Source organism: Pongo abelii, chromosome 19 (genome assembly GCF_028885655.2).
Source record: "Pongo abelii isolate AG06213 chromosome 19, NHGRI_mPonAbe1-v2.0_pri, whole genome shotgun sequence".
Taxonomy (NCBI): domain Eukaryota; kingdom Metazoa; phylum Chordata; class Mammalia; order Primates; family Hominidae; genus Pongo; species Pongo abelii.
Genome location: NC_072004.2, coordinates 68,363,372 through 68,636,937, shown reverse-complemented (window position 1 = coordinate 68,636,937; position 273,566 = coordinate 68,363,372). Strand labels below are relative to the sequence as shown.

Sequence of the window (273,566 nt, the reverse complement as noted above, 5' to 3'; positions counted from 1 at the left end):
TATATAGGTACATAAATTTGTCGTTAAGTTTTACTGACATAAAGGATGTGTAGTTCACAATTTACAAGTAATAGTAAATTGGCAAATTCCATATAACTCTTTCTCACAGAATGCTTTCATTGATTTTTGCCAAACTCTTATATGGGTAGCCAAACTGTGATTGCAGTTGACCAAGGAGTGTAATTGTAAAGGTGAATGTTGGTTGATAAAAGTGAAAAAGACAAAACTTAACTGGATTGTCAATGATGGGAGCAACTTCTTTGCTGAGTCAGAAAACGGTTTCAAATACTGGAAGAATATTTACTCAATTTTTGTGCTATTCATAATGTAACGGCTACAGACAACACATTAAGTTTTTGTTGTTGTTGTTGTTGAGATGGAGTCTTGCTCTATTGCCCAGGCTGGAGTGCAATGGCGCGATCTTGGCTCACTGCAACCTCTGCCTCCCGGGTTCAAGCAATTCTCCTGCCTCGCTCCAGGTAATTTTTTGTATTCTTAGTAGAGACAAGGTTTCACCATGTTGGCCAGGCCAGTTTTGAACTCCTGACTTTAGGTGATCCACCCGCCTTGGCCTCCCAAAATGCTGGAATTACAGGTGTGAGCCACCGCGCCTGGCCTTCTTATCTTTACATAGGGATAAGGATTGCAATTTTGCTTGCTTGCAGGCATGTTGTGAGGATCAAATAAGATCAAGCTTTTTGTGTGGAGGAGGTGAGACTGGAGGCAGGGAGCCCATTGAAATAGTCCCAGTGGGAGATATTGAGAGATGCAAGGGAAAAGGAGGAAGGATCAGCCGCAGAACTCAGTGACTTCTAATACCTGAGGGTGCATTGAGGGGAAGAGGGTGGAGGGTTGAGTCCTGCAACCAGAGGGACCTTTTCAGAATGGAAATGTGTTCATAGCCTGTGATTAAAATTGTTCATGGTTTCCCATTGTTCTTAGGCTAATGTGTGATCTTGTGATCTGACCCCTGTGTGATCTAACCGCTGCCTCTCTAGCCACATCCTCCGCTAAGCTCCACCTTGTTCTCTGTTCCCTGCGTTCCCATCAACCTTGCGGCAGGCTCCCACACATGTGGGCAAGAAAAACTATTCCCTTTTCTTGCAAGACTTTTCCCTTTTTGCTTAGTAAACTCCTACTCATCCTTCAGATTGAACTCACTCCTCACTACCTTAGGGAAATCTCCCTGCCTGGGCCCTTCCTCCTCCCCAGGCTCTGAGATCATTCCTTTGTTGCACTTACTTGCGCAGGTGTAATTTGCAGTCTGTCTGTGGGGTCAGTTGATTAAAAGCTGTCCTCCCTACTAAACTGTAAATTCTATGAGGGCAGAAGCCGTGTTTGCTTTTTGCCCGTTGTGGACTCTCCAGTGCCAAGGACAGTGCCTGGAATTGCTGTTCAACCTTAAGCCCCTTAAGAGTCTCCTGAGACAAATTCTGCACAACAGAATTAATTATCTTTCCTCACACATAAAGGGACAAAGTAAACCTCAGTGAGTTATTTAGCTAAAGTCACTCAATTCAAAAGGATGCAGTGAAAATCAAAACCAGCTCTGACTCCAGATAGTTCATTCTCTTCCCCTGGCTGCCTCTCAGGTGTCACTCAGGTTTCTGAAGAAGAGCGATTGAGAGGGGCATGTTTACCCACGTCTGTAATTCCAGCGCTTTGGGAGGCCAAGGCAGGTCTTGGATCACTTGAGGCCAGGAGTTTAAGGCCAGCCAGGGCAACATAGCAACACTGTCTCTACAACAAATGTTAAAATTAGCCAGGCATGGTGGTGTGTCCAGATGTGGTCTCAGCTACTCAGGAGGCTGAGGCAGGAGGATTGCTTGAGCCCAGGAGGTGGAGACTGCAGTGAGCTGTGATCACACCACTGCACTCTAGCCTGGGTGACAGAGAAAGACCCTGTCTCTATATAGATAAATGAATAAAAGAAGAGAAATTGCTATAGAATCACACAACACCTGAGGCCTAAGAAGACTACCCAAGATCCCTAGCTTTCTCTCTCAGAAATTCTCTGGCCTTAGAGCCCATTACAAGCTGATTACAGGCAAGGTCCCTGGCTCTTCATCGCCCTCTGCTGTCCAGCTGCTTTCCTGGCCGCGGGAGAAGAGGACTGTGTCGGTTATCTGGAGTATCTCTACTTGCACGGAGTGCACAGAGGTACAGGGGAACACACACGAGCTCTTTCTAAGGCAGGGCAAGCCATAGGGTAGAGTTTTCCTATTTCCATAATTGTCCATTTCCGCAGCCCAGATCCTAGAAAAAACATTGAAAGTTAAATTCCAAGCAAAGAGGGTGTATCTTTGCATTTGTATGACTTGAATTTGTGTTGGGTTTTTTGTTTGTTTTGAGACAGTGTTTCATTCTTTTCGTTTTTTGTTTTGTTTTGTTTTGTTTTTTTAGACGGAATTTTGCTCTTGTTGCCCAGGCTGGAGTGCAATGGCGCTATCTTGGCTGACTGCAACCTCTGCCTCCCGGGTTCAAGCGATTCTCCTGCCTCAGCCTCCTGAGTAGCTGGGATTACAGGCATCCGTCACCACGCCTAGCTAATTTTGTATTTTTAGTAGAGACAGGGTTTCTCCATGTTGGTCAGGCTCATCTTGAACTCCCAACCTTGTTGATCCACCTGCCTCAGCCTCCCGAAGTGCTGGGATTACAGGCATGAGCCACCGCGCCCAGCCTCAGAGTTTCATTCTTGTTTCCCAGGCTGGAGTGCATTGGTATGATCTCGGCTCACTGCAACCTCCACCTCCTGGGTTCAAGCAATTCTCCTGCCTCAGCCTCCTGAGTAGCTGAGATTACAGGCGCATGCCACCAGGCCCAGCTAATTTTTTTGTTTTTAGTGGAGACAGGGTTCTGCTATGTTGGCCAGTCTGGTCTCAAACTCCTGACCTCAAGTGATCCACCTGCCTCAGCTTCCCAAAGTGTTGTGATTACAGGCATGAGCCACTGCGCCCTGCCAAATTTATGTTTATTGAGCTGATTTTATGTCTAAATATACCTCTTTCACTGAGCACTATAAAAATGGTCCTCAGCCGAGCGTGGTGGCTCAAGCCTATAATCCCAGCACTTTGGGAGGCCAAGGTAGGTGGATCACTTGAGCCTGGGAGTTTGTGACCAGGTTGGGCAACAAAGAGACCCAATGTTGTGAGGATGTTGTGAGACCTCATCTCTACAAAAAATAAAAAAAAATTAGTTGGGCGTGGTGGCGTTCACCTGTAATCCCAGCTACTCGGGAGGCTGAGGCAGGAGAATCACTTGAGCCCAGGAGTCAGAGGTGGAGTGAGCTGTGTTCATGCCACTGCACCCCTGCCTGGGTGACAGAGTGAGAAACCCTGTCTCAAAAAAGTAAAATAGAAAATAAGGTGGGCACAGTGGCTCACGCCTATAATCACAACACTTTGGGAGGTTGAAGTGGGTGGATCACTTGAGCCCAGGAGTTTGAGACCAGCCAGGGCAATAAGGCAAAACCCCATCTCTATCCCCACTGCCAAAAAAAAAAAAAATGTGTATATATATATATATGTATATATATATACATATATATATACACGTATATATATATGTATATATATATATATACGTGTATATATATATACATATATATATATGTATATATATATTTACCTGGGCATGATGGCACACATCTGTAGTCTCAGCTACTTGGGAGGCTGAGGTGGGAGGATCCATTAAGCAAGTCCTGGTGGTGGAGGCTGCAGTGAGCCGTGATTGTGTCACTGCACTTTAGTCTGGGTGATAGACACTACAGCTTGGGTGACTGAGCGAGACCCTGTCTCAAAAAAAAAAAAAAAAAATCGTCCCTACAGAGATAGAGTCCTAGTTAAAAACTTTTATGAAGGATGACTTAAAGAATTTAAGGTCTGGCACAGTGGCTCACACCTGTAATCCTCACACTTTGGGAGACCAAGGTAGAAGGATCCCTTGAGCCCAGGAGTTTGAGACCACCCTAGACAACATAGTGAGACCTCGTCTCCACAATTTTTTTTTGGGGGGGGACATTGTCTCTCTCTGTTGCCCAGACTGGAGTGCAGTGGTGTGCTCTCGGCTCACTGCAACCTCCGCCTCCTGCGTTCAAGCAGTTCTCTGCCTCAGCCTCCAGAGTAGCTGGGATTACAAGTGCCCAACACCACGCCTGGCTAATTCTTTTGTATTTTTTTAGTAGAGGCTGGGTTTCGCCATCTTGGCCAGGCTGATTTTTTTTTTTTTTTTTTTTGAGTCAGAGTCTCGCTGTGTCGCCCAGGCTGGAATGCAGGGGCGCGATCTCGGCTCACTGCAAGCTCCGCCTCCCGGGTTCACGCCATTCTCCTGCCTCAGCCTCCTGAGTCGCTGAGACTACAGGCGCCTGCCACCACACCCGGCTAATTTTTTTGTAGTTTTAGTAGAGATGGGATTTCACCGTGTTAGCCATGATGGTCTCCATCTCCTGACCTCGTGATCCACTCACCTCGGCCTCCCAAAGCGCTGGGATTACAGGCGTGAGTCACTGTGCTCGTTTTTTTTTTGTTTTTTTTTTTGATTAGCCAGGTGTGGTGGCACATGCCTGTAGTCCAAGCTACTCAGGAGGCTGAGGTGGGAGGCTCACTTGAGCCTGGGAGGCCGAGGCTGTAGGAAGCCATGATCTCACCACTGCACTCCAGCCTGGTGATAGAGCGAGACCCTGCCTCAAAACAAAAAAATGATAAAGAATCTAAAGAAGTTCTGAGATTCATTTTGTCATTCAACAATGGGCTAGGTTTGGGGATGCAGTGATAAATGAGACAGACACAATCCCTGCCCCTCTGGACTTTGTGGTTGGTCTAGTTAGGCTTAATCGTGCCACTCTCTGAATCTATGAGCAAATGCAAATAATTAAACATCTCTGAACCTGTGTTTCATTTGTAAAAATGGGTCAGTAATAATCCCCCCTTGACATGGCTATTGCGGGGAATTAAATGAAAACTTACATGTAAAGGTACTTAATAAATTCTACAGTGCTATACAAATGTTAGTTAATACATTTTTTCCCAAGAAGCTTTTCATGATAATAACTTAATACATTTTTTCCCAAGAAGCTTTTCATGATAATAAGTTACGATTGTCTTCACCCAGTGTGTTTTGTTGACCCTCAACTAACAGTAACCAGTAATAAATACCAAGAAATTGAATAAGTCACTCAGAAAGGCCAAGGAAAGAACTATGGATGTGCAATACAGGCTTCTGCTCCCAGCAGTACCACTAACTGGCTGGGTGACCTCGTGAATGTCACTTTCCTTTCAGTGTTTTAGTTTCCTAATTTGTTAAAAAAAAAAAAAAAAAGTCTGGGCTGTGGGCTCTGCTAGTTTTGCCATCATAGAGATTCCCCTGGGGGCTTGTCCTCTAGCCCCCCTATCTCCACAGCCTGGGCACTTCCACTTAGGTTGCACAGCACAGTTGTTCTTTGCAAGGCCGGGCACGGTGGCTCATGCCTGTAATCCCCACACTTTGGGAGGTCAAGGCAGGCAGATCACCTGAGGTCAGGGTTTCAAGATCAGCCTAGCCAACATGGTGAAACACCATCTCTACCAAAAATACAAAAATTAGCCAGGCGTGGTAGCACACGCCTGTACTCCCAGCTACTTGGGAGGCTGAGGCAGGAGAATCACTTGAACCCGGGAGGCAGAGGTTTCAGTGAGCCGAGATTGTGCCACTGCACTCCAGCCTGGGCAACAGAACAAGACTCTGTCTAAAAAAAAAGAATTGTTGTTTGCAGAGGTCAACTGGAAAGCAAGGGACATGTTTGGCAACCACCACCCATCCCTTCCTACATACACTCAATGATCTTGAACATCAAAGGTTCCAGACATCGGGGGTTTGGAGGGGATTTGAAGGGAAGAAGCCAAGAGACAGCCTGCGCCTGTGGGGCCAGATTGCCTGGTGAAGCAGGAAGCCCATCATCGAGGGAAAAGTGATGGGTGGGCAGGCAGGAGCTTTGTTCTGTGGCTTCCCCAAGAATCCATGCCCTTCCGGATCCAAGGAGGCCGGATCAGACAGCACTGACTCAGGGCCCCCTAGTTACTGTGCCTAGCAGCAGGAAGGAGGTGAGGGGTAAGAAAACGGGGAAAAGCAAGAGAGAGTAGCCACAGTTTTCACGAAGAAAAGGAGAAGGGGCCAAATGCAGTGGCTCACACCTGTAATCCCAGCACTTTGGGAGGCTGAGGCAGGAAGACCACTTGTCAGGAGTTCGAGACCAGCCTGGCCAACTGGTGAAACCCCCGTCTCTACTAAAAAATACAAAAAAAAAAAATTGCCAAGCATGGTGGCATACGCCTGTAGTCCCAGCTACTCAGGAAGCTGAAGCAGGAGAATCGCTTGAACCCAGGAGGCAGAGGTTGCAGTGAGCCGAGATCACGCCGCTGCACTCCAGCTGGGTGGACAAAGAATCTATCTCAAAAAAAAAAAAGAAGGTAGAACTTAGGATGACAAAATGAAGGTGTAAGAAGTGGAGGCAAAACTGTGTTCGTTCACTGTCTTCTCCTTGCCCGCCTCTCTCCCGCCACCATTGCCGCTGTGCTTGTCGACTTTGTGGTTCAGAAGGAGGCCTGGGTTGTGGGGACGGACACCTGGGTGGGGGCTGCGGCTCTGTCACAAACAACACCGTGGTTCTAGGGAAGTCCCTTGACCCCTCGGAAGGAGGCTTTGTTATAGTCCCTGAAGCTGAGTAACGGTGATGGTGGTGGTTTGGGTGGGCAGTGTAGGGGAGTCAGAGCTCTGGATGTAAGTCTCTGAGTGAGCTGCTTTGTGACCTTGTGTGAGTCTCAGTGTCTGCATCTGCGAAATGGGGATAAGAACATTCACCATACATGGCTGTGGGGAAGATTCATTCAGATAAGGCACATGAAAAGCACTTTATAAGCTGCCTCAGTGTGTACAAAGACGAATTACGGTACTATTAGGCTGTCTTTCCTACCCTCGACATCCCCATTCTCAAATCCCAGCTCAGCAGCACGGGGTCAGGGGGGTGCAGGCAGCCAGAGCAGACTGCCAGGAGATGCAGCTTGGCCCCTTAGTGTGCCTGTTGCAATTGCTGCCAGGAGCCTGAGTGGAGCAGAGGGGTGGAGAGAGAGGCACAAGCTCATCTGCGGTTGCTATGGTGCCCCATCCTGGATTTGCCCATCTCTCCTAATGGAGCAAAGGGCAGGCAGAGGGAGGGAGGGAGAAAGAGCACAACTGGTGCCTTCGTCTCCCCTTCCCTCCCATCTCTCTCTCTCGGGAGCAGATGTGGGTGGGGGATGGAGGGAGCCTGGATACTGGATAGGAGGGGAGGAAAGAGTGGGGTGCCGGGATTAAGAGGTTTGAGATAGGGGGCCGCACTGAGAGAGGAGGGGGCAGGGCCCTCATACCTACATCCAGAAGCCAGTTGGTGACGTTAGAAGAAAAAAGGAGGCTAGCCGGCACCAGCGTGAGAGGGAGAGGGAGAGAGGAAGAAGGAACGCCAGCATAGGAGGCGTGGAGGCAGACAGCCCTCAGACTGCAGCCAGCCTCTGCCTGGGCTCTCCTGAGCCTGGACCCCAGGGTCCTGAGAGCTGCCCCAAGGATGGGCACCAGGGGAGCAGTCATGCCCCCTCCTATGTGGGGGCTGCTGGGCTGCTGTTTTGTCTGTGGCTGGGCTCTGGGGGGTCCGCGGCCCATCCGCTCTCTGCCCTCTCTGTCTTCCCAAGTCAAGCCAGGATCTGTGCCCATGCGGGTGCCCCCAGAGGGGGCCGAGGCTGCCCTCGCTTATCTCTACTCTGGAGATGCCCAGCAGCTATCGCAGGTGAATTGCAGTGAGCGCTATGAAGCACGTGGGGCAGGAGCCATGCCAGGGCTCCCCCCAAGCCTACAGGGAGCAGCGGGCACCCTTGCCCAGGCCGCCAATTTTCTCAACATGCTGCTGCAAGCCAACGACATCCGTGAGTCCAGTGTGGAGGAGGATGTGGAATGGTACCAGGCACTGGTCCGCAGCGTGGCCGAGGGAGACCCAAGAGTGTACAGGGTTTTGCTGACCTTTAACCCTCCACCAGGGGCCAGCCACCTACAGCTGGCCCTGCAGGCCACCCGGATTGGGGAGGAAACCATCCTTCAGGACTTGTCTGGGAACTGGGTGCAGGAGGAGAACCCACCTGGGGACCTGGACACCCCTGCCCTGAAGAAGCGGGTGCTGACCAATGACCTAGGGAGCCTTGGCAGCCCCAAGTGGCCGCAGGCAGATGGATATGTGGGGGACATGCAGCAGGTGAGGCTGTCTCCTCCTTTCCTGGAATGCCAGGAGGGACGGCTCCGACCTGGATGGCTGATCACACTCTCTGCCACCTTCTATGGACTCAAGCCAGACCTCAGCCCAGAAGTCAGGTAAATGGGTTTGTGCAGGATTTGACGCATGTGTGGGGATGTAGGGGAAGGAAGTACAGGTCCCCTCAGCTGTCCCTGGGCCATTTGGCACGGACATGTGCATGCCTGGGGGGCACAGAGATGTGGGTATTTGTACTCAGTTGTGTGTACTCACAGTCGGCTCTGGGAATCTGTAACTATCTGTTAACACATACAGGTGTGACTGTACATGTGTATAAATCAATCCATATTTATCTGGGTTTATGTGCTTGAGCACATGCAGGAATATCTGTGAGTCTGTGCATATACAAATAGATATACATATGTAGCATACATCTATATGCAGGTATACACATGTGTGTAGAGATATGTCAGTATAGCCCGGTGCGGTGGCTCACGCCTGTAATCCCAACACTTTGGGAGGCCGAGGCAGGTGGATAACCTGAGGTCAGGAGTTCGAGACCAGACTGACCAACATGGAGAAACCCCGTCTCTACTAAAAACACAAAATTAGCCAGGTGTGGTGGCGTATACCTGTAAACCCAGCTACTCAGGAGGCTGAGGCAGGAGAATTGCTTGAACCTGAACCCCGGAGGCGGACGTTGCAGTGACCCGAGATCACGCCATTGCACTCCAGCCTGGGCAACAAGAGCAAAACTCTGTCTCAAAAAAAAAAAAAAAAAGATGTGTCAGTATAGACAGGCAGAGGTCTTGGCCCCCAGGCCTGAGGAGGGAGTACAAGAGGCAGGAGAGGTCTTGGTGTGGATGACAGTGACAATCTATGCACCAGGCTTGTCAGTGGTGAGCTGGGTGGGTACTCCAGGGGTTCAACCTGGTGCTCTCTAGCAATTGAGAGCTGTAAAATGAGGCTTCCCAGGAGAAGGAAAACTTTTGTTTTTTTTTTTTGAGACAGAGTCTCGCTCTGTCGCCCCGGCTATAGTGCAGTGGTGCAACCTCGGCTCACGGCAGCCGCAGCCTCCCAGGTTCAGATGATTCTCCTGCCTCAGCCTCCTGAGTAGCTGGGATTACAGGTGCGCACCATCACACCTGGCTACTTTTTGTATTTTTAGTAGCGACAGGGTTTCACTATGTTGGCCAGGCTGGTCTCGAACTCCTGACCTCAAGTGATCTGCCCGCCTCAGCCTCCCAAATTGCTGGGATTACAGGCGTGAGCCGCCATGCCCAGCGGAAGGAAAACTCTTGAGGGGGCTTGGAATCAATGCTCTTTCTGCCAAGGAGCTGGCTGAGTCCCCAGGGCCATCTCCTTAAACCAAGCAGGCCCCACTATCCTGCCTGTCCTGACGCAGAAGCTTGTGATTCTCCTCCAGTAACCTACCTCCTCCCGTAACCTACCTCCTCCCTCAACCACAGGAAAGAAGGACTGAGGGTCCTATTGGGAAGGGAGCAGCAACTGAGCCTAGGACTGCAGGGCATTCAACAATCAACACTGCTCCAGCTCTGTGTCCCCATTCATTGTTCCCAGCAGGGTTCCCCTCCTGCCAGCAGGCAGCCTGGCTCCTTGCCAGCTCAGCCCAGAGCAAAGGCTGGGGAGCTGCTGGTCCAGGCAGTGCCAGGTCAGGGCTCCTCCATTTCATATCTCCTTTGCTATGATCAATTCAGACCTGGCTTGGGCAGAGGGAGGAGATGGTTAATAGCTGAGCTGATCTCTGTGTGTGTGCCTGTGTACATGCATGAGGAAGTGTGAAAATCCTCTTTAGAGATCATCAGAGCCCTGACTCCTGCCATGTCTTGACATGCTCCCTGTCTCTACTCCTTGATAGAAACCAGGAAATGATAGGATATCAAAAAGCTGAGGGGTGGAGAGAACAACCTAGTAGAAAGAAGACTGTTGTCCACAGAGACAGTGAACATTCATAATACTGGAGAAATGGAATGCATGCATGCCCTTCGCACACACTGCAGGTGCTGGGCCAAAGTTTGCAAAGACTGCATTGTCCCCAGATCTAGTGCCTGTAGGGGCAGAAAAGTGTGATCCCTTTCCTCACTCATCATAAGGGTCACAACACTCCTATAACAAAAGACAGATTAGCAAGAGAAAGGCATAACAAATTTATTTAATCAAAGATTTGTTTGTTTGTTTGTTTGTTTGTTTTGAGATGGACCCTCGCTCTGTCACCAGGCTGAAGTGCAGTGGCGCGATCTTGGCTCACTGCAACCTCCGCCTCCTGGGTTCAAGCGATTCTCCTGCCTCAGCCTCCCGAGTATCTGGAATTACAGGCATGAGCCACCATGCCCAGCTAATTTTTGTATTTTTAGTAGAGACAAGGTTTCTCCATGTTGGCCAGGCTGGTCTCGAACTCCTGGCCTCAGGTTATGCGCCTGCCTCGGCCTCCCAAAGTGCTGGGATTACAGGCGTGAGCCACTGCACCCCGCCTATTTAGCCAAAGTTTTACATGACACAGGAGATTTCAGAAATGAAGACCCAGTGGCAGAGGCTCAGTGGCTTACACATATAATCCCAGCACTTTGGGAGGCCCAGGTGGGAGGATGCCTTGAGTCCAGGCGTTCAAGACCAGCCTGAACAATATAACCAAAGCTCGTCTCCACTAAAAATAATTTTTAAAAACTAGCCAGGAGTGGTGGTACATGCCTGTAGTCCTAGCTACTTGGGAGACTGAGGTGGGAGAATCACTTGAGCCAAGGAGGTGGAGGTGGCAGTGAGCTATGATCATGCCACTGCACTCCAGCCTGGGCAACAGAGCAAGACCATGTGTCTGAGAAAAAAAAAAGAAAAAATAGACTCAGGGAAAACCGTTCATTTTTATGCTTAGATTCCATGAAGTATGGTCAGCCCTGTAGAACTGTGATTGAACAAAAAAGTCTATGATCTAATGGTAGTAGACCAAGTAGGGAAACTCAGCCAGGCCTCTGTTCAGCTTCCTCTTGGCCTCTCTATGTAGCAGCCTTCCTCCCAGGTACAGGGCAGGATCCCTCTGGAATGAGGGTCATATGACCTACTTACTATCAGTCAAGGCAGGCCAGAGAATTTCTTTTTTTTTTTTTTTTTATTCATTTACATATTTTTATTTGGAAATGTTTATATCAGTACAAGGAAACAATTTTGGAGACACTGGATGTCATTAGTTATCATTAGTTTATTATAAAAGAGAAATATGGAAATTATTTACATGATGAAAGATTTCAGAACTTCAGTGGAATGGGCAGCTTCATGTTGATGCCATTTCAATAGTGACTTATTTCAGTCTACGTACTTTCCAAGAATGTCACCATCTCTAAATAGGAAATAATCCTTGTCATCTAGAACTACTTTGGTGCCTCCATATTCTGGGAGAAGAACTTTATCTCCAACTTTCACGCTAACTGGTTGGATCTCTCCACCCTTTCCTTTGGAACCCGATCCAACAGCGACTACTGTTGCTTGCAATACTTTTCCTTGAGATTTTTCTGGAAGCATAATGCCTCCTTTGGTTACAGTTTCAGCAGCACTCCTTTCAACCAATACTCGGTCAAAGAGTGGAAGAAACTTTCTAAACGCTTGTCCTGCCATGACTTCCTCCGCCTCAGACTCGTACTCTGCTCTATTGTAGCGCCGCAAGGAGAGACTCGCGGTCCGGCCCTGGCGACACGTGAAAAAACCACCCAGCGCGCAGGCGCGCTCGCCCCCGAGAATTTCTTTATGACCAGCTCCTACACAGAAAGGCAGGGGAAGATGAGAGTAATAGTTCTTGGTTTTATATCTTGCTCTGGGGGAGGGGGATTCTAGTTTCTATGACCTGCCTTGGGGAAGGGGAATTCTGGTTTCTAGAACTCACTTCAGCTGGGAGAAAGAGGGGCGGGAGACAAGAGAGAAGGAGAAGGTCGGAGAGACCTTACTTCTGAGCCCTTCTAATCTCCTTTAGTTCAAAGTCCTCAGCATGCCAAAGTGCCATAATTCGGAGCATTGTTTTCTGGGCCCCAACAACGCCCAGGGACACACGTCCACTTTGGCATCCATCACTGTGCCCCTAATTGCCAGTTTACTACCGTAGGGGGCAGGTGCAGATGGACGTAGATCTCCAGAGTGTGGACGTCAATCAGTGTGCAAGTGGCCCAGGCTGGTACTCTAACACACACCTGTGTGATCTCAACAGCACCCAGGTAAGGATGAGGAGGATGGGGGGCGCTACTAGAGTCCTGCCTCCCTCCCTTTTTCCCATCACTGCCACCACGCAGCTCCCAGGAGCAGCAGACAAAGCTACCCCAGCATCTCAGGGCTTCAGGGGAGTTCCTAGTGATTGGCAGAGGTGAGATACCAGGCTTTTAAAAAGTCAGGTCACCTATAGCCTGCCCTCCCACCCCCTAGTCCCCCTACTCCTGCCCTCATTCCTTTGAAAGTTCAGTGTTCTTTCTGTCTGCTCTCCTTTCTGGTACTCAGTGCTCCAGGACCCCTCCCAGGGCGACTTCCTGAGCCTCAGTTACTTATCTCCTTTCCTTCCGCCGGGAACACATTCTTCATGTAACACAGCTCTGGGCTCCTCTTGGCCCACAAAGGATGTTCCATTGGTCTATCTACAGAAGGATATTCCATATTGCTGAAATAAATGGAATTGCTGGTTGGGGTATGGGAGGAATCTAATCAACCAAAGAGCTCGAAGAGGCCTGGGACCAGTGAATGTGATGGAACCTGGGCCAGATACAGGTAGATTCAAAGTTACGGGTGCAGGTGACTCACAATGATGGAGAGCACTGGCTGGTAATCATGCAAACCCAGTACTGGGAAACTGGGAGGCCAGTGAATTCACCCACTCCATGGTTGCAATCACTGCATGCTTGTTCCTGAGCTGAGCCAAAGCCAGGGCGAGCCCTGTGGCCTGCTGGGGCTGGTGGGCATGTTGTTCTGTGTGCATAGGTGGTCCTACTGCTCTTCAGGGCACATGTATCTGAAGCTAGAGGTGGAGGGATGGAAAAGGGCTCCCACCATCCAGTTCACTGTTTAACCCAGACACATTCACTTCTCTGGGTGCGTGTTTGTCTAATTGTGCAGGCTGTGACAGGAACAGAGTGTAGTCCAGTGGTCCAAGCAAGAGGGGAAGTTGGGCCACAGTTTCACAAGCACCACACACTAACCCTACTAGGTGAGGTTAGGGGCTCGATATAGAATCTTCCAAGGTTAACCCCTTTATTTGCATCACTGATGTCTGTTCCCAGCTACTCCCCACAATAGATCTGACCTCATTTGTTCATATTCCCTGCCTGGCTCTGAGGTCTGCTCTGTCCCCTGCCGGGCAAACGTCAATAGGAGGAGGTGGAATAAAGGCTGGCCTTGGCATCCCACCAGCCTGGCATTAGCCTGGCATTAAGGCTGGGAAAAACAGTCCTGTGCCAAAGCCAGATGGTCCCTGATGAAGGAAGCTGCTCCTCCGTGGGGGGCCTTTCCAGTCCATTTGTGTGCCAAAGATGGAAGCTGATGGGGACCCTTTGAAGTAGGATGTAGGTACACAAGGTATGGCTGGGCTCAGAACTTTCCCTACTTCCATCTCCCCCAGTACCTTGCCCTAGCAAGAGCTGGCCACTAGGAAATGGGTCCTATGAGGCTCCTGTCACTGCCAGTCTGAACAAAAGGGTGATTTCTCCCTGTACTCTTTGCTTAGGGTCTCTTTGGGAAGAGGCAACAGCAGGGGTCAGGTAGGGTTTCCACAGAGGGAAGGCTTCCCAAGGACTACAGAGGGCTTCTGGAAGGATTCCCTAGTGTGGACCCAAGTCCCATAGATAAGGAGGTAGATGGACCCTCCATCTCTCCCAGGAGGGAAAGTTCTTCCAGAGAAAGCCCCACATAAACACATACTGTGTTTGTCGTCCCCGTAGTGTGTCCCCCTGGAGAGTCAGGGCTTTGTTCTTGGCCGCTACCTCTGCCGCTGCCGACCTGGATTCTACGGGGCAAGCCCCTCTGGGGGTATGTAAGTGTGGTGGGGGCCAGGCATGCGTTTTACAGGAGAGGCTGGTTGGGAGGGTACATCTGGGGAAGAAAGCCAGACTGGGGTGAGACACTGGGAGGGAACTTGTGAGGCAAGGGCAGAAGGTTGAGAGAGGCAGGAGAGGCAAGCAGGTTGCAGTGTGGGAGTGTCTACACCTTCTGAGTATGAGCCTATAACATGCAAATATGATGCAAGTTGGCCTCTCAAGGAGCCCTAGCCTGGTGTCACCTCTTCCTGGTACTCTGCCCTCCCAAGGAAGCACCCATTCCCACTTGTCCCTGGAGCCCCAGATCACAGGAGAACAGGGAGAGGGCTGTGGTGACTATCAGGGAAAAGGCTGGGATGTCAGGATGCTCTAGCTGGGTCCCTCTCCCTGCACTCATCTTGTTCTTTATAGGGTTAGAGAAGAGTGACTTCCAGACTACCAGGCAATTCGGGTCCCCAGAAGGCAGATCTGGGAGACTGCTGCAGTGCCTGCCATGTCCTGAGGGCTGCACCAGCTGCATGGATGCCACACCATGCCTGGTGGAAGAGGCTGTGGCGCTGCGGGCCGCTGTGCTGGCCTGCCAGGCCTGCTGCATGCTGGCCATCTTCCTGGGCATGCTGGTCTCCTACCGCTGCCGCCGGAACAAGGCAAGGAAGGCCCCACACCTCCCACACACATGTCCGACCCATCTCAACTGGAGGCCTGAGACTACCTAAGACCAGAATTTAGGAGAAATTGGTTCTAATCTTGATTCTAAATCTAACTCACTGTGTAGCATGATGCAAGTGATTTCTCTGCCTTGGACCTGCTTCCTCATCCGTAAAATAAGGGCATTGAACTTGATTCAATAAATGCTAGTTGAGTATCTACTCTAAGCAAAACACTGCCTAGGCTCGAGTGGAAGTGATCTGGGCCTGCATGGAGCTCCCAGTTTAATGGAGGAAGCAGACATGTAAATAAAATGACAGCATAGTGAGATGGGGGCAAGGATGGAGGTGTCTGTCAGCTGCTGTGGGAGCTTACAGAAAGTCATCCTACCTGAGATGGCATGGGAAAGACTTTCTGGATGTGACATGAGCCAGGCTTGAAGGTTAACTGGATACTTACTGGGCCAAGAAGGGGTACCCTATTCTAGACAAGGGAGAAGCCTGACGCAACGCTTGAGGAATGCACGAGATCCCTTCCAGCTCCAGCAGCCTCTGATTTGAGCCTAGGTCTGCAGCAAGGCCCTGAGCGAGACTGGGAGGAACACAGGGATGTGTGTGTGGGAATGATGTGAAACCTTGGCCTTAGCCATGTTTAGTGCCAGTGGAGTTGAGCCTGGGGTAACAAGGGGCATGGCTGTGGGCAGAGAGGGCAGAGCCAGTGTTACAGGGTGAAGCCTTATCTCAGGGTCACTGAGTGACCGTTCACATAGGCCTGAGAGCCTCTAGAACCATCGTCCAGACTCTGCTCACATGCCTCTCTCCTTGCTTCACAGAGGATCTGGGCGTCTGGAGTGGTCCTGCTGGAAACTGTCCTTTTTGGATTCCTGCTGCTTTACTTCCCTGTGAGTCTGTGGCCACAGGCTGGCCCCACCTTCCAGCATCCCCCACAGCCAAAACCTGGCACCCTCCAAGCCCCAGAACCCTTCTTCTTCTCTGCCCTCTGGAGGGGATTCAGAGACCACAGATATCCCCTACTCTTACCCACAAATGGCAAGCTGGTCTATGAGTTCTGGAGCCCCAGGCTTAAAGGAGCTCTGTGACTTGCAGTGTGATTTAGGGCAAGTTACCTAACCTCTTTGACACTTCAGCTGCTCCTCTGCAGAATGAAGGTGGTGAATGGCTCTATTGCAGGGCTGTTGGGAGGATCCACAGTGTGCTTAGCATAGGCCTGGCCCACAGCAGAAGCACAGTGGAGAGCAGAGATTTTTGCCCCTTCCCACCAGGTCTTCATCCTATACTTCAAGCCCAGTGTATTCCGCTGCATCGCTCTTCGCTGGGTGCGGCTGCTGGGTTTTGCCATCGTCTATGGCACCATCATACTCAAGCTTTACAGGTACGGCCTGGGGCAGACTTTGCTCTCATGCTGCTCATCCCAGACCACCCCAGCTCACTCATGGAATGGTGTTTTTCAAAGCCAGACCCTTGCCAGCCCCATTCCCCTGTACCCCCAAGGCCAACCCCCATCACCATAGCCTTGTCCTCCATGTTACTTTGTGGGGGGGTAGCAAAAGGCAGCAAATCACAAAAAGGATGGAAGGACAAGTACCTGTGTGGAGGAGAGGGCAGCAATGAACAGAGACCAGGGCGCTGGCACCCTCTTCGTGATCCACCCAGGTCCCTGCCATCCACCCTGTGTATTCTAACCCTCGCAGAGTGCTGCAGCTGTTTCTGTCTCGAACAGCCCAGCGGAGCGCTCTTCTGAGCAGCGGACGGCTGCTGCGGCGCCTGGGGCTGCTCCTGCTACCTGTGCTGGGCTTCCTGGCTGTGTGGACTGTGGGCGCCCTGGAGCGAGGCATCCAGCACGCACCTCTGGTGATCCGAGGCCACACTCCCAGTGGCCGCCATTTCTACCTCTGTCACCACGACCGCTGGGACTACATCATGGTTGTGGGTGAGCTGCTTCTGCTGAGCCCAGCCTCACACTGGTCCCTGACTCTGTGCCTCCAGGGTTCCTCTTGTTCTGGTTCTCCTGACTTGTCCCCAGACCCTGAGCCCAGGCTCCCCCCAGCACATCTTTCAGAGAAAGGGGTGGGACGGCTGCTGAGGTGGTGCCGGCTCTCTCCCTCCCTGCCTCCCCGCAGCTGAGCTGCTGCTGCTGTGCTGGGGCAGCTTCCTCTGCTACGCCACACGGGCTGTGCTCTCGGCCTTCCACGAGCCACGCTACATGGGCATCGCCCTGCACAATGAGCTACTGCTTTCCACTGCCTTCCACACGGCCAGGTGAGGATGGACTCATCTACCCACACCCCCTTCCATTCTAACACCACTCCTCACCTCTCCCAGGTGAGGTGCCCCCATCCCATGCCATCCTGGCAACACTGCTACGCCTCAGCACGTTGAGGAAGGCCCCCACTTCTGGCTCTCCCTACCCCCCATATGCCCCTTCTGTACTCCATGCCTGGCCAGGTGAGGAGGCCCCCAACACAGAAGAGGAGGAAGAGGACCTTCCTCCTAACTCCTCACCCCTCCCAAAGCACCTCTCCAGCACCCCAATATACCCCTTTCCACACATGCTCAGTCCTCCCTGCCTTCTCTCCTCACTCCTCAGCCATAAGAGCAGCAGGCTGCTGCTTGTCCATAACGACCAGGCCCTGTGGTGGAGGCAGAGTTAACCCACAGAGTGGGCCTAAGAGCCTGGAGCACAGGTCTGTGCTATACACAGCCAAAGAAAGTGAGCTGGAGTAGTCTCGGAGGGCTTCTTGGAGGTCGGGATTAACAGGATTGAAGTGGGACTTAAATCCTGGAGAGGGCAGAATGCCCCCTCATCCTAAGCATATCAGGGTTGGGGCTGAGGTGAAACGCCAGTGAGAAGGCAAAGCAGAAGAGGCAACTCCTGCCTGCAGTAATGACCTGCGCCCCCATCCCACCCCAGGTTTGTGCTGGTTCCCTCCCTGCACCCGGACTGGACCCTCCTCCTCTTCTTCTTCCACACCCACAGCACAGTCACCGCCACGCTGGCTCTGATCTTCATCCCTAAGGTGAGGCCCTCCCCTCCTGCCTGTGAGGTGGACCCCAGCCCCTCTGTCAGGGGCACTGTGGAGCTGTTGTCCCACAGCGCCCTCTGCAGGCCAGGGTGAGGACGACAGAAGGTGCTGGGTGAGTGAGCACAGTGCCAGGGGCCCTAAGCTAGGAGCCGACTTGAGTGGGGACACTCTCTGCTTCCAGTTTCTGGGCAAGGGAAAGAAAAGCCAGGGCTGGAGGGGCTCCCTCCTGCAGCTGGAAGGTTGGCACACTCTGAAAATCTACTCAGAAGCAGGTATACAGGGAGAGGTGGGAGAGCTGAAGGACCCGGCTAGGAATTGCAGGGTCAGGGGCTTAGAACCACCCTGCTCTCTGAGCTAGAGAAGGTCAGGGAGGATGAAGGGAGTAAAACTCTAAAGATCCCCAGAATTCCAAGTCAGAGAAGGGGGTGAAGCGTCACAAAGTAAGGACGCATTCCACAGGGCAGGTGAGTGCAGGAGTGGACAGGGAGCCAGGGCAAGTCTTTTTCCCACTCATATGCGCCTCTGCCAGTTCTGGAAGCTAGGGGCTCCTCCCCGGGAGGAGATGGTGGATGAGGTGTGTGAGGACGAGCTGGACCTGCAGCACTCAGGCTCCTACCTCGGCAGCAGCATCGCCTCAGCCTGGAGTGAGCACAGCCTGGACCCTGGAGACATTCGGGTATGTGCCACCCTCCCCGCCTCCTTTCAATGCTAGCTTTTAGGAACTGGGCAGAGGGAGGACTGGGCCCTGCCACCTGGGCTATGTGCCACTGCAAGTTCTCTTCCCTCCAAGACCTGCCCTCTCACTTCTCCACTGGCCTAAACTGATTCCTCTGACTCTATTCAAAGGAGGCCACACACACCCAAGTGGGAAGACCCCAAAGCCCCAGAAGCAGATCCCGGAGGCTCAGGCCATGTGGCAAGCTAGAGGCAGGGCCGGGAGTGGAGCCCTACTCCTTCGCATCCTCCACTCTCACTCAGCAGGGGCATCAGGTCGGGGGCAGACTAAGAAACCCCTCAGCTGGCCGGGCACAGTGGTTCATGCCTGTAATCCCAGCATTTTGGGAGGCTGAGGCAGGCGGATCGCTTGAAGCCAGGAGTTTGACCAGTTTGGCCAAATGGCGAAATCTCGTCTCTACTACAAATACAAAAATTAGCCAGGCATGGTGGTACATGTCTGTGGTCCCAGATACTCAGGAGGCTGAGGTGGGAGGAGGATCACTGGAGCCTGGTAAGTTGAGGTTGCAGTGAGCTGAGATCGCACCACTGCACTCCAGCCTGGGTGAAAAAGCAAGATTCTGTCACACACACACACACAAAAACAAAAACCTCAGCCCCCAGCAAAGCAGGATGGTTGGTGCCTAGGGCACCTAGGGCCAGCCTAGGGCCAGCTGTGGGGTTGGGTAGTTCAGGCAGTGAGTAGCCACCAGGATCCCCTTTCCCTGGACCTGGCAGGTCTTAGAGGAAGTTCTTCCTGGGTCTACACTGGAAGAGCATGCTTATTCTCATTTCTGTGCTCAAGGGTATCATTATAGTTACCAGAACCCTAACAAGAGGCTCAGTGGGTAAGATACAAGGAGAGCTGATAATCTAAGCCCATTGTTTTATACAATCCAGAGTCTAGGAACCATCGTGGGAAGCCATTCTGTCCACCCCCTCCACCTCTACTGGGGCCGTCTGCACATCTGACTTGTTTACAGGCTCACAAAGCAGAGTCCTCCGCATCTCCTGAGTCCTTCCTTGTTCCAGTGCCTCTGCCTGTTTCCCCCTTGTATCCTCACCCTCTGAGCTCTGCCTGCCCTGCCTCCTGAGACCCCCATCCAGCTGAAGGGCCAGGGAGTATGGAGGGGCAGCTCCACCCCTGACCCTCCACTTTCTGGAACACAAGCCAATCTGCGGCCCCTATGCTGGGTCTGGGGAGAAACCCAGAACAGAAGACTTTTAAAGCCCCGTTCCATCATTTACACCCGAACACTGCACATTTCATACCCACTAGTCTCATCAATCTCATATAATGCTCTTAAGGAAGTTAACACTGGTCACCCAGGTAACGTTGCTTTACAGAAGATCCAGAGGCTCAGAGGGAGGGGTCATGAAAACAGCCTCCAGGGACACAGCATATTGAGTGTCCCCAAGCTACTAACTTCCCACTAGACCACAATGTCCCAGAGAAGGGGGTACACCTGAGTCCTCCGAGCTGACTGGATCTGGCTGGGACTCAGGTTGGCAACTGGTCTCACAGGAACAAAGAGGTGAATTCTGAGAGTTTTAGAAGGAGGGAAGAGATACAGCTTGATAGAAAGAGAGCCCTAAGGGAAAAAGGTCTAAGCAAGGGCTGAGAAACAGCCAGCCAGGGGATGGAGAGAGCTCACCTGCAGCCCTGCTTTCCTTCCTGCTGCCCCACAGGACGAGCTGAAGAAGCTCTATGCCCAGCTAGAGGTCCACAAAACCAAGGAAATGGCTGTGAACAACCCCCACCTGCCCAAGAAGCGAGGCAGCTCACGCCAGGGGCTGGGCCGCTCCTTCATGAAGTACCTGGCGGAATTCCCCGAGGCCCTGGCCAGGCAGCACTCCCGGGACTCAGGCTCCCTGGGCCACGGCAGCCTGCCCGGCTCCTCCCGCCGCCGGCTCCTCAGCTCCAGCCTCCAGGAACCCGAGGGGACACCGGCTCTGCGCAAGTCCCGCAGCACCTATGACCAGCGCAGGGAGCAGGACCAGCCTCTTCTTGACTCACTGCTGAGGAGGAAGCTGGCCAAAAAGGCCTCTCGAACAGAGAGCCGGGAGTCGGTGGAGGGGCCCCCTGCCCTGGGCTTCAGGTCAGCCAGCGCCCACAACCTGACGGTGGGAGAGAGGCTACCCAGAGCCCGGCCCACCTCTCTGCAGAAGTCGCTCAGTGTGGCCGGCTCCAGGGAAAAGGCCTTGCTCATGGCCAGCCAGGCCTACCTGGAGGAGACCTATAGGCAAGCAAAGGAGCAGGAGGAGCGGAAGAAGGCCGAGGCGGCCATGGCCAGCCTGGTGCGGAGGCCATCAGCCAGGAGGCTGGAGCCGCCTCGAGGGGCCCCCCTGTCAGCTCCACCTTCCCCTGCCAAGAGCAGCAGCATGGACAGCTCTCACACCTCTGGGAGGCTTCATGAGGAAGCTGGGAGAAGGCTGCCTCATCCACCCATCCGGCACCAGGTCTCTACCCCCATCTTGGCCCTGTCTGGGGGCCCGGGAGAGCCAAGGATGCTATCTCCGACCTCCATCTTGGCTCCAGCTCTGCTGCCAGCTCTAGCTCCAACCCCAGCCCCTGCCCTGGCACCAGTCCCAGTATCCCCCCAAAGCCCCAACTTACTCACCTACATCTGCCCCTGGGAGAACGCAGAACTGCCAGTCAAGCAAGAAAATGTGCCCCAGGAAGGCCCCTCAGGGCCAGAGCGAGGCCCCCACTCCCCTGCCCCAGCTCGAGCCAGGCTCTGGAGGGCCCTCTCTGTTGCAGTAGAGAAAAGCAGGGCTGGGGAGAATGAGATGGACACAGAGGATGCACATCACCGGAGGGAAGCTAACGATGTGGACGAAGACAGGCCCAAGATCTTCCCTAAATCCCACAGCCTCAAGGCCCCTGTTCAGCAGGGTTCCATGCGCAGCCTGGGGCTGGCGATTAAAGCTCTGACCCGTTCCCGGAGCACCTACAGAGAGAAGGAGAGTGTGGAGGAGAGTCCCGAGGGGCAGAACAGCGGGACTGTGGGAGAGAGTGTGGGGGCACCCTCCCGATCGCCCAGGCTAGGCCGGCCCAAGGCGGTGAGTAAGCAGGCCGCTCTTGTTCCCTCCGATGACGAGGAGTCCCTCCAGAACCAACAGAACGCTCACACCAGCAGGATGCTCCAAGTCTGTCAAAGGGAGGGCAGCAGGGAACAAGAAGACAGAGGCAGGAGGACGACCCAGGGTCTAGGGGAGCGGAAAGCTGAGAGAGCAGGTAAAACAGGGCTCGCCACATCGAGGCAAGTTTCCAGGGACAAAAATATCGAGCAATCGAAAGAAGCCCCTGTCGGGTGGCAGGAACTGCCCAAAGCTGGCCTCCAGTCCCTGGGCAGCGCTGACCACAGGGTGGCAGAGGTATGCCCCTGGGAGGTCACTGAATCAGAAACGCGTCAGCCAGACAGTGGCAACAAGGCCGAAATCTGCCCCTGGGAGACGAGTGAAGGAGCCCCTGAGTCGAGGGCACTAAGACAAGACCCAGGTGACTCCCAAGAAAAGAGTGGGGAGGCCGGGGGAAAATCGGAGCCCACAGATGTGGTTCCCACGATGCGGAAAAAGCCAGAGAGGCTGGTGAGGGAACAGGAAGCAGTGTGTCCCTGGGAGAGTGCCGATGGAGGAGATCTGTCCCCTGGGTCAGCTCCTCAGGACCCTGGCAGAATCAGAGACAAATCTGAGGCAGGGGGCAGTGTGGAGGCCAGGAAGGTGGAGACGCCTGGGTGGGAAGCTGCTGGCCCAGAAGCTCATACCCCTGACATCACCAAGGCAGATCTGTGTCCCTGGGAGGCAAGTAAAGGAGGCAAGGATGGGAAACCGGCCCAAGAGGTAGTGAAGGATCTCCCTCAGGAAAAGCAGAAAACCAGGAAAGCAACCTTTTGGAAAGAACAGAAACTGGGAGGAGACTTGGAGTCTGTTTGTCCATGGGAGAGTACAGATTTCCGGGGCCCCTCAGCAGTCTCAATTCAGGCCCCAGGAAGCTCCGAGTGTTCAGGGAGTTTGGGCAGTGGCATTGCTGAAGTGTGTCCGTGGGAGGCAGGAGATGCTCCTGCTATCCAGAAAGCAGACATCTGTCCCTGGGAGCTGGATGATAACATGATGGGGCAGGAAATGCTGAGTCTGGGGACAGGTAGAGAATCTCTTCAAGAAAAGGAAAAAGCCTCCAGAAAAGGAAGCTTTGGAGAGATGGGGGAACAAACTGTGAAAGCAGTGCAGAAATTAGGTCAACAGCAGGAGTCAGTTTGTCCCAGGAAGAGCACGGTCCCTGGGCACTCCAGCCCATGTCTAGACAATTCCTCATCCAAAGCTGGTAGCCAATTCCTACGCAATAGAGGAAGCAGAGCAACGCAGGTGTGTCCACAGGAAGATCTCAGGCCGGAGGTACAGGAAGCAACACCTGCCAAAACAGAAATCTGTCCCTGGAAGGTAAATGAAAGAACAAGAGAGGAATGGACATCAGCACAGGTGCCAAGAGGAGGAGAATCTCAAAAGGACAAGGAGAAAATGCCTGGAAAATCAGAAATCAAAGATGTCACAGCTTGGGAAAAGCCTGAGGGGCAGATCCAAAAGCAAGAAGCGGTCGGCCCCTGGGAGAGTGTGGACCCTGGCAGCTTCTCCCCACAACCACGTCCTCAAGACACAGAGAGACTCCAAACCCTTCTCCAGATGTCAGGCAGTGTGGGAAGCAAAGCTGCCGACATTTGCCCTTTGGATGTGGAGGAAACCTTGACTGCTGGGAAGGCAGAAATCTGTCCCTGGGAGGTGGGTGCTGGAGCAGGGGAGGAAAGGGCTTTGGGAGCTGAGGCCATTAGGAAATCTCCAAATGATACAGGAAAGGCTTCTGCAGATCTTGGACCCAGGGAGACAGCTGTTACTGCTCCAGAGAAGCCACAGAAGCCAACCCCAGAGTGGGAGGTGGCTTGTCCCTGGGGGAGTGTGGGTCCAGGGGCCTGTTCTCAGCGTTCAGGTACTCTAGATGCTGATGGACCAAAAGCTGGGTTCCAGAAACTGGATCATATGGGGTGCAGGCCAGGTGAAGTGTGTCCCTGGGAAGCACAGGAAGCTGCTACCAGTGAAAAAGCCAAGATCTGTCCCTGGGAGGTAAATGAAGGAACTTCTGGGAGGGGATTGGACCAAGAGACAGGGAGTGAATCAGCAGAGCAGAGGGAGAAAGCTCTAGAAAAGGGGAGACTCACTTCCCTGGGAGAAGACGTATCAAAAGGGATGGCAAAACTGTGTCAAGAACAGGAAGCTATTTGTATTTGGGAGAACAAGGACTTGAGGGAATCCCCTGCTCAGGCCCCCAAGATCTCAGACTTGCCCAGCAGCATGAGTAGTGAAGTGGCAGAGGGACATTCCTTGGAAGCAACAGAGAAGAGGGACCTGAGACAAGACCCAAAGACAGGTTCCTTCCCAGAACACATAACCCAAGAAAAAGCTCTAGCTGCAGACACAGAAGAATTCACTACTGAAGATGGGGAAAAAACAAGCCATGAGCTACAATCCATCTGTCCATGGGAGACCACTGCCCCAGCAGGTTCCTTCTCTCACCTAGACAGACAGCGCTCTGACCAACCTAAAGCCAGCTCCCAGAGACTGGTCAGCACTGGGGGCAGGGCTGCTGACGTGTGCCCATGGGATGTTCCTGACGTGTGCCCATGGGATGTTCCTGATGCAGGTGTGTATAAACCTGACAGCAGTGCCAAGGCCGAGACCTGTCCCTGGGAAGTGACTGAAAGAATCCCTGTCAAAGGGGTGTCAGGGCAGGATGGAAAAGGGGACCCTCAAGAAGAGAAAGGCAGAGCCCCAGAAAAATCAGAGCCCAAAGGTGTGCTGGTTCAGAAAAAGCCAGAGATGGCAGACTTCAGGCAGCAGGAGGCTGTGGGTCCCTGGGAGAGTCAAGATGGCAAGGGTCTGTCCCCACAGCCAGCCCCAGATGCTTCTGACAGAAGCAGAGGCAGTTCTGAGGCAGCAGGCAGTGTGGAGACCAGGGTAGTGGAAGTGTGTCCATGGGAAGTGGTAGAGGCTCCCTCTGCCAAGAAAGCAGAGATCTGCCCTTGGGAGGCGGATGGAGGAGCAGCAGAGGAAGGGGAACTGGAACGAGAATCACAAGGGCAAGGAGAGATGTTCCTTCAGAAGGCAGGACCTGCAGGGACGCAAGAACACTTCTCAAAAGCAGCAGCAAAGCCCAGAGAGCAGGAGGCAGTCTGCCCTGGGGAAGGCACAGGCTCAGGAGGGCTCTTGCCCCAGTCAGGTGTCCTGGACCCAGAACTCAAAGTCAGCCCCAAGGAAGCAGACAGCATGGGGAGCAGGACGGCAGAGCTGTGCCAATGGGAAATCACAGATCCAGAAGGAAATAAAATAAAGGGTACCATGGCAGACATCTGTCCTGGGGAGGAAACTGGAGTCCCATCTGAGGAATCTGGCCTCCTGGCTTTAGTAGCAACTCGGAGAGAATTTTTCCCCACAGCTCCTGAAAAACCACTATGCCTTTTAGTTCATGGGCCTCTGGATCACTTCTTTCCAGAAAGCAAAATCCCCTGCCCCAAGGTAAGCAGGCCAGCCAGTACTTTCACTCTAGAAGGTGTCAGAGAACTACAAGGACCTTCAGGGCTTGAGCCAAGGACCAGCTTAGCCCCAGAGCCAAGTCTCCAGGAAGCTTAAGGCTCAGTCTTCATCCTTAACTGAAGACTCAGGCCTAGTGGCTTTTGAAGCTCAGTATGAAGAATTCACCCCTCCAACTGTCTATCCTTGGGATTGGGAGTAACAGCCTTATTAGGTGAGGTCAAACACAGAGCCAGCTTTCAGGAGCCAAGGCCCTTTCCAAGTCCAAGTGTTCCCAAAGAGCTGAATCAAAGACAGCTTGGCCACTTCCCCTCCTTGAGAAGACCAGAAGTCAACTCATCCCAAAGACAAATTGCATGAAAAGGGTACAGCTTGGACCCCAGTGGGAAGGGCCACCCTCTCTTTACTTCTAACTTTTCTTCCTGTTCGAGGAAACAAAGACTGGACACTGCTTCTAAGGACTCCTCCCATACACCTACAAGTACTCACAACACAAACCACCCGAGTCTGGACACTCACCCACAAAGCCAGTGTTAGGGATGAAAAAAGTCAGTTGTGCCCAGCCTACCTTCTCTCACAGGGAGACCCAATTCTCTGAAGTCTACGATGGAGCATTTTTTGAGAAGAAACTAAACCATACGAAGTGTTGGCAACATAGGGATGGTGGACCATAGAAGGCTATAAAGGCCACCATAGGAAGATGAAGAGCCATTTAATTGAAGCTGAAAGATAAATTGGGGGAAAAGCTAAAATGACTCAAAATAGGGGCCTGAAAATGCTTTTAGGACCTTGTCATTTTGACTTTGAATCTCCTGTTTCTGCTTTATTGCTTCTCATACCTGCCCTGCTTGACTGCTGAAGCAGAAACAATCAGGCACGCTGACACCCTTATCAGCATCTGGCATCCAAAGCAACATCAGAGAGAGAGAACACAGAAGAAAAGCAATTTCCCCAGGTCCTCCCCACAGTCAAGGGAGCTCTTCCTTCCAGACATCCTTGTGTGCCTCTTGCTAGTTTTTTAGGGGGTCTCCCCCTCTTCCTGCCCTAGCTCTCACCAGTCTCCAGAGCTCATCTCACTGGCTCATTTCCTTCTCCCTAGCTTTTCAGCGCTGCCACAACAGGACCTCTCTTTTGTCAATGCAACTGGAGTCAAGGGGAATCTCTGGTTCTGATGCAAGACCCACCCTCCCTCCCCAACCCCTTCCCGCCCAAGAATCACTTGCTCAGTAACAAGAGGCCACATCAATCTCCTTCCAGAGGAGCTCAAGAAAGGCGGTCCTGTACACAGCCAGCACTCTTCTTCTGCCCTCTGAAAGAGGAGTGCTATGGGGCAGGTTAGAAGCCTGAGGGCCGGGAAAAGGGCACTGTGTGAAGACAAAGCCTTCTTTCTTAACGGAGCTCTCTCTTTTTGGCTCGACTCCCTTCTCTCGTCAGTTCAGGCTACACTTGCTTAAGCAGTACTAGATTACAAATTGCTGGGATTAGATGATAATACCAGAGGGAAAGGAAGAAGGAGAAAAACATACAAAGAAGTCCCAAGATTGGCAAAGGGAGGTGGGAGAGGGGGGAAGGGGCAGCTAGAGAAGGCAGAGCTGGACAGGGGCACTAAAGATGGCAGTAAGTCACACCCTCTAACAGTACAACAGTACAGACATTGATGTCATTCATGGGGAGAAAAAGACGAAACAGGGAGACCCAAAGGGAAAAAGAGCCGTTAACATCTAGCCTGCATGCAAATATGCTGGGCGGTTATGGGACTTCACAGAGAAAGTAACAAAGTACTCCATTTCCAAAAGGGTACAGAGGAATGAAGTAACCTACTGTCTTTTGGGGACCAGATGTCCTCATTCTCTTACCTAGGGCCCTTATTCTGGCCTTTTGGAGCAGTAATTGAAATGTGTTGTTGTTCTGGGCTCTGGCTAGTTAGCCTTACAGCTTCTGAGCTAAAGTGGATTTTGCTGTGCACCCCAAAACAATCCCATTGGGTCTGGTCTAGCTGGAAACAGCAAAGTTGCCGCTAAACACACTCTTGTGAAATAAACCATGGGGGGGGGGGCGGGCGGAAATAAAGAATGCTTTTTCTTGACATTGTAGTTGGTTCTAGCTTATTCATAATGATGATTATCTTTTTTAACATTTTTAAACAATAACAGAAGATAGATAAGGAAAGAACAATGCCTGCTCCAAAGCTCAAGGTGCACTGCAGTCTTGGGACTTTGGGTTATCTGGCTAATGCTCTGCTAGTGCCCAGGTCAGTGCTGACACTGCAGATGGTCTCTGCCTGGTCCTTCTAGCCAGCCCCTCACATCTGGAGGCCATTTGCTCAGCTGGATTTAATCCCAAGGGGAAATGGAAATTGCACTCATCCTCTGGCTCTCTGGTGGCAGCTACTGCTTAGCTCCTATTTAGGATTATCTAGAGAACCCCGAGATATCCAGGAGAGTGGGATGAAACAGCTTATTTGAAGCACTATTTTTACATATTCAAAGGAATCAATGTATCATTTGCCCACTAAGTGTGCTTTTTCTTTTTTTTCATTTCTTTGCTTCCTTACCCTGCAAGGATTATTTCCCCTTCCTCCATACTCCCTGGCAGTGGGTCCTGCTCAAAGCACGTCCCTTCTCATTTTGCCTTAATCCAGGCTCAGGCAAATAGGATGTGACCAAACCTCGCTTGGGCAGTAATTAAAGTGATGTACACTTTAAGCCAAAAAGGTTGGGACTAAGTAGCATGATGAGAGTGGTTGATGAGAGACACCAGGGCTGTCTCTTCCCTAAGCATACATATCTTTGTTTCCATAGTTAACACTTAGCAGGCCGGGCATGGTGACTCACACCTGTAATCCCAGCACTTTGGGAGGCCGAGGCAGGTGGATCCCCTGAGATCAGGAGTTCGTGACTACCCTGGCCAACAAGGTGAAACCCCGTCTCTACTAAAAATACAAAATTAGCCAGGTGTGATGGCGCATGCTACTTGGGAGCCTCAGCTACTTGGGAGGCTGAGGCAGGAGAATTGCTTGAACCTGGGAGGCGAAGGCTGCAGTGAGCCGAGATCACACCATTGCACTCCAGCCTGGGCAACAAGAGCAAAACTCCATCTCAAAAAAACAAACAAACAAACAAACAAAAAAAAACACTTAGCTGCTGTAAAAACATCAGTCTTCCCTAGTGAAGCCTGGTTTGCTGCTTTGCTGAGGTAGTAGCTTTATAGAGACTGGAGAGTTAGGTTATTTATCCTTGACCAGATTCCAGTTTCTTTGGACTCTACTCTCAGGACAAGTTCAGTACAGATTAATCTTTACTTTAAGTGACAGATTTCTTCAAAGAAAATTTTAAGCTTGAGAAAGAGAAGTATGAGAATTTAGGTCCTATTTTTCAAGAGGAGCCCACACTGGACTGATAAAAGCAACAGTACTATAAGCTAAGTTTATTGCTGGTACAAAGTAATTTATCTGGTCGGGTGGTATAGTGGCTCATGCCTGTAATCCCAGCACTTTGGGAGGATGAGGCAGGCAGATCACCTGAGGTCAGGAGTTTGAGACCAGCCTGGCCAACACATAGTGAAACCCCATCTCTACTAAAAAAAAAAATTCAAAAATTAGCCAGGCATGGTGGCGCATGCCTATATTCCCAGCTACATGGGAAGCTGAGGCAGGAGAATAGCTTGAATCCGGGAGGTGGAGCTTGCAGTGAACCGAGATCGTGCCACTGCACTCCAGCCTGGGCCTGTCAGAGCAAGACTCCGTCTCTAAAAAACAAAATAAAACAAAAACAAAGTGATTTCTCTTGTCACACTCAGATGACCTAGGACACATGGGCGTGTGAGGTCCCACACCCTTTTAACAGCCCATCTGGAGCTAAGGAACAAGGAGGGGCTGGCCTATTTTCCTCTGCACAGGTTCATACTTTTGTACACTCACCTTCAATACTGGGCTGGAAAGAACAGTCCCTATCACCAAGTGGTGCTAGAAATCAGGGAACCAAGTACTGCAGATGAATTTTCCAAATGTAACAACCTCTCCATGGCCCCTGCCTCCCCCAACACTTCCTTATACAGCTAATAATTAAGAACACAATCAAAGGCTAAGGGATAAATTATTTCTTTGGATTTATATTTTTCCATAAAATGCAAATGCTGATTCATCAGTGAGTCAGTATATGAAAAAGGGCCTCTTAAATATCTTATAAACACTAATTATTCTTTCCCAGTGTGGATTTCCTTAAAGTCACATCACTCACAAGTAGGCTCATCTTCCACTTCTGCCATCTGAAGGCTGGTCTATGCCCAGCCTGAACCAGGGGAAATGTACAGAACTCACCAAAATTTTTCCAACACTCTGACAGCATTTTATTTCAAACTCTGATCCCTGCCCTGTGATTACAAAGAAGATGCTGCTGGTTGTCTCTCACAGTCCCTGCTGTGGGAAAAACTGATATCCAGTGTTCTTTGAAACATACTGTCTTTCATCTAGACTCAGAAGCTAGACATAAAATTTAAAAAAGAAGAGTGTCCATGGCCATGTTATACCTGCCACCTGCTAGGGCCCAGTCATCAGTCATGGTTGCTGACGATGAGACTGCTGAAAAGACCTGAGCAGGATGGGAGAGAACAAAGGTAGTTCTTTTTATAGCACGATGGGAATGGGAGACTTCAAAGCTTCCAGCAGCCTCATCACCCAGGCTTCATCCTTAGAAGTCATTTTTGTCATCAGGCTAGCTGAGGCTTCTGGGCCTCTCCTTGTGCCTCTTCATATTCTTCTTCTGGTTTCAGCTGAGGGCCAGGGATCATCACCGTCTGAAAGAGTAGGATGCCAAGTTACCCACCAACCAAGCCCATGGCTAACCCAGAAGAGTTTCATCCCTTGCTCCCACCCACCCACCCACTCAGCCTTCCCTTCCCGGGTGGTGCATCACCCCCTCTCGCCACTAGGTGGAGCCCGACAGAGTGGCTTAGGAGACCACGAGCAGTGCCTTAGCTCTCTTAAACCATGCAAGCCACCTTACCTTAAGGATGGGCTGCTTAGGGGGTGCCCATGGGGGAACGATCTTGGTATGCATTCTCCAGCTTCCATAGGGGTTTGTCAACTGCTTTTCGAATACAACATACTCCAGGACATCCTTGGGTACATCTTCCTGTCCATACATCAACCGGCCAAACCGGTCATAGATGGCCAGAGTCTGCAAGGATAAAAGCAAATCTGGCCTCTTAGTTTTTTTGGTGTGTGAGTGTGAGTTGTTTGTTTTATTGCCACACAACCTTTTTTTTTTTTTGAGACAGAGTCTCACTCTGTTGCCCTGGCTGGAGTGCAGTGGCATGATCTCAGCTCACTGCAACCTCTACCTCCTGGGTTCAAGCAATTCTCCTGCCTCAGCCTCCCAAGTAGCTGGGATTACAGGCACGTGCCACCACTCCTGGATGATTTTTTTTGTATTTTTTAGTAGAGACGGGGTGTTTTGTATTTTTTAGTAGAGACGGGGTGTCACCATGTTGACCGGCTGGTTCCCTGATCTCCTGACCTCAGGTGATCCACCCCCTTCGGCCTCCCTAAGTGCTGGGATTACAGGCGTGAGCCACTGCGCCCAGCCTGCCACACAACCATTTTTGAAACCACCATAAGAAAAATCTTTTTTTTTTTTAATTTTTTTTTTGGAGACGGAGTCTTGCTCTGTTGCCCAGGCTGGAGTGCAGTGGTACGGTATCATCTCACTGCAACCTCCGCCTCCCAGGTTCAAGCGATTCTCCTGCCTCAGCCTCCTGAGTAGGTGGGACTACAGGCACACACCATCATGCCCGGCCAATTTTTCCATTTTTAGTATACACAGTGTTTTGCCACGTTGGCCAGGCTGGTCTTAAACTCCTGACCTTGTGATCTGCCCGCCATGGCCTCCCAAAGTGCTGGGATTACAGGCATGAGTTACTGTGCCCAGCCAGAAAAAATCTTAATGGGTAGAAAAAAAATTATCTTGGAATTCTGAATCTAGGACTATCTGATCAACTACTGACACTTTATTCTTACAAGTTCTTTGACAGGGGGCAGAGAGAGGGGGAAGTCAAGACTAAGAAGGAGTGGGGCACAATGGTTCATGCCTATAGTCCCAGCACTTTGGGAGGCTGAGGTGGGCAGATCACTTGAGCTCAGGAGTCTGAGACCAGCTTGGGCAAAATGACAAGACTGGTCTCTACAAAAAATACTAAAATTAACCAGGCATGGTTGCGTGCCCCTGTAGTCCCAGCTACTTGGAGGCTGAGGTGGGAGGATTGCTTGAGCCCAGGAGGTTGAGGCTGCAGTGAGCCATAATCACATCACTGCACACCAGCCTGGGTGACAGAATGAGACCCTGTCTTGGGGGGAAAAAAAAAATCAGGAAGAGTGGGAGAGAATATCCTCACAGGTCTTAGTAGAGCCAACATGTAACAGTGGGAAGGGGACAGCGGCACAGCAAGGAAGACAGATCACAGTGTACCTTTTGTTACTGTCTACAGTCCTGGGCAACCATACCCAGCACTCCAGAGGGAGGTGCCCAAGCTCAGAATGAAAAAAAGCTGGGAGGAAGGCAGACTAGTGCCTCTACCTGCCGGGTGTGCATGCGTACGGTGATCTGGCCGTACACGTTGCCCTGGTTCATCATACTTGAACAGCGAACTTGAACAACATGGGAGGGCTCTAAAGATTCCACAAAGCTCCAGCGGACGGTCTTATATTTGATGTCCCAGGTCATGTCCTAAGGGCAAATGAGAACAAGTTCAACTGCATTTTTCCCTCCCTTTAAGGAAGCTGGTGCTGCCACACTGTTCTCACTTCCTGCAAGACTACAGCCAACAGGCAGCATGTTTCCCACCACATGCTCTCTTGTGCCTATTTTCTCTCGCACCTTCCCAAGTTTTGATTAAGCTATTGGTCAAGCTCACCTGACAACTCTCTCTTCATCTAAATCACAACTTCAGACCCACCTTCCTCTTTGAGGACGCTTCTCCAAATCAACGAAAACCACATTCCAAACTGCCAGCATGCCCAATACACCATCATCCCTCCCATACACTTTCATAATGTGGCAATTATTGCATGTACTTGTGTTGACTGCATATATATATATTTTTCCCACTCACCTATTAACAATGAAAAGGGGGAATTTTACAGGGCTATAAGGGCTAAACTGCTAGGACTGGGGAAGACTGATAGAAACTGAAGTTCTACTGATAGAAACCCAAGTTCTTTTTTTATTTAATTTTTGAGATGGGAATCTTGCTCTGTTGCCCAGGCTAGAGCACAGTGGCGTGGTCTCGGCTCACTGTAAGCTCCACCTCCCAGGTTCATGCCATTCTCTTGCCTTAGCTTCCCAAGTAGCTGGGACTACAGGCGCCCTCCACCACGCCTGGCTAATTTTTCTGTATTTTCAGTAGAGATGGGGTTTCACCATGTTAGCCAGGATGGTCTTGATCTCCTGACCTCATGATCTGCCCACCTCGGCCTCCCAAAGTGCTGGGATTATAGGCGTGAGACACCACACCCGGCCCCAAGTTCTTATTCTTGGATCTCTAACTGAACCACAAAGTTCTTACCCTTGGGGATCCCTCCACGTGCCTCACACTCCTGTTACCACTCCATATAAGCCTCATGAACTCTTGTTAAATCCCTCATGATAGTGCAGGCATATGGAGATGTGGCCTAGTGTGGCCCATATCCAAGCCTCAGGACCTATGCTCCTGCAGTGTCATTACTGCTTGTTGAGGGACTTCTTTCATTTGCCAGGGCCCTTACCAGAGTCCGTGTCAAGACATTATCATTCAGCTACAAGCAATGAAACTTCAGCCTGTGCCTTAAACTTCCTACACTCTCAAAACTGATCCTTCTTAAGAAAAACCAGGCAGGGCGCGGTGGGGTTCACGCCTGTAATCCCAGCACTTTGGGAGGCCAAGGCGGGCGGATCACCTGAGGTCGGGAGTTTGAGACCAGCCTGACCAACGGGAGAAACCCCGTCTCTACTAAAAATACAAAATTAGGCCGGGTGTGGTAGCTCACACCTGTAATCCCAGCACTTTGGGAGGCCGAGGTGGCCGGATCACGAGGTCAGAAGATCGAGACCATCCTGGCTAACACGGTGAAACCCCGTCTCTACTAAAAATACAAAAAATTAGCCAGGTGTGCTGGCGGGTGCCTGTAGTCCCAGCTATTCAAGAGGCTGAGGCAGGAGAATGGCGTGAACCCGGGAGGCGGAGCTTGCAGTGAGCCGAGATAGCGCCACTGCACTCCATCCTAGGCGACAGAGCGAGACTCCATCTCAAAATAAATAAATAAATAATTAGCTGGGCATGGTGGCGCATGCCTGTAATCCCAGCTACTTGGGAGGCTGAGACAGGAGAATCGCTTGAACCTGGGAGGTGGAGGTTGCGGTGAGCCAAGATCGCACCATTGCACTCCAGCCTGGGCAACAAGAGAAACTCTGTCTCAAAAAATAAAATAAAATAAAATAAAAAAGAAAAGAAAAGAAAAACCAGAGACGACGTCTAGAATCTGCCCACTCAGTCACCCCACAGTTCTAAGGAGGATGAGAACTTACTGGAAAACAGTGTTCAGTTACCAAGGTATGAAGTCGGTCATGGTCTGAGCTAGAAAAGAAAGTAATAAATATCATTGACTACTGCTCTCATAATACCCTGTATGAAGATTGAAAATGGCCCTGAAAATGGAAAACAATTCATTTTTACAAATGTTTTTGGCACATCTAGTATAAGCCAGGTATAAAATATGCTAAATTCTAGGGGCACAAAGACGAACAATAATGTGATTTACCAGAAAACCCTGAGATCTAGTAGCAGAATAAAATTATATTACAAATAAAAAATAAAATTAAAAAAAATTACGTTTAAATCTAAGGAGTCGGAGGAAATTTCTCTAAAATTACCATATATCCTTAAGATGGGTACCCTCACTGGGACATAGGACCTGATTTTTGCTCTAAGCTGGTATGAGCAACAAAGTTCAACACAAGTAACAATCAAAAGCTTGTTTTGTCTCCTCTTGCTTCTGAGCCAGCATCAGTACCATCTGGCTTGGCCTTATATCTTTTTTTTTTTTTTTTTGAGACAGAGTCTCACTCTGTCGTCAGGCTGGAGTGCAGTGGCGCGATCTTGGCTCACTGCAACCTCCACCTCCCAGGTTCAAGCGGTTCTCCTGCCTCAGCCTCCTGAGTAGCTGGGACTACAGGTGCACGCCATGACGCCTACCTAATTTTTGTATTTTTAGTAGAGATGGGGTTTCACCATGTTTTTGGCCTTATATCTTACATTCTCATCTTTGAACCTAGTCAAAGATAATCATGTCTTTCCTGGTCCTATTTTCTCTCCTTTATCTTGTTGCTGCCAGGGTGGCCGAGTCTTGCTGACTCTATATAGTAATGGTTAAAAAAACACAAAACAGCCGGGCATGTTGGCTCATGCCTGTAATCCCAGCACTTTGGGAGGCCGAGGCAGGCGGATCACGAGGTCAGGAGATCGAGACCATCATGGCTAACAAGGTGAAACCCCAACTCTACTAAAAATACAAAAAAAATTAGCCGAGGGTAGTGGCAGGCGCCTGTAGTCCCAGCTACTCGGGAGGCTGAGGCAGGAGAATGACATGAACCCGGGAAGCGGAGGTTGCGGTGAGCTGAGATCACGTCACTGCACTCTAGCCTGGGTGACAGAGCGAGACTCCGTCTCAAAAAAAAAAAACAAAACACCAAACAGACAACAAACCCTAGCTCCTATAGATACAAGATTTTAGGAGGGTTCCTAGCTGATGAGTCTCAAACCTAAGGCCATAGATTAGCTTCTTTCAGATACACACTTTTCCCCAGTTTACTATGAGCAGTTTAACTCTTTGTCCCCTTTGAAAAATCTTGCTCTCTAAGCCCAGAATGGGTAAGGGATTAGTTCTAACATGTCTATCTGCTTCCCTTTCATCTCTATTCCTAATAGGAAAGATTCCAAGTCATTTCCTCTACTGTAGGAACAGACCAGACTAGACTGAGCTGTGGTGACAACTACCATGATGACCATCACTGGCACCTCTGAGTGAACTCTTCCTCCTCACTATCCTGGCATAGAAGTCTTCAGTGGAAATAAACTCCATTTTCCATGAGTTCACTTACTATTTTGCAATAGAATTTACTCTGAAAAGGTAGACATCTGCTTCTGCAACATAACAGACTGAGTTAATGTAAAACAACTTCTACTATAAACATTTAGAAATGTTGGATAAAATGGGCCGGGTGCGGTGGCTCATGCCTGTAATCCCAGCACTTCTGGAGGCCAAGGCGGTCAGATCATGAGGTCAGGAGATCAAGACCATCCTGGCCAACATGGTGAAACCCTGTCTCTACTAAAAATACAAAAATTAGCCGGGTACAGTGGCACACGCCTGTAGTCTCAGCTATTCAGGAGGCTGAGGCAGGAGAATTGCTTGAACCCGGGAGGTGGAGGTTGCAGTGAGCCAAGATCGTGCCACTGCACTCTAGCCTGGCAACAGAGCGAGACTCCGTCTCAGAAAAAAAGGAAACATTGGATAAAATGTAAAACAGACAAATAACACTTTTGTTTTGTTTTTTTTTTTTGGATTGCACCACTGCCCTCCAGCCTGGGCTACAGAGTGAGACTCTGGGACTACAGGTGCGTGCCACCACACCCAGCTTTTTTTTTGTATTTTTAGTAGAGTTGGGTTTCACCATGTTGGCCAGGCTGGTCTCGAACTCCTGGACTCAAGTGATCTGCCCGTCTTGACCTCCCAAGTACTGGAATTATAGGCATGAGCCACCACACCTGACCAAAAAATAATTTGACAGAAACCACCCCTAAGGAAACCCAGACATTGTAATTATTAGTAAAGACACAAATCAATTGTCCTAAATACGCCCAATGAGCTAAAGGAAACCATGGACAAAGAAGTAATGAAATCAGAAAAACAATGTGTGAACACATTGGAGGCAGAAATTATACAAGGGAACCAAACAGAAATTCTGGAGCTAAAAAATACAATAAATTTTAAAATTCACTAGAGGGGTTCAACAGCAGATTTGAGCAGGCAAAGGATCAGTGAACTTGAGGATAAAGTAATTAAAATTACATAGTCTAAAATGCAAAGAGAAAAAATAATGAAGAAAAATGAACAAAACCTTGAGGGACCTGTGGGACATCATCAAGTATACCAAATACACATCATAGGAGTCCCAGAAAAAGAAGAAAGAAATGGATAGAAAAAAAATTTGAAGAAATAATGCGGCCAGACACAGTGGCTCATATCTGTAATCCCAGCACTTTGGGAGGCCAAGGTGGGTGGATCACCTGAGGTCAGGAGTTGGAGACCAGCCTGGCCAACAGGGTGAAACCCTATCTTTACTAAAAAATACAAAAATTAGCCAGGTGTGGTGGCAAGCGCCTGTAATCCCAGCTACTTGGGAGACTGAGGCAGGAGAATCACTTGAACCTGGGAGGCGGAGGCTGCAATGAGCCGAGATCGGGCCACTGCACTCCAGCCTGGGCAACAACAGTAAAGCTCCATCTCAAAAAATAAAATAAAATAAAAATAACATGCAAAAAAAAAAAAAAAGAAAGAAAGAAAGAAAAAGAAATAATGGCTGCAGACATCCCAAATCTGATGAAAGACATTAATATGTACATCCAGGAAGCTCAAAAACCTCCTAGCAAGATAAACTGAAAGAAACCCATACCAAGAAACATTAAAACCAAAGTGTCAAAACCCAAAGACAAAGAATGAATCTTGAAAGCGGCAACAGGCTGGGCACAGCAGCTCATGCCTATAATCCCAACACATTGGGAGGCAGAGGCAAGAGGATCACTTGAGGCCAGGAGTTCGAGACCAGCCTGGGCAACAAAGTGAGACCCCTGTCTCTACAAAAAAATTAGAAAAAAAAAATTAGCCAGGTGCCATGGCACACACCTGTAGTCCCAGCTACTCGGGGGCTGAGGTGGGAAGATCGCTTGAGCCCAGCAGGTTGAGGCTGCAGTGCAGGTTGAGCACCACTGTGCTCACTCCAGCCTGGCTGAAAAAGTGAGACCCTGACTTTAAAAAAAAAAAAAGAAAGAAAGAAAGAAGGAAAGAAAGAAACAAAGGCTAAAGGGGATTCTTCAGGCTAAAATGAAAGGATACCAGAAAGTAACTCAAAACCACAAGAAAAAAACAAAAAACACTAGTAAAAGTAACTACATAGGTAAATATAAAAGCCTGTATTACTGTACTTTTGGTTTATAATTCCTCATTTTTCATCCTATATGATTTAAAAGGCAAATGCATAAAACAATAATTATGAATTGATGTAATGGGCACCCAAGGTATAAAACTGTAATATGTGACAATGAAGCAGGAGAGACATAATAAAGTGGGAGAGAGAGACATATAGGAGCAGAGCATTTGTATATTATTGAAACTAAGTTGATATTATTCAAACTAGGTTGAACTAGCCACCGCGCCTGGCTGTTTCTCTATTTCTGCAAAAACCACTGTTGAGGACGGGCGGTGGCTCATGCCTGTAATCCCAACGCTTTGGGAGGTCGAGGCGGGTGGATCATCTGAGGTCAGGAGTTTGAGACCAGCCTGGCCACTTAATGGGAAAGGACAGTCTCTTCAATAAATGGTGCTAAAAAAATGAATATTCTCATGCAAAAGAAAGCAAAAACATCACATACTTTTCACTACATACAAAAACTAACTCAAAATGGAGCAAAGACCTAAATGTGAGAGCTAAAACTATAAAAATCTTAGAGAAAAAGGAAGGGGAAATACTTCATGACACTGGATTTGGCAATGATTTCTTGAATATGACACCAAAAGAAAAAACCCGATATGGTAACAAAAGAAAAAAACTTGAAAAACTGGATTTCATCAAAATTTAAAACTTTTTTGCATCAAAGGATACTATCAAGAGTGAAAAGACGGCGGGCGCAGTGCCTCACGCCTGTAATCCCAGCACTTTGGGAGGCCGAGGCAGGTGGATCACCCAAGGTCGGGAGTTCAAGACCAGCCTGGCCAACATGGTGAAACCCTGTCTCTACTAAAAATACAAAATTAGCCAGGCATAGTAGCACAAGCCTGTAATCCCAGCTACTCGGGAGGCTGAGGCAGGAGAATTGCTTGAACCCAGGAGGCAGAGGTTGCAGTGAGCCGAGATCACACCATTGCACTCCAGCCTGGGCTTCAAGAGCAAAACTCCATCTCAAAAAATAATAATAATAAAAGAGTGAAAAGACAAACCATAAAATGGGGGGAAATATTAGCACAGCATATATCTGATAAGGGATTAATATCCAAAATACATAAAGAACTCCTATAACTCAACAACAAAATAACAGCCTAATTTAAAAATAGACCTTTCTGGGCTGGGTGCAGTGGCTCACGCCTGTAATCCCAGCACTTTGGAAGGCTGAGGTGGGTGGATCATCTGAGGTCAGGAGTTTGAGACCAGCCTGGCCAACATGGTGAAACCCCGTCTCTACTAAAAATACAAAAATTAGCTGGGCATGGTGGTGCATGCCTGTAATACCAGCTACTTGGGAGGCTGAGGCAGGAGAATCGCTTGAACCCAGGAGGCGGAGGTTGCTATGAGCCAAGATCGTGCCACTGCAGTCCTGCCTGGGCGACAGAGCAAGACTTCATCTCAAAAAAAAAAAAAAAGACCTTTCTTCAAAGAAGACGTACAAAAGGCCAATAGCACATGAAAAGATGCTCAATGTCACTAGCTATTAGGGAAATACAAAGCAAAACCATAATGAGATACCACACTTCACACCCATAAGGATGCCTATTATAAAAAGAAAAAGGCTGGGCGTGGTGGCTCACACCTGTAGTCCTAGCATTTTGGGAGGCCGAGGCAAGAGGATTGCTTAAGCCCAGGAGTTTGAGACCAGCTTGGGCAATACAGTGAGGCCCCATCTCACATATATATATATATATATTTTTTAATAAAAAGGAAAGTGGCCGGGCGCGATAGCTCACGCCTGTAATCCCAGCACTTTGGGAGGCCAAGGTGGGTGGATCACGAGGTCAGGAGATTGAGACCATCCTGGCTAACACATGAAACTCCATCTCTACTAAAAATACAAAAAATTAGCCGGGCGTGGTGGCAGACGCCTGTAGTTCCAGCTACCCGGGAGGCTGAGGAAGGAGAATGGCTTGAACCCGGCAGGCGGAGCTTGCAGTGAGCCGAGATCATGCCACTGTACTCCAGCCTGGGCAACAGAGCGAGACTCCATCCCAAAAAAATAAAAAATAAAAATAAAAAAATAAAAAGGAAAGTAATAGGTATCAGTGAGGATGTAGAGAAACTGGAATCCTTGTGCATTGGTCGTAGGAATGTAAAACAGTGTAGCTGCTAAGGAAAACCATATGGTGGTTCCTCAAAAAGTTAGGGTTTTTTTTTGAAACAGTCTCACTCTGTCACTGAGGCTGGAGTGTAGTGACACAATCATAGCTCACCACAGCCTCAAAAATCCCTGAGCTCAAGCAACCCTTCTGCTTTAGCACCTCGAATAGCTGGGACTACAGGCATGCACCACCATGCCTGGATGATTTTTTAAATTTTTTATAGAGATGGGGTCTTACTCTGCTGCCCAGAAACAATCCTCCCACTTCGGCCTCCAAAAGTGCTGGATTACAGGTATGAGCCACCACCCAGCCCCTCAAAAAGTTAAACATAGAGTTATCATGTGATCCAACAACTTCAGTTCTGAGTATATACCCAAATGAACTGAAAGCACGAGCTCAAACAGATACTTGTACACCAACAATCACAAGAGCATTATGCCACAATAAAAGGTGGAACAACCTGAATGTCCATCACTAGATGAATGGATAAACAAAATGTGGTGTATATACATACAATGAAATATTATTCAGCCTTAATAAGGAGACATATGTGGCCGGGCACGGTGGCTCACACCTGTAATCCCTGCACTTACGGAGGCTGAGGCAGGCGGATCACCTGAGGTCAGGAGTTTGAGACCAGCCTGGACAACATGGTGAACCCCGTCTCTACTAAAAATACAAAAATTAGCCAGGTGTAATGGCAGGCATCTGTAATCCCAGCTACTTGGGAGGCTGAGGCTGGAGAATCGCTTGAACCCAGGAGGCAGAGGTTGCTGTGACTGGAGATCGAGCCATTACACTCCAGCCTGGGTGACAAGAGCGAAACTCCACCTCAAAAAAAAAAATAAAATAAAAAAATAAAAATAAAATTAAGGAGACACATGCTACAATATATATGAACATTGAAGACATCATGCTAAGTGAATTAAGCCAATCACAAAAAGTCAAAAACTGTAAGATTCCACTTATGTGAGGTACCTAGATGCCTTCATCTGTTCAGGATGCTATAACAAAAATACCATAAACCAGGTGGCTTATAAACAACATTTATTTCTCACAGTTCTAGAGGCTGGGAAGTCCAAGATCAAGACACTGGCAAATTTGGTGTCTGGTGAGAGCCCGTTCCTCATAGATGTTGACTTCTTGCTGTGTCCTCAGTGGGTGGAAGGGGTGCACAAGCTCCCTCAGGTCTGTCTCTTTTTTTTTTTTTTTTGAGACGGAGTCTTGCTCTGTTGCCAGGCTGGAGTGCAGTGGCACGATATCGGCTCACTGCAACCTCCACCTCCTGGGTTCAAGCAATTACCTTGCCTCAGCCTCCCAAGTAACTGGGACTACAGGTGCACGCCACCATGCCCAGCTAATTTTTGTATTTTTAGTAGAGACGGGGTTTCACCATGTTGGCCAGGATGGTCTCAATCTCTTGACCTCGTGATCCGTCTGCCTCAGCCTCCCAAAGTGCTGGGATTATAGGCGTGAACCACCACACCCAGACCCCTGGGTCTCTTTTATAAGGGCACTATTCCCATTCATGAGGGCTCCACTCTCATGACCTCATCACCTCCCAGAGGTCCCCCCACAGCCTATACCATCACCTTGGGGGTTAGAATTTCGACAAATGAATTTTCAGGAGACACTAACATTCAGACCATAGCATCAGGATGGGTAAATTCATAGAGAAATAAAGTAGAATGGAGGTTACCAGGTGATAAGGGAAGAGGGCAATGGGGAATTACTGCTTAATGGGTATAAAATTTCTGTCTGGGATGAACAAAATCTGGAAATCGATAGTGGTAAGAATTGTACAACATTGTGAATGTACTTAATGCCACTGAATTATATACTTCAAAGTGATTAAAATGGTAAATTGTATATTATGTGTATTTTACCATAAATATATAAAAGCTATTATTAATCTTATAATTTTTAAGATAAATGATTGTCTTAGATTTTTCTAAAATATCTATTTGTTTAAAAAAAATGTAGGAATACAAAATGGCAAGAAAACTGTACCAACACTTTGGGAGGCCGAGGTGAAAGGACTGCTTGAGGCCAGAGTTCGAGACCAGCCTGGGCAACATAGCAAGACCCTGTCTCTACAAAAAATTTAAAAATTAGCCAGGTATGATGGCATGTACTAAGTCCCAGCTACTTGGGATGCTGAAGTGGGAGGATCACTTGAGCCTGGGAGGTCAAGGCAGCAGTGAGCCATGATGGAGCCACTGTACTCTAGCCTGAGTGACAGCGCAAGAGCCTGTCTCAAAAACCAAAAACAAGGCCAGGTGCAGTGGCTCATGCCTGTAATCCCAGCACTTTGGAAGGCTGAGGCAGGTGAATCACCTGAAGTCAGGAGTTCGAGACCAGCCTGACCAATATGGTGAAATGCCATCTCTACTAAAAATACAAAAATTAGCTGGGCGTCATGGCGTGCACCTGCAGTCTCAGCTACTCCGGGGGCTGAGAAGGGAGAATTCCTTGGACCCAGGAGGCGGAGGATACAGTGAGTGGAGATCACACCACTGCACTCCAGCCAGGGTGACAGAGCAAGACTCCATCTCAAAAGAAAAAACAAAAACAAAAATGACAAGAACTAACCAAAACCCAAAAGAAACAAATAAGACAAGAGAAAATGGACCTATTGAAGACATAGATTTTGAAGTTATCAGACACAGGTTTTAAAATAACTGTGATTAGTATGTTCAAGAAATTAGATGACAGAATGGAGAATTTTACCAGAGATCTGGACACACTAAAAAAAGAACAATGAAAATTCTAAAAGTGAAAAACAGAAAATAAATAAAATAAATATAAAATTAAGAACTCGATAGGTAGGTTAACAGCAGATTAGCTACAACTGAAAAGAGGACAGGAAGATAGATCAGAGAATATCCAGACTAAAGCTGGAGGGGGAAAAAAAAGGTTGGAAAAATATAGAAAAGAGCTGAAGACACATTTGGCACACAGTGAAAGATCTAACATATGTGTATTCAGAACTACACAAGGAGACGAGAAAGTGGAGCAGAAGCAACATCTGAAGAGATGAGTTCTGACTGAGAATTTTCCAACACTGACAAAAAAAGCACCTAAAGATTTAAGAAGCAATATGAACCCAGAGCAGGATAAAAGACACACACATGGCCCAGTGTGGTGGCACATGCCTATAATCCCAGCATTTTGGGAGTCTGAGGTGGAAGGATCACTTGAAGCCAGGGATTCGAGACCAGCCTGGGCAACAAGGCCAGACCCTGTCTCTACAAAAAAACTAAAAAAAAAAATAAAAATTTAAGAAGACAGATCCCATAGATAAATCACAGTAAATTGCTGAATACTAAAGAGAAAGAAAAAAAATCTTTTTTTTTTTTTTTTTTTTTCTGAGATGGAGTTTTGCTCTGTTGCTGAGGCTGGAATGCAGCAGCACGATCTCGGCTCAAAGCAACCTCTGACTCCCGGGTTCAAGCGATTCTCCTGCCTCAGCCCCTCCCGAGTAACTGAGATTACATGCATGCGCCACCACACCTGGCTAATTTTTTTTTTTTGTATTTTTAGTAGAGACAGGGTTTCACAATATTGGCCAGGCTGGTTTCGAACTCCTGACCTTGTGATCCACCGGTCTTGGCCTCCCAAAGCACTGGCGAGAGCCACCACACCCAGCCCAAGAGAAAATCTTCAAAGCACACAAAGTCAGCTGGGCACAGTGGCTCACACCTGTAATTCCAGCACTTTGGGAGGCCAGGGTGGGCGGATCACAAGGTCAGGAGTTCGAGACCAGCCTGGCCAATATGGTGAAACCCTGTCTCTACTAAAAATACAAAAATTAGCTGGGCGTGGTGGCAGGCACCTGCAGTTCCAGCTACTCAAGAGGCTGAGGCAGAAGAATCGTTTCAAACCGGCAGGCGGAGGTTGCAGTGAGTCAAGATTGCGCTACTGCACTCCAGCCTGGGCGACAGAGCGAGCCTCTGTCTCAAAAAAAAAAGATAAATAAAAGCACACAAAGTAAAAATAAACTTTAACAAAATGAAAAAAAAAAGTTAATTTCTCAACAGAAACAACAGTAATGCTAAGGAGGGTAGATCACCTAAGGTCAGGAGTTTGAGACCAGCCTAGCCAACATGGCAAAACCCCATCTCTACTAAAAATACAAAAATTATGCCAGGCACGGTGGCTCACGTCTGTAATCTCAGCACTTTGGGAGGCTGAGGTGAGCGCATCACTTGAGGTCAGGAGTTCAAGACCAGCCTGGCCAACATGGTGAAATCCGTCTCTATTAAAAATACAGAAAATAGTCAGGTGTGGTGGTGCGTGCCTGTAATCCCAGTTACTTGGGAGGTTAAGGCAGGAGAATCGCTTGAATCTGGGAGGCAGAGGTTACAGTGAGCCAAGATCATGTCACTGCACTCCAGCCTGGGCAACAGAGCAAGAGTCCATCTCAAAACAAACAAACAAACAAACAAAAAACAACGTTTTGAGAAATAAAACATTGAGAAATAAAACAGATGTGAGGCATAGTGGCTCACATCTGTAATCCCAGCACTTTGGGAGGCTGAGGCAGGCAGATCACCTGAGGTCAGGAGTTTCAGACCACCTGGCCAACATGGTAAAACCCCATCTGTACTAAACATACAAAAATTAGCTGGGTGTGGTGGCATGGGCCTGAAATCCCAGTTACTTGGGAGGCTAAGGCAGGAGAATTGCTTGAACCCAGGAGGCAGAGGCTGCAGTGAGCCAAGATTGCACCACTGCACTCCAGCCTGGGTGACAGAGCTAGACTCCGTCTCAAAAAGGGAAAAAAAAAAATGACCGGCTTGCGTAGCCTGGGCAACATGGTGAAATCCCACCTCTACAAAAAATATGAAAACTAGCAGGGTGTGGTGGTACACCCCTAGAGGTTCCAGCTACTCAGGGGGCTGAGATGGGAGGATCGCTTGAGCCCCAGAGCTGAGGCTGCAATGAGCTGTGATTGCACCACTGTCCTCCAGCCTGGGCAACAGAACGAGACTGTCTCAAAACAAAAAACAAAAACAAGAACAGCCTGGGCAACATCATGACATCCCATCTCTATTCAAAATAAATAAATTTTTTTAAAGAAATAAAAGTAAAATTAAATAATTAATGGATTTTAGACTACAGGTTTTGGGTCCCACCTGAAGCCTAGCCACAGCAGCCACAGATCAAAGAATGCCAGCAACAGTCCACAGCTAGTACTTAAGATATTCCAGCCTCCTAATGTTGATTCTTCATCTTCCTAGCAGCCCTAACTTGGATGAATCAAGAAAAAGCTGGGTGGCCAGGTATGGTGGCTCATGCCTATAATTTCTTCACTTTGGGAGGCCAAGGCAGGAGGATTGCTTGAGCCCAGGAATTTGAGACCAGCCTAGGCAACATAGCAAAACCTTGTCTCTACAAAAAAAAGTTTATTTTAATTAGCCGGGTGTGGCGGCAGATGCTGGTGGTCCCAGCTCTACTTGAGAGACTAAGTAGAGTCCTTGAGAGAACCACTTGGGTCCAGGAGGTCGAGGCTGCAGTGAGCCATGATCATGCCACTGCATTCCACACTGTGCAACAGTGAGACTCCATCTCAAAAAAAAACGGGGGCCAGGCGTGGTGGCTCACGCCTGTAATCCTAGCACTTTAGGAGGCTGAGGTGGGCAGATTGCCTGACGTCAGGGGTTCGGGACCAGTCTGGCCAACATGATGAAACCCCGTGTCTACTAAAAAAACAAAAAAATTAGCTGGATGTGGTGGCGTGCGCCTGTAATCCCAGCTACTTGGGAGGCTGAGGCAGGGGAGTTGCTTGAACCAGGGAGGTGGAGGTTGCAGAGAGCCAAGATTGTGCCATTGCACTCCAGCCTGGGTGCTCAAAATAAAAAATAAAAAATAAAATAAAAGTGGAGGGAGAGCTGGACATTTTCACAAGAAATATATTCAAAATAACCAAGGAAAGGGAAATGAAGATACGTAAGACAAACACACAAAAAAGATCAGGATGAATTCAGGGATCAGATGGGGTGAAAAAGGCAGCTATTCTAGCACAAGGTCCCAACACTTGCAGGTGGAACTGAGACAGACCAAATGGTAGAAATTCCCAGAAGCAGAGAGGGGAGTGAAAAATAGCTTCAGTCACCAATTACTTCCAATATAGGAAGTTCTCTCACTCTAGATCTCTTACCTGAAGGCAGAAAACAAATTTGTGCAAAACAAAAACAAACAAACAAACAAAAAAAACTGTGCCTAAAATAATAGCTAACTGCTGAGAACAGAATGGGTAAAGATAGGGAGTTCACTTACTTGTTCAGACAAAGGTGAGCTTCAATAAAGATATCCTTAGCTTTTTCAGGGAAGTCCTTTATTTTAAAGTTGGCATCATAGTCTTTTATCCTCCGGATTCTGTAAAATGAAGCCTGAGTATTACTTCTAAAGGTCTTACAATTCCATAATTCACAGCCTACACTGACCTCCATTCATGTCCATCCACTTACTCAATAATTTTTTTTTTTTCTTTTTTTGAGTCTTGCTCTGTCACCCAGGCTGGAGTGAAGTGGCATGATCTCAGCTCACTGCAAGCTCCACCTCCCAGGTTCACGCCATTCTCCTGCCTCAGCCACCTGAGTAGCTGGTACTACAGGCGCCCGCGACCACACACGGCTAAATTTTTGTATTTTGAGTAGAGACGGGGTTTCACCATGTTAGCCAGGATGGTCTCGATCTCCTGACCTCAGGATCCACCCGCCTCCGCCTCCCAGAGTCCTGGGATTACAGGTGTGAGCTACCACGCCTGGCCAATAATTGATTTTTTAATGTGTCAAGTCCTGGAAATTCAACCTCCTCCCTCTTAAATTAAGCACTCTAAAGAAAGACTAAGACTTCTCATAGTGAAATTTCAGAATTCTAGAATCAAAGATAACATCTTATATGCACTAAAAACAGAAAAAACGGGTTTCATACAAATGCTCAAGAGTCAAAATAGGCCAGGCGCGGTGGCTCACGCCTGTAATCCCAGCACTTTGGAAGGCCGAGGCAGGTAGATCACTTGAGGTCAGGAGTTTGAGACCAGCCTAGCCAACATGGTGAAACCCCATCTCTACTAAAAATCCAAAAATAAGCTGGGCATGGTGGTGCGCACCTGTAATCCCAGCTACTCGGGAGGCTGAGGCACAAGAATCGCTTGAACCCAGGAGGCAGAGGTTGCAGTGAGCAGAGATCACACCACTGCATTCCAGCCTGGGTCACAGAGCGAGACTCCATCTCAAAAAAAAAAAAAAAAAAAATTAGCTGGGCATGGTGGTGCTGTCTGTAATCCCAGCTACTCGGGAGGCTGAGGCAGGAGAATACTTGAATTTAGGAGGCAGAAGTTGTAGTGATCGCGCCACTGCACTCTAGCCTGGGCAACAGAGTGAGACTCCATCTCAAAAAAAAGAGTCAGAATAACACTGGGCTTCTTTTTTTTTTTTTGAGACAGAGTCTCACACTCCATCGCACAGGCTAGAGTACAGTGGCGCAATCTTGGCTCACTGCAACCTCCGCCTCCTGGGTTCAAGCGATTCTCCTTCCTCAGCCTCCCGAGTAGCTGGGACTACAGGCACACATCACCCCACCCAGCTAATTTTTGTATTTTTAGTAGAGATGGGGTTTCACCATGCTAACCAGGCTGGTCTCGAACTCCTGACCTTGTGATCCGCCCGCCTCGGCCTTCCAAAGTGCTGGGATTACAGGCCTGAGCCATGGCACCTGGCAACACTGGGCTTTCTAACAGCAATATTGGAAGTTACAAAGACAGGCCGGGTGCGGTGGCTCAGGCCTGTAATCCCAACACTTTGGGAGGCCGAAGCAGGCAGATCACGAGGTCAGGAGATCAAGACCATCCTGGTCAAACCCTGTCTTTCATGGTGAAACCCCGTCTCCACTAAAATACAAAAAATTAGCCAGGCATGATGGCACGCGCCTGTAGTTCCAGCTACTCAGGAGACTGAGGCAGGAGAATCGCTTGAATCCAGGAGGCAGAGGTTGCAGTGAGCTGAGATCCTGCCACTCCAGCCTGGGTGACAGAGTGAGACTTTGTCTCAAAAAAAAAAAGAAGTTATGACCAGGCGCGGTGACTCAGGTCTGTAATCCCAACACTTTGGGAGGCCGAGGTGGGCGGATCACAAGGTCAGGAGTTTGAGACCAGCCTAGCCAATATGGTGAAACCCTGTCTCTACTAAAAATACAAAAATCAGCCGGGCGTGGTGGCGGGCACCTGTAGTCCCAGCTACTCAGGAGACTGAGGCAGGAGAATTGCTTGAACCCGAGAGGCAGAGGTTGTAGTGAGTCAAGATCGCGCCACTGCACTCCAGCCTGGGCGAAAGAGTGAGACTCCGTCTCAAAAAAAATACATAAATAAAAAGAAATTACAAAGACAACAGAGCAGTGCTTTTATTATTCATTCACTCATTCATTCATTCATTCATTCACTCATTCACTGAGACAGGGTCTCACTCTGTCACACAGGCTAGAGTACAGTGAAGCCATCAGGGCTCACTGCAGCCTTGACCTCTGGGACTCAAGCAATCCTCCCACTTCAGACTCCCAAGTAACTGGAACTATAGGTGTGCACTACCACGCTTGGCTAATTTTCACTTTTTTTTAGTTTTTGTAGAGACAAGGTCTCACTGTGTTGCCCAGCTGGTATTCAACTCCTGCTCAAGTGATCCTCCTGCCTCAGCCTCCGAAAGTGTTGAGATTACAGACATGACTCACCACGCCCAGACTTTGAGCAGTACTTTTAATTGAGGAAAAAATTATTTCTGTTGCAGAATTCAATACCTGGGCAAATTATAAATGAAGTGGGAGAATAAAAGAAAGACTTCTTTTTAGACTTGCAAGATCTTCTTTATCCAACATGCAGCCTTTCTCAAGAAGCTGCTAGAAAATGTGCTCCACCAAAGTAATGAAATAAACTATGAAAACATAAAGACACAGGATCCAAGCCACAGGGAATACAACGTAAGAGGGAGGCAACCAGCCTGACCAACATGGTGAAACCCCATTTCTACTAAAAATACAAAAATGAGCTGGGCGTGGTGGTGCGCGCCTGTAATCCCAGCTACTCAGGAGGCTGAGGCAGGAAAATCGCTTGAACCCGGGAGGCGGAGGTTGCAGTGAGCTGAGATCGTGCCACTGCACTCCAGCCTGGGCAACAGAGCGAGATTCAGTCTCAAAAAAAAAAAGAAAAAAAAAGGAGGGAGGCAAGAGGAATATTAGATCCTAAGATGTACAGTTGGCCTTAAGAACAACCAGTCCAGATTAAAACAGGTAAGAAGACTCCAGGAGGGATTTCTTGAAAAAGATGAAATTAATAAAATATTTAATGTTGCAGGGCGTGGTGGCTCACGCCTGTAATCCCAGCACTTTGGGGGGCTAAGGCGGGTAGATAATGAGGTCAGGAGTTTGAGACCAACCTGGCCAATATGGTGAAACCCCATCTGTACTAAAAATACAAAACAATTAGCCAGGTGTGGTGGCGCACACCTGTAGTCCCACCTACTGGGGAGGCTAACGCAGAAGAATTGCTGGAACCCGGGAGGCAGAGGTTGCAGTGAGCCAAGATCACACCATTGCACTCCAGCCTGGGCAACAGAGTGAGACTTCCTCTCAAAAAAAAAAAAAAAAAAAATTAATGTTTTGAATGCACAGAGAGGAAATTACATAACCCATAGTTCCATAAGCAAATGAGCAAATTAAGACACTTCACTTGAGAAAAAAAAAATATTATGCAGGAAAGAAAAAGTATTCATAATGTACTATATAACTCAGCTGTCAACAGCATTTTCCAAGTTATAACACTATAAATAGAGAATTTGATTTAATCAAAGTGTTAATTTAAGTGTGTTAAAGGAATTTATCCCAGGGATGTGAGGTTGGTTTAATATTTGAAAATCAATTAATAAGGCTGGGCACGGTGCCTCACGCCTGTAATGCCAGCACTTTGGGAGGTCAGGGAGGTGGATCACCTGAGGTCAGGAGTCCAGGCTGGCTAACATGGTGAAACCCTGTCTCTACTAAAAATACAAAAATCAGTGGGGCATGGTGGCGCACACCTGTAGTCTCAGCTACTCGGGAAGCTGAGGCAGGAGAATCACTTGAACCTGGGAGGCAGAGGCTGCAGCGGGCCGAGATGGAGCCACTGCACTCCAGCCTGGGCAACAGAGCAAGACTCCATCTCAAAAAAAAAAAAAAAAAAAAAAAGAAAAGAAAAGAAAATCAATTAATATGTCATCATATCAACAGAATAAAGAACAAATATCACATGATCATCTCAATAGACATAAAAAAGCATTTGACAAAATCTGATACCCCTTTATATTCTTTTAACCTCAAAGTCTTGCTTGTACTGTTCTGTTTCCCTAGAATCTATTCCTCACCACACTTCTCCACCTGGCTAACTCTAAAAAAAAACAACTTTTTTTTTTTTGAGATGGGGTCTCAATCTGTTGACCAGGCTGGAGTGCAGTGGTGCAATCTGGGCTCACTGCAACCTCCACCTCCTGGGTTCAAGCGATTCTCCTGCCTCAGCCTCCCGAGTAGCTGAGATTACAGGTATGTGCCACCATGCTTGGCTAAATTTTGTATCTTTAGTAAAGATAGGATTTCACCATGTTGGCCAGGCTGGTCTCGAACTCCCGACCTCAGGTGATCTGCCAGCCTCGGCCTCCCAAAGTGCTGGGATTACAGTTGTGAGCCACCGCATCCAGCCACAATCCCAACTTTAAATATCGTTTCCTCAGGCAAGTCTTCCCTGATCTCCCAGACCAAGTTATCTTTTTTTTTTTTTTTTTTTTTTTTGGAGACGGAGTCTTCCTCTGTTGCCCAGGCTGGAGTGCAGTAGCGCAATCTCAGCTCACCGCAAGCTCTGCCTCCTGAGTTCACGCCATTCTCCTGCCTCAGCCTCCTGAGTAGCTGGCACTACAGACACCTGCCACCGCGCCCAGCTAATTTTTTGTATTTTTAGTAGAGATGGGGTTTCCCTGTGTTAGCCAGGATGGTCTCGATCTCCTGACCTCGTGATCCACCCACCTCGGCCTCCCAAAGTGCTGAGATTACAGGTATGAGCCACCTCGCCCGGCCATTATCTTCCCCTGTCATATGCTGCCACGGCACTCCTACTTCACTACACCCATAATTATTTGTGTGCGATCAGTATTTAATGACTGTTTTCCTCTCCTAGAAGAGAACTACATGGTAAAACCGTATGTGCTTTGTTCATCATCACCATGGACCCTGCTCACAGTCCAGGAGAGAAATACGTGAGAGGAAACATTGCAGTACAGAGTATTAGGAGAAATAAATACAAGTGTGCAATTACAATCACAGCAAAGGCAGCACCAAAAATAGTCATGGAGGCCTTAGAAACAAACATGATAGCCAGGTGTGGTGGCTGATGCCTGTAATCCCAGCACTTTGGGAGGCCTGAGGCTGGCGGATCACCTGAGGTCAGGAGTTCAAGACCAGCCTGACCAACATGGAGAAACCCCGTCTCTATTAAAAATATAAAATTAGCCAGACGTGGTGGCACATGCCTGTAATCCCAGCTACTCGGGAGCTGAGGCAGGAGAATCGCTTGAACCCAGAAGACAGAGGTTGTGGTGAGCCAAGATTTGCACCATTGCACTCCAGCCTGGGCAACAAGAGTGAAACTCCATCTCAAAAAGAGAAGAAAAAAAAAAAGAAGGAAGGGAAAAAGACATTTCAGGCAAAGGAAAGGATGTGCAAAGACAAAAAGGAACGGTACAGTACTGGCAAGGAACTGGCAATTAGTTTGGAAATGCTAAAATTTAGAATGAGAAAAATGGAATAAGGACAAAGAATGATGGTGGAGAAAAAGGCAAGGACCAGATTATAAAAGCTTTGTATACCACTGAAGATATCTGGATTTTATTCTTTGGTTAACAGGAAGCCATAAAAGAGTTCTAAGCAGGGAGGTGATATGATAAAATCTTTTTTATTGTTTTTTTTTTTGAGACAGAGTTTCGCCCTTGTTGCCCAGGCTGGAGTGCAATGGCAGGATCTCAGCTCACCGCAACCTCCGCCTCCCGGGTTCAAGCGTTTCTCCTGCCTCAGCCTCCTGAGTAGCTGGGATTACAGTCATGTGTCACCACGCCTGGCTAATTTTGCATTTTTAGTAGAGACGAGGTTTCTCCATGTTGGTCAGGCTGGTTTTCGATTCCCGACCTCAGGTGATCCGCCCACCTCAACCTCCCAAAGTGCTGGGATTACAGGCGTGAGCCACCGCACCCAGCCAATAAAATCTATATGTAGAAAAATAAGTCATGGCCATGTGAAGAATTCATACTGACTCAATATACTTATGCACATAAACCTATACATGATTTACATATAGTCAGAGCGGCTACTCTGGGAACACTGGCCTATGGGGTAGCCCTGCTCTGCAATGAACAGTACAAATTTTAAAAAAAAGATAGATACAGTCAGAGCTAGACTGGCTGGGTATGACGGGTCACACCTGTAATCCCAGAATGTTGGGAGGCTGAGGTGGGAGGACTGCTTGAGCCCAGGAGTTTGAGACCAGCCTGGGCAACATAGTGAGACCTCATCTCTACAAAAAAAATTTCTTTTAAAAATTAGCCAGGTCGGCTGGGCTCAGTGGCTCACGCCTGTAATCCCAGCACTTTAGGAGGCCGAGGTGGGTGGATCACGAGGTCAAGAGATCGAGACCATCTTGGCCAACATGGTGAAACCCCGTCTCTACTAAAAATACAAAAATTAGTTGGGCGTGGTGGCATGCGTCTGTAGTCCAGCTACTCGGGAGGCTGAGGCAGAAGAATCGCTTGAACCTGGCAGGCAGAGGTTGCGGTGAGCTAAGATATCACGCCAGTGCTCTCCAACCTGGGCAACAAGAGTGAAACTCCGTCTCAAAAAAAAAAAAAAAAAAAAAAAAAAAGGGCTGGGCGTGATGGCTCTCGCCTGTAATCCCAGCACTTTGGGAGGCCGAGGCAGGCCTCCTGAGGTCAGGAGTTCAAGACCAGCCTGACCAACAGAACAACATGGAGAAACCACATCTCTACTAAAAATACAAAATTAGCCGGGCATGGTGGCACATGCCTGTAATCCCAGCTACTCAGGAGGCTGAGGCAGGAGAATCATTTGAACCTGGGAGGTGGAGGTCGCGGTGAGCCAAGATCACGCCATTGCACTCTAGTCTGGGCAACAAGAGCGAAACTCCATCTCAAAAATAAAAAAAATTAAATATATGATTAAAAAAGGATCCTATACACTCCAAAGTCAACTCCCTAAATGATGTGACAAAAATTACCAATAAAGGCAGGGATGCTGAGAATCAGGAGGCCCACATTATTCTGCATTAAATACAGACTCTAGTACAAAGGAGAAAATACCATCATGTTATTAAGAGAATCACACCCAACCCAATTAACCCAAAAAGGTCTCTTTGGGATAAAGTAGCAACAAGAAATTGTTATTCTAATACCAATACCCAATTGTCTCAGACACCTACGACACTTGTGATGCCATAGTCTTCTTCATTCGTTCAGTTCTCTCCATTAGTCCCTCCTTTGAAAGAGATGATATGCGTGCATCACCCTCAGGAGGAACATAGGCATCAAATATACCAGCTGTAATAAGGGAAGAAAAAAATTAAGAAAGTGTTGAAAGATTGAGAAAAACTCATAAAATTGAAGTAATGTAAAATTGGGAAGGATTGTGGATATAAAGTAGACTAATGAAACAGACTTCCATGTAGAGAGAACTATGTTACACTAGAGAAAAACAGAACAAGGCCAGGCACAGTGGCTCATGCCTGTAATCCCAGCACTTTGGGAGGCCGAGGCGGGCGGATCACAAAATCAGGAATTCAAGACCAGCCTGGCCAAGATGGTGAAACCCCATCTCTACTAAAAATACAAAAATTAGCCAGGCACAGTGGCAGGTGCCTGTAATCCTAGCTACTTGGAAGGCTGAGGTAGGAGAATCGTTTGAACCCGGCGGGGCAGAGGTTGCAGTGAGCCCAGATCATGCCACTGGGCGACAGAACGAGACTCTGTCTCAAAAAAAAAAAAAAAAAATGAAACAAAAGAAGCCAGAAAGATTTAAGTCTTCTCTCAGAGCCTCAGTTTCCACTTCCATAAAATGGAGAAATTTCACTCTTGCCTTCTAGGGACAGTGTGAAAGTAAGTCCAAAGAACAACTTCATGATATATAGTGTATATAAGGTTAATCATTATTGAGGTTGAATTGACTTCGTGCTTAATTAAATATTATCAATCATAGTCCAAGTCATCCCAACTTCCAGGAGATCTCTGACAGAAGGATCCCGGGTCAGGGTCCCAGAAATACCTCACCTGTACAGGCCAGATGTATGGAACGGTCCGATTTTTCTGGAGGAATAACCAATCCTGCTTTCCGGGCATGTTGCATAAACTCCTTTTCTGTTTTAAATTTAGGTTGATAAATAGGAGGTGTGAAACGTTTTTTAGTTCTTACTGGAACTATAGCTGCGGACTGAGTCACCAGAACTGGCTGGAAGGTAAAGGAAATGTTAGGAACCTAGAAAAAAGATCTACTATCTTTTACAAACTCTAAGCAAAGCACTATAGAGAGGGAATATCCAAAGAATGCTTTAGGAACAATTATAAAACAATATCACAGGGAAAAAATGCATTAGGACCTTAATACTTATGGGTGTCTCTAAATAGAAGACAGTTAGCAACCTTTATTAACATCACATTTACTAAAGGCTTTCCTTTAGAACTTTCCACAGTACAGGACTATGCTAACTCCTACGGATACTGAGTTGATTAAAGCAAGTTTCAAAAACTGATGGTGATGGGGAAACACCAACTCAATACTGAAATGGGAAAAACAGTATTCTTTATTATTTTATTTTTTGAGGCGGATCGCTAGCCTGGAGTGCGGTGACACGATCACGGTTCACTGCAGCCTTGACCTCCTGGGCTCTAGCTATCCTCCCACTGCAGCCTCCCAAGTAGCTGGGACTAAGGAGTGCGCCATCATACCCGGCTAATTTTAAAATTTTTTTGTAAAGACCAGGTCTTATATGTTGCCCAGGCTCATTTCAAACTCCTGGGCTCAAGCCATCCTTCCGCCTCGGACTTCCAAAGTGTTGGGATTACAAGTGTGAACCACCGCGCCTGGCCCTGAATGCTATTCTTAAAGCATAAGCAAAGTCCTCTTGTAGGCATCTGCTCCATATTTACTCGTCATATTTTGCTTATCCTATCGGGAGTCTCGCTGTAAACTTTATTCTGTCGTTTTAGCACCCAACTGACCAATAAACCCTCGAAAGACCAGGAGACCTCTTCTCTCTGATCATGAGATTTGCCCAGACAGGGGCAGTGACAATATGGGACGCCCTCATTTTCGCCTACTCTTCAACGTAGTTCATTTTTAAGAATCGAAGATTAGGGAGTCCACCTTCCAACCCATTACTTGTCTCCCTTTTAATATCTCCTCGCCAGACAGACCCAAACCAATCCAGAAAAACTTAATCCCCGTTAATTCACTCGCTCTCACGGCCCTGTCTAGGCTATCCCCATTCGACCACTGAGCTCAGTAGCTAGGTCCTGTCCACCTAAGCCTCTTCCCCGGCCTAGGTATGACTCGTATTGTCCCAGCTCACCAAGGACAATTGCACAGAGAGTATTTCCCTCGACTCTGTCCTCCTCCTCTAGCGCCTAGGGTCCTATCGGCCCCGTCCCTACCCACCTGCCGAGACCAGCCCAAAACCCTCGATAAACGAGACAACCCTTGAGGTATGGGGGCTGCCATCTTGTTCCCGCAAAGGCCGCCGGGAAGGGAGCTGAGAGTGAAGAGCGTCGGGTAGGAGAAAAGCCGCATAGGGTGGAGCTAGCACAGAAGTGGAATTTTCCAGGGAGCGCGCCCTCCGCCGAAATGTGAGCAGCAAGAACGCGCACGTGCTCGCGGGAGTGGGGGAGGGTGGAGTAGGGAGGGCGGAGTACGGCCGCGCGTGCGCAGGGAGACAACGTTGGGCGTAGGGTGGAACGCGCTGTTGTCACGCGCCAGCGAGAGCGCTTGAACGCGAGCTGCGCCTGCGCGCCAGGCTTTCTGAAGGCCGGGGAATGGGCATTGCTGTATGCTTGGCACATTGCCGTTTATTCCATTAGTTAAAAAAGGAAAAGGAGGCCGGGCGCGAGGGCTCACGCCTGTAATCCCAGCACTTTGGGAGGCCGAGACCGGTGGATCACCGGAAGTCAGGAGTTCGAGACCAGCCTGGCCAAAGTGACGAAACCCCGTCTCTACTAAAAATACAAAAATTAGCCGGGCGTGGTGGCACGCGCCTGTAGTCCCAGCTGCTTGTAAGGCTGAGGCAGGAGAATCGCTTGAACCCAGGAGGCAGAGGTTGCAGTGAGCCGAGATCGCGCCACTGACTCCAGCCAGAGCTAGACTCCGTCTAAAAAAAAATAAAAATTGGGCGTAGGGTGGAACGCACGGCTGTCATGCGCCAGCAAGAGAGCGCCGGGCTTGGTGGCAGGCGGCTGTAGTCTGTGCTACTTGGGAGGCAAAGGCAGGAGAATCCCTCGAACACAGGAGGCGGAGGCTGCAGTGATCCGAGATCCCGCCACTGCACTCCAGCCTGGGTGACAGAGAAAGACTTTGTCTCAAAAAAAAAAAAAAAAAAAGATTGACTACTATGTTCTACTATGTTTACTAAAGCAGAAGGCACGTGAATTGACAAAAACATTTGTGATTTGTCATTTCGGAAAAGAGTCACAGAGCAATTACGTAATTTACTTAAGGTTAGATAATAACTGGCAGAACCGAGATTCGAATCTAAGCAGTCTAATTCCAGAACCCATGCAGGTAACTGCTACGTGCTGCTTCACGTTAAGTTGTTAAAGGATTCGTGATGTTGGGATCACCCTGGTAAATTCAGTAGTGTAAACGTTGCTGAAAGGCAGACACTTTCCACACTTAGCCGTTGGTTATTATTCTGCCAATTACAGCTTACAGAGCTCTTATCTACAATATTTTGCAATAAGTTAGGAGCTACAGGCTGTACATAACAAGAAATTTCAGGCTGAAGTAGAATTCCTACAAAGGTCGAAGCAAAGTGCTGGGGACTATCAGAGGAACTGAAAGATTACTTTTGGGTTTGGAGATCACGTGTTGTTGTTGTTGTTGTTTTTGGAGACGGAGTCTCGCTCTGTCACCCAGGCTGGAGTGCGGTGGCACAATCTCGGCTCACTGAAACCTCCGCCTCCCAGGTTCAAGCGATTCTCCTGCCTCAGCCTCCAGAGTAACTGGGATTACAGGTGCACGCCGCCATGCCCAGCTAATTTTTTCTATTTTAGTAGAGACGAGGTTTCACCGTGTTGCCCAGGCTGGTCTCCAACTCCTGAGCTCAGGCAATCCGCCCACTTCGGCCTCCCAAAGTGCAGGGATTACAGGCGTTTTTTAAAGCTTGACTTCTCAGCTATATTGTACATTCTACTGTGGTAAGAATTTCCCTACAAGTTCTAGCCACAGTATTGAACCTATAGCACAACACATTAATAGTGACAGGAAATTAGGTGCTGTATATATGTGTTGAAGAGTATGTGGGGCCGTGTGGGGTGGCTCACACTTGTAATCCCAGCACTTTGAGAGGCGGAAGTGGGTTAGATCCCTTGAGCCCAGGAGTTCGAGACCAGCCTGCCCAACATGGCAAAACCCCATCTCTACAAAAAATTAAAAAATTAGGCCGGGTGCGGTGGCTCACACCTGTAATCCCAGCACTTTGGGAGGCTGAGGCAGGCGAACCACGAGGTCAGGAGATTGAGACCATCCTGGCTAACATGGTGAAACCCCGTCTCTACTAAAAATACAAAAAAAATTAGCCGGGTGTGGTGGCAGGCGCCTGTAGTCCCAGCTATTCCGGAAGCTGAGACAGGAGAATGGAGTGAACCCGGGAGGCGGAGCTTGCAGTGAGCCAAGATCGTGCCACTGAACTCCAGCCTGAGCGACAGAGGGAGACTCCTTCTCAAAAAAAAAAAAAAAAAGCTGGGCATGGTGGCCCCAGCTACTGGAGAGGCTGAGGTGGGAGGATGGCTTAAGTCCAGGAGGCAGAGGTTGCAGTAAGCCAAGATCCCACCACTGCACTCCAGCCTGGGCAACAGAGCTATTCAGTGCTTATAGAAGCATAGGGAAACAAGAGAAAAGAAAAAAATAGAATATATATTATTAAGCAGTTAAACAAGCTATATCTGATTATTTAACAGACTCCTGTCCATCTACTCTAATCTCTAGAAAATAAAACATGAATTTTTTTTTCTTTTGAGACAGTTTCCCTCGTCGGCCAGGATGGAGTGCAGTAGTGCAATGTTGGCTCGCTGCAACCTCCATCTCTCGGGTTCAAGCGATTCTCCTGCCTCAGCCTCCCAAGTAACTGGGATTACAGGTGCCCACCACCACGCCCGGCTAATTTTTTGTATTTTTAGTAGAGATGGGGTTTCACCATGTTGGCCAGGATGGTCTCAAACTCCTGACCTCAGGTGATCCGCCTGCCTTGGCCTCTCAAATTGCTGGGATTACAGGGGTGAGCCACCGTGCCCGGCCAAAACATGAATTATTTTTACTGGTATTCCCAACCAAAGTGAGGAAACCTTACTCCATGGATGAGAGGGGTTTTTTTTTCTTTTTTTTTTTTTTTTTGATGGAGTTTCACTCTTGTCATCCAGGCTGGAGTGCAATAGCTCGACCTCAGCTCACTGCGACCTCTGCCCCCTGGGTTCAAGTGATTCTCCTGCCTCAGTCTCCCGAGTAGCTGGGATTACAGGTGCCTGCCACTATGCCTGGCTAATTTTTGTATTTTTAGTAGAGATAGGGTTTCACCACATCGCCAGGCTGATCTCTAATTCCTGACCTCAGGTGATCCATCTGCCTCGGCCTCCCAGAGTTATGGGATTACAGGCGTGAGCCACTGCGCCTGGCCAAGATTATTGATTAATGCAGAACATTAATATAATTTATCTTAGATTACTTCCTCCACCATTGAGTTTTATGTTAGCCTCACACAGTAGCCAACACATCCCAGATCATCTCTGCCCACCCTCTGATCAGTTTCTCAGTTAATACAAACTTGTTCCATATCAGCCTGGATGAAATAATGATAGGGGAGTCAATATCATTTAATTGGTTAGAGATGAGCTATAAATGAGTTTTGTTGCTGTTTGATGAGCTACTGTTTTGGAAAATCCATATCTTCCTACCTCATCAGCTTCATGGAAAATTGGGAGCTGGCGAGGCACAGTGGCTCACGTGTGTAATCCCAGCACTTTGGGAGGCCGAGGCAGGCAGATCACCTGAGGTCAGGAGCTCAAGACCGGCCTGACCAACATGGAGAAACCCGTCTCTACTAAAAATACAAAAAATTAGCCGGGCGTGGTAGCCGGCGCCTGTAATCCCAGCTCCTCGGGAGGCTGAGGCAGGAGAATTGCTTGAACCCGGGAGATGGAGGATGCGGTGAGCCGAGATCATGCCATTGCACTCTAGCCTGGGCAACAAGAGCAAAACTCTGTCTCAAAAAAAAAAAAAAAAAAGAGAAGAAAATTGGGAGCTATCTGCTAGAGAAGTAACACCAAAAGAATATTTCTTTTTTCTTTTTTCTTTTTTTTTTTTTTTTGAGATGAAGTTTCGCTTTGTTGCCCAGGCTGGCGTACAGTGGGACAATCTCGGCTCACTGCAACGTCAGCCTCCAGGTTCAAGTGATTCTCCTACCTCAGCCTCCGAAGTAGCTGGGATTACAGGTGCCCGCCACCAAGCCTGGCTAATTTTTTCTATTTTTAGTAAAGATGGGGTTTCACCATGTTGGTCAGGCTGGTGTCGAACTCCTGACCTCAGGTGATCCACCTGCCTTGTCTTCCTAAAGTGCTGGGATTACAGGCATGAGCCACCATGCCCAGCCAAAAAGGGTATTTCTTAATCCTACAATCTTAGTAGTTCACATTTCAGAAAAAGCAAGATAAAAAGATCTTGTCATGATGATGGGAGCAAGAGAAGAGAACTCATTGTGCAAGTAGAGGAAGGAATCGATTGTTAAGGGCTCAGTCTTGCAAAGAACAGTCTTGCACATAGTAGACACTCCAATATTTATTTATACAATAAGTAGATGTGAAGATGTGAAGCAGGCCGGGTGCGTTGGCTCACGCCTGTAATCCCAGCACTTTGGGAGGCCGAGGCAGGTGGATCACGAGGTCAGGAGATCGAGACCATCCTGGCTAACACGGAAACCCCATCTCTACTGAAAATACAAAAAATTAGCCTGGCACGGTGGCAGGCGCTTATAGTCCCAGCTACTCGGGAGGCTGAGGCAGGAGAATGGCGTGAACCCAGGAGGCGGAGCTTGCAGTGAGCGGAGATCTGGCCACTGCACTCCAGCCTGGGCGACAAAGCGAGACTCCATCTCAAAAAAAAAAAAAAAAAAAAAAAAGAAAAAAGAAATATAATGAGGCAGAAGGAAAAGTTGATTTCCTGTTTTTCCCAGTGAAGTGGGTTACTGGAATCCCTTGTTGTCCTATTGAAATTTCTAAATGGATCCCAAAGAGGGCTGGGTATGGTGGCTCACTCTTCTAATCCCAGCACTTTTGGAGGCTGAGGCAGGCAGATTGCTTGAGGCCAGGAGTTCAAGACCAGCCTAGCCAACATGGTGAAACCCCATCTCTACTAAAATTACAAAAATTAGCCAGGCGTGGTGGCATGAGCCTGCAGTCCCAGCTTCTTGGGAGGCTGAGGCATGAGAATCATTTGAACCTGGGAGGCAGAGGCTGCAGTGAGCCAAGATTGTGCCACTGCATTCCAGCCTGGGTGACAGAGTGAGACTCTGTCTCAAAAAATAAATAAATAAAATAAGTGGAGCCCAAAGAGAATGAGACTCTTCCTATGTAAGCAGTGGAGCACACACTTACATTTTTTCCCCTCCCAGTGGCAGATGACATCAGAGATGGAAACTTCTGAAATTCTGCGTAGTGACCTACTTTCTAGGAGAAGCACAGCTGATCTGAACCAGGAAAGTTCTTCTGGAGAATTGGGAAGAATCCAATTCTAAACAATATGATACTAGAATTGAAGCAAGTACTAGGCTTGCCATGTGTTTATATTGTACTTCCCTTCCCTAAAGTGAGACAATGGAGAGCAAAATAAGTGAATTGTCCAAAGTAAGGTGCCGTAGAAGAAACAAGGATCCTGACTTTCTAAGAAATATTCTCAACTGAACTTTAGTTAATTAGTTAGTTAGTTAGAGATGGGGTCTCGCTTTGTCACCCAGGTTGGGGTGCAGTGATACCATCATAGCTCACTGCTGCCTCAAATTCCTGGGCTCAAGGGATCCTCTTGCTTCAGTCTCCCTAGTAGCTGAGACTACGAGAGCATGCCACCATATCCAGCTTTTTTTTTTTTTTTTGTAGAGACAAGGTCTTGCCATTTTGCCCAGGCTGGTCTCAAACTCCTGGGCTCAAGCAATCCTCCCCTCTCAGTATCCCAAAGTGTTGGGATTACAGGTGTGAGCCACCACGCTCGGCTTCAGCTGATCTTTAGCTAGCAATATTAGTAGAGCTTGTTTGTCACTCGAGTTGACTGTATATGGCTTTCACATAGTGAAAGTGGTTAAGAATGCTATAGTGCCTGAGTTTACATCTTAGCTTCACCTTTTCTCCTCACCTATAGAAAGGGGGTTATTGGCCGGGCGCGGTGGCTCACGCCTGTAATCCCAGCACTTTGGGAGGCCAAGGCGGGCAGATCACAAGGTCAAGAGATTGAGACTATCGTGGACAACGTGGTGAAACCCTGTCTCTACTAAAAATACAAAAATTAGCTGGGCGTGGTGGTACATGCCTGTAGCCCCAGCTACTCAGGAGGCTGAGGCAAGAGAATCACTTGAACCTGGGAGTTGGAGGTTGCAGTGAGCTGAGATCGCGCCACTGCACTCCAGCCTAGGTGACAGAGCGAGACTCCGTCTCAAAAAAAAAATGGGGGGGGGGCGCTGGGCGTGGTGGCTCACACCTGTAATCCCAGCACTTTGTGAGGCTGAGGCGGGCGGGTCACAAGGTCAAGAGTTCAAGAACAGCCTGGCCAACATGGTGAAACCCCATCTCTACTAAGAATACAAAAATTAGCCAGATGCGGTGGCGTGTGCCTGTAGTCCCAGCTACTCGGGAGGTTGAGGCACGAGAATCCCTTGAACCCAGGAGGTGGAGGTTGCAGCGAGCCGAGAGCACACCATTGCGCTCCAGTCTGGGCGACCAAGCAAGACTCTGTATCAAAGAAAAAAAAAAAGTAAGAAAAGAAGGGGGTCATTAAGTAGAATTTAAGTAGAATCGTTATTAACTCATAAAGTGAATTCATATATGGTCCCACTCTGGTTAGTTATAATTACTGCTTCCAAGCCCCATCATAGCCCTGAAAGGGATATAAGGAGCCTAGCAGAAACCTGGTAAGTGTAACTGCTCTTTGTGCTGGACACAGATAACATCCCTGCCCCCAGAGTCCACCCCAGTGCAGTGTGCCTAAAGCAAGAGAGTTCCTGTTGGGTGGATGAACAAGTCCACAGGAAGCCCTGAGCATTAGCTCTCTTCCCCTAGAGAGCAGTTCTCGCCTTTGTTGAAGCTAAGACCACTGAAATGCACGTAGCTTCCAAGCCCAAAAGTCATTCCTTATTCCTGTGCTGCAGGTCTTTCTTCTCTTAGCTGCTGTTCTTTCCCATCTATCCTTCCACTCACCCCTGCTGCTGGGGACAAATCCTTTTCCTTTACCTCTTTCTGCTTGCTTGCCCTAGATTCCTTATTCTAAAGACGGGTTTCAGAAGCGATGTTGCTTGCTCACCTTGGCTGAGCCAGAAAAGAAGCCCATGCATCCCATTGCTCAAGCTAGGTCTAGAATTAATCCCTCACCTCTTCTTGCTCCACTTTCACCCAGATGGCTAAATCAAGCAATAATCCTAAAAGGGAATTTCAGGCTATTTTCAACTCCCCACATCCTCCACCTCCCACACCATGTTTAGGGAGGAGAGAGCAAAGCCCTTGGATCAGAGTAATCTGTTTCTAACCCACTTCCATTCCCAGGGATTACCTCTCCAGGGGGAGGGAGACAGAAATAAACCTAACAATTTAGTGCTAGAAACTTGGGAAAGAAGCTCCAGGAGTGCCTTGGAGGGCTGTAGGCATGGGGTTCCAGTAGCCTGGGAACTTCTTCTCATATGCTGGAGTACCCTGTAAAAGGGTCCACAAACTTGAAAAGCAATGCCTAGTGTGGCAAGAACAGGCACTCTATAAATGTGCCTATTGGATGAAAGAATGAAAAATGTATGGATTGTGGGCAGATGAAGGCAGAAATAATTTCCTGGTTATATCTACAACCTTTATGTCCTTGTACGCACACCAATTTATGGCTAAAAATCAATCAACCAACAAATGAGGAAGGGTGATAGAGTGGAAAGACCTCTGGATTGGGAGACAGGAGATATGGATTCTAGTACCACCATTGCTGACACTGATTTGCCCTTTGGCCTTTGGCAAATTGCTTTGCCCAAAGTCGCTTTATTCTCTGATCACTAATTTTCTCCATTAAAAAAAAAAAGTCTCAGCCGGGCACAGTGGCTCACGCCTGTAATCCCAGCACTTTGGGAGGCCAAGGCGGGTGGATCACGAGGTCAGGAGTTTGAGACCAGCCTGGCAAAGATGGTGAAACCCCGTCTCTACTAAAAATACAGCTGGGCATGGTGGCGTGTGCCTGTAGTCCCAGCTACTCAGGAGGCTGAGGCAGGAGAATCACTTGAACCTGGGAGGTGGAGGTTGCAGTGAGCCGAGATCATGCCACTGCACTTCAACCTGGGCGACAGAGTGATACTCCGTCTCAAAAACAGTCTCCCTCTAGAGCCCTGAAGGCCTACAGTCCTGTGTTATGTATATTGAGCCCCTATTAATAATCTACAAAGGCCTAAGCTCATTTATATACTGACAGTGACTCATTTTGGGGGTCCCTTGTGAACCAAGTGCTTGGCACACATTTTCTCTAGTCTGTATTCCTTCCTCTACCCTGCATGACCCTGCTATACAAAAATCTACCTTCCGGGCGGGCGCGGTGGCTCACGCCTGTCATCCCAGCATTTTGGGAGGCCGAGGCAGGTGGATTGCCTGAGCTCAGGAGTTCAAGACCAGCCTGGGCAACATGGTGAAACCGTATCTCTACTAAAATACAGAAAATTAGCTGGGCATGGCGGCATACGTCTGTAGTCCCAGCTATTTGGAAGGTTGAGGCAGGAGAATTGCTTGAACCCGGGAGGCAGAAGTAGCAGTGAGCCAAGATCGTGCCATTGCACTCCAGCCTGGGCAACAGAGCAAGACTCCATCTCAAAAAAAAAAAATCTATCTTCCAGCTGACCATTCTTTTGGGATGCTGTCCTGTGGCTGGGTGAAGGCTTCCTTCTCAGCTCTTTGGGATTGGAAACAGGGAAGCTGTGCGAATGCAGGAAACTTCCACTAGAGGGTACCAAGGCTGCACCAGAACTCAGACTGCAGGGAGGCCTGTGTAAACCCAACAATTCCTGGATGTTTAAATACCTATGTTGAGAGATTCAGGGATCTCCGTTAATTCCTTACTACCGGTGGGAGGTGGGCGAGAGATAAAAAACTACATATTGGGTACAGTGTACACTACTTGAGTGACTGGTGTATTAAAATCGCAGACTTTACCACCAAACAAATCATCCATGTAACCAAAACCACTTGTACCCCAAAAGCTATTGAAATAAAAAAAATTAATTAAAAAAAATTGCTCAGCCGGGTGCGGTGGCTCACGCCTGTAATCCCAGCACTCTGGGAGGCCAAGGCGGGCGGATCATGAGGTCAGGAGATCGAGACCATCCTGGCTAACATGGTGAATCCCTGTCTCTACTAAAAATACAAAAACAAAAAATTAGCCGGGCGTGGTGGCGGGCGCCTGTAGTCCCAGCTACTTGGGAGGCTGAGGCGAGAGAATGGCGTGAACCCGGAAGGCGGAGCTTGCAGTGAGCCGAGATTGCGCCACTGCACTCCAGCCTGGGCGACAGAGTGAGACTCCGTCTCAAAAAAGGCTTTTTTTTTTTTTTTTGAGACGGAGTTTCGTTCTTGTTGCCTAGGCTAGTGTGCAATGGCTCGATCTTGGCTCACTGCAACCTCCGCCTCCCAGGTTCAAGCAATTCTCCTGCCTCAGCCTCCCGAGTAGCTGAGATTACAGGCATGCACCACTACGCCCGGCTAATTTTGTATTTTTAGTAGAGACGGGGTTTCCCCATGTTGAGGCTGGTCTCGAACTCCTGACCTCAGGTGATCCGCCCGCCTCAACCTCCCAAAGTTCTGGGATTATAGGCGTGAGCCACTGCGCCCGGCCCCTTGAAAAGCTTTTAAGAAGTCTCTACTATTTGGACATCATTTTGCTTTCTTCATTTTGATTACTTCAAATCAAAGAAAGCTTGGCATAATGAAATTCGTGGGGGCTCTGGCAACTGATGTAGATCTTGCTCCACTATTGCCAAACTTTATTAGCCAATTACTTAAGTCATCAGCATTTCAGTGCAAACCCATCTGTGGAATGGAGATAATTTCACAGATGGGTACACTGAAATGCAGAGAACTTACCTCATAAAGGGGTTGTGAACGTAAGTGAAATCATATATGGAAACATGTAACTCGGTAGATTGTAGGTGCCTACAACCGTTTTTGCGCTGGCCTATTATAAACTGGGAATCGAGATGCTGAGGAGAGAAAGATGGATTTGCAGGCACTGATACCTCCAAACAAGAGACGTGACCTTTTGTCATTTTGCTCTTCAGGCTTGCAGGTTTCCAGGCTAGTGCTGCAGGGCACGCCCCAGCCTTATCCTTCAGCTGTGTTCTATCATCTGCAACAGCCCAGCCATGTTGTTCTGCCCTTTTCCCATCCTGATTTCTCTGGAGGTGAGTTTAGTTTCTACTTCCTACTCGCCTCCTGGATGAAAAGTCTCATGTATGGTGTTTTGCCCTGTGCTTTCTGAAGTGTCACATCTCCACCTAGCTCTGCTCTGCCCTTTTCCTCTCATCTCTCCAACAGTCACTTCTGGGGTGGAATGTGCCATCTGTTTCTGAAACTGAGCAGAAGTTTGGGAAAGGGGGAGGGACAGCCGTGTCCAGGGCTTGCGTGTCAACAGACACGTTACAGCTGCTGCAGGGCAAACCAGGGTGAAACCACAAGCCAGAGGGCCCAGGGCAGGCAGCTGTGAGGCCCGCCCCTCGGCTTCTCTCTCATCTGTCTCACCCAGAGGTTTCCTGGCAGGAGTGGGAGAGGTTGGTATCGAGTCCTTGAGCCCTGACTCATTCCCTGACCTGGTTGGGTGTTACCCAGTTATCTCCTAAATCTCTCTCCAGGGCCCTCTGTTAGCAACACAACAGTATCATCCTAGACAGAAGACTTAGGAGGAAAGCAGACTACCTATTTATCTCATTCCCTTCTGAGGGTCCCAACAACAACCAGGAGGTTTACAGGTTACATTGCTTATAAAATGACCAAAATCATCCCATAGAGCTACACTAAGAGATTGGCTACTTTCCAGATTTCTCTACAGAAACAATCATGCTTAACTTTCTCAAAAAAAAGAATAAAATCATTATTTTATTTTACTTGGGCAGGGGAAGGGACTGAAACACTGAGCCAGGAAGTGACTGGTGATTATCACACAGTGAATCAGGGGCCTATCTAGGGACATAACTCAGGTTTCCTAACCCCACCCCAAATTCCATTCTTTCCCTCAGCTTAGTTACTTATGGACTACAGTAATGTCCTGGGCTTTCTGGACTTTACCAAAGTTCTTGTAATTGTCAAATTCCTGAGGGTTGGATAGGAAGCCAATTCTGTGATGCTTCTGGGCTTCACATGTATCTCTTTCACAGTTTGTCCTGTAGAAAACGTGAGATATATATTTGTTGCCTCCTGGACAGGTTGCCAAAAACACTTTAGATGTTATTCTTAGATTCAAAGAAGACCAATGTAGTATGTGATCCTAAGGTTAGATCTCAGAGACAGAATATTCCATTTTTAAATCATTTGTTGCTGTTCAAGATCCTCATATCTTTATGAGTCACTGTACCAGTAGATGCTGAAAATTATATATATTTTCTTACCCTCCCTTTATTCAGAGGTCCCCATCTGGGCTGGGTGTGGTGGCTCGCACCTGTAATCCCAGGGCTTTGGGAGACCAAGGCAGGTGGATTGCTTGAGGCCAGGAGTTCGAGACCGGCCTGGCCAACATGGTGAAACCCTGTCTTTACTAAAAATACAAAAATTAGCCAGGCATGGTGGCAAACGCCTGTAATTCCAGCTACTCAAGAAGCTGAAGCATGAGAATCACTTGAATTTGGGAGTTGGAGGTTGCAGTAAACCGAGATCGTGCCACTGCACTCTGTATAACAGAGACTCTGTCTCAAAAAAAAGGTCCCAGTCTCAGCCGGGCACGGTGGCTCACGCCTATGATCCCAGCACTTTGGGAGTCTGAGGCGGGCAGATCACCTGAGGTCGGGAGTTCGAGACCAGCCTGACCAACATGGTGAAACCCAGTCTCTACTAAAAGTTCAAAAATTAGCCGTGTTTGGTGGCCGGCACTTGTAGTCCCAGCTACATGGGAGGCTGAGGCAGGAGAATTGCTTGAACATGGGAGGCGGAGGTTGCAGTGAGCCGAGATCGCGCCACTGCACTCCAGCCTGGGCGACAGAGCAAGACTCCATCTCAAAAAAAAAAAAAAAAAAGGTCCCAGTCTCTCCTTAACTAGGGTCATGCTTCCTAAAGACATTAGCTGGTTTCCAAGAAAGCAGATTTTAGCTTTATCCGTTGGCAGAGAAAACAGAGTCATTGCACACAGGCCAGAACATTCTTTCTGCCAGAGCTCCCCATCTGGAAGAAAAGAGAAAGAGTTTCAGAGTTTCCATAAGGGCTGCCTAAAGGGGAGGAAGAGAGAGGGAGCCATAGGGAGGGAAGAAGAAAGTTACAGGGCTGCAATCCCAAGCCTAATAGTCTCGAAAGAAAATCAGATACTGCAGGCCTGAAAACCTGGGTCAGCATTGCCACACCTCTCCCCTCTACCTAACCCTTAGTCGGGATTTCTTTTGTTCTTCACTCTTTGATTTTTCACATGTACTTATCTATCCTACCTGTCTCACCTCAAAATTTTCTTTCCATTCTTTGTTCTTTATGTAGCTCCCCTCCAAATTTGTGCTCTCCCTATAGATGATTAATAGAGGTTTGAGGTTCCAAGACTAGGTCTTTTTTGGGGTTTTTTTGAGATGGACTTTCGCTCTATTGCCCAGGCTGGAGTGCAGTGGCGTGATCTCGGCTCACTGCAACCTCTGCCTCCTGGGTTCATGCAATTCTCCTGCCTCAGCCTCCCGAGTAGCTGGGATTACAGACGCATTACCACACCCAGCTAATTTTTGTATTTTTAATAGAGGTAACTGTATATTTTTAATAGAGGCGGGGTTTCAGCATGTTGGTCAGGCTGCTCTCAAACTCCTGACCTCAAGTGATCCACCCACCTTGGCCTCCCAAAGTGCTGGGATTACAGGTGTGAACCGCCGCACCCAGCCCCAAGACTACTTCTTAATACTTTTTGTTTTGTTTTGTTTTAGAGACAGAGTCTTGCTATATTGCCCAGGCTGGTCTTATATTCCTGGGGTTCAAAAGATCTTCCTACCTCAGCCTCCTGAGTAGCTAGAACTACAGGTACTCATCACCATGCCCAGCTCCCAGCTACCTAATTTTTTTTTGTTTTTTTTGAGACAGGGTCTTGCTCTGTTTCCCAGGCTGAAGTGCAGTGGCACAATCATAGCACACTGTCTCACTGCAGCCTTGACCTCGAGCTCAAGCAATTCTCCTGCCTCATCCTCCCAAGTAGCTGGAACCCCAGGCACATGCCACCATGCCCAGCTAATCTTTTATTTTTTGTAGAGGCAGGGTCTCACTAGGTTGTCCAGGCAGGCCCAACTACTTTTGAATACTTTTCAGAAAAATAGGATCATAGAGTTAGAAGGAACTTTCTCATAACCTGTGATTCTCAGAAGGAGTTTGGTGGGTCCAAGGAGTCCCTGAAATTGAATGTCAATTTTAGTACACGAATGCATCTTTCTGGCAAGAAGGCCCATAGCTTCCATTGGGTTCTCAAACGGTTCCATGATCATACCTTCCATTCAAATCCCTGCTGTGGACCATACAGTTCAGTGTTTTTCAGAATAAGGCTGGGAACCCAAGTTAATTTTGGAATCTAGGTCATGACTTACATTTAAAAAAATGAATAATATAGAATAGAAAATATCACTGTGCATCACACACAGTAAAGACATTAATTTTTTATTAACTAATATTTGATTCAAAATTCATATTTATAACTTTTTGATGTTACATATATATAAAATCAAAATATTGAACCTCATTCATGTAATGAATTTTTTATTGAGTATTTGCCATGCAGCAGATATTGCTGAAATCACTGGGGAATATAAGAATGAAAGAGAAATGTTTCTGGTCCACAAGCAGCTTATATTTGGTAGGAAAGAGAAAAATACACCAAAAATAACAAAAGAACCGTAACAGCCACTACAGAAGTAAGCACAAGGTACAAGGTGGTGCAGAGGAGAGCATGAAGGACCGTTTTGAGAATTCGGGTGGGGCCACACTGGAGTTGAGTCACACTTGAAATGAGCAGGAATTTGCAGGGAGACATAAAATTCTAGCCAAGGGGCTGGGCATGGTGGCTCGCGCCTGTAATCCCAGCACTTTGGGAGGCCGAGGTGGGTGGATCACGAGGTCAAGAGATCGAGACCACCCTGGCCAACATGTGAAACCCCATCTCTACTAAAAATAGAAAAATTAGCAGGGCATGGTGGTACGTGCCTGTAATCCCAGCTACTTGGGAGGCTGAGGCAGGAGAATTGCTTGAACCCGGGAGGCAGAGATTGCAGTGAGCAGAGATTGCGCCATTGCACTCCAGCCTGGGCAACAGGGCGAGACTCTGTCTCAAAAATAAATAAATAAATAAATAAAATAAAAATAAAAATTTGGCCAGGTGCGGTGGCTCACTCCTGTAATCCCAGCACTTTGGGAGGCCAAGGTGGGTGGATCACAGGGTCAAGAGATCGAGACCATCCTGACCAACATGGTAAAACCTTGTCTCTACTAAAAATACAAAAATTAGTGGGGCGTGGTGGCATGCACCTGTAGTCCCAGCTACTCATGAGGCTAAGGCAGGAGAATCTCTTGAACCTGGGAGGCAGAGGTTGCAGGGAGCGGAGATCGTGCCACTGCACTCCAGCCTAGTGACAGAGAGAGATTCCGTCTCAAAAAAAAAAAATATATATATATATAAATAAATAAATAAATAAATAAATATTCTAGGCAAAGGGATTAACATGCGTGAAGACACAGCAGTGTAAAACAACTTGGGAACTTGGGATGGCCAGGGTGCCCTAAGTGGTCTGGTATGTTGTCCCTGTACTGTGGGGTCCAGTTGGCCAGGGTGCAAATGCAGGCTGGATCATGGGGAGTCTCCCACTGAATGCAGAATATTTTAAATATCCCCAACACACTGTCACCCAGCTCTGCCTGGGCTCTCTCAGACAAAGAACCTAGATCTTTGTAAAGTACTTAATTCCGTTCCTGAGCATCCGATTGTGACAAATTCCTTCCTATATAGATGTAACATTTGCTTCCCTCTTTCACCCGATGATTCTGGTTTGCCCTCTGCAGCGTTAAAAAATAAGTCTACATCCTCTTCTATTAGGTTGAACCAAATGAAATTGCTATTTTTATAGATCAAAACAGTTGAACATTGACAGTTTTATATTGTCAGCCTTATTATACCTGTTTGAGGACATTAGTCTTCACTTCCCCATCAATAATGTCTCCAAACTCCATCAAATTCTTTCTTACCTGGTAAAGTTATGAGATCTTTTTCGAATATGATCTCTCATTAGGCATATTCTAGTTCCTCAATATTTTTCTTTCCTTTTTTTTAATGGTTGATTTTTGTTTGTTTGTTTGTTTTGAGACGGGGAGTCTCACTCTGTCACCCAGGCTGTAGTGCACTGGTGCAATCTCGGCTCACTGCAACCTCCGCCTCCTGGGTTCAAGTGATTCTCCTGCCTCAGCCTCTCGAATAGCTGGGATTACAGGTGCCCACCACCAGACCCAGCCTGTGACAGAGGAGAAAGAATGGGGTGGGATCACAGGTGGAGGAGGGACATCAGTCAAACTCTCTCTGCAGAGGTGCAGCTTCCCCTTTCTGCTCTGTGGGTGGGTCCTCCCAGACAGGAAGGGAGCAGTTGGCTTAGTCGGTTTCGTTTTTCCTGGAACTCAGCATACTGTGAAATTTAGGAGGTGCCTGAGGCCAATTTAGGCAAGTTCTATTCAACAAACATTTGTTGAGTCCCAACAGTGGAGCAGACACTGTGCTGGATTGGAATAGAACATGTCACATGTTGTAAAAATAAAGATAAGCACTTCAATGGCCAGTTGCCTCCTAAGTGTGATAAGAGCCTGGATCGCTACAGACCTGAGTGTATTGTTTGGAATGAGGGATGGCAAGAGGAGAAAGGAAGAAGGGGAAGTAGGGATAAGGCACCTATTACTGGGGTTTTTGGTTTCAAGGAAACAATCCAGATTAGGGAAGGAAAGAATAACTGAGAAAGGATTGCTGGCAGAAGGGAGGCGCCTTCAAAAATACTGAGTTATTCAGCTGCAGGTGAGTCAAGTACCTTACCTGTTTATCTGGAATGCTTGAAGGAAGGAAGATATGAGGGCAAAGAGCAGTCAGGAAACGTTCCATTCCAAGATCCATATTGTGTGTGTGTGTGTGTGTGTGTGTGTGTGTGTGTGTGTAGGGTTGTGTGAAATGTGAATTCCTGCCTTTTCTTGGCAGCTCTTCTGGAAATTGTGATGACAGCTGGTGGTGGGAAAAATCACTGAAATACTGAAATTACTAGTGACCACAGTTTTTTTTCTGCTCCAGGTGACTGGCTATCACCTGAGCCATTCCAGATGGCGCCTACTGTGGATTTTTTTTTTGAAACAGGGTCTCGCTCTGTTGCCCAGGCTGGAGTGCAGTGGTGCAATCTCGGCTCACTGCAGCCTCCGCCTCCCAAGTTCAAGTGATTCTCCTGCCTCAGCTTCCCGAATAGCTGGGATTACAGGTGTGTGCCACCACGCCCAGCTAATTTTTGCATTTTTAGTAGAGACAGGGTTTCACCATGTTGGCCAGGCTTGTCTTGAACCCCTGACCTCAAGTGATCTGCTTGCCTCAGCCTCCAAAGTACTGGGATTACAGGCATGAACCACCGCACCTGGCCAGATTCATTTTTTTCCTCTTGCTCATTTAGTAAAGTGAGGGTATTACTGTTTTTCTGTGTTTTTGTGTGTGTGTTTTTTTGAAGTAGGAAGGGAGGAAGAGACAGGTTCATTTTCCAAGAGCAGTTAATGAGCATTCCACATTCTCTACATTAACCAGAAAGCTTATTGTGGATAAAAAGCCTGGACAAGAGACCCAGTCAGCAGAGAGATCCACTTTCTCATTTTAGATCTACTCCCACTTACTGTGAGTTTTAGAAGTGCACGACCTAGGCGGGGTGTGGTGGCTTACGCCTGTAATCCCAGCACTTTGGGAGGCTGAGGTGGGCGGATCACGAGGTCAGGAGTTTGAGACCAGCCTGGCCAACATGTGAAACCCTGTCTCTACTAAAAATACAAAAAATTAGCCGGTGTGGTGGCATGTGCCTGTAGTCCCAGCTACTCAGGAGACTGAGGCAGGAGAATCGCTTGAACCCAGGAGGCAGAGGTTGCAGTGAGTGGACATCCGCGCCATTGTACTGCAGCCTAGGTGACAGAGCAAGACTCCATTTCAAAAAAAAAAAAGGTGCACAACCTATCTGTATGTCCGGTTTCTCATTTTTGGTGGATGAATAATACATTCTTGTCTCTCAGTGACATTGTGAGAAAGGAAAATATTCAAAGTAATTAGGAAAGAGTACTCTGTAGAGATTTTATTGTTATTAATAATTTCCCAGGCTGTGTTGGAAAAGTAAAAAGGCCATGGATGATATGCCATTTTTACCTTTTTATTAGAAGCAGGGTCTTGCCACGTTGCCCAGGCTGGTCTCGAACTTGGGGGCAAAAGTAATCTGCCTGCCTTGGCCTCTGGAAGTACTGGGATTACAAGCATGAACCACCACACCAGGCCGGGAATTTCCTAAACTTTTCAAACTGTGGAGTGCAGCCCTCATTAGCCAAAGCTGATGGATCTGAGCATAATAATTTTTTTCCACAGAAAATTAGTAGAATAAAATAATTTAAGAGCTAGAAAGAACTTTGAAGATGATCTAATCCATTACCTAATTTTACAGATGAAGAAACTGAAACACCAAGGGGTTCTAGACAGATGAAGGATTTGGGTGGCACTGTTGGAAAGCCAGAAGATTCTGATAACCATCAAGGGAAAATAATGTCTTTTAATAGTTCTTAATATTTAAACAAAACAGGTGATGGAAACTCATCTGCTCTTGAATGGGCTAAGTTATGTACCACCTGTCAGGGAAGAGCTAAATGGAAACTCAAGCTTTATTTCTCTTTGTCTTGTTCCAGTTTATTCTTTGGGTTATATTACATCAGCCCTGGGGGTTCCAGAAAGAGATCATGGGAAGACCAAGTATTAGGAAAGAGTGCCTGTTCTGAGTCAAGGTAACCTGGCTTCTGTCACTGGCTCTGCCACTTACAAGCCACTGAGTGGCACACACTAGGTACTCAATTAGCCAGGATGGTCTCCATCTCCTGACCTCGTGATGCGCCCGCCTCGGCCTCCCAAAATGCTGGGATTACAGGCATGAGCCACCATGTCCAGCCAACCCCCAGCTAATTTTTATATTTTTAGTAGAGGCGGGGGTTTCACCATGTTGGCCAGGCTGGTCTCAAACTCCTGACCTCAGGTGATCTGCCCGCCTCTGCCTCCCAGAGTGCTGGGATTACAGGCATGAGCCACTGTGCCTGTTGGGATACTTCTGGATTAAAATCCTATGAATATTTATTCTTCACAGTGTTTTTTTTTCCCTCCCCATTAAAATGTTTAAGCTTTGATATTTGCAGGAGTGGCAGAATCAGGTTTGTAATATCTGCCTGCATCATTTTCAGGTGAGTGGAAATACTAAAAGTATATTAATATAGTAACAGTGGCAAAAGAAAGAAAGAAAAAAAATCACTGGTTTGACAGTGTGGTATATCAGCCCTTGGCTGCTACTTGACATAATCTTGCCAACATCACTCTCAAAGTAATTTCTCTTATTAAATATGGCATAATCACCACCATATTCTGAACGTGGATATTTAATATTGGAAAAACTATTTAAAGTATTTGATATATTTAAAGGGACAAGTTGATTTTTATGGAGCCAGTTGATATTAACCTATGCTGTTTTCCACTAAAGTGAATACCCTAGGGAATAAAAGGAGAAGAGAGTTAGATAACCCTTTTAGCGGTCTCATAGCCTAAAAAATTAAACATGACAGAATGTCATTCAACTCTCCAGAAAAAGATATTTGCCAGCACACACGGCTATTTTAAAATCCCTATTTACCCCGGGTGTGACGGCTCATGTCTGTAATCCCAGCACTTTGGAAGGCCAAGGCGGGTGGATCACCTGAGGTTAGGAGTTCGAGACCAGCCTAGACAACATGGTGAAACCCCATCTCTACTAAAAATACAAAAACTAGTCAGGTATGGGCCTGGTGCGGTGGCTCACGCCTGTAATCCCAGCACTTTGGGAGGCCGAGCTGGGCACATCACGAGGTCAGGAGATCGAGACCATCCTGGCCAACATAGTGAAACCCCATCTCTACTAAAAATACAAAAAAAAAAAAAAAAAAAAAACCCACAAAATTAGCCGCAAGTGGTGGCCGGTACCTGTAGTCTCAACTACTCGGGAGGCTGAGGCGGGAGAATGGCGTGAACCCAGGAGGCAGAGCTTGCAGTGAGCTGAGATTGCGCCACTGCGCTCCAGCCTGGGCGACAGAGTGAGACTCCATCTCAAAAAAAAAAAAAAAAAAAAAAACTAGCCAGGTGGCACGTGCCTGTAATCCCAGCTACTCAGGAGGCTGAGGCAGGAGAATGGCCTGAACCTGGGAGGCGGAGCTTGCAGTGAGCCAAGATCGTGCCACTGTACTCCAGCCTGGGTGACAGAGCAAGACTCCGTCTCAAAAAAAAAAAAAAAAAAAAACCCTGAAAGCAGCAGGCTAGGCGAAGGTGGCTCACACCTATAATCTCAGCACTTTGGGAGGCTGAGGTGGGTGGATCACCTGAGGTCAGGAGTTCGCGACCAGCCTGGCCAACATGGTGAAACCCCGTCTCTACTAAAAATACAAAAAAAAAAAAAAATAGCTGGGCGTGGTGACGGGCGCCTGTACTCTCAGTTACTCAGGAGGCTGAGGCAGAAGAGTCACTTGAACCCAGGAGGTGGAGGTTGCAGTGAGACGAGATCATGCCATTGCAATCCAGCCTGGGAAACAAGAGCAAAACTCCATCTCAAAAAAAAAAAAAAAAAAAAAAAAATCTGAAAGCATAGTACTGGTAGGGTTACTATATTTAGCAAATAAAAATACAGCATGCCCAATTGCATTTGAATTTCGGGCCAGGCTCAGTGGCTTACACTTGTAATTCCAGCACTTTGAGAGGCCGAGGTAGGCAGATCATTTGAGCCCAGAGTTTGAGACGAGTCTGGCCAACATGGCAAAGTCCCATCTCTAAAAAAAAGAAGATACAAAAATTAGCCGAAAGGCCGGGCGTGGTGGCTCACAGCTGTAATCCTAGCATTTTGGGAGGCTGAGGCAGGTGGATCACCTGAGGTCAGGAGTTCAAGACCAGGCTGGCCAACATAGTGAAACCCTGTCTCTACTAAAATACAAAAATTAATTGGGCATGATGATGGGTGCCTGTAATCCCAGCTACTCGGGAGGCTGAGATGGGAGAATCACTTGAATCTGGGAGAGGGTGGTTGCAATGAGCCGAGATTGCGCCATTGCACTCCAGCCTGGGTAGCTGAGTGAGACTCTGTCTCAAAAAAAAAAAAAAAAAAAATTAGCCAAATGTTGTGGTGCATCCTTGTAGTACCAGCTATTTGGGAGGCTGAGGTGGAAGAATCACCTGAGTCCAGGAGGTCAAGGCTTCAGTGAGCTGTAATCATGCCACTGCACTCCAGTCTGGACCACAGAGTGAGGCCTTATCTCAAAAAAAAAAAAAGAAAGAAAGAAAAAAAGAAAACTTGTAATCCCAGCACTTTGGGAAGCCGAGGCGGGCGGATCACGAGGTCAGGAGATCGAGACCATCCTGGCTAACATGGTGAAACCGTCTCCACTAAAAAATACAACAACAACAAAAAAACCCCCAAAAAAACCCCCAGCACTTTAGGAGGCCGAGGCGGGTGGATCACTGGAGGTCGGGAGTTCGAGACCAGCTTGACCAACATGGAGAAACCCTGTCTCTATTAAAAATACAAAATTAGCCGTGCGTGATGGCGCATGCCTGTAATCCCAGCTACTCGGGAGGCTGAGGCAGAAGAATCGCTTGAACCCGCGAGGCGGAGGCGGAGGTTGCGGTGAGCTGAGATCACGCCATTGCACTCCGGCCTGGGCAACAAGAGTGAAACTCTGTCTCAAAAAAAAGTAATAATAATTGAATTTCAGATAACCAATGAATAGTTGTTAGTATTTAGTAGCCTAACTTGTAACTATTGCTTTTTTTTTTTTTTTTTGAGACGGAGTCTCGCTCTGTTGCCCAGGCTGGAGTGCAGTGACGCGACCTGGGCCCACTGCAAGCTCCGTCTCCCGGGTTCATGCCATTCTCCTGCCTCAGCCTCCCGAGTAGCTGGGACTACAGGCGCCGGCCACCATGCTTGGCTAATTTTTAGTATTTTTAGTAGAGACAGGGTTTCACCGTGTTAGCCAGGATGGCCTCCATCTCCTTGACCTCGTGATCCACCCACCTCGGCCTCCCAGAGTGCTGGGATTACAGGCGTGAGCCACCGCGCCCGGCAAACTATTGCATATTTTTAGTCTAAGCATGTGTCTAAGCATGTCCCATGAAATATTTGAGACTATTTACACTAAAAAACTATTCATTTTATCTGAAATTCTAATTTAACTAGGTGTCCTGTTTTTTTATCTGGCCACCCTATTACTGGGGAAAGGTACTTGGTCTAACTCCTTCATTACTCTGTAGAACAAGGGGCTCCAACCTGGCTGATGAGAATGTGCCCTTAGGGTTTACTACGTGGAATTATAAAGTTATCATGATCATGGTAAAAGGAGAAGAACTGAGCCTTTCTTCTGCTCCATGGATTTCCATTCTGTCTCTCACACTATGAAAAGCATTTAAATATATTTCCAATTATTCAGAGTGGTAATGGATTAATTGTACTAAATAAAGAGAATATTTCATTTAGATCTCTAGGGTTAGGATTTGTTTGAGTAGGGGCTAAGAGCCTAGGATTAACCATATAGATTTATAAACCTAGAGAACTTGTTTCTCTTGCTAGATTTGCTCTTCCTAGAGAGGAATGAACAGACTTGATTTTGTAAAGCAGTTTGAGGACTTGAAAAATGCTGAATGAACATATTTTTTCCTGATGAAGTTATCACCCACAATGAAGTAACCTACAAAGGATGACCTCATTGTTTGGCTTTATAGGACTTGTCATACTATGTCAGATCTCCAGGGTGGAAGCCTGGCTAATGAAGGCTGGAGTACTAGTACTCCAGAGGTGGGTTGAAAACAGCAACTTTTCTCTGAGTCTGCTTTAAACACTCATGGAAAGAGCATTTTTTTTAGCATCAGCTGATGCTCTGCTGCACAAGATTCTATTACCCTCATTTGAGCTGCCTGGTTATTCTAGCAATCAGATCTTTCTGTCTCCTTCCTGTTACCTGGCCTTGACACTAACTATCATGTGCCCTTTTTGCCTTGACTCCCAGGCATGCAGTTCTTCTTTCATTTTCTTTAACCCAAAATGCTAGAATATTGGAATTTCTAGGACATTTATTTACATGGCTTCTGATGACAGTGGAGAATATTTGCCATCAGGACTGTCCTGGAAAATCTAGGGTATGTGTGGTCCTCCTTGTCAACACTTGTCAACACATTTCAACACTTGTCCTCTGACAGTTATCTAGGACTGCTAGGATATTCAGAAAGAAGAGAGGCCTGGGAGTCAGAAATTCTTCTCATCATGGCTTTCAGTCATTGCTTTGCAGTTAACTCTGGGAAAATGACTGCATCTATCTTTGTCCTATGTCAGTTTTTGACCCCTTGTATTTGAAGCCCCCTAAAACAATTATAAAGAACAAAACAATAGGAAGTAATTTTCAACTTACTTTGGCTATCCTTAAAATGTAAGTTATGAATCCTAGCGTTAGTAACATAGCATACTGGACTTCTTTACCATGAAGGGGAGGAAAAATTAGGGAAAACAAGAGCCTTAAAAATTTTACCATTTTAGGGCAGACACAGTGGCTTACATCTATAATCCCAGTACTTTGGGGAGGCGGGAGGATCGCTTGAGCCCAGGAGTTTGAGACCAGCCTGGGCAATATGGTGAAATCCCATCTCTACCAAAAAACTCCACACAAACTAGACGGAGCTAGTGGTGCATGCCTGTAGTCCCAGCTACCTGGGAGGCTGAGGTAAAGGATCATTGAGCCTGGGAGGCAGATGTTGCAGTGAGCTAAGATCACATCACCACACTCCAGCCTGGGTGACAGAATGGGACCCTGGTATTAGCTCTAAGAACTGCAACTTGTACATTTCAAGTTCCAGTTTCCAATTTCTGGAAAAAAAATAAAAGGAGGTAGGGCTTATAAACTAAAGAAAACGATTTACCTTGTCAGACACCAATAATGGCACTTTTTCTGTAAAATAGTGACGCCTTTTTCTCTTTTTCCACTTCCTCCACTCCTTTGATTCTGTCACCCTCTCCTGCATCTACTGATATCCTCTTACATTGAGATAAGACAGTAATGAATCACTTTAGCAAAAGTACATAGAGCTAAACAAAGATGACATCGTTTGTCATCTCTTGGCACTGAGACACATCGGGATAGGGCACAACAAGAGTTCAGGGTTTCCTGATGTAGAGTTGCTAAAACCATGGCCTCCACTTAACAGCTAATGTAGGTTTGGGGCAACAGGAATATAAATCTCTCTCGAATGGTTTAAATTGTGCCTTTTTGCCTAAAGAGTTTTGTCTTGGCCGGGCACAGTGGCTCACGCCTGTAATCTCAGCACTTTGGGAGGCCGAGGGGGCGCGGATCACCTGAGGATGGGAGTTCGAGACCAGTCTGACCAACATGGAGAAACCTCGTCTCTACTAAAAATACAAAATTAGCCAGGTGTGGTGACGCATGCCTGTAATCTCAGCTACTTGGGAGGCTGAGGCAGGAGAATCGCTTGAACCCAGGAGGCAGAGGTTGCAGTGAGCCGAGATTGCACCATTGCACTCTAGCCTGGGCAACAAGAGTGAAGCTCTGAGTTTTGTCTTTTTCTTTTGTGACCTGCCCTAATTCCTGATGTCAGGTCCCTACTGTATTTGTGCTATGCCTCATTCTTAGTGACTTTATATTTTATACAGTGTGATTGCACTTTGAACTAAAATAGACCATATCCAGAAACCTGCCGGTGCAGGCTTCCCAGGGCTAAAGAGTATGAGCAGTTTGAATTGCTTTTTGTCTTTTTGCCTTTTTCTTGAATCAATTTACCAAAATAGAGATGTTACCATCAGATTTTTTTTTAAAGGCACTAGATCCCAAAGGCTAGTCTCCATGCCAAGACAATTTTTCTAAAGCATGTATATCTGAAAATGAAAGGATCTTAGATGCTTACCTTATGGTTTCTCTTTAGCTCTAGCATTATTTGTTTACTGGGGACACTATGACTTTTGGTTCAGTCCTATGAATAAGCAGGTCACAAGCCAATTTTTAGCTCCCCTTACACTTTTTAAGTATTTATTAATCTTGACTCCTATGCAAACTGTAGGGAGACTGGCAGCAGAAGATTCTTATCCTTAGTTATTTATGTGGCTAAGACTCCAAGGCAAATTGCTCTCATAAAATCACACCCCATGAGATGTGATTCTGCCAGATTAGCAGGCCTTAATGTCTTGGGTCTCTTCTCTTCACCCCACCCTTAACCTGGGTTAAGCTTATTCTCTTTGCTAGGCCTTGGATAACACATTGGGTGAGGACTATTCTGATGTCAATTTTTCTTGTCAAGGATTTAAGAAGCAAACAGAAATAGAGCCAAGGGTGGAGAAACTGAGGCCCCCTGACTTGCCAAGCTGCGACTTCTAATCCTCTTGGCTACCACACTGGTCTGGTTTAACCTGAGCTCACACTGATTTTTTGGATTTGACGTCAAGGCAAACATCATTGCAAACTCAATTCCAGCATGCCAGCTCCAGAGCACTGTAACCTTTAAAAACTTGGGATTTCGCCGGGCGCGGTGGCTCACGCTTGTAATCCCAGCACTTCGGGAGGCCGAGGCGGGTGGATCACCTGAGGTCAGGAGTTTGAGATCAGCCTGGACAACATGGTGAAACCCCATCTCTACTAATAATAAAAAAAAGCTGGGCGTGGTGGCATGCGCCTGTAGTCCCAGCATCTCAGGAGGCTGTGGCAGGAGAATTGCTGGAACCCAGGAGGTGGAGGTTGCAGTGAGCCAAGATCGCACCACTGCGACAGAGAGAGACTCTGTCTCAAAAAAAGAAAAAAAAAAGAGTTGGGATTTCAGGAGAAATGTTATAGTAGCATTCCAGAGGCCCACGCATCAGACATAGACATATGCACTCTTTGCAGCAGAAGGTATTGGCTTCACCCTATCATATAAGTTGGCTCCCTAACTTATATTCTGCAAAGCCCTAGTGGCTAACCCTTTACAACAGGACACAGCCAAACAGGTCATCTCAGTTTGAAGATCATCAACAAAGGGGTTAGATTTGCTCTTGTAGTTGTCACTCCCTTGGGATTGGTAAACAGACCGGCAGAAGTAGTTGTGAAAAGGGAAGCAGAAGTACTGAAAAAAAAAAAAAAAAAGAGGAGGGCTAGAAAGGAAGTGAGAAAGGTGGAAATGTATGACTTTTTCAACTTCCTGATGGAAAGATACCAAGAGAAATAAAACTCTTTCTGACCAGATAGGACCTTCCTTTGGCCACATTTTTATGTGCATAATGTCATATTGCTATCCCCAAATAAATAAAACTATGTATCTATCCATCAATCTATCCAATCTATAGCTCACATATTATTATGACAAATTAAGTTATCCATCAGTATAGCAAACATTTTAAAGCATGTGAAATTAATCTACTTTCCTTTCATGAAGAACACAGGATGGGTAGGCAGCATTCCATCTACTCACATTTCCAACTGTCATTTCAACAGCCATTTTAAGTTACAGAAGAGTCAAGGCTGGGACCTCATGGCATCACTTTCCATGGATTGCTCTCCGAGTTTTTGTGTTCCTGGCCTTTGGAACCCCTTCATCATATTCTGCAGGTAAGACACATATTAGTGGAATTCGAGTTATAATTTGTATGCTTGAAATTGACATTGAAGGCAATAATTTGTAAGTCAGAGAGGCTAAATAGTAACTGTAATGCTTTGTTTTGATCTAACTTGGTGGTTTTGTAATGGTTCTCTCAAACACTCCACATCTTTCTCTTTCTATGTTCCACAGCTGGGGTTTCTCTCCTTCCTGCCTGAATATTTTGCCTCCCTAATCCAATTCCTTTACATTATCTTTGCTCTGAAATACTTCTTTTGATGACTTACATTTGCTCTCTATAATTTTACTTCAACTTTTTACTAGTCCTGCTACAAAGACCATTCTCACATTAAGAAAATAATAGGCTTTTTTTTGTTTTTTTTGAGACGGGGTCTCGTTTCGTCACCCAGGCTGGAGTGCAATGGCGTGATCTTGACTCACTGCAAACTCCACCTCCTGGGTTCAAGCAATTCTCCTGCCTCAGCCTCCCAAGTTGCTGTGATTACAGGCGCCCGCCACCATGCCCGGCTAATTTTTTTGCATTTCTAGTAGAAACGGGGTTTCACCATGTTCGCCAGGCTAGTCTCGAACTCCTGACCTCAAGTGATCTGCCTGCCTCGGCCTCCCAAAGTGCTGGGATTACAAGCGTGAACCACCATGCCCGGCCCAATAATAGGCTTTTTAAGAAATTCTCAAACCACTGGAGAAATCATACTTTTCTTTGAGATAAGCAAGCATTATGCTCATATCTGCTTTACAGATGGGGAAACTGAGGCAGAGAATTGATAGGACTTGTTTTAGGTCATAAAGTCAGTGATGATATTGAAACTATTTCTTTTTGTGTCCTCATAGTCATCAGGCTAGTACTTGAAAACTGAAAACAATAGTGGCTCTGGCTAGAATGACTGTTTTTTTTCCTTTGTTTTCTTCCTTAAACTTTTTTTTTTTTTTTTTTTTTTTTAAGAGACAGGATTTCGGCCGGGTGCAGTGGCTCACGCCTGTAATACCTGCACTTTGGGAGGCCGAGGTGGGTGGATCACCTGAGGTTAGGAGCTCGAGACCAGCCTGGCCAACATGGTGAAACCCCCCTCTACTAAAAATACAAAAAATTAGCTGGGCGTGGTGGCAGGCACCTGTAATCCCAGCTACTTGGGAGGCTGAGGCAGGAAAATCGCTTGAAGCCCTGGGAGGCGGAGGTTGCAGTGAGCTGAGATTGTGCCACTGCACTCCAGCCTGGGCAACAAGAGCAAAACTTCGTCTCAAAAAAAAAACAAACCAAACCAAAACAAACAGAGACAGGATTTCACTCTGTTGCCCAGGCTGGACTGCAGTGATGCAGTCATAGCTTACTGCAGCCTCAAACTCCTGGGTTCAAGGAATCCTCCCACTTTAGCCTTCCAAGTAGCTAGGACTACAGGCATAGGCCACCACACCCAGCTAATTAGAAACATTTTTTTTTTTTTTTTTTTGAGACGGAGTCTTGCTCTGTCGTGCAGGCTGGAGTGCAGTGGCGCGATCTCGGCTCACTGCAAGCTCCGCCTCCCGGGTTCACACCATTCTCCTGCCTCAGCCTCCCGAATAGCTGGGACTACAGGCACCCGCCACCACGCCCGGTTAATTTTTTTTTTTTTTGTATTTGTAGTAGAGATGGGGTTTCACTGTGTTGGCCAGGATGGTCTCGATCTCCTGACCTCGTGCTCCGCCTGCCTCGGCCTCCCAAAGTGCTGGGATTACAGGCGTGAGCCACCGCACCCGGCCAATTTTTTTTTTTTTTTTTGGTAGAGATGGGAGTCTCACTATGATGCACAGAGTGGTCTTGAACTCCTGGCCTCAAGTCATCCTCCTGCCTCAATCTCCCAAATCTTTGTTAACTTTTTATTGATATATATGGACTTCCATAGGTTTTTTCATTTGCAGATTTTCAAAGGTGTGGTAAACAGAGAAGCCTAGAAGCCTGTTAAAAGTAGGGCTAAAGATCTTGGGACATTACTGACTTTCCCATTCCTTCTGAAGCACCATGGAGGGAAATGAATTTCCAAGGGCCCTTGTGTTCTAATTTCTGTTATTTCAGAGAAGCCTGTATGGAGCATATGTTAGGTGGTCATCTAGTCATATTTAAGGGAACCGTGTGTTACCTTCCATTCCTCTAGCCCAAGTTCTAAGTGTGGGTTTATTCTTGACTTGCTGCATTAGAATCTCTTGGATCATGGGACCAAGGATGGGGCCAAGTAAGGTTCTCTTCTTTCTCCTCAGCAGGATCAAAAATTACTGCTGCCATGAAGTCTGTGGCCCTAGTGTTTTGTTTTTGTTTTTGTTTTTGTTTGAGATGGACTTTCACTCTTGTTGCCCAGGCTGGAATGCAATGGCGTGATCTTGGCTCACTGCAACCTCTGCCTCCTGGGTTCAAGCGATTCTCCTGCCTCAGCCTCCCGAGTAGCTGGGATTTCAGGCATGCAACACCATGTCCGGCTAATTTTGTATTTTTAGTAGAGATGGGGGTTTCTCCATGTTGGTCAGGCTGGTCTTGAACTCCCAACCTCAGGTGATCCGCTCACCTTGGCCTCCCATAGTGGCTGGGATTATAGGCGTGAGGCATGGTGCCTAGCCTAGTGTTTTGTTTTTAATCTTTTCTGTGATTTTATAAAAGAAAGTTGCCTCCAGTCTTAGGTTCGCGTAGTTTCTCTATGGGGCACACATCTTGTACATACAGGAAAGGCTACAGACTGGGTAAAATATTGTCTCTTGGTTAATTGGTTAGTCAGCTCAATAGTAATTGAGATGTACTTTGTGCAGGGTCCGGTACTGAGAGTAATAAAGGAATTAGGAAACAAGCTCTTACTAGTAGTACATGTTGCAAAGATACACATATAAAATAAATTTAAACGCAATTATAGGCTGGGCGCGGTGGCTCACGCCTGTAATCCTAGCACTTTGGGAGGCCGAGGCGGGCAGATCACCTGAGGTCGGGAGTTCGAGATCAGCCTGACCAACATGGAGAAACCCCCATCTCTACTAAAAATACAAAAAATTAGCCGGATGTGGTGGCGCATGCCTGTAATTGCAGCTACTCAGGAGGCTGAGGCAGGAGAATCGCTTGAACCCAGGAGGCGGAGGTTGTGGTGAGCCGAGATTGTGCCATTGCACTCCAGCCTGGGCAGCAAAAGCAAAACTCCATCTCAAAAAAAAACCAGAATAAAACAAAAATAACAACACAATTACAGAGTAACAGACAGAACAAGTACAAATAAATCAGCAAAAGCCAGTACTTGTGAACTGATGGGAAAAGAGAGTTGGGTGGAGTTAGTCAATGAGGACTTTCTGGAAAAGGTGAGTGTTGAAGGAAGGGAGGGGCCCCAGTTTGCCGAAAAAGATGAGGAGGTCATTCCAGCAATAATGCATGAGCAATGGTAGAGAAGAGAAGAATGAGCAAGCTGTAAGGGCCAAGCATTAAACTGGTTAGCTTGTTAAGACTGGAGAATATATGTTAAAGGATAAGAAAAAACAAGTCTGGGAAAATGATAAGGACAGTTCATGGAGAGTCTTAAATGGTTATGAATGAAATTTGCTTTAACAGACATAATGAAAACAACATTTTGAGAAGCGGAGAAACAGACGAACTATAATAAAATAAAACTGGAGAGTTAGGGCCCGGCGCGGTGGCTCACGCCTGTAATCCCAGCACTCTGGGAGGCCGAGGCGGGCGGATCACGATGTCAGGAGATCGAGACCATCCTGGCTAACATGGTGAAACCCTGTCTCTACTAAAAATACAAAAAATTAGCTGGGCCTGATGGCGGGTGCCTGTAGTCCCCAGCTACTCAGGAGGCTGAGGAAGGAGAATGGCTTGAACCTGGGAGGCGGAGCTTGCACTGAGCTGAGATCGCGCTACTGCACTCCAGCCTGGGCAGCAGAGCGAGACTGTCTCAAAAACAAAACAAAACAAAACAAAACTGGAGAGTTAGAACAACAGGGAATCTGCTGCAAGATTCTCAGGAGAGAAAAAAAATGCCTAGGTCCTAATTGTGGCTCTGCCAATTATTAGTGTATGACCTTAGGCAAGTCCTTGAATTTCTGTGTGCCTGTTTCCTCAAATGTGAAATGGGGATAATGGTGTCCCCCTCACAGAGTTGTTGAGAATAATTAAATGAATTAATATATGAAAAGTGTTGGGAGCTCCTGTTTCCGCTGCTATACTGCCTGCCCGGGGTACCAACATGGCCCAGAAGCGTCCCGCCTGCACCCTGATGCCTGAGTGTGTCCAGCAGCTGCTGGTTTGCTCCCAGGAGGCCAAGAAGTCAGCCTACTGCCCCTACAGTCACTTTCCCGTGGGGGCTGCCCTGCTCACCCAGGAGGGGAGAATCTTCAAAGGAAGTGAGGAGCGTCTCCGAGCGTCTCTGCCTGGCCGCCCATCGTCTGGGACGTGAGGAGCCCCTCTGCCCGGCCGCCCCACCTGGGAAGTGAGGAGCGCCTCTGCCTGACCGCCATCCCGTATAGGAAGTGAGGAGCGTCTCTGCCTGGCCGCCCATCGTCTGGGATGTGAGGAGCGCCTCTGCCCGGCCACCCATAGTCTGGGATGTGAGGATCACCTCTGCCCGGCCGCCCCCCGTCTGGGAAGTGAGGAGCGCCTCTGCCCGGCCGCCACCCCGTCTGGGAGGAAGTGAGGAGCGCCTCTGCCCGGCCGCCCCGTCTGGGAGGTGAGGAGCGCCTCTGCCCGGCCGCCCCGTCTGGGAAGTGAGGAGCGCCTCTGCCCGGCCGCCACCCCGTCTGGGAGGAAGTGAGGAGCACCTCTGCCCGGCCGCCCCGTCTGGGAGGAAGTGAGGAGCACCTCTACCCGGCCGCCCCGTCTGGGAAGTGAGGAGCGCCTCTGCCCGGCCGCCCCTTCTGGGAAGTGAGGAGCGCCTCTGCCCGGCCGCCCCGTCTGGGAGGTGAGGAGCGCCTCTGCCCGGCCGCCACCCCGTCTGGGAGAAAGTGAGGAGCGCCTCTGCCCGGCCGCCCCGTCTGGGAGGTGAGGAGCGTCTCTGCCCGGCCGCCCCGTCTGGGAGGTGAGGAGCGCCTCTGCCCGGCCGCCCCCATCTGGGAAGTGAGGAGCGCCTCTGCCCGGCTGCCCCATCTGGGAAGTGATGAGCGCCTCTGCCTGGCCGCCCCGTCTGGGAGGAGAGGTTCTTCTGCCTTGGGATGCTGTTGATCTATGGCCTTGCCCCCAGCCCCGTGCTCTCTGAAACATGTGCTGTGTCAACTCAGGGTTGAATGGATTAAGGGCGGTGCAAGATGTGCTTTGTTAAACACATGCTTGAAGGCAGCGTGCTCCATTAAGAGTCATCACCACTCCCTAATCTCAAGTACCCAGGGACACAAACACTCAAGGCCGCAGGGACCTCTGCCTAGGAAAACCAGAGACCTTTATTCATGTGTTTATCTGCTGACCTTCTCTCCACTATTATCCTATGACCCTGCCATATCCGCCTCTCCGAGAAACACCCAAGAATGATCAATGAATACTTAAAAAAAAATTAAAAATAAAGAAAGAAAAGTGTGGGCCGGGCATAGTGGCTCACACTTGTAATCCCAGCACTTTGGGAGGCTGAGGTGGGCGGATCACTTGAGGACAGGAGTTCGAGACCAGCCTGGCCAACATGGTGAAATCCCATCTCTACTAAAAATACAAAAAAATTAACCGGGTATGGTGGTGGGCACCTGTAATCCCAGCTACTTGGGTGGCTGAGGCAGGAGAACTGCTTGAACCCAGGAGGTGGAGGTTGAAGTGAGCCGAGCTCACACCATTGCAATCCAGCCTGGGCAACAAGAGCGAAACTCCATCTCAAAAAAAAATCAAAACAAAAGAAAAAAAAACAAAGTGTTTAGTAAGCACTCGATAAATATTCAATTACAGTTAATTAAATTATTATTATATGGGCTGGGCGCGGTGGTTCATGCCTGTAATCCCAGCCTTTAGGGAGGCCTAGGCAGGTGGATCACCTGAGGTCAGGAGTTTGAGACCAGCCTGGCCAACATGGTGAAAACCAGTCTCTACTAAAAATACAAAAATTAAAAAAAGAAAAAGAAATAAAAAGAAAAAAAGAAAAAATAAACAAGAAAAACAAAACAAAACAAACAAATAAAACTAAAAATACAAAAATTAGCCGGGCATGGTGGCAGGCACCTGTAATCCCAGCTTCTCAGGAGGCTGGGGCAGGAGAGTCGCTTGAACCCGGGGGGCAGAGGTTGCATGAGCCAATATCATGCCATTGCAATCCAGCCTGGGCAACAAGAGTGAAACTCCATCTCAAAAAAAAAAAGTGTTTAGTAAGCACTCGATAAACATTCAATTACAGTTAATTAAATTATTATTATATGGGCTGGGCACGGTGGTTCATGTCGGTAATCCCAGCCGTTTGAGAGGCCTAGGTGGGCAGATCACCTGAGGTCAGGAGTTTGAGACCAGCCTGGCTAACATGGTGAAACTCCATCTGTACTAAAAATACAAAAATTAGTTGGGCATGGTGGTGGGCGCCTGTAATCCCAGCTACTGAGGAGGCTGGGGCAGGAGAATTGCTTGAACCCATGAGGTGGAGGTTGCAGTGAGCTGAGATCACACCACTGCACTCCAGCCTGGGTGACAGAGGAGACTCCAGCTCAAAAAAAAAAAATTATTATATGTTATTTAAATTATTATTTCTCTGACCAGTAAGTGGTCATAGAACTACATATATATAAGAAAAGGCCCCATCTCACACCTTAGTTTGAAAGGATTGCAGCTTTTCAATCTGCCTTTCTGAAAATTATGTAGGATTCAGAGGCTAAGAGGCCAGGCCCAGAGTCCAAAGCTGTGCTGCCCAGTACAAGAGCCACTAACCACATGTGACTACTGATCACGTGAAATGTGGATAGTCAGAATTTAGATGTGCTATAAATGTAAAATACACGCTGGATTTCAAAGTTGGTGCGAACAAAATAAGTAAAATATCTCATTAATTTTTTTTTTTTTTTGAGACGGAGTTTCGCTCTTTTTGCCCAGGCTGGAGTGCAGTGTTGTGATCTCAGCTAACTGCAACCTCCGCCTTCTGGGTTCAAGTGATTCTTCTGCCTCAGCCTCCAGAGTAGCTGGCTAGGATTACAGGCATGCGCCACCATGCCTGGCTAATTTTTGTATTTTTAGTAGAGACGGGATTTCACCATGTTGGTCAGGCTGGTCTTGAACTCCTGACCTCAGGTGATTCACCTGCCTTGGCCTCCCAAAGTGCTGGAATTAGAGGCGTGAGCCACGGTGCCCGGCCTCATTAATATTTTTTATATTGATTACATGTTGAAATGATAATATTTTGGATATGTTGGGTTAAATAAGATGTGTTTTCATTTGTTTCCTTTTTACTTTTTTGTGATGTGGCTACTATAAGATTTAATACTACCTAGTGGTTCACAGTATGTTTCTGCTGGACAGTACTGGTCCATTACAACATACTACATTCAGTTTTGGAAATTACAGGGTTCTATCTGAGAAATTTCTATAAAGAAATATGAAGATTATGGATAAATCTCCTTGCCTTTGACGCTTTAAAGAACATTTTTAAAATTGTTATTTCATTTTTATTTTTTTAGAGACAGGGCCTCACTCCGTCATCTGGAGTGCAGTGGCACCATTACAGCTCACTGCAGCCTCCACCTCCTGGGCTCACATGATCCTTCTGTCTCAGCCTCCCGAGTAGCTGGGATCATAGGCACACGTCACCACACCTGGGCCCACTTTTTTTTTTTTTTTTGAGACAGAGTCTTGCTGTCGCCCAGGCTGGAGTGTAGTGGCGTGATCTCGGCTCGCTGCAACCTCTGCCTCCTGGGTTCAAGCGATTCTCCTGCCTCAGCCTCCCTAGTAGCTGGGACTACAGGCGCATGACACTATGCCAGGCTAATTTTTGTATTTTTAGTAGAGATAGGATTTCACCATATTGGCCAGGCTGGTCTCGAACTCCTGACCTCGTGATCCACCTGCCTCAGCCTCCCAAAGTGCTGGGATTACAGGTGTGAGCTACCGTGCCTGGCCCTGGCCCCCCTTTTTAAAGATAACTTCAGTTACATAATAAATATATATATATATCCTCAATTTGCAAGGTATCTACAGAACTGAGAGAGCCACAGATAGTTCACCATTAACGAGGCCATGATTGCTGAAGGATCTTTTAGTTTAAAAAGAAACAAAGATGAAAATGGGGAAAAGGTGAAACATCCCATTTTATTTTATTTTTTATTTATTTATTTTTTTGAGACAGAGTCTCACTCTGTCGCCCAGGCTGGAGTGCAGTGGTGCAATCTCGGCTCACTGCAACCTCCACCTCCCGGGTTCAAGCGATTCTCCTACCTCAGCCTCCCGAATAGCTGGGACAACAGGCGCCCGCCACCAAGCCCGGCTATTTTTTTTTTTTTTTTGGTATTTTTAGTAGAGACGGGGTTTCACCATATTGGCCAGGCTGGTCTTGAACTCCTAACCTTGTGATCCGCCCGCCTCGGCCTCCCAAAGTGCTGGGATTACAGGCGTGAGCCACCGCGACCGGCCGAAACATCCCATTTTAAACATTAAATCATGGAAACAAAAATATTGTTTTTGAAATCACTCCCTCGAAAGTCCAAATCTAATTGGTTGAAGTAACCTAGATTATTAAAGGTTTTTTTTTTTTTTTTTTTTTTTTTTGAGACGGAGTCTTGCTCTGTCGCCCAGACTGGAGTGCAGTGGCGCAATTTCGGCTCACGGCAAGCTTCGCCTCCCAGGTTCACGCCATTCTCCTGCCTCAGCCTCCTGAGTAGCTGGGACTACAGGCGCCAGCCACCACGCCCGGCTAATTTTTTGTATTTTAGTAGAGACGGGGTTTCACCATGTTAGCCCGGATGGTCTCGATTTCCTGACCTCGTGATCCGCCCGCGTCGGCCTCCCGAAGTGCTGGGATTACAGGCGTGAGCCACCGCGCCCAGCTATTAAAGGTTTTATAACAAAACATTTTCAAATCATCCTTTGAATTTGCTACTTAACAGGAACTGAGGCCAAAGAGCCTCACGTCAGGGCTTTTCGCTGACCTGGAGGCAGAATCCAGTTTGGGGTTTTGCTTGTAACTGGTATTTTATGCATGCGACCATGGCTGAACTGACCAACTGCGTAGGCTTCAATTTCCCGAGGGCCCCTTATGCCTTTCCTTCCTCTGATCAAGCCCTTCCCGGCTCCTTCCAGTTGGAAGGCCGCCCCCAGTCCTGAGCGGCGCCGACAGGTGCAGAGCCCGCCTCCCGCCCTGCGCTCTCGCCGGCAACCCGACGCCCTCCCTCCCCGCCGGCCGCGCCCTCGTGCTCGCCGCTCCGCCCTCTGCCCCGGCGTGCGCGCGAACTCCACGGGGGCGCGCCCGGCCGGCGGGGCCGCGCACGCAGCCGCCGCCACCGCCTCCCCCTCTCCCTCCCTCCTTGCGGGCCCTCCTCCCCTTCCGTCCCCTCCGCCCCCTTCCCCGTAGGCAGGCAGCCCGCCCGCCAGTCCGCCCGCACCGCCTCCTTCCCAGCCCCTAGCGCTCCGGCTGGGTCTCTCCCCCGCCCCCCAGGCTCCCCCGGTCGCTCTCCTCCGGCGGTCGCCCGCGCTCGGTGGATGTGGCTGGCAGCTGCCACCCCCTCCCTCGCTCGCCGCCTGCTCTTCCTCGGCCCTCCGCCTCCTCCCCTCCTCCTTCTCCTCTTCAGCCGCTCCTCTCGCCGCCGCCGCCGCCTCCACAGCCTGGGCCTCGCCGCGATGCCGGAGAAGAGGCCCTTCGAGCGGCTGCCTGCCGATGTCTCCCCCATCAACTACAGCCTTTGCCTCAAGCCCGACTTGCTGGACTTCACCTTCGAGGGCAAGCTGGAGGCCGCCGCCCAGGTACAGTGACCCTCGGGCGCCGGGGCAAGCTGCGGGGCGAGCAGTTAGGCCGCGCCCGCGGGCTGGACTCAGGGCCCGGCCAGGAGGGCGGGCGGGCCTCGGGTCGGGGCTGGGCGGCCTCAGGGCGCCGGGGTCGGCGTGCTCTGCCTTGCTCAGTTGGGGCTGGGGCTGCAGCTGGGGCTCGGGCTGGGGCCGCGCTGCGAGAGCTCTGTGGAGCCGGCGGCCCGGCCATTGCGCCCCTCCCCGGCGAGCACACCTGTATGGGGTTTTCCCCCCCCGCCCCGGACCCTTCTGGGCTTGATAGTGTTGCGGGGGAGGCTGGAGGGTGTTGGGGGAGGACGGAGAGGTCATGGGAGTCCCCGCTCTGCCTCAACCACCTGACTCAGTTCTTTCTTTGGTTTCTCTCTACACCTCTCGGGTGATAGATTGGAGGGGGTGGTCATTTGGGACTCTGGCCTCCGCGTTGGAGCGAGGAGGGGAGCTTCTAGAAGGGGGGGAGAGGGTGAGAACGAGAATGTTAATCCCAGGCAGCCTCGCTGATTTCTCCCCGCCTGCTCCAGCCCAGGGGCTGGGTTTCCAAGATGATCCGCCCCCTCCCCCTTTCCCTTAAGTGACAGTGCAGCAGTGACTTTGTTCTCTCCTAACCTCTAGAGAAGCTGCGGGAGGACCCCATCTCCGCTTTTCCACCTATCTTCCTAGCTTTGCGGCCTTCGAAGCTGGTGGGTTTATTGCTACCGTGATGGTTGCTTAGCAATACCTTCCTCTAAGAAGCTGGCTGGGCGCGGTGGCTCATGCCTGTAATCCCAGCAGTTTGGGAGGCTGAGGCGGGCGCACTTGAGGTCAGGAGTTCGAGACCAGCCTGACCAACATGGTGAAACCCCCGTCTCTACTAAAAATACGAAAATTAGCGGGGCGTGGTGGCGGGCCCCTGTAATCTCAGCTACTCGGGAGGCTAAGGCAGGAGAATCACTTGAACCCGGGGGGCAGAGGTTGCAGAGTCGAGATCGCGCCACTGCATTCCAGCCTGGGCGACAGAGTGAGACTCCGTCTCAAAAAAAAAAAAAAAAAAAAAACCACTGGTGAAAATATTCCATTACTCTTCACTGCAGTTTTTGGTGAATCATACTCCCCTCCCTCCTCCCCCAGCATTATCTGAAGTATTGTTTGATTTTGGAGACCATCAGTATAGATGCCCGACAAACATCCTGCACAATAGGCATTTATGATACTATGTAATAGGAAGCCTGTAATAAAAATGGGAACTGTTTGATAGTTATCTGTAAGTAGAATGTTAGTAAATATATTTTGTTTCATTTCTCTTCCTACTGCAGTCTGGGGTCGGGGGAAATCAGTAGGCTCCAACCTTAAAGAACATGGTGTATATAGTAATGAAATGAAATGAAGACTGGTACTCGAATGAATTGAATGTTGGTAGTTGTCTTTGAAAACCAAGAGGATACGGTACTCAGATTAAAAATACGTCTAAAAGTATAGAATTTAAAAGTATGGTTATCTATACTTTATACTTATCTGTGATAGATAACTATAGCTGTCACATTTGGGGCACTGGTGTGAAAGCAAGAGGGCTCTAGGATTTGGCAGCATCAAAAGGCAGAACTTAGTGAAAATCAGGTGATTTAAAATTTTCCCATTAAGAATATGAATCAGAACGAATGCATCTTGGGTCGAAATTAGAATTTGAGAAGGTTATTTGGGAAACTGTGGTTTAAGCCAAGTGACTAGAGTGTTTGATATATATTGGCAAGGGGCAGATGGGAGGGATTGTAAACAGTAGTGTGTCTTGTGACTTGGCAAACCTTTGGGAAAGAGAACCTAGTGATGAATGAGTTCGCATTATGTGAAAAGACTAACATTAAAAAAAAATTTGTTTCTTTACCCTATTAGTTGCCAAAATGGGTTCATAATTTTTGGAGGCAAACATATTTTGGGAAAAGTCTAGAAAAAAGTACAGATTTTTAAATGATTACTTATTAAAGAAGTGAGTTTAATTTAAGTATCGGGATAGAACAACAAGCAGTGACATGTTTCTCCTTACCTCTTTTCTACTTTTGTGGAAGACTGGTTTGTGCCATTGAGCGAGCATATGGTACTATACTAGATATTAGCAGGGACTTGTTAATTTGATGCAAGGAAATAAATAAAAAATAAATAAATTTTTTAAGTAACATGAACTTTTCAAAACACTTTTTTTCCAGAAATTCTTTTCAGGCTAGATGGCAACACAAAGATGACACAATAGTAAATTCCAACAGGTTTTATTAAAGGATGATTGGACTTTTAAATTGTACTAATTGACATGTTTGGAAGGGTAAAAGAGGAATTAACATTGGTAAGAAGTAAAAAGCATATATTAATGTTTTTGAAATCCATGAATTAGAGCAATACGTTTAAATTGTGGCATTAGGTGGTATCTTGTGGGAATTTTAAAATATTGACAAAATTCTTTTTTTTTTTTTTTTTTGAGATGGAGTCTCGCTCTGTCGCCCAGGCTGGAGTGCAGTGGCACGACCTCGCCTCACTGCAAGCTCTGCCTCCCGGGTTCACGCCATTCTCCTGCCTCAGCCTCCGAAGTAGCTGGGACTACAGGTGCCCGCCACTGCGCCCAGCTAATTTTTTGTATTTTTAGTAGAGACGGGGTTTCACTGTGGTCTCGATCTCCTGACCTCGTGATCTGCCCGCCTCGGCCTCCCAAAGAGGTGGGATTACAGGCGTGAGCCACCGTGCCCGGCGACAAAATTGTTATCTGTAGAAACCTATATTTATAACTGATATTGGATCAGTTTTCCTAACAGTTGGAATCACATAACACATAACATGCAAGTTGCTTAGTTGCTTTAGTTACAAAATTTTATGATAAGCCCAGAGTATTCGTACAGGTTACATATTAGAAACTTAGTGGATTTATTTTATTTTTTAATTTTTATTTTTTTGAGACAGAGTTTTGCTCTTTCGCCCAGGCTGGAGTGAAGTGGTGTGATCTCGACTCACTGCAGCCTCCACCCTGTCCCCCCGCCGGGTTCAAGCGAGTCTCCCTGCCTCAGCCTCCTGGGTAGCTGGGACTACAGGTGTGTGCCATCATGCCCAACTGATTTTTGTATTTTTAGTAGAGATGGGGTTTTGTCATGTTGGCCAGGCTGGTCTCGAACTCCTGACCTCAGGTGATCCCCTTCCCTTGGCCTCCCAAAGAGCTGGGATTATAGGCATGAGACACCATGCCCGGCCAACTTAGTGGATTTTTAACCTGGCCTGGGGTGTGGACTGCTGCAGAAGGTGAAGAAATTAGTCCATGTTCAGTGATTTAAAAATTAGTTGTCTTGGCCGGGCGCGGTGGCTCACGCCTGTAATCCCAGCACTCTGGGAGGCCGAGGCGGGCGGATCATGAGGTCAGGAGATCAAGACCATCCTGGCTAACACGGTGAAACCCCATCTCTACTAAAATACAAAAAATTAGCTGGGCATGGTGGCGGGCGCCTGTAGTCCCAGCTACTCAGGAGCCTGAGGCAGGAGAATGGCCTGAATCTGGGAGGCGGAGCTTGCAGTGAGCTGAGATTGCACCACTGCACTCCAGCCTGGGCAACAGAGCGAGACTCCGTCTCAAAAAAAAAAAAAAAAAAAAAAATTAGTTGTCTTTCACATTAGTGTGGTCTGGCTGGTTTTGAAAATTTGTTATTATACAGAAGTTTCTCTAGGCCCAAAATTTATTTCATTCCCTGTCCCCTCCCTTTACACTGGATACTTGAGAGCAGTGGACTTTTGTAGATATTTCATATTTTGATCCTCTCTGTTTGTGGATAATTAATTAAAATGAATTATAAGTTTATGTGTGTGACTACTGTTTATGATGATGAGTGTGTAGTGGTTGGTACAATAATTGGGTATTCTTTTTTTTTTTTTTTGAGATGGAGTCTTGCTCTGTCACCCAGGCTGGAGTGCAGTGGCACGATCTTGGCTCACTGCAGCCTCTGCCTCCCGAGTTCAAGCAATTCTCCTGCCTCAGCCTCCTGAGTAGCTGGGACTACAGGCACGCGCTGCCATGCCTGGCTGATTTTTTTGTATTTTTAGTGGAGATGGGGTTTCACCATATTGGCCAGGATGGTCTTGATCTCCTGACCTGATTCCATCTTCCTCGGCCTCCCAAAGTGTTGGGATTACAGGCGTGAGCCAGCGTGCCCAGCTGGGCTTTCTCTTATGGAAATACTTTACCTGTGCCAGAGAAACTAAGTTTATCATTCAAGGCCAGAAATCAGGATATCCTAGCCAACCCCTGGCCTCTACTAACAAAATATTCATGTTGGAGATAACTAAATTAGCACTAAGTGAAGAGTTGCCAATATAGTAGTTTGTTTGGCAGATTAAATATTTGGCACCTAAATGGTGATTGTCAATTCTGTTTTACAAATTTGTTGCCCAAATTCTGCAAATTTTCTCTCTTTTTTTTTTTTTTTTGAGATGGAGTTTTTCGCTCTTGTTGCCCAGGCTGGAGTGCAGTGGCATAATCTCGGCTCACCACAACCTCTGCCTCCCAGGTTCAAGCAATTCTCCTGCCTCAGCCTCCCAAATAGCTGAGATTACAGGCATGCGCCACCACGCCCAGCTAATTTTTTCTATTTTTAGTAGAGACGGGGTTTCTCCATGTTGGTCAGGCTGGTCTCGAACTCCCGACCTCCGGTGATCCACCCGCCTCAGCCTCCCAGAGTGCTGGGATTATGGGCGTGAGCCACCGAGCCACCGCGCCCGGCTTCTTTTTTTTTTTGGAGACAGAGTTTTGCTCTTGTTGCCCAGGCTGGAGTGCAATGGTGTGATCTCGGCTCACTGCAACCTCTGCCTCCCAGGCTCAAGCGTTTCTCTTGCCTCAGCCTCCAGAGTAGCTGGGATTACAGGTGCACACCACTAAGCCCAGCTAATTTTTTGTATTTTTAGTAGAGAGGGGGTTTCATCATGTTGGCTAGGCTGGTCTCAACTCCTGACCTCAGGTGATCCACCCGCCTTGGCCTCCCAAATTGCCGGGATCACAGGCATGAGCCACCATGCCTGGCCATTTTCTGCATATTTTCTGTGTAATCATTTTGGCCAATACTGTGGCTCACTCCTGTAATCTTAGCACTTTGGGAGGTCGAGGTGGGAGACTTGCTTGAGCATCGGAGTTTGATACCAGTGTGGGCAACATAGCAAGACCCTGTCTCCAGGGAAAAAAAAAAAAAGGAAGAAATTTTCTTAAAAAAAATTCATATATATAAAATTAAATTCAAAATATTGGTGATAAGGAATTGAATTTGTTCAGATTTTCTGTTTTTTGAAATGTATCTATGAGGAAAGAAGTATAACAAACAGTTTTGTATGCTAAGCTTTGTCTAATTCATCTGGCAATGAATTCTGCAGTGAATTTTCCAGATAACTGAAGTTTACCCTTTGAGGCCCTTAGACATTTTAAAAAGAGTTTACTAGGCTGGGCGTGGTGGCTCATGCCTGTAATCCCAGCACTTTGGGAGGCTGAGGTGGGTGGATCATGAGGTCAGAAGTTTTGAGACCAGCCTGGACAACATGGTGAAATCCCATCTCTACAAAAAAATACAAAAATTAGCCGGGCGTGGTGGCACATGCCTGTAATCCCAGCTACTCGGGAAGCTGAGACAGGAGAATTGCTTGAACTCGGAAAGCGGAGGAGCAGAGGTTGCGGTGAGCTGAGATCATGCCATTGCACTCCAGCCTGGGTGACACAGCGAGACCCTGTCTCAAAAAAAAAAAAAGTTTACTAATCTGAATGGAAATATTTCTGAAATACATTATCTTTTTATGCTTTGCAATTCCTCATAGTGTAGGTTTGTTTCATTGTTGTTTTTTTTAAATACTGAACTTTATTCTGAACATCTCTCATTGACCCCAAACTATGTACTATAATTTATCAGTTTCATATCTGTTTTTTTTTTTTTCTTTTTGAGACGGAGTTTTGCTCTGTTGCCCAGGCGGGAGTGCAGTGGCACAATCTTGGCTCACTGCAACCTCTGCCTCCCAGGTTCAGGCAATTCTCCTGCTCAGCCTCCCTAGTAGCTGGGATTACAGGCATGCACCACCACGCCTGGCTAATTTTGTATTTTTAGTAGAGACAGGGTTTCACCATGTTGGCCAGGCTGGTCTTGAACTCCTGACCTCAGGTGATCTGCCTGCCTTCGCCTGCCAGAGTGCTGGAATTACAAGTGTGAGCCACCGCGCCCGGCCATATCTGTTCTTTTTCTTTTTTTTTTTTTTTTTTTTGAGACAGAGTCTCACTCTGTTGCCTAGGCCTGGCTGGAGTGTGCAGTGGTGCGATCTCGGCTCACTGCAACCTCCACTTCCCTGGTTCAAGGGATTCTCCTGCCTCAGCCTCCCTAGTACCTGGGATTACAGGTGCATGCCACCACGCCTGGCTAATTTTTGTATTTTTGTAGAGACCAGGTTTCACCATGTTAGCTAGGCTGGTCTCAAACACCCGACCTCAGGTGATCCGCCTGTCTCTGCCTCCCAAAGTGCTGGGATTACAGGCGTGAACCACCGCGCCTAGTCCATATCTGTTCTTTTTTTTTTTTTTTGAGACAGAGTCTTGCTCTGTCGCCCAGGCTGGAGTGCAGTGGCGTGATCTCAGCTCACTGCAACCTCGGCCTCCCGGGTTCAAGCGATTCTCCTGTCTCATCCTCCCAAGTAGCTGGGACTACAGGCACCTGCCATCATGCCAGGCTAATTTTTGAATTTTTAGTAGAGAAGGGGTTTCACCATATTGGCCAGGCTGGTCTCGAACTCCTGACCTTGTGATCCACCCACCTCGGCCTCCCAAAGTGCTGGGATTACAGGCCTGAGCCACTGCACCCAGCCAGCCCGTATCTGTTCTTTAAAGTAGTTTTGTTTTCCTTATTCTCATATTCTTCTTGCTGCTTATTGTGCCTTGTTGCTGCCTGTTGTGCAATTTCTTCCCTCTTGTATTTTACTGAACTTCATCTGAAGAAGGCTTAGTAGCCAGATAAACAAGCTTGTTTGGGCTAGAAAATCAATTGCTGTGTGAGAGTTTGTTGGATTCTCTTCTGAGTAAAGGGTATGCGTTTTATTGTATGGACTTTGTATCACCTATTTTGGCTTTTCATCCAGGCCTTTTTTTTTTTTTTTTTAGCTTCCTGGTTCTAGATACAACTGATACTCTGATACAACCTGGGTAAATGTGGTCTTGAGTAGTAAGTTATCTGTGAAGCTTCTCTGAACTTTGCCACATAAATGAGCCTGCTCTTATTGTGAAGTAAATCTTACTCTAATCTGTATGTGAGTCAGTGGGAAATAACTGAGCCTTCTGATGGCTTATGTTGTTGACTGAGATTAGTTCTCTAGATTTTAGTGATTTCGTTTTGAACACCATACAAGTATGTGGTTCTTGGTTTATTTGGTCACTTGTAATCTCTTTAAAATTTTATTTTAAATTAGGAAATATTTTAGAAATACAAGAAAGTCACACAGTATGAGATTAAACAGATGTTAACGTTTTGCCCCATTTTCATCAGACTATGCATGCTTTTTTTGGGGGGGAATAAAATGTCACAGATACCTCTAAAACCCATTTCCATCTCATCCCACACTGCCCCTAGAAGTAACTTCTTTCTTCAGGTAGGTGCGTATTATTCCTTTTTATTCCTATGTATAGTTTAAAACTTTAATTGCATATTAGTAGCCACAAACATCACATACCAATATTCTGTGCCTTTTGCATTTTTACATTAATGGTAATTATTTTTGACCTTCTGCAAGTGGCTCTTTTCAATGTCTCTTGTTAGAAAACTTGGCTCAACTTGAGTTTACTAATTATTTGCTTCTTCTTGTCTTTAGCTATTATAGAACTGTTCCACCAAGGCAACAATTATTGCTATTTTAATGGTGAAATCAGTTTCATTAGGCAAATTGACTCAGGCTTCAGACTGATTGGCATTTGGAATTGTCACACTGGAGATTTTCTTTTACTGAAATCTCAGGACATTGACAATCAGAAAAAAACCCTCTTGAGTCTTACTATAGTACATGTAAGATTTGTTCCTGAGTGACTGTAGTAGACTCATTCAGGAAAATGTTATCTCCGATTTCTGCCTGCCTAGCTCATAGGAAGCTTCCATTGTAAAGTTGTTACCAGGCATCAAGCTGCCTCTTTGGTACAGCCCTTACTTAGTATTTGGCTCAGTTGAAGTGCGGTCTATATAGGAGGCCAAGAAGACTTAATCCTGGGTTTGAAACAAAGCAAGGATACACTAACATTCTATCCTTTAATAACATCAAGTAGAAAAATTGAAAATGAGCGTGTTATCAGTGCACTTTTATATGCCAACCGTGTTTCACTTGTGTTTTAAACTTGGAAACTGAAGATTTTAATGCTGAAATTTCTTTGAATTATTACCTGTTTTTTTGATAGCAGAACACACAGCTAATATTTACTAACATGAAGGTGTCAAAGGTGAGAAATCATGTACTACACCATCAGGTCAGCACTACTGTTTGGAAGAGCAGCGTCACAAAGAGCAGTGTTATACTGCGTTGTAGTCAGCACATACACTTATGTCCAAACAGATATTTTAAATTACCTTCTTGGGGTAGTACACATATGCTGATATCCAAAGTGCCATATAATACAATACATAGTTTTTAAACTTCATATCATTCTGATCAGAAGCTTTATAAACTGTTAGGTGAATGCTGTTAGATGATATGAGAGCACAATTTAACCTGTGTGTGTATGTGTATGTCTTAGCATCTATTAAGTGATGACTACATATGAGGCGCTAAGTGCTAAAACAGACACTTTACATAGATTATCCCATTATTGGTCAAGTTTTTAAATCAGTGCATCTCTAATATGAGACAGGATGCTGACCAATTTCTAAATTTGAATGGATTTCTATTTTTAAGATAAGTACCTTTGTTCCTTTGGTTCCTCCCTCCCACCCTTCCAGAAATGGTAGTATCCTGGAAAAAAAAAAAATTAGTAGCAATTCAAGAAACAGCTTAATTCATTAGTATAAATAGATGAGTTTCCCTTAAACACAGGAGGAGTTGGAAGGTACTTGTAATTGGATGTTGTGCATGGTGCCTTTCCAAAATGCACAAATACTTTCTCTCAAATGATTGCAATAGTAATGTGCTTTGTGATTTGGCATGTATAATGTTGTACAGGTATCTTGACATTGGTGGATTAACTGCTTGGCTACTGTGAAATTCACTGTAGATGTTGATGGATGAAAGTGTGGTTGCCTAGATAATGATTAAGACTAGTAACTAAACCACGGTTATTATTTTGCTGGCATAAACTTCAAACTCAGAAAGGTTTTTATTCATTTTACCCATTGGAGCATACCCCAGTAAGTGCTTCATTTCTTTGTGTTTCTGATTTTTTTTTTTTTTTAAGATGGAGTCTTGCTTTCGTCGCCCAGGTTGGAGTGCAATGGCGCGATTTCGGCTCAGTGCAACTTCCGCCTCCTAGGTTCAAGTGATTCTCCTTCCTCAGCCTCCCAAGTAGCTGGGATTACAGGCATGTGCCACCACACCCAGCTAATCTTTGTATTTTTAGTAGAGATGGGGTTTCACCATATTAGCCAGGCTGGTCTCGAACCCCTGACCTCGTGATCCACCCACTTTGGCCTCCCAAAGTGCTGGGATTACAGGCATGAGCCGCCGTGCCTGGCCATGTTTCTGAATTTTTAAGTCAACTTCTGAATAGGCAAAGAATTCTTTTTGTTTTTTGTTCAACTTTAGTGCTATAAATCGCCAGTTGGACACAAAAGTTTTAGTGCTGTTTAGGTATGTTTTGGTGAAATAGACAGTGTGAAGGAGTATTGCTGCTTAAAAGATAAGCCATTCATTAAATGACATTTGTTTTGAAACATGAAGATTTATGAGAAGCATTTTTTTTGTGAGCCAAAGTAGTTTCACTTTATGTGTTAGAGAATTTGAATAGCTCGTTATAGGCTTTGTAACTTACTGTCTCATTTAGGTCAGGTAATTTTAGTTGCCAGCTAATCATGTTTAAATATGTATTGGTTATTAATAAATGATTACCCATATACAGGTCTTTCATGCAGATATCGTACTACTCTGATGTTCTTACCTAGTTTTGTGGTATGTTCAGTTGTCTAAGAGCATTGTTGATCTGCACACAGATTTTGTTTGGTCTATATAGTGTTTCTGAAAACTTGAATTAGTTACCATTAATAAAAAATTGAGAGATTGCACATGAAATCTGAATTTGTAGTTTTTTTTAAAAAAATTGGAAGATCAGGCCAGGTGCGGTGGCTCATGCCTGTAATCCCAGCACTTTGGGAGGCCGAGGCGGGCAGATCACCTGAGGTCGGGAGTTCGAGACCAGCCTGACCAACATGGAGAAACCCCGTCTCTACTAGAAATACAAAATTTACCGGGTGTGGTGGCACATGCCTGTAATCCCAGCTACTAGGGAGGCTGAGGCAGGAAAATCGCTTGAACCTGGGAGGCGGAGGTTGCGGTGAGCCGAGATCGCGCCATTGCACTCCAGCCTGGGCAACAAGAGCGAAACTCCGTCTCAAAAAAAAAAAAAAAAAAAAATTGGAAGATCTGTCAGCACTAAACCTGCCAGTCACCATAGCGATAATTCATTGGCTTCAAGAAATGGCTACCATCTCCTCCTTTTAAGGGGTGTGCACAGCTTCCACATGGCTTGCTACACTTACCTGCCTCAGGAAGCATTTCTTTGTGATTTTAGGGCATCTGTGTTTTTGTTATTTTAGATTTAGAACATTCAAATGTCTGGAAATGAATTTGAAGTTTTTTTTAAAACAAAATAAATGCATATAAGCAAGGTTATGACTAAATTGAAAAATGCACAAGAGGCCGGGCGTGGTGGCTCACGTCTGTAATCTCAGCACTTTGGGAGGCTGAGACGGGCGGATCACGAGGTCAGGAGTTTGAGACCAGCCCGACCAACAAGGTGAAACCCCATCTCTACTAAAAATACAAAAGTTAGATGGGCGTGGTGGTGCACACCTGTAATCCCAGCTACTCAGGAGGCTGAGGCAGGAGAATCGCTTGAACCTAGGAGATGGAGGTTGCAGTGAGCCAAGATCACATCATTGCACTCCAGCCTGGGCAAGAGAGCGAGACTCCATCTCAAAAAAAGAAAGAAAAATGCACAAGAGTGTTAAGCAGTTCACAGTGGAAAAACTTAATGGCACACACACACACACACACACACGAGAAAAGATGCATAGTAACCAATGTTATTAGAAATCAGGGAAATTCTGATTAAACCAATGGACTATCAGTAAAAAAATTTTTTTTTTTTTAAATTTTTGAGACAGAGTTTTGCTCTTGTTGCCCAGGCTGGAGTGCAATGGCTAAGTCTAGCTCACTGCAACCTCCACTGCACGGGTTCAAGTGATTCTCCTGCTTCAGCCTTCCAAGTAGCTGGGATTACAGGCACGCACCACATGCCTGGCTAATTTTGTGTGTGTTTTTTTTTTTTTTTTTTTTAGTAAAAATGGGGTTTCACCATGTTGGTCAGGCTGGTGTTGAACTCCTGACCTCAAGTGAGCCACCCACCTCAGCCTCCCAAAGTGCTGGGATTACAGGCCTGAGCCACTGTGCCTAGCCAGGACTATCATTTAATACCCATTAGATTGTCAAAAATATTAAAGTTTTTCAGAACATGCTGAAAGTGGAATTTCTTCATTCTTTGCTCATGGGAATGTCAGTTGATACCACTCTAGAGGATAATTTGGCAGTTCTTGGTAAAGTTGAAGATTTATGTCCAACAATCCAGAAAGTCCACTATTAGGTTCCTTTCCATGGAAAAATTCTCTCATGTGTGCACAGGAAAACATGGACCAAGATGCTAGTTTGTTTGTTTATTTATTTATTTATTTTTGAGACAGAGTCTTGCTCTGTTGCTCAGGCTGGAGTGCAGTGGCACAATCTCCGCTCACTGCAAGCTCCGCCTCCCAGATTCACGTCATTCTCCTGCCTCAACCTCCTGAGTAGCTGGGACTACAGGCGCCGGCCACCACGCCCGGCTAATTTTTTGTATTTTTAGTAGAGACGCGGTTTCACCGTGTTAGCCAGGATGGTCTCGATCTCCTGACCTCATGGTCCGCCTGCCTCGGCCTCCCAAAGTGCTGGGATTACAGGCGTGAGCCACCGTGCCTGGCCTTAATTTTTGTATTTTTAGTAGAGATGGGGTCTCTCTACTCTCTATGTCAGCCAGGCTGGTTTTGAATTCCTGGCCTCAAGTGATCTGCCTGCCTGATCCTCCAAAAGTGCTAGGATTACAGGTGTGAGCCACCACATTTGGCGGTGAGTTATTGTATAAAGTTTTGACGTGATTTATAGTGTCAGCCTTCTTCCTCTATCCTCACAGAAGGCCTCATGGTGAGTTTGATGTGCATGTTAAAATATATAATTATTGCAATATGTTGTAAGAAATGTTTCCTAATTAAGATTTTTATGAAATTAAAAGTATTTATTTATTTATTTATTTTTTGAGATAGAGTCTCACTCTGTTATCCAGGCTGGAGTGTAGTGGCACGATTTCAGCCCACTGCAATCTCCGCCTCCCGAGTTTAAGCAATTCTCGTGCCTTAGCTCCCTGAGTAGCTGGAATTACAGGCCTGTGCCACCTTGCCTGGCTGATTTTTGTATTCTTTTTTTTTTTTTTTTTTTTTTTGAGACGTAGCCTCACTCTGTCGCCCAGGCTGCAGTGCAGTGCAGTGGTGTGATCTCGGCCCACTGCAAGCTCACCTCCTGGGTTCAAGTGATTCTCCTGCCCCTGCATCCTGAGTAGCTGGGATTACAGGTGTGTGCCACCAGACCTGGCCAATTTTTAGTAGAGATGGGGTTACACCATGTTGGCCAGGCTGATCTCAAACTCCTGACCTCAGGTGGTCCGCCTGCCTCGGCCTCCGGAGGTGCCAAGATTACAGGTGTGAGCCGATGCCCCCAGCCTATTTTTATTTTTTGAGCAGAGTCTCGCTCTCTTGTTCAGGCCGGAGGTCAGTGGTGTAATCATAGCTCACTGCAGCCTCGCTTGACCTCCTGGGCTTAAGGGATCCTCCTCCCTCAGCCTCTCCAGTAGTTAGGACTATAGGTGGGTACCATCACACCCACCTAATTTTTAAATTTTTTTTTGTGTCACTGTGTTGCCCACGCTGGTCTTGAATTTTTGACCTCAAGTAATCCTCCTGCCTCAGCCTCCCAAAGTGTTGGTATTACAGGCATGAGCCACTGTGCCCAGCCCTTTAATAGTTTAAAATCAAGACTTAAGTAGAAAACATTATTTTATTTTGCTCATTGGTTAGATGTAAGTGATGTGAAATACTTAAACATCCATTATTGTTTTTAATATAATTTGGAAAACATGAGTTGCTTTGGATTATTAAAACTTCATTTATTTGTACCATTGATGCATAAATTCTCAGTCTAGGTTTTAGCGAAGTCTGGATTTTAAAAAATTGACTGTGATATTAGTCCAGGTCTTACTAACATAATAATTATTATTATTTGAGAGACACAGAGTCTTGCTCAGTTGCCCAGGATGGAGTGCATCTGCACAATCACAGCTTATTGCAGCCTCAACCTCCTGGGCTCAAGCAGTCCTCCCACTTCAACCTCCCGAGTAGCTGGGACTATAGGCACACACCACAACTCCTGGCCAATTTTTGTATTTTTTGTAGAGATGGGGTTTCGCCATGTTTTCCAGGCTGGTCTCAAACTCCTGGGCTCAAGCGATCCTCTTTGCTTGGCCTCCCAAAGTGCTGGGATTATAGGTGTGCGCCAACACACCTGGCCAAGTTGTATATACTATTAATCTAGGCTATTTCTGACACTGTTGATTTTTCTTTTCCCCTTAGGTGAGGCAGGCGACTAATCAGATTGTGATGAATTGTGCTGATATTGATATTATTACAGCTTCATATGCGCCAGAAGGAGATGAAGGTAAGAGCTGTTTTCCATTTTAATTTGCTGTCTGCATGTGCATATGTAGGGGGTGTGTGTGTGTGTGTGAGAGAGAGAGAGAGAGAGAGAGAGAGATTTTCAGGTTAAGACTTCAATGTTTGTTACTTTAGAAATGGGTAAATTCAGCTGGGTGAAGTGGCTCACGCCTATAATCCCAGCACTTTGGGAGGCTGAGGTGAGCAGATCCCTGAGCCCATGAGTTTGAGACCAGCCTGGGCCACATGGCGAAACAAACAAACAAACAAACAAAAATATTAGCTAGGCATAGTGGTGTGTGCCTGTAGTCCCAGCTATTTGGGAGGCTGAGGTGGGAGGATCTATTGAGCGCAGATGACCGAGGCTGCAGTGAGCCATGATTGTGCCACTGCACTCCAGCCTGTGCGACAGAGTGAGACCCTGACTCAAAAAAAGAAAAAGAAAAAAAAGGGTAAAATGTTTATGGGAAATATTGAATAGTATAACCTAACAGTATTGTGAAATAAAGTAAATGTCACAATTTATTCTATTTTTAAATTTATTTTTATTTATTTATTTTTTTGAGACAGTCTTGCTCTGTTGCCCAGGCTGGAGTGCAGTGGCGTGATCTCAGCTCACTGCTATCTCTGCCTCCTGGGTTCAAGCAGTTCTCCCTGCCTCAGCCTCCTGAGTGGCTGAGATTACAGGTGCCCACCACCATACCTAGCTAATTTTTGTATTTTTAATAGAGACAGGGTTTTGCTATGTTGGCCAGGCTGGTCTTGAACTCCTGACCTCAGGTGATCTGCCTGCCTCCCAAAGTGCTGGGATTACAGGTGTGAGCCACCACACCCGGCCAAATGTCGCAATTTAAATTCTACTTCCAAAATTAACTTATTTTGTGATACTAGGGAAATCACATTTTCATAAGTATAAAATGAATATAATATGCATAATAAAGCTGATAAGTTATTTGAAAAATTAAGTACTTTGAACATGAAAGGCTCCTCAAAGAGGCTTCGTTTTTATGTTTTTCTTAAAGTTTTTTTTTCTTTTTGTACTATAGTTTAAAATTGAGATAAGTCATACTCCTAATTCGGAGAAAAACATTTGCTTTATGAGACAATATGAAGATTAGAAGCTAAATAATGGAGTTAGTTATAGGGGAAGAACATGTTAAAAAGAAACATGGTATAGAATGTGGAACTCCATTAGTGTCTATAAAATGAGAACTATTTTAGACCTTATAATTTTAGTATGAAAGTAGTCCATTTTGACTGGAAATCTTATTCCCGTATGAGCTGCTTTTTAAATAGATACCAAATTTGGCATAAACTCTTACAAGTACCTCAGTATTGGAGCTGGATTGCGTTTTACTTTTTTTTTTGAGAGAGTCTCGCTCTGTCACCCAGGCTGGGGGGCAATGGCATGATCTTAACTACCACAACCTCTGTCTCCTGGTCTCAAGCCATCCTCCCACCTCACCCTCCCAAGTAGCTGATATTACAGGCGTGTACCACCATGCCTGGCTAATATTCGTATTTGTATTTTTTTGTAGATATGGCGGGGGGTGGGGGGGGGGTCTTCCTATATTGCCCAGGCTGGTCTTGAACTCCTGGGCTCAAGGAATCTGACCTCTTTGGCCTCCCAGGTTGCTGAGATTACAGGCAAGAGCCACCACACCTGGTTGCCTTTTTACTTTTGATTTCACCTAGACATTCCTTGTCAAAATGGTTATTGGTTACTCTGAGACTTCTTTAATATAAAATAATTTACGGCTGGGCACGGGCCTGTAATCCCAGCACTTTGGGAGGCCGAGGCGGGCACATCACAAGGTCAGGAGATCAAGACCATCCTGGCTAACTTGGTGAAACCCCGTCTCTACTAAAAATACAAAAAGTTAGCTGGGCCTGGTGGCGGGCGTCTGTGATCCCAGCTACTCGGGAGGTTGAGGCAGGAGAATGGCGTGAACCCGGGAGGCGGAGCTTGCAGTGAGCTGAGATCGCGCCACTGTACTCCAGCCTGGGCGACAGAGCGAGACTCTGTCTCAAAATAAATAAATAAATAAAATAAAATAATTTACACATTTGATCTTTTAACTTATTTTATATTTTGATTTCCTCTCTCCTTTATATTATACTGAAAAGAAGTTTCATTTTAAGGCCTCATAACATTTATGATTTTTTCTTAAACTATTTTGTCTATAGAAAGTCAAAGTAGTAGCAGTTGAACATACTATTCCCAAGAAGTACTTAAGTTCAATTGATCGTAAATTAGATCAAACTGCTGGAAGAACAGATTCTTCAAATAGACTTGAGTGAGTGCCAGCTTTAAAAAAATTGTCTGGTAAATGAAAGAGTGATTATTTAACTTCTTTAACTGTGGAGAAAAATAGAAGTACTTTAGCCAGGTGTATCAAAGCAACAAGGCTTTCTTTGTTGCAGGTAGAGAATGTTTAAATTCGATGTGTGGTTTTAAAGTGGTATGTAGATAGGTAGATCTAGTAATATAAATGTGTGCCTTCCAGCTGGCATGGTTTCAGCTCAAGTTTGTTTTTTATCTTCCTGTACTAAAAATGTCAGGATAGAATTCAGGTGACTGAAAAGTTCTTTTTTTTTTGAGATGGAGTCTCGCTCTGTCACCAAATGATCTTGGCTTGCTGCAACCTCCGCCTCTCGGGTTCAAGCAATTCTCCTGCCTCAGCCTCCTGAGTAGCTGGGATTACAGGCGCGTGCCACCACGCCCGGCTAATTTTTGTATTTTTAGTAGAGATGGAGTTTCACCATGTTTGTTAGGCTGGTCTTGAACTCCTGGCTTCATGATCCACCCGCCTCAGCCTCCCAAAGTATGGGAATTACAGGCGTGAGCCACCGCGCCCGACCTGACTGAAAAGTTTTGAATATGCATAACCAAATGGTGCTAAGCTCATAATGATCTGTATCTCGCGGAAGCCCAGTTAGTGTTCTTACTAAGAGAGTCAAGAGAGAAATGTAAACTTAATGGAAAAGATTTGAAGAGAGATTCTGATAAAACATTAAATTATTTTAGATACATAATATATATTCAATGCTGGGTGCAGTGGCTTACGCCTGTAATCCCAGCACTTTGGGAGGCTGTGGCGGGTGGATCATGAGGTCAGAAGTTCAAGACCAGCCTGGCCAAGATGGTGAAACCCCATCTCTACTAAAAATAAAAAAATTAGCTGGGTATGGTGGCGGGTGCCTGTAATCCCAGCTACTTGAGAGGCTGAGGCGGAGAATTGCTTGAACCCAGGAGGCAGAGGTTGCAGTGAGCCGGGATCATGCCACTGCATTCCAGCCTGGGTGACAGAGACTCTGTCTCAAAAAAAAAAATTTTCCTTCAGAACTAGCTAAGGTACATTTCTCAACGCTTTTCTACCAGAGCAGCAGGAAAAAACCTGAAGTCATGTGTGAGACCATGTAATTTTAGAGTTTAAGAGAATGGGAAGTTGTATGAGTTGTTAAAGTTTGAATTGGGGGCGGCCAGGTGTGGTGGCTCACACTTATAATCCCAGCATTTTGGGAGGGCTAGGTTGGCGGATCACCTGTAGTCAGGAGTTCCAGAACAGCCTGGCCAACATGGTGAAACGCCATCTCTACTAAAAACACAAAAATTAGCTGGGTGTGGTGGCAGGCACCTGTAATTGCAGCTACTTGGGAGACTGAAGGCAGGAGAATCGCCTGAACCCGGGAGGCGGAAGTTGCAGTGAGCGGAGATTGTGTCACTGCACTCCAGCCTGGGGCAACAGAGCAAGACTCTGTCTGAAAAAAAAAAAAAGTTTTGATTGGGAACAGGGATAGATTTGGCCTTCCATGTATATATAATTAAAAAGAAAGATAAAAGTAAAATCAGAAAATTACTTTTAAGGCATGAAATTGTTGCTTCTTTTAATTTTTTTTTTTTTTTCTTTTTGAGACGGAGTCTTGCTCTGTCACCCAGGCTGGAGTGCGGTGGCGCAGTCTTGGCTCACTGCAAGCTCTGCCTCCCGGGTTCACGCCATTCTCCTGCCTCAGCCTCCCCAGCAGCTGGGACTACAGGCGCACGCCGCCACGCCCGGCTAATTTTTGTATTTTTAGTAGAGACGGGGTTTTACCGTATTAGCCAGGATGGTCTCGATCTCCTGACCTTGTGATCTGCCCGCCTCGGCCTCCCAAAGTGCTGGGATTAAAGGTGTGAGCCAAAGTGCTGGGATTAAAGGTGCCTGGCCAATTGTTGCTTCTTTGTGTAAGTTTTTATTTGAAGAAAAAGGCCATTTTTTTGTGATATGTGCAGTCATCCTAAAAGACCTATGGGCATGTGGTCTGTTTTTTTGTTTTTTTTTTTTTGAGATGCAGTCTTGCTGTATCGCCCAGGCTGGAGTACAGTGGTGCAATCTTGGCTCACTGCAACTAGTAGAACTAGTAGAACTTTCTTTTTTTTTTTTAAAGAACTTGTTTTAAAATAATCCTTAATAGGCCTTTTATTAACTCTGTTTGGATATTAGTTATGTACCCTTTTCTCTTGCAAAAATGAAAGAGATCATTTCAAGTAGAAATTAAAGGCTTGTTTCTCATCCCTTTAAATATAGTAGTAGTTATACCAGATATATATGTATATATATTTTTATTTATTTATTTTTTTTTGAGACAGAGTTTCACTCTTGTTGCCCAGGCTGGAGTGCAATGGCATGATCTTGTGCACTGCAACCTCTGCCTCCCAGGTTCAAGCAATTCTCCTGCCTCAGCCTCCTGAGTAGCTGGGATCACAGGTGTGCACCACCACCCCCAGCTAATTTTTGTATTTTTAGTAGAGACAGGGTTTCACCATGTTGGCCAGCCTGGTCTCGAACTCGAGACCTCAGGTGATCCACCTACCTCGGCCTCCCAAAGTGCTGGGATTACAGGCATGAGTCACCACGCCTGGCCCAGTTATACCAGATATAAACAAATTTGCTAGTAGTTTAGATTTCTGGAATTGTGCCAACTACACATCAAGAGACTATTTAGTTTTATTGCAGAAGTCAGCATCAGTTTCTTGTTATAAGACAAGACCTGTTTTTACAGACTTTTCTATTTCTCAGTGGAACTTTACTCTGAAGATACACTCTTCCATTTAAATACTAGTTCCAAAACCTACATTATATGGTGGCTGCTTAATAAACATTTAACATTTTGGTTAATTTAAATCTTGTTGATGTGTATACGTGAATAATTAGGCTAAAAGCAGATACCTTTGATTATTGTGAAACTTCAAGTAAATATTGTGTGAAAAGGACCCCTTCTGTCTCACAAATTCTGGCCCCTCAGCTCACTGTCTGAACAGTGATTCCCTTGCATATAATAAATTCCCTTGGCTTATATATAATAATAAATGAAGTTTATTATTTATTTGAACTTTTTACTCCTGTAAATATCAAGGTTCTTTTTGCCTAAGTGGTAATTTGTGTCATTCAAGGAGTTTTTATTAAATATTATTATTATTATTTGAGACAGAGTCTCACTCTTATTGCCCAGGCTGGAGTGCAGTGGCGCGATCTCGGCTCACTACAGCCTCCGTCTCCTGGGTTGAAGTGATTCTTGTGCCTCAGCCTCCCAAGTAGCTGGGATTACAGGTGTGTGCCACCAAACCTGGCTAATTTTTAAATTTTTGTAGAGATGGGGTTTCCCCATTTTGGCCAGGCTGCTCTCAAACTGTTGACCTCAGGTGATCCGCCCACCTTGGCCTCCCAAAGTGCTGGGATTACAGGTGTGAGCCACTGCACCAGACCTTAAATACTCTGTTTAAGTGATAGTTTGATAAGTGTGAACGCAAGTCTGAAATAGGTTTCTTTGCTTGTGAGAAAGTATAACGAATTGCCAAGACAGTAGTGACAAACAGAGGGCATATTTTTCAAAGAGGAAGAGTTTATATAGTGTTAACATTAAGACAAAAGTCTTAAGTTTCTAATTTCTGATCTTGTTTTTTGAGATTTCTTTCTTTTCTTTTTCTTTCTTTTTTTTTTTTGAGACAGGTCTTTCTCTGTTATCCAGGCTGGAATGCAGTGGTGCAATCCTGGCTTACTGCAGCCTCCTGGGCTCAAGTTACTTTCCCACCACAGCCTCCTGCAGAGCTGGGATGGCTGGCATGTGCCACCACACCTGGCTAATTTTTTAATTTTTGTAGAGATGGGGTTTTGCAATGTTCCCCAGGCTGGTCTCAAACTCCAAGACTCAAGCAGTCCTCCTGCCTCAGCTTCCCAAAGTGCTGGGATTACAGATCTCAGCCAATGTGCCTGGCCCTTGTTTGGATTTCTATGCTTATCCGTGAAATATATTCTGGTTTCTATGCAGGATAGATCCATTCTCAAACAACCCTTAAGTATCATTAGTTTAAACTGGAGCCAAATAAAGAAATGTCAGCATTAGAAGGAGCAAGTGATAGTTAGCCAGCCCCTTTATTCCTTTTTAGTGCAAATCAGAGATAAAGAACATGAAGTTTGCAGTGTATTTGCATTCTTTCACTTTTACATTTGTTGGTTTTGAATAATATTGAGGGGCTGTCTGATAAAGAACCTGTGTTGGTTTCCATATGGCTATATACAAAGTATATGAGTGTAGAATAGTTTTAAATTTTGTCTTAGTTATATTTGGTAAGTTTTAAAACATTATTTAAATCGCCTTAAGGTGATATGGATTGCTTTAGTGACTGCTGTTTTAGGAATTTAGTTGGCTTATTGCTGAGTATAGAGGGAACGTTTTATCTTCTTTTTAACCTCCAGTTCAGATTAGGTGCCTAACCAAGTGAAACATTTTTCATAATATAATGTTTAATAGTGATAATTATAAAAATAATGATGAGTTTAGTGTTTACTCTATACCAGGCACTAAGTGCATTACATGTTCATGTAGAGAACAACCCTAGGCACAGAGAGGGTATCTACTTTAGGTAATAAAACTGATAAATGTTAGAGCCAGGATTCAAACCCAGGCGGTTTGGATCTAGGGTCCATGTACTTGCCACTCTATTGCCTGTCATTAATGTAACCACACCATATTGCAATTATTTGTTTGTGTCATGTCTGTACTGCTTTTCGATGGAATCTTAAGATCCTTGAGGGGCCGGGCACGGTAGCTCATGGCTGTAATCCCAGCACTTTGGGAGGCCGAGGCGGGTGGCTCACCTAGGGTCAGGAGTTCAAGACCAGCCTGGCCAACATGGTGAAACCCCGTCTCTACTAAAAAAAAAAGTACAAAAATTAGCTGGGCGTGGTGGTAGGCGCCTGTAATCCTAGCTACTCGGGAGGCTGAGGTGGGAGAATTGCTTGAACCCGGGAGGCAGAGGTTGCAGTGAGCCAAGATCGCACCATCGCACTCCAGCCTGAGGGACAAGAGACTTCTCAAAAAAAAAAAAAAAAAAGATCCTTGAGGACCAGTAATCATGATTCATTCTTTTTCATTTGTGGTTTTCCCTGGTATCTGACATATAGTAGGGATTTAATAAATATACATTGAATGAAACGAAGAAAATCTAGATAAATGGAGTAAGTCTGTCATACAGTAGTTCTTCCTTATCTATGGCAGATGTGTTCTAAGACCCCCAATGGTATGCCTGAAACCAGATAGTAGCAAAACTTATATATGCTATGTTTTTCCCTATACATATGTACTATGATAAAGTTTAATTTTTACATTAGCAATAGTAAGAAATTAACAATAGCTAATAAAAAATAGAACCATTATAACAATATACTGTAATAAAAGTTACATGAATGTTGTGTGCGTCTCTCTCTCTCTCTTTTTTTTTTTTTGAGACGTTGTTCTGTCGCCCAGGCTGGAGTGCAGTGGTGCGATCTCAGCTCACTGCAACCTCTACCTCCCAGGTTCAAGCGATTCTCCTGCCTCAGCCTCCTGAGTAGCTGGGACTACAGGCACATGCCACCACACCCGGCTAATTTTTTGTGTTTTTAGTAGAGACGGGGTTTCACTGTGTTAGCCAGGATGGTCTCCATCTTCTGACCTCGTGATCTGCCCGCCTCGGCCTCCCAAAGTGCTGGGATTACAGGTGTGAACCACGATATCTTTTTTTTTTTTGAGATGGAGTTTCACTCTTGTTGCCCAGGCTGGAGTGCGATGGTGTGATCTTGGCTCACTGCAACCTCTGCCTCCCGGGTTTAAGCAAGTCTCCTGCCTCAGCCTCCCAAGTAGCTGGGATTACAGGCATGCACCACCACGCCTGGCTAATTTTGTATTTTTAGTAGGGACAGGGTTTCTCCATGTTGGTCAGGCTTGTCTCAAACTCCTGACCTCAGGTGAACCTCCCCTGTCAGCCTCGTAAAGTGTTGGGATTACAGGCGTGAGCCACCGCGCCCAGCCAATATCTTCTTTTTAAAAAAAATTATTTCATTTATTTATTTTTAGAGGCAGAGTCTCACTCTGTTGCCCAGGTTGGAGTGCAGTGGTGCCATCGTATCTCACTGCAGCCTCAAACTGCTGGGCTCAAGTAATCCTCCTGCTTCAGCCTCCCAGTTAGCTAGGACTATAGGTATGCACCAACACACCCAGCTAATTTGTAAAAAATTTTTTGTGAGTCAGGTCTGGCTTTATTGCTGAAGTTGGTCTTGAACTCCTGGCTTCAAGCGATCCTCCTGCCTCAGCCTCCCAAAGTGCTAGGATTACAGGCATGAGCCACTGTGCTTAGCCTCTCTTATAGTATCTTATTGTATTATACTCACCCTTCTTCTTTGACGTTTCCAAACTGCTAGCATCACTACTCTTGTGCTTTGAGGCCATTATTAAGTACAATAAAGGTTACTTGAACACAAGCCTTGTGATACATTGACAGTCAATCTGATAACTGAGGTGGCTACTAGGTGACTAATGGGCTGGGTAGCATATACAGCATGGATACGTCGGAGAAAGGGATGATTCATGTTCTGGGCAGAATGGAATGGGAGGGCCCAAGATTTCATCACACTATTCAGAACAGTACAGTTTAAAACTTATGAATTGTTTGTTTCTGGAATTTTCCATTTAATATTTTCAGACTGTGGTTGACTCTAGGTAATTGAAACTGGAAAGTGAAACTGCGGATAAGGGGGGACTTGTCAGGTCTGCATTTCTTCATGTGCTCTATCCTATTAACTTTATGGGTAACACAATTATTTTGTATTTGAGATTATTTTGTTACCAGCTTTAACTTGTATTTTACTTCCCTTTGAGGACTACCATCAAGATACTTACTAATTGTAAAGATTCTTTACGGTGTTCTAAATATTAAGAAAATGGAGAGCATAAAAAACTGCTGTAAATTATGTAGTTTTGCATTAAATGTAGAGAAAACACTGATTGCATAATGTTAGCAACATTGTAGTGTATGCTGTTCTTTTTTTTTTTTTTGAGATGGAGTTTCGCTCTTATTGCCCAGGCTGGAGTGCAATGGCATGATTTCGGCTCACCGTAACCTCAGCCTCCCGGGTTCAAGTGATTCTCCTGCCTCAGCCTCCTGCCTCAGCCTCAGATTACAGGCATGCACCACCATACCCAGCTAATTTTGTATTTTTAGTAGAGATGGGGTTTATCCATGTTTGTCAGGCTTGTCTCGAACCTCCGACCACAGGTGATCCGCCTGCCTCAGCCTTCCGCAGTGCTGGGATTACAGGCACAAGCCACCGCGCCCGGCCATTATGCTGCTCTTAAGTGTGAAGCTGGAAGAGTTAGCTGTTCTCCAAATCAATGCTTCCTAACTTTTTTTCAAGGCATTAGTAGAAACTGATGTTTTCCTGGTACATAAGGAAGAGGAGGCCCACAACTGGAGGGTATCAGAGATGTTTCATTGCTCTAGGCTCTACCAGGCTGATCCAAGGGCCAAGGGAATTATTATCTTGATAAACCTGTAATCCATGTTTGGATCTGCCACAGTTAGGGAAGCTCTGCTATAGTTTCAAGTTAATAAAATTAGAAGGGAAGTTAAGTAGTAGTCAGGGCTCATTTTATTTATTTGTGCCTTCTGTTTTATTTATTTATTTATTTATTTTGAGATGGAGTCTTGCGCTGGCATGACCTCGGCTCACTACAACCTCTGCCTCCCGGGTTCAAGCAATTCTCTTGCCTCTGCCTCCCAAGTAGCTGGGACTACAGACACAGACCACCACGCCTGGCTAATTTTTGTATTTTTAGTAGAGATGGGGTTTCCCCATATTGGCCAGGCTGGTCTCGAACTCCTGACCTTGTGATCCACCTGCCGTGGTCTCCCAAAGTGCTGGGATTACAGGCATGAGCCACTGCACCCAGCCTGTTTTACTTTTTTCTTGATCCCAGATCTTTTTCAGTTTTCTTGCTTTTTTTTTTTTTTAAAGAACTAACCATTGCTTTGTAGACCTCAGTTGACTATTATTTCCTTATTAACTTCTACTTCCTTTGGGTTTACTTTGCAAGGTTTTTTTTTTTTTTTTTTTTTTTTTTTTTTTTTGAGACGGAGTCTCGCTCTGTCACCCAGGCTGGAGTGCAGTGGCGTGATCTTGGCTCACTGCAATCCCTGCCTTCTGGTTTCAAGTGATTCTTATGCCTCAGCCTCCTGAGAGCTAGGATTACAGGCATGTGCCACCACACCCAGCTAATTTTTGTCTTTTTAGTAGAGGCGGGGTTTTACCATGTTGGTCAAGCTGGTCTCAAACTCCTGACCTCAAGTGATCCATTCGCCTTGGCCTCCCAAAGTGCTGGGATTACAGGTGTGAGCCACCGCCACCGTGTCCAGTCTACTTTGCAGATTTTAAAAAACTTCTTTAGGCTGGTCCCAGTGCAGTGGTGTTTATAACTCATCAATCATAGCCAGTTACAGATTTCTTTATTCCTTCTTCACTCCCACTGCTTCACTTGACTTCCCTTAAAAAAAACAAAAAACAAACAGAAGTCTTGAGATGGATGTTTGGCTTATTACTTTTCAGTCCTTCTTTCTAGTATATTCATTTAAATTATAAATTTTCATCCTAAAAATGTACTGCTTTTAGCTGCAGCCCACACTTTTTTTGGTTTGTTTGTTTTGGGGGAAATTCTCCAGGCAGTAGTTCTGGCTGTTGTTGCTTGCTGCTGCTTCTTTCCTATTTTTGTTGATTGCTTTGTGAGAGTACCTGTAATGTTGACATACTATAAAGGGTACATCTTAAAATATGTAATTTGATAAGTTTTCTCATGAATGTAACCAGGTAATGAACATATTCATCACCCCAGAACATTTCCTCATGCCCCTTTATAATCCTTTTCTCCCCTTTTCCCTGCTTCTTCCCCAGGCAATTATGATTTGATTCCATGTTTTTTCTTTTTTTTTTTTTTTGGACAGAGTCTCTGTCGCTCAGGCTGGGGTACAGTGGCTCTATCTCAGCCTACTGCTACCTCTACCTCCCGGGTTCAAGCAATTCTTGTGCCTCAGCCTCCCAAGTAACTGGGACTTCAGGTGTATCCCACCACACCTGGCTCATTTTTGTGGGTTTTTATTTGTATTAATTAATTAATTTTTATTTATTTATTTAGAGATGGAGTCTCGCTCTGCTGCCCAGGCTGGAGTGTAGTGGTGTGATCTCGGCTCACTGCAACCTCCGCCTCCCAGGTTCAGGCAGTTCTCCTGCCTCAGCCTCCCAAATAGCTGGGATTACAGGCTTGTGCCACCATTCCTGGCTAATTTTTTTTATTTTTAGTAGAGATGGGGTTTCATCATGTTGGCCAGGCTGTTCTTGAGCTCCTGACCTCAAGTGATCCACCTGCTTCAGCCTCCAAAGTGCTGGGATTACAGGCATGAGCCACCACACCTGGCCCACCCCTCACTTTTTTTTTTGAGACGGAGTCTCGCTCTGTCACCCATGATGGAGTACAGTGGCTAGATCTCGGCTCACTGCAATTTCTGCCTCCTGGGTTCAAGCGATTCTCCTGTTTCAGCCTCCCAGGTAGCTGGGATTACATGCACCCGCCACCACGCCTGGCTAATTTTTGTGTTTTTGTAGAGACGGGGTTTCACCATGTTGGCCAGGCTGGTCTTGAACTCCTGTCCTCAGGTGATCTGCCTGCTTTGGCCTCCCGAAGTGCTGGGATTACAGGCGTGAGCCACCATACGTGGCAATTCCATGTTTTTTTAACATGTAGTGTTTTTGTTGTTTGTTTGTTTCTTTTGAGACAGGGTCTCACTCTGTCGCTCAGACTAGAGTGCAGTGGTACAATCACAGCTCACTACAGCCCTGACCTCCTGGGTGCAAGTGATCCTCCAACCTCAGCCTCCTGAGTACCTGGGACTACAGGTGTGTGCCACCATGCCTGGCTAATTTAAAAAAATTTTTGTAGAGACGGGGTCTTACTATGTTGCCCTGGCTGTTCTTGATCTCCAAGGCTCAAACAATCCTCCAGCCTCAGTCTCCCAAAGCACTGGGATTAGAGGTGTGAGACACTGTGTCCAACTGTAATTATCATTACTATTATTATTATTATTATTATTATTATTATTATTATTATTATTATTTTGAGACAGAGTCTTGCTCTGTCGCCCAGGCTGGAGTACAGTGGCACCCTCTTGTCTCACTGCAACCTCTGCCTCCCGATTCAAGTGATTCTTCTGCCTCAGCCTCCTGAGTAGCTGGGATTACAGGTGCGTGCCACCATGCCAGGCTAATTTTTGTATTTTTAATAGAGATGGGGTTTTACCATGTTGGTCAGGCAGGCTGGTCTCGAATTCCTGACCTTGTGATCTGCCTGCCTTGGCTTGCCAAAGTGCTGGGATAACAGGCGTGAGCCAATGTGCCCTGCCATAATTATTCTTTTTTACATGCTTTTTTAAAATTTATGTTTGGCTTTCTAACAGTATCGTGCATCTTCTTTTCCTCCTTTGTGTTTTTAATCTTTTTTTGCCACCGTGTGTTTTATTTTGGATCTTCATTCTGATTTATCTTTCAACTCATGAATTCTTTCTTTAGCTGCATCTAATGGGCTCTTAAGATTGTCTGTGAAGGGGAGGTCTGTGCCGAGTCATCTCTGTTCTTTAGGATGGGGTTTGTTAAAGTTGTCAAGAATGTGGCCTACTTTAAGAGACACCAAGTGAAATTTAGAAGATGACGAGAGGGTAAAACTGATTGCTATGCTTGGAAATGCTTGGTGATACAGGATAAAGATAAATACAACACACCCAACTACAGGATGATAGTTTGTGTAACAAACAGATACCATTTGTCAAGTTGCTTATACCCGTATAGAAGGGGATATGATAATCTGCACAGTGAATGTACACAAACTGCCAAAATATGGTATGAAGGTTGGCCTGACAAATTATGCTGCAGCATGTTGAACCAGCCTATGCTGGCCTGCAGCTTCTCAGTAGGGTTGGCATGGAAAAGATCTATGAAGGCCAAGTGGAGGTGATTAGGGATGCATTACAATGAGGAAAACATTGATGGTCAGCCTGGTGCATCTGGATGCAGGCTTTGCCAGAACTACCACTGGCTAAAAGTTTTTGGGGCCCTGAAGGGAGCTGTAGATGGAGGCTTGTTCATTCCTCACAGTATGAAATGATTCCCTGGTTATGATTCTGAAACCAAGAAATTTAATGCAGAAGTGCATCGAAGTACTTCATGGTCAGAGTGTTGCAGATTACATGTGTTACCTAGTGGAAGAAGATGAAGATGCTTACAAGAAACAGTTCTCTCAGTACATAAAGAACAGCATAACTCCAGACATGGGGGAGGAGATGTGTAAGGACGCTCATGCTGCTATATGATAGAATCCAGTCTATGGGAAGAAGCCCAAGAAAGAAGTTAAAAAGAAGAGATGAACAGTCCCAAAATGTCCTTTCCCCAGAAGAAAGATTGGGTAGCTCAAAAGAAGGCAAGCTTCTTCAGAGCTTGGGAGGAGGCTGCTGAGAGCTAAATCAAACAATTTTCTTTGAGGATTTTTCAGATAAAGACAATAAACTTATTGACTAAGCAGCTGAAAAAAAAAAAAAAGGATTGTCTATGAGTGTATATTTTTGTTTGTTTTCTTTTCTTTTTTTTTTGAGATGGAGCCTCGCTCTGTAGCCCAGGCTAGAGTGCAGTGGCGCGGTCTCAACTCACTGCAACCTCTGCCTCCTGGGTTCAAGCGATTCTCCTGCCTCAGCCTCCCGAGTAGTTGGGACTACAAGCGCGCGCCACCACGCCTGGCTAATTTTTTGTATTTTTAGTAGAGAAGGGGTTTCACCATGTTGGCCAGGATGGTCTCGATCTCTTGACCTGGTGACCCGCCCGTGTTGGCCTCCCAAAGTGCTGGGATTATAGGCTTGAGCCACCGTGCCCGGCCTCTTTTTTTGTTAAGATAGGGTCTTGTGGCCGGGTGTGGTGGCTCATGCTTGTAATCCCAGCACTTTAGGATGCCGAGGTGGGTGGATCACAAGGTCAGGAGATCGAAACCATCCTGGCTGACATGGTGAAACCCTTTCTTTACTAAAAATACAAAAAATTAGCCGAGCCTGGTGGCACATGCCTGTAGTCCCACCTACTTGGGAGGCTGAGGCAGGAGAATTGCTTGAATCTGGGAGGCGGACGGAGGTTGCAGTGAACCGAGATTGCGCCATTGCATTCCAGCCTGGACAACAGAACGAGACTCCGTCTCAAAAAAGAGGGGGAAAAAAAAGATGGGGTCTTGTTCTGTCACCCAGGCCAGAGTGCAGTGGCAGGATCACAACTTACTGCAACCTCAAACTCCTGGACTCAAGTGATCTTCCCACCTCAGCCTCCTGAGTAGCTGGAACTACAGATATGCACCACCATGGTACCTGGCTAATTTTTTTTAGTAGAGATGGGGTCTTGCTTTGTTGCCTAGGCTGGTCTCGGACTCCTGGCTTCAAGGGGTTCTCTCACCTCAGCCTCCCAAAGTGTTGGGATTACAGGCATGAGACACCATGCCTGGCCTGTTTTTTCTTTTTACGTATTTTTGTTCTAGAATTTATTTTTCCAAATTTGCTTGTTTTCTTTGTTTTGCTTGGTTTTGGGGTTTTTTTTTGGAGTTTTTGTTTTGTTTTGTTTTTTTAAAGTAACTTTGCGTTACTTGCCAAATTTTTCAGGATTGAGATTTTATATTTTTGAACATAGTAAGCAGGTATATGAATAGTTTGCTAATATCTAGGGGAGCTTTGTTTTGTTCCCCGTTGGTTACTAATACTTAAGGTTCATCTTTTTCCAGTGTCTGGGCTTCAGATGTTCAGAAGTTTAATCACATTCCACTTGTGGACTGCTTTTCTTCTTGTTCATCTTTCCTGGTAGGATATCAGTTTTTTGGTTTCAAGCCCAAAGGAGGGGGTCATTTACTCAAGCCTCTTGTCTTGTCTTGTCTTGTCTTTTCTAATAGAGATAGAGTCTCACTGTGTTACCTAGATAGACTGTGTTACTCGAACTCCTGGGCTTAAGCAGTCCTTCCACCTCGCCTCCCAAAATGCTGGGATTACGGACACAGTGCCCACCAAGCCACAAAGCCCCCAGTGTTGATGGGCCCTGGATTCCCACTTTTGTCCCTGGGGCCTATAGCCTCAGCTTCCAAATCTGCTACATTTCTGCTAGATCAGCAAATGACCCCAGAGCAAAAGTGGCCTAGAATGCAAAGCTTCCTCTTTATGGAATTTCATCCTCTTCTTCATCTTGATCACCTTATCTTGTTCTATGATTCTTTTAAGGAGAGGTTTTCCCTTCCTTCCAGCTTTTTTAGTTTTGTGGGTGTCAAGTAGGAGAGAGATAATTAGTTTGAATTACATACTCCTCTATTACCTGAAATAAAGTCCTTTAAAAACAAAAAAAGATAAACTGAGACCTAGACAAGTAACTGTGTAAGACCACATAATCAATGGAAATCCTGGTCCAGAATCCTGAGTGATTTTAACGAAATAGTTCACAGTCATTTATTAAGAGCAGGGGCACCCTAGAAGGAATTTTTTGGTTCTGTTGAACCAGATTTATATTTGGCACATGCTCATTCTTTTTAGACTTTTTAGATAGCGTAATAAGATAGGACCATCACTATGTTATATAAATATGAAATCCATTTGAAAATATGGGACCTGTCAGTATAGGTACTGCTTGAACTATAACTATGCATATATCTGATTGGCTTTTATGCTCTAGGGTGAGAAGGAGGTCACCTTGAAGCTTTGCAAAGTAAGTTCTTGGTTCCATTTTTCACTTGAATCTCCCTTGGATATCCTCCAGAATGATGTGTTTTCTTTCCCATTACAACATTATTTTCAGCTTTGTGGAGAAACAAAGTATGTTCCAAGTAGCAGGTGGTCACTATAGGCCTTCTTTGAACTGTGAACTTTATTTTTTGCACCTGAACTGCTTTCTAAAACCACATAAACAATATGATAGGAAAGTTGCCATCTGAATAAAAAAACAAAACCTCACAATGTGTTTGATCTAGTACTGAGCTACACTGGTATATGTGGGCTATATAGAATTATGTGGTTTAGGTTACTTGTTTAAGTATAGCAGTGGCTTGGAGGAAAATACATTCTGAGTTTCAAATAGATAATTTGTAAAGGAAAATTTGAAGTACAGTTGATTTGGCACTTCTGATATTGGAATTTTAGAAGATTTTATTTCTGTATCTCAATGTAATGCCTAGGCAGAATCCACTAGATGCTTGTATAGATGGTATAAGCGATAACGATTTCGGCTATTTTTAAAAATTTCAATCTTTTTTTAATGTGGCCTCTTGAGAATACCATCTTGTACTTCTCATTTTCCCTATACCTCCTTTTATGTGATTAAGTTTTATTATGTATAGACATAAAGGGGGCCTGGCACAGTGGCTCATGCCTGCAATCCCAGCATTTTGGGAGGCCGAGGCACGAGGATTGTTTGAGCCCAGGAGTTCAAGACAAGCCTAGGCAATGTAGTGAAACCCTGTCTCAAAAAAAAAAAAAAAAAAAAAGTTGGGGGGGGGTGTTACAATATTATGATATATATGTTGGTTTTCGTCCACAGTTTCTGTCATAGAACACCCATAGTCCCTGTTATTTCCTAAGTGACTAAAACAATAAACATATATTTTATTGAAATATTTGGCCTTTTATTCTTGGTTTTTGAAGTGGCTTCAGAACAGCTTCAGATCAATAAAAGTGAAAGGTGGTCTTTTGTAATAATGTTGGGGCACTTTAGACCTCAGAAGCAGGCTTCAGAAAACAGAATCTCTCTCTGACCTTTTCTTGCCTTCCTTTTACCTGCTCCTTTTTCCCCCAAGCAGGTCATAGTAACTAAAAATATACTCTAATCATCCCCTCAACATTCTGTCTTGGAGCTGACCGCAAAGAAATTATCTGACCTACCTTGTCTGATTGGAGGTCATAAGACCCCCATTTCAGAAGGCGTCCTGCCCCGTACTTGGGAGGAAAGAAGTTGCACAGAGAGGCCAAGAAGACTCTGAACAGAGAGGCCTTGCTAGGTTTCCCCACTCAGTCTGTTAGCATTAGGTCCTACTTTTGTCCAATCATATTTCTACACGGTTGTCCGTGCTTCAGTTGTGACTGTCTGGTGAAGTCCTGGACCGGGTACAGAGAGCTTCCAGATAGCTGAACACGTGGAGGGTCCTGGAGGGTGGTGCACCCAGGGAGGGTATGAGAGCTCTGCACTCCTTCCCACATGCCTTTTTCTGTGCACCTCTTTGCACTATTTCTGTGCATTCTTTGTACTATTATTTATAATAAACCAGTACACGTGTTTTCCTGAGTTCTGGGCACAGCTTTAGCAAATTAATCAAACCTAAGAAGGGGGTCATGGGAACACTGACTTGAAGCTGGTTGGTCAGAAGTTCTGGATGAGGCCTGGCCTTACAACTAGTGTCTGAAGTGGGGGCAGTCTTGTGAGACTGAGCCCTCTCTCAGCCTGTGGGATCTAATGCTATCTCCAAGTAGATAGCATGAGAATTGAATTGGATTAGAAGGTGCTCAGCTGGTGGAATCTTCTGCAGAACTGATTGCTTGCTTGTTGGTGGGGAGAAATCCCCACACATTTGGTCACAGAAGTCTACTGTGTTGATGATTGTGGTGTAAGAGCAGAGGAAAAGCAATTTGATTTTTCTCCACAAGGGGAAGAAAATGTTTCATAATTCAACTAATGATTTACCTTTCATTGTAAGGTTATCATGCTCAAGTATTAATGTAGGAAGGCTTTTTTGATGCAGAGTGTATGTGTGTGTATATATATGTGTGTGTTTGTAGAGGGCTAACATTAAAAAGGGAAATGTAATAAGGAAGAAGAAATGGTGTTCTAAACTTAAAACCCATTTCATCTGCTAAATCATCCTAGTGAAATACCAACTTTAGTTAATTTAAAAAAAAGTTTATTAATTGTAAAAAAAAAAAACTCTTCATTATATTTTAAAAACCATTTGTTTCCTTTTTCTGTAATTTATTCATATTTGTCCATTTTTAATTGCAGTGTTGTTATTGATTTTTTAAAATGAGGTCTTTATATTTGAGTGAAATTAACCTTCCATCATGAGTTGGAGCATTTTTTCCCCAGTATATACTTCTCTTTTGATTTTGCTTATGGTCATTTTATAATGCCATGGTTTTTTTTGTTGTTTGTTTTTTTTGAGACGGAGTCTCGCTCTCTCAGCCAGGCTGGAGTGCAGTGGCGTGATCTCGGCTCACTGCAACCTCCATGTCCCCGTTTCAAGTGATTCTCCTGCCTCAGCCTCCCGAGTAGGTGGGATTACAGGTGTGCACCACCACGCCTGGCTAATTTTTGTATTTTTAGTAGTGACGGGGTTTCACCATGTTAGACAGGCTGGTCTCAGACTCCTGACCTCAGGTGATCTGCCCACCTCGACCTCCCAAAGTCCTGGGATTACAGGCGTGAGCCACCATGCCCAGCCTGGTCATGGTTTTATACGTGCTATGTTTATAATCAAATTTTACTTCTATTTAATAGATGACTAACACACTTACACATAGATGCTTATACCCACTATGTATGTTTATAGATTTTAAAATGCTAATTATATTTAAAAGGCCTAATAAGTAGTTTCAGCAAAAGCTGTTATATATGTATATAATGGACCAATTGCAATTGGATCAATAAAGAACTGTAAGGTGTGTTATGATCTAGAAAAGTGTTTCTTTTTTTTTTTTTTTTTTTTGAGATGGAGTCTTGCTCTGTTGCCCAGGCTGGAGTGCAGTGGCACGATCTCGGCTCACTTAATCTTTAATTAAGAAGCAGGTGCCAGGCACAGTGGTATACTCCTATAATCTCAGCTACTCAGGAGGCTGAGGTGGGAGGATTGCCAGTGCTTGAGCCCAGGAGTTTGAGACCAGCCTGGACAACATAGTGAGAACCTCATCTCAATTTTAAAAACAAAGAATTAAGTAATGATATGATTTTAATTTTATAGGTGTGGAAATGGAGGCTTAGAGAATTGAATAATCATATATACCTTATAAGATTCTCTCATACTCCATTTTAAAAAGTTTTCGATCAAGTTTAAGTTGTATTGATACACGATATATAGTGAAGTGTCTATGTACAATGCTTAATTTTCATATATATACATTTCCAATTGCAAACTGTATTAGTTATTAGCGAATGAATTATTCATTTATCATATCAGTATTATAAATTACTATAATATATAAATATACTAATTATATATTAGTATTAATGTAAACATTAATTTAGAAATACTTTTTTCTCCAGTGAAGCCTCTTCAGACTTCTCATATGCATCTTCAATATTTATGGGTTTCTACCCTTTGAACAATCTAACAGTTCCAGAGCAAATACTATCTTCTAAGGGGTTTGAGATAGATCCTTATTTGAATCAATATATTATGTTGTGACTGGAAATTTTATCCCTAGCCATGTCTCTATTCACATAACATTAGTAAATGTGATTTTTCATTAATATATTTCATATGAGTAGCATTAATGATCTCCATGACATAATTACTTAGTCTGTTGCTTTTGAAGTGATTCATTCATTCTACAGATATTTACTGAACACACACTATGTGCCAGAAACTGCTAGCATTGGAAGTAGAGCTGTGAATAAAACCAAGCATCAACATTTCTGATATTTGAGAAGATAGGCAACAAGCAAATATGTGATGTAAAGTAGTGATAAGTGCTGTAAAATCACAAGAGGGTATAGAATGAGGATTGTTCTTCAAGTTGATAGAACAGATCTTTAAAGAAGTGATTTGAGGCCGGGCGTGGTGGCTCACACCTGTAATCCCAGCACTTTGGGAGGCCGAGGTGGGTGGATCATGAGGTCAAGAGACCGAGACCATCCTGGCCAACGTGCTGAAACTCCGTCTCTACTAAAAATACAAAAATTATCCAGGTGTGGTAGTGCGTGCCTGTAGTCCCAGCTACTCGGGAGGCTGAGGCAAAAGTGCTTGGACCTGGGAGGCGGAGGTTGCAGTGAGCCGAGATCATGCCACTGCATGCCAGCCTGGGGGACAGAGCAAGACTCCATCTCAAGAAAAAAAAAAAAAAAGTGATTTGAGGCTTCGTGTGGTGGTTCATGCCTGTAATCCCTGCACTTTGGGAGGCTGAGGCAGGAGGATCGCTTGAGCTTGGGAGTTTGAGGCCAGCCTGGGCAACATGGTGAAACCCCATGTCTATAAAAAATACAAAAATTAGTCGGGTGTGGTGGTGGGCGCCTGTAGTCCCAGCTGTTTGGGAGGCCGAGGTGGGAGGAACACTTGAACCTGAGAGGTCAAGGTTGCAGTGAGCCAAGATGGCAGCACTGTACTCCAGGTTGGGCAACAGAGTGAGACCCTGTCTCAAAAAAAAAAAAAAGTGATTTGAGCAGAGGCCTGAATGACATAAAGTGTTTAGATACCTGGAGAAAGACTTTGCAAGCAGATGCAGAAACCCTGGGGTTGGAAAATGCTTACAGTCTGAATAGTAAAAGAGGCACCACCAGCATGACTTCTAGTTATTGTGCTACACCCTGCACATTTTTTTTTTCTTTTTCAAGACAGAGTCTCACTCTGTCACCTAGATGGGAGTGCAGTGGCATGATCATGGCTCACTCCAGCTTCAACCTCCTAGGCTTCAGCAATGCTCTTGCCTCAGCCTTTGGAGTAGCTGGGACCACAGGTTTGTGTCACCACGTGTGACTAATTTTTTTTTATTTTTTCTGTGTTGCCCAGGTTGGTTTTGAACTCCTGGGCTCAAGTGATCCTCCTGCCTTGGCCTCCCAAAGTGCTGGGATTCCAGGCAAGAGCCACCATACCTGGCCCTGGGCAACATTTTTATTGTCAGTCATTTAATAGCCTAGTCTAATGGATGTATAGTGATATGTCATTGTGATTTTAATTTGCCTTTCCTTAATGACTAATGATGTTGAACACTTTTTTATGTGCTTTTTTTTTTTTTTGCCATTTATAAATTTTCCTTTGTGAAGTTTAAGTCTTGCTGTTTTTAAATTGGGTGGTTTACCTTTTTATTCAACAGCTGTAGGTTTTTTTGTTTGTTTGTTTTTCGATACGGAGTCTCACTCTGTTTCCCAGGCTGGAGTGCAGTGGCGCATCTCGGCTCACTGCAACCTCCGCTCCCAGGTTCAAGTGATTCTCCTGCCTCAGCCTCCCAAGTAGCTGAGATAACAGGCATGCACCACCATGCATGGTCCACCTACCTTGGCCTCCCAAAGTGCTGGGTTTACAGGCGTGAGCCACTGTGCCCAGTCCAGAAAGGAACATTCTTAAGCATTGAAATGATTCTTGTCAAATTTGATTTCTATTCAAATTTAGGAGCTGGGCCAGGCACGGTGGCTCACCCCTGTAATCCCAGCACTTTGGGAGGCTGAGGTGGGTAGATTGCCTGAGTCCAGGAGTTTGAGACCAGGCTGGACAACATGGCGAAACCCCTGTCTCTACTGAAAATACAAAAGATTAGATGGGCCTAGTGGCGCCTCACGCCTGTAGTCCCCAGCTACCCCGGAGGCTGAGGTGGGAGAATCTCCTGAACCTGATGGGAAAGGTAGCAGTGAGTTGAGATAGCGCCACTGTACTCCAGCCTGGGCAACAAAGTGAGATCCTGTCTCAGAAAACAAAACCAAACCAAACAAATTTAGGAGCTAGCTTATGATTGTAGAAATAATTTTGGCAATAGAAGTGAGGGAACTGAGTTGTAGTCTAGCTAGTTAACATTTGACAAACCATTAACTTTATACGTCTCATTTTCTTCATCTGTAAAATGAGGAAGATTTGATTAGAGGATTTATTAAAGTTATTTTTAAATCTGAAATTATTCTTAATTGGTTTTGTAGAGATTTTGGCTTTATAAAAATGTGTGAACCATAGTGATAGTAGAAACATTTGAAATCCTATATTTGGGTGATTCATAAAAGAAAGGAAGAATTATGGGCATCTTGCCTGTAAAATGTTATGTAATCTGAATCATTGTTACCCATAGCATCCTGTGACTGATAAAGGTATTCATGCCCACCTCTCCTCTCTTGTCTTTCTGTAGTACTTTCCCTTCTCCCTGCCTCAATAATAGCTTTATTGATGTATAATTCACATACCATACATGTCATCTATTAATATTTAAAGCATACAATTCAGCGGTTTTTAGTCTATTTACGGAGTTGAACAGCCATCATCACAATCAATTTTAGAACACTTTCTGAAATCCAGAAAGAAAGTACCCTGCCTATTTCCCCTCTATCGCCTAGCCCTAGGCAACTATGAATCTACTTTCAGCCTCCATAGATTGTCCTGTTATGGACAAATATGTGGCTTGTTTCTTAGTATAATGTTTTCAAGGTTATTCACATTGTAGCATGTGTCAGCTATTTCATTTCTTTTTATTGTCAAATAACATTCAGTTGTATGGATATACCACATTTTATCTATTCCATCAGTTGATAGACATTTGAGTTGTTTTCATTTTGGGGTTATTATAAATAATGCTACTATGAACATTTGTATACAAACATTATGTGGACATGTGTTTTCATTTCTCTTGGATATATACTTAGGAATGGGATTGCTGTATCACATGATAGCTCTGTATTTAACCTTTTGAGGAATTGCCAAACTGTTTTCCAAAAGTGGCTGCACCATTTTACATTCCCACTAGCAATATATGCTCCAGTTTCTCTACATCCTCCCTTATGCTTTTTTTTTTTTTTCTTTTTTTGAGACAGAGTCTCGCTCTGTCGCCCAGGCTGGAGTACAGTGGCACAATCTCGGCTCACTGCAACCTCTGCCTCCTGGGTTCAAGCGATTCTAAATTATCATGCCTCAGCCTCCCGCATAGCTGGGATTAGAGGCATTTGCCACCATGCCTGGCTAAGTTTTGTATTTTTAATAAAAATGGGGTTTTGCCATGTTGGCCAGGCTATTCTCGAACTCGACCTCAGGTGATCCACACGCCTCGGCCTCCCAGAATGCTGGGATTATAGGTGTGAGCCACCGTGTCCGGCCTGATTGGCCAGCTTTTCATTTGGAATGGGGATAGGACATAGTTGGAAGCTGATCTCTTTGGTTATTTCCCTAACATGTCCAAGTATCCTAAAGTATCAGTCAAATAAGCAGTCTCTTCTCATTCCTGTCAGAGAGTAAGTCAAAGCCTTAATTCAATTTGCATACCTGTTTTCATGTAACAACAAATAATTTTTTTTTTTTTGAGATAGAGTTTCTCTGTTGTTGTTTAGGCTGGAGTGCAATGATGCGATCTTGGCTCACTGCAACCTCCACCTCCCAGGTTCAAGCGATTCTCCTGCCTCAGCCTCCCAAGTAGCTGGGATTACAGGCATGCACCACCACAGCCGGCTAGTTTTGTATTTTTAGTAGAGACGGGGTTTCTCCGTATTGGTCAGGCTGGTCTTGAACTCCTGACCCCAGGTGACCCTCCTGCCTCGGCCTCCCAAAGTGCTGGGATTACAGGTGTGAGCCACCACGCCTGGCCACAACAAAGAATTTTGCCAGAAGTGGGTATGATTTATATCTTAGTTTGAATTGTTTGAATTGCTACTTATCTTTGGGGGAACAGACCTTTCCTTGATGTATCTTTAACACTGAAATCTTGGCAACTTGCCAAGTCTCAAATGTTCATGAGTAAGACTGCAATATCACAATATCATAGTCACACAGGAATCTGATAGAAAAGCATCACATTTATAAAGCCTTGTTTCCTGTACATCACTGATGTTTTGTGAATTTTAAAGAATTTGCAATTATTTTTAAGGAGCATATTTAATGTAGATAATGTAGCCTAGAATAGGCTAATTTGAAATGAAACTCTTGCTAATAGGAACTTAATTCACCAAATTAAGAATATTTAGTTTTTGTAGAGATTTTGCTCTTGAAAATGTTGCAGACTTGATTTCGTCTTGTCAGTCCAGTCAGAATTGTGAAGTAATTTTTTTTCTCATTCCAGAAATACATGCTACAGGATTTAACTATCAGAATGAAGATGAAAAAGTCACCTTGTCTTTCCCTAGTACTCTACAAACAGGTAAGAGACATAGCTTTTGTAAAATCTCGTGATGAATATAATGACATCTGACTTCTTCCAGAGAAATTTATTGTATGCCATTTTTTCCCTCGTTGTTATTAGCAGATTAAGTATTAAGAGCTTTTGGTTTTTTTTTTCCTTTGAGACGGAGTCTTACTCTATTGCCCAGGCTGGAGAGTAGTGGCGTGATCTTGGCTCACTACAACCTCCACCTTCGGGTTCGAGCGATTCTCCTGCCTCGGCCTCCCGAGTAGCTGGGATTACAGGCACCTACCACCACACCGGCTAATTTTTTTGTATTTTTAGTAGAGACAAGGTTTCGCCATGTTGGCCAGGCTGATCTTGAACTCCTGATCTCAAGCGATCTGCCCGCCCTGGCCTCCCAAAGTGGTAGGATTACAGGCATGAGCCACCACACCCAGCTGTATTAAGAGCTTTTTAAAGAGGTTTGTTGCAACTTTTGGGCCACCAGCATTTCCTTCTGCGGAAGTTGGGCTACGAAAAGCAGGGTTTCCACCTCCTGTCACTCTATATTCTCTTTAAACAAACAAGCCAAGAAAAACAGGACAAAAACTAAAGATCATTCTACCCTAGAATGTAATGTATTGTTTTCCAGTTTTACCTTTTTAAAAATACCTTTACCTAGGCCGGGCATGGTGGCTCACACCTGCAATCCTAGCGCTTTGGGAGGCCAAGGCGGGCTGATCACTTGAGGCCAGGAGTTAGAGACCAGCCTGGCTAACATGGCAAAACCCCATCTCTACCAAAAAATACAAAAATTACCCAGTGTGGTGGCTCATCGCTATAATCCCAGCTGCTCAGAAGGCTGAGGCAAGAAAATCACCAGAACTCAGGAAGTGGAGATTGCAGTGAACCGAGATCACGCCACTGCACTCCAGCCTGGGTGATAGAGTGGGACACTGTCTAAAACAAACAAAATACCTTTACCTAGCTCCATCTTCTATTAATTGAATCCCAATCCCCGAAGTGAATGGTCACAGATGATTTTGATATACAACCAGAGATCAGATAGGTATTGTGTTATTGAGGGCACAGAAAGAAAGATACGTTGATATGTTACTATTGTTAGGTATAAAAGCACAAAGAAATAGACTTTCTGAGCTTAGTATATGTGGAAGAAATTATATACAAATCAATTGGTGAAGTACTAAGACTTTGATGAATGAACAAATGAAAAGGAACAGATAATTCAAAAGGAAGAAAATGTAAATGACTAATAAACATGTGAAAAGATATTGAGCCTCCTAGTAATGAGAAATTTTTGCTTCTCATGTGAGTTGAAATTTTAAAAATTCCCAATGATATGGCTCCCTTGATATTGCTGGGGGGAGTATAAATCCATGTAATTTTTTTGAAAAGCATTCTGGCAATGTATCAAGAGCCTAAATATGTTCATGTCCTTTGACCCAGCAATTCTGCTAATAGGAATATATCCCAAGGAAAAGTCATAAATACAGAAAATACTTTATGCCCAGAAGTGTCTGAGATATTACTTGTGGTAGAAAAATATTATAATTAATATATTTGTTCAACACTAAGGAAATGATTAAGCCAGGAATGATATATCTATATAGTGAAATATACTTAGCAATTAAAAGTGAGGTTTGTGAATTCTTAACCCTGTAAAGTGCTTATTATAATGTAAAATTGAAAAGCAGAATATAAAATTACATATTTAAGGTGGTGAATCATGTCTCTAAATGGCACAAATAAAATGATAATTATGTCTGGGTTATGCCTGGGTGTTGACATAATTGGTGATTTTTATTATTATTTATATCTTTTGTCTGATTTTCACAATTTTCCTACTGAGAATCTATTGAATTAATATAAAATTATTTTTAGAAAAAATTTAAATCAGAGATGTTTAGTCTTTTATTTCAGTGCTCTTGGAGGCCCTTTATGTGTAATTATTATAAAAATAAATGGGCCAGGCGTGGTGGCTCACGCCTGTAATCCCAGCACTTTGGGAGGCTGAGGCGGGTGGATCACTAGGTCAGGAGATCGAGCATTCTGACTAACACACTGAAACCCCGTCTCTACTAAAAATAGAAAAAATTAGCTGGGCGTGGTGGCGGGTGCCTGTAGTCCCAGCTACTTGGGAGGCTGAGGCAGGAGAATGGCCTGAACCTGGGAGGCGGAGCTTGCAGTGAGCCGAGATCGCACCACTGCACTCCAGCCTGGGCGACAGAGCGAGACTCCGTCCCAAAAAACAAAACAAAACAAAACAAAACGAAAAATGCTTTGCCATGAACATGTATTAAAAGCTATTGAAGAATATAATGTGAAAAGGAAGGAGATTCTTTCACTGATTTCTTCTAGTTCCATTGTCTGGTGAATCTGTCTAGAAATATTCCTATGTATATATAAATTTATGTAAATAATTTAACCCACAAATAGGATCACAGATCTCAGTGGCTTATAACCACTGAGATTTCTTTCTTTTTTACACATGGGCCATGAGGACTGCTGGTCATATGCAGCCATATCACCAACTCTGCTGGCTCCACTTGGCTCCCAAGTGTCTTTCCAGGACCAGTAGTGAGCGAGCAGCCACTGTCCGTGTCATGCATGGCAGAGGGCAGAGGCTTAGGGATGGGGAGAAAGCTAGACCACAAAGACGCATTTAAAACTTCTGCGTGGCCAGGCGTGGTGACTCACACCTGTACTCCCAGCATTTTTGGAGGCTGAGGCGGGAGGATTGCTTGAGCCCAGGAGTTCGAGACCAGCCTAGGCAATGTAGTGAGACCCTGTCTCTATAAAAAATAAAATTTCTGTATGATGGTGGTATACTTGATGTCTACTCACTTTTCATTGACCAAAGCAAGTAGCATGACCAAGCCCAAAGTCACTGGGGTAGCATTTAACAGACATTTGAGAAAAGTTTCTAATGAAAGGGCGAAAAGCAAAATTATAATAGAAATAAAGGAAGTTGGAAGAAGCAAAGACAAATCTAAAGAAAGTTAAAAAAAAAAAAACCCAAAGCTAATTAATTACTATCCTTAGAGAGTTAAGAGAAAGCATTGCATTCATTAAACAAGGACAGGACAGAATGCCATCAGATAGGAAGAATTACAGCAGGAAAACTTGGAAATTATGATAGGTATAAAAAACCCAGTAGAAGTTTTAAAGATGAAGTTGAGGAAACTTCTAAGCAGTAGAAAAAACAGATAGAAAACAGAAAAATAGATTTGAGAACCAGTCCAGCAGAACCAGCATCCATCTAGTAAAACAGAAAGCAGAGAAAATGGGAAGAGGATTTTTTTATTTTTGTTTTTGAAACAGAATCTTGCTCTGTCACCCAGGCTGGAGTGCAATGGTGCGATCTCGGCTCACCACAGCCTCCACCTCGTGGGTTCCAGTGATTCTCGTGCCTCAGCCTCCTGGGTAGCTGAGATTACAGGCACGCACCACCACGCCCAGCTGATTTTTGTATTTTTAGTAGAGTTGGGGTTTCACCATGTTGGCCAGGCTGGTCTCGAACTCTGGACCTTAGGTGATCTGCCCACTGCGGCCTCTCAAAGTGCTAGGATTACAGGCGTGTGCCGCTGTGCCCGGCCAGAAGAGAAACTTTCAAAAAGACAGGAAAATTTCCTTGAACTGACAGAGCAGGAGCCTTCAGTCTGCAAAGGTACACCATTGAGAGAGACTAGCTTAAAAAATGTAAAAAGTCCCACACTGACTGAAATTTTAGAACTTTTGCAATAAAGTAAAACTCTCAGAAAGTTCCTGTCTGGTGTAGGGGGCAATAGGAGGGAAGCTTTAAAATTTAGGAATCAGAATAGTCCTAGACTTACCATTAGGAACATTGGAAACTTAGACTCTAATGAAGCTGTTCATTCAAAATACAAAGTGAATCTGATTTTCAACCTAAGATTGCATGCTTAGCCCAACTTTGAATTTCGGAGTAAAATAAAGATATTTTCAGATTTGCAAGGTCATAGAAAATTTGATTCTTTGTAAAAGATATTGGAGTGGGGGATGGATTAGCTAAAGCATGACTTTCTACAGTGAAGAGAAAATGTCTAAAGTTGAAAAATGAAGAAATAGGCCATGGTGGTGGCTCACGCCTGTAATCCCAACACTTTGGGAGGCTGAGGTGGGAGGATTGCTTGCCCAGGAATTCAAGGCTGCAGTGAGCCATGATTGTACCACTGCCCTCGAGCCTGGGCGACAGAGCAAGACTATCTCAAAGAAAGGAAAAGAAAAAAATAGCTGTGTAAGCAAGACATTTAGAAGTCACAGAGTTTGAAATTGATTGCTTCTAGGGGCAGGGTGTGGGGAGTAGCGTAGTGTTGAGCAGGGCTAGAGCTTACGTATTTTAAACTATGAACTATTACTTTGATAGAAATTTAAAAAATTTTAGAGTTTTAAATCTATATCATTACAGATGATATATATTCTGTGTTTACACTGTGAAAAAATTAGAAGTCAATAGAAAAAGAGAAATGAAAAAAATCCCTTTTTATATATTTGGAAAAATTATACCTCTGAATAATTGAGTCAAAGACGACTTGTTATGGAAATTAGAAAATATTTAGAACTGAATAATGAAATTACCACATATGAAACATTAGGGATAAACATGTTTCATATGCAGATAAAATGTTAGAGAGGATATTTACTTAAGAAGAAAGACTGAAAATTAATTAGCTAAGCATTAAACTCAGAAAAGGTAACTTGGAGAAAGTAGAAGAAAGTTTTAAGAGCAGAAACAAATGAAATAAGTGAAGTGAGGGGCAGAAATATTAAAAAACTGATATTTAAAAATAGTCCCAAAAGATATATAAACCTAGCCAGTATAAAAAATAAAAGCGTAGATTGAATTGTTGTTCAGCATTAGGAAATATGGTAACCATTTTTCATTAAATTTAAAAAGTTAAACATTCTGTATTTACCAAAAGGAATCAGTTTATTTGCTAGAATTCACCGGGAGTAGACAGAAACGTCTAACATGATAGAAGATATGTATTACAAACACACACACACACACACACGACATAATCTGTGCCAAGTACTGTTTTAAGTGCCTCAAAAATATTAATTTATTTAATCCTTTCAACAGTCTTTTGAGGTAGATTTGTTTTGTGACAAAGTCTCTCTGTCACCCAGGCTAGAGTGTAGTGGTGCAGTCACGGCTCACTGCAGCCTCAAACTCCTGGGCTTAAATGATTCTCCCACTTCAGCCTCCCATGTTGCTGCACATGGGACTGCCTGCACATGACACTGCATCTGGTTAATTTTTAAATTTTTTTGTAGAGACAGGGTCTCGTTATGTTGCCTAGGCTGGTCTCAAATGCCTGGCCTCAGGTGATCCTCCTATCTCAGAGAGAGGATCTTGCCATCCTCCCAAATGTTGAGATTACAGGCATGAGCCACTACGCCAGCCAGATTCTGTTACTTCTGTTTTATAGATAAACTAAGGCAGACAAATGATTTCATTAACTTAAATAATTTGTCCAAGGTAACATAGCTAGTAAGTAGCATAGCTGGGATTTAAACCCAAGCAGTTTAACTCAAAAGTCTGCACTTTTAACCACCACATTGCGCTATTTTTATTTTTCAAATTAAATATTTCAAAAACATAGTACATTTACATAATTTGAAATTCAAATGCTATGCAATGAAATTTTGTTTGCCAGTCTACCCTGTCTTCTTTTCAGCTCCATTCCTCAACAGAATGAAATGAAATTTTCCTTTCAAAACTATACCCTGCTTTTGTAAGCATTTATGTATAGACTTTTTAAGAACACAGAAATCACCATGCCATACATAATGTTCTGCACCTTTCTTCTTTTCCCCTTAACTGTAAATATTGGAGACCATTTATTATTAGTATATAAGAGATGTATCATTCTTGATAAGGTCTGTTTACAGCAGACATGCTAAATGGTGAAGCTATTTCAAATAATAACAAAGAAGAGAAGGTTATGACCATTAGTATAGTATAATTTAACATAATTTTTGATATTTTTGGCCAATATAACAATTTTGAGCTAATATAACAACTGATATAAATATTAGAACAGAAAAATTATCTTGCAGGTGTGACAATATTGAATTATTATTATCATTATTATTATTGTTATTTTTTTGAGATGGAGTCTCGCTCTGTCGCCCAGGCTGGAGTGCAGTGGCACGATCTCAGCTCACTGCAAGCTCTGCCTCCTGGGTTCATGCCATTCTTCTGTCTCAGCCTCCCGAGTAGCTGGGACTACAGGTGCCCGCCACCACGCCCGGCTAATTTTGTTTTTGTATTTTTAGTAGAGATGGGGTTTCACCGTGTTAGCCAGGATGGTCTCGATCTCCTGACCTCGTGATCCGCCCGCCTTGGCCTCCCAAAGTGCTGAGATTACAGGTGTGAGCCACCACGCCCAGCCGACAATATTGAATTATTGAATATCTGTTTCAAATCATTGGCTTTCACATTTTCCCAAGGTTTGCTTTAAGAATGAAGTTAATCTTTTTCAAGACAGATTGCACAAGTGATCTATCTGATAATGAAGCAAATACTGAGCTTATCTTAGGAGGACATTAATAACCTTTGTGTTTAGCCTCATCAAATTTAACAGTAATGCAAGTTATTATACAGCTAAGTAAAACCTACTTTTCTGAAATTGGCACCATTCTGGAATAGTGATTAAATTACCATAATTATTGTGAGGTCTAACAACCTTAGAATTAGTGGCTGAGGGTCCTGAGGGTGGCATTTATATGGAGAAACACTGGTAGTTGTCAGCATTTTGAAGAGTCAAAAACAAGATAATAAAAAGTGGTGACACATGGCAAAACCCTGTTTCTACTAAAAACAAAAATTAGTCAGGCCTGGTGGCGCACGCCTGTAGTTCCAGCGACTCAGGAGGCTGAGGCAGGAGAATTGCTTGAACCCGGGAGCCGAAGGTTGCAGTGAGCCGAGATTGCACCACTGCACTTTAGCCTGGGTGACAGACTGAGACTCCATTTTCCAAAGAAAAAAAGAAGTGGCAAAGACCTTTATTCCCTTTTTGTATAAATTAATCTCTTTATTTTTATAGCATTTAGTAGGCTTATTAAATTTCTTATTATTAAAGTATTTCAAGATTTACTCCAGGTTTTACAATTGTTAAACTCTCCTAAGCTTTAAACATTTAAGGTTTTTGATGGAAGTCCCAATTTTTCAGTTGTTTACTTTATAAACGAGCTTGATGTATGTTTCAAAAGGTTTACAACCCCAAACATAAATATTTCATACATTGGATATGAAATAAGGTATCTAATTTGAGGAAGTGATGTAAATTATGTGTGTTGATAGGTATAAAATTAGACAATTTGGCAATCCGTTCATTAATATGGTGTAAATTTGATAAATGAAATTTATTAAAAAGTCATTTTTTCTCCTACTTGCCCTAAAATTCTACTATATGAATAGTAAGTAAATACTTTGTAATTGGTATCATATAATGTGACACTAATTAAATTTATTAATGATTTTTAAATACTTTAACTTGTGTTTTGTTTGAATTTCAGGTAATAACTCTTTCCAATACTTTGTATTTTGTTTAGTATGCCACTTTTTGGAAGTGGTCACTGTCAATATCTTGTTATGGTTTGATGGCCTTGGAGATTTAAAACCGAGTAAAAGTGTAAGCAGTCTTTCTTATTTAGTTATGAGTTTTAAAACTACTTTTGTTCCAACTAGGAAAAAATGCAAGTAGATTTACCATGAAATATGAATTATATTTAAAAAACATCTTAACAGTTGATTGACTTAGTGAAACAGACTGGGCAATTCCACTTATGGAATTGTAACATAAAATTCCATCATATAGTTTCCATTAAAGGTAGTAGGTTTTTATAATCTGTTAGACGTTCTTTGCAAACTTTATTAATGTGAATACATTTGCTTTTTTAAAAAAATTAAGTGAATTTCTAAAGAAAGTAGAAATTAAAAATTTTAATTTAAATTTTGCTTCATAGCTTAATTTTTTAGTATCATTTAGAATTATCAGTTATTTTACTATATTCATAATACTCTCCCAGTAACCTGTCATTCTCTTTAAAGAAAAAAGTATTCGTTGTCCTCTTTAGATATTTACAAATATCTGATTTTTAAAAAATAAACATCAGAAATGTCTATTCAATTAAGCTTCAGTTGAGTTGGTTTTTTCTCAGAATGATTAAGAATATAGCACTTTCATTAGTGGTGACTTTGCTCTAAAGGTCTGAAATTTTCACTTAAATTACTTTCAGAACCAGTTTGAGGCATCAGGCTAGAAACAGTTTGTAGTTTGTCATTCACTTAATCTGTAGACTCGCACTCCCCATAACTTTTGGTCCTTTCCAAAAGCAAATTCAGTTTTATAAGATGAAGATTTGACTTTGAGATCATTCAAAAGAATGTCAGAGGGGCCGGGCACAGTGGCTCATGCCTGTAATCCCAGCACTTAGGGAGGCCAAGGTGGGTGGATCACTTGAGGCCAGGAGTTTAAGACCAGCTGGCCAACATGGCAAACCCCTGTCTCTACTAAAAATACAAAAATTAGCCAGGCGTGGTGGTGCCCGCCGGTAGTCCCAGCTACTCAGGAGGCTGAGGCACAACAATTGCTTGAACCCAGGAGGCGGAGGCTGCAGTGAGCCGAGATTGCACCACTGTACTCCAGCCTGGGCAACATAGTGAGCCTCTGTCTCCAAAAAAAAAAAAAAAGAAAGTCACAACATTTTGAACAATGTCAAATGTCATTGCTCTTTAGCATTCCAAAATGACAATTTGAAACATTAGGATATAAAAGTTTGGTATGATTGGTTAATTACTTTATAGTCATGCCCTATCTTTGATTTGTTAGACTTCCCATGCTTTAAATCTTGATATAAGTAGGGCGTTTAAAATGGTCAACTAAAAAGTCACCATTCCTCTACATTTTTTCGTGACTTGATTTGTAAAACACAGAATGGGATTACTGTTTTGCCATGCATCTGTATTTAGCAGATGATTACTAGATAATAATTATAATTTTTTATGTTATAAAAAAGAAAGTATATAAACTCAAAACTCACTTGTCTAAATTGTTTTTGCTCTTATACAGCAAAAGAATACTTATTTAAGTTGTATTTTTATTTGCATTTAATAATTTATTAATTAAATGTATTTCTTTGTCAGATTTCAAATGATTGAGGTGACTTGTAAGAATTTGTTTTATGCCCTGTTGCTGATCAAATCATTGGTCTTCCTTATAGCTCTTTACAAAATTATGCAATCAGTGTTCCATTTGGAGTAAACATTTAGTGTCTTATCTTGATAGAGTAATTGGCTACATTTCTCTTTCTATGCATGAAGTTGTGTAAAAAGACCAATTCACATGTATAATTGGCAGAGAGCATGAATTCTGGACTTAAACATTTTATCCCGTTCTCACTACTTACTAATTGTATGACACTGGGCAAGTTATTTAGCTTCTCAGCCTCAGTTTCCTCATCTGAAAAAATGAGGACAATATCTACTTCCAGGTTTATAAATAGTTATATATATTTTAAAAGCACTATGCACAATAGCACATGTCAGGCATTTAAGAATAAATGTTTGTTTCCTCTCCTGTTCTTATTTTCACATATTGGTAGTTTGAGACTAAGTTAATAACTTTTTAGGCAGTCACCCTAAACATGACTTTCAAGAGTTATTTTAGGATTAGTCTGCCTTTTACTTTAGTAAGTACTGTATTCTTTCCATTGCCAGGAGGAATATTTGAAAAAGGAAGGAATGATTTGAACATTGTAAATAGCTAACTGAATATAGTGTCTTGAGGACATATTTTTGGTAACTGTGTTTAACATCTCCATAAAAGTGTTTTTTATTTATCTTCAATCACAGGTACGGGAACCTTAAAGATAGATTTTGTTGGAGAGCTGAATGACAAAATGAAAGGTTTCTATAGAAGTAAATATACTACCCCTTCTGGAGAGGTGCGCTATGCTGCTGTAACACAGTTTGAGGTATGGGTTATTCTTCTCTAAAATATTATTATTCTTAAATTTAGGCATTCTGACAAAGCTGTGTTTTATTATGTGGGGTGATTATTTGAGGCTAGGTGCCCTTGGCCATGATCGTATTCACAATTTTAGAATTTTTGTTATATATTTAGCCATTATCTCTATAGAAAGGAGGGAATTAAGGGTATGGGTTGGGGAATGATTATATACAGTTAGACACACACACACTCAAACACACGACACATTTTGATACCTGAATTGCCTGTATACTGTGTACCTTTCTTAAAATCATTCTCTTAGTATTTGACACCTATGGCTTTTCCTACAGCATTATTAGCTGTTTTCTAGAATTCCTTTCCTTCATTGACATCTTTTGTTTATCTTACTGTAGTATCTGTGCTGTCTTTGATTTTTTTCTCCGTGTGTGTTTGTGTGTGTGTGCATGTATACATATATATACATATATACACACACATATATGTACACACACACATATATGTACACACACATATATATGTACACATATATGTGTGTGTGTGTGTGTATATTTGCTGTCCTATGTAGGCCAGGATGATTTTTATTTGTCAAGTATTTGCAAATTATATAAATTGTTTTGAATCTGCTAGTCGTATTTTTGTTAAATCTAATTAAATTTATTTCTATAAATTTCAATATGGATAAAGAAACAATTCATGATATCCATTCTTATGTTTCTGCCCATATCCCTATATTGTTTGCTTGTTTGGGATACTCTAGAATTTTTTATCCAGTTTACTACTAATTTGTTTTACCTGATGTGTCTTCTCTTTCAATAATTTTATGTTACCTTCTGTTTAGAATAATATTTGCCACAGATACTTAGTTTTAATTCTGTGTTTGAATGATTCCAATGCCTTTCTCTACCCACTTTGAACACTTCATCCTGGAATGGTTGGCTGATGTATGTCTCTAAACAATTTTTTTTTTAGGAGAAGGTATGTGGGTAATTAATTCCTGAGCCTTTGCTTTTCTGAAAAATCTTTCATTTGCCTTTATACATGACCAGATTTACTGGGTATATAGATTTGTTGATGAAAAAAGGTAAAAAGAGCAACGTTTGACATCCAGAGGTTGTCTGGCACTCACAGCTAGCCCATGTTATTCTCCCTATTAGACATAATATTACAGAATACCAACTTTAGACAAGGCTACTTGAGACCATAATAAAGTGAGACAAAACAAGGGCATCCATAATTTTGCCTAGGTACAGTACGTACAGGATCACTATGCTACCCGCAAAATATCAAACATCTTCATCTCTCAGTTAAAATGAGTGACTACTGCTTCTTTACCAATTACAGTTTTAGATTTGCTCTAGTCTGGCCTCCATATAGATAAGATTTATTGAGATACCTACCCATAGAATTGCCTCATAGGACTTCTTGCAGCACTCAATCTAGAGTGAATCCCTGCTTACTTAGACCCTCTTCCAAATCATGTAAACCAAATCCCAAATCGTATAGTGGGTTCTTTCTTACATTCTTATGGAGACACCAGTGGTTCCCTATGGTGTGAGTTCTCTCTTGCCATGAGTAATAGGCCCAGCTCATTCAATTGTAAGAGTAGTACAATCAGCTTACAATTTTTCACTTTCAAAAGTCTGTGAATATTGTTTCTAAAGTCTTCTACATCTCACTTTTTCAAGAGGAAGGGTCACAGACTAAAATGTTTCTTCTTCCTTTGTAGGTAAGATGATGTTTCGTTTTGCTTTATTTTCTTCCTGCTTGCTTGTTAAATTATATCTTGATCTTGAAAATTAAACTGTTTTTTAAACCAGGTGTTCACTTTTCATTGATTTTTGCATAGTACTTGGTGAACCCTATTGATTTTTAGATTCAGATATTTTTTCAGTGTGAAAGAGTTTTTCTGTTATATCTTCACTGTGATATCCATTCCATTCTCTTCTCAGTTAATACTCAGTTTAGCTCTAGTATCTATCTCTCCAATGTATGTTTAATTGCTTTTATCACTTTGTCCTTTAGATATTTTCAAACTTAAATCTTGTTATCTATGTCATTAATTTCCTTTAGTGTAAATTCATTTCTCTACTGCTGCTGCTTCTAATTTAAATGCTTCTGTGTTGCCATTTCTTTCCTTATACTCTCCCTTCTTTTCAGATGTCTTATTTATTCATTGATAGAATTCATTATTTATTTAATGTTTTTGAGAATGTAGTCAGCCATCTAAAATGTTTTCCTTGCTTTTCCGTAAGTTTCTTCTACCTCTTTGGTTTTTTTTTTTTTTTTTTTTTTAAGTCGGAGTCTTGCTCTGTCGCCCAGGCTGGAGTGCAGTGGTGCAATCTCGGCTCACTGCAACCTCCGCCTCCCAGGTTCGAGCCATTCTCCTGCCTCAGCCTCCCGAGTAGCTGGGATTACAGGCACGTGTCACCATGCCTGGCTTATTTTTGTATTTTTAGTAGAGATGAGGTTTCACCATGTTGACCAGGCTGGTCTCGAACTCCTGACCTCTGGTGATCCGCCCACCTCGGCCTCCCGAAGTGCCGGAATTACAAGCATGAGCCACTGCACCCGGCCTGTTGTTTCTTTTCATGATACAGAATCTTGTCATTGATTCCATTTTATTTACTAAATAAATGGAAAATTCTGTTTACTAAAGTTTCTTTCTTTTATAACTGATACCCTGCAGAACCCCTAAGTTTTATTTTGCTTTCATAAGTTTGCTCTTTTTTAAATTTTTAACGAAAGAGTAAGGACTCAAGTAGGTCAAGTGGCGACAGTTTTGTGTAGCATATGGAAGTCCCATTAAATGAATGACCTGTTTTGAATTGATAGAGCATCTGTCTTTATTCCCATTGCTGCCATTCCAGATAAAGAACAAAGCACATCAAAGATTGAGAATATTTTTATTTTTAATTCAAAAATAAAAGCCAGAGCGGCAACTTACCATGTTTTCCCAACTTTGAATTCTTATAGCATACTGTTTACTGTTCTGTGCTCTGTGTTGTCTTAACATTATTGATTTGAAGGCATTTGCATTAAATTTGAAATGTTAAAATGTAAACAAAAATTTAATTGTAAATAATTATAATATATTGTTAAAATCCATAGCAGACACCATTCCTGGATAATTGCTGGAATGGCAGTGGTAGCAAGTGTTGTCTTTTCTTTCTAGTTAATGCCTAGCTTGTTGCCTGGCACTGAAGAGAAAGTAAATATTTGAACAAGGGAATGAATGAATGACAGAGGGAAATGGCGACGCTTTATGAAATAACTTGTTAGGTTAATTCTAAGGTATTTATATTTCATATTCTTTTCTTAAGGCTACTGATGCCCGAAGGGCTTTTCCTTGCTGGGATGAGCCTGCTATCAAAGCAACTTTTGATATCTCATTGGTTGTTCCTAAAGACAGAGTAGCTTTATCAAACATGGTATGTATGTGTTTATAAGTTTATCTAAAATTTTAATAGGCTTTAGCAGATTTAGTTTGCTGATTAGATGGGATAATATGAAACCACCTACCACAGTGCTGGTATATTATAGGAACATAAATATTAGTTTTCTTTATTTTCAATAAGCCTCTTTTTCTTTTTTCTTTTTTTTTTTTTTTTCTGTAGAGTTGGGGTCTCATTATGTTGCCCAGGCTGGTCTCAAACTCCTGGGGTCAATCTGTCTTCCTGCCTCAGCCTCCCAAAGTGCTGGGATTACAGGCATGAGCCACCATGCCCAGCCAAGACCTCTTTTTCTTGATAGCTTTATTTTTGGAGGATTTTCTCCTTGTCAAATTCCTTGTTAAATACATTTATAAGATTATCTACTTCTTTTAATTTAGAGAGGTAAATTAAGTGACAAGTTTAATAGATTTATAGTAACTAAAACCAAAAGGTCTTGGGCTGGATATGGTGGCTTACACCTGTCATCCCAGCACTTTGGGAAGTTGAGGTAGGCAGATTGCTTGAGGTCAGGAGTTGAAGACCAGCCTGGCCAACATGGTGAAATCCCGTCTTTACTAAAAATACAAAAATTATCTGAGTGTGGTTGCACACACCTGTAGTCCCAGCTAGTTCGGAGGCTGAGGTGGGAGGATCACTTGAACCCAGGAAGCGGAGGTTGTAGTGAGCTGAGATCACACCACTGCACTCCAGCCTGGGTAATAGAGCCAGACCCTATCTCAAAAAAAAAAAAAAAAAAAAAAAAGAAAAAGAAAAGGAAAAAGGTCTTGACTTATTAAATGTCAAAAGAAAGCCAGGTACAGTGACTCTTGCTTGTAATCTCAGTGCTTTGGGAGGCTAAGGCAGGAGGATTGCTTGAGGCCAGGAGTTTGACACCAGTCTGGGCAACATAGTGAGACCTCATTTCTACAAAAGATTTAAAACTTATTAAAAATTAGCCAGATATGGTGGCACGTGTCTGTATTCCTAACTACTTGGGAGGCTAATGTGGGAGGATCTCTCAAACTTATGAGTTTGAGGCTACAGGGAGCCATGATTGCGCCACTGTATTCCGGCCTGGGTAACAGAACAAGACCCCATCTCTTAAAAAAAAATAGGCCAGGCATGGTGGCTCATGCCTGTAATCCCAGCACTTCAGGAGGCTGAGGCAGGTGGATCATTTGAGGCCAGGAGTTCGAGACCATCCTGGCCAACATGGTGAAACCCCGTCTCTACTAAAAATACAAAAATTAGCCAGATATGGTGGCAGGCGCCTGTAACCCCAGCTACTTGGGAGGCTGAGGCAGGAGAATTGTTTGAACCTGGGAGGCGGAGGCTGCAGTGATTTGAGATCGCACCACTCCACTCCAGCCTGGGTGACAGAGCAAGACTCCATCTCAGGGGAAAAAAAAAAAAAAGGTTGCAACAGAGCAAGACCCTGTCTCTATGTTTTTAAAAAGTTAAAAAAATTCAAAAGATATAGCTGCATAATTAAGTATATTTAGGTTTCTGGCTGTTTGTATTCTTGGAATGTGTTCTCTTCACCAGTGTTATTGATCTCATTCATGAACAGGGTAAGCATTCCCCACTTGAAGTGTGTTGTCTGGGACTGTCTTGTGTGGGGAACTTGGAAAAACCTGCTGCACCTGAAAATAACTGTCTTTTATGTATTTATTGGGGGAGAGAATCCCATAAATAGAAGGTCATTCTCTTCTCACATATTCTTAGAAGAGGCTAATATATTAAACGGAAATATTCATTCACACTTTAGTATGAGTGAATTTATCAGTGTGTTTTTGAATAAGTCTTCCTTGGAAGGAAGAATAGAGAGAGCTCGAGGAAATGGAGCCTGAATAGGAAAAAGAGGGAGAACGCCAAAGGAAATTAGGGACTCCAAAGGTAAAGTTGAAATTTCTTCACAAATAAGCTTAGAGCCAACTTTGGTAGAGAATGCCCTCGATCTAGAAGTTTATATCCTTTGAAATGGGAGATTCTACAATTATATTATATTTTATTTATTTATTTTTGAGAAGGAGTCTTGCTCTGTCGCCCAGGCTGGAGTGCAGTGGTGTGATCTCAGCTCACTGCAAGCTCCGCCTCCCTGGTTCATGCCATTCTCCTGCCTCAGCCTCCCAAGTAGCTGGGACTACAGGCACCCCCCACCACGCCTGGCTAATGTTTTGTATTTTTAGTAGAGACGAGGTGGATGGTCTTGATTTCCTGACCTTGTGATTCGCCCGCCTCAGCCTCCCAAAGTGCTGGGATTACAGGCGTGAGCCACTGCACCTGGCCCCTATTTTATTTTTATTAATAGTCATTTTCTCCTAAACTTATGTCGGTTGAAAAGTATGAAGCCCTTACTTAAATCATCCCAATGCCTGGCTTATAATAAGTATTCGAGAAAAGTCCAGTCCTCTTTTCTCTCACAGGTCCTTGGTATTTTTAACACTTCAGCCTCCAGCTTCTTAGTATGAGTGTTTTATCAGACCACTTTCCTTCTTAAAGACAGCATAAAAGCACTGGATGAATTGGGGTAGAGAAATAAGCCATGCTAGAATAGAAAGGGGGAAAGAGATGCAATAAAGCCTACAGTTTTTGTCTGGTATTTGCTCTATGGTATTAATGTAAACCTATTTAAATTTTTCTTTTTTTTCTTTCTTAAAGAATGTAATTGACAGGAAACCATACCCTGATGATGAAAATTTAGTGGAAGTGAAGTTTGCCCGCACACCTGTTATGTCTACATATCTGGTGGCATTTGTTGTGGGTGAATATGACTTTGTAGAAACAAGGTCAAAAGATGGTGTGTGTGTCCGTGTTTACACTCCTGTTGGCAAAGCAGAGCAAGGAAAATTTGCGTTAGAGGTAAATGTACTTGAAGAGGATTGTTCCAACAGTCCATAACTCCAGGTTGGGGAATTTACATTTCTGGTCAATTATTAGTACAGTTGTTTATAATTTAATCTGAAAGTTGTGCTACTTCGTTTATTTTTAATAGAATTTTGGAAATGCCAACCTTGGTGTTTCATTATTTTACAAAATAATAATTAAGAGAATATAAGAGTGGAATTTCTCTAGGGAATGGGTTGGAAAATACGTAGTTATATTTTTCATATCAAGTTATAAATGGATTAAAGTTTGGCCATTGTATTCAAAGTTTGGAGCTAAGGAAGTCTTCGGAGGTAGGGCTCCCTGGGATTCATTTCTAGTAATTTAAGTTACACTGGCTTGCAACAGGATTCCTTTGTGGGTTTCAATATGAATTTTAATAAAATATTTATTAGATGGTTATTTTGTTTATACTTTTATAGGTTGCTGCTAAAACCTTGCCTTTTTATAAGGACTACTTCAATGTTCCTTATCCTCTACCTAAAATTGATCTCATTGCTATTGCAGACTTTGCAGCTGGTAAAGTAAATTTCATTTTATTGCTGAATTGTAATAACTTTTTAAAAATTTTGTGACTTTTGATGCAAGAGTATATGTATATATATATATATCAATAAATGTTTATATTTATTTTGTGAAGGTGCCATGGAGAACTGGGGCCTTGTTACTTATAGGTATGTTAATGATGTATTACCCTGCCTTATCTTTTCAAATCACTGATTTCAAAAGGGCTTCCCTCCTAATCATAGTTGAGTAGCTTCTGCTTTACGATCTGGTGTAAATTTTTCTACCTTCCCCCACTTCCATGCACATTTCAAGAATGCAGATGGACACCCCTCCCTTTGGTGCTACTGTCTGAGGGTATAAGATTTTAAAGTGAGCATCTGGCGGTAGTAGCATTTTTAGATATATTTTTGGCTAAGTTTCTCATTGCAGTGCCTTTCTTTCCTGCCAGTAGTTTCATAGCTATTTATCCAGCTTGGAGAACCTTCCCTAATTTCATATCTTCTAGCCAAGTTTTTACATGTCTGTCACCACAACATAAACATGTGAGTTGAATAACTTTTAAAAGCAGAGTCTGTCTGTATACAAGTTTTTGCTTTCTACTTTCAATTGCCTTCTTAGATGAGCTAAGTGTTGGACAGCCAGCTCAGTGCTGTTTTTGGGACTATGGAATGCATCTTCCTCCACCACTCCCCTCATTTAATGGAAGGACTTTCTTCTCTCTCCATCTAGCACAGTAATGACTAATCCCTTAGACAACGTTTTCCCAAAATTTCAGGCAGCTATTCTATCAACAAACTGATAATTAAACTTGTGTCACATCTTTGATATTCTGTTATATTAATTCTGTTGGGGTAGTCTTTAATCTTCCTGAAACTTTTTCTTTCCATATTAGGAAATATTTTCCTAATATCTCTAAAGCCTAACTTGTCCATCTCACTTACTGTCTGAATCTTCCCAACTTATGCATGCCCACTTTTATTGTTTAAATTTGTTTCTTTTTTTTTTTTTTAAACACAGGGAGACTGCATTGCTTATTGATCCAAAAAATTCCTGTTCTTCATCCCGCCAGTGGGTTGCTCTGGTTGTGGGACATGAACTCGCCCATCAATGGTTTGGAAATCTTGTTACTATGGTATTTAATATTTTTAAGTGCTCAAATATATTTATCTTCATCCTACTCCACATTATTTTGGCTACATAGTATTTCAAGTTTGGCTGCAACACTGTGCCAAAAAATAATTGAGTGATAGAAAAGTATTATTTTAAAAGGTCCACTTTGAAAGGGCTTATCAGAATCTCTGCATTGAACAAGGGCATATGGACAGTCTTTATTCAACAGACACTTCCTAAACTGTTCTACAATTTGTCTGCAAATGGGAAAAGTCAAGATACTAATTTGGGTGAGAGAAAAAGATTCCTCTTAGGTGTAGATGAATGAATCATGCAGTGAGATTCCAGGCTAACTGTAGTTTCTTGAATCTTATTTGTTAATCTGATTCACAGCTGAAAAGTAACCTGATGAATAACAAACTGATCTTTAATTAGAGAGAAATGTTTTTAGGAGTCAGTTTTTTCATTGCCTAAAATGTTAAGTTGAAATTTAATGAAATAAAAGTAAACAAACTGCAGAGTGACTGCAGAATAAAGCTGTATTAAAATTCCAGCTATTCTGTTGAAATCCTTATGTTTGCAGTAATGATCTCTGTCCTTCAGTCCTGATTTTTCACTCTTACTCTAAATAAATACTATTTATGAATGCCAACTGTGTTAGAGCTTGGGAGCACAGGATTTAATAAGTGAACTAGATGTACCTCCGCAATTAAATAACTGGATATTCTGGAGCCAGCTAGATTCCCTGACAACATTTTAGGCTGCCAAAGAGCAGAACCTGATTTGAATGTAGATTGAGTCCATACGTCATATAAATAAGAATGTAAGACATTTATCAACTATTACGTGTCTCAGAGAGTTTCTACAGAAAGTCAACCCTTGAAAATAAATCTTTTCCTTTTATTTTGGTTGTTTAAAATTTTACAGGTGAAAAAAATTCTTTGAAATATAATTTCAGGCCGGGCGCGGTGGCTCACGCCAGTAATCCCAGCACTTTGGGAGGCCGAGGCGGGTGGATCACTTGAGGTCACGTGTTCGAGACCACCCTGACCAACGTGGTGAAACTCCATCTCCGCTAAAAAAAATAGAAAATTAGCTGGGTGTGGTGGTGTGCGCCTCTAATCCTAGCTACTCTGGAGGTTGAGGTAGAAGAATCGCTTGAACCTGGGAGGCAGAGGTTGCAGTGAGCCGAGATCATGCCACTGCACTCCAGCCTGGGCAACAAGAGCGAAACTCCATCTCAAAAAAATAAATAAATAAAAATAATAATTTCATGTGGAACTATGTGTTGGTGCCTGTATTAAAATATGTGAAGAAACGGCCTTTTCTTGTAATGCAGCGAGTTTGCTACTTTGTACCAAATAATTCTTTTGCTTTTCTTTGAGAGAACTTTATGATTTTATTTTGAAACTACAAGCAATAAATTTTAGTAGGGGAAATGTGTACATTCTTATTAAACAACTTTTTACTGGTTTTATGTAACTATTCTAGTTATTAGAACTTAAATTCCAAGGGCTTAGGGATAGGTTGGAAAATAAGTTTCATTTTATACTAGTTTATTTTAGGAAGCTACTAGGCAAATAGCCACTTATCACTTAATATCAAAATAATTTTTTTTTAAGACAGAGTCTCACTCTGTCACTTAAGCTGGAGTGCAGTGGCACAATCATGGTTCATTACAGTCCTGACCTCTGGGCTCAAGCAATCCTCCTGTCTCTGCCGCCTGAGTAGCTGCGATTACAGGTGTGTGGCACCATGCCCAGCTAATTTTTGCACTTTTTGTAGAGACAAGGTTTCACTGTATTGCCTTTTATAGAGACAAGGTTTCACTTTGTTGCCTAAACTGGTCTCAAACTCCTGGGCTCAAGCAATACTCCCACCTCAGCCTCCCAAAGTGCTGGGATTACAGGCATGAGCTACCACACCTGGCCTTTTCTGGGGGGACTGGTTGGGGATGGAGAATAGGATCTCACTTTGTCACCCAAGCCGGAGTGCAGTGGCACAGTCATGGGTCAGTGCAGCTTCATCTTCCTGGGCTTATGTAATCCTCTTGCCTCTTACATACTTGCTTACGTAAGCCTCTCAAGTAGTTGGGACCACAGGTGTGTGTCACCATGACCAGCTAATTTTTTTTTACTTTTTAATTTTTTTAGAGATGGAGTCTCACTGTGTTGCCCAGGCTTATCTCAAACTCCTGGGCTCAAGTGATCTTCCTGCCTTGACCTCCCAGAGTATTGGCATTACAGGAGCAAGCCATTGTGCCTGGCCTGCTTTCTTTTACTAATAGGCTTAATCAACTTTAATAAAATTTAGATTAAGATCTTTAACATTTTTTAAAAATTGATTTTATCTGTCACTCATATTCTTTGTCCATTCCATTTACTATGCATTCTTATTTAACAGGTGATAATTTTATATTCCATAAGTGCTTAAACACCATTCATTACTGAACTACATTTTTGTTTAATTTCACATAATTTTTATATAAGCAGTACTCTTTCTCAGTTTCTTTTGAACATTCAACTCATTAGTCAGTGGTTTTCCCCAGTCATTTCCATTTTTCTTTATTTGGCTCTGATAGTTTTCTGTTTTTGTTTTTCAGAGATAATCCTTTACTATACTAAATTCTACATGATTATAGTTTCCACCTCTATTTGCCTATATTTATCTGCTGTCTTTTCCTTTTCCATGTATGGGCTTATTTTTTTTTTTCCCTCTTCTTCCTTTTTCTACCTTTGGTATTTAAAAAATTACTTAGGACTGAGTGCACTGGCTTACGTGTATAATCCCAGCACTTTGGCAGGCTGAGGCAGGAGGATTGCTTGAGCCCAGGAGTTCAAGGCTGCAGTGAGCTACGATGGTGCCACTGCCACTCCAGCCTGGGCAACAGAATGAGACCCTGTCTGGGTTTGGGGGATAAGTTATTTACAATGTTTTGAAAATATCCTTTGGCCCAGGCATGGTGGCTCACACCTGTAATCCCAGCACTTTGGGAGGCCGAGGCAGGTGGATCACGTGAGGTCAGAAGTTCGAGACCAGCCTGGCCAACATGGCAAAACCCCGTCTCTACTAAAAATACAAAACTTAGCCAGGCATAGTGATGCATGCCTGTAATCCCAGCTACTGGTGAACACTCCAGCCTGGTGACAAAATAAGACTTTGTCTCAAAAAAAAAAAAAAGAAAGGAAAAGAAAATGACCCTCAGATATAATTCTAATATCACCAGTTGGCCTTTCTTGACATCTCTTTTAGTCTTCTGTCTTTTTCAGAAATGTGAGTTCTTTGCCAAATGTTTTGAACTGAATTTTAGGTCATTAAATTGTGAGTTTTGGAATGTAGTGGAAGGGCATGTGAGTGTTTTAGATTAGTAGAATGACAATCATTTCATTTTCTTTAAGTATTTTCATCTTTTATTTTTAGGAATGGTGGACTCATCTTTGGTTAAATGAAGGTTTTGCATCCTGGATTGAATATCTGTGTGTAGACCACTGCTTCCCAGAGTATGATATTTGGACTCAGTTTGTTTCTGCTGATTACACCCGTGCCCAGGAGCTTGACGCCTTAGATAACAGCCATCCTATTGAAGTGAGCCATACTTTCTAACCATTAGCCTATGACTGTTCTCATTTACAATGAAATACGTAATTTGTTACATAGATACTTTGGACTTTGAAAAGAAGAGAAAATAGCATGGGTGATTTTACTGGTTCATATTTCTAGTCTTGAAAAGCTAATAAGTCTAAGTTCTAATTAACATTTCTTTTTAAGGTAGGCAGTAAAAAAAAATTGGTCTGGCCAGGTGCAGTGGCTCACGCCTGTAATCCTAGCATTTTGGGAGGCTGAGGCGGGTGGATCACCTGAGGTCGGGAGTTTGAGACCAGCCTGACCAACATGGAGAAACCCCGTCTCTACTAAAAATACAAAATTAGCTGGGCACGGTGGCGCATGCCTGTAATCCCAGCTACTCGGGAGGCTGAGGCAGGAGAATCACAGAGGTTGCGGTGAGCCGAGATTGTGCCATTGCACTCCAGCCTGGACAACAAGAGCAAAAAACTCTGCCAAAAAAAAGAAAATAGTATGGGAGAAATCATACCTATTGGGTAACACTATGGTTCCATTGTTTATGTCAAGGAAAATTCCGGACATATTTTATTGTCAGGGTCTGTTTTATGAATACTTTAATTCTCTTGACTTACTCTATCCCTACTTCAGTTTATATATATAAATTTTGTATCTGAAGAACTAGAGTTATAATCCTACTTCAACATATTTAATTAGGTGTAATGTAATTCATTACAATTAGTGCAAGAAATCTAATGTTCTTCACCTCCATGTCTTCCTCATCACTCCTCTGCAACTACCCCAAAAATAAACAGAACCATAGTGGCTTCTCTCCCAGCAGAACAAAGCCAGGACTGGAACCCGGGCTCTAAGGGATGACAGGAATCATGTTCTATTCAACTTTATTATTATTAGTTACTACATTTTTTTGAGGACCCTCATTATACATTATGAGTGAGTTAAAGGCAGAAAAATGTAAGTTAGAAGGGTTTTCCTAGAAAGCGTTTTATGTAATTCAGTATTACAGGCTATCTGCTTCCTGTCATAACCCTGAATCACACTGTCTGCCAGGTCAGTGTGGGCCATCCATCTGAGGTTGATGAGATATTTGATGCTATATCATATAGCAAAGGTGCATCTGTCATCCGAATGCTGCATGACTACATTGGGGATAAGGTAAAAAAAAAAAAAAATTTAAATATTTCATTCTTTTATGGTGAAATCATAGAGTTTTGCATGAAAAAAAAGTCTCACTTTATTTGGATTAAGTACCCAAATAGTTTCTGGCTTGCCATTTTTTTTTAATGACCAAAAAGAATGAGAATTCAATTATTTGAAGTTGACTACTGTGGTCTCTTAGATGAGTGATGTGCAAGTATGTTTGGGAGTGGGAATGGGAGGCTGTTATAAAACTTAAGAGCAAGAATAGAAAGCATAGAGTATGCATTATTAAATAAAAGGCAGTAGGCATCAGAAGGATATATGTGTTTCAGTGTATCTGATACTTGAGTATTTGAGTAAATTTGTTTTTGATTACTAATATACAAATATACTATAAATTCTGAGATCTAACTTCCCTGGATTTTAAAAATTGTGTTTTCTCAGGACTTTAAGAAAGGAATGAACATGTATTTAACCAAGTTCCAACAAAAGAATGCTGCCACAGGTAATCTTTAATAGCTTGAGATAGAAATGGAGAGAAAGTATTGTCACTCTATCCAGGCTGAGGCATTTTATTTTTGTTCTGAATACTTAACTCAAGGTCAGGATCAATGTAATAAATAAATTAGCCTTATTTGAAGCTGTGTTCAGGTTGAATATCTCTAATCTGAAAATCTGAAATTTGAAATGCTCCAGAATCTGAAACTTTTTCTTTTCTTTCTTTCTTTTTTTAATTAAAGTTCTAGGGTGCATGTGCACAACGTGCAGGTTTGTTACATCAGTATACATGTGCCATGTTGGTTTGCTGCACCCATTAACTCGTCATTTACATTAGGTATTTCTCCTAATGCTATCCCTCCCCCAGCCCCCTATCCCATGACAGGCCCTGGTGTGTGATGTTCCCCGCCCTGTGTTCAGGTGTTCTCATTGTTCAATTCCCACCCAAAATCTGAAACTTTTTGAGTGCCAACATGATGCTCAAAGGAAATGCTCATTGGAACATTTCAGATTTTGGATATTCCAATTATAGATGCTCAGCTAGTAAGTATAATGCAAATATTCCAAAATCCAAAAAAAAAAATGAAATTCAAAACATTTCTGGTCCCAAGCATTTTGGATAAGGGATACTCAACCTGCAGTAAGTCATTGGGTCAACATGAATCAGGACTCATTATCCCTTTGGTCATCCTCCAGCATTCTGCTTTCCATAACTGAATATTTTGCCAATTTAAAGAGTCTGGGCTGGGTGTGGTGGCTCATGCCTGTAATCCTAGCACTTTGGGAGGCCAGGATGTGAGGACTGATTGAGCCCAGGAGTTCAAAAGCAGCTTGCAACATAGTGAGACCCCACTTCTACAAAAAATACAAAAATATTAGCCGGGTGTGTTGGTATGTGCCTGTAGTCCCAGCTACTCAGGAGGCTGAAGTGGGAAGGGTCACTTGAGCCCAGGAGTTTGAGGTTACAGTGAGCAATCATGGCACCACTGCACTCCAGCCTGGGCAACAGAACAAGATCCTGTCTCTGAAAAAATAAAAAATAAAGGGAATAGAGTCATGTGTTGCTTAACAACAGGGATATGTTCTGAGAAATATGTTGTCAGGCAATTTCATCAATATGTGAACATCATAGAATGTACTTACATAAACCTACACAGTATGTCCTAGGCTATATACACCTAGCCTACATGGTATATCCTGTTGCTCCTAGGCTACAAAATACCTGTACAGCATGTTACTGTACTGAATACCATAGGCAATTATAACACAATGGTATTTGTCTACCTGAACATTTCTAAATATAGAAAAGGTACAGTAAAAATATGATATTAAAGATGCTCCACCAGCTGGCTGATACACCTATAATCCCAGCACTTTGGGAGGCTGAGGCAGGTGGATTGTGTGAGCCCAGGAGTTTGACACCAGCCTGGGCACCATGCCGAAACCTCGTCTCTATAAAAAGTACAAAAATTAGCTGGGTGTGGTGGCATGTGCCTGTAGTCCCAGCTACTTGGGAGGCTGAGGTAGGAGGATCACTTGAGCCTGAGAGGTCAAAGCTGCAGTGAGCTGTGATTGGGCCACTGCACTCCAGCCTGGGCATCAGCAAAACGCGGTCTCAAAAGAAAATAAGGTGCTACACTTGAATGCAGCTTATAGGACAACTTATAGAGGTTGTTCTAGTTGAGTGAGTAATGAGTGACTATGAAGGCCTAAGACATTACTATACACTACTATAGATGTTATAAATACTTTACACTTAGGCTACGCTAAATTTATAAAAATAATTTTTCTTTCTTGAATAATAAATTAACCTTAGCTTACTGTAACATTTTAAATTTACTTTTTAATTTTTTTAACTTTTTGATTCTTTTCAATGCTTTTTTTGTTTTTGAGACGGAGTTTCGCTCTTGTTGCCCAGGCTGGAGTGCATTGGTGCAGTCTTGGCTCACCACAACCTCCGCCTCCCGCGTTCAAGTGATTGTCCTGCCTCAGCCTCCTGAGTAGCTGGGATTACAGGCATGTGCCACCACGGCCAGCTAATTTTGTATTTTATTTTATTTTCTTAAAGACAGGGTCTTGCTCTGTCACCCAGGCTGGAGTGCAGTGGTGCAGTCTTGGCTTCATTGCAACCTCCGCCTCCTGGGTTCAAGTGATTCTCCTGTCTCAGCCTCCCAAGTAGCTGGGATTACAGGTGTGTGCCACCATGCCCAGCTAATTTTTGTATTTTTAGTAGAGACGGGGTTTCACCATGTTGGCCAGGCTGATTTCGAACTCCTGACCTCAGGTGACGTGCCCACCTCGGCCTCCCAAAGTGCTGGGATTGCAGGTGTGAGCCACCGCACCCAGCCTAATTTTGTATTTTTAGTAGAGATGGGGTTTCTCCATGTTGGTCAGGCTGGTCTTGAACTCCAGACCTCAGGTGATCTGCCCGCCCTTGTCCTCCCAAAGTGCTGGGATTACAAGCTTGAGCCACCGCGCCCAGCCTGGATATTTTTAAAGTGAGGTTAATTGAATGGGTATAACGGTCTTAAGTTTGTCAGTGATTGTTTAGTAGTGATCTTGAACATGTTTCAATTTCTTTGTTTCTCCTTAACTCATCTGTTTATCCTTTATTATAATTTGTAATTTTTCTTATAAATTAGAATGATTAAGTATATCTCAGAATAAAAGACCAGTTTTGGCCAGGTGTGATGACTCACACCTGTAATTCCAGCACCTTGGGAGGCTGAGGCAGGCGGATTGCTTGAGCCCGGGATTTTGATACCAGCCTGGGCAACATGGTGAAATCCCATCTCTACAAAAATTGCAAGAAATTATGGGCCGGGTGCGGTGGCTCACACCTATAATCCCAGCACTTTGGGAGGCCGAGGCAGTGGATCACCTGAGGTCAGGAGTTCAAGACCAACCTAGTCAACATGGCGAAACTCCATCTCTACTAAAAATACAAAAATTAGCTGGGTGTGGTGGCACATGCCTGTAATCCCAGCTGCTCAGGTACCTGAAGCAGGAGAATTGCTTGAACCTGGGAGGCAGAGGTTGCAGTGAGCTTAGATCATGCCACTGCACTCCAGCCTGGGCAACAGAGCAAGGCTCCATCTCAAAAAAAAAAAAAAAAAAAAAAGCCAGGTGTTGTGGTGTGCACCTGTAGTCCCAGCTACTCAGGAGGCTGAGGAGGGAAGATCACCTGAGTCTGGGAGGTTGAGGCTGCAGTGAGCTGTGATTATGCCACTGCACTCTAGCCTGGGTGACGAAGTAAGACCCTATCTCAAAAAATACCAGTTTTTATGATAGAATTTACTTAGTTGCAGAGTAGGGGTGGCAAGGGGAATGTTAATTTGGCTCACTGTTTTCTGAACCTGAAAGAACCAAAGAATTAGCAGTGTAGTGTCAAAAGTTAAATAAAATTCCTTTTTTGTTTAGGAAAATAAAAATATAAACATTTTAGATGATCATTGTTTATCTTCTAGAGGATCTCTGGGAAAGTTTAGAAAATGCTAGTGGTAAACCTATAGCAGCTGTGATGAATACCTGGACCAAACAAATGGGATTTCCCCTCATTTATGTGGAAGCTGAACAGGTAAACATATAAAGTCTTTCCATTTGTCTGATATTGTATTAAATGAAATTCAGTACAGTGTATCAAGTTTGCTTTTCTGTACTTTTAAGTTTTCTAGTGACATTTAAACTAGCCCTGTTACTCTTTTATCAGTAATTTTACAGCTTGCATCATTAAAATTATACATATGTAAGAGAGAAAACAAAATGTTACCTGCTTGTTTTGTCTCCAGGGAAAATACTGTAAAATTTGATATAATTCTAAAACCACCAAATATGGTTTATTCTAGAAATGCAAGGTTGGTTTAACATTTTTCAAAAAATTAGGCAGGGCGTGGTGGCTCACGCCTGTAATCCCAACACTTTGGGAGGCCATGGCGGGTGGATCACTTGAGGTCGGGAGTTTGAGACCAGCCTGGCCAATGTAGTAAAACCCTGTCTCTACTAAAAATACAGAAATTAGCTGAGCATGGTGGCACACACCTGTAATCCCAGCTACTCTGGAGACTTAGGCAGGAGAATTGCTTGAACTCGAGAGGCGGAAATTTTGCAGCGAGCCGAGATTGTGCCACTGCACTCCAGCCTGGGCAACAGAGTGAGACTCCGTCTCAAAAAAAAAAAAAAAAAAAATCAATGTATTGATTTATAATCACTACATTAACAGAATCAAATGCAAATAGTGCATAATCACTGATTAGATATAGAAAAAACATTTGGTAAAATTTCATACCCACTTATAATATCAATTGTGTAAAGTAGGTTTTTAATGTTGGTTGGATGGCAGTGTGATTTTGATTAGGATTGCAATTCATTAATTGAACTGTTATCTGAATTCAGAGAGGAGTACTTCAGTATGAGTTATACTTCAAAAGGGCTGAGAATTACACATCATCCTTTAATGCCTACTAAAAAGTGTTCTTAACTCAGTTTCATTAAATGAAATTGTTCTCTTCAAAATTTATTTGCCATGGTTTTGTGAGCTGCATGGGGAATTAATTCCTGTTCATTTTTAGGGAAGTGGATTCATAGTTCTTTTTTAGTATGTGTTTTTTCTTGTGGTCCTACATTGTCCACAAAGCTAAGTATTTTTTTATTATTATTTTTATATTTTAAAAAATTGAGACGAGGTCTCACTGTATTGCCCAGCCTGGTCTGGAACCCCTGGGCTCAAGTGATCCTTCCACCCCTGCCTCCCAAAAGTGCTGGGATTACAGGTGTGAGCCACTGCACACCCAGCCAAAGCTAAGTATGTTTTACAAATAATTTCTCAATGTGGCAATCTAAGTTATAAATTTGCTTTTCTGCACATTTGTATTCTAGGTGACATTTAAACCAATTCTTGCACTCTCAAAATGCTCCCAAATTTACATGGAACATTTTCATGTGTAAGCTTGCAGATTACCTTTTCAGAGCCAAATCTTAACTTTAAACATGATTGGATTTTACACTAAAGTGTGCACACTGGAGGACCTCTCAGTTAGACTGGCTGCAATAACTTGGAAAGGCAATTTAGGGAATGCAATTGATCATGTTTGGTGGAAAAGAATACCTGTAAGTTTAGTGACCTACCACTATGACCATTTCTATTTCTTTGCAGTCTTTTTTCTGCACTTGGGACTAGTCTTGTTATAGGAGATGACTAATTGAATTTGATGTTGACACTGCATATAGACTGACTCTTTTAAGAATATTAACATACAAAAATTACTGTTACTTCTCACCTGGGCATTTCATTCCCTCAAAACTACTGAACTATTGGCTGGGCCAGGCACAGTGGCTCACGCCTGTACTTAGAATACTGGGAGGCCAAGGTGGGAGGATTGCTTGAGCTCAGGAGTTCAAGACAAGCCTGGGCAACATAGTGAGACCTCGTCTCTACTAAAAGTAAAAAAAAACTAGCTGGGCATGGTGGCATGTGCCTATAGTCCCAGCTACTTGGGAGGCTTAGTTGGAAGGATCGCTTGAGTACAGGAGGTGTGAAGGCTGCAGTGAGCTGTGATGGCAGCACTGCAGTCCATCCTGGGCAACAGAGCAAGACCATGTATTAAAAAACAAACAAACAATTGGCCACGCGCAGTGGCTCACATTTGTAATCTCAGCACTTTGGGAGGATCACTTGTGTTCTGGAGTTTGAGACCAGCCTGGGTAACATGGCAAGACGCTGCCTCTACCAAAACAAAAAACAAACCCAAAATTATTGAAATGTTAATGATTACACATAAAGCAGATTATTAAGCCGTAATTTTTTTCTTAAATCAGAACACACTTTTAAGAAATAATAGTTTATCAGTTAGAACAGAGAACAGTAATGCCACACTTCTCAGTGTTACTGAAACTCTTTCCATCCAGGGGCTTTCAAGGTCTTGCTTTCTTTGTTTTCTTTTTTGTCTACAGGCACAGCCAAACTCATCCTCCATTTTGCATTGTAATAAAAGGCCAATGGCCTGGTGCAGTGGCTCAAACTTATAATCCTAGCACTTTATGAGGCTGAGGCAGGAGGATTGCTTGAACCTAGGAGTTCGAGATCATTCTGGGCAATATTATAGTGAGACCCTGTCTCTAAAAAAACTAAAAATAAATTAAAAATATATTAATGAAATTAAAGGCCTGTCTGTTGCTCTTAATTCTTTTAAGAATAGGAGAGCTGTGTAACATATCTTGATTATGATCTGTTTCTCACTTTACATTCCCCAAATTTAAATATTTTTGCTCTAATTCTGAATCAATGTAAAAGCTTTCAACTTTCTCAGGGAAATCTGTGTGATATATAACTGATTATATATATAATTAGTATCTAGTGTTAATGTTCATTAATAGTTTCCCTGTGGCATCAAAGGGGCCATTGCTTTCTCACTTAAATTTTTTCTTAGTTTTTCAATTCTATTTCTTGGAGTAAGTTTATCCATGAAGCTCATTAGCCCAATTTTACATTTGATTTAGGTGATCTTAAGTCTGTGTTATTTGAAATCCAGGATGTGGTAACTAATAAATGACACAAATGACTGCATATTGTTGAAGTATTTTGTAAACATATGTACTTAACCATTGTTGCCTCTGGCTTTTTAGTTATTTCGACTTTTCTCTTTAGTATTACCGTCTTCATCATAATTGCATTTTGTATACTCATGAGACATTTGGTTGTGCTCGTTCCAGCATTTGTCACAGAAATGTTTTCTCCCTCCTCTTCAAAAACAAAAACAAAAACCTCAAATGGTGTCAGTACTATTATAGCCTTTGTTTTGCTTCTTTAGGTAGAAGATGACAGATTATTGAGGTTGTCCCAAAAGAAGTTCTGTGCCAGTGGATCATATGTTGGTAAGTAAATGGCTGTAAGTGGGATATGATTGATGAATTTGGATATTAACTAATACCAGTAGTATTCCAACTAATAGGAAATTTTTCTTTTTTTTTTGAGAAGGAGTCTCACTGTGTCACCCAGGCTGGAGTGTGATCTCGGCTCACTGCAACCTCCACCTCCTGGGTTCAAGCAATTCTCCTGCCTCAGCCTCCCTAGTAGCTGGGATTACAGGTGTCTGCCACCACGCCCGGGTAATTTTTGTATTTTAGTAGAGACAGGGTTTCACCATGTTGGTCAGGCTGGTCTTGAACTCCTGACCTGAAGTGATCCACCCACCTCAGCTTCCCAAAGTGCTGGGATTACAGGTGTGAGCCACCGTGCCCGGTTTAAAGTTTTTAAGTTTTAATATAATTAAATAAAAGCAAGAAGATGAAAATAGAACAAAAAATGAAATTCAGGGCCGGGCACGGTGGCTCACGCCTGTAATCTCAGCACTTTGGGAGGCCAAGGCGGGCGGATCACTGGAGGTGAGGGTGACCAGCCTGGCCAACATGGTGAAACCATGTCTCTACTAAAAATACAAAACAGCCGGGCATGGTAGCGGGCACCTGTAGTCCCAGCTACTCAGGAGGCTGAGGCAGGAGAATCTCTTGAACCTGGGAGGCGGAGATTGCAGTGAGCCGAGGTTACACCACTGCACTCCAGCCTGGGCAACGGAGTGAGACTCTGTCTCAAAATAAATAAATAAATAAATAAAAATAAAAATAAATTTAGGGGCTGAGAGCAGGCTGGGCAAAATGGCGAAACCCCGTCTCTTAAAAAAAAAAAAAAAAAAAAAAGACTGGGCACAGTGGCTCACACCCGTAATCCCACACTTTGGGAGGCCGAGGTGGGCGGATCATCTGAGGTCAGGAGTTCAAGACCAGCCTGACCAACATGGTGAAATCCCGTCTCTATTAAAAATACAAAATTAGCCGGGCGTGGTGGCTCATGCCTGTAATCCCGGCTACTCAGGAGGCTGAGGCAGGAGAATCGCTTGAACCCAGGAGGCAGAGGTTGCAGTGAGTCAAGATCAAGCCATTGCACTCCAGCCTGGGAAACAAGAGTGAAACTCTGTCTCAAAAAAAAAAAAAAAAAGGAAACTTAGCTGGGCATAGTGGTGCACACCTGTAGTCCTAGGTATTTGGGAGGCTGAGGGAAGCAGATTACTGGAGCCCAGGAGTTCAAGGCTGCAGTGAGCCATGATTGTGGCACTACACCCCAGCCTGAGTGACAGAGTGAGACCTTGTCTCAAAATAAAAATAAGAAAAAAATTTAGGAAATAAAAAAGGAGATTCACAAGGTATTTGTAGTATTTAGTCACTTTCTTAATTTTTGAAATTCCATGTTTCTGTGTGTTATTGGAGGCTATGATGAATGAAGAAAGCTAGTAATACCCAGGAAGTGACGTCTCTAGCCTTAATCTCCTAAAAGAGGATTTACTGTGTGTGTCAGGGGTGAAGGGTAGTTGGAGGAGTGGGGGGTAGGTAATTCTTTTTTTTAATGCTTGGGCATGATAAGTAAATAAGTGAGTAAAGTCCAGTGATTATTTAGATTTATTATGTACCAGTCATTGTGCTAAGTACTGTAACTGGCTCTTATTTTATACTCTTAGCTTCCTTATAAGGTAGGTCACATTATTTCTATTTTACAGATGAGGAAGCTGCGGCATAGCTAAGTTAGTTAAATTGCTCAAGGTCACCTATCTAAGAAGGTAAAGAGTGGGAATTCAAAATAGTTGGACTCCATGAATTTATGCTCTTAACTGCCATTTTCATATATTTCCATATGTCATTAGGTTATTTTTACCTATAAAATTTTACCCAGGAAATTGAGATTAGTTGAAAAAATCAAGAAGTAAAGTGTTTGTCTATACCTTTCTTGCTTCCTTTAAAACAACAGTTCTCAACAAAGGGGAGGTATATATGAGAATCATCAATGCCTTGTCATGTTCCACCCACTAAAAATCTGATACATTCAACTCAGTTAAGACGTATGGCCTTCTGCCCTTAACCTTCCTTAGCAGTTAGAATTAGTCTTTTTTTTTGTTTTTTTTGTTTTTTTTGGTTTTTTTGTTTTTTTTTTGAGACACAGTCTCGCTCTTATCATTCAGGCTGGAGTGCAGTGGCACGATCTCGGCTCGCTGCAAACTCTGCCTCCCAGGTTCAAGCGATTCTCTGCCTCAGCCTCCTGAGTAGCTGGGATTACAGGCGCCCACCACCACACCCAGCTAATTTTTGTATTTTTAGTAGCGACGTCTTGAATTTTAGTTCAAGACGGCTGATCTTGAACTCCTGACCTCATGATCCACCCGCCTCGGCCTACCAAAGTGCTGAGATTACAGGCATGAGCCACTGTGCCCGGCCTGATTTTTTTTTTTTTTTTGTGAGACAGCTACTCATGTCTCGCTTTGTCGCCCTGGCTGGAGTGCAGTGGTACAACCTCGGCTCACTACAACCTCCGCCTCCCAGGTTCAAGCGATTCTCCTGCCTCAGCCTCCTGAGTAGCTGGGATTACAGGCGCATGCCACTACCGCCCAGCTCATTTTTGTATTTTTCATAGAGACAGGGTTTCGCCATGTTGGCCAGTCTGGTCTCAAACTCCTGACCTATGGTGATCTGCCTGCGTTGGCCTCCTCCCAAAGTGCAGGGATTATAGGCATGAGCCACCACGCCCAGCCTAGAATCACTTTTTTTTTTTTTTTTTTTTTTTTTTTTGAGACTGAGTCTTGCCGTGTCGCCTAGGCTAGAGTGCAATGGTGTGATCTCGGCTCACTGCAACCTCCACCTCCTGGGTTCAAGCAATTCTCCTGCCTCAGCCTCCCAAGTAGCTGGGATTAACAGGAACATGCCACCATGCTCGGCTAATTTTTTGTATCTTTAGTAGAGACAGGGTTTCACCATGTTGGCCAGACTGGTCTTGAACTCCTGACCTCGAGATCCGCCCGCCTCAGCCTCCCAAAGTGCTGGTATTACAGGTGTGAGTCACTGTGCTCAGCCATAGAATTACTCTTTTAATGAATATATCTAACAAAGCTGGGCACCATGGTTCACGCCTGTAGTCCCAGTACATTGGGAGGCCAAGGTGGTCAGATTGCTTGAGCCCCGGGGTTCGAGACCAGCCTGGGCAACATGGCAAAACCTCATCTCAAAAAAATAAATAAATAAAGCTTGGCATGGTGGCATGCATCTGCAGTCCCTGCTACTTGGGAGCCTGAGTTGGAGAATTGCTTGAGCCCATGAGATCGAGGCTGCAGTGCGCCGTGATCGTGCCATTGCATTCTAGCCTGGGTGACATGGCGAGACCCTGTCTGGGGGGAAAAAATATCTAACAAGTCAGATGACAGTTTTATTATCCAATAAATCTGTACGTGTCACAGTTGCCGTTTTCTGCCTCTTACCTATAATCTACATTGTAGTACTGACAGGTTTTTCTAATACTCTGTGACCAATAGAGGCAACATTAAAACTTGCAGTATCCCAATATCAGAGAAATTTTACTTTGTGGTTTAACCTGATAGCATAAAGCTATGTAATTTATTAAGGTAGCTCCATTTCCATGAATGTACTGGGCAAGGACTCTTTTTTTGTTTGGCATCTTAATGCCAAGTTCGTTTTGCTGTCTGATATGTAAGACAGTGTTTCTGCCTTACAAAAGCTTTGGCTTGTAGATATGACTCCTCTGTGACGGAACATAACAGCTTCCAGGTTGTATCCTGTCTATCACAACAATAAAAATTAACCCTTCGATATTTCAGCAGTGTGTATACCTATTAAGGACTGCACCTTAGAATTTGTTTTTAAATGATATATGAAGGCTGGGCGCAGTGGCTCATACCTGTAATCCCAGCACTTTGGGAGGCCGAGGCGGGTGGATCCCTTGAGGCCAGGAGGCCTGAGACCAGCCTGGCCAATATGGCAAAACCCCATCTCTACTAATAAAGTACAAAAAAAAAATTGTATATTTTTGGGCATGGTGGCACACACCTGTAGTCCCAGCTACTCAGGAAGCTGAGGCACAAGAACCTCTTGAACCCGGGAGGTGGAGGTTGCAGTGAGCTGAGATCACGCCACTGCACTCCAGCCTGGGCGACAGAGCAAAACTCTGTCTCCAAAAAAATATATATATACATATTTTTTAACAGTAAAATTGCTGTCTTTGCTCTGTAGGGGGAAAATGATAATTAAGTTTAAGTCATTGCATTTGTGATTCTACAAGTGAGTTAACTGCTTTCTTTTTTTAGACAACATGTTGTGATTTTGTTAGTAAATTATCCCTTCCTTTGCACTGATACTATTCAGGTTATCTGGAAGAGTTCATGTACCACTAAGAATGAACTATTGACTTAACAGTTAGGCTTAGGCTCCTGGTTAGAACACCACCACTCCTCTCTCCACCTTACCTTCTGTTTGTCCCAGTGCAAAATTTGTTTGTTCTTCTCTTGCTTAGGTGAAGATTGTCCCCAGTGGATGGTCCCTATCACAATCTCTACTAGTGAAGACCCCAACCAGGCCAAACTAAAAATTCTAATGGACAAGCCAGAGATGAATGTGGTTTTGAAAAATGTCAAACCAGACCAATGGGTGAAGGTGAGTTCAGAATCTTACCTAAACAGATTTCTCTCACTTATACATTTTATGGCTGTCTTTAAATTCTGCTTCAGTTTAGTAGTGTCAAAGAAAAAAAAAAACCTAAACTTTTCTTTGTGAAATTTAGGACGAATTTTCATATAGTATTCTCCAGACGTTTGTCCTTATGTTAGGGAAGGTAGTGGTAGAGAAGCAGATCCAAAGGCATAGGACTAAGGAGGAGAAGAAGAAAAAAAAGTAGACTGAGTGTAAGCTTATATGAACCAAAATATGTGTAGTCTCACACCTTCAAACTCCCCTGTCACTGTAATGAAAGGTTAACTTCAATGATGTGTTGTCACCGTATGTGTACTACTGTAATCTAGTGAGAGCAGACATATATAATAATCGGTTCGTGTCACTGAAATGTAAAATTCCTTAGCTGGTATTTCAAAACCATTTCACAAAAATAGCAATAGGTAAGAATTATTTTTCATTATTCTGTACTCTGTACCTTTCATAATGAAAGTATTTACTACAAACTCTTAATTGTATGTTCCTAATAGGAATTATACATTGTATCAGACATTTGTGCTTTTTTTAAAAAAAAGCCCGCCGGGTGCCACGGTAGCACTTTGGGAGTAATCCCAGCACTTTGGGAGGCTGCGGCAGGCAGATCACAAGGTCAGGAGTTCAAGAACAGCTTGACCAACATGGTGAAACCCTGTCTCTACTAAAGATACGAAAAAAAAAAATAGCTAGTCGTGATGGCGTGCACCTGTAATCCCAGCTACTCAGGAGGCTGAGGCAGGAGAATCGCTTGAACCCAGGAGGCGGAGGTTGCAGTGAGCTGAGATCGTGCCATTGCACTCCAGCCTAGGTGACAGGGTGAGACTCCATCTCAAAAAAAAAAAAAATAAAATAAAAAAATGCCGTTTTTCTGTTTATCAACTTTTTTTTTTTTTTTTTGAGTTGGGGGTCTCACTATGTTGCTTAGGCTGGATTCAAACTCCTAGGTTCATGTGATCCTCCAACCTCAGGCTCCCTCCAACCTCAGGCTCCGGAGTAGCTAGGATTATAGTCATGAGCCACCATGCCTGGCATTGTTTTACTTTTTTAAATATATATTTAAAATATACTCACTGGAATATTACCATTTGAAATTATAATCTGGAAGATTATGTTGTAGCAATATGAAAAATTTCTTATAAATGAGAAAAAAGTTATGTACACTACAATTTTGATTAGGTTAAATAAAGGGAATCAATAAAGTGATAGTTGCGTTAAAATTGTAGGGGTGGTTTTAAAAATATTTACATATAAATAGTAAAATATTTATATCTTACTGTTTTACCATTAAGCTATTTTGAATATAAATGTTCTCAAAAATATTTTTTGGCTATTGGTAAATACCCTATAGAGAATAATGCAGTTGTCAGGCGCAGTGGCTCATGCCTGTAATCCCAGGGAGGCTGAGGCGTGGCGGATCACCTGAGGTCAGGAGTTTGAGACCAGCCTGGCCAACATGGTGAAACCCTGTCTCTCCTAAAAATTACAAAATTAGCTGGGTGTGGTGGCGGGTACCTGTAATCCCAGCTGCTTGGGAGGGTGAGGCAGGAGAATCCCTTGAACCAGGGAAGTGGAAGTTGCAGTGAGCTGAGATCATGCCACTCCCCTCCAGCCTGGGTGACAGAGCAAGACTCCATCTCAAAAAGAAGAAAAAGAATAATGCAGTCAGTAATTACCTCACGCCAAAAATCTTATGAAATTGCCTTTTAGGTCCATGTAATTCTTTAAAATTGGGGTCTGAAAATTGTTATTGCATTCAGTCTCTGTGCTTATAAGATCAATGTTTGTAAAGGCCTAAGCTTTCTTAGAGATTCCACTGTCCAGGTGTTTTCATATATATTAAGTATTTTCTGTAAACCTAAAACTGAGGTTAGAAATAGAAACCCACATTATTTTGTCCCTTCCATGTTCTTTCTACTGTCCCTCACTTTGGCCCCCACAATTTCAAGTTTCCCTTTTCTTTTGTCTGTGCATTCATTCTGTCTTGATGTGTTGTCTTGTTTTAATCCATTAGTTGGCATAGATGGTCTTAATTGTTTTTCATCCAGATATATCTAAAACCAGAACTCCTTTTAAACATACAAAAGGTTGATTTAAAAAATTAAGGGAGCTGTTTAATAGTACTTACTGGATATCTTTGCAGTTGAACTTAGGAACAGTTGGGTTTTATCGGACCCAGTACAGCTCTGCCATGCTGGAAAGTTTATTACCAGGCATTCGTGACCTTTCTCTGCCCCCTGTGGATCGACTTGGATTACAGAATGACCTCTTCTCCTTGGTGAGCATCTGTGACTTAAGTAATATGATGGATTTTGCTGATTAAAAGATTTTGTTTTTCCTGGAGTGTCTGAAACATAATTAGAAGAATATGGGTCTTCCTTTGTGATGGTTAAAAACACCTTTGGGACTAGAGCAAATGACTATTTTTAATATGACAAGATTGAGGCTATATAATTTAAATCCCATTTCACTACTCCTAAGCCAGCTTTCTGAAACTCTTAATTAAACTATCCTTTGTAAGGCAAAAAATTCCTTTCTTTTCAGTAGAAATAAATATAAGCCTTGAAGAAATGACCCTAATGATAGGTTTTTAAAATAATTAAGTCAGAGTGATTTTATGTTTTTCTAAATAGTGGTTGTACTTTGCTGGGAAAGCCAGAATTTTTAAACATTGTGTTCTTATTTCAAATTATATCCCATTAGCTTTAGAATTATATTTATATTTGGCTTTCTTCCAGAAAGGATTTAAAGCAGCAGTTAGTATTATTTTCTTTATGACTTCAGCATAGGTTAGATAATTTCCAGATGTCTTTATGATAAAATTGTCATATTCCTCCTAGTATTCCTTTAAATTGGATTGGAAATTTTCCCTCCCTTCTGCAGTCATTGGTTTTGGATTCTGCCTTTGTATAAACACAGATTAGCATTGATGCACAAAACCTCACATCTGCTGATCTAATTGCTGAGAGAGACCTGTCCCAGGAGAGTGAGCTGTTTGTGCAGTTGGCTGCTGTAACAGAAGTTCTTTTTCCTAACTCTGTTAGTTCTGAAAGGACTTTGAATTTGTATTGCCTTCTAGTTTATGTTCTTTTAGAAATGAGTAAAGGAGAGGCTTAAGTTGACACAGTTCGCAGGTCCGGCTTTGAAAGAATGTCTGTCAAAAACCAAAGCTCAAACTATTTTTGCAGTTTTTCTGAAAGTATGAAAAATTTCAAAACAGTAACAAAGCCAAGTCCCCAGAAACTGAGTAGAAATAGAAGTTAACTGGTTTGTTGTTGTTCTCAAATTGTTGGGACTTTTAGTGTAATTTTTAAAAGTAGTTCTTGTATAAATAGCAAATGATTCATTCTAATTTTTCTGTAAAAAGAAAAAGAAAAAAATAAAGGAGTAAAGAAGGAATGTCGTCTGAATAGGATTTTTATTCTAACAGTGTTCTGAGCTTATACAGTCCCATTTCCTTAAACCAAAGAAATTGCTAGCAGTAGATAATGCCAAAAATGCATGCTTATGTTTTTTGGTTTTGTTTGAAGACTAGGTTAATTTATGTTTTTTCCTATCCCAGGCTCGAGCTGGAATCATTAGCACTGTAGAGGTTCTAAAAGTCATGGAGGCTTTTGTGAATGAGCCCAATTATACTGTATGGAGCGACCTGAGCTGTAACCTGGGGATTCTCTCAACTCTCTTGTCCCACACAGACTTCTATGAGGAAATCCAGGAGTTTGTGAAAGATGTCTTTTCACCTATAGGGGAGAGACTGGGCTGGGACCCCAAACCTGGAGAAGGTAATGGATATACTAAATGGAGAAAGAATTAGGCAGAAGTTGGTACTTTTTTATGTGGTTAACAATATAATTAATATCATCTTTGTATCTACTGGATGTTACTATATATTCAGCAAGCCAGAAATTAAGACTTGAGTCTTTTACGTCTGCTGGTGAAGTTACATGGGTCAACAACATAGAAACAGTAGTGGTTATGTGTGTTCGATGCTAAATATAATTTGTGCACATTGTGGAAATAAAAGTCTTTTGCAGAATTCCAAAGGCCTATTTTTAGTCAAGAAAAGCTAAAGGGAATTTTAGGTTGTTTTGTTTTATTTATTTATTTATTTTATTTTTTTGAGATGGAGTTTCATTCTTGTTGCCTAGGCTGGAGTGCAGTGGCGCGATCTTGGCTCACTGCAACCTCTGCTTCCCGGGTTCAAGTGATTCTCCTGCCTTAGCCTCCCGAGTAGCTGGGATTACAGGCATGTGCCACCACGGCCGGCTACTTTTATATTTATAGTAGAGATGGGGTTTCACCATGTTGGTCAGGCTGGTCTTGAACCCCCAACCTCAGGAGATCCACCTGCCTCGGCCTCCCAAGTTTTATTTATTATTACCATAAATACCAGGCACCTTTATGTATAACTTGTAAAGGTGCTGAGAGACACAGGGGTCAGCTTTTTTAATATAGGAAATTATTTGCTTTCTACATGTGTTCTCTGCTCTGTGATTATTTCTATAAGCATATATTTACTCTTTTTGCTCTCATTTAAATATTGGGAATGATTATTTAAAGGTTTTACATATCATTATTTTTTATCATCTGCTAATAACTAAAGATGGTGTTTCCTCCTGACCAGTTGATCCAGAAGTCTTTTGTAATAAAAATAGTAGCAATACCTAGAGCTCTATGTCTTGTCTTTTTTTTTTTTTGAGATGGAGTTTCACTCTTGTCACCCAGGCTGGAATGCAATGGCACCATCTTGGCTCACTGCAACCTCTGCCTCCCGGATTCAAGCGATTCTCCTGCCTCAGCCTCCCGAGTAGCATACCACCACGCCTGGCTAATTTTTGTATTTTTAGTAGAGATGAGGTTTCGCCATGCTGGCCAGGCTGGTCTTGAACTCTGGGCCTCAAGTGATCTGCCCATCTCGGCCGCCCAAAGTGCTGTATTACAGGCATGAGCCACTACAGCTGGTCCCAGCTTCTATGTCTTTTCTTCATTGATTCAACAGATATTTATGTAGCTAGTAAATGCCATATACTATTCTAAGAGCTGGTGAAACAGCAGCAACCCAAATATTGCCTTATATGGCTTCTAATGGGAGACATAGCAAATAATTAAATGTATAATGGTCTAGGTGGCAGGAAGTATCATTAAGAAAAATAAAGTTGCCGGGGGTGGTGGCTCATGCCTGTAATCCCAGCACTTTGGGAGGCTGAGGCGGGTGGATCACAAGGTCAAGAGTTCCAAGACCAGCCTGGCCAAGATGGTGAAAGCCCGTCTCTACTAAAAATACAAAAATTAGCCAGGCATGGTGGCGGATGCCTCTAATCTTAGCTACTCGGGAGGCTGAGGCAGAGAATTGCTTGAACCCAGGAGGCAGAGGTTGCAGTGAGCTGAGATCGGGCCACTGCACGCCAGTCTGGGTGACAGGGTAAGACTCTGTCTCAAAAAAAAAGAAAAAAGAAAAATAAAGTCGTCAGATAATAAGGAGTGCTGGGTCACTATTTTATAGAGAGTGTTTGGGGAAACTGTCTCTAATAAGGTGATATTGAGCATAAACTGAGACATGGAGAGAGTTATGAGGATACCTAGAAGAAGAGTGGTTCAGACAGAGGAAACAGCAAGTACAAAAGACCTGAGATGGGAGCATGCTTAGGGTATTCGAGGAATAACAAGAAAGCTGCTGAGTTCAGGACAAGAATGAGTGGGAGAGGGCAATGGGAGACCTTTCTGATCCTGTAGAACCTGTTTGCTACAGTGAGAAGTTTTTTGACTTTCACATTTAGTGATATGACATGCTAATTAGAGAGTTTTGGGCAGGGGAACTTGATTTACTCGGCTTTCTGAAGAACAGACTAAAAGAAGACGAGAGGAGGCAGGGAGACCATTCAGAAGGCTATTTTAGCAATCCAGTTGAGATGCTGGTTGGAACTAGAACTTACAGGTGGTAAAGTCTGTGTGTATTTTGAAGGTGGAACCGAAACTATGTGGTGAAGGATGGACTGTGTGGTGGAAAGAAAGAGAAGTGTCATGAAATTTTGGCCTGCAGAACTGGAAGAATGAAGTTGCCATGTACAGGGATAGGGAAGACTGCTGTAGAAACATTTTTTTCTTTTAAAGGTACAGTCTCGCTCTGTTGCCAAGGCTGGAGTGCAGTGATGCAGTCATAGCTCACTGCAGCCTCGAATTCCTGGGTTCAAGCTATCCTCCCACCTTAGCCTCCTGAGTATTTGGGACTACAGGCATGCACCATACCCAGCTATGGTTTTTTTTTTTTTTTTTTTTTTTGTAGAGACGAGATTTCACTGTGTTGCCTGTGCTGGTCTTGAACTCCTGGACTCCAGAAATTCTCCCGCCTCAGCATCCCAAAGTGCTGGGATTGCAGCCATGAGCTACTGTGCCTGGCATAGAAGCATATTTGGGTGTAAAAGGGAATCGGGCCAGGCGTGGTAGCTCACACCTGTAATCCCAGCACTTTGGGAGGCTGAGGGGGGTGGAACATCTGAGGTCACGAGTTTTGAGACAAGCCTGGCCAACATGGTGAAACCCCATCTCTACTAAAAATACAAAATTAGCTGGGCGTGGTGGCGCACGCCTGTAGTCCCAGCTACTCAGGAGGCTGAGGCAGGAAACTCACTTGAACTGGGAGGCAGAGGTTGCAGTGAGCCAAGATTGCGCCATTGTGCTCCAGCCTGGGCAACAGAGCAAGACTCCGTCTCAAAAAAAATAAATAAATAAAGTGAGGGGGTGGGAATCATGTCACGCATGTGGCTCACACCTGTAATCCAGCTACTCAGGAGGCTGAGACAGGAGAATTGGTTGAGTCCTGGAGTTCAAGCCCAGCATGGGCAACATAGTGAGACCTCATGTCTTTAAAAAACAAAACAAAACTGGATGAGATCAACCAGTGACTGAGTGTAAGTGGAAAAAAGAGGTCTGAGTTCAGGATTTAGAGATTGTGTGGAAGAGGAAGAAACAGCAAAAGAGACGGACTGGCCAGTGAGGTAGAAGGAGAGCCAGGAGAGAGAGGGGGTATCCCAGAATTTAAATAAACAGTAGATGAAAAGAAACAGTAGATGAAGGCAGAGGGAATGTGATCAGTTGTGTCAGATGCTACTACACTAAGTCAAATAGAATGATGAAGGCTAATTCAATATTACATTTAACAAGTTTCGTGGAGTAGTGGGGAACAATAATGAATTCTCCACTTTTGGAGCAGGTTCTTTAGAATAGGAGGAGAGGAAATGGAGACAACACACTTAGACAACTTTTTAAAGGAGTTTGCTGAGAAGATCAGAGAAAAGGGGTAGACAAGAGAGAGGTGGGGTAAAGGAAGGAATTTTTAAGTTGGGAGATTTTATATTACATTTTCTGCAACTATTTGAACATATGCAGTAGTAGTATGCTCAGGAGGCTGAGACAGGAGAAAATTCATGTTTTGTGAGAGAGAGGGGTTATTGCTGTAGTGACAGCTGAATAATCAAGAGAAGTTGAGGTCCAGTGCGGAAGTTAAGGAGTTGGTTTTAGATAGGAGCACAGATGAATAGTGACAGGATAGGAGTACATGGACACAGATGCAGGTAAATTAATGGATGTTGCACTTTTCTTTCATGATGATAATGTGACACTTTTTGACTTCAAAACCATCTTTACAATATAGGGAGAATGCCTTCAATTTCCTAGCTATACAGATGGGAGAATGAAACACGGCAAAATAATAAAATGTTACCTTGCATCACACAGCGTGTTAGTACCAGAGCCAGAATTATAAATTACTTCTTGTAAGAATCATCACAATAATGTGTAGTTATCTATTGATCTCTGATGGTTTTCTTAAAATTATTTTTGGTTAAATTATGATGTAAATGTAGCAAAATGAATAATCTAAATGTTACAATTCCATGACTTTCGGCAAACACATACCACATTTCCATCACCCAGAAAGCTGCTTGGGCTCCTTCCTAATTGGTCCCTGCTACTTGAGCCTCCCCTGCCTACCCCACACAGGCACATGCCATTCTGATTTCTTTCACCTAGATTAATATTTATCTCTTCTATTTTATATACATAGAATCATATAATGTGTGTTCTGTTCTTATACCTGGCCTCTCTCACTCAGCATGTTTCTGAGATAATCCGGGTTGTTCATTGCTTTTTATTGTTGAGTAGTATTTCGTCATATGAATATACTACATTTTATTTGTCCACTGTACTGCTGCAATTCATCAGATTTGTGTGCCATTAATTGTTTTTTTCTCAATCATTTATTTCCTGGATGTTAACTTTTTTTGAGATATAATTCACATTCCATAAAATTCACCGTTTTAAAGTATACAATTCAGTATTTGTTAGTATGTTCACAAGATTGTGCAACTATCACCTCCATATTTCCAGAACAATTTCTTCACCCTCCCCACTCTCAGTCCCCCCCCCCCCCCCAAAAAAAAGCCTTGTATCCACTGGCAGTCACTCTCCATTTCCTGGCAACCACAAATTTACTTTCTATTTCATGGATTTACCTATTCTGAACATTTCATATACACAGAATCATAAAATACTTGTCCTTTTATATCTGCTTCTTTCACTTAGCATAGTATTTTCAAGGTTCATCTATGTTGTAGCATATATCAGTCCTTCATTACTTTTTTTTTTTTTTTTTTTTTTTTGGCAACAGAGTCTCGCACTGTTGCCAGGTTGGAGTGCAGTGGTGCGATCTTGGCTCACTGCAACCTCCGCCTCCTGGGTTTAAGCAATTCTTCTGCCTCAGCCTCCCCAGTCGCTGGGGCTATAGGTGCGCGCCACCACGCCCAGCTAACCAGCTAATTTTTGTATTATTAGTAGAGACGGGGTTTCACCATGTTGGCCAGGATGGTCTCAAGCTCTTGACCTCGTGATCCGCCTGCCTCAGCCTCCCAAATGGGATTACAGGCGTGAACCACCACACCCGGACCCCTGGGTCTCTTTTATAAGGGCACTATTCCCATTCATGAGGGCTCCAGTTTTCGGCTATTATGAATTCTGTTATGCACATTTGTATACAAGTTTTCGTGTAGACATGCTTTCATTTATTTTCGAGATATTGAAGAGTGAAATTGCTGAGTCATATGATGACTCTTTTTTTTTTTTGAGATGGAGTCTCACTCTGTCTCCAGGCTAGAGTGCATGGGCACGATCTCAGCTCACTGCAACCTCCGCCTCCCGGGTTCAAGTGATTCCCCTGCCTCAGCCTTCTGAGTAGCTGGGATTACAGGTCCGTGCCACTACACCTGGCTAATTTTTTGTATTTTAGTAGAGACAGGGTTTCACCATGTTGGCCAGGATGGTCTCAATCTCCTGACCTCATGATCCGCCCACCTCAGCCTCCTAAAGTGCTGAGATTACAGGCGTGAGCCATCGCGCCCGTCCTTTTGTTTTTTTAAGAGACAGGGTTGGCTGGGTGGCAGTGGCTCACACTTGTAATCCCAACACTTTGGGAGGCCGAGGCAGGTGGATCACCTGAGGTCAGGAGTTCGAGACCAGCCTGGCCAACATGGCGAAACCCTGTCTCTACTAAAAATGTAAAAATTAGCCGGGCGTGGTGGCGCAACCCTGTATTCCCAGCTATTCAGAAGACTGAGGTAGAGAATTGCTTGAACCTGGGAGGCAGAGGCTTCAGTGAGCTGAGATCATGCCACTGCACTCCACTCTAGCTTGGGCAACAGAGCGAGACCACATCTCAAAAAAAAAAAAAGAGAAGGTCTTGCTCTGTGCCCAGGCTGGAGTACAGTAGTGTGATCATAGCTCACTGCAGCTTCAACCTCCTTGCAGCCTCAAGCTCCTGGGCTCAAGCGATCCTCCCTCCCCAGCCTCCTGTGTAACTGGGCCTACAGACATCATCCATGCTTGGTTAATTATTAAGTTTTTTGTAGAAACAGGGTCTTGCTGTGTTGCTCAGGTTGGTCTTGAACTCCTGGGCTCAAGCAATCCTCTTGCCTTGGCATCCCAAAGTGCTGGGATTATAGACATGAGCTACTGTGACTGGCCATAACTGTATGTTTAACCTTTTGAGGGACTGCCAGACTGATTTTCTAAGTGGCTTCACCATATTGTGTTCCCACCAGCAGTGTTTGAGGGTTCCAGTTTCTCCACATCCTTGTCAACACTTGCTATTATCTTTTTTATTATAGCCATCATAGTGGGTATGAATTGGTATCTCATTGTGGTTTTGATTTGCATTTTCCTAATGACTAATGATGTTAAACATCTTTTTATGTGCTTATTGGCTATTTGTGTGTCTTGGAGGAATGAACCCATCAGATTTTGATTTTTAAAATCTAAGATTTCAATTTATTATACAAAGAGCATACTAGTTCCATATGTGATCTTTCTTTGAACCTTGGGTCAAAACTGCATGATGTAAGCCTGTCCTTTTCACACATAATCCTTAGCAGAGTAGTTAACTAGACTGAGTAAACATTTAGTAAATTCAGATAGCTGGCATTTGTGACTGTAGATAAAGTCAGCAACTTTATTTGCTTGTCTAGTCTGTTTAGCATATCACTCTTATGATTTGATAAATGTAAAACGAGTATTCTCTCAGGTATTAAGTTAATTGAGTGTGTTTGTTCAAGACCATAGAATTGGTATAGCACAATTATAAGATATCCAGATGGCAAACTTATAAAAATAGGCTTTTTAAGTAGTCTTATGTCTCTTTTACTTCTCAAATCAGGTCATCTCGATGCACTCCTGAGGGGCTTGGTTCTGGGAAAACTAGGAAAAGCAGGACATAAGGCAACATTAGAAGAAGCCCGTCGTCGGTTTAAGGACCACGTGGAAGGAAAACAGATTCTCTCCGCTGATCTGAGGAGTCCTGTAGGTTTTCATGATAAATTCCCTTGACTTATAGGTAACATCATTTTGTGAAGCATGGAACTTTTGTTTTTTTTGAGATAGAGTCTTGCTCTGTCGCCCAGGCTGGAGTGCAGTGGCATGATATCGGCTCACTGCAGCCTCTGTCCCCCGAGTTCCAGTGATTCTCCTGCCTCAGCCTCCTGGCTAGCTGGGATTACAGGTGCCGCCACCACACCTGGCTAATTTTTGTATTTTCAGTAGAGACGAGGTTTCGCCATGTTGGCCAGGCTGGTCTCAAACTCCTGACCTCAGGTGATCCACCTGCCTTGGCCTCCCAAAGTGCTGGGATTACAGGCGTGAGCTACCATGCCCAGCCTGGAACTTTTTTTAATAGCCAAAACTGACCTAAGAACTGACCCACAAACCACGTCTAACTCTATTTTAATATATACTATTTAAGTGGTTTATAGTCATCTTCTTATTTGTTTAAAGTTTCTCAGTCAGTGTTGAAGTGCTGAAAGGTGATTAGCTGTGCACATTCCCCTGAAAGCTGCTGTGCTCTGCTGGTACAACATGCCATTTACCTTTGTGGTTGCTCACAGGCACTGCTAGCTCCTTAACTACAGTTTGTAATATCCACATTTATAATATTTACTTTTTTTTTTTTTTTTTTTTGAGATGGAGTCTCACTCTGTTACCCAGGCTGGAGTGCAGTGGTGTGATCTCGGCTTACTGTAGCCTTTACCTCCTGGGTTCAAGCAGTTCTCCATGCCTCAGCCTCCTGAGTAGCTGGGATTACAGGCACCTGCTACCACGCTAATTTTTGTATTTTTAGTAGAGACAGGGTTTCGCCATGTTGACCAGGCTGGCCTGGAACTGCTGACGTCAGGTGATCTGCCTGCCTCGGCCTCCCAAAGTGCAGGGATTACAGGCGTGAGTCACCGCAGCCGGCCAACATTTACAATATCGTTTACTTGCTTTCTGTCTTTTCTTAGTATTAGAATACTTGAAACAAGGTACATTTAATCAAATGACTTATTTTTTGTCCCTTATAGGTCTATCTGACTGTTTTGAAGCATGGTGATGGCACTACTTTAGACATTATGTTAAAAGTAAGTATATTTGAGAAGGCTCCCATTTCCTGCTTTTGAACTTGGATAGACACACAGTATACCTCTAAATGGTTAAAAAAAAAAAAAAAAAAAAAGTCCTAGAAAAGAAAGATGCATATTGTAGACATGCAAGTATTTTAAAACTGTGAGATAATTATATGTCTATCCATATACGTTATTATATCAGTATTATCAGTATGATGCCAAAGACATCTACTTTTCCCCACCTTTTTTACTCACTTTATGCATCTGAAATCTTTTTTTTTTTTTTGAGACAAGGTCTCACTCTGTCACCCAGGCTAAAGTGACATAATCATGGATCACTGCAGCATCAACCTTCCAGGCTCAAGTGATCCTCCTGTGTCAGCCTTCCAAGTAGCTGGAATTATAGGAGTGTGATAACCACACCCAGCTAATTTTTGTGTTTTTTGTAGAGAGAAGGTTTCACCATGCCCAGGCTGGTCTCAAACTCCTGGGGTCAAGTGATACACCCACCTCAGCCTCCCAAAGTGCTGGGATTACAGGCATGAGCTACTGTGCCCAGCTGAAATTTTAACACTGAAGTAAATGTTCGTTTTGATTAACAAATCACTTTCTTTAAATTTTATCTTCAGTGTAAACTTACTTGGGGTTCTGCCCATTTTAAGCAAAACGTTTGTTTCTGTGCTTAGGTTTGTTTTTCTGCTTAGAAAAGGGATAGACAGATGATGATCAAGTGTCTCAAGCATTTGAGCTATGGCAGGGTCCTTTATTAATAGACAGGAAATTAATTCACCTGCCTTCATAGCCTCTCTAGTTTTCCCAGGGTAATTGGCATGTAATTAAGCTCTGACTTCGACAAAACATAGATAAAACTTTCCATGTCCTCATAATGGCAGCAATGTTTGAAACTTTGAATCAATAGTAGTACTGTGAAGCAAATGCTATCTCCAGTCCCTGTTCATACAGTTCCGGTCTATAAGGAAATGGCTTGAGTGCACTGGCTACATTAGAGGTGGAGGTAGCCAAATCTACTTTTTAATCATTAAATAAAATGTGCACAATGTGCCTAAAAACCCATTCGTTAAAAGATCCACGCTTAGGACAGGAGTGGAAGGTGCTTTACTGTCTCTGCCTTTCATGGATTAACAACACTGTTCTGACTTAAAGGGAGTTCATGATAATCAGCTTCACTGTAGAAATAGCTCTAATGATCATAATTGCAGATCTAAATTCTGATATTTTGGTTTTAAACAAATCCTCTGAAAAATGATTAGGATGTCTGAAAATAAAAACTTTAAGAAACTGTACCTCAAAATGTACTGCTTTACCCATGTTGTAATAGGTTTACTTTCTTTTTTTTTTTTTTTTTTTTTTTTGAGACGGAGTCTCACTCTGTCACCCAGGCTGGAGTGTAGTGGCACGATCTTGGCTCACTGCAACCTCTGCCTCCCGGGTTCACGTGATTCTCCTGCCTCAGCCTCCCAAGGAGCTGGGACTACAGGCACCCGCCACCACACCCAGCTAATTTTTGTATTTTTAGTAGAGACGGGGTTTCACCATATTGGCCAGGCAGGCCTCGAACTCCTGACCTTGTCATCCGCCCGACTCGGCCTCCCAAAGTGCTGGGATTATAGGCATGAGCCACCATGCCCAGCCTGCTTCCTAAGAATATAAAAGTTATATTTGGGAGAGCTGGGCATGGTGGCATGCACCTGTAGTTCTAGCTTCTCAGGAGGCTGAGGCAGGAGGAGCACTTGAGCCCAGGAGTTCAAGGCTGCAGGGAGCTATGATTGTGCCACTGTACTCCAGCCTGGGTGACAGAGCAAGACCCTATCTTAAAAAAGACCCTAAAAAAAGTTAAATTTGGGTTTACCTTCCACCTGAACATTAAGGTCCCTTCTCAGTCTTAATATTCTGTGAACCTGTATACTATAAATGATAATGTATGAAATGGGATATTTGATTTTTTTCCATCTATTCCATGATGATATGGAAAAAAATAGGGGTTCTGAAAATTTCATGGCAGATACATTGACATTTTCATGTCATGGCACTTTTAAGATTTTCCACAAGTATGTGTATTTATTCAGAGTTTGCATTTATTTAACACAAGGGAGTTCACGATAGTCAGCTTCACCATGGAAGTAGCTCTAATGAAGGTCGCATCATGGTTCTTCAAGAAGCCATTTGGTAAGAGATGAGGAGGGTTGTCTTATGATGGTAATTTAGGAATAATGTGGCAGGGTTAAAAAACATTAATTCATAGTATATTTGAAATGTGGTGTTAGAGTGCCATCTAGTGGACTAGAATAACAGTTCTCTTTGGAGGAAAATGTTTCCTGAAAGCCAAAGGTTCAGACCTTGAATATTGGAGCTGAAAAGGGCCTTAGAAATTATCTGTCCACCCATCTCATTTTACTAATGGGGAAACTGAGACCCAGAGGGATGAAGGACTTAGTCAAGATCACACAGCTAGTTAGAGGCAAAACTGGGACTAGAACCCAGATCTCCCAAGGTCCTATCTATTTTACTGCACTGCTGCTTAGAGTCCAAACGGGCCAGGCATGGTGGTTCATGCCTGTAATCCCAGCACTTTGGATGGGAGGATCACTTGAGGCTAGGAGTTCGAGACCAGCCTGGGCAACATGGAGAAACTCTGGCTCTACTAAAAATAGAAAAATTAGCTAGGCGTGGTTGTAGTGAGCTAACACCATTGCACTCCAGCATGGGCAACAGAGCGAGACTCCATCCCCAAAAAAAAAAAAAAAAAAAAAAAAGAGAGACCAGCCTGGTCAACATAGCGAGACCCCATCTCTATTTCTTATAAATTAAAATTGTTTATTGAAAAAAAAAAAAGTGTCGAAAGGAAGAGGAAACTGAGAGCTTTGATGAGGTCTCCAGACACTCTGGTCAGTGTTAAATCTTAAGGGGTAGAAAAGATCAAAAGAGTCTAAATTGTCTTGGAGACATAGCTCTTATACATATATAGTTCTAATTTTTAAGAATTAAAACATTTTGTTTCTGATTATGAAAAAAAGATTATATATATATATATGCACACACTATGGAAGATTTAGAGACTAGAAAAGTATAAAGAGGAAAATAAAACTTACCTATAGTTTAAAAAGCAGGTAGCAAAAACAGCATGTATAACATGCTCTCTTTCCAGATTTGATAATGTACATATAGTAGTAATTTTATTTTTTTCTTTATGCTTCTCTGTCTTTCAGATATTCTGCATTCAGTATGTGCTGCTTTTGCAGTTAAAAAGTGTGAAGATGCATAATCCCACTGATCAGAAACCATCATTAATTAATACTACCATTTTGATGTATTTCCAGGGGTTCTCCCCCACCCCCTTTTTTTGGAAACACAGTCTTGCTCTGTTGTCCAGACTGGAGTGCAGTGGTACGATATGGGCTCACTGCAACCTCCACCTCAGCCTTCCAAAGTGCTAGGATTACAGGCGTGAACCACTGTGCCCAGCCATATATATATATGTATTTTTTTTGAAATTTAGGATCATTCTGCTTTGTCTACTTTCTTTACTTAAATATAAGAACAGGTTTATGAGATATTCTTAAAATATAACTTTCAATAATGCATTTTTATAAGTAATTACAGTATTCATTTTCAATTTTTCACTATTTTAAATTAATTTGATGATCTGGTATAAGATTACTAATGATTAGTTTGTTCTTCTAACACAGAACATTAGCCAAATATCAATAATGTAAAGAATTTGGCTATGATAGATTTTACCTCTTAGATCTTGATGTTAAACTGGTCTGAACTAATGACAGGCTATTCATCTGGTAGCATTTACATCTAGTGATTTACTTACTGTAACAGCAGATGACAAATTTAGTGCCAAAGCATTTTTTTTTCTTTTTATTTTTGAGACAGAGTCTGGTTCTCTTGCCCAGACTGGAGTGCAGTGGCATGATCTCAGGTCACTGCAACCTCCCAGGTTCAAGGGATTCTCCTGCCTTGGCCTCCCAAGTAGCTGGGATTACAGGCGGGCACCTTTTTTTTTTTTTTTTGTATTTTTAGTAGAAACGGGGTTTCACCATGTTGGCCAGGCTGATCTCGAACTCTTGACCTCAGGTGATCCACCCATCTCGGCCTCCCAAAGTGCTGGGATTACAGGCGTGAACCACCGCACCCGGCCCAAAGCATCTTGAAAAGTATTCTCTTTCGTTAATATAATGCCCTGACATTCTTACCTAGTGAGAATATAGAACCTAAGTTTTACCTTACTGGGGAAGAAGCTCATATAATCATATGCAGAACATCCAAGGGAGAGTTAACTATTCCTATCTTTATCTTTTTTCCTGTAGCTTCATAAACAAGCAGATATGCAAGAAGAGAAAAACCGAATCGAAAGAGTCCTTGGCGCTACTCTTTTGCCTGACCTGATTCAAAAAGTCCTCACGTTTGCACTTTCAGTAAGTTACAGTGAAAACTGCATTTAGAAGTGAATCGTTACCCATCTGTGACAAGTGTCTCTGATTCAGCTCTGATCCTCTTGAGCTGCCTTAACCCTAACTAAAGCTTCCTTTTCCAGAGAAACTGGCTTGAGTTTTTGTTACTGACTTCTGTTTTTCTCCCACTAGTGGCGAGAATCAGAATAGTTGGGAGAGTAAACACATTGTCTCTCCAGAATGGAAACTATGAGGACAGGGACTCTTGAAAACTGGGAAACTGGCTTATGCCTTTGCTTACTTTGTGTCTCTTCCTTTCTTAAACCTATAGGCTCCTAAGCAAGTATCTGTTGAGTAGTCTGTCTGTCTGAACCTGTCTCAGTACCTCATTCTCATTTTGGTTGATCTTTAGGTTAAACATTATCTTCTTTGCTGAGAACTTCTGGTTCCAGTTATTCCTAAAACAAGGAATAAGTGTCTTCAGTGTGATTACTTCAGTGTCAACAGTATGTTGCACTTTCTGGTACCAGAATATGTTTTTGATACACTAGACTTTTAGCTCTTTTTCTTTTTTTTAGGAAGAGGTACGTCCACAGGACACTGTATCGGTAATTGGTGGAGTAGCTGGAGGCAGCAAGCATGGAAGGAAAGCTGCTTGGAAATTCATAAAGGACAACTGGGAAGAACTTTATAACCGATACCAGGGAGGATTCTTAATATCCAGACTAATAAAGGTGTGTGAAAAACTTTGAGTAGCTTGCTAATCATGGATATTATTTAGTGACATCCATGATTCACTACACCCATACATTGTGGTCTTTGCTCTTTAAATGTTTCCTGTGGCCAGGCGCAGTGGCTTACGCCTGTAATACCAGCACTTTGGGAGGCCGAGGTGGGCAGATCACCTGAGGTCGGGAGTTCGAGACTATCCTGGCCAACATGGTGAAACCCTGTCCCTACTAAAAATAGAAAAATTAGCTGAGCATGGTGGTGTGTGCCTGTAATCCCAGGTACTTGGGAGGCTGAGGCAGGAGAATCGCTTGAACCCGGGAGGCGGAGGTTGTGGTGAGCCGAGATGAGGTCATTGCACTCCAGCCTGGGCAACAAGTGTGAAACTCCGTCTTAAAAAAAAAAAAGTTTCCTTAAATAGTTACTGGCTTTATTTAAGGACTTCTCCATCTCCCATCACACATCCTTTATGACAGACTGAAGTTGGCAGAGAACAGAATGGTTTGTTTTTAGGGTAAATGGAAGTTTGTTCCCAGCCTCTTAGTTTCACTTACTGTTTAAAACCATTGTTTTGCAGCTATCAGTTGAAGGATTTGCAGTTGATAAAATGGCTGGAGAGGTTAAGGTAAGGAAAATACTGTTTACTCTTCACTTTTCAATCTAGTAAGTAAAAACTAACCTGGTTGTAATCATAGTGTTGGGATAATGTACTGTAGCATCTCTGTGTTTTGTTTAGAGAAAGACATCATGCAGGGCTGTATAGGCCATATTAAGAATTTCCTGAAAATAGCCAGGCATGGTAGCTCACATCTGTAATCTCAGCACTTTGGGAGGCCGAGGCAGGTGGATCACCTGAGGTCAGGACTTCGAGACCAGCCTGGGCAACATGGTGAAACCCCAAATTAGCTGGACACGGTGGTGCACGTCTCTAATCCCAGCTACTCAGGAGGCTGAGGCAGGAGAATTGCTTGAGCCTGGGAGGTGGAGGTTGCAGTGAGCTGAGATCGTGCCATTGCACTCCAGCCTGGGTGACAGAGCGAGACTCCGTCTCAAAAAAAAAAAAAAAAAAAAATTCCTAAAAATTGAAAGCCTTCGAATGGTTTATAAACAAGGCAGTGCCTTGATCTGATTTGTGTTATAAAAATTTCAGTCTGGCTGCAATGTGGATAATAGTTTGGAATGGGGAAGAGATGTTGGGAAGCTAACTCTCCTAGCAAGAATGATAGAATAGCTTACAGTAGGGTAGTGGCAGTAGTGGAGGAGACGGAGTAATGGAGATTCAGGGGCTTGAATTTGTTAACCATTAGTTCAACAATATTTATTGATTGGCTTCTCTGTTGTGAGCATATCTGGGAGAGGAAGAAAAACAAGCCAGGATAATCCCCAGGTTTCTGGTGTGTAAATGTTGGTACTACTCTGAGATGGAATGGAAAAAGACTTGAGGCCCTGATAAGTGAACCATGATTAGGAGCCTTGGAACAGTAGCAATTGTCATCTGTGTAAATAAGGTTATTGATTTCTAAAAGGTCTATGTTTAGTCAGATGGATTAGTCATTCTGTCTTTCACACCTGTGGTGACTAATTCAAAGGAAAAGCCCTATCATTTTGCCAGCTGGTGTTTAAGAGTTGCTTTGTTTTCTATGAAACCAGGTGTACTCCATTAGAAAAGTTTATTCAACTTTTAATCATTAAGCATTGTGATAAATTATAAACTTAGAAATTGTTTGTTTTACTGTATTAAAAATGTTGGATTCCTGTAATTCCAGCATTTTGGGAGGCTGAGGTGGGAGGATTGCTTGAGCTCGAGAGTTCAAGACCAGTCTGGGCAACATGGTAGGACCCCATCTCTACAAAAAGGAAAAAACAGTTAGGCCTGGGAGTGCACGCTTGTGGTCCCAGCTACCCAGGAAGTTAGGGTGGGAGGTTTACTTGAGCCCAGGAGGTTGAGGCTGTGATGAGCCATGATCGTTTCATTGCACTCTAGCCTGGGCAACAGAGTGAGACCCTGTCTCAAAAAAAAAAAAAAAAAAAAAAAAAAAAAAGACCATGGGGTGTTAAATTATTAGGGCACAGCAGCAATTTAAACTTCTTTGTATTATCATCCCTTACAAATTAATCTTTATTTGAAGCAGCCAAAATGTGTTGAATCCTTAAGTACTCTGTGCTAGGTATTTTGTCAAATGTTTATATGGATTGTCTCTTTAATCTTCTGGAGTAAATATTTTCTCATAGTTGAGAAAACTGAGACTTAGAGCAGTTAATTTTCTCACAGTCACAAGCTCTAGTACATGACCAAACCTAGATTCAAGTTCCAAGTCTTCAGTCCAAAGACTGTATTTACCACTACACAATTAGCCTAAAAGAAAGGCAGTAGGTTCTGTCTCTTTATTAACTTTTGATTAGGTTGTTAAGCATATAATATTTAAGGGGAGAATTCCTATATGCAGGTCCAAGGAGTTGCTTGTTTTCTTTTAGCCTGAGGGTGGCAGTGGTAAATTCTCATGCCTGAAGATGATGCATCCTTTATATAGACCAGTGGGTATTTTTTCATAACCTGTAATATTAACTTCTTATTGCTAGTAATGATCCTGCATTCTGGGTTGTTTTATACCAGGCTTTCTTCGAGAGTCACCCAGCTCCTTCAGCTGAGCGTACCATCCAGCAGTGTTGTGAAAATATTCTGCTGAATGCTGCCTGGCTAAAGCGAGATGCTGAGAGCATCCACCAGTACCTCCTTCAGCGGAAGGCCTCACCACCCACAGTGTGAATCCTGAGGTGCCGCCATTGGCGGTTCTGCTGCTTCGCTGCAGGGATAAGGTGGAGCTACCGAACAGCTGATTCGTCTGCCAAGAATTTGGAGTCTTCTTTCAAACCAGTGGGGGTTGGACAATGAATGTAGTTAACTGGTTCCTGCTCACACTCCAGAATTAAATTCTATTGAAAAAGGAAAATCAGCAATTCAGCAAAAAGTAAATAAAAAATAAAAATGTAAATATAATAGTAATAAAATAGAGCATAATGAAACTGTGAAACTTTCTGAAGCCTTGTCAGTGGTTAAAAGTATTTAACACTCTACTGTTAATGACAGATGTTCTGTTTTTATAACCTACCAAAAGGAAACTAGAGGCTTCTTGGTGAAGAGGATTTTTGTGAAGTGGGTTCTGCAAGCAGCCAAGGGTGGGTTCTGCACCAGCCAAGGGTGGTGTCCATTTCTGGGAATGGTTAAACACAAAAGGCTGATAGCTGGTATAATATAGTTGGAGTCAGCGCATAATTCCAAGTGTTTTTTTTTTTTTGGCACGGGGACTGATCAGGAAGATATATTCCTGCATAACTCAATCTGAACCAAGGATTGTAGTTTAGTTTTCCTCCTTGCCTTCCCTTCTGTGTGACCCCCTGGCCAAAAAAAAAAAACCAACAAAAAAAAACCCTACCCTGTTCTGTTTTTTTTCCTCCCTTTAGTTCCACCCCCAACCCCCATTCCCCGGTTTCCTTCTTAGAGATAAAGAAATAATAAGGAAACATCTTTCATAGCCACATTAAATAAGAGAAACTGATATACATTATTTTTTTTCTTTTTAAAGATGACTTATAAGAACCCTGAAATTCATATAGGTGAGACAATAGAAATAAAAAGATTTTCAGCCAGGCCTTTCTGAAGGAGTTATTCTGCTAAAAATGGTCTTAGTTGTCTGACAAGCCAGCTATTGAACCTCTTCATAACAGTATCAACACTGGCTTCTCCTGGTTCATTTTATGCGTGCGAGAAGTCAGTGGTAACTGCTGCAGGGCTTATACATTAGTGGTAACTGGTTTAAAAAACAAAGACTGTAAGCCTGTGTGTGCCACTGTTTGCTTCAACAGTATATCCTACTAACAAGCCTCACCTGTTTAATCCAATGAGTTTTAAATCTAAATCTCATTCCCTTCTTTCCCTACCTTTTTTTTTTTCTTAAAAAAAAATTTGTGTTATTAACAGAAATTCATACTTGGTGTGGCTTAACTGTATTTCAGAAGGTCATCAGATTGTGAGACTGCTTCCTTGAAACATTTTTGTGCTATTGTTTTAAAAAAATAACAATTAAAAAACAGTTGGCGTTAATAAAAATGTCAATGTGAAACTGATGTCCTGATTCACTTTATTCTCTTTGATAAGAAACTAAAAACTTTCCTATCAGTAGGCTTATGCAAAGTTATACTATCATAGGATTTTTCAAATTCAAAAAAATCCAGTTCCTTAATTCCTAATTTATAGATCTTAACAGAAAAATCCTGAGATTCATTCTAAATCAGTTCTACATTCTCAAAACTCTCAGAGCCTCTTACAGTCAGTATTCAGGAATGAACTTGAGACTTCCTCAGTCCCTAGTTTTGAAGCACCCTAGTTCAGGCACCATGCTCAGGGCTGCCCTCAGGCTCTCCAAACATGCTTAAGGCACCAGTGAAGCAGAGGCACCAAAAAGACTGAGAAAAATGCAGTTTTAATTGAAGAACTCAGAATTTTGCAATCAGAAATTCTGGAAACAGGTTATTTTACTTTCAGCATACATGTGATTTTCATCTGTAATAGTAGTTTGAATTACGTTCAGGGAGAGGTTATACTGGATGTCTTCCATTTGCCTTTCAGAACCTCTCTTCATCCCACTCTGGACCCCAGCGGGTGCTGACCCACATGGACTGCATGAATGGCTCCCTTGCCCTCTGACTTCAGCTTCTGTTTATCCAATTAGTATTATCCAAAGAAGATGAGAAGATACAGGAAAGATGGTCAGAGTACTCTGGCTTTCTCATTGCCAGGTCACATGGGTTGTCTGTGTCCCTTTAGCAAAGACCACAGCTCTTACCAAGCAGCCCCCTCTAGCTTCTGGCTCCTCTTTGCTCCTTCACATCTAGGAATAGAAAGGAGAACTCGAGAGCTGGGTACGGTGGCCCACGCTTGTAATCCCAGCACTTTGGGAGGCCGAGACAGGTGGATCACCTGAGGTCAAGAATTCAAGACCAGCCTGGCCAACATGGTGAAACCCCGTCTCTACTCAAAATACAAAAATTAGCTGGGCATGGTGGCGCATGCCTGTAATCCCAGCTACTCGGGAGGCTGAAGCAGGAGAATCGCTTGAACCCAGGAGGCAGAGGTTGCAGTGAGCCAAGACCGCGCCATTGCACTCCAGCCTGGGCAAGAACAGCGAAACTCCGTCTCCAAAAAAAAAAGATTCAAGCTGGGCGCAGTCACTCACACCTGTAATCCCAGCACTTTGGGAGGCTGAGGTAGACAGATCACCTGAGGTCAGGAGTTTCAGACCAGCCTGGTCAACGTGATGAAACCCCTGTTTCTACTAAAAATACGAAAATTGGCCAAGCATGGTGATGCATGTCTGTAATACCAGCTACTTGAGAGGCCGAGGCACAAGAATTGCTTGAGCCTGGGAGGCAGAGGCTGCAGTGAGCTGAGATCGTGCCACTGCACTCCAGTCTGGGCAACAGAGCGAGACTGTCTAAAAGAAAAAAAAAAAAAGGAGGACTTAGTTACCAGCCCTGGATTACGCCATTATTCTTCATCGATTTTCCTGCACTCTGTCCATGTCTTTGTAAATAGTCCTTTATTAAACCTTCCTCAGTTTGTGTTCTTTCCTACTAATACCTTGAGTGATTTGGGCACAATAGCCCTGCTGCTTTGGGTCTCTAAAGGTTTTAATTCAGCCTTTTCTGTGTCAGATGTTTTGTCTTTCAAATAGCTCCCTATCATAAGTCATACACCTATTTTACAGATGAGAATGCAGACTCAGAAAAGTAAGGCAAATTAATACAGCAAAATAACTATCAACCAGTGATCAAGCCAGGTTTGCTAGTCTCCAAAGGCTGTGGTCTTTCAGGGAACTGCCATGTCTCCACAATTAAAAGATCATAGTTAGTTAGACTGGGCCAGGCAATAGCATTAAAGCTTAATTACCTTTTCCTAATATATTTTGGTTACAAATTTTAGTGGAAATCAGAAGGTTTGGAAGAAACAAGTATGTTAATGCCTCCTATGGAGAGTTTTACATTATTTTTCATTAATGAGATTCAGTAAAGCTTTTTGGAACAGTGGGCAGTGGTGGGGTGAATTCTCAACTTGCAATTTCTAAGGATAGGTTTTAGGGAGCAAGGAATAAATCTGTTGAGTACAATTTGGGGAGGATTAAGAGGAGTTCTATAGCTCTAAATAGATTCTTCAAATTCTATAACCCAAAAAGTTTCCAGAATGACCAGAAAGACATCATGGAGCCACATGTAAGTGCTAATGTTTTTTGTTTTTATTTTTTAGCAAGTTACTAAATAAAAGCAAGTGGGCCAGGCACAGTGGCTCATGCTTGTAATCCCAACACTTACCAAGGCAGGTGGATTACCTGAGGTCAGGAGATCAAGACCAGCCTGGCCAACATGGCAAAACCCCGTCTCTGCTAAAAATACAAAAATTAGTCAGTGTGGTGGTGCATGCCTATAATCCCAGCTACTCGGGAGTCTGAGGTGGGAGAATCTACTTGAACCCAGGAGGCAGAGGTTGCAGTGGGCTGAGATTGCACCACTGCACTCCAGCCTGGGTGACAGAGCAAGACTCCCTCTCAAAAAAACAATTAATTTTAAAATAAACAGGCCAGGCGCGGTGGCTCATGCCTGTATTCCCAGCACTTCGGGAGGCCCAGGTGGGCAGTTCACCTGAGGTCGGGAGTTCGAAACTAGCCTGACCAACATGGAGAAACCCTGTCTCTACTAAAAAAAAAAAAAAAAAAAATTAGCCGGGTGTGGTGGCGCATGCCTGTAATCCCAGCTACTTGGGAGGCTGAGGCAGGAGAATTGCTTGAACCCGGGAGGCAGAGGTTGTGGTGAGCCGAGATTGCGCCATTGCACTCCAGCCTGGGCAACAAGAGCGAAACTCCATCTCAAAAATAAAATGAATAAATAAAAATAAAAATCCAAGCTTTTGGTAATATGTTTATACTGCTGAATCTATACTTATAGCGTCATTCTTGACTGAAAAATATATTGCTTGATAGAACTGAATCTCTTCCTTTACTAGATACTAGTTTTAGGGTTTCAGAGTTGGTTTTCTCTAAATAAGAGTATTTGTGACAATGCAAAATACCCACCCAAGAAGGACCATGCCTTGTACCAACCCTGGTGCAAGCAAAATGACTGAGGTGTTTGGTTTCAAATGCAAGAATAAGAGCCTTGATGTTAACAAAACATTGAGCCGAACAACTGCCTTCCCTAGGAAACCAAATCAGAGGACTGGTTGTTCTACCAGTTTGATGGCCAGTGTTGTGATAGGTGACAGTGTCAGGTGAAGGAAAGTCAAGTGAGTTGTTACTGCCACTTATAAAGAACTCTGATTGCTCCTGTGATTCCACTGCAAGTATCTGGCAGCTGTAGCTTTCACTACTGGGCTTCTGTTTCCAACACTGGGGAGGAACTGGCAGAGAATGAACATAGTTTACTATCATGATCTGTGCTTTCTCAGGGAGGTTGTAGCAGCTAACAGCAGATATACTATACATCAATTAAGATGACTACCAGGAAGAAAAAAATAATCCTTGCCATGGTTTGGCTGACAGTACCAGTACGGTCCTCTGAGACATCCCCTACCCCTACTCTAACCAACTTTAACCTTCATCACCAATTTGACAAATTTTACAGGTGTATTTCGTTACACTGCAATTCTGGGCAACTCTTAATAGGACACTGATTACCTTGCATTATTTGTACTCATCTGGACATTCTCTTCCTTAATGTTTATTAGCCTGTACTTTTAAAGTTAAGGAGGGGGCCAGGCACAGTGGCTCACGCCTGTAATCCCAGCACTTTGGGAGGCTGAGGCAGGCGGATCACTTGAGCCCAGGAGTTTGAGACCAGCCTGGGCAACATAGTGAAACCCCATCTCTACAAAAAATACAAAAATTAGCTGGGTGTGGTGGCGCACTCCTGTAGTCCCAGCTACTTGGGAGGGTGAGGCAGGAGAATGGCTTGAGCCCAGCAGGAGGAGGTTGCAGTGAGCCGAGATCACGCCACTGGACTCCAGCCTGGGTGACAAGGCAAGACCCTATCTAAAAAAAATAAAATAAAAAATAGTTAAGGAGGTGCAGGCATGGTAGCTCACACCTGTAATCCCGGCACTTTGAGAAGCCAAGGTGGGAGGATCACTTGAGCTCAGGAGATTGAGACCAGCCTTGGCCACGTGGTAAAATGCCGTCTCTACTAAAAGTAAAAAAAATAGCTGGGCATGTTGGCGTGTGCCTGTAGTCCCAGCTACTCAGGAGGCTTAGGCTGCACTGACCTATGATCGCACCACTGCACTCCAGGCTGGGTGACAGTGAGACCCTGTCTCAATAATAGGGTCAGGGGGGTGGCTCATGCCTGTGATCCCAGCACTTTGGGAAGCCGAGGTGGGTGGATTGCTTGAGCTCAGGAGTTCAAGACCAGCCTGGGCAACATAACGAAACCCCGTCTCGTTATAAAAAATACACAAAATTTAGCCAGGCATAGTGGTATATGCCTGTGGTCCCAGCTACTCAGGAGGCTGAGGTGGGAGGAGGATCGCTGGAGCCCAGTAAGTTGAGGCTACAGTGAGTCAGGATGGCACCACTGCACTCCATCCTGGGTGAGAGCAAAACCCTGTCTCAAACAAAAATAATAGTAATAAAAATAAGGAGAAGAAAAAATCAGTATGTGGAATGGCTATTAGGTTAGTGGGAGAAGTCTCAAGAATATCATACAAAATAATAGAAGGGAGATGGAGGGAAACAACTTACAAGAAAACGTACAAAGCACTTGAAATATTTGAGATGAATGAGAACGGATGAGATTGCTGTTGCTTTTCTAACAGGTCAATTTCCTCTTCTATCAGCAGAGCACTTGTAAGTCAGAATGTGAAGGGATGTGATAGGATGAAGTTAATACTGTGCCCTCTACAAGTGTAAAGAAGTTCTTTGTTTTCTTCTTTTTTGTCTTGAGATGGTCTCTTTGTCACCCAGGCTGGAGTGCAGTGGCGTGATCCCGCCTCACTACAGCCTTGAACTTCTGGGCTCAAGGGATCCTCCCACCTCAGCCTCCTGAGTAGCTGGGACTACAGGTGTGTGCCACCACACCCACTAATTTAATTTGTTAATTTTGTGGAGGTGGGGTTTCACCATGTTGCCCAGGCTTGTCTCGAACTCCTAGGCTCAAGTGATCCCAAGTTACTGGGATTACAGGCATAAGCCATTTTGCCTGGCCTTAGTTCATTTTTTTTTTTTTTTGAGATGGAGTCTTGCTCTGTTGCCCAGGCTGGAGTGCAATGGCATGATCTTGGCTCACTGCAACCTCCGCCTCTCAGGTTCAAGCGATTCTCCCACCTTCAGCCTCCCGAGTAGCTGGGATTACAGGCATGCACCACGTGTCTGGCTAATTTTTGTATTTTTAGTAGACACGAGGTTTCGCCATGCTGGCCAGGCTGGTCTTGAACTCCTGACCGCCCACCTGGGCCTCCCAAAGTGCTGGGATTACAGGTGTGAGCCACCACGCCTGGCCTCTTAGTTCATTCTTATAACAGTAACAGAGTAGATAGACTATTGGATAAACAACGAAATAGTACATGACTTAGATCTCTTGGCTACCAAACCTGGCCTTCTCTTAATTTCTTATTCTCAGCAAATGGAAGACCTGTGTGACCAATACAGTAGCTACTAGCCATTCGCAGCTATTTAAATTAATTAGAATTAAATTAAAAGTTGCTTGGGGCTGGCTCATGCCTGTAATCCCAGCACTTTGGGAGGCCAAGGCAGGTGGATCACTTGAGTTCAAGACCAGCCTGGACAACATGGTGAAACCCCGTCTCTACTAAAAATACAAAAATTAACCAGGTGCATGCCTGTAATCCCAACTACTAAGGAGGCTGAGGCAGAGGACTTGCTTGAGCCCAGGAGGCAGAGATTGCACTCCGTGCCACTGCACTCCAGCCTGGGTAACAGGGCAAGACTCTGTCTCAAGAAAAAAGTTGCTTGGTTGCACTAGCCACATATCAGCTGCGCAGCAGCCACGTAAGGCTAGTGGCTACTGTATTGGACAGCACAAATATAAATCATATTCATCACTCAGGAAAGTTATATTGGACCACCCTGAGCTACACCTCGTATATCCAAGTGTATTTTTTTGTGTATCACTGAAAGTAATAGCCTGGGCAACATGGTGAGACTCTGTCTCTACAAAAAATTAAAAAAATTAACTGGGTGTGATAGACACACCTGTAGCCCCAACTGCTTAGAAGGCTGAGGTTGGGAGATCACTTGAGTCCAGGAGGTGGAGGCGGCAGTGAGCCGTGTTCGTGCCACTGCACTACAGAGCCTGGGCAGAGTGAGACCCTGTCTCCAAAAAACAAAAAAGTTACATTTTTACTAATCTTGTAACAAATTGCTGTTCATCTACGAACATTATGTCACTAACCCCTATTCATTTAAAATTTTATTTTTCATGAATGTAATACGTGTCGTATTCATTTTCCAAAAATTGAAGGAAAAAAAGTGACTCTCTTCTTACAAACTCCTCTACGTTTTTATACTCTATGCATTTTGAATATTTTTAGTAATGAAGATAGGCTGTGCCTCCTTCACTTGTCTGACCATGTAACCAGTGCCACGTGTTTTCAGTCTTTACTGTATGAAACTAAATGTGCCATGCTCAGAGCTGCCACCCGTGTCCTAAGTTATGAAGCTAATCACCAAAGACTACTTGTGAACAAAGTAACAGCTGGCAAATGCATACCTTAAGTGTCTCTTCCTCGTTTAGAGTCACTCGTTCATGAATGTTTTCCAACCTGATTTCCTGATGTTAAATGCCAGTTTTGTGGAGTGCACACATTTGAAGAACGTGACTTTAAGTTCCTGGCTCAATTAGTTTAAGTGGCTCATGTAATGAATTCACTCAATGTTCTTCCCTCACTGGAGATGTGAACTGCACTATATTTGGAACTAACACTTGCAATCCTATACACTGTTGCCTGGGTGTTGAGCTACAAATTTTGGTTAATATCACCATTAACTAGATTCAAGAAGTTATATGATGATGAATTTCACAAAGATTTTGGTGAAGAGAGATGTGACCAGTTTGAAAAAAAGGGGGGTGAGGGTGCTCTTCTCATAGGTTCCCAATGTGCAGGGACTTCAGCTTGCTGACACTGTTGAATGAGGCCATGCGTTCCTCCCACTGGGGCTTGCTTACCTGCTGATGCCTGCCATGCCAGCCTGAGCAACTGTGTTGCCCTGACTCCTAGGCTTACCCCCATTAACTTGGTGACTACACCTCACTGCTTCCAACAAATAAAACAAATGTACCATCCATCCAGAAATGACCCAAGTGTGCACTAAACCCAGGAAAGACCTGAGATAGGAATAATCTAGGTAGCTTTAAATGTTCCTGTTCTCTAAGATCCAACCTTAGCCATCCCCAGTAAGATGCTGGGCAAAGGTTCTCATTGGTACGTAAGCATCACAGAAGGCTGGTGAGAAGGGGACCAGCCTTTTCTAGTCATTATCAAATAATACAGCAGCACTGTGCTCCAGCCTCACAGGCTGCTATTTGATGTGACAGGTGTGCATTTTGGCCACTGATCAAAAGACCTTGGTTATCACAAGAACCTTGTCAGAAAAGCCCCACAGCATTAAACCTGAGTGCAGTATTCAAGGCAAGGTTCTGATGGATTTGTTCAATGGCTATGGGATTCAGATGGCAGACAGTAGTTGCAAAAGCTTTTACTGCAGAAGGAAATGCCTATATATTGAGGCTACAGTATCAAATAAGGTAGACTTGGTCTCTGCCCTAATGGAGCTCACAATCTAGCAGCGACAAGAGATATTGAATGAGTAATTTTAAGTGTGCCGACTCTGGAGTGGGAAGTTTAGTGTGCTATACCAGACAGTTCAAAGTAGCCTGAAGGTTCAGGAAAGTCTCCCTGGAGAAATGTTAAACTGAAACCTGAAAGATGAGTAGTTGCCAGGCAAAGAGGAGAGAAAAAGTGTTATTAGCAGAAGAAACAGCATGTGCAATGGGCCTGTAGTTAGAAGGAAGCAGACCTATTTAAGAAAGCAAAAGAGGGCTGGGCGTGGTGGCTCACGCCTGTAATCCCAGCACTTTGGGAGGCTGAGTCGGGCAGATCACCTGAGGTCAGGAGTTCGAGACCAGCCTGGCCAACATGGTGAAACCCCGTCTTTACCAAAAATATAAAAAAATTAGACAGGCATGGTGGTGGGTGCCTGTAATCCCAGCTACTCGGGAGGCTGAGGCAGGAGAATCCCTTGTACCTGGGAGGTGGAGGTTGCAGTGAGCCGAGGCGGTGCTATTGCACTCCAGCCTGGGCAACAAGAGCAAAACTCCGTCTCAAAAAAAAAAAAAAAAAAAAAGCAAAAGAAATCCAAGATGGGCCCGGTGCAGTAGCTCACACCTGTGATCCCAGCGCTTTGTGAGGCTGAGGTGGGAGGATCGCTTAAGCCCAGGAGTTCAAGACCAACCTAGGTAACATAGTGAGACCCAGTATCTACTTAAAAAAAAAAATTAGCTAGGTGTGGTGGCATGCGCCCATAGTCTCAACTGCTTGGGAGACTGAGGTGGGAGGATTGCATGAGCCCAGAAGTTGAGGTACATGAGATGTGGTCCAGCCACTGCACTCCACCCTGGGTGACTGAGCAAGACCCTGCCTCAAAAAAAAAAAAAAAAAAAAAAGAGACTACTCGGCTGAGTGCAGTGGCTCACACCTGTAATCCCAGCACTTTGGGAGGCCAAGGCGAGCAGATCACGAGGTCAAGAGATCGAGACCATCCTGGCCAGCATGGTGAAACCCCGTCTCTACTAAAAATATAAAAATTAGCTCAGCATGGTGGTGCATGCCTGTAGTCCCAGCTACTCGGGAGGCTGAGACAGGAGAATTTCTTGAACCCAGGAGGCAGAGGTTGCAGTGAGCTGAGATCGTACCACTGCACTCCAGCCTGGCGACAGAGTGAGACTCCATTTAAAAAAATAAAATAAAGTGTTATTAGCAGAAGAAACAGCATGGTGCAGTGGCTCACGCCTGTGATCTCAGCACTTTAGGAAGCCAAGGCGGACAGATCACCCAAGGTCAGGAGTTTTGAGACTAGCCTGGCCAAAATGGCAAAACCCCGTCTCTACTAAAAATACAAAAAAATTAGCCAGGCGTGGTAGTGCACATCTGTAATTCTAGCTACTCGAGAGGCTAAAGCACAAGAATCGCTTGAATCCGGTAGGTGGAGGTTGCAGTGAACCAAGATAGTACAAGAGCCAGACTCTGTCTCAAAAAAAAAAAAAAAAAAAAAAGATACTGGGGAAAAAAACAAGAAACCCAGGAGAACAGAAAGCTTTTGGGAAAGTGGTACAAGAGGGGTCTGGAGAGACAGACTAGAGCCAGGCTGGCAAGAACTTGGGCCTTGTTAAAGATTCAGAACTCGGCCAGGCATGGTGGCTCACATCTGTAATCCCAGCACTTAGGGAGGCAACGGTGGAAGGATCACCTGAGCCCAGGAGCTCAGGACCAGCCTAGGAAACATAGTGTGACTCCATTCTCTGAAAAAAGTAAAAATATTCAGGACTCTAACTAAGGAACAATGGGAGAACATCAGATTCCTCACCTGTAAAGTGGGAATAATAACAACAGTTATCTCACAGTTATCAGGGAGCAAAATGAGAATAATACAAATAAAAGGTCTTTTTAAGTTATAAAGCATTATAGGAATACTACTAACATTATATTATTAGTAATAATAAGTTGTGCTGCTTTCTTAATAGAACCCAAGAGTTCAAATCTCCTCATAATGGGAATATGAAATACCCTCTAAAATCCTGACCTACTCCAGGGAACTGATGGAAAGGTCGTAAGTTTATTTCAGTTGAAACTTCCAGTGTGAGGCTTATGAAGCCTGGGGGTGAATGCAGCTCTTTGGAGCAGGATCACACCATTTATGGCAATGTGGATTTCTCAGCTCTACACCAACTCCCTGACACTGCTTCCAGAAAAGATCATTCTGCCTCCTTCTCAAACTCACCAGAGCAGAGTCACCAAAGCATTCTTGCCTCTTGATTTCTTTTTTTTTTTTTTTTTTGAGACAGAGTCTTACTCTGTCGCACAGGCTGGAGTGCAGTGATGCGATCTCAGCTCACTGCAACCTCCGCCTCCTGGGTTCAAGCAATTCTCCTGCCTCAGAGGCCTCCCGAGTAGCTGTGACTACATGCGCATGCCACCATGCCTGGCTTATTTTTTCTATTTTTAGTAGAGACGGGGTTTCACTGTGTTAGGATAGTCTCGATCTCCTGACCTCATGATCCACCCGCCTCGGCCTCCCAAAGTGCCAGGATTACAGGTGTGAGCCACTGTATCCGGCCACCTCTTGATTTCTTATAGCCAAAGCTTAAGCCCAGCATCTTTTTTTTCTTTCTTTTTTTTTTTTTTTTTTTTCTGACAGAGTCTCACTCTATTGCCCAGACTAGAGTGCAGTGGTGTGATCTCCGCTCACTGCAACCTCCGCCTCCTGGGTTCAAGCAATTCTTTTGCCTCAGCCTCCTGAGTAGCTGGGACTACAGGTATGCGCCACCACATCCAGCTAATTTTCGTATTTTTAGTAGAGACGGAGTTTCACCATGTTAGCCAGGCTGGTCCTAGCTCAGCTTTTTTAGCAGCTGCCATCATTCCAGAAATGTTACACTCTGAGCTGTTCATGGCAAAATCATTATCCCAATTGGTACCTGCTTTATTACACTTTAGGAAAAATTCCACCTATTACCAAATATGTGATACTTTATTCTTGCAATGGTTCCGAGTAGTAGGCACAACCAGTAGTCAAATTTCATGGAATGGATGAGAAACCTGGAGTTTACCTCTCCAATCTGACCAGTCCTGACATGCCACCATGGAGAAACATAATGGTTCATTTTGGGCCATTTCCTCTCTGCCTGCAAAATATGAAACATTACCCAAGTATAGGAGGGCAGAGCTTCTGCCCAGATAGGCATGTGGTTTACCATTACCACAACCCTCTTGCTAGCTGTGAGTAGAACAAACTAGACACAGTTCTTCCCCAGAGAGGTCACTGACTACTCTAAATGTTCTATAGTACTACACCCCAGAGGTTGCAAACTTGCATTTTTTTTTCTTGACCTACACAATGCTTTCAAAGTCTTTCTGAAATTTTATTTACTTTGTGGTAGCGCACACCTGTAGTCCCAGCTACTTGGGAGGCAGAGGCAGGAGAACTGCTTGAACCCAGGAGATGGAGGTTGCAGTGAGCCGAGATCATGCCACTGCACTCCAGCCTGGGTGACAGAGTGAGACTCTGTTTCAAAAAAAATTAGGCGGGCATGGTGATGCATGTCTGTGGTACCAGCTACTCAGGCGGCTGATCTGGTTACATAGCATTCAGTCACTTACACAGCACTGCCACATCCTTGTGATCTGCACTGTGGCTGATGTTTTTATTATCATCTCTTCCACCCTCCCATTTTTCAGAAAAGGACCTGAGTTCCAGAGGGTGCTTTACCCAAGGTCACACAAGTCATCACTGGAACCTCTGTCAAAACCCAGCTGTTCTGAACACTCAGTGATGCATTTATTTTATTTTTTTGAGACAGAGTCTTGCTCTTGTCACCCAGGCTGGAGTGCAACGGCACAACCTCGGCTCACTGCAACCTCTGCCTCCCAGGTTCAAGTGATTCTCCTGCCTCAGCCTCCCGAATAGCTGGGATTACAGGCGCCCACCACATCTGGCTCATTTTTGTATTTTTAGTAGAGATGGGGTTTCACCATGTTGGCCTGGCTGTTCTGGAACTCCTCCCAAGACAGGGTCTCTCTTTTTTTTTTTTTTTTTTTGAGATGGAGCCTAGCTCTGTCACCCAGGCTGGAATGTGGTGGCAAGATCTCGGCTCACTGCAGCCTCCGCCTCCCAGGTTCAAGAGATTCTTCTGCCTCAGCCTCCTGAGTAGCTGGGCTGGGACTACAGGCGTGTACCACCATGCCCAGCTAATTTTTGTATTTTTAGTAGAGACAGGGTTTCACCATCTTGGCCAGGCTGGTCTCAAACTCCTGACCTCAAAGGATCCGCCCACCTCAGCCTCCCAAAATGCCGGGATTACAGGCATGAGCCACTGCACCTGGCTTTTTTTTTTTTTTTTTTTGGAGACAGGTTCTCCCACTGTCATGTAGGCTGGAGTGCAATGGCGCAATAATCACTCACTGCAGCCTCTACCTCTCGGGCTTAATTGATCCTCTCACCTCAGCCTCCGAAGTATCTGGGACTAGAGGTATGAGTCATCATGCTCAGACTAATATTTTAATTCAAACATTTATTAACTTAATGCTTTAATTTACTAATTGAATTTCACTAATTCAATTCCTAGTTAACCAAAAGAAACCCAGGATAGCTGGAACAAAGAGGACTCATGCTGGCTGGAGTGCAGGCAGGATGGCTGGAAAGGAAGTAGCCATCTTGGACCATAAAGAGGAAAGCCCATGTTATGCTGGGCTTGGTGGAAATCGACACACTCTGTTTATGCCTCTGGATATATTATTCACTGCTGGGCAATTTAGCCTACTATGATTATGTTTTGTTTCTTTGTTAAAAAAAATTTCATGGAGTCAATTATACCTAAAAACAAAATTGGGATTTATTTGCTTAGTTTTCTATGTTCCAATCATGAATTTATTCTCCATTATTCACTAAAAGTGTAGATTTTTTCTGTATTCATTTCATCTTATTTCTTGGGTACCTCCCTCCTGGAGGCTTTTGTCCTCTGGCTGCAGCCTTACTGATTGCTCCCTAGGCCTGCTGCCAGGCCAGCTATCACCCTAGGATTTCCCTTCATTATCATCTTGGAGACTTTCTTATTTCTCACCTATACTGGAATATCCTGTTGCCTGGATCACGTCTTCCTGTTTCTTGGTTTATTCTCTTATTCTGGTGCACCACATCCTCCAGTAGTTTCCTGAGAAAGGGTACATGGATAAGAAATAAGATTTCACGTATCTGAAAATACGCTTTTTTTATTTTTTAGAGACAGGGTCTCACTCTGTTGCCCATGCTGGAGTGCAGTGGCATGATCATTGGTCACTGCAGCCTCTATCTCCCTGGGCTCAGGTGATCCTCCATGTGCAGCTTCCCAAGTAGCTGGGACTCCAAGCACAAACCATTTTTTTTTTTTTTTTTTTGGTAGAGATAGGGTTTCACCATGTTGCCCAAGCTACTCTTGAACTCCTGAGGCTCAAGTGATCCATCAGCCTCGGCTTGCCAAAGGCTTGGGATTACAGGCAAGCGCCACTATACTTGGCCCTGAAAATATGCTTACTCTACTGAATTCACAATTTAAATAATTTATAAAATTATATATCATAAATCATTGGAAAACATTCCTACATTATCCTTCAGCATGGCTAATAAGCGTGATGCCATTCTCTCATCGCTGTTCCCTTGAATGTGACCTGCTTTTTCTATGTTTTAGGATCCTCTATTAACACATTGATCAGAAACTGCATGATAACATGTCTTTGAATGAACGTTTTCATCCATTACATTGTGTACTCAGTGGGCCTTTTATTTTGGAAATCTAGGCCATTCAGACCTGAGATGACTTCTTGAATTTTTCCTTTGATGATTGTTTTCTCTCTGTTTCTCTATGTTCCATATCACTATAATGCTTCTTTTTTTTTTTTTTGAGATGGAGCCTCACTCTGTCGCCCAGGCTGGAGTGTACTGACGTAATCTCGGCTCACTGTGACCTCCGCCTCGGGGGTTCAAGCAATTCTCCTGCCTCAGCTTCCCAAGTAGCTGGGATTACAGGCATGTGCCACCATGCCCAGCTAATTCTTGTATTTTTAGTAGAGATGGGGCTTCACCATGTTGGTCAGGCTGGTATCGAACTCCTGACCTTGTGATCTGCCCACCTAGGCCTCCCAAAGTGCTGGGATTACAGGCATGAGCCACCACACCCGGCCCTCTGTAATGCTTCTTAATTGAGTATTAGTCTTACTGGGCCACCTTTAGTTTTTAAAAAATTTTTCTGGCTTTTAGGGTTTTTTAAAAAGCTATTTTCTCAATTTTATCTTCCAACCCATTGATTAAAGTTAACGGTTATCATATTTTTTAGATGTTTTATTCTCCAATGTTCTTTTTTAAAAACAACCTGTTCTTATTTCATTGATACAACATTGTCACATCTCTGAGAATGTGTATCCTCTGTTTAAAGTTTAGATTTTGTTTTGTCCTGTTCTAGGCATCGTAGCTGGGATTACAGGCACACACCACCACCCCCAGCTAATTTTTGTATTTTCAATAGATACGAGGTTTCGCCATGTTGGCCAGGCTGGTCTCGAACTCCTTACCTCAGGTGATCCACCCCACTTGGACTTCCAAAGTGCTGGGATTATAGGTGTGAGCCACTGCACCCGGCCTAGATCAATTTTTTTTTTAATGGGCAAAATATTTAAACAGATATTTCACAAAATAAGATATATGAATGGCCAGTAGACTGGTAAAAAATGTTCAACATCATTGGCTGGGCGTGGTGGCTCATGCCTGTAATCTCAGCACTTTGGGAGGCCGAGGCGGGCAGATCACGAGGTCAGGAGATCAAGACCATCCTGGCTAACACAGTGAAACCCTGTCTCTACTAAAAATACAAAAAATTAGCCAGGCATGGTGGCAGGCACCTGTAGTCCCAGCTACTAGGGAGGCTGAGGCAGGAGAATGACGTGAACCCGGGAGCCGGAGCTTGCAGTGAGCCAAGATCGTGCCACCGCACTCCAGCCTGGGCGACAGAGCGAGACTCCATCTAAAGAAAAAAGAAAAAAGAAAAATTCAACATCATTAGGTCATCATAGAAATGCAAATTTAAACCATAATGAAATACTATGACTAGAATGGCTAAAATTAAAAAGACTGACAATATCAAGTGTTTATGAAAATGTGGAGCAACTAAAACTCTCAAACATCTGTGGTAGAAATGTACAGTAATACAGCAACTTTGGAAAAGAGTTAGGCAGTTTCTTATAAATATATGCACACCATATGACCTAGCATTTCCACTCCTAGGTGGAAATAAGATAAAAGCACATGTCCAAGCTGGGCACGGTGGCTCATGCCTATAATCCCAGCACTTTGGGAGGCTGAGGCAGGTGGATCACTTGAGGTCAGGAGTTCAAGACCAGCTGGGCTAACATGGTGAAACCCCGTCTCTGCAAAAAAATACAAAAAAAATTAGCTAGGCATGGTGGCACATGCCTGTAATCCCAACTACTCGGGAGGCTGAGGTTGCAGTGAGCCGAGATCACCCTATTGCACTCCAGCCTGGATGACAGAGTGAGACTGCGTCTCAAAAAAAAAAAAAAAAAAAAAAACACATGTCCACACAAAGACTTACACAAAAATGTTCAAAACAGCATTAATTCATAGTAGCCCCAGACACAATCCAAATGTCCATAAACAGGAGAATGACTAAGCCAATTCTGGCAAATTCCTACAACAGAATATTACTCAGCAAGAAAAAGGAACAAACTATTGATACATGGAACAACTGGATGAATCTCACACTAAGCAAATGACAATAGACACAAAAATAGTAGATGTTTTATGATTCTATTTATACAAAAGTCTAAAAAAGACAAATCTGGCCAGGTGTGGTGGCTCATGTCTGTAATTCCGGCACTTTGGGGAGGCTGAGGCAGAAGGATCACTTCAGTCCAGGCTCTGAAACCAGCCCAGGCAATATAGCAAAACCCCGTCTCTACAAAACATACAAAAATTAGCCGGGAATGGTGGCACATTCCTGTAGTTTCAGCTACTCAGGAGGCTGAGGTGGGAGGACTGCTTGACCCAGGAAGTGGAGGTTGCAGTGAGTCGAGATTGCATCACTGCACTCCAGCCTGGGTGACAGAGTGAGACCCTGCCTCAAAAAAAAAAAAAAAAAAAAAAGAGACAAATCCAATCTGTAATGACAGAGGACAGATTGGTGGTTGCCTGGAGATGGAGGTGGAGGAGGAGAGTCATTTGGAAGTGACACAAGAACTTTTGGTGGTGATAGAAATGTTCACTATCTTGATTGTGATAGTGATCAGATTAGCATAGAAACCTAAAACCTACATTTTAAAAAATATGTTATACCACAATAAAGGCAATTTAAAAATAAACACAATGAGATAACACTATACATCCACACACTAGAATGTCTAAAACTAAAAAGACAAGACTGACTGGGTGCATTGGCTCACACCTGTATTCCCAGCACCTTGGGAGGCCAAGGTGAGAGGATCACTTGAGCCCAGGAGTTCGAGATCAGCCTGAGCAATACAGTGAGACCCTGTCTCTACAAAAAATAAAATTAGCCAGGAGTGGTGGCATGCACCAGTGGTCCCAGTTACTTGGGGTGTTGAGGTGAGAAGATTGGCTGGGCAGGTTGAGGCTGTAGGTCACTGCACTCCAGGCTGGGCAACACAGCAAAATCCTGTCTCCAACCACTTTGGAAAACAGGTTAGCAGCTCCTTGTATAAAAATATAAGCTTAACATATGACCCAGCAACTCTACTCCTAGCTATTTTTCCAAGAAAATTCAAACTTGTCCATCCAATGACTGGCACATAAATATTTATGACAAGTTTATTTATAGTAATCCCAAATGGAAGCAACCCAAATGTCCATCACCAGATGAATGAATAAATGTGTGGTACATCCATGCAATGGAAAACGATGAAAAGGGATGAACTACTGCTATGTGCAACAATGTGCTTAATTTCAAAAACACACTGAGCAAAAGAAGCACCAAAGAGTACATATGGCACGATTTTACTTATATAAAATTCTAGAGAACACAAAATAAAATAATGTCCACAAGTAGACTGTGGCTGTAGGATGTAGGAGGTTGACTGCAAAGGAGTGTAAGTCATGGTGCTGGTAAACTGGTTCCCAAAAAAAGAAAGAAAGAAAAAGCCTGGATTTGCGGTACTTCCTGTTTTCTGTGGTGTAAACACTCCCACCACGACCAACTTTGAGCTACTAATACGATGTTACTAATGTAGATTTGGGAAGAGATGTACATATTTGGCTCTCCTGAGCTGGTACTAGCTAGCTCCAGCACATTACCACTGAAAGGAACAAAGGTGATCAGATGGTCAATATCTTGACTGTGGTAGTGGTAGCACAGGTTTATACGTTTGTCAAAACTTACCAAACTGTACTCTTAAAATTGGTGCACTGTATCGCATGTAAATCATATTTCAAAAACAGTTATGTTTCAAATAAATATCAGCAACAACCCATATGCCCAATAATAAGGGACTGGTTACATTAGTTTATTGTCTATCCTCTTGATAGACTAGGATGCAGCCATTCAAACAACTTAGAAAATTTCAGCAACACAGCAACATGCTTTGCTATACTGTATCATGTTTTGTGGCAGAATAGGAAATTTTATTTATTTATTTTTTTGAGATGGAGTTTCACTCTTGTTGCCCAGGCTGGAAGCAATGGCGCAACCTTGGCTCACCACAACCTCCGCCTCCCAGGCTCAAGCGATTTTTCTACCTCAGCCTCCCAAGTAGCTGGGATTACAGGCATGCGCCACCACACCCAGCTAATTTTGTATTTTTAGTAGAGTCGGGGTTTTTCCATGTTGGTCAGGATGGTCTTGAATTCCCAGCCTCAGGTGATCCGCCCGCCTCAGCCTCCCAAAGTGTTGGGATTACAGGCGTGAGCCACTGCGCCTGGCCAGGAAATTTTATTTTTACCATATGTTTGTCTATGCAAATTTTGTGGGCAGATGGATAGCATGAGGCTTTCTGAAAGCACTGTCATGAGTTAATTCTTTTCTTTGTATTTAGAAGCAGTATACAGCAAAATGGTTGACAGCCCAGAATCTGTAGCTAGACTACCTGGGCTAGTGTTCAGATCCCAGGTGTCACTTCTCTCAGCTGGGTGACCTTAAGCAACTAACCTAAACTCTTTGAGCCTTAGTTTCCTTTTCCTTTTTTTTTTTTGTCTTTTTTTTGAGATGGAGTCTCGTTCTGTCGCCCAGGCTGGAGTGCAGTGGCGCAATCTCGGCTCACTGCAACCTCTGCCTCCTCAGTTCAAGCAATTCTCCTGCCTCAGCCTCCCGAGTAGCTGGGATTACAGGTGTCCACCACCATGCCCGGCTAATTTTTTTGTATTTTCTATAGAGACGGGGTTTCATCATCTTGGCCAGGCTGGTCTTGAACTCCTGACCTCATGATCCACCCACCTCACCGCCTCGGCCTCCCAAAGCGCTGGGATTACAGGCATGAGCCACCACACCCAGCCAAGCCTTAGTTTCTTGACTGTAAAAAAAGGCACAATAGGAGTACCTATTTTGGAGGGTTGCTGGGAGGATCAAATGAGTTACTATATGTAAAGAGCCTTGAACAATACAAAGAGTAAGTGTTTTAAAAACATCAGGCTGGGTGCAGTGGCTCATACCTATAATACTAGCACTTTGGGAGGTGGGAGGTTCACTTAAGCCCAGGAGTTTGAGACCAGCCCGGGCAACATGACAAAACCCCATTTCTACAAAAAATACCCCCCAACGCACCCCAAAAAATTAGCCAGGTGTGGTGGCACACACCTGTAGTCCCAGCTACTGAGGAGGCTGAGGTGGGAGGATCACTTGAGCGGGAAGTTCAAGGCTACAGTGGGATCACATCACTGCACTCCAGCCTGGGTGACAGAGCAAGACGCTGCCTCAAAAAAAAAAAAAAAAAAAAAGGGCTGTGTGTGGTGGCTCACGCCTGTAATCCCAGCACTTTGGGAGGCCGAGGCAGGTGGATCACCTGAAGTTGGGAGTTCAAGACCAGCCTGACCAACATGGAGAAACTGCGTCTCTACTAAAAATACAAAAAAATTAGCTGGCCATGGCGGCACATGCCTGTAATCTCAGCTACTCGGGAGGCTGAGGCAGGAGAACCACTTGAATGCGGGAGGCGGAGGTTGCAGTGAGCCAAGCTCGTGCCATTGCACTCCAGCCTGGGCAACAAGAGCGAAACTCGGTCTCAAACAAACAAACAAAAAAAGCTATTATTTTCATGAAGCAATGATATTGTTTGGACAATAAAAATGCTTACTATGTGCTAGGCAGGAAACACAGGAATTTATATGACAGGGCTTCTAACCTCAAGGAGCTATAAATGTGGTTCTCAATTGTGGGGAGGGTTTGGGAGGGATTCACTCCCTTCCTAGGAGTTATTCTGTAACATCTGGAGACATTTTTGATTGTCCCACCATGACTTGGTGGGAGAGGAGCTAGTGGAACTTAGTAGGCCGGGGCCAGAAATGCTGCTAAACATTCTGAAATGCACATGACAGCTTCCCCGTAAGTAATTATGTGAGAGCAGGCACAGTGGCTCATGCCTGTAATCCCAGCACTTTGGGAAACCGAGGCAGGTGGATCACTTGAGGCCAGGAGTTCGAGACAAGCCTGGGCAACACAGCAAAACCCCATCTCTACAAAAAATACAAAAATTAGCCAGATGTGGTGCATGCCTGTAATCCCAGCTACTCAGGAGGTTACCCAGCTACTGGGAGGCAGAGGTCACAGTGAGCCAAGAACACGCCACGGCATTCCAGTCTGAACAAGAGTGAGACTCTGCTCTCTGCCACCACCCACCCCCACCACCACCCGCAAAAAAAAGAATTATGTTGTCCAAAATAATCAAGGTTGAGAAACCCTGAGTCATAGTCTAACTCAGGACACAAGATACATGCATACATACAAATTGTACAAGGCAGATAATCAAAATAGAGCATTATGCAATTATACATATAAAAAAATAGAAAAGATAGAAGAGCCCTGGGCCAGAGTACAGCATTCCCCCTATGACACCTGGCCAGGAAGACAGGCCTCAGTGAACTTCCAGTTTTGGGACCCAGTGGACATACTTCAATGATTTGCAACTTTTAGCTTATTCTATCAGTAGGTACCTTTTTTAAAGGTTAAGTTAAAGTTAAAAGGCTTCACTTATGCATTGCACTACCAGTGTAAAAATGTACTGGGGCCAGTTCACATATGTTTAATTCATATTATCTTTTCAACGCAACTTGACAGAGTTGAGTCAATTTAAAATTCTTAAAAGGGCGGAGCAAGATGGCTCGTGTCTATAATCCCAGCATCTTGGGAGGCAGAGGCAGGAGGATCACTTGAGTCCAGGAGTTTAAGACCTGTCTGGGCAACATAGGGAGACCCTGTCTCTACAAAAAAATGAACAAAATTAGCCAGGTGCAATGGCTCACACCTGTAGTCCCAGCTTTTTGGGTGGCTAAGGGAGGAGGACTGTTTGAGCCCGGGAGGTTGAGGCTGCAGTGAGCCAAGAACATGCCATTGCATTTCAGCCTGGGCAACAGGGCAAGATCCTGTCTCAATAAATAAATAAATAAATAAATAAATAAATAAAATCATTAAAAGTACATTTTTTGGAGTCAGCAAGAAATGATACATAGGAATATTTTGGTTTCCATTTAAAATAGAACTATTTTGGGGAAAATATGCCAATATTTTAATGGTGGATATAATTTGAGGTTGCAGGTGGTTTCTGCGGAATTCCTTTTCAAAATTTCTACAGTGAGGAACATATATTTCTTTGATAATCTGAGAAAGCAGAAAGCGTCCGGGCGCAGTAACTCACGCCTGTAATCTCAGCACTTAGGAGGCTGAGTCAGGCAAACTGCTTGAGCTCAGGAGTTCGAGACAGCCTGGACAATGTGGTGAGACCATGTCTCTACAAAAAATACAAAAATTAGCTGGGTGTGGTGCCATGTGCCTGTAGTTCCAGCTTGAATAGAGGTGGTGGAGGCTGCAGTGAGCCGAGATTGCGCCACTGCACTCTGGCTTGGGTGACAGTGTAAGACCCTGTCTTAAAAAAAAGCCTGATGTAATCCATACATAGTTCAAGGAAATGCAACTTGAAGTCTCGGCGTAATCCTCCCCATCCTACTAAATTATGTGGCCACCAACTCCTCCCACTTGGGAAACACTGCAAAGTGGCACCACCACCCATTCCACAGTGCAAGCCAGAAATCTAGTAGGGACCAGTGGACACTTCCCTCTTCTTTCAATCAATTGCGAAGTTCTTCACGCCACTGCATTCTGGCCTGGGAGACAAAGCGAGATCCTGTCTCAAAAAAAAAAAAAAAAAAAAAAAATCACCAAGCTCAATTAATTTCGCTATCTCTTTGTGTTTCTACCACTACTTCCACCCTTCTCCTTTTCACAAGTATCATGTCCTATGTGATTACTGCAACGGCCTCCTAACTGGTCTCCCTACATCTACTCTTTCCCCTTCCCATCCAATCTCGACATTGTAATGACCAGCCTTCTTAAAACCTTTCAATAGCTCTCCTTTGCTATTAGGATATAGACAAAACCACTTGCATGGCAGGGAAGGTCTTATATGGTCTTGCCTCCACTCAACACTAGTTCAACTGCAATCCCTTGTTCTCTGTTTTGGGGACACTGGCATTCTTGCAGTAACTTGTAATCCCCAAGCTCCTTCCCACCAGAGCCTCCATACACACTATTCCTCTCTTCTTCACCTGAGTAACTCTCTTCCCTTCCTCAGCTAAGCTTTCCCTGAACTCCCTGACTGGAACCTTCCTTGACATGTGTCACTTTTACAACTTTACATGTTTGAGAGATTAAATGATTAAAGTCTATCTTCCCTAATAGACCAAGGACCACTCACTTAGCACAAAATACATGGTAAGAAGATAACAGCCAATGCATACATAACATGCTAGACTCGCATTCACCATGTCTTTTATTTATTTTTTTTAAATTAAAATTAAAGCTGCCATATTTTTCTTTTCTTTTTTTGAGACAGGGTCTTGCTGCGTTACCCAGGCTGGAGTGCAATGGCGTGATCTCGGCTCACTGCAACCTCCACCTCCTGGGTTCAAGTGATTCTCCTGCCTCAGCCTCCCGAGTAGCTGGGATTATAGGCTCCTGCCACCATGCCCGGCTAATTTTTGTATTAAGTACAAATGGGGTTTCACCATGTTGGCCAGGCTGGCCTCAAACTCCTGGGCTCAAGTGATCCTCCAGCCTTGGCCTCCCAAAGTGCTGTGATTATAGGCATAAGCCACTGCATTCAGCCCATTCATTCACCATGTCTTAACTCACTTAGGACCTCCCTATTTGTCCCTACATAGTAAGGACAATTAATAGTCTCATTTTACATTGAGGAAAGTTAACTCACAAACTAAGAAGTGGTAGAGCTGGGATACGAACTCAGGCACCCAATTTCTGGAGTCTGTGCTCATCACTCAAGCTCTGGTACCTCACCAGCATTTATTGAATGTGAGTACTTTTGATAGGAACTAAACAGCACCATCAGTAACTTTAGTTCAACTAAAGTCAGTTCATTTTGATTTTGGTAAGGATTTTATGTTTGATTGTAACTTTGCTGTAAAACTTTTATTTTCCCAGCATTTTACTTCAGCCACAGAGTCTAGCTGTCACCCAGGCTGGAGTGCAGGATCATAGGTCACTGCAGCCTTGAACTCCTGGCCTCAAGTAATCCTCCTGCCTCACCCTCCTGAAGTACATGCCACCATGCCTGGCTTTTTCAAAACTGTATGGGTTGGGCGTGGTGGCTCACGCCTGTAATCCCAGCACTTTGGGAGGCCGAGGAGGGCGGATAACTTGAGGTCAGGAGTTTGAAACCAGCCTGGCCAACATGGTGAAACATGATCTGAAATACAAAAAAAATTAGCTGGGCGTGGTGGTGGGTACCTGTAACACCAGCTACTTGGGAAAACAAGGGATTGAGAACAAGGGATTGAGTCAAGCTAGTGTTGAGTGGAGGCAAGATCATACAAGACCTTGCCTGCCATGCAAGTGGTTTTGTCTATATCCTAAGAGCAAAGGAGAATTGCTTGAACCCGGGAGGTGGAGGTTGCAGTGAGCCGAGATGGCACCACCGCACTCCAGCCCGGGTGAGAGCGAGACTCTGTCTCAAAAGAAAAAAAACAAGAAAGAAAGAAAGAAAAAAATTGTATAGAGACAGAGTTTTGCTCTTATTTCAGGTGCTTTAAAAATCCATTTGCCCTCACTGGCATCATCATGACTGATGCTGAGACAGAGGTAGCCCAGCAAACTGCTGGAGAGCAGGGGAAAGTTAGCTTGAGTGAAACAAATTATGAATAATTTGTAGTGTAGGTAACTCAGGTAAGGACAATTCCAGGATTTTCACAGATGTCATCTCACTTAATCTTCATTGACTTTTTAGCGGGGGTGGTGGGGGGTGCACAGTCTCACTGTCGCCCAGGCTGGAGTGCAGTGGCGCAATCTGCAACCTCTGACTTCTGGGTTCAAGTGATTCTCCTGCCTCAGCCTCCCAAGTAGCTAGGATTACAGGCTCCCACCACCACATCCGGCTAATTTTTATATTTTTAGTACAGACAGGGTTTCACCATGTTGGCCAGGCTGGCCTCAAACTCCTGGGCTCAAGAGATCCTCCAGCCTCAGCCTCCCAAAGTACTGCGATGACAGGCGTGAGCCACCACGCATGGCCAATCTTCATTGATTTTTTTTTTTTGAAATGGAGTCTTGCTCTGGCACCCAGGCTGAATGCAGTGTTTTTTTTGTTTTTTGTTTTTTGAGATGGAGTCTTGCTGTCATCCAGGCTGGAGTACAGTCAGTTTTTTTTGAGATAGAGTCTTGCTCTGTCACCCAGGCTGGAGTGCAGTGGTGCAATCTTGGCTCACTACAACCTCTGCCTCACGGGTTCAAGCAATTCTCCTGCCTCAGCCTACTGAGTAGCTGGGATTGATTGCAGGTGCCCACTATCACACCTGGCTAATTTTGTATTTTAGTAGAGACAGGGTTTCACTGTGTTGGCCAAGCTGGTCTCTAACTCCTGACCTCAGTTGATCCGCCCACCTCAGCCTACCAAAGTGCTGGGATTACAGGCGTGACCCACCACACCCTGGCCCAGTCTTCACTGATTTATAACAAAGTTACACACACAGGGCAGTTCTTCCACAGTTAACAGATGAAGCAAAAGGCTGGGGTTAGGGAACTGCTAAGCCATGGGAAATCCACTAGTCACAGTATGGTGTGAGGAATGGTGTCCCTACATTTCTAGCTTCAAAACTGCAAAGATATCTCTAGCAGAGAAAGACCATTTCTTCCTCTTTTAACAAAGAGTTGGCCAAGCCTTCCTAATTCTTTGTGAAACCCTTCAGCAAAGTCAGATTTCCTCCTAGGTTTTCCCAGTGTGGCTAGTGCAGGGCAATTACCTCACAAGCTCAAGTCATATGGTAAAAAGCTGTATGAACCAGCTACATCCAATTACCCCTACATCGTTACTGTGAAAATGAAACAATTCAAGAAATTCTTTGTTATCATTTATTTTTTCTTTTTTTTGAGAGTCTTACTCTGTCGCCCAGGCTGGAGTGCAGTGGTGAAGTCTTGGCTCACTGCAACCTCTGCCTCCCAGGTTCAAGAGATTCTGTCTCAGCCTCCCGAGGAGCTGAGATTATAGGCGTGCGCCACCACGCTCGGCTAGTTTTTTTTTTTTTTTTTTTTTTTGTATTTTTAGTAGAGACAGGGTTTCACCATGTTGGCCAGACTGGTCTTGAACTCCTGACCTCAAGTGATCCGCCCGCCTCGGCCTCCCAAAGTGCTGGGATTACAGGCATGAGCCACCGCACCCGGCCCTATTATTACGCTTTTTCTTTATCATTTTAAAAATCTTCATTTTTTAAAAGGGACAGGATCTCGCTAAGTTGTCCAGGTTAGTCTTGAACTCCTAGGCTCAAGCGATCCTCCCAAAGTCCTGGGATTACAGGCCTGAGCCACTGCTCCCAGCCTAGGAAATTCTTAACCTGGAGCCCACTTACTAATGTCAAAGGAAGTCAATATACCGTATGCACATTTTTTTTCTTTTCTTTGAGACGGAATCTCGCTCTGTCGCCAGGCTGGACTGCAGTGGCGCGATATCGGCTCACTGAAACCTCTGCCTCCAGGGTTCAAGCGATTCTCCTGCCTCAGCCTCAGGAATAGCTGGGACTACAGGTACGCGCCACCACACCGGACTAATTTTTTGTATTTTAGTAGAGACGGGGTTTCACCATGTTGGACACGATGGTCTGGATGTCTTGACTCGTCATCCGCCCCCCTCGGCCTCCCAAAGTGCTGGGATTACAGGCGTGAGCCACAGCGCCTGGCCCACATTTTCTTTATATGCATTTTGCTAAGAAAAGGCATTCATGAGTTTCTTCCGGGGTTGAGAACTGAAACAGGTTAAGAACCACAATCCTTTATGCCTGTACACACATTCTTTCTGGTTCGAGGTTGGGCCTTTACAGGGTACTTTTGGAGGGTGAAACATTTCCATTCTGTCAAGTACCTGGTAGCTATGGATGGGGGGTCTAAGAGGAGGAATCCCTTAGCTCACCCTTAAGCAAGTCAGATTTATCACAGCACAGGTCTCAAGCCCCATACAAGCAGGCCTAGGGGACTCCTTGGAGAGGAAGCTGCTTGTAGGGACAAGGGCAGTCAGGAGAGCTTGAGCTTATCAAGCCACTAACCAGCTGTGTGACCTTGGACAAGTTCCATACCCTCTCTGGGCTTCAGTTTCCATATCTACACATTGGAAGTGGAGCCACATGGCCTTACGCATCCGTCCCAGCCGAAAGCAGGGTACCAAGCCGACCTAGCCATTAAAACAGCTTCCTGTGGGCGCGGCGCAGGACTTCAACGGTCCCCCCGCCACCCAGCTCAGGCCCGCGAAAGCCTCGCTCAACACGCCCCTCGGAGCGACGGCGCTTACCCAACCGCAGCCCCAGCGCTCGAACCCAGCTCCGCCTCTTCCCGGGGGCGTCCCATCGTGCCCCGCGCCAGGTTCCTAGGGTAGCCGGGCGCCTCCCGCCTTCCCGCGCCCCGACCCCGAACTCCTCTCCTTAGTTCTCCCGGGCACCCTATCCTATCAACGCCTACTATCCCAGCCAATCGCGAAGGCTCCGAGTCGTGCCTTCGGTCCACCCTCCTCCCAGCGCTCAGCCGGTCTGAGCTCAAGGCCTTTACCAAGCCCACCCAATCAACGACAGGCTCTCTCCTGCCCCATCCCAATCTCCCTCCCCTCGGCCAATCCGCGCGCTCCATTCCGCTGCCCGCCCAGCCAACCCGGGCCTTGAAACCAGCAGGCGAATGGGCGCGAGACGGCCCTTCGACGCTGAGGGCCTGGCCAATTGGGGATTCCGCATGGCCAGGACAGCGGCCAATCGCCGTGGAGCGCGGCGCCTCCGCGGAGAGGTCCGGCCCGAATATCCCTCCGCCTTCCTCCCTCGCTCCCTCCCTGCGCGCCGCCTCTCACTCACAGCCTCCCTTCCTTCTTTCTCCCTCCGCCTCCCGAGCACCAGCGCGCTCTGAGCTGCCCCCGGGGTCCCTCCCCCGCCGCCAGCAGCCCATTTGGAGGGAGGAAGTAAGGGAAGAGGAGAGGAAGGGGAGCTGGAGCGACTACCCAGACAGAGCCGGTGAATGGGCTTGTGGTGACCCCCGCCCCCCACCCCACCCTCCCTTCCCACCCGACCCCCAACCCCCATCCCCAGTTCGAGCCGCCGCCCGAAAGGCCGGGCCGTCGTCTTAGGAGGAGTCGCCGCCGCCGCCACCTCCGCCATGGAGCTGATCACCATCCTCGAGAAGACCGTGTCTCCCGGTAGGACGCAAGAGCCGGGGGTCGGGCTGAGGTGATTGGGGTGGGGGAGGGGAGGCCCGGCCCCTCTGATCCCGCTCCGTCTCCCACTTTACTCCCCCTAGATCGGCTGGAGCTGGAAGCGGCGCAGAAGTTCCTGGAGCGTGCGGCCGTGGAGAACCTGGTGCGTGCTACCCCGCCGCGCCCATCCCGCCGCGTCCCCATCCCCTGCGTGCGGGGCCTTCCCGCCCTCCCGGAGGCCCAGGCCTCGGCAACCTACCCCGCCCCATCCCGTCCCCCTCCCCCCAACCCGGTCCAACCTAACCCCGCCATCGGGAAGCCGGTGGGTGTGTCCCGCCCCGTGCCCCGCGACCGGCCAATGGCGCGGCGCGCCGAGCTGCCTGCCGCCCAATCGTTGCGCGGCCTGAGGGCGGCGGTGCAGCGGGAGGGAGAAAGAGGGAGGGAAGGGAAGTTAGGTTGCGCGGCGCTGCGTGTTCAGCAGGGGTGGGGGTGGGGGAGTCGGGCCTAGGGGCCATGTGGAAGCTCTGGGCCCGGCCGCCCGCCCTGTCTGACCCCGGCCGGCTTCTCCTTCCTGTCCCATGGCCCCTGTGGCTCTCCCCACCTATTTCCTAGAGCTCTGCCCTTTCCTAGCTACCTTGGTCTGTGCTCATGGCCAGGCCTGGCACCCGACTGCCTCTTAACCCATTTCCACTAATATTTTTCCCTCTTCTGCCCGGTTATTCCTCTCTTGGGGTTTTTTCTTTTTTTTTCTTTCTTTCTTTTTTTTTTCTTCTGACCTGGATGAATAGGGACCTAATCACTAGGGATCTGTACCCAGAAAACAGACTGAGGCTCATCTTTGAGATGGGGCCTGTTTGCTGATGAAATCACAGGGGAAAGTTCCTCGTTTTTCATATTTTAAAATTTAAGGGGTCCGGAGAAAATGAAGCTAAGTCCGCTAGAGACTGGTCCTTTGTATAAAAATGTGGGATGGATTGGTTGAAACAGCCTAGATGCCAGTTAAGTTTCTCTTTGGTGTCCATCTCCTGTTGGGGGATGGGGTCAGAGGGAAGGATTGGATGATGCTTGACATCTTTGAGAAAGGTAATAGGAATTAAGTCTGAATAACACTGTAACCATATGTGTTCCTTTGTGTTATGTAGACAAAATGTCAACATCAACAAAGTGACAAGGCTTATTTTATACAGACTGCTTTTGAATGATTTTTTGTTGTTGTTCTTTATATGTGCCAATTTTTACAACTAACCTGTTTATCCTTTCCTAGAAGAGGTTTTTCCACTAGTATAGGCTGATAATTCCATTTAGGGTATTATTCCTGTTTCTGCTTTTGCAAATTTTGCAAGAAGGTTTTTATCTTATTCCTAACATTCTTAACATTTTTTAGTGGTACATAATTAATAAAACTTTTAAGAATTATCTTCTGCTGTGATTACGGAACTTGTTAGCAGTAAGAAAAATGTGTCTGCTTTTGGCTTTTCCTGCTAACTTTGCTGTTTGGGCACGGTTTTTTTTTGGTGGAGAGAGGGGTGTGTGTGCTAAATTTTTAAACAAAGGGAGTAGTTTTTGAGGTCTGTGGATTATAAAAGGTTACAAAAGAACATGCTTTTCAGGAATGCACTGTATTCCTCAACTAAAGTCCAAATGTATAGAAGCAAGTAATTGTTGATCATTAGATACAAAGTTATTTTGCTTGAACAGCTTGCCTGAAGATTTTTTCTTTCACTTTTTCTCTATTTCTAAATATCTTATTACTTTTCCTTATAAATCCGCTTTTTTCATTGTTTCCTTTTTGTTGAGTGCTCACAAATAAAACGGAGGATGAGGCTCCTAAGTTTGTTTTAGGCTTACCTGTATTTTCCCCTCTCATAAAAGATCACCTCCTTCCATGGGTTGAAAAACTACCCTGCTGCTGCCATGAGATGGAAAGTTGGATCATTCTTTTGGGGCCAAGGTTTTTGAAATTTAGATAAACGGTTTTATTTTCTACCCCCCATCATAACAGCCATTCATTCAACAAACATTGAGTACCAGACATTATTAAAAGTTCTTGGGACACCTCAGTATACATAGAAGACTGACTACTACTACCATACTCTGAAACCTTGCAATTCGGGGGTCTAACACGACAATTTGGGCACTAAGAATGATCTTGATAGGGAAATCTGTAATTCCTCATTAAGTGCTAGGCTCCATGAGAAAAGTGGAAGACTTCCTGTTATACTAAGTAACATTTTTATAGAAGTCAGTGAAGTAAATGTTTTGTGGTTTCCTGAGATGCTTATGATATATTAAAAAACAAATTAGACATTAGTTCCCCCCCTCGCCGCCCCTCTGGTGATTCAGTGCTCTATAAATTATCCTCTGTTGTGGAAATAAAAAGATATTTTTATTTACAAATTTATCTTCCCTTAACAGCCCACTTTCCTTGTGGAACTGTCCAGAGTGCTGGCAAATCCAGGAAACAGTCAGGTTGCCAGAGTTGCAGCTGGTCTACAAATCAAGAACTCTTTGACATCTAAAGATCCAGATATCAAGGCACAATATCAGCAGAGGTGGCTTGCTATTGATGCTAATGCTCGACGAGAAGTCAAGAACTATGTGAGTAACGCTTATCTGTTTGGTTATATTGCCCAGAGAACAAGAAATCGCTTTCTCAGATCTTTTGCTATTTGCGTGGGATAGAGCTAACAGTGTGATAGGTTTCTGGGACCTGAACTTTACCTAAAGATAAAAATTGTCTTTGTCTTAAATCTTTCTCAACACAGCTTGTCCATTCCCATTGATGGATTGGAATTCTTTTTAGATGACTGAGGTAGGCTGCAGCAGTTTGGGAAACTTTAATTATGTGCCATAATTTGTAAAATCTGTTTGGCAGATGGGAGTAGTGTACAAATTGGTGCTACATTTGTATAAAAATTAGGGAATTTGTTAATACGTATTTCCAAGCTCTCCAGAAATTCCGATTCGGTACTTCTGGAGTACAGCTCAGGGAATTTTTTTTTTTTTTTGGAACCAGTCTTGCTCTGTTACCCAGGCTGGAGTGCAATGGCATGATCTCGGCTCACGACAGCCTCTGCCTCCCGGGTTCAAGCAGTTCTCTGCCTTAGCCTCCCAAGTTGCTGGGATTACAGGCACCCACCACCATGCCCAGCTAATTTTTGTACTTTCAGTAGAGACAGGGTTTCACCGTGTTGGCCAGGCTGGTCTTGAACTCCTGACCTCAGGTGATCTGCCTGCCTTGGCTTCCCAAAGTGCTGGGATTACAGGCGTGAGCCACCTCGCCTGGCTGTTGTTTTTAAATTAAGTTCTTTAGTGATCTGTCTTACATGGGTAAGGCACAAAGAGGAGTGAGTTAAATATCTGTGCAGTCATCATTTTGTCCTTGGTAACTGATTGGAAACTAGTGGGGAATTCCTACATATGTACTTGTGCAGGACATGGTTATGCACATCATACTTGCTATTTCCTTGTTCTAGATATCAGCATTAGGTAAAGTAGTGTCCTGTAAGGCAATAACTTCTCTATCTGGTTGTGTACCTCCTTTTGTCACCAATCTTGCATACCCATGATAAGGAGCCAGGTTATTAAATCCAACTTGGTTCAAATCTTTTTGGAGTATGTAGAGCTGTTTCTATTCATGTTGAGTCTGCTTGTGTAATAACAGCGTTTTAATTCCTTCTCTCTCAGCTAAGTGACATAAATGGAAGTATATTCTATCACTGGAAATCTCGATACTGATAGTGCTCATTCAGTTTCTCATCTTCCTTAATTTACACACTAGTAAATGGGATAAGATGTAATTGGAATTGTAAATGGCTTATTTTTTGGCACATCACTCTTAACACCAACCTTTTAAAAAAAATTAGACAATAATGGCTGGGCACAGTGGCTCATGCCTGTCATCCCAGCATTTTGAGAGGCCGAAGTGGGTGGATTACCTGAGGTCAGGAGTTCGAGACCAGCCTGGCCAACATGGTGAAACCCTGTCTCTACTAAAAATACAAAAATTAGCTGGCTGTGGTGGTGGGTACCTGTAGTCCCAGCTACTCTGGAGGTTTAGGCAGGAGAATTGCTTGAACCTGGGAGGCGGAGATTGTGGTGAGCCAAGATTGCGCATTGCACTCCAGCCTGGGTGACAGAGTGACACTCCATTTCTTAAAAAGTAAAAATAAAAATTAGATAATTTGTATAGGCATGGTTAAGCCCTCGGGCATGAAAAAAACGCTAACAGTTACCTTGGCCTTTTTCCCTTTCATAGGACAACGATAATTAATACTAAGTTTCATTGTTGGTGATCTTTTTTGAAATCTGGATATTGGGGCACAGTTGAAAGCTAGTTTCTCTTTTCTGATAATTGAATATTACTATTAAGGTTACCTCTAGTTTAAACAGAAAACTTTTAGTACTCAGGAGGTGGACATCCGTAGTTTCTAAATCACCTCAAGTAATATGGAGTCTTCAGAAAGCAATCTAAAGGAGAAAGGTAAAGGTAGAATGGGATTCAGTGCACTCCACATACGTACTAGGAGACCATGTAGTGTGGTGTGAAGGCACCCTGGACTTGGGTTAATAATACCCATTCATCCCCTGACATTTTGGACAATTCACCTTGTTTTTCCCCCTCATTCCCTCATGTCTTTGACATAACAGTTTTTGTCCATTCTAGCTCTGCTAGTCCTCGAGAGCAAAGCCTTTCATTTAACATCAATCAGAACTGTTTGCAGGTGGGTAGAGCTGATGGGAGTGGGGGCCAGGGATGATGGTATACCATATAAGAAGGAAAGGGGGAGTTCATTATTGGTGCTAGCTGCAAAGCAGGATACTAAGTGATCCGACCCAGTCAGCAGAGCTGGCCTGAATATCTGGCAGCTATTCTTTGTCCCGTGTTCATGCCAGAACAGTTAACTGTTTGCCTTTGAGTGGACTAGTGATTCTAAGTGAGTTCATTGACTGAATTAGCTGATCACGGTAATAATTAACTCTAGGTCAATTGTGGCTTCATCTTTTATCATACCTGTGCCTTTACTCTTTACATAAGTGGTGGCATGGTTACCATGTCAAGCGAGACATGTTTAATGACAAGTGGATCTTGTTTTGACATCTGGCTAGATTTTGGTATCTGTCAGTGGTAGAACAGTTCTTTGATTCTTGGGCAAACAGAACAAATCCTTTCAGATTGGAAGTTATATAAAGATTAGTTCATAGGTGTTATTAACATTGACAACTTTGTTTTTGTATTTAGTGATGTTACTTGACCAAGGCCTTTCTATGTAAGTCACCCAGAGTGCTGGGTTGTCAGTGTTTAGAAGGAAAAAGTTTTGTTTCAGCCCACATCTCATGAGTGAGATCTCCTTGGATCAGATTAGACAGTGATCTACTGTGAATAAAACCCACCTGAATGCCCCAGAACTAGCTTCATTCTAGTGCCCATGTCTGTCCACAAAACGAGGTTGTGAACATCCTTTCCTTATAACAGCAACAATGAGCCTGGAAGATGAGTTTTGTCCCCATCTCTCTCCTTTGCCATTTACTGCTACCTCCCCTTGTAACTTCTGGTTTCCCACCTCGTGTTGAAGTTTGAAGTGAGGTGGGATGACTGGTTTTGTTTCTAGGTTCTAGGGCAGTGTTGATTATGCTGATGTTGCTACTGAAGCTAGCTTTTTCTGACAGCCTTTTCTACTTCTCCGTATTATAGATGAGAATTCTGAGGCCAGGCACGGTGGCTCACGCCTGTCATCCCAGTACTTTGGTAGGCCGAGGCGGGTGGATCACCTGAGGTCAGGAGTTCGAGACTGTCCTGGCCAACATGGTGAAACCCCATCTCTACTAAAAATACAAAAACTAGCCAGGCATGGTGGCAGGCACCTGTAATCCCAGCTACTTGCTGGGGGGAGCTAAGGCAGGAGAATCGCTTGAACCTGGAAGGCGGAGGTTGCAGTGAGCTGAGATCACGCCATCATGCTCCAGCCTGGGGGACATGAGCGAGACTTTGTCTCAAAAAAAAGAATTCTGAGACAGCTACCTGGGCACAGTGGCTCACACCTGTAATCCTAGCACTTTGGGAGGCCAGGAATTTGAGACCAGCCTGGGCAACATAGGGAGACCCCCATCTCTACTAAAAATCCAAAAAAGTTAGCTGGGTGTGATGGCATGTGCCTGTAGTCTAAGCTACTCGGGGAGGCCTGGGAGGTCAAGGCTGCAGTATTGTGCCACTGCACTATCGTTTTACTACTGCACTCCACCCTGGACAACTGACTGAGGCCTTGTATTTTCCTTTTTTTTTTTTTTTTTTTGAGCCTGGGCAATATGGTGATGCCCTGTCTCAACAAAAGATAGCTGGGCGTGTCGGCATATCCACCTCTGTAGTTCAGGTACTCAGGAGCCTGAGGTGGGGAGGATAGATTGCACCATAGAGATTGAGGCTACAGTGAGCTGTGATCGTGCCACTGCACTCCAGTCCGGGCAACAGAGTGAGACCCTGTCTTAAGAAAGAAAAAAAAAAAAGAATTCAGAGACACTAAGATAAGTATGGTGGTGGGCAAAATGTGGTCAAATAGTGTTAGAAATTTGTATCTTTTGTCTTTTGGTGCAGGTTTTGCAGACACTGGGCACAGAAACTTACCGGCCTAGTTCTGCCTCACAGTGTGTGGCTGGTATTGCTTGTGCAGAGATCCCAGTAAACCAGTGGCCAGAACTCATTCCTCAGCTGGTGGCCAATGTCACAAACCCCAACAGCACAGAGCACATGAAGGAGTCGACATTAGAAGCCATCGGTTATATTTGCCAAGATATAGTAAGTGCTTGCCTAATGTATCTGGTTTATATACCTCTGATTGCCTCTAGCTGTGACATGAATGATATTAGTACTACCTTATTGCATCACGAAGAAAGCCAAGCTAAATTGCACAGTGTTCTGAAAGTGAGACTGATTTACTTCCCTTAGGCCTCTGTCTTCACATTGCTAATCATGCCCTAAAGTAAAGAAACCTGAGGATCGCAAACTGAAAACAGAAGTCTGTTTGAAGAGTCTTAGATTCTAGACTTACAAAATGAGGATATTCTCATTTGGCGCATCCCTGACCCAATCCTTTTTCTTAAGATCCTGAATGTACCATGAATGTTGTGGCGCATTTTCATTTACTACATTACAGAAAGTTTTGCCAACATTTGATGTAGTTGGTTTAGCCACTGGAGATACAGTATTTTAGATGTAGCCCTCCCAGCACTGTTGTTCCTGATGAGGTTACTGCTCTTGGTGTGTATTTTAATATATAGACTTTATGAAGCAAAGGATCCCACAGCACTTGACCCGGACTTAGACTCCCTAGATGTGCCCAGGTGTCGATCCTTGGCCTTGGCCCTTAAATGTCCTGAAGCTTTACTTTAGAGTACAGATGGCCTGGAAAATACCAACAGACTGCCATCTCCATTTGCACAGAAGGGGGGAAGAAAGCTAATATTACCTCATACCCAGAGTTATTATGCTAAGAAGTCAAAGATGAGGTTGATGAGTTTGACTTGCTTTTGTTCAGTTTTGGACTGCCAGTACCATGAGACATTTTGCAGGTGGTTTGCAGTGTTATTCCCAAATGGAAATGGGTGGGGAAAGATCACCAAGTCATGATACTTTCTTGAGTGAACTTTACAGTTAAAAGGACTGCCGATTAAGCCAGGCACAGTAGCTTACACCTGTAGTCCCAGCTGCTTGGGAAGCTGAGGTGGGAGGATCACTTGAACCCAGGAATTTGAGGGTGCAGTGCACTGTGGTAGTGCCTGTGAATAGCCACTGCACTTTAGTCTGGGCAATATAGACCCTGTCTCTTAAGAACAGAAAAAGGACTGCTGATTAGTTGTGAGCTCCTTATGGCAGTCTTCTGGAGGGGATTGATTCCAGCACCCTCCTCAGGTACCAAAATCCTCAGATGTTCAAGTCTGTTACATAAAGTGGTGTAGTATTTGCATATAACCTATGCACATCCTCCCATATACCTTAAATCATCTCTAGAGTACTTACAATACTTAATTCAATGTAAATGCTATATTAATAGTTGGTATACTGTATTAAGGGAATGACGAAAAGAAAAAAAGGTGTACATGCACCTTTTGGTGCAGTACAAATGCAACCATCCATTTTTTTTCCTCTAAATATTTTCAATCCATAGTTGCTTGAATCCACAGATGTGGAACCCATGGCTGCAGAGGGCTGACTGTATATTCATTGCACTTCTCTGCTTGTTACAGGACCCAGAGCAGCTACAAGATAAATCCAATGAGATTCTGACTGCCATAATCCAGGGGATGAGGAAAGAAGAGCCTAGTAATAATGTGAAGCTAGCTGCTACTAATGCACTCCTGAACTCATTGGAGTTCACCAAAGCAAACTTTGATAAAGAGGTAAGTTTTTTGACAATAAGGTATAGATTCAGACAGTAAGGGATGAAAGAGTTAAATGAAAGTTTTTTGTTTTGTTTTCTTAAGTTTATGATTTAGAAAGTACCACCTACTTAAAAGTATTTGTTTCCAGTTTAGTCGAGTTCGTATTGTGTGAGATATCCCCATAGAGTGTTTGCCGTTTCTCATCATGCTTTTGGAAATAAAGTGTTTCTAAGCTTAGGTTTTTCCTTTTGCAGTCCAAAGTGTGGAATGTTGTTGGGTTTTTTAAAATTATAGGGCGTGGTGGTGCATACTGGTACTCCAGCTACTTCAGAGGCTGAGGCGGGAGGATTGCTTGAGTCCAGTTGTTCAAGGCCAGCCTGGGCAACAAAGTCAGATATCGTCCCTTAAAAAAAAGAAAGGAATAGGCTGGGCGCTGTGGCTTAAGCTTGTAATCCCAGCACTTTGGGAGGCTGAGGCGGGTGGATCATCAGGTCAGGAGTTTGAGACCAGCCTGACGAACATGGTGAAACCCCGTCTCTACTAAAAATACAAAAAAATCAGCCGGGTGTGGTGGCGTGCACCTGTAATCCCAGCTACTCAGGAGGCTGAGGCAGGAGAATCACTTGAACCTGGGTGGCAGAGATTGCAGTGAGCCGAGATTGCACCACTGTATTCCAGCCTGGGTGACAGAGCGAGACTGTCTCAAAAAAAAAAAAAAAGAAAGAAAGAAAGAAAGAAATTATGGTATGTACTATATACTTTGGTTTACTTTGGTTTCTTTTAAGATTGTGTGAGTCTTTTGCCTTGTACTAAAGATTTTGTGGAGGCCGGGTGCTGGGGCTCACATCCAGTAATCCCAACACTTTGGGCCACCAAGGCAAGAGGATCACTTGAAGCCAGGAGTTTGAGGCTAGCTTGCACAACATAACAAAACCCTGTCTCTAAAATAAGATTTCTGTGGAGAAGAACAACTGAGTTGTTAACCAGTTTTGTGAGCTCTTGTGTTTACAGGGCTTATAATGGAAAAAAAAAGAATGAAAAATGAAATAAATAAAAATTATAGCAATTGGTCTGTTTCATACCACCTTAGGAAGGTGTTTTTAAGAAACAGGATATATAGCCAGGTGTTCTGGCACATGCCTGTAATCCCAGCTACTTGGGAAGCTGAGGTGGGAGGATCACTTGAGCCTGGGAGTTCAAGGCTCAAGATTTCACCACTGTACTTCAGCCTGGGCAACAGTGCAAGACTCTGTCTCCAAAATATATATATATATGTATATATGTATATGTATGTGTATGTATAATATATATGTAAACATTTTGGCTGAAAACGCAATGAATAACATAAAATTTACCGTCTTAAATCATTTTTAAATGTATAGTTAAGTAGATTCACATTGCTGTGGAAACAATCTCCAGAACTTTTTCATCTTGCAAAATGAAACTGTACATACTGAACAACAACTCATTTCCCCCTTTCTCAGCCACTGGTAACCACCATTTTACTTTCAGTTTCTATGTATTTTACTACTCTAACGAAATACCTTATGTAAATGGAATCATATAATATTTGTCTTTTTGCTACTGGTTTGTTTTACTTAGTATGATGTCCTCGAGATTCATCTAAGGGGTAGCATTTGTCAAAATTTGCTTTTTAAGGGTGATTAATATTCCATTATATGTATATGCCACATTTTGCTTATCTAGTCATCCATCCATGGCCATTTGGTTTGCGTCCACCTTTTGGCTATTGTGGGTAATGCTGCTATGAATGTGGCATGCATGTGTATCTTTGAGACTCTGCTTTCAGTCCTTTTGGGTAAATACCGACAAGTAAAATTGCCAGGGTCATGGTCTGAAAGTATTTCTGTATATATGTTTGTTGACACTTTAGCTGGGTTTTTACCATTTCTTGACTTTGGAAAGGTCTGAAACCCCAGAGCAAATGGCAATTCTAATTGGTTAGAAAGCTGGATTTTTCCTTAATAGATTTTGGAAGATTTAGGAGGGTAGCACACAAAGTTCATTCTCCCATTTCTCACCACATTTGATGTGAATTTGCTACCTCTCAGAAAACAAATTTGATCTCTGAAATAAAGCAGATGTTTTGAATTCTCTTATATGAGGAAATTGATTTTCCTACTTGTAGATTTTTATCTTTTAACCAACCATTTTTATTTAAACCTTGTGACCTACATTTTTCTGTTTCCTCCCTGAAGTTTTTGTTAGTGAAGGTCATTTTGCAGATTAAAAGATTAGGGACCTCACTGGAGGGCAAGTCACATAGCAGACACTGAAGGTAAACTCTTTATAGCCTTTATAGTGCTGTACCATCTCAAGGGAGAGTGGCTTGATTGTACCAGGCAGGGCTGTGTGGGGCCCTGAGGGAGCGAGAGGTTTTCCTTGTAGAGGGAGTCTGGAAATCTTCCTGTGTACAGGTTATGCTCTCCTAATTCTCTTTATTTTTATTCCTCCTACAGTCTGAAAGGCACTTTATTATGCAGGTGGTCTGTGAAGCCACACAGTGTCCAGATACGAGGGTAAGTGTGAGGTTATATGAAAAATCTGTCTCGCATCTTTCCTAGGAAATGTCAAATCTAATATAAGTTTGAAATACTGGGAATCAGTTGACTTCAGCAATAAGGTTTGATTAATATTGTTACTAATAATTAATATTCTGGCTGGGCATGGTGGCTCACACCTGTAATCCCAGCACTTAGGGAGGCCATGGCAGGCAGCTCACCTGAGGTTAGGAGTTTCATACCAGTCTGGCCAACATGGTGAAACCCTGTCTGTATTAAAAATACAAAAAAATTAGCTGGGTGTGGTGGCACGTGCCTGTAGTCCCAGCTGCTGGGGAGGCTGAGGTACAAGAATCGCTTGAACCTGGGAGGCGGAGGTTGCAGTGAGCCGAGATCATGCCACTGCAAACAGATTCCATCTCAAAAAATAATAATGATAATTAATAAAAACACTGGAGAAGAGGGAAGAATTGTATTGGAAGTTGCCATCCTCTTAAAAGAGGTTTAAGGGGCCAGTGTGATGGCTCACACTATAATCCCAGCAATTTGGGAGGCTAAAGCAGGAGGATCACTGAGGTCAGGAGTTGGAGACCAACCTGGGCAACATAGTGACACCATCTCTACTAGAAAATATATATACACAAATAAACAGTTAAGAGAGAAAAGGTTTTCGATCAGCTTCGCTACTTCATTGCCGTAGGTTATTCAAGTCATTTCTACTAAAAAATATATATACACAAACACTTAAGGGAGAAAAGGTTTTTGATCAGCTTTGCTACTTTATTGCCATAGGTTATTCAAGTGATTGTTTTCCCCTGTAGCCATTAAAGCAGTTTTGCTATTGCTATACCCAAAACCTGACCCTTCAAGAAGATAGAAGTAACATCTTCAGTCTGAATAATATTAGTGAATTTAGCCCTACCATGGGTTCCACACGCACCTTTAATGCAAAAAAAAAAAAGACTGAGGCCAGGCGCGGTGGCTTACACCTGTAATCCCAACACTTTACAGGCGCATGTCTGTAATCCCAGCTACTCAGGAGGCTGAGGCAGGAGAATTGCTTGAACCCAGGAGGCGGAGGTTGCAGTGAGCTGAGATCACACCACTGCACTCCAGCCTGGGAGACTCCATCTCAAAAAAAAAAGGACTGGGTGTGGTGGCTCACACCTGTAATCCCAGCACTTTGGGAGGCCGAGGCCAGAGGATCACTTGAGCCCAGGAGTTGGAGAACCAGTCTGGGCAACATGGCGAAACTCCATGTCCACAAAGATTAGCTGTGCGTGATGGGGCGAGCCTGTAATCCTAGCTACGTGGGAGGCTGAAGTGGGAGGATTGCTTGAGCCTGGTGGTTGAGGCTGCAGTGAGCCGTGATCATGGCCACTATACTTGCACCAGGGCGACAGAGCAAGAAGACTGTCTCAAAAAAAAAAAAAGAGAAAAATGGCCGGGCGCAGTGGCTCACACCTTTAATCCTAGCACTTTAGGTGGCCGAGGTGAGTGGATTGCCTGAGCTCAGAAGTTCGAGATGAGCCTGGTCAACATAGCAAAACCCCATCTCTGCTAAAAATACAAAAAATTAGCCGGGCATGGTGGTGGGCACCTGTAATCCCAGCTACTTGGAAGGCTGAGGCACGAGAATTGCTTGAATCGGGGAGGCAGAGGTTGCAGTGAGCCAAGATCATGCCACTGCACTCCAGCCTGGGCAACAGGAGCGAAACTCTGTCCCTTCACCAAAAAAGAGACGAAATGGGAAAATAAAGGAACAGATAATGAGGGAATTGAAGGGAGAGAATGAATTTTAGGGAAATGATAACATATCCCATATTTACCTCAAATAATCCTTAGGATTATTGGCCCATTTGAGTGAATCTAAGTTTGTCAGATTGCATTGTTACTTTAGTAAACTATATGATCTGCTCTTCATAAAAGGTACGAGTGGCTGCTTTACAAAATCTGGTGAAGATAATGTCCTTATATTATCAGTACATGGAGACATATATGGGTCCTGCTCTTTTTGCAGTAAGTATTTCTATTTATGTGATTTGAGCTTGTAGCTAATTACAGAGCCCATCATCCTTAGTTGCTATTTTGCCAATTCTGTAGTATTTTACTTAATATTATGGAATAAAGGAAATTCCTTGAGACTGTTAGGTTTAAGCTCATCAGTGGTGTGCCAAGAAAACTGGTGCTAACTTTGTGTGGGTAAAAGACCTTCATTTTGAGGCCGGGCCCGGTGGCTAACGCCTGTAATCCCAGCACTTTGGAAGGCTGAAGTCAGGAGTTCGAGACCAGCCTGGCCAATATGGAGAAACACCGTCTATACTGAAAACACAAAAATTAGCTGAACGTGGTGGCACGTGCCTGTAATCCCACCTACTCTGGAGGCTGAGGCTGGAGAATCGCTTGAACCCAGGAGGCGGAGGGTGCAGTGAGCCAAGATCACGCCATTGCACTCCAACCTGGGCCTCAAAGCGAGACTCTGTCTCAAAAAGAAAAAAAAAAACAAACTTGCATTTTGAAAATCTGAGGCTGGGCATGGTGGCTCACGCCTGTAATCCCAGCACTTTGGGAGGCTGAGACTGACAGATCGCTTGAGTCCAGGAGTTTGAGACCAGCCTAGGCAATATGGTGAAACCCCGCCTCTACAAAAAATAAAAAAATAAGCCAGGTGAGGTGGCATGCACCTGTGGTCCCACCTACGCAGGAGGCTGGGGTGGGAGGTTTTTTTGAGCCTGGGAGGTGGAGGTTGCAGTGAGCTGAGATTGTGCTGCTGTACTCCAGCCTGGGTGACAGAGTGAGACCCCATCACCAAAAAAAAAAAAAAGAAAAGAAAGAAAATCTTTCTTTTTCTATCTTTTCTTTCAAGCCTGGCTTCCTTTTTATAAGTTACATTTCTGAAATTTGCATGTCTGTGGTTAAAGCCGGGTTGGGGCAGGGACTCACTTGAATCAATACTTATTTGGGGCCTGGGGTGTTTTTCTTCTTAAGATCACAATCGAAGCAATGAAAAGTGACATTGATGAGGTGGCTCTACAAGGGATAGAATTCTGGTCCAATGTCTGTGATGAGGAAATGGATTTGGCCATTGAGGCTTCAGAGGTGAGCTGGGGAGAACTATTATTCTGAATAGGCTTTGGGACATATCTCGTTTGTGGATGATATTCCCCTTCTAGGAGAACTTTATTCTGTCTGGGTTTAGAGAGTATCTCCATTGGCAGAGATTTTGATTTTTCTGCTAGCCAGAGCCCTTCATGAAGGAGGCACATCAGTAATGAGGGCTCTCACGTTTTTGCCAAGCAGTCAGGCATGATTGATCGTAAATAGTGGTATTATCACTGTGAACACAAGGGGGCAGCAGGCTGTCGCAGTTTACCAAGGTGATACCTGATGCTGAATTATTTCCTTTTGGAAGTCCTAATGCAAGCCTACGATGTATAATTGATACTTTACTAGCTGTGGTGAAAGAGTCAGATATGGAGGAGAATGGGGAGTTCTGTACTTGGGATCTTTGAATTCAAGCTTTGTTTCCAGTTTGGTCTTTACACACTTTTATTTCAGGACAAAAATAAAAAGTTTTTTTTTGGCATCTTTAGGCAAACTGGGTGTGTGTGTTCATCCAAGGAACACTGAAATATCAGGTTGTCCATATGAATCGAACTTACGAAAAAAAAGTTATACTTAATGTTGCCTTGGACCTATAATATATGGCCTAAAAGATTCTCACTGAAGTAGACCAAAAAATTAGCACTTTCCAAGATCACATTGTATGTTACCATTTGTCCCTGTGTGTTTCTGTTTCTGTTAAGAGATCCCTGGTCAGCTCTCATTATATGCCTTTAGTATACAGAGCTTGGTTGCTTTTGTCTAGAATTTGCTTTGTTTCTCCTCAGGCAGCAGAACAAGGACGGCCCCCTGAGCACACCAGCAAGTTTTATGCCAAGGGAGCACTACAGTATCTGGTTCCAATCCTCACACAGACACTAACTAAACAGGTGAGTTACCTTCCAAATATAGGTAGGTAGGCTGTGAAACCTTACTAAGAGTAAACTGTGTGTGGAAGAGTTTCCATGGAAGAAACTTTGCAACCCATCAACTGTTTGATGTTCTGTTGTTGATGACTCAGGAACAGCTAAGCTGGATCTATAAGATCCCCTAGGCTCTGACTTCTTTGTGAAGGAGAACTGAGTCTTAACATCTCAGATGCGTCTTGCTCAGGAATGAGCCACATGCTGCTCTGATTTCCTGAGTGCTCCATTGTCCAAACTCCAAAAGAGAGGTGCTCTATCAAAGCTTCAGTGAAGCAAGGTTGGGAGCAAAGATGTGCTGATTTTAGGCCACTTACGTATCTGTTCTAATATCTAGGATACTTTCGTGAGTTCACAGGATGTATGTTTTTAAAATGCTAAGGAAGTTGGATATGAGTTATTCAGATCCTAATGAAGGACCCCAACCCAAGAAAGAAACCCTTCTACTGATTCTTTAAGATAATTAACTTCAATTATTAAGATTCAGGATGAAAGTAAAGTGACAAGACTTCATGAAGATTGGGGTCTAATGAGTAAATATAGAAGTTCTTTTATGAGGATTGTGTCCTAGTTGCTTTTGTTCTCCTGACTTTATGCAACACAGTGTTTCTTGATACGGTGTTTGGGAAGGTTCTTCTGGTGCATATGAAGTATTACCAAAGAGCTGCTAGTACTCTGACCAAACGATGCTGGTAACTGAGCACTGCATCATTTCTTTGTACACGGGAATGTAATTGTTTTTAGGGATGTGTATGATTCTCAATATAGCAGTTTCAAAAGCTAAGTAGGTATGTGTTTGGATTAAAATGAACTGAGTGTTCCCTTAAATTTTCATCTCTCCTTTCAGGGTTTTTTTTGTTTTTGTTTGTTTTTTCTTTTGTTTTGAGACGGAGTCATACTCTGTCTCCCAGGCTGGAGTGTAATGGCATGATCTTGGCTCAGTGCACCCTCTGCCTCCTGGGTTCAAGCGATGTCCCACTTCCAGCCTTCCCAGTAGCTGGAAGTACAGGTGCGCACCACCACGCCCAGCTAATTTTTGTATTTTCAGTAGAAACGGGGTTTTGCCACGTTAGCCAGGCTGGTCTCGAACTCCTGACTTCAAGTGATCCACCCACCTCAGCCTCCCAAAGTGCTGGGATTACAGGCGTGAGCCACTGTGCCTGGCCTATAGTTGCTATTTTTATCTTTTGACTTCGTGTCTTTACTTTTGTGTGTGTGTGAGTGTGTGTATGTTTTATATATGTTATATATATTATATATTTTATATATATTATGTTATATGTGTTATATAAGTTATATATATTTTATATGTATTATATATCATATATAATTATATATTTTATATGTATTATATATTTTATATATATTTATATGTAATATATATGTTTTATATGTAATATGTATATATATTTTTTAGACAGAGTCTCGCTGTGTCGCCAGGCTGGAGTGCAGTGGTGCGACCTCAGCTCACTGCAACCTCCGCCTCCTGGGTTCAAGCGATTCTCCTGCCTCAGCCTCCTGAGTAGTTGGGACTACAGGCATGCACCACCACACCCAGCTAATTTTTGTAGTTTTAGTAGAGACGGGGTTTCACCATGTTGGCCAGGATGATCTCGATTTTTGGACCTCATGATCCGCCCACCTCAGTCTCCCAAAGTGCTGGGATTACAGGCATGAGCAACTGCACCTGGCCTAGTTTCTTATATTTTTATTGTGCTTCTCCTATTTGAGAACAAATTATTCTTTGTGTGATTTTCTGAAACTGCATAGGCAACCTGCCTTAAGTTTACTATGTGGTGTGACTGGCCACAATTAGGAAGCTATACCTCGGATTCTAACTTAAGAGGAGATATTAGCGGAATCTGTTCTTTTTTGAACTTTTGTGTTTTCGGTTTTTGGTTTTTGGGGGGGAGTGGAGGGGTACAGAGTCGTGCTCTATCACCCAGGCTGGAGTACAGTGGGGCGGTCTTGGCTCACTACAACCTTCATCTCCCAGGTTCATGTGATTCTCTTGCCTCAACCTCCCGAGTAGCTGGGATTAACAGGTGTGTGCCACTATACCCAGCTAGTCTTTGTATTTTTAGTAGAAATGAGGTTTCACCATGTTTACCAGGCTGGTCTCAAAGTCCTGACCTCAAGTGATGTGCCTGCCTTGGCCTCCTAAAGTGCTGGGATTACAGGCATGAGCCACCGCACCTCGCCTCTTTTTTGAACTTTTGATTGAATCATGTCTTCTTCCCAGTCATGAAACTCCCTCACTTTCCTGGTCTTTTATTCCATAGGTTAATTTTTGTTGATTTTGGACTTTATTTATTATTATTTTTAATACTATGTTTTGTTTTGTTTTTTTTTCTGAGACAGAGTCTCACTCTGTTACAGCGGCTGGAGCACAGTGGCACAATCTTGGCTCACTGCAACCTCCGCCTTCCAGGTTCAAGCAATTCTCCTGCCTTAGCCTCCTGAGTAGCTGGGACTACAGGCACGTGCCACCACACCCAGCTAATTTTTGTATTTTTAGTAGAGATGGGGTTTCACTATGTTGGCCAGGCTGGTCTCAAACTCCTGACCTTAGGTGATCCACCCACCTTAGCCTCCCAAAGTGCTGGGATTACAGGCATGAGCCACCGCCCGTGGCCGATTTTGGACTTTCCATAACTGGAATCATACAGCATACACTCTAGTTCTGTATTTTGTTCTAAATGTTTGGAATTCATTCTTTTTGGATGTAGTTGAAATTTTTTCATTCTTGTTGTGTAGTACTAAATGGAATCTTCTTCCATCTGAATCTTGTTTAACAAAGGCTATGCTGTGATGAATGTTTGTGGAAGAGACAAAATATAAAGGTCTTATATTTTATTTCCCTGGAGTTTAAGTTCTAAAGACATTCAAGAGTAGTCAGAGGACCTTTAGAGTTAAAATGATTCTTTGGACAAAATCTTAACTAGTGCCATATTCTTTCACCAGGACGAAAATGATGATGATGATGACTGGAACCCCTGCAAAGCAGCAGGGGTGTGCCTCATGCTTCTGGCTACCTGCTGTGAAGATGACATTGTCCCACATGTCCTCCCCTTCATTAAAGAACACATCAAGAACCCAGACTGGCGGTACCGGGATGCAGCAGTGATGGCTTTTGGTTGTATCTTGGAAGGACCAGAGCCCAGTCAGCTCAAACCACTAGTTATACAGGTGAAGCTGAGGGATTTTTGGAGTAGAAAGTAGGATATTTATTGTTTAAACTTAAAGCATATCTTTATTTTTCAAAACAAAACTAAATTGTCATCTACAAAGATTATTTCTAGATACTTGTTTACTTTTAATGAGGGTAAAATATATTTCTTAGATTTTTAACTACATAAGTCAGCATGATCCAGAGACGTTTGAAAGAAGCCAAAAGAGAAAAGTCACCTTTAATTTCATTGCCCAGAAATACCACTCTTAACTCTGTATTTATCCTTGAAGCTTTTTCCTGTGTGCATGTGTGTGCAACAGGCTCTTGCTGTGCAGATTGTTTTATAACTTGTTTCTTCATTTAATACTGTGTTGTAAACATTTCCCGATAATTTTTTTTTGCACCTAGCACTGATTCCCCATAATTTTTAATAATGGCATTATTATTCTGTTCTTTGGACAAAATGTCCTTTATGTAATGAAAATGTTCTTATGGAAATGTTGTGCTTGTTTTGCTATTATAAGTCGTGCCATCGTACTCCAGCCTGGGCAACGAGCAAAACTCTATTTCAAAAAAAAAGAGTTTGTTATAGTTGAGTTTAGTGCTTAAAGAATTCAGTCTTTCTGGATATAGCCAGATGCCATCATAGCTGCATCCTGAGAATTCTAAGTATCTGAGTAATTCTTTTTTTTGAGGTGGGGAGGCGGGGGGATGGAGTCTTACTCTGTCACCCATGCTGGAGTGCTGAAGTGCAGTGGTGCAGTCTGGGCTCACTGCAACCTCCAGCTCCCCAGCTCAAGCAGTTCTCATGCCTCAGCCCCCTGAGTAGTTGGGACTGTGTGCCACCATGCCCACCTAATTTTTATATTCTTAGTAGAGAGACCGGGTTTCATCATGTTGGCCAGGCTGGTCTTGAACTCCTGACCTCAAGTGACTCCTGACCTCAAGTGATCTGCCTGCCTCAGCCTCCCAGAGTGCTGGGATTATAGGCATGAGCCATCATCATGCCCAGCCTCTATCTGAGTAATTTATTGCAGACTACTAAAAGCATTTACACCAAATTCTTAATATAAAACTCTAAACTGGAGTTTTGAAAGATATTTTCAAATATTTTGAAAGATGTTTCACACCATGTCCTGTAAAATTAAAAAAGTATCTTGGTGACTTTTTTGAGTTAAGCCATCCATCAGTATTTCTTTCTCTGGGGTAGTAGGTAACATGAATTTTAATCTTTGTTTTGCTTTGCTAATAACTGTTATATTTTCAGGCTATGCCCACCCTAATAGAATTAATGAAAGACCCCAGTGTAGTTGTTCGAGATACAGCTGCATGGACTGTAGGCAGAATTTGTGAGCTGCTTCCTGAAGCTGCCATCAATGATGTCTACTTGGCTCCCCTGCTACAGTGTCTGATTGAGGGTCTCAGTGCGGAACCCAGAGTGGCTTCAAATGTGTGCTGGGTAAGGGATTTTCTTCCTGGTGAGAAAAGGAGCTTGTCTGCGCCACTGGCAAGAAAGTAGAAGGTGTGGGAGAGAAATCAATCTGCCTCACTGGAAGGCTTTTTCTGATTTTCTTTCTAATTTATTCAATTAAAATGTGGGGGAGATTCCAACTGCAAGAGCCAGTGGGAACAGTTGACTTATGGTTACTGATTCCTGAACCACTTAGAACAGTCATGGTAACCCAGTGGGGAAACTATCTGGACTTGGGTTGCTTTCTTGAATTGCTTGGGGACAAGAAGTTTTGATTAAGGTAGAGAGTTTTTGGCTACAAGAAGTATCATTGCTGAGTAGAGGGCAAGAGGGAAGGAAGGTAGGCAGCCTAAATGCTGAGTCAGTATAGGCTAATGTAATTGGTTAAGGGGAAGAAGTTCAAATAAGGAAGGAATGAGGCTAAACGTCTTTCTGTGAAAGGAAACAGAAATGAAATGGCAGGTATTGTTGAAAGTACTCTGCTGCTTAGAGAGTTGTCAGATTATCAAATAGGTTGATGAGAGATGTCAGATTATCAGACAGGATTTCTGTGATTGGAAACAGAAGAAATGGCAGGTATTGGTGAAAGTACTCTGCTGCTTAGAGAGTTGTCAGATTATCAGACAGGATGAACAGAAAGTACAAATCAAATAAATAAATAGTTAGTTAAAAGATACCTGTAAAATGCTGTCTTGAGATGACCTTGGCAGAAAAAGTTGGAAGTTCACTGACACGGCCCAAAGTATCTTAATGAAAAATGAGATAATCCTAAGGTATGGGGTTCTTTCAGGATTAACATTGAACCTATGTGCATTTCAGGCTTTCTCCAGTCTGGCTGAAGCTGCTTATGAAGCTGCAGACGTTGCTGATGATCAGGAAGAACCAGCTACTTACTGCTTATCTTCTTCATTTGAACTCATAGTTCAGAAGCTCCTAGAGACTACAGACAGGTAACTGATATTTCACAGAAATGAGTGATGTCTTTGCATCCAAGTTCTGTTGCCTTCTGTGTGGAGGATATCTAGCTTAATCATAGAAGCATAGTGAGACAGGACAAGACTCTACCTTCTATAGAGAAATTAAAAGAAACCCACTGGGCGCGGTGGCTCGCACCTATATTCCCAGCACTTTGGGAGGCCAAGGCGGCTGGATTACCTGAGGTCAGGAGTTCGAAAGCAGTCTGGCCAACATGGTGAAACCCTGTCTCTACTGAAAATACAAAAAATTAGCTGGGCGTGCTGGCGCATGCCTGTAGTCCTAGCTACTTGGGAGGCTGAGACAGGGGAATTGCTTGAACCTGGGAGATGGAGGTTGCAGTGAGCTGAGACTGCGCCATTGCACTCCAGCCTGGACAACAAGAGAAACTCGTCTCAAAAAAAAAAAAAAAAAAAAAAGAATCCCATGATTGATTGATTGGTTTGTTTAAAGATGGAGAAAGAAATGCAGATTCCACCTACCTTAGAATTGTTCAGTTTACAGCTGAAATCTGAATATAGTGTAATTTCTCTACTTTCATTGTAGAGAGTAATTGATCTAGAGAGTTTCCTTCATTTTGCAGCATTGACAGTTAACAGGAGTATTTGGTTACAAGAGAAATGATAGTACTCATTATGAATTCGATTGCCACACCAAATCAATAACTACAATTTTTATTTTATTTATTTATTTTATTTTTATTTATTTATTTATTTATTTTGAGATAGAGTGTTGCTCTGTCGCCCAGGCTGGAGTGCAGTGGCGCAATCTCAGCTCACTGCAACCTCCTCAAGCGATTCTCCTGCCTCAGCCTCCTGAGTAGCTGGGACTACAGGTGCATGCCACCATGTCCAGCTAATTTTTGTATTTTTAGTAGAGACAGGGTTTCACCATGTTGGGCCGGATGGTCTTGATCTCCTGACCCTCGTGATCCACTTGCCTTGGCCCCCCAAAGTGCCGGGATTACAGGCATGAGCCACCGTGCCCGGCCAACTACCATATTTTTATATAGGATGAAGAACTTGGGGTAAATACAGTTGACTTAGAAACAAGCTTTTGACATGTTGTTTAAAGGGATTATAAGTTGGAAACAACCTTTAATGATTTATTTTTTGTGTAAGCTATACCTAAAGTCATGAGCAAAGTAAACCTTCAGGAAGAGAGCTGAGCACAAAATCTTACCTTTTTTTTTCCCTTTTTTTTTTTTTTTTTTTTTGAGACAGTCTTCTCTTGTCAACCAGGCTAGAGTGCAATTGTGCAATCTTGGCTCACTGCAACCTCCCGGGTTCAAGTGATTCTCGTACTTCAGCCTCCCGAGTAGCTGGTACTAAAGGTGCCCACCAACATGCCTGGCTAATTTTTGTATTTTTAGTAGAGATGGGGTTTCGCCATGTTGGCCAGGCTGGTCACAAACTCCTGACACCTCAGGTGATCTGCCCGCCTTGGCCTCCCAAAATGCTGGGATTACAGGCCTGAGCCACTGTGCCCATCAAAAATCTTCCATTTAACTAGTTCATCTCCATGCCTCTTTGAGATTGTATGTGAAGACATCTTTTTTAAATGAATGAAGAAAATTGGGGTATTTTCTTTCTTTCTTTTTTTTTTTTTTTTTTTTTTTTTTGAGATGGAGTTTCGCTCTTGTTGCTCAGGCTGGAGTGCAGTCTCAGCTCACTGCAACCTCCACCTCCCAGGTTCAAGGAATTCTCATGCCTCAGCCTCCTGAGTAGCTGGGATTACAGGCACACGCCACTACGCCTGGCTAATTTTTATATTTTTAGTAGAGATGGGGTTTCACCATGTTGACCAGGCTGGTCTCGAACTGACCTCAAGTGATCCGCCTGCCTTAGCCTCCTAAATTGCTGGGATTATAGGCATGAGCCATCATGTCTAGCCAAGAAAATTGGGGTATTTTCTTCATAGCACTTCAGACTACCTGTTAAATTGTTCACATGATTTTTTACCATTTCAAACCATTTTTTCCTCTATAATTTTAGCCCATTTCCAAAAGGGCCATTCTAAATTTTAACTGTCTGGAGACCATAATGAACATAGCCATTGGCTCAAAGGACTTGAAGATTTGGTTCTTGGATATTGTGTTTTCAAACTCAAACCAGGTCTGCAGTCATACCGGTTCCTGAGTTCTTATTTTTGGCAAGACATTGTCTATGTTCTTCCCTGTCCTTTTCAGTTGAGGCTTTAAGATTTTCGCTGTGTTCTTTACAGACCTGATGGACACCAGAACAACCTGAGGAGTTCTGCATATGAATCTCTGATGGAAATTGTGAAAAACAGTGCCAAGGATTGTTATCCTGCTGTCCAGAAAACGACTTTGGTCATCATGGAACGACTGCAACAGGTTCTTCAGATGGAGGTGAGACCTAAGAGTGCCCCTGACTATGGGTGGGAATGGGGCAGTACTTTGGACACCTAGGTCTATTTTCCAGACTGTTCTGTCTTTTTAGTGTTTAAGTATATATTTTCTCAGAAAGATATAAAGCTTATACAAAAAATATTGCACCTTAACGTTGCACCTTAACGTTAGCATTGCTTGTCATGTTTTACTCATCTGTGTGTTACACTATATGTATTATGGGTTTTTTGTTGTTGTTGTTTACTTTCCTATGTTAGTATTAGGGAAGATTATTAAATGGTCCCAGCAAAAGTGGAAGGTTTTCATATAGAGTACGTTTTCTTATTTTCTTTGTAGTCACATATCCAGAGCACATCCGATAGAATCCAGTTCAATGACCTTCAGTCTTTACTCTGCGCAACTCTTCAGGTATGGTGGTGCCTTATGACTTCTTAATAACTCCAGGTTAGAGAATTATTAGTATCTCAGTATGACAAGTTCGTGTACACACAGAACTCGAAAATGGTATAGATGATGCGGATCAGAAGCTGTTTTCAGAAGGCTTTAGTCTGTGATTGATCGATTGGGAGAGGAATTTCCCACCTGCCTTTCCTGTCTGTCTAGAAAGATTCAAATCCTACTTATTTACAGATGGTCTAGATGTAATCTTGATAAAATCAAACCAACTTGACGTCTCCTAATTCAACATACACTCATCAGACCTCTCTTCCTCACTCTTGTTTGTTTCAACTAACATCACTGTGTAGAGAAGGAAACTACTTAATGTGTGATGGTTCCTTCCAGATGTATAGCTCATTTGTGTTGGCAGCTTGAATGGTTTTGGTTTTTTGATTTTGAAAACCAAAAAACTCTTGGTTTTTCATTAGGTTATTCAAGCCTAGCTCAGTTGGATTTGGTTCCCAGCTATAGTTCACTTGACTAAAAATAAAGTCTTGAATTTGTACCGTCATCTTTTGAAACATTTGCTGTTTGACCTAATGTCAGTGACATTAGTTGAAACAAACAAGAGTGAGGAAGGAATGTTTGATGGGAGAAGTCAGGTTGGTTTGATTTTATCAAGATTATTTCTAGGTCATCTGTAAATAGGTAGGATATAGGAAGGGTTGCTTTTTGTTTGTTTTATGAATAAGAGCTCTAAGGTGATAGGGCCTTCTCTAAAGCTGAAGTAATTTAACTATCATTCTAGTAAGACTGGACTATGGAGGCTACCAGCAGGGATTTGTCAGACAGTAAGACAAACAAAATTGAGAGAACATGACCTTCTGCACAATGGAGGATCAGCTCACGTTTGTTCTGAATTGAGAAACAGGAGAAATGTTTATTGCTGATGATTGGTACTGTCAATGTTTTTGTGTATAAAAAGTACATTTGGCATTCCCAAAATTAAAAAATATCAAGGGACTTAATTGATTTTAAAAAGAAAAGGTATAGTGTTCTGATTGGGAGATTTGGAATCAACTGATCTTGAACTCTTATTCATTTCACAGAATGTTCTTCGGAAAGTGCAACATCAAGATGCTTTGCAGATCTCTGATGTGGTTATGGCCTCCCTGTTAAGGATGTTCCAAAGCACAGCTGGGTCTGGGGGAGTACAAGAAGATGCCCTGATGGCAGTTAGCACACTGGTGGAAGGTCGGTGAGAAATACTGTTTGGTCAGGGAATGTCTTTGGAATGTAGGCATTTCAGTGGCCTTAAATAATTGTCACCCAGGCTGGAGTGCAGTGGCACGATCTTGGCACACTGCAGCCTCGAAATCCTGGGCTCACATGATCCTTCCACTTCAGTGCCCCCAGAGTAGCTGGGACTAACAGGTGCACACCACCATGCCCAGCTAATTTTTATATTTTTGTTAGAGACGGGGTTTCGCCATGTTGCCCAGACTGGTCTTGAACTCCTGAGTCAAGTGATCCTCCTGCCTCAGCCTCCCAGAGTGCTAGGATTATAGATGTGAGCCACTGGCCCCAGCTTAATTTTGTATGTGTGTAAAGATAGGGTCTCACTATATTGCTCAGGCTGGTCTCAAACTCCTGGGCCCAGGCAATCCTTCTTGTCAGGGCATTAAAGAATTTTTGACTACAGAAAGCATAGTCCTTTTACTGGGGCGTGAGTCACTTCAAAGTCAGATTGAACTTAAGTGCACACCACTTAAATTTGTATAACTGCCTTGTCAGTCCATTTAAATGGGGAGCCAGTTTGCAACGGAGGTTGGCAGAGGTGTTTTTTGTTGTTGTTGTTGTTTTTGTTTTGTTTTTTTTTGAGACTTGCTCTGTTGCCCAGGATGGAGTGCAGTGGCACCGTCTTGGCTCACCACAGCCTCCACCTCCCAGGTTCAAGCAGTTCTCCTGCCTCAGCCTTCTGAGTAGCTGGGATTATAGGCGTGAGCCACTGTGCCCTGCTAAAAGTTTCTATTTTCTTTCCTGGTACTTGCCATCACCTGGTTTGGTTTGTAATGCTTTGGACTAATAAGATTGACACATCATGGTGCCTGGTATGGGATGAAATGAAACATTGAGCGAGTTCTATGAATTGATTTTCTGATTTTTACATGTCTGACTGCAAAATTGGTTTGGGGGAGCCATATCTGACTTAAGACTCTTTGAAGAGGCATTACAAAGCACTTTAGGAATCTGGAATGCCTTTTCAGGGGTGGCCTGTAAGTACATGGCTAAGGCCATTTACCTGAGGACCACTCTCCTTAGGACCAGACCTATTTTTGGCATAAACAGCCTGTGTCCAACTGGTCTGTCAACATGTGACCACTCCTCTGAAAGGGCAAAGAAGTTAATTTTGGCTCCTGGAGTGGCTGATTTGGATCTGAAGCCCAGTGCTGCTTTTCCTGGCTGTGGCTTGTTTAGCCCTTGATGGGATTGCCTAAGGACCCTGTTTTGAAGCTGGCCTGCAGAAAGGACATGCTATTATCAGATGAGGAGGTGGACAAGAGTCCGTATTGCTGGTTCAGCCCATTTAAAATTAACCTTGGCATTCCTTTAGGGCCATACCACTTTGTTGTATTAGCCAGAGTAAAGCCCTATTCTGTGGAGAGTGGGCATTGTCTCTGTGGCCTGCGAATTAGGGCCCTTCCAGCAGTAATAAATTTGGCTTATGCAAGTCTTTAATGTCTTCGTGATGGAATCGGTAACTAACGCACATTTCACCCAACCTGTTGAGTGGAGTGAGTACATTTTGGGAGAGGTAGGATGGGTTATTTTTGCCTGCCTCTGTGTTAACCCGTGGTGCTGTCATTGGCTAATAGCTTATTTCATTACAGTGTTGGGTGGTGAATTCCTCAAGTACATGGAGGCCTTTAAACCCTTCCTGGGCATTGGATTAAAAAATTATGCTGAGTACCAGGTAGGATGTGCTTTTCAAAATAGTATGTTCCCATTTATACCTGACAGTCACTGTAGTGCACCCAAAACCAGGTTCTTATAGCTTAAGTAGTTTTTCCTTATACATTGTCCTAAAAGGCAAGCTACTTTATTCATTGCCTGAACATTTGAACTGGAAGTAGTCCATGAAAAACAGGATATTAGATGCACCAGATAACGGTGGACAAGATGACTGTTTATTTGCCTAGACAGTACTAATGCAGGACCAGCTATAAAGTTGAGCTATTAGCGCCCTGGAGAGCAAGACTTTTTTTTTTTTTAATTTCATCAGTGATCTCTCTCAGATAGTCTTTGTTCCCTTCCTGCTATGTTGGTTGTTGAAAAATTAATCTTGGCGGAGGAAAGATGTTTTCTCCTTTAACTCTAGGTTCAAGTGATAAAAGCTCAGCAGCTAGTTAAAAATAATATCTTGCCCCAGCAGGCAGCCTTTTCTGTTAGAAGATTATTTCCTTGATTCTTGGCAGGTTTGTTTGGCAGCTGTGGGCTTAGTGGGAGACTTGTGCCGTGCCCTGCAATCCAACATCATACCTTTCTGTGACGAGGTGATGCAGCTGCTTCTGGAAAATTTGGGGGTGAGTATCTACACACAATCTAATTAACCAGTCTTCTTTGAAGAAATCAACAGTTGGAAAGATAGTTAAATATCGACAGGCCGGGCGCAGTGGCCTGTAATCCCAGCATTTTGGGAGGCCGAGGCAGGTCAGGAGTTCGAGACCAACCTGGACAACATGGTGAAACCCCGTCAGTACTATAAATACAAAAAAAATTCGCTGGGCGTGATGGCAGGCGCTTGTAATCCCAGCTACTCGGAAGGCTGAGGCAGGATAATCGCTTGTAACCGGGAGGCGGAGGTTGCAGTGAGCCAAGATCGCACCATTGCACTCCAGCCTGGGCAAGAAGAGCCAAACTCTGTCTCAAAAAAAAAAAAAAAATCAGTGACAGGGAGCTGTAAGTTTCTAGAACATTGGCTTTGGGCTTATAAAGAGGGGAGTTGTTCATTTCACAGATGATTCTGAAGAAAGATTGTAAAGTTAAAGGAATGTGTGCTCTATTAGAGATTTTTAAAACAAAACAGTAAAATGCAAAGGAAAAGTAAATACAGTTAGTTGTTCCTTGACTTATGATGGAGTTAGGTCCCAATAAACACATTGTAAAGTGGAAAAATCATCAAAACCATCATGAGCAGGGGACCATTTGTATATTATACCTCTCTCCAGAGATAGCCATCATTAATTATTGTACGTGTGTTCTCAGACAAGTCACTTGATGCTTAAGTCAGCCTCCTCGTGTAAAATGGGAATACTAATACCTGGGCTAGCTTCTTAGAGTTGATGTGAGGTGCAAATGGGAAAGGTTTTGTAAGCTATAAAGGACCATCCAAATATTTAAAATCAATAGTTGCTTGTTAGAAATGAAATTTTTGTGAATTTTTGGACCAAACAAGTTTTGACTTAATTCACTTTTCCTTTTGTTCCTTGTCAGAATGAGAACGTCCACAGGTCTGTGAAGCCGCAGATTCTGTCAGTGTTTGGTGATATTGCCCTTGCTATTGGTGGAGAGTTTAAAAAATACTTAGAGGTTGTATTGAATACTCTTCAGCAGGCCTCCCAAGCCCAGGTGGACAAGGTAAGCTTAAAGCTATCTTGGCTGTTCTTTAAGTCTAGCTCTAATTGGAGGGACTATTGACAAACATGCAGCTAAAAGTGATCAGTATGATGTAGGTTCTGTTCTTTGTGTCTTACAGTCAGACTATGACATGGTGGATTATCTGAATGAGCTAAGGGAAAGCTGCTTGGAAGCCTATACCGGAATCGTCCAGGGATTAAAGGGGGATCAGGAGAACGTACACCGTTGAGTATACAACCCAGTTCCCTTCGTCCACTGGCCAATTTGCACTTAGCCAAATGGGCTATGTCTGTCATTCTGTAGCTCGCTTGTGAACCTAGTGCCTGTTGCTTAAAAGGCTGGGAGAAGGGGGAGCAGTGCCCTAATGAAGAGAGTGGCTTGGGGAAAACTGTAGACTATTGTTTTTGCTCTGCTTCTTTCTTTTTTTTGTTTTGAGACGGAGTCTCACTCTGTTGCCCAGGCTGGAGTGCAGTGGTGCAATCTCGGCTCACTGCAACCTCCACCTCCGAGGTTCAAGCAATTCTCCTGCCTCAGCCTCCTGAGTAGCTGGAACTATACACATCTGCCACTATGCCTGGCTAATTTTTACATTTTTAGTAGAGGCAAGCTTTCACCTTGTTGGTAAGGCTGGTCTTGAACTCCTGACCTCAAGTGATGTGCCCGCCTTGGTCTCCCCAAGTGCTGGGATTACAGGCTTGAGCCACTGTGCCTAGCCTTTTTTTATTTTTTTATTTTATTTTTATTTTTTGGAGACAGTCTCACTCTATCACCCAAGCTGGAGTGCAGTGGAGCGATCATGGCTCACTGCAGTCTTCATCTCCCGGGTTCAAGTGATTCTTATGCCTCAGCTTCCTGAGTAGCTGGGACTACAGGCACACACCACCATGCCCAGCTAATTTTTTTTTTTTTTTTGTATTTTAGTAGAGATGGGATTTCACCATGTTTTGCAGGCTGCTCTTGAACTCCTGAGCTCAGGCAATCTCCCACCTTGGGCTCCCAAAGTGATGGGATTTCAGGCGTGAGCCACTGCACCCAGCCCTCTGCTTCTTTTTCTCATATTTCTTGAGTATTGCAAGGGATGGGATTCAGCAAAAATGTTGGGGGGAGGAAACCCAACATAAATGCTTCCTGTATCAACCATGAGTGGCAGGTCCCCTACCCCTTTCCCATCCCCACAAGCTAAATTGGAGGATTGGGGAGTCAGAATTCCCGTTACTTGTTCTTGTTGCTGATTGGGGAAATTTTTTTACTTCACCCCACTTGGTATCATTAGCTCAGGAAAAAGTTAAATTTGTTTCTTCTATATTTGCCTATAGGAAGAGGAATATTTGTCTCTTCTGTCGACTTGAGGAATGACACATTAATCAAAGGAAGAATAATTTGATATAACTATATGCATCTAGTTATCCAGCTTGTACCTTGTATGATGGGGTATAATAGTTGGAAATTTTGAAAAAGGATGTAGTCCTGCTACATGAGGGACAGCTGCATCAGACTTTCTCTTTTTTTTTCTTTTTTTTTGAGATGGAGTCTCGCTCTGTCGCCTAGGCTGGAGTGCAGTGGCGCAATCTCGGCTCACTGCAAGCTCCACCTCCTGGGTTCACGCCATTCTCCTGCCTCAGCCTCCTGGGTTGCTGGGACTACAGGCGCCCGCCACCACGCCTGGCTAATTTTTTTGTATTTTTAGTAGAGACGGGGTTTCACCGAGTTAGCCAGGATGGTCTCGATCTTCTGACCTTTTGTAATCCGCCCGCCTGGGCCTACCAAAGTGCTGGGTTTACAGGTGTGAGCCACCACGCCCGACCAATACCTTCTCTCTCTTTTATAGCGGATGTGATGCTGGTACAACCCAGAGTAGAATTTATTCTGTCTTTCATTGACCACATTGCTGGAGATGAGGATCATACAGATGGAGTAGTAGCTTGTGCTGCTGGACTAATAGGGTAAGTTATACCCTGCTTCTAAGAGCTGAATAGAATTTCTCACAGAAAATGAGAAAACATGGAGTAAGGAGTTTTGAGAGTATGGCGGATGGCAACAATTCACTTCTTTGGCACAGAGATTTCTTTGTAGAACTTTTCATGTCCTGTTTTGAGTGTTCACATGATAGTTTATTCCAGACCCTCAAGGTCTCTGTATTACACCCCATTAAACTCAACAATTGCCTCTGTCTAGTGACCTCTACTGAGGGTTTTATTTATCTTTGAAATTTGCTAAGAAACCCATAGCACTGGTTTGGAAGGCTCAAAACATGATACTGGTATGGGGCTAGGAGCTCATTCTCAGCTGTGTTTGTTTTGCACAGGGACTTATGTACAGCATTTGGGAAGGATGTACTGAAATTAGTAGAAGCTAGGCCAATGATCCATGAATTGTTAACTGAAGGGCGGAGATCGAAGACTAACAAAGCAAAAACCCTTGCTACATGGGCAACAAAAGAACTGAGGAAACTGAAGAACCAAGCTTGGTAAGATCTTGCCTCCACTGTCCTCTTTCTTCTACTTCCTGGAGGAGGGAGGTATGTTTTCTTTAGGCCGTTCTGGCAAGCACTGCCTTCTGGCATTTTTTTTGTTTGTACTTTTTCGCATGTAGGTGCTTCTGAGTCAGGCAGCCTCAGTTTTTCCTTGAGCCAAATGTTTGACTCCTCATAGTGATGGAGAGCAGAACTTTTAAAACTGGAATTCACTGAAATTCCCAGAGTATTTTGGGTCCTAATAAAATCATCAGTAATGTCATTTCCCCCTAATTCTCTTCTGTTTTCTATTCCTTTCCTCATGCCCTATTCTTTCTTTACAGCAGTGCTTTTAGACGTTGCCTAGCTCTAGAGAAGATTTCCAAAGTCAAATGTTTTTGTGTGTGTGCGTGTGTTTTTCTTTTTGAGACAGAGTCTCACTGTCGCCCAGGCTGGAGTGCAATGGCACAATCTTAGTTCACTGCGACTGCTGCCTTCCTGGGTTTGAGCAATTCTCCTGTCTCAGCCTCCTGAGTAGCTGGGATTACAGTCACATGCCACCACACCCGACTAATTTTCTTTTTTTCTTTTCTTTTCTTTTTTTTTTTTGGAGGCAGTCTCGCTGTGTCACCCAGGCTGGAGTGCAGTGGCGCGATCTCAGCTTATTGCAGCCTCTGCTTCCCAGGTTCAAGCAGTTCTCTGCCTCAGCCTCCTGAGTAGCTGGGATTACAGGTGCCCCACCACCACCACACCTGGCTAATTTTTTGTATTTTTAGTAGAAACGGGATTTCACCATCTTGGCCAGGCTGGTCTTGACCTCCTGACCTCGTGATCCACCCACCTCGGCCTCCCAAAGTACTGGGATTACAGGCATGAGCTACCATGCCTGGCCCAGTTTTTGTATTTTTAGTAAAGATGGGGTTTCACCATGTTGGCCAGGCTGGTCTTGAACTCCTGACTTTAGGTGATCCACCCACCTCAGCCTCCTAAATTGCTGGAATTATAGGCTTTTTTTTTTTTTTTTTTTTTTTTTTTTTTATTTTTAGTAGAGACGGGTTTTCACCATGTTGGCCAGATTGGTCCTGACCTCAGGTGATCCACCTTTCTCGGCCTCCCAGGTGTGTACTACCACACCAGGCCTTGGCTCCTACTTTGAAATGCAATTTTATTTGTTTGGAGACAGAGTCTCCTCTGTCACCCAGGCTGAAGTGCAGTGGTACAATCATACCTCATAGAAGCCTCCAGCTCCTGGGCTTAAGTGGTCCTCCTGCCTCAGCCTCCCAGGTGGTTGGGACTGCAGGCAAGCAGCTCCATGACTGGCTAATTTTTTTTTATTTTTTAGAGACAAGATCTCCTGTTGCCCAGGCTGGTTTTGAACTCCTGGCCTCAAGGAGTTCTCTCTCCTTGGCCTCCCAAAGTGCTGAGATTATAGGCTTGAGCCACTGCACCCAGACTGAAATATAGTTTTAATTTCTTTTCCTCTTAGTTATCTTACTCCACAGATCTCAGTAAAATTGGCTCTTTGAGTTTCCCTCCCACCCTCTGATGTAGGTGTTAATAAGAGCGGGTCAGTGGCACATAGGACAAGAAGAGTGTCAATCCTTGAAATGTTGACAAATTCCATTCAGGCCTAGGAGCATGTAATTGTAGGAGTCAGCATTATTGGCTCTGTTGGGTATATGTGATCTCAAAGATTGACCTTTTTTTCCATCTGTTTTCAGATCTGTTACCATTGGGATGATAACCTGAGGACCCCCACTGGAAATCTCCAATCTTTTGAAAAACCTGGAAGTGAGGAGTGTGCACGGATGCTGAATGTTTGGGAATGAGAGGATGAGTGAGTGAGGCTTGAAAACACACCACATTGAAAATCCTGCCACAGCAGCAGCCGCAGCCGCCAACAGCAGCGCTGTTAGTGAGCTAAGTAAGCACTGACTTCGTAGAAAACCATAACATCGGCCATCTTGGAAAAGAGAAAAACAATGGAGTTACTTATTAAAAAAAAAAGAAAGAAAGAAAGAAAGCTGTCTCTTCCCAGGAGAGGCTAGAAGTAGCTTTTCTGTCTTTTGGCCGGTGCCGAGTGGAATGCCTGGTTTGGGGGAGGAGGAGGGACTGGGTTCAGCTGTGGTGCTTTGTTGTAAAAGGCAGCCTGGCCTTTGCTACTGAGGAGAAAGATGGAGCCTGGGTCTCAAGCCAACCTTCGCTGTACCTTTGCCACATGGTACTGTATGCTTGCCAGCTAGAAGGAGGGTGAGGGATTTTTTACAGTCTGAGAATGAGTGTGTGTGAGTGAGGCGGTATCCACATTCTCAACTTCAAATCATTGCAGTTTCTTTTTCCCAGAAAACAAGGGGTTAGATGTTGCATTTCATAAAACTAACCGAAGTTCTGTCTACTGATGCAGCACAAGAGATGTAAAAAAAAAAAAAAAAAAACAAAAAAAAAAACAACAAAAAAAAACATACACAGAGGAAAGACGCTCTTTAGGTTTTGTTTTTTGTTGTTTTTTGTTTTTTTTTGGTTTTGTTTTTTGTTTTTTTTACTCTAGGGAAAACACTGACGAATGGTCAGAGCTCCTATCCTGATCTTTTCATCAAGGCGCCTTTCCTAATATGGTTCAACTGTGAATGTAGAAGTGGGGGGGAGGGGGGAGAAAAAGAAAACTCTGGCGTTAGAGGATATAGAAAAATATAAGTACAATTGTTACAAATAACGCAGACTTCAAAAACAAAAAAGTCACAACCCAAACAAACCAAAATTTAAATGATCAGAATTGGCAGCACAAAGAAAACGCCCTCTCCTGACTTGTATTGTGGCAGTCTGAATGCCCCCAGAAAATTGTGCCAAAGAGTTTAGAAAAATAAATATACAATAAAAGTAAACACATACACACAAAACAGCAAACTTCAGGTAACTATTTTGGATTGCAAACAGGATAAATTAAATGTTCAAACAATCTGATAAAATAACCATTTGGAAACTGCTTGGCCTTCTGTTCTTTTATTTGATTGACTACAATGCGGTATTGGTCTCTTGCTGCACTTCAAAACCAACCAACAAAACAAACAAAAAAAAGTGTGTGTGTGTGAATACACAAACACACTAACTAGAACTCTTGTGATGAAAATGGCACTTGAAAAGGTTTTATTTTTCCACTGAAGTTGAAGGTTAATAAAATGGTGTCAAACGTCCCCTGGTCACACACTTTAATATTTTTTTAGAAGTGTGATGTGGTATGATTACCGTAAATCAGACTTAATTATTTTCCCTTTTACAAGAAAACAGGGCATCCTGAATTTTAGAGTCTTTCAGCAATAAGAAGGGATGTTGGTGAGCTTTGATCCTCTTTTGCTTTTGCAGTTGTTAGGAGTTTTTGCTGGCATTTTGAATATGCTGCTTTCAGAAAAACCAAGGAAGTTATAAATTGCTTCCTGGTCCTTAGAGGACTAAAAACAAGACCCTCATTCCCACTTTCATTTCCACTCTAGCAAAAAGTATGGGCTTGTGTTTTTCTCCAACTCCTCATTTATATCTTCCCTTCCATGTCCAAGCCTTCCATTCATAAGTGGGATTGGCTCAGTTTTGCCCATCCATATGGCAGCATCTCTAATAGCTCTTGTACAGGGTATCAGATATTGTGCCTTTTGGTGCCAGGTTCAAAGTCAAGTGCCGATCTATGAACCAGTGTACAAAAAAAAAAAAAAAAAAATCCAGGTATTTGAAGGAGAGACGCTCCATTGTGAATAAAGAGCTCATACCAGCTCCTAAGCCCTATTAAGAGGCCTGGTCCTCTAATGCCTTGTTTCCATTTCAGTTGTTCTTTGAGAGACAGAATGATGTACTAACCATTCCTGATTATTAGATAGGGTTGGGTCAGGGCTTAGGGAGGGGGCAGAAATATTGGGGATGGAAAAAAAATCTGATCATTCCTCAGTGCTACCCATTTCTGTCCTGTGTGGGCTGCTTAGCTAGACAGCAGGAGAATAAAGTACACCGAGAACCATAATGAAAAAACCTTCCGTGTGTTTTGTCATGTTTTGTTCCAGGGAAGCAGTTGATGAGTGCTGTTACTAATGCTTTCTCCCAGATCCATTCAGTGGTGGAGAGGAGGAAAATGGGCTGGTTGGATGTGGTCTTGGTGCCTTGCAGTTACTCTGCACTGGTTATGCATTTAATCCTCCTCTTTTCTAGTTAACCTTTTGCTAGTGGATTTTCCATAGTCTGGGTATTTGTCCTTAAATCAGTTATACCACCTAAGGCAACTGGATGCAAAATGCATTCTGTTCACTCACTGTCTGGGCCTTCCCCACCCTAGTCTTGGCACATTCCTTCAAGAATGTAGTTACCGTCTGCTTGGGAAGATGTCAGTGCAAATGTGAAGAAAATGGGCGTCGGACTAGGCTTTGGTTTGCCACAAGTGGCAGCTGCCTATATCAATTATATTTATTAATTTTGCTTTTCATTTTTCCCAGTTCTCAGCCCCCCTCTGTTGAAATGTTGGAATTTTTGCTGTCAGAGGCAACTGTAATATTGCCTTAGGGACTTGTGGAGAAGGGGAGTTGCTCAGCATAGTGTTTTAACTTTCAGAACCAAGCAATCTATTTACTCTTACAAATATTTAAGAAGTGTGTTAGTCCGACTTTAAGAAAAATCCAAACTCCATCAGCTTTTGATAGCATCTTGGTTTTTGAAACAACTTCAATCTGTAATTGGCATTCAGAATGCCCTTGGCATGCCAGTCTGTGTTGGCATTTAAGACCTGTAAAACGAGCCCAACTCGATTAACCAAAACCGATAACCACCACCTTTATCTTCTAAATAAAGTCCGCTTTATTTTTATTTTCAACATCTTGCTGCTTTTTTTTTTTTTTTTTTTTTTTTTTTTTGGTCCCAAATGGTGTCACCTCCATGGAGGTGAAATGGTTTGAAAGTCAGAATGTGTGGTGAGAGGTGTTTGTGTATGTACGTGTGTGGGGAAAAGGAGGGACACACATCTTGAAATGGACTCTGCATAGTGTAATGTGATATAGATGAAACAGTGTCCTACAAATGAGGTAAGGAAAAAGTATGCATGGAGGATGTTTCGTGTTTGGAGAGTTTGAAGCAGTAGCAGAGATTGTCCTCTGTTTTGTGCCTATTTCTCAAGCTAATGATGTGTCTAATGGATCATCCAAAAGTTGGCCTTTCACTTAGTTTTCATCATGTATTTCATTTCTACTTGCATTTTTCCCCCCCAAGAAACTTAGAACACTAGTTTGAGATTTAGGAGACTAGGCCCTTTCCTTAACCCTGCTGCTTATTAGCGTAGTGGTGCCTGCAGGCTAGTTCATGGAATACACCCTTTCTTAGTTAAGCAAAATGAGGGCTGTAGACTCTCTTTTTCTGATTGTACACCCTGTTAGTAAACTTTTGATCATGCATACCCCATGTGTTTATAAATAACATACTTGGACTACTATAACCACATATTGTGTAATCATAAGACACAAAAATAGAAAGTAAAAAGCAATTACATGATAAACAGAAGTTTTAGTATTTCTAAATCCAATTTGGAGGTTACTGAGTTATAGAGAGTAAATTTTTACCAGACTGCATTAAGTCCTGAACAGCAATAATTCACTGAGAACATTTCTCCACTGAAGGTGAGATTTGAGAAAAGAATGCAATTAGTTCATCAAATGGCAGAGAAGGAGCAGCTGCTCCCACAAGAAACCCCATTACCGTATACCTGTCCCAATACAAACAGTAACAGTGCAAGCCTGCAGTTCCACCTGGCCTCCAAGGTCCCAGCTTGGCCCACCTGAAGTGAAAAACGGTAAACACTGAGATTTTATGTTTTAATTTGTAGAACAACCTTAGTATTCCTGTTTTACTGATAAGGAAGGAAGGGCAGAAAGATTGACTCATCAGACCAAGGTCACTTAGAGCCAGAATTCAGAGCCAGGTCTGTCAAATCAAGGCTTTACACATTTGCCCTGGACAGATGCTATGAGCCTCTTAGTAATAAAAAAAACAAAGGTCCATATTGCACATACTTAGGATATGCCATCCATTTCCTTCCCAGCACTATCTAAAAGTATATTTTAATTTCGTTGTTTAATTGTTGCCAGTTTCCCCCCGCTATAACGTAACGTAAGTTCCCTAATGCAGTGACCTTGGCTGTCTTTTAGTATGCTCAGCTGAGAGCGCGCCTGACATATAGTAGACTTTTGATAAATATTTGTTGAACTAATGACATAGTAGAGTTCACAGAGTTCCTGTGATGGCATCACTTAGCCTTTGAAGGGCAGAGCATCCAGAAACCTGGGAATGGCAGGGCCACAGAAGACTTCTAGCTCTTATCTGCTGGGTGACTTCAGGCTAACTTCTCAACCTTGGATTAACTGATGGAATGGGAACAGGATTAGTGAATAGTTAGTCATTATTTACATGATGTTCTTTTTATGTACTTACAAGATGCTAGGCCTGTAATAAGTTCTTTCATAGAGTAATAAACTTTATCAACACTATAAGGAAGGCACCATTTTAGTCCCATTTTACAGGAGGAAATGGGAACAGGCTAAGAACCTTGCCCAAAGTCATGCAGGCTAGCAAGCAGTCCTGACCTTCTGGATTTATACCTCTAGCCTACATTGTGTGCCAGTGTTGTAAATTAGCTTATAGCTATCAATCAGAGAACCCTGGTTGAGTTTTTGGAATTCAATAGCAAAGCCATTTTGTCTTAATTCTACAATAAGTTCCATTATTAACCTTTGGCAACTGCCAGACTCTTAATTGAGTATGTGTGTGTAAGATCAGTTTCTCTCCTAATTGGAGTTTGAATGTGTGTGTGATCAGCTTCCCTCCTAATTGGAGTTTGAACCAAACCATCTCCCTGCACTTCTGCTCCGTTTTCTCTCTAAGCTGGAAGCTTTTGGGAACCAGGGCTGGGGGAGGGGTGGTTGTTGGTGCTCGGTGGCCAAAAAGGCCACTAGGCTGCTGAGTAAGCTCCACATCTGAATTACCCCAGCTCTGTCAGCTGATTCCATGCACAGCACAGGCAGGAGGCCTTCAAAGCCTGAGCTGTTCCCTCTCCCAGGTGCTCCTTGGCCACAGGTTACCAAGCTGAGCTGTCCTCAGTGTGAAATGTACCTTTTTGTCTGAAAGGAAAGTACATCTCAGCTTTGGCATATGGCATTAGCTCTGGATGCAGAGGGGCAGCCTGTCACCATTTCCGAAGGAAAGAGTTCATAAATGGCTCTGTGTGAATAAGCTCTTCGTAGCAATGAGCAATGCCTGCTATGTTCTGGGCATTGCCCTTCAAAATATTTTAGTCTTTTGAGTATGACCTTGGACAAATTCTCCAACTTTTCTGATTCTCGATTTCCTCCTGTAAAACAGGGATCCTGAGGAAAGATAATGCATACAAAGTTTTTAGTGCAGGACCTTGAACTCACATTGATTAGCCAATCAACTACTACTGGCCAGGCGTGGTGTATGCCTGTAATCCCAGCACTTTGGGAGGCCAAGGTGGGAGGATCGCCTAGAAGTTGGAGACCAGTCTGGGCAACATAGCAAGACCTTGTCTCTACAAATAATAAAAAACATTAGGCTGGGCGTGGTGGCTCACGCCTGTAATCCCAGCACGTTGGGAGGCTGAGGCAGGTGGATCACCTGAGGTCAGGAGTTTGAGACCAGCCTGGTCAACATGGTGAAACCCCATCTCTACTAATAATACAAAAATTAGCTGGGCATGGTGGTGCATGCCTGTAGTCCCGGCTACTCAGGAGGCTGAGGCAGAAAAATCGCTTGAACCCGGGAGGCGGAGGTTGCATTGAGCTGAGATCGCGCCACTGCACTCCAGCCCAGGCAACAAAGCAAGACTCTGTCTCAAAAAAAAAAAAAAACAGGCTGGGTGCAGTGGCTCACGCCTGTAATCCCAGCACTTTGGGAGGCTGAGGCAGGCGGATCACCTGAGGTCAGGAGTTCGAGACCAGCCTGACCAACATGGTGAAACCCCATCTCTACTAAAAATACAAAATTAGCTGGGCGTGATGGCACATGCCTATAATCCCAGCTACTGAGGAGGCCAAGGCAGGAGAATCACTTGAACCTGGGAGGTTGAGGTTGCGGTGAGCTGAGATCACGCCATTGTACTCCAGCCTAGATGACAAGAGCGAAACTCCATCTCAAAAACAAAAACAAAAAAACACATTAGCCAGGTGTGGTGGGAGGATGAGGCACTTGGGCCCAGGCGATCAAGTCTGCAGTGAGATGTGATTGCGCTACTGCACTTACCAAACAACTGTTTACGTGCCAGGAGACACTGGGGATATAGCAGCGAATAAGCAAACAAAATCTTCCTGTGGAGCTCACATTCTGATGGATAAATAATCAATATTCAATAATTCAATATAACTTTTTTTTTTTTTTTGAGATGGAGTCTTGCTCTGTCACCCAGGCTGGAGTGCAGTGGCACGATCTCGGGTCACTGCAAGCTCTGCCTCCCGGGTTCACGCCATTCTCCTGCCTCAGCCTCCTAAGGAGCTGGGACTACAGGCGCCTGCCACAACGCCCGGCTAAATTTTTGTATTTTTAGTAGAGACGGGGTTTCACCGTGTTAGCCAGGATGGTCTTGATCTCCTGACCTCGTGATCCGCCCGCCTTGGCCTCCCAAAGTGCTGGGATTACAGGCGTGAGCCACCGCGCCCGACCTCAATATAACTTTTTAAAAATTATGTTTGGGAGATAGCAGAAATGAACATGGCTGTGGAGAAAAATGAAGCACATATGGAATTATAAAAAACAAAAAACATCTGGGCGTGGTGGCTCACGCCTGTAATCCCAGCACTTTGGGAGGCTGGGGCGGGCGGATCACCTGAGGTTGGGAGTTTGAGACCAGCCTGACCAACATGGAGAAACCCCATCTCTACTAAAAATACAAAATTAGCCAGGCATGGTGGCACATGCCTGTAATCCCAGCTACTCGGGAGACTGAGGCAGGAGAATTGCTTGAACCCGGGAGGCGGAGGCTGCGGTGAGCCGAGATGGCACCATTGCACTCCAGCCTGGGCAACAAGAGTGAAACTCCGTCTCAAAATAAAAACAAACAAACCACTCTATTCCTTCCCAAACCCTATTAATTCAATTAGAAGCTCTGCATTACCTCCACAGGAATTTGGGGACGTGGTGAAGGAATGTCTTTCTACCACTGCCCTACCCTTCGACCTGATGGAACACCTGCAGCTGCAGTTGGAGTCCCAGGATGCTTGCATGGTGAATGGCCCACTTTCTAGGGTCTGGAACTGGAGGGCGAAGGTGGCACCTAGATCCTGCAGTCACATGGGGCTAATCAGTTTTCCTGCCCGCCAGGGTTCCATTTGAGTCATCTGGCTTTTATTTTGATTCAGCCTCTTTAACTGGCTGCTAATGTCACCTCCTCCTACTCTTTTCAGGCAATAATGGGACAGGAAAGAGCCTCCAGAGCAACAGTCATGGGAGTGGGAGAGTCTCCCTGGTGGTGTCCAAGGAGGAAACACTGGCAGGGCCGGCTCTGGGGGCCTGCGTTTGCACTGTCTCTCCTACCTTAACGATTGGAGGTGGATCCTCTGTTACCACACCTGTGAAGGCCATTTGGAAATGTTTTACAACTCACGCCTGACCACTGTCCACCACTTTCCCCACTCTCCTCCCACTGTGGCGCCTATCCCCTTCACCATATCTCCTATGATTGTCTCCACCATCATGAGCCCTGCCAATACCAGGGGCTCTTAAAAGGGATTCAGACCGGCTGGGCGCAGTGGCTCATGTCTGTAATCCCAGCACTTTGGGAGGCTGAGGCGGGCGGATCACGAGGTCAGGAGATCGAGACCATCCTGGCTAACATGGTGAAACCCCGTCTCTACTAAAAATACAAAAAATTAGCCAGGCATGGTGGCGGGCGCCTGTAGTCCCAGCTACTCGGGAGGCTGAGGCAGGAGAATGGCGTGAACCTGGGAGGTGGAGCTTGCAGTGAGCAGAGACCACGCCACTGCACTCCAGCCTGGGTGACAGAGCGAGACTCCATCTCATTAAAAAAAAAAAAAAAAAAAAGGGATTCAGACCAATGTTCAGCTTTCTCAGATGAGGAAACAGGCCTAGAAAAGTGAAGTAGTTAGTCTTAAGTCACACTGCCTCATTTATTTATTCAGTCAACAAAGAACATACTTTCTTACTCTTTTAAGATTTAGCTTAGCCAGGTGCGGTGGCTCAAGCCTGTAATCACAGCACTTTGGGAGGCCGAGGCAGGTGGATGGCTTGAACCCAGGATTTCAAGAGCAACCTAGGCAACATGGTGAAACCTTGTCTCTACAAAAAATACAAAAATTAGCTGGGTGTGTGGCATGCGCCTGTAGTCCCAGCTGAGGCGCAAACCACCATGCCTGGAGACTGAGGTGGGAGGATCACCTGAGCCCAGGAAGGTGAAGCTGCAGTGAGCCAAAATCGCACCACTGCACTCCAGCCTGGGCACCAGAGAGAGACCCTGTCTTTAAAAAAAAAAAAAAAAAAAGAAAAAATTAAATCGTAAGAGCTCATCAAGGAGACCTTCTCTGAATACTGTGAAGCAGATACCATCTTCCAATTCTTCTCTAGCGCTGCCTCTTGGTGTTTCTTTTTAACCTTTATCACAATTTTTCTTTCTTTCTTTCTTTTTTTTCAGACGGAGTTTCACTCTGTCGCCCAGGCTGGAGTGCAATGGGGTCATCTCGGCTCACTGCAACCTCCGCCTCCTGGGTTCAAGCAATTCTTCTGCCTCAGCCTCCCGAGTAGCTGGGATTACAGGGACCCACCGTCATGCCCGGCTAATTTTTGCATTTTTAGTAGAGACAGCTTTCACCATGTTGGTCAGGCTGGTCTCAAAGTCCTGACCTCAGGGGATCCGCCTGCCTCGGCCCCCCAAAGTGCTGGGATTACAGGCATGAGCCATTGTGCCTGGCCCTTTATCACAATTTCTAGTGGTTTTACTTATTCATCTTTTAATTTTTTGACTTCTCTACCATACTGCAAGCTCCACGAGAGCAAGAGACATGTATACCTGTCAGAGACATGTTCAGCACTGTATTCTCAGCACCCAGCACATAATAGATGTTCAAGAAATCTTTGCCGAATAAATATACAATGAGCAGGTACCAACCCTCAGGGCACCTTAGAATACAAGGATGGACACGGGATATAATAATCCCTGCTCTCAGAACTGCCTGGTATGAGCAGCAGAACTAGGAATGGAGAATGCAATGAGATCAGGTCCAGATTGGAGGAGGGGGAGGATTTTAGGGCACCTAAACCAGGCCTAATGGACTTTTGCCACCAACCACCTAGAACGAAGGATAGAACCACTTGGCTGCACCCTGCCAGGTGACTCAATTAGACCCTGAGCATCCAAGCAGCAGCAGGGGCTGACGACTCATCCCAGAGAGTGTGTGCTTAGAGGGTCCTGGGACCCCTTTTTCCAGTGAGGGAGAGCTTGCCAGTTGGTCTCATGGGTCCTGTTTGTGGCCAAGTCCAAGGTCACCGAGGGTCCCAGAGACAACCCTACACCTCCTAGCCTAGCCTCCAATCTTTTGCCTGGTCCCTTGCTTCAGAAGAGATCTTGAGGAGTACTAGGGAAAGGAACATCTGCCTAGCCCTTGGGATTAGTGGGGTGACAGATGTCCCTACTGGTTTGCCTTCATATCTAGAGGGTAGATGGGTCATCCCACATGGCTCAGAGAAAGCTTAGTGCCTCAGAGAACAAGTGGCTGACCTGCCTTCCTATTCTGGACTACAAAAGGGAGCCAGTGCTGGCAGGAAAGACTGAAAGGGAACCCAGCAAGAGGAGGAGGAAGGAAGCCACTGAGAATCCCCCCTTCTACGAAGAGAACGAGTCTAGAGCTCTGGCTGGCTCTCCTGGTAGAAGCTCACCTCTCAGTCCAATTTTCTCCCAGCAGTGAGGAAAGATGGCAGCTGCTGCTTTTCAAAGCTCAGAGAGAGCAAGAAACCTTTCCCTTCCATCCTCCCCTTCGGAGATTCCCACCCCCTATCCCACCTCAGGAGCCAAAAAGGTAGGCTCAGGTTCCCAGCAGTCTTCGCAGCTAAGGCTGAATCTGCCAAAAGCCCCCGCCCAGCTTATCCCCTGCTTCCGGGCTTTACCTCCCTGTCCACAGAGGATGCTCTTTAGCCAGAGTGCTCCAGGGTTCCCCTGATCATTCTCTACCTGCAGCTAGGCTGACCATGCCTCTGTCCACATTGTTTAATCCACCAGGCAATACTCAAAATGACTCGTTAACACTTCCTGAGCATTCGCAGGCTGCTATATTTAGTTCTGATCCCCATTCTTCCTCCATGAGAGTGCTTAGGTGGGGCATGATCTCCAGCTTAGAAAGGTTAAGGTAACTTGCCCAAGGTCACACAGCAGGAAAGTAGCAAAAAAACTTGTTTCTCTTGCCCAGCAGTTTGGCAGGTGCTCAAATAATCTTTGTGCACAGGGTGAAATCTGTTTCTTCATTTCCCTGACCTGTGGGTACTTGAGGGTGGCCGGGGAGTGGTGTGTGGGGAGGGGGATGGCTGTCCTTCTTCATGAATGAATCTTTGACCTCCTTAGTTTACTCTCACTTCCAAAGAAGTTACAGCTTTAACTCTAATCTCTCTGTACCCTATGTTCAATGTATTTATCGCAGCAATGCCCCTTTTACCAAGAGCAACGAAGAGCAGGTCTAATGATTTCCTTCTCAAAAGCGCAAAGACCAAAAAAAAAAAAAAAAAAAAAAAAAAATCCAAATAAATAGCCCCACTTCCTCCCCAAATATACAGCCCATAACTAAACAACCAAAACAACCAAAGCATCAGCCGGGCCCCTGCACTGACCGCAGACGCCCCCAACACACGCCACCACGCCACACTGCGCCGGGAGGCGTCGGGGAGGGGGCGCCAGCGCGGGCCGCTGGCGCTGCAGGGAGCCGGTGGGCTCCGGGCGCGCTGCCAGGAAGGGCCGCACCGTGGGGGCCGCCGCCTCTCGCCACGTGGTGGTGGCAGCGGCGGGGTCCGGGGCGCCTTCCCAGCTGGAGAAACCCGGAGCAGCCGGGGAGGAGGAGGCGGAGGAGGCGGCGGCGGCGGAGGAGGAGCGGGGCGGGCGGGAGGGAGGGGGTTGGGGGGAGGGGTGGGGGGTGGGGAGAGACCCGGCGGCGGCGACAGGGCGAGGAGCAGAGCGCGGTGCCAGGGGGGTGGGGGCACTGGTGCCCGTTTGGGGAGGGAGCAGGCGGAGGGGGTAAGCTGCGATTACAAGCAGGAACCGGCAGCAGCTGTGAGTTCCCGGCTGGGGCTAGGGCGGGGGGAGGGGAGCGGCGCCTGGGCCGGGCCCCGGGGGTCGCGGGGTGGGCAGGAGGAGGCGGCGGGAGGGCGGCTGGCAGCCGCACGGGATGGCTGGGAGGGAAGGGGTCCGGCGTTGGCCGCCGGCATCGCCTCGCGTCCCCCTCCGCCGCCGTTCCTCAGGCCGCGCCACTCCCGTAGCCCCTTCCCCGGCCCTGAGAGGGTGTCCGGGGGCCCCGGACTCCGCCGACTGTGGGGGAGGGGGCTGCGTGGTCTCGGCCCCCGAGAGGGGAGGGGCGACAATTTCTGTCGGCCGAGCGAAAGGGGTTTAAAGGGCGGCTCTTAAAGGGGCCGCAGGAGGGGCCCGGGCCGACCGAGGCACGCACCCCTTCCCCAGCCGCCTTCCATTGCGCTCACCCGGCCGCTGGGCCGAGAGAGGAATGCGGAGGAAGGAGGCATTTGTGGGGCGGCCTCGGGGACAGAGCCCCGCCAGCGGGGTGGGCGCAGCGGGGCGGGCGGGGGTCTAGGGGGGTGTGGTGAGCGCTGGCGCCCGGAGCTGGGGGGAGGGGATGGCGTGGGAAGGAGAGGGTTAAAGGTGGGGCCGGCCCTACAAACGCGCGCACACACTCGTTACTCAGACCCAGTCACTCTAGTTTCCCTGGCACTTAGATGGGCCTGTGGGTGGCGGGGGTGGGGGGGTGGATTGAATTGGAGCCTGCGCCGGAGCCCTTTGCACCCCAAGCTCCTGCAGCCCGACCTGGGGGCCCCGCTGTCTGAACTCACAGCTCCCCGCCGAGCCCCCTCTCCGGGGCTCACACACGCTCCAGCGCGCGCACACACCTCGGACAGTCCCCTCGCGTCTCACGTGACACGCGGTCCGAACGTGCCACCCTGCCCACGCGCTCACGCACGCGTGCACACACCAGCCTCCCGGTCGCTGCCCCACTCCGTCCCGACGCCCCTGCGACCCCGAAGGCACTCATTGACTGACACACCTAAACTCATTCACAGACGCACACTCCCCCCATACGCCAACCCCAGACACACATTCATAACCAGGCCCGAGAGAAGTACACACGCACCCCCTCACTGCCTACTCCTGCTTTCGGGAGCCTGAGTCATTCCTGCCCCCTCGTAGGGTTCCCCATTTCCCGGTGCGCGGGCACCCTGAGACGGCCTTGGGAATTCGTTCGCGTCCCCTTCCACCTGGGTCCCCTTCCCCAGTTTGCGCCCCGTGACACTCAGCCAAGGACTTCCTGTGGGTCCCAGGTCAGGGGCCAAGGGGTCCTGGACCGCTGCCACATCCCCGGTGCGCCCGGGGGAGGCGCTTCCTTTTCCTGAACTCTGGGATCCTGCGGGAGGAAGCGGGGAAGTTGGGCGGGGGTGCAGCCGAGGGCGTGCCGACTGTGGAGGGGCCAACCCTCGCGCAGCTCTGGGCCTTCCTTGGGGAGGAGCTGGGGTGCCAGAGGCCCAGGCTGAGGAGCTTGGCGGCGAGGTATTTGGGGAAGTAAGGCCTGGGGTGGAGAAGCGCGGAGGACTGGGCCGGGCCCGGCTGGGAAGGCAGCCCTCTCCCATCCACAGGTCTCCCTGGGTTCTGGCAGGAGCCTGTCCCTGCTGCCGGCCTGGCTTACTTGTCCCTACTTGTCAACACCCTGGCAGCGGGGTCTTCACCTGGTTCCAGCCCCTTTTCCCCAAGGCGGCAGAGAGGATGGGGCTGAGGAGTCTGGGAAGGGGCCATGGGAGTCCTTGCTGAGCTCGGGGCAGGAAGTTTCTGGGTTGCATCTCAGCCGGCCCCAGGGCGTGCAGAGCCAGGGAGAGGGGTACCAGGGACAAACCCTAGACAGACGGCCCTGTCCATGGTTGCTCCTGCTCTCCCAGGAGGCCCCGTGTGGGCCGCGGCCCGGCCCTCACCATGGAGTCCATGTTCGAGGACGACATCAGCATCCTGACGCAGGAGGCCCTGGGGCCTAGTGAGGTGTGGCTGGACAGTCCCGGAGACCCCTCGCTTGGGGGCGACATGTGCTCCGCCTCCCACTTTGCCCTCATCACTGCTTACGGAGACATCAAGGAACGGCTGGGGGGTCTGGAGAGGGAGAACGCCACCCTCCGACGCCGCCTCAAAGTCTACGAGATCAAGGTCAGAACTTGGAGAGGAGGGCGCCTGATAGAGTGTATGGGATGGGGAGGGGGACTGGGAATCTGGCAGATACCAGGGATCCAAAAGAGGGGTCACCGTGCAGACTCTTGGGAACTTGAGGGTCTCCCATGAGAGACGTGGCTGTTCCGGATGCAAACTGTCTCCTGTTGGCTTCAGAAGGGCTGGATCTGGGATCTAAAACAGATCTGGTGGGTGGGAGATGGCTGCAGGCCCATGGGAATTGGGATCCCACTAGCCAAGGAGAAGGAGGGTCAAGGGTCTAAGGCAGGTTGTGGGGTTGGGGGCACAGCCAGGCTGAGGCCTGGGCTGGGCACCCAGGAATCCACTCTCCTGAAGCCCCACCTCACCCGCAGTACCCACTGATCAGTGACTTTGGAGAGGAGCATGGCTTTTCTCTGTATGAAATCAAGGATGGCTCCCTGTTGGAGGTGGAGAAGGTCAGCCTGCAGCAACGGCTCAACCAGTTCCAGCACGAGGTGAGCCTCCCAGGCTGGGTGCACCCCCTGAGCATCTTGCTCCAGTCTGTTTCTGATACCCTTCCCTCCACACCCCCCAGCATCTGGCCTCTGCCCCTTTGATTAGAGATGGCCAGGTCCTCCCTAAGACCAGCTGCAGCTCCTCCTGCCCCTCCATAGGGTGCTGGGAGTGGGGGTGGGGAGGTGCAGGGAGCTCTCCAACCCCAAGTCCAGTGTGGGACTGACCCTGCGGTGGGGCCCTCTGGGCCTCATCCAGTTACAGAAGAACAAGGAGCAGGAAGAACAGCTTGGAGAGATGATCCAGGCCTACGAGAAACTCTGCGTGGAGAAGAGTGACTTGGAGACAGAGCTGGGGGAGATGGTGAGGCCTGGGGAGCCGGGGGTGCTTGAGGATGTGTAGCTGGTTGTGTGTGTGCATGTGTGCATTTAGTTCTGTGTGTGAGGATTCTAGCCTGTGACAATGCAGTCCCATGTGTCACATACCACTTGTTTGTGCCCTGCTTGTGTTCATGTGCATCTGTGAGTGCCCGCCCATTTGCCCTTGTGAGGGAGACTGCATGTGTTATCCATGTTGCAGTGTCTGTGTACATCCTGGCCATGCAGTGGCCCCGTGGGAACCTCTGTCTCTTGTGTGTATGCCTGGCTCTCACACTGGGGTGACCCTGTGCCTGTGAGCACTGCCCTTGGGAGGCTGTGAGGGTGAGGGCAGAGGTGACCAGGAGTGTGTGACTGCTAGGATGGGCCTGTGCTTGGGTGTGCTTCCGAGTTAGGGTATGGCTGTGCTGATGAGCAGGTCAAAATCAAGAGACAGGCCAGGTATGGTGGTGGCTCACGCCTATAATCCCTATAATCACTTTGGGAGGTCAAGGAGTTTGAGACCAGCCTGGGCAACATAGCGAAACCCCATCTCTACAAAAAATACAAAAAAGAAGTTAGCCAGGTGTGGTGGTGCACACCTGTGGTCCCAGCTACTCAGGAGGCTGAGGTGGGAGGATCGCTTTAGCCCAGGAGGTCGAAGCTTTGGTGAGCCAAGATCAAGCCACTGCACTCCAGCCTGGGTGACAGAGCCAGACCCTGTCTCCAAAAAAAAAAAAAAAAAAATCAGGAGACATGGTCTCAGCCAACCCCAAGCTATGACCTCAGTTAAGTCACTTAGCCTCCATCCCTCCTCTGAAAAGCAGGGCAAATATTAACACCCTCACCAGGTTGTGGTGAGGGTGATGGGGCATTCATGTATAGATGCTTTGCCTTCATAATCATAGATATTTATATGGCACTCGGGGTGTGCCAGGCACTGTTCTTTTCACCTGGCATACACTAGCTCATTTTAATTCTCAAAACAACCCTAAGAGGTGAGTGTGGGACTGTTATCCCCATTTTATGGATCAGGTGGGTGAAGTCCAGAAGCTCTTGTCATGTATGCAAATGGAAGTTCTGATGCTCCTGAGGGGGGTTGGCCTCCAAACAGGGGGCTGAGTGTTCTTTTAAGTGTCCCTGTGTGTTAGTGACAGAGCAGGGGCATTAACTTGACCTCGCCAGGGGCAACAGCCTGCAACAGCTGCATTGCGGTGGCTGAGAGGAGACTTTGCACTCACGGCCACTTGGAGAGTGGGCTTGGGATGTGTGACCTGGTGGGGCCTCTGCTGTAGTCTGGGGTGATGACTCTTCAGACATGGGGAAGTTCCTGGGCCTGTGCAGACCCTCCCCTCTGTCTCTCTCTCCAGAGGGCCCTGGTGGAGACACACCTGCGTCAGATCTGTGGTTTGGAGCAGCAGCTGCGGCAACAGCAAGGCCTCCGGGATGCAGCCTTCTCCAACCTGAGCCCGCTGCCAGCCCCCGCTCCGCCCTGCACTGATTTAGACCTGCACTACCTGGCACTGAGAGGGGGATCTGGCTTGAGTCATGGTGAGATCTCAGTGACCCCGACTTACCTCCTAGTCCCCAACCTCCATTTCAACATTCCTAGACACCTCGCACTTACTTACCATCCCATCTGTAATATAATCTATTTCTCCATAATCACCCCATCCTCCCTTACGTGCTGTCCCCTCACCTCACCCACTGTTACCCTAATTTCTCCCCTTCTAACTCAGGCATTCCTGATCACCTCGTTGCAATTCCTGTACCTGCCAGCAGAGGGCGCCCCCACCCAGAGTCCCCCTACCCCGTCTCTGGCTCTGACTAGGAGAGGCCCCTGCAGATGCTCTAGACTTGAGTCTGGCCAGTAAAGCCTTCAAGAGCCCATCTTATTTTTTTCCTGGCCTCCAGGAAAATTAGAAATGCGGCTCAGCCCATCTTTCCTCGCTGCCCTTGTCGCGGTCATCCCTCCTTGGCTAGCTGTCCTGGCTTCTCTCTTGGATTCCCCATGCTACATCCTCCCGTTTCACTCTGTGTGGCTCTGGGAGCTGGAGGAGGCAGCTGAGCTCGCCTGATGTTGTCCTGTCCACCGACAGCAGGCTGGCCGGGCCCTACACCCAGTGTGAGTGACCTGGAGCGGCGGCGGCTAGAAGAGGCTTTGGAGGCCGCGCAGGGAGAGGCCCGGGGGGCTCAGCTCCGGGAGGAGCAGCTCCAGGCCGAGTGCGAGCGGCTGCAGGGGGAGCTGAAGCAGCTGCAGGAGACCCGGGCCCAGGTAAATGCAGGGGCCTGGAACAGCTTCTGAAGGTCCAGGGCTGGGCCTTCCCCACTGTGTGCAGACTGGCCCAGGGAACTGTAGACAAGGGCCCTGGCAGGGGTGAGCTTGGGCTCTGACCTCTCCATCTTCTTCCTTAGGATCTGGCCTCCAACCAGTCGGAGCGAGACATGGCATGGGTGAAAAGAGTTGGGGACGATCAGTAAGTCACATTGGTAACCCTGGTCCTTCTAGGTTTGCCTTTCGTCCCTCTGTGATGTTTGGGAGACCTCCCCTCCCAGCCCTTAGGGGTGTGGTGTCTGGGCTGCTGTTGCTCTGCGTGCATCCTTCATAGGAAGGAGGTGGGGTTCTTTTTTTTTTTTTTTTTTTTTTTTGAGATGGAGTTTCGCTCTTGTTACCCAGGCTGGAGTGCAATGGCATGATCTTGGCTCACCGCAACCTCTGCCTCCCGGGTTCAAGCAATTCTCCTGCCTCAGCCTCCTGAGTAGCTGGGATTACAGGCATGCACCACCATGCCTAGCTAATTTTTTTTTTTGAGACGTAGTCTTGCTCTGTCACCCAGGCTGGAGTGCAGTGGCGCAATCTCGGCTCACTGCAACCTCCACGTCCCGGTTCACGCCATTCTCCTGCCTCAGCCTCCCAAGTAGCTACGACTACACGCGCCCGCCACTACGCCCGGCTAATTTTTTTTTGTATTTTTAGTAGAGATGGAGTTTCACCACGTTAGCCAGGATGGTCTCGATCTCCTGACCTTGTGATCCGCCCGCCTCGGCCTCCCAAAGTGCTGGGATTACAAGAGTGAGCCACCGTGCCTGGCCCCTTTTTTTTTTTTTTTTTTTTTTTTTTTTTGTATTTTTAGTAGAAATGGGGTTTCTCCATGTTGGTCAGGCTGGTCTCAACTCCCGGGAGGTGGGGTTCTTGAGTATTTGGGATCTGGGACATTCCCTTTGCTTTCCTCTGGGGCCCAAACCCGTCTCTTCTGGAGATGCCGGGGCTAAGTGACACTTACTCGGCTGCTTTGTCGCTGTGTCCAGCGTAACGTCCCCTGCTGAGCTTTTGGGCCTCCGTAGGGCCCCATTCTCTATTCCAGTGACAAGGCCTAGCCAGTTGGGTTCACCCTCCCCTCCCTAGTGAGGAAGAGGGAGGTGGTGTTTCTCGGGATTTATTGGGCCTTGTCTGCTGATCTCAGGAGAGAGAAGCCTGAGGCTTAGAGACAGGAGAGGCTTCCATGGGTTTACACAGCCGTGGGGTGGGGAGTTAGAATCTGCTCTGCTGGGGTACTGTCTTGGAATCCTACCAAGAAAGGGGCAGCAGGGAGCGGCAAGGGAGCTGTGTTGGTGGGGGGCCCAGTGCTGGGGCCTCCAGGGAGGCACTGGACAGCAAGGGAGGGGTGAGCAGCCACCCGGCAACAGTGGAACCTGGTGCCTTTCACATCCGCACTGAACTCACCCTCTCCCACTTTCTGAGAAATAGAGCTCAAACCTCTTTCCGCCTAAGTCCTCTCCCCTAAGATGAGCTGTGTGGCACAGACTCCCTACTCTAATTGGAGGAGAAGACTGAGGCCCAGAGAGGGGCAGGAACTAACCCTCCACCGCACAGCATACCCAGCTCTGGGGCTCCGGAGGTCTCCTGCCCAGCAGGCTTCTTCCTCATCTGCCTCCCAGCTTCTGGCCAACTGGGGATACCCCTCGTCTACCTCCCCACCTTAGAGTGAGGGCTTGGGTGGAGCTGTGATAGCTGGGGAGGTGGTGAGAACCCAGTTTGTGGGACTGGTGGGTGGGACCCCTCAGCTAGGCCTTTGTGGAGAGGGTCCACCCTAGCTTGTGGCTGGGGCTTGGGGCCCATCATAGCCCATGTGCCCAGACCTGGAACACACAGACACACACACACACACACACACTCACACTCTCCAATCCTAGCTTGCCCCAGAAGTCATGATGTAGGGCCCTTCATGGGTCACTGAACTCAGTCCCCTCTTACTAGACCAGCAGTGAATCTCCCAGAATTGGTAGAACTCCAAGGAGGACATTTTGGTGGGGCTGGAGTCTGGCTCTTCAGGCTTTGAATCCCAGGGGCCTTTCTTTACTGACTTGGACTCTACCTCTCTGGATCCAGTTTCCCTCACGGGCTCAGGGGCCAGTCATTGCTGAGAGATGGGAGAGGAAGGTGAGGCGGTGAGTAGAAGCAGAGAAGGGGCAGTGGCTCCCAGGGGCCAAGGTTGTATTGTGTGAGTGAAAGGAAGCCCACCCTATAAGGGGCTAGGAGGCCATATCATCCACGCTGCCCATTCTGGCAAGAGCAGCCCCTTCTCTCTCTCTCCCAAGGCGCCTGCCTTTCTCAGGCCCTTTGGCTGGGGGGAGCTGGCCTCTGCTTGGGGTCTGGCCCCACAGGCTTACTGGAGGCCACCTCCTGGCTCCTCCCCTCCTTCCCTGTGATTCGGCTCTGCCTCCAGCCTCCCAGATCTCTGCATCTGGAGCCAGCCAGGCCCTGCTGCCCAGCCACACGCTTCCTTTCAGGCCGAGCGAGCATCTCTGGACAGCCCTAGTTTGGCAAGCGTTAATTCTCAGAGGAAGTCCTCACTCCCCCGGTAGTTTTATTTTCTTATAAACTCAGCTCCTTTTGGTAATAGGCTGCTTCCCGAGTGCTCCCTCCCCTGTCCTCCCACCCAAGGAAGCCTCAGTCACTTGCTTTCAGCTCCTCTTCCCCCACTAGTGCCCCTCTTCCTTCTGTTTCCACCTGACTTTCCAGGCTGGTGGGAATTTTACAAGTAGGCTTTTCCGGGAGTGGAGTTGAGTGTCGAGGCTGGATGACCCAGGTTCGGGGTGTGATTGGGGTGAAGAGGACCAGGATGTGAAGGCTGAAGAGAGGTACACACAATTCTAAGTCCAGCCCACTCTTAGGCGGGAATCTTCTGTATGGTGAACTCTGTATGTATGTATGCCCACCTGTCTTGGTCTAGACACCTCCGGGGCAGCCAGTTTTATTGCGGGAGTCCTCAAGGTTAACCGCCCCCACCCCCATCTCTATTAATTCCCTTCCCTGGATCCTAGCCCCAGCCCCAGGGTTTCCCAGTCCCTTCCCTCCCAGCCCCTGGCCCACAAGTTCTGGCCATTAATGTTCCCACAAAAACAGACACCCAGACCAGACCCAGGCAGACTACACCCTCCAGGTCTGACCCCCTGGGAAACCCATGGTTTGGTTAGTCCAGCTCCTAGGGACAGAGCCCAGGGAGACAAATTGCCCCAGAGGAAGAGCCACTGGGGGTCACGCAGAGGCCAAAGGCAGTGATGAGGGAGGCGGTGGGAGCAGAGCCCACCCTGCTCCTGAGGATACACAGGGAGGTAAAGACCCTGACCCTTGGCGGGGTCCCAGCCCAGGTGGAACGCACAGCACCCACAACCCCCTTCTCTCTGGGAACAGCTCCCCAGCCTGGGGTTCCAGACTGGGGCCTTTTGGAGGGTATGGCCATGCTGAGGGGGAGGGGAAATGGGGGGGGGACTCCTTGAAGGGGATGAGAGCTCCGAAGGGACAGGGGGTCTGTGAGGGGAATAAGGGCCCGGTAAGGGAGGGTGGGCTTATCTGTGCGGGATACATCTGGGAGAAGATGGGGACTCAGTATGGGCAATGAGGAAAAAACTATAGGCCTTTCTTTCTTCCCAACGTTGGGGGCTCAGCGCTGCAGCCTGGGCCCTTTTCCGCACCACCTCCCCCCTACCCCTCTCTCCACCCACAAGCCTCTGCGTGGGCTGCGGTTAGTGGTGGGAAGAAGTGTGAACTCGAGAGAGAGGATGGAAACTCTGCACGGAGGTCAAGGGCAGCATGGGGTGGGTCAGGACGGAAGTCGGAGACCCCCGCATACCCTGAGCGTAGCCTCATGCCCCAGAACCAGCAGGCCCAGGGCCTCCCCCTTCACGCTTCTCACCCTCCCTACTTCCTTTCTTTCAAGTCTCCTTTGGCCAGGGCACCCGGCTGCACTCACAGGAGTTAACCCCTGAGCACTTGCAGCCTCGGGGGCTCCCAGAGGCTAAGTGGGTCTGAGGGATGCGTGGGCTTTCAGCCACAGTCCTTGGTGCTTTGCCTGCCAGCAGGGTGGGGAGCAGCTCATGCCAGCGCCCCCTCCCTCGATGGGAAACGCCCATCTTCCCTCCTTAAACCGAAGCCACTAGGCTGGTGTCTCCAAAAAAAGGCTCAAAACAAGTTTCCCCCTTTCTCCACCTGTCTGCTAGGCACTCCCCTGAAATTTTTTTTTTTTTTTTTTTTTTTGTCCATGCCAGACACTATGCAAGGTGATTTACCTACAAAATCTCATTTCATTCTCACAAACGTGATGTAGGTATTGTCCCCCTTTTACAGATGAGCAAACTGAGGTGCAGGGAAGTGAGGTAATCTGAGAGTTCAGTAAGAAGTTCAGTGCAGATGCCAAGTGGGTCCTGAGCAGATGGGGTGATGGCACCTCTGTGGTGTGTTTCTGGTTCAGGTTCTTCTTCAGGTAGAAGGCCCTTATATGAGGGGCAACCGTGTGATTTGTTGACCAGACTGGATCACTTTTGAAAGTGAAAGGGGGCACTATTAATAATTATGCTGGGGCAACTACTGTGAACTGGGACAGTCCTAGGCAAACTGGGATCTCTGGGCACCTCACCTATGTGGGAACCCTGGTTTCCAGGCCTACCCCTGAGCTGTTCCAATCAGCTGCATCTGGGAAGCTTTCTAGACCCGGGATGTCAGCTCTGGTGGATTCGTGGCAGGGGCTTCCATGAAGAGCCAGGCTCTGGGGACCCCGCCAGTCATAGCTGGTCGAGGAGAGAGAAGGGGCTCAAGGCACCCGAAAGGAAGTGGTGGAGCACTGGGTTGTTGCAAAGCAACTTCCTCCTCCCCGCCGGCCCGCAACCTCAAGTCCGCTCCACGGCCCGGTGCCTGTGGTCCCCTCCCCGGTGCCTGTGGTCCCCTCCCCGAGGGTCGGGTGGGAAGACTGATGCTGGGTGTGCCTGTGGGTGGTGGAAAGTTTGGTCCCTAAATTATCCCACAGGGGTGAGGTAGCTGGGGCAGCTGGAGGCAGCTTCGAGCAAGGATGGAAGGGCCCAGGAAGGTTGGATTTCTGTTTTCCTCCCAATTCTGAACCAGACGATGATTCTGACCACATGGACAGCTCTAAACCTCACCCTAATCCTAACTCTTTTACTGCTCCCATCCCTGACTCTAACCCTATCCCTGATCCTGACCCTCAGCTCTGTCCACAGTCTTGGCCACGTGCTACATCAACCTTACTCCTAGTCTGACCCTGGCTCCTTTAATCCTGTCCTCAAGGCCGTCCCCAGCTTTATCGTTTCCAGAAAAGTGTGTGAGATCTGTGAATTATTCGTGGAAAGACTGAATGAGAGGATACGAAGGGTGGAATATTTGCAGCCCAGGGGGCCCTCCTTCCTGCCAGCTCTGCCATTTGCTCTCTGGCTCCTCCGAAGTTGCCAGCTTGGCAGGCTGAGGTGCCAAGAGCCTGTGTTTGAATCTGCTGTGTGCCACTGCCACTCTGTGACCTTGAGCCAGCCTCTTAATCGCTCTGATTTTCCACTTCCACATGTGTCTAGCACCTTCCTGTCACCCCCAGGGAAGGGGTGGTGATTCTCAGGGCTTCCAGGCCACTGCCAAGGTCCCCAGCCCCCTCCTCCTCTTCATCTTTCCCTTCTGTTGCTGCCTTGCCTTTCCTCTCCCCTCCTTCCCGCTTCTTTGGGGGACGTTATAGCATAATGGTTGGTAGCCTGGACTTTGGAGTCTAGGGGGCAGAGGTCCCATCCCAGCAACTCCATTACTAGTAGGCTTTATTATTTTGGTCAAGTAACTTAACCTCTGTAAGCCTCAGTTTTCTCATCTATAAAATGAAGGTAACAGTGGCAATGCCGTAGGGTTGTTGTGGAGATGAATAAAGTTCTCAGCAGAGTGCCTGGCCCCGGGGTGAGCACTCAAACAGATCATCCGATTCTTTTCTCTCTGGGTGCCTCCCAGGTTCTGAAAGACTCAGAACTTTCTCCTGTCATGTAAGCAATAAAGCAGCATCCAAATGCAGCCATCTGCTGCCATTTACCTGACCCATTCTTCCCCAACAGTCATGGTGGTGAAAAGGCGCTCAGGTGCGGGCCAGGAAGCCAGGAAATGGAATGTGTATTTCGGTGCACGTGTGCAACTCTTGGTTGTGTTGTGAAGTTGAGATTTTTTTTTCCACTGAATTGGCAGTGTTTTCAGTGAGTCATTCAGGTCGTTAGCATCTTCAGCGGCCCAGGCCTGTGCATCTTAAGATGGAGAGAGACACCCAATGAAGGGGGAGGTCCCAAAAGGCCATGGGGCATCAGGAGGAGGTCAAGTCAATCACCTTGCCGGGGACTTAGCAGTCTTTGTGAGGGTTGCCTGAAGTTCTGGGTGGACAGAACCCACCTGCCTCAGGCCCCAGGTGGCAGAGCTGGGAGAGGGGCTGGGCATTGTGGGCCAGGGCTTCTTCCTTCCATTTTCAGCCACCCTGTCTGTTTCACTGTGAGAAGGATGCTGGGGGCTGGGTGGTAGAAACTGGGGTAGCTCCTGACAAGGGGAGGGAGGCAAGCAGGGGAGTGACAGGGGCCTGGGAACTGAGTGTGGCAGGTGAGATCTCTGAGGCGGGGTGTGAAGACGACGACCTGTATCTGTCGCCTGAGATACAGCAGTGAAAGTGGATGGTGAGAGAAGCTTTGGCTATGTGGATAGAGGACCACACTCTGTCTGTGCCCTGCCCAGAGCCCTCTCCTTCCCCTGCTGCCAAGGAGATAGCACGATCCTGCCCTCCAAAAACCCCCAGTCTGATGGGGGACACACAGCTCCTGCCCACAGATGTCCTCAGTCTGGAGGGGAAGACTTCCCTTGGGGAGTCCCCGATTTGACGTGGGACACACCTGGACCTCCCAGTCTGATGGGGGAGATGCCATTTCTTCCCACAGACCCATGAGCTGAGGGTGAGGGGGCACAGGACACATTTAACTAAAACAAGGGCTGAGATGTGATGGGATGGAGGCTGCAGGGTCTCAGCAGCAGCTTCTGGGACTCCTTCCTCTCTGCCTGCCCAGCCCTGCTCACTGTCAGATGGGTGGTGAGGACTCTCCCTCCCTAAGAAGAGGGCTGTCTCCCAGAGACCTGGCCCATTTGCAGTAATTTGGCTTTGGCCCAAGTGGGTTAAAAATAGTCTTGTGGGAGGGGCAGTTTCTGCCCCAGGATTAGTAAGAGAGAGCCAGTGAGCGAGAGCAGGGAGCCTAGTCATTATCTACCCTCTCCACCTCTCTTTTCCTGCCCTCTGAAGCCCTAACCTCACAACTTCCCCTCCTCTCCTTTAGGGTTAGACTTAGACACACACACACACACACACCCCCCTACGCTCATTCACGCCTTTCCTCATTCATCAGCCTGGCCTCACACCTGTCTTCACACTCTCCCATCCACATGTCCATCACTATGGGATGGGGACAGGGCCCTCCAGGCTTAAGAACTTGGGCCTCCTTGACCTCTCTATCCTGGGACAAGACCTCCCCTGGGGAGAGATCTGTGTGGAGTGACACCTGGTATTTTCTCCCAGCTCCAGCTTCCACTAAGTTCCCGAGTCCCTTCTGGAGTTGGAGGTGGGGAGAGCCAAAGAAACCTAAATCTCTGCCTTCAGGGAGATTCAAGGCTCTGTCCACACTCAGAACAGTGATGAAGGCAGGGCCCAAGGGCATGGCAGAGCTTCCCGTGAGGTCAGGGAGGGCTTCTGGGGCCGTGCGGGCCACAGTGGGAGAAAGCAGAGAGCAGTGGAGTGATGACCTTCCATGGTTCTGGGTTGCAAGTGACCTAGAGATAAAGGAAGAGAAAAGGAAGTGGGTGAAGTTCCTTGCCAAGTCTGTTCCAACTCCATGAGGGTGGGTGCCCAAGATGCCTGAACAGGAAGCAGGGAGGAAGAAAGGGAAGGAGAAAGAAAAATGGAGGGAGAGGCTCAAATGCATTATCCACTTACTGAACATCTGCCGGGTTCCAGGCCCTGGACAAGGTGGTGGGAATATAAATACAATAATGTAATCCTTACCATCAAGAAACTCTCCATAAAGTTCTAGAACAAGGCAGCCTTTGAGAAGTGCCTGGTGTGACTGGCACTCCCTGCAAGTGTGCAGTGTACAGCAGCTGTTCACAAAGATCTCAGTGTTAAGGCCCTGGTGGAGTTGTACAGCAAGGAGGTCCTGGGAGGGGCAAGGCTGAAAAGAGCCCAGAGGCAGCTGTGAGGCCAAGCCAGGTGCAGTGGACATGGAATTGGGCTGGCTTGGGGTTAAGTTTATCAGTTAGCACCTCCACCAGCCAGGAAACCATCTTCACTTATGGAACGAGCTATTCTATGCAGCAGGGTCCCCAACCTTTTCAAAGGTGAGGACTCTTCATGGATCCCACTCCCAGTACACAGATTATAACACTTTTAGTATGCACTGCTTGAGAAAATTCACAGTGACAGAAGCTACTATAAATTCAGTACAGCTTTTTGATGAATCCGTGTTTTAATTCATCATCACAGCTTTTGCACAGATTACAAAAACATTCACACACACCTGTATGAGCTGTGTTCAGGCCACGGGCAGTGCCTGATGCAGGGATTCAGGGAGCCCTTGGAATCTCTCTGCTTCCTGTCCCTGCACTTAGGCTGGGAACCACTGCCCTAGCCCAGGGAATGGGTCTCAGGATGCAGAGGCAGTCTCCCTGGAAGAGGTGGCTTTTGAGCTGGACCTTAAAGGTAGGGAGGATTTCTGCAGTTGGGGTAGGAGGGCCCTGCGGGTGGGAGGGAGCATGGTGGGGCCAGATGCTGGGGCAGAGCCAGTTCTTCCTCCACAGCTGGGACGGTAGACCCATTGCTCTTCTCGTCTTCTCCACTGCCCTCTGACTTCAGGGTGAATTTGGCGCTGGCCTACACCGAGCTGATGGAGGAGCTGGGCCGGCTTCGGGAGTTGAGTTCCCTACAGGGGAGAATCTTGAGGACTCTGTTGCAGGAGCAGGCCCGGAGTGGCGGTGAGATGGGGCAGGGTAGGGGGAGGCAGCCGCGGGACCCGGGAAGGAGCGGGTAGCCATGGCAACCATCTTGGTCATGGGGACCACCCTTTATTTCCTTTCCTGTGGCCTGGAGTTGGTGGGCATGGGTCCGGGCAAGCCCCTGGTGCTCCAGTTCTGAGGTCTTCTCTCTGCACCTTTGTCCCCCAACCCCGTCCCGGTTTGTCTTCCAGGCCAGAGGCACTCGCCGCTGTCACAACGCCACTCCCCGGCCCCCCAGTGCCCCTCCCCCTCCCCGCCTGCCCGAGCGGCTCCCCCGTGCCCCCCGTGCCAGTCCCCCGTCCCCCAGCGCCGCTCTCCCGTGCCCCCGTGCCCCTCGCCGCAGCAGCGCCGCTCTCCGGCCTCACCCTCCTGCCCGTCGCCCGTCCCGCAGCGCCGCTCGCCGGTGCCGCCGCCGTGCCAGTCCCCCAGCCCGCAGCGCCGTTCCCCGGTGCCCCCCAGCTGCCCGGCCCCGCAGCCCCGGCCGCCGCCGCCGCCCCCGCCGGGCGAGAGGACGCTGGCCGAGCGCGCCTACGCCAAGCCGCCCAGCCACCACGTGAAGGCCGGCTTCCAGGGCCGCCGCAGCTACTCTGAGCTGGCGGAGGGCGCGGCCTACGCGGGCGCCTCCCCGCCCTGGCTGCAGGCCGAGGCGGCCACTCTTCCCAAGCCCCGGGCCTACGGCAGCGAGCTCTACGGCCCCGGCAGGCCCCTCAGCCCGCGGCGCGCCTTCGAGGGCATCCGGCTGCGCTTCGAGAAGCAGCCGTCGGAGGAGGACGAGTGGGCTGTGCCCACCAGCCCGCCCAGCCCGGAGGTGGGCACCATCCGCTGCGCCTCCTTCTGCGCGGGCTTCCCCATCCCCGAGTCTCCCGCCGCCACCGCCTACGCCCACGCCGAGCACGCGCAGTCCTGGCCGTCCATCAACGTGAGTGGGGCGCCGCGTTCCGCCCACCCCGGACCGGGCCTTGAGATTGAGACCCCAGCGCCTCACCCTCCGTTGAGGGCCCTGCCCCTTTCGGGTGTCAGCGCGCAAACTATTCACCTTCCTTGGACCCCGGGCCACAGTCTAGGTCCCTTCACCTCCCTTTCCCGTGGTCTTCTGTCACCAGAAATTGGGGCCTGCCCCATTAAGATTTCGTTCATTTCCTTGGATAAGGATATGGTTTTTGGAGTGAGTGACAGTTCTGCCTTTGATTCCAAACTCCACCACTTAATAGCTGTGGGACCTTGTGCAAGTTACTTATCCTCTCTGATCCTCAATATTCTCATCTGCAAAATGGGGACAATGATTATAGTATCTGATTACCTCACAGGGTTCTTAAGAAGCAGGCAGTGAGCCTAAAGTGGTCAGCACAGTGCCTGGCTCAAGCATCTGCTATTATATTGGCTGTGGTGATGGTGGCTACTGACCATAGGAGGCCACCAGCCAACACAGGAACAGGCCTGTTTATCCAGCTCCCTTCTTCAGGCCTCAGAGCCCTTGCCCTTTTCTGTCTGTCCTGAAAGACAGAAGCCTATCTCAGGGCTCAATCATTTCACTGAAATAATGTGTTCCCTGAATGTCAGAGCCACCCATTGTAACCTGGAAAGACCAAAATATACTCCAAAGCCAGACAGAAAATTATTTTGGGGTTGTACCTTGTTTAGGATCGTCCATTGCTTTGAGTTATCCGGGAGCTGTGTCTTAGTCACTCTGGGGGCATGTCTGGGTCTTGCCTTCCCTCATTACCACAGATGCCCTGGCAAGCTTAGCAGTGACTCTCTCATACCTGCCTCCTGGGGACCCTGTCCCTAGGCAGGGGGGTGGACATTGAGCTCGTGTGGGGGAGGATGGTGCTGAAGAAAGGGTGGCTGGACCCCTCCTGCATGCCACAGCCCTCCCTGCCCTGGGTCCTGGGGCAGGGCAGGCTGGGATGTGGGGACCATGGGTGGGGTCTGGGAACCATAAGTGACTTCCTTCTCTCTCGACAGTTGCTGATGGAGACGGTGGGCTCCGACATCCGCAGCTGCCCCCTCTGCCAGCTGGGTTTCCCTGTCGGGTACCCGGATGATGCCCTCATCAAACACATAGACTCCCACCTGGAGAACAGCAAGATCTAGGGCACCAGCCCCACCCACTGGCTGTTTCTCGGTCCTCTCCTATCACCCCCAAACACTTTGAATGCTGCATGAATCTCATGGGGGGGTCCCTGCCCTTGCGACCCCCAGATACCTCCACTTGCTACCGAGTCAACGTGTGTGCCATCTTCCCTGGTCCAGGCACCACTCAGCTCTGGCTCTTCCTGGGAGGTCAGCCGAGGCTCCCCCCATGCTCCTGGTTTCTGCTTAGGAGGTGGGGACTTGGGCTGGGATGGGGACGGCCTACCCCTCCCAGGCCTCTCCCTCTGCCTTTCTGTTCTTAAACAGGGTTGGATCCAAGAAGGTGTCCAGTGCTTGGGCCTGGGGTGGGGGGAAGGTGTTAGAGGACTCCAGGAGCTCTTGCACCCCTCCCCAAATGTCCGTCTTTCTCAGATGGGGCTCTGTCTGGGGAGCACCCACAGGCTGTCTTTGGGGTCCCAGAGCCTGCTCTGCGCACTGACCCCAGTTCCTCCATCCTGTGGCCAGCCTAGGGCTCATGGCATGGGCCCCGACTGGGGGAGGGAGGCATCTTGTTTCTTGTGGTTCCCTGCAGGCCAGTCCTGTCCTCCTTTCCCTGTTCTGCCCAGTCTGGGGAATAGGGAGGGGAGGAGAGGAGAGGAGAGGAGAGGAGAGGGAGGATCCTGGAGCACTGGGAAGATCTAGCCTAAAGAGGCTTCTCTGAGGGCCAGGGACCTACAGCATGCCCCTATGGCCAGGGGACTGTCTGCCAGCCTCACAGGCCCATGCCCTCCTGGCACCCCTGGCACTGAGGCACAGATTGTCAAGGCAGATGCCCCCTCAACCCTTCTTCCACTGGAGCCCCTGACACCACAGGTGCCCTGGAGCCCTTGTGTGACTCAGCCTCTGTTAGCTGGGTGGGTGTCATCAGCCCCTGCCTCCCAGGCCAGAACCTGAGAATGGGCCCAGGGTGCTGTGGAGATCAACTTCAAAAGAGCTAACCCCTTCCCACACTCCACCCATCCACCTACATTTCCTCTGTGAAATCTACCTCAGAGTCGTACCCTCAGAAGGACGGGTAAGCAGGAGGCCAGGGGGTCCCCAGGGCTGAGGTGGGGAGCCTTCTATGGGGAAAGCCTGCCACCCCACAAGGAATCCACCCCTCTCCACTGCGCGCCTCTCCCAGGTCTCAGCTCCAGGTGGGGAGCAGTGGCCGCTACCGACAGCGCATGTCCCACTCTTATCCAACTCTTCCAGGCCCCACCTCCCTGCACCCCTCCCCTCTATAGAGCAGGGGAGTGAAGGGGTATGTTGGGCGGGGAAGGGGCCAAAGACACGTCATTGTACCCTGAGCGTCCTCAGAGAGCGGAAATGGGGAAGGGGGCCTGGAGAGGGGAGGCGGGGGCCCCTATGCTGTCTGAACAAGTTGAAAGTCCAAATAAAACTTACCTGTTCCATCTGAGCTCAGTCTGTGCCCTCTGTGGCTGGGGGCAGGGCGGGGGACGGGTAGAGCCCTTGGTAGCAGGAGGTCTTGGAAAGTGTGTCTCAAGGGACTGTGACCATGGAAGTAGACACTGGGCAAGTAG

General features: G+C 45.2%; 7 protein-coding genes and 1 long non-coding RNA gene across 29 annotated transcripts; 5 read left to right on the top strand and 3 right to left on the bottom strand.

The window, feature by feature from the left end:
- The first annotated feature begins 7,342 nt into the window (after nt 1-7,342).
- On the top strand, nt 7,343-27,280 carry GPR179 (G protein-coupled receptor 179). Its single transcript, XM_024235527.3, has 11 exons — nt 7,343-8,367; nt 12,357-12,465; nt 14,173-14,260; nt 14,680-14,915; nt 15,749-15,817; nt 16,199-16,308; nt 16,628-16,866; nt 17,057-17,195; nt 17,848-17,953; nt 18,489-18,635; nt 20,363-27,280. The coding sequence occupies exons 1-11, from the start codon at nt 7,574-7,576 to the stop codon at nt 25,349-25,351; spliced, it is 7,026 nt and encodes a 2,341-aa protein (XP_024091295.3). The 5' UTR covers nt 7,343-7,573; the 3' UTR covers nt 25,352-27,280.
- Nucleotides 11,354-11,973, bottom strand: LOC100439237 (10 kDa heat shock protein, mitochondrial). Its single transcript, XM_003780099.4, has one exon. The coding sequence runs from the start codon at nt 11,873-11,875 to the stop codon at nt 11,567-11,569; it is 309 nt and encodes a 102-aa protein (XP_003780147.3). The 5' UTR covers nt 11,876-11,973; the 3' UTR covers nt 11,354-11,566.
- A 2,295-nt stretch (nt 27,281-29,575) lies between the features above and the next one.
- MRPL45 (mitochondrial ribosomal protein L45) lies at nt 29,576-55,833 on the bottom strand. The gene is made up of 8 exons (XM_024235525.3): nt 55,341-55,833; nt 53,957-54,134; nt 53,113-53,230; nt 45,891-45,989; nt 33,811-33,859; nt 31,825-31,974; nt 30,256-30,429; nt 29,576-30,046 (listed from the first exon to the last, which is right to left on the bottom strand). Exons 1-8 carry the CDS (start codon nt 55,470-55,472, stop codon nt 29,960-29,962), a joined length of 987 nt encoding a protein of 328 aa, XP_024091293.3. The 5' UTR covers nt 55,473-55,833; the 3' UTR covers nt 29,576-29,959.
- Nucleotides 55,834-65,442: 9,609 nt separating this feature from the next.
- On the top strand, nt 65,443-88,351 carry LOC129054926 (uncharacterized). The gene is made up of 3 exons (XR_008519547.2): nt 65,443-65,559; nt 81,089-81,202; nt 84,766-88,351. It is a non-coding gene; the product is annotated as an uncharacterized LOC129054926 (long non-coding RNA).
- Nucleotides 88,352-90,547: 2,196 nt separating this feature from the next.
- On the top strand, nt 90,548-185,320 carry NPEPPS (aminopeptidase puromycin sensitive). Of its 4 annotated transcripts, XM_054546291.2 has the most exons (24): nt 90,556-91,062; nt 104,958-105,042; nt 129,385-129,462; nt 139,328-139,449; nt 142,766-142,873; nt 145,538-145,738; nt 146,185-146,281; nt 146,403-146,436; nt 147,287-147,401; nt 150,800-150,964; nt 152,012-152,116; nt 152,546-152,606; nt 156,067-156,176; nt 159,406-159,469; nt 163,941-164,080; nt 166,272-166,406; nt 167,691-167,910; nt 174,831-174,973; nt 176,008-176,064; nt 180,387-180,494; nt 181,049-181,204; nt 181,318-181,412; nt 181,777-181,824; nt 183,814-185,320. In XM_054546291.2, exons 1-24 carry the CDS (start codon nt 90,802-90,804, stop codon nt 183,884-183,886), a joined length of 2,781 nt encoding a protein of 926 aa, XP_054402266.1. In that variant the 5' UTR covers nt 90,556-90,801; the 3' UTR covers nt 183,887-185,320. The 4 variants fall into 4 exon arrangements, with proteins under 4 accessions (XP_009234832.1, XP_054402266.1, XP_063574888.1 ...); XM_009236557.4 differs by lacking the exon at nt 181,318-181,412 and having other exon boundaries at nt 90,548-91,062; XM_063718818.1 differs by lacking the exons at nt 90,556-91,062; nt 181,318-181,412 and adding an exon at nt 91,713-91,781.
- LOC129054925 (uncharacterized) lies at nt 166,293-211,888 on the bottom strand. Of its 15 annotated transcripts, none has more exons than XR_008519543.2 (5): nt 211,027-211,320; nt 198,096-198,185; nt 196,086-196,160; nt 186,044-186,088; nt 183,562-184,133 (listed from the first exon to the last, which is right to left on the bottom strand). XR_008519543.2 is itself a non-coding variant. In XM_054546294.2 (4 exons), coding segments are annotated over exons 1-4 (468 nt in total). In that variant the 3' UTR covers nt 183,562-184,132. The 15 variants fall into 15 exon arrangements, 3 of the variants coding, with proteins under 3 accessions (XP_054402270.1, XP_054402269.1, XP_054402271.1); XR_010138310.1 differs by lacking the exon at nt 196,086-196,160 and adding an exon at nt 186,478-186,691; XR_008519537.2 differs by lacking the exon at nt 186,044-186,088 and having other exon boundaries at nt 211,027-211,358.
- KPNB1 (karyopherin subunit beta 1) lies at nt 211,568-246,302 on the top strand. 2 transcript variants are annotated; one of them, XM_024235028.3, is made up of 22 exons: nt 211,568-211,911; nt 212,013-212,071; nt 214,324-214,506; nt 218,501-218,701; nt 220,150-220,302; nt 222,765-222,824; nt 224,736-224,825; nt 225,795-225,905; nt 226,697-226,798; nt 229,796-230,020; nt 231,271-231,462; nt 232,294-232,424; nt 234,673-234,820; nt 235,157-235,228; nt 236,308-236,452; nt 238,090-238,172; nt 238,675-238,782; nt 239,693-239,836; nt 239,955-240,060; nt 241,665-241,779; nt 242,142-242,303; nt 244,010-246,302. In XM_024235028.3, coding segments are annotated over exons 1-22 (2,631 nt in total). In that variant the 5' UTR covers nt 211,568-211,871; the 3' UTR covers nt 244,011-246,302. The 2 variants fall into 2 exon arrangements, with proteins under 2 accessions (XP_024090796.1, XP_002834278.2); XM_002834232.6 differs by lacking the exons at nt 211,568-211,911; nt 212,013-212,071 and adding an exon at nt 212,883-212,991.
- A 9,134-nt stretch (nt 246,303-255,436) lies between these two features.
- Nucleotides 255,437-273,442, top strand: TBKBP1 (TBK1 binding protein 1). 4 transcript variants are annotated; one of them, XM_054546390.2, is made up of 10 exons: nt 255,437-255,585; nt 257,469-257,727; nt 258,102-258,224; nt 258,481-258,585; nt 259,949-260,129; nt 260,681-260,853; nt 260,994-261,055; nt 269,771-269,889; nt 270,102-270,829; nt 271,876-273,442. In XM_054546390.2, the coding sequence occupies exons 2-10, from the start codon at nt 257,503-257,505 to the stop codon at nt 272,002-272,004; spliced, it is 1,845 nt and encodes a 614-aa protein (XP_054402365.2). In that variant the 5' UTR covers nt 255,437-255,585; nt 257,469-257,502; the 3' UTR covers nt 272,005-273,442. The 4 variants fall into 4 exon arrangements, with proteins under 4 accessions (XP_054402365.2, XP_024091394.3, XP_054402367.2 ...); XM_024235626.3 differs by having other exon boundaries at nt 260,678-260,853; XM_054546392.2 differs by lacking the exon at nt 271,876-273,442 and adding an exon at nt 269,527-269,617 and having other exon boundaries at nt 260,678-260,853; nt 270,102-270,501.
- Nucleotides 273,443-273,566: the final 124 nt, after the last annotated feature.

Coding starts and splice junctions, on each gene's coding strand:
- MRPL45 (XM_024235525.3), bottom strand. CDS start 55,472: ATGCGGCTTTTCTCCTACCCGACGCTCTTCACTCTCAGCTCCCTTCCC. Junction 53,231..53,956: donor CATACATCTGGCCTGTACAG/GTGAGGTATTTC, acceptor CCCTTATTACAG/CTGGTATATTTGATGCCTAT. Junction 33,860..45,890: donor GCTCACCTTTGTCTGAACAA/GTAAGTGAACTC, acceptor TTTCTTTTCTAG/CTCAGACCATGACCGACTTC.
- NPEPPS (XM_054546291.2), top strand. CDS start 90,802: ATGTGGCTGGCAGCTGCCACCCCCTCCCTCGCTCGCCGCCTGCTCTTC. Junction 139,450..142,765: donor CTGCTGTAACACAGTTTGAG/GTATGGGTTATT, acceptor TCTTTTCTTAAG/GCTACTGATGCCCGAAGGGC. Junction 176,065..180,386: donor CTTTAGACATTATGTTAAAA/GTAAGTATATTT, acceptor TTTTTCCTGTAG/CTTCATAAACAAGCAGATAT.
- TBKBP1 (XM_024235626.3), top strand. CDS start 257,503: ATGGAGTCCATGTTCGAGGACGACATCAGCATCCTGACGCAGGAGGCC. Junction 257,728..258,101: donor TCAAAGTCTACGAGATCAAG/GTCAGAACTTGG, acceptor CCTCACCCGCAG/TACCCACTGATCAGTGACTT. Junction 258,586..259,948: donor AGACAGAGCTGGGGGAGATG/GTGAGGCCTGGG, acceptor CTCTCTCTCCAG/AGGGCCCTGGTGGAGACACA.
- LOC100439237 (XM_003780099.4), bottom strand. CDS start 11,875: ATGGCAGGACAAGCGTTTAGAAAGTTTCTTCCACTCTTTGACCGAGTA.
- GPR179 (XM_024235527.3), top strand. CDS start 7,574: ATGGGCACCAGGGGAGCAGTCATGCCCCCTCCTATGTGGGGGCTGCTG. Junction 14,916..15,748: donor ACCGCTGCCGCCGGAACAAG/GCAAGGAAGGCC, acceptor CTTGCTTCACAG/AGGATCTGGGCGTCTGGAGT. Junction 17,196..17,847: donor ACTGCCTTCCACACGGCCAG/GTGAGGATGGAC, acceptor ATCCCACCCCAG/GTTTGTGCTGGTTCCCTCCC.
- LOC129054925 (XM_054546294.2), bottom strand. CDS start 211,358: ATGGAGCGCGCGGATTGGCCGAGGGGAGGGAGATTGGGATGGGGCAGG. Junction 198,186..211,026: donor AGCGCTGGGGCTGCGGTTGG/GTAAGCGCCGTC, acceptor ACCCTTTCTCAG/GAAACTACTGGAGGATGTGG. Junction 186,089..198,095: donor AACAGGATATTCCAGTATAG/GTGAGAAATAAG, acceptor TTCTATTCCTAG/ATGTGAAGGAGCAAAGAGGA.
- KPNB1 (XM_024235028.3), top strand. CDS start 211,872: ATGGAGCTGATCACCATCCTCGAGAAGACCGTGTCTCCCG. Junction 226,799..229,795: donor CACAGACACTAACTAAACAG/GTGAGTTACCTT, acceptor TTCTTTCACCAG/GACGAAAATGATGATGATGA. Junction 240,061..241,664: donor GGATCAGGAGAACGTACACC/GTTGAGTATACA, acceptor TCTCTTTTATAG/CGGATGTGATGCTGGTACAA.